This window comes from Hemitrygon akajei, chromosome 13, assembly GCF_048418815.1.
Source record: "Hemitrygon akajei chromosome 13, sHemAka1.3, whole genome shotgun sequence".
Classification (NCBI taxonomy): Eukaryota; Metazoa; Chordata; class Chondrichthyes; order Myliobatiformes; family Dasyatidae; genus Hemitrygon; species Hemitrygon akajei.
Genome location: NC_133136.1, coordinates 17531170 through 17760150, shown reverse-complemented (window position 1 = coordinate 17760150; position 228981 = coordinate 17531170). Strand labels below are relative to the sequence as shown.

At 40.7% G+C, this 228981-nt stretch overlaps 2 protein-coding genes and 2 non-coding genes across 9 annotated transcripts; 1 reads left to right on the top strand and 3 right to left on the bottom strand.

Moving 5' to 3' along the window:
• The first annotated feature begins 13702 nt into the window (after positions 1–13702).
• Positions 13703–115112, top strand: ube2r2 (ubiquitin-conjugating enzyme E2R 2). Of its 2 annotated transcripts, XM_073064215.1 has the most exons (6): positions 13724–13742; positions 14147–14340; positions 90634–90720; positions 101273–101370; positions 110033–110167; positions 113916–115112. In XM_073064215.1, exons 2-6 carry the CDS (start codon positions 14164–14166, stop codon positions 114130–114132), a joined length of 714 nt encoding a protein of 237 aa, XP_072920316.1. In that variant the 5' UTR covers positions 13724–13742; positions 14147–14163; the 3' UTR covers positions 114133–115112. The 2 variants fall into 2 exon arrangements, with proteins under 2 accessions (XP_072920315.1, XP_072920316.1); XM_073064214.1 differs by having other exon boundaries at positions 13703–14340.
• A 6019-nt stretch (positions 115113–121131) lies between these two features.
• On the bottom strand, positions 121132–228241 carry ubap2a (ubiquitin associated protein 2a). Of its 5 annotated transcripts, none has more exons than XM_073064208.1 (28): positions 228122–228241; positions 211875–211998; positions 208869–208946; positions 207119–207229; positions 200638–200788; positions 200474–200551; positions 190489–190546; positions 189258–189340; positions 189103–189155; positions 183867–183940; positions 182411–182594; positions 177267–177447; positions 176730–176977; positions 170601–170767; positions 170065–170254; positions 168102–168141; positions 164601–164670; positions 163575–163650; positions 160939–161125; positions 153307–153398; positions 153096–153143; positions 152242–152323; positions 151465–151679; positions 144754–144850; positions 140044–140154; positions 129717–129781; positions 124631–124819; positions 121132–121986 (listed from the first exon to the last, which is right to left on the bottom strand). In XM_073064208.1, the coding sequence occupies exons 2-28, from the start codon at positions 211962–211964 to the stop codon at positions 121891–121893; spliced, it is 3114 nt and encodes a 1037-aa protein (XP_072920309.1). In that variant the 5' UTR covers positions 211965–211998; positions 228122–228241; the 3' UTR covers positions 121132–121890. The 5 variants fall into 5 exon arrangements, with proteins under 5 accessions (XP_072920309.1, XP_072920311.1, XP_072920310.1 ...); XM_073064210.1 differs by having other exon boundaries at positions 170065–170221; XM_073064209.1 differs by having other exon boundaries at positions 183867–183937.
• On the bottom strand, positions 164909–164989 carry LOC140738165 (small nucleolar RNA SNORD121A). Its single transcript, XR_012101329.1, has one exon. It is a non-coding gene; the product is annotated as a small nucleolar RNA SNORD121A (small nucleolar RNA).
• Positions 175178–175258, bottom strand: LOC140738166 (small nucleolar RNA SNORD121A). The gene has a single exon (XR_012101330.1). It is a non-coding gene; the product is annotated as a small nucleolar RNA SNORD121A (small nucleolar RNA).
• Positions 228242–228981: the final 740 nt, after the last annotated feature.

The following is a 228981-nucleotide window of genomic DNA, read 5'->3' as shown; positions in this document are numbered from 1 at the left end:
TGCTGGAGGAGCTCAGCAAGTCAGGCAGGATCTATGGAACTGCAGAGTGTCACATTAAGTGGCAGCAGTGCTATTGATATGCATGAATATGCAATTGAACAGTCAGTGCAAAAAGCATTGACTCTGAACGTAAAGAATAAAAAGGCGTTGAACGGTTTATTCTTGTAAATATTTCATTATGAATGAAGTTTGTTTGGTTTTGAAAATCTGTTCAGAGCTCACTTGGGATGTGACCAGTTTTATTTTTCCTTTTGCTATACGGCTCTTTTTATTGAAAGAGAATTTTGAGCACTCTGTTAGTATCAAGTGGTTAGCTCGTTTTTATAGTCATTAAATATGCAAGTCGATAGTTTGTTATGCAACTCATCGTGCTCTGGTAACATTTGGAATGCTGCGGTGTGACAAGAAGAGGGAGCTTCCCATACTGATTTCCATTGAGTGAATGTTTATGGATGGCACGTGCGATGCGGCTCTCGGATTCATTCGAACATTGTTTCTATACTATTTCACAAACAAGAGAAAATCTGCAGATACTGGAGATCCAAGCAACACACACAAAATGTTGGAGGAACTCAGCAAGCCAGGTAGCAGCTATGGAAAAGTGTACAGTCGACGTTTCGGGACAAGACCGCTCAGCAGGACTGGAGAAAAAGATGAGGAGTCAGGGTTAGAAGGGAGGAGATTTGCAGTTTTTAACGTCATGTCTTGATGACAATGCTTCCTGATGACAGAATTCGACATGAAAATATTAATATATAAAATCGGAATCAGATGTATTATATGAGTTGCATATTCCGTTTTGTGACAGTAGTACAATGTAAAGACATGAAAATCTATAAATTATAAAAAATGCAAATTTAATGAAATAACAAGATAATGTCCACGGGAGATGCCTTTCATCCTTTGGATTTTGTATGTGGTGCAGGCTTGAAGAAAAATTGGTCCTACAGTATTTAACTGTTGGATAAATCCTGAGGATGATTTTACTAAATGAAGCATTTCTACCATGGATATCGTCCCTCTGCCAGATTCTGGTGTATTTTGTAGGGATTGGTACTGGTTCATTATTGTCACATGTATCAAGAGACGGTGAAAAGCTTGTCCTGCATACTGTTCATACAGATCAAATCATTGCACTGTGCATTGACATAGAATTAGGTAAAACAAGGGACGCCATGGAAGCATGGTGGAGCTCTGGGAATTCCTGAGTTCAGAGTTCAATTCCGGCACTGCTCTGTGAGGAGTCTCTGTACATCCTCCCCATGGTATGTGTGGGCTTCCTCCAGGTCCTTCAGTTTTGTCCCACAGTCCAAAGACTAACAGGTAGGTTAATTGTCATTGTAAATTGTCCCATGATTAGGTTAGGGTTAATTGGATTTGGGTTATACTGGGGTGGCATGGATCAAAGGGTCAGAAGGGTCATATAAGAGCCAAACAGCCTAATTCTGTTCCAGTGTCTTATGGTTTTAACAAAGTAGCAGAAAAACAGCAACTTCCCTCTTTTCCTTTCAAAATTTTCTCCCTCTCTCTCACACATACTGTATTGACATGCTATTCTTGCTTAATGCCAGATTTCACACCTCTGTTTCAGAAGTTGTGACAGTTGCCAATTGGTCTCCATTTACCAGTAAATAAAACAACATATAAACATTGATCTGAAGACTTATTTATTTATTGGGATACAACGTGGTATAGGCTCTTCCAGGCATTTGAGCCATGCATATAGCAATACCCCAGTTTCATCCAAGACTAATCACGGGACAATTTACAATGACCAATTAACCTACCAACTGTTACATCTTTGGACATTGAGAGGAAACCAGAGCACCAGGAGAAAACACACACAATCACAGGGCAAACGTACAAACTCCTTACAGGCACCAGCCGGAATTGAACCTAGGTCACCTGTACTGTAAAGCATTGTGCTAACGACTATGTCACCAGGCCGCCCATTCACATAATGTCGGAATATGTTCTTCAATTTTAATTCATCTCTGATCAAATGTCAAGGGAACGATATAATTCGTGTTGCTCCACCAGCCAGAGTATATTCATGAACTGGGGTGAAGTTCTTGAGACTTGTACATTATACAGTACTGTGCAAAAGTCTTAGGTGTACACTGTATACACACATATATATATACACACACACACACACACATATATATACTGCATATACTCCATAAGATATAGGAGCAGAAGTAGGACATTTAGCCCATCGAGTCTGCTCTGCCATTTCATCATGGCTGATCCAATTTTCCTCTCAGCCTCAGTCTCCTGCCATTTCCACGTATCCCTTCATGCCCTGACCAATCAAAAATCTATCAATCTCTGCCATAAATATACATAAAGACTTGGCCTGCAGAGCTGCTAATTGCAAAATAATCCCAATTATCTAACTTCCCACTAATTTTTGCTCTATTATATGCCTTCTCTTTGGTTTTTATGCTGGCTATGACTTGTTAGGCACAGTTGTGTCATCTTTCTTTTAGAATACTTCTTCCTCTTTGGGATGTATATATCCTGGGCCTTTCGAATGGCTTCCAGAAACTCCAGCCATTGCTGCTCTGCCGTCATCCGTTGTGTTCTACTCTAAACAATTCTGGCCACCTCCTCTCTCATGCCTCTGTAATGCTGATACATCCGACTTTAGCTTCTGCTTCTCAAATTTCAGAGTGAATTTGATCATATTCTGATCACTTTCCCCTAACTGTCCTTTTACCTTAAACTCTCTAATCAGTTACTGTCCATTGCACAACTCTCAACCCAGGATAGCTGATCCCCTACTGGCCTCAACCACGAGCTGCTCTAAAAAGCCATCTCATAGGCACTCCAGAAATTTCCCCTCCTGGAATCCAGCACCAACCTGATTTTTCCAATCTACCTACATATTGAAATCACAAATGACTATTGTAACATTGCTCTTTTGGCCTGCATTTTCTATCTCCTGTGGTAATTTGTAGACTATATCCTTACCACTGTTTGGCGGTCTGTTTATAACTCCCATCAGGGTCTTTTTACCCTTGCAGTTCCTTAGCTCTATCCACAAAGATTCAACACCTTGTGACCTTATATCACCTCTTTCTAATGATATCATTTTTTACCAACAGAGCAATACTGCTCCCTCTGCCTTCCTGCCTGTCCTGAGAGAGAGTGTCTAAGCCTTTTGCACAGTACTGTATTTGTCAATGTTGAGTGGAGAGTGAATTTGTAAATCTGGTGGGAGCAAAGGGTGTTGGGAATGGCGAGTTTGGAGCACCATGGGAGGGGGAGTGCCAAGGCTGAGGGAGGTGGTGCGGGTGCAGGCACACACAGCCTATAGATGCCAGGCAAGTTAATTTGATTCCAAACAACTGTTTTATTGATCATTAGAAAATGTCTCTCTGTGCTTCTCACTCCCTCCTCACTTCCCTATCTTTATTCTATGCTCTTACTTCCCCTCCTATCTGCTCCAATCATCTTCTGCCCTTTGTCACTTCCACCTATCACTCCCACTCTCTCACCTGCCATTACTCCCCTCACCTGAATCCACCTATCATCTGCCAGCTCTCACTCCACTTTCTCATACCGGCCATCTCTCCTCTTTCTTTCAGTACAGATGAAGGGTCAACTGTTTATTTCCCCCTATAGATGCTGCCTGACTCATTGGGCTCTCTGAGTATGTTATGTGTTTTTCCGCTGATCAGCAGCCCTTCACATTATCATCTCCCTACTCTGATTTTTGGACTATTGTTGAATACAGCTGCAATCAATATGCTTGAAACCAACCGCAAAATAATTGCTCTTTCACTACTTTTTCCAGGATGGCACAGTAACATAGCAACCAGCAGAACGCTTTACAGTGCCAGCTAACACGGTTCAATTCCTCTACTTTCTCCCCATGACCACATGGGTTTCCTCCAGGTATTCCGACTTTCTCCTACATTCCAAAGACATACGAGTCAGTAAGGGTAAGCATATTGAATGCATGCCATGTTGGCATTGGAAGCATGCCAACACTTGCCCCCAGCATGTCCTTGGACTTGTGTTGGTTGATGATATAAATGACGCATTTCACTGCATGTTTCGATGTACATGTAACAAAATAAACCTAATCTACCAAATTTAATCTTTCAGATCAGATCTTTATTTGGTCTCATTGTCACAAAAGGCAACTTCCTGTGCAGCAGGGGTTCACAAGTTAGTGTCCATGGACCCCTAGGTTAATAGCAGGGGTCCATGGCATAAATAAGATTGGGAACCCCTGCAGGGCTGTAAATTCTATGTAATGTCAGAGGCTTGGAATAGTAGTTAGATCAGTCTCTGCACAATTTTCTGATTATGCAGCGTTCACAAGATGTCTTTGTTTCAAAGATTTCCTGAATTGATTTACACAAAACTGTTGTTGACCATGATGTAATATAAAAAGGGATGGTCCCATGGGGGACTGATGGGTGAATGAGCGCAGAGTGGGAGCATCAACATTATGACATTACCTAATACAGAGTGCACCTCTGTAAAAACAAAAACACAGCTGCATTGATAACACACAGCAGTTAAATCATCAATTTATATTAGACACTGCTGGCTCCCTGAGGAGTTCAGAGAGTTTATCTTGTGAGTAAATCCCAGGTCTGAATGCTTGTGTTGATTCAGCTGATCTTAAATGATGAAAACATTAGGTCAGCGAAAACAGACCTTACTTTCATATAAATAGTGGAAGAAAATTTCAGGCAAATTTCAAAATCATTTGGTGCACTAAAACCAGAATCAGAATTAATATTATTGGCATATGTCATGAAAATTCTTGTTTTGCAGTAGCAATAGATAATAAAAAATAAATTGTTATAAGAAATAAAAATTTAGTTTTTTAAAAATAGATCAAAAGTAATGAGGTAGTGTATATAGTTTCATTGTCCATTCGGTAATCTGATGGCAGATGGGAAGGAGCTGTTCCTGAAATGTTGTGATGTGTTCTCAGGCTCTTGTAACTTCTGGTGAATTCACCCAGGAACTTGAAACTGCTCAGCTTTTCCACTGCTGATACCTTGAAGAGGACTGGTGTGTATTCCCTCAGCTTCCCTGCCTAAAGTCCACAAACAATTCCTTGGTCTTACTGATGTTATTGCTGTGAAGAGAAGAGAAAAGAAATAAAATTGTCAAGAGAACGAAGGTCTGTTCCCTGATAAATAAAATCATTTTTTGTCATCCAAAGTTGGTGGAACTTTGAAATTACATTATCAGAAATTTTGCCAATGAAAATTATATTGTTATCAGACATTTTGCCACATTGAAATTACATTGTTTTCAGAAATGTTGCCACATTTCTTATGGGTTTTTCATTTTCCAGTTACTCTGCTATGTGAGAACTTGTCAAGTACCTTACCAAAACCAAGGGCCTCGACACAAAATGTCAACTGATTATTCATTTCTTTAAATGCTGCCTGACCTGCTGAATTCTTCCAACTTCTTGCGTGTATTGCTCTGGATTCCCAGAATCTGGAGAACCTTTTGTGTTTATGATCTCATTTTGACTTTGAGGGAAAAAAATGGCCGATTTGATGTTATGAAATATTTGTCAGAACACAGGAACTTTTAGTTAACCTCTAATTCAACTGTACATGGTCAAGACATTGGTAGTACTCTTCTATACAGTGATTTCTGTTATGTTTGTAACTCCTAAGTTTTAAACAAACTCAATACAACTACCTACCTGTTGGAGCACAGCAAGACATTCGAGTTTTAAAAAAAGGCAGAAAACAGACAAATTCACAGGTTCATAAACAGTGAGTACCAGGTGATAATAATCATAAATTTTTAAAAAACACATAAATTGCTGGCTACATCAGAAAAATAGATGAAATCAACTGCACAAAAAATAACTGGTTGATGCGTACTGAGTGAATTGAGCAGCATTTTGAAGCAAATGAAATAGCCAATGAGAAGAGAGTGTCAGGTATGCCGAGTGCTATTGGTGGAAGAGCATGCAATTTGCTTATAAGTTTGACTGCTCCAACCAAATCAGCTGGAATGAGCTTTGCTGATATCGTGAAAATAATGCAGGAACATTTTGAACAAAACTATTGTTGATTGCAGAATGCTTTAGGTTTCATAAGCAGAATCAAAAGGAAGAGGAATCCATTCCAGCATACATGGCTGAATTGAAGAGATTACCTCAGCATTTTGAGTTGAGTAATAAGCTTAATGATGCACTGAGAGATGGTTTAGTTTGTGGAATCTTGCAAGAAAGCATTCAAAAATGGCTTCTAACTGAAGCACAACTCACATTTAAAAGAGCAGTTGAAATTGCTATATCAATGGAAATCACAGTTAAGACACAACTGAGTTGCAGTCAGGAATGAAAGTGAGCATGAACAGAATTGCAACATCTAAACAGAAACCTGCCTGGCAGGATACATTGAGTTACTGTTGTGGCAGGGGTTCATATACACCAGACCACTGCAGGTTTAAAGGCGAAACTTGCAGAAAATGCAAAAATATAGGACACATACAAAGAGCATGTTGCGCAGACAAAAATAAATAGACTGCACAGTGAAAAGAAAAAGATAAAAAGTCAAGTTGCGGTTTCAAAAAGAGCACTAACCTGCATGCTGTTGAGGAAAAAGCTGTTAATGATGAGAGTGAACTAGGACTGAGTAGCCTTTAGATTTACAATTTGAAAGCAAACAATAGACAAGCAATATACTGTAGCTTACAAAAGAAGTGAACAACAAATTAATTAATATGGAATTGGACGTTGGCTCGGCTTTCTCAGTCATTCCACAAAATGAGTTTGAATGGCACTTCAAAGATACTGAACTGAATCCTGCAGATATCCAACTAAGAACCTATACTGGAGAAAAGATAACTCCTGTGGGAATGACATATGCAACAGTGAGATACAACAAGCAACAGGCCACATTGGGCTTGTGCGTGATGCATTTAGGAGGACCAGCGTTGTAGGGCTGTGACTGGCTGAGACAACTACAACTCGATTGGAGATCCAGTCCACTATTTGCATGCCTCATCCCCTGCAAAAGAGCCAACTGAGAGCAAATTAAAAAAGGTACTGGATGATGTTACAGCAGTGTTCAAGGATTGAACACTGGAAAACACAAACATATCAAGGATAAAACAGTGTTCAATGAAAATGACACACCCAGGCTTTACAATAGACAATAGGTGCAGAAGTAGACCATTCGGCCCTTCGAGCCTGCACCACCATTCTGAGATCATGGCTGATCATCTACTATCAATACCCGGTTCCTGCCTTGTCCCCATATCCCTTGATTCCCCTATCCATAAGATACCTATCTAGCTCCTTCTTGAAAGCATCCAGAGGCAGTGCATTCCAGACCCCCACAACTCTCTGGGAGAAGTTTTTCCTCAACTCTGTCTTAAATGACCTACCCCTTATTCTCAAACCATGCCCTCTGGTACTGGACTCTCCCAGCATCTGGAACATATACATATACAAAGTCTGTCTAGTTCTGTAAACCATCTATGATAAAGTAGCTTGTGAGCCAGATTGCATGGAGGCTTAAGGAATTCTTTCCAACATTGAGTGGAGCTCATGGGCAACACCAGTGATCCCAGTAGTCAAGAAGAACTGGTCTGTCAGGATTTGTGGTGATTTAAGGAAACCATCAACCAAATACTAAAAATTGATCAATACCCTCTGCCCAGGATACCCTTTGCAAACCTTTCTGGAGGGAAACACTTCAGCAAAGTGGACTTTGTGAGGCCTACCTACAGATGGAGATGGAGGTAGAATCCAAAGTGTTTTTCGCCATTAACATTCAGAAAGGGCTTTATGGCTTGCGTTTAGAGTAGCATTTGCACTCTGTCAGAAGGCTGTGGATCAGGTGAAGCAAGGCTGTCCGGGCACTCTGTGTTACCTAAGTGACATCACTGACACCAGTAAGGATGACGAGGAATATCTCCAAAATCTCAAGACAGTTTCAAAAATATGAGATTATGGGCTCAAAGCAAGACACAACAAGTGTGAAATTTCTTTAAACCAAGCATCACATACTGTGGTCATACCATTGACACAGAAGCATTACACAAATGTGCTGAGAAAATTCAAGTGGATGCCCCAAGGCCAATGGATGTGTCACAGTTGAGGTCCTATTAATGATTTGTCAATTACTATAACAGATTCCTGCCAAACCTGGCTGTTGTGCTCCACCCCTTAAACTCATTATTATAGATCAGGAAGAAATGGCAATGGACAAAGCAGCATGAGGTGGCTTTCAAAAGGTAAAGGAAATGGTGACGTCCATCCGACGCTGTTCTCATACGTTATGATTCACTTTGTACAGTGAAGCTTGCCTGTGGTATAGGTGCAGTAATGTCACATCTTATGAGTGATGGAAGTAAATACCCATCACGTTCTCTTAACACTGCAGCGAGAAATAATACATAGGTTGACCTGGAGTCTGGCTTGGGGTGTAATGTTTAAGCCAGTACTTGTAAGGAAAGATTTTGCCCTCATTACTGACCATCAACTGCTTGTGTCCAATTTCAATCCACAGAAGGGTGTTATACGAACAACAGCTGCTCTGTTTTTTTGGAAGTCGCAATTACAAGATCAAATTCAAGAGGATGACTAATCATGAAAATGCTGATGGATTGTCCTGTTTACTCTTTGAAAAGGGAGATACTAAAAAATTTACAAACGAGGACATTACTTTTGATGTATTTTCCCTAATGCAAATCAGCATTACAGCAGAGATGATCCAATGGGAAATCAGAAAAAAGCCCACACTGTCTCAGGTCTACATGGCCACCCAAAAAGGCTGGTATGTGCATCAGAAATTCCAGTTCCCCCATTACTACCAGCGCCAGGATGAACCTACTGTTTATGGAGGTTGCCTAATTGGGGATTGAAAGTTGTACCATCCAAGCTAAGAGCTAACGTGTTGGAGGAGCTACACACCGGTCATTTAGGCCTCATCAAAATGAAAGTGTTAGCTCGAAGCTTTGCCTGAGATAGATCAGCAAATAGAGCAGCTTGCCATACACTGTTCAGGATGCCAACTTGTTCAAAAGAATGGTATTCAGAGCTGTCAGAACCACTTCCTGTAGTCCCAGAATTGACTCCTACAACTACCATGGAGGAGGCTCAGAACCTGATATTGTTTCAGTCACAAGTTTCATCTGCCAAGCAGAGTAAAACACCCTTGTCAGGAAAGATATTATCCTTCAAGAGTAAGAAATTCTCCACAGCAATTAAATCTTTAGACCTGAATGGTATAAATTAAAATTTACTGTGTTGAAGATGTCTGTGTGTGTGTGTGGCCTCTGTCGGTCGTGGTCGACCATGGGTACTGTGCCTCTGGTATTCACTGGTTTGTCGAGCACTGTCAACTGAGGATTTTGAGGCCAATCCTGGAACAGTAGGCTCTGCCACAGTTGCTGCATGTGTAGAGCGTCGTGGAATTGTTGTCCGCTGTCTGCTGTGCTCTCCACTTAGCTCTCCGCTCCTCAAACTGACTCAGGATCACTCTTTCGCCTTGCTCTAGGTGTTGCTGAAGAGTACATTGCCATTTGTTGCAGTCATCTGCTGTATCCTCCCAGCACTCTGTGTTGATTTTTAAGGCTTTCATGTCACACTTGCAGAGGTCCTTGAAGCAAAGCTGGGGTCTACAAACGTTCCTCTTGCCTGTTGCTAGTTCTCCGTAGAGGATGTCTATTTAGTAGCTATATTATATAGTATACTGTGTATATAGTTGAGATGCATTCTTGGTTGAATTGGAGTATGTAGCTAAGCAGGAAGGAGTGATGTGTATTTAATATTTCAGTAATATTTGAGTAATACTGTAAGTATATTGTTTGATTAGCATTCATTTTGTTAAAATAACTTGTTACAGGTTATGTGTAAAGGTATGTGAATGGGATATGTTATTACACCACCATGTCATAAGCACACATCTTATTGAAAGTAAAAACAAAACTAGACACCAAGTTATCCACTTCTCTGCTGTGTTTTCCTTTTAATTTCAGGAGTTACAAAACATAACAATTTCAATTAGCAGATCTTCAATGTGAACAATTAACAACTCTGAGAGTACTGAACCATTATTTTTGTGCAGCCCATACATAATGTTTGAACGAGTGTTTCAGAATTTGGCTGGGTGGACTTGCCAGATACTGCAGTGATTCAGGTGACTATTCTTGAAACCAGCTGGAATTCTAGGCAAGAAAATCACATACTTTCTAGTTAACTCACAGTTGCCAGGAAATAGCCACATTGCTGACATACGAACTGCTGAGGTTACAAATAGTTCTCAGCAACAGAACCTTGCTGGGGAGGAACTGTGCCAAGATATTATTCTCCCTACATCCAGCATGTAGAACTTCAAGTCATAGAGCAATACAACATCGATACAAGCCCTTCAGACCAACCAGTCCATGCCAACCTGTATCCACCCAGCTAATTACAGTTTCCTGCATATGGGCCATATCTCTCTAAGCCCCACCCATCCATTTACCTATCAAAGTGCTTCTTAAATGTTGTACACTGTTGTACCTGCATTAACCACTTCCTCTGGCAGATTATTCAATTTCAGTTTAATGTCATTCAACCATGCATATGTATACTACCAAACAAAACACACTTCCTCCAGACCAAGGTGCACAATACAGTACACATAACTCACAAACAACACATAAAGAAATATTACCACAAATAAATTAACAAATAATGAGGTGTATTTCAGCTACGTTGAAAAGTAAACAGTATAATGCTATTGGCGCTTCATGCATGATGTGATATGGGTAGTAGCAGGGAGTTCAGTAGCCTTACAGCCAGGGGAAAGAAGCTGTTTCCATCCTCACGTTCTTGTCCTAAGGATATGAAACCTTCGGCCTGACAGCAGGGGTTTGTTGGACAGATGGCAGTGATCATTGACAATGCTAAGGGCCCTGTGTATGCAGCTCTCCTGATAGATGTCTCTGATGGCTGGAAAAGAGATCACAATGCTGTCCTCGCAATCCTTTGTAGGACTTACAGTCAGATGACTTGCAATTTCCATACCAGACAGCAGAGCAGTTGGTCAGGACAGTCTCGATGGCGATAGATAAAAATTGGTTAGAATGGTTAGAAGAGCTACTCACTTCTGTTTTCTCAGGAGGTTGAGAACTGCCGTGCTTTCTTGACTAAAGAGGTGGTGTTGAGATTTCCCCTTATGTATACACACAGAAGTTTAATCCATATGCTCACCTCTTCTGTGTGGGAAAAGTTGCCCACACATATATATATTTAGCCCTTAACTCTGAGTGGAATCATCTTTCTTATTTTTACGAGGCCAAGTTGTTAGCTTGACGCTCAACCCAGCATGGATGGAAAGCGTGCAAGGGAGCCGGCTGGATTTGAACTCAGGAGCCTTCGCTCTGAAGTCCGGCACTGATGCCACTACACCACCAGCCAGCTATACCTTATCTATGCCTCTCATAATTTTAAACACTTCTGTAGATCACCCCTCATTCTGCTATGTTCCAAGATATAAAGACTAAGCCCAGTCAACCTCTCCCAATAACTTAGGCCTTCTAATTTTAGCAACAACCTTTCCATGTTTTGTTTCTATAACAAGCTGATCAAGACAATAATAATTAGAATAAAATAATGGTGAACCCATACATTAATGACTAGAAATGGCATGAAAAGTATCTGTAATTGATCTACCGCATTGACCACAAGGTTCAAAGTACATTTATTATCAAAGTGTGTGTGCCGTATACAACCTTGAGATTGGCCTTCTTGAACACACCCACTAAACAAAGAAACACAATAAAATCCATTAAAAGAACCTAAACAGAATCTATTAAAAAAACATGCAATCAACCTACTAACCGATACATCTTTGGACTGTGGGAGGAAACTGGAGGAAATGTGCATTCCACTCCTCACAGAAAATGCTGGGATTGAACTTCAAACTCCGACACCAAGCTGTAATAGCTTTGTGCTTACTGCTATGCAATTCTGGTCGCCTCATTATAGGAAGGATGTGGAAGCTTTAGAGATGGTGCAGAGATTTACCAGGATGCCGCCTAGATTATAGATCACGTCTTATGAGGATAGGTCGAGGGCGCTGGGGCTTTTCTCTTTGAAGCAAAGGAGGATGAGAGGAGACTTGATAAGAGGTATAGATTGAATGGATAGCCAAGTACTTTTTCCCAGGTTAGAAATGGCTAACATGAGGGGGCATTATTTTCAAGTGATTAGAGGAAAGTATTGGGGGAATTTCAGAGTCAAGTTTTTTTTAATAAACATAGTGAATGGTGGGTGCATGGAACACATTGCCAAAGATAGTGGTAGAGACAGATAAATTGGAAACATCATCCACTGCCAAAAAGGGCAGTGAAAATAAAATTAATCAGTACCTTGAAAGGTTGCTTTTGAAGAGAGAATAGTGTGCAGGTGAGGGAAATGGACCAACAGTTAAAATTGACTCAATGCATCAATGGCCTTTTGAGCCAACCACAGTTAAACATGAACAGCTGGTTAAACCACTGTTTAGCCAGTCCACTGGCAAAACTATCAATTACTGCAATATAACCAATGTTGGTACTGCAGGTCCAGAAGGGGACAGGAAGAAAAATACTACTACTTTTGCAATATAATATTTGCAATCCCACACCAGGTTAAAATGTTAGTGCTAAATAATCAATTCATAATGTATGTGGTTAAGTTACTAGACTATTGATTCAAAGATTCCTACTATAAATGCTGGACAATTTAAATTAATCTAAAAGGAATACATAAAAAACAAAACCAATATTAGCAGTGACACCAACAGAATAACTAGTAATTTGCCTCAAGGAAGGAAATCTGCCATCTTTGGCTAGTCTGGCCTATACAGAACAGCAGTGCCATCAATTTAGTTAGAACTGCATTCTCAGTCCTGAAGTTACTAATGCCAAAATTCACAACCTGTGAACAAGTAGATAAAAGCAATTAACAGAAATATTTGGCAACACACAAAGAATGCTGGAGGAACTCAGCAGGCCAGGAAGCATCCGAAATCTTTCTTTTGTACTTACATCAAGTGGGAGTTTAGTATAATCTAGGAACTACTTCTTTCCTTACAACCATTTGAAACAATTAAGTTGAAAGGACTGGCACGTTATCAATGTGCATACCATGATTTATACCCCATCGAAATTGATTCACGATTAAGAACAGAAAATATTGGAAGCAGCTCGGTGGGTGAGAGAGCAGCAGCGGAAAAAAACGTTTCAAGTGCAGGACCCTTCACCAGAACTAATTTTTGCAGCCTCAGACTCCTTATCAATTTTCCTAAAGGAATGCAATTCCTAAAGGATGTTTAGTGTAAAAATCACTAAATCTGGAGATGTCAACAGAAACTCTTCGCACGCTCGGCAAGTCACTGAAACAGTTCCACAGAAATAAAAGGCTTTCTCCGGCCAATGATTTAACCCGGCCGCTAACAAAAAAAAATGAGGCTCGGCCAATCAGATGCTTCCTCTGGAGCGTCTCTGGGCTGACGGCTAATCAGATATCGCCGGCGCGTTTCCAGGCTGGCGGCCAATCAGATACTTGCTCCGGAGCGTCTCCGGGCTGGCGGTCAATCAGATACCTGTTCCAGAGTGTCTCCGGGCCGCCGGCCAGTCCGTGCTCCCGGTGGCGCATGCTCAGTGCTGATTTCCAACACATGGCTGAGGGGAGGGGCGTGAGCGTCACAAAGGGCGTGGGTGACGTCACGGGGAGACGGGAGCGGGCCGGGCCGCCGCAGCTGGTGGGCCATTTTACTCCTGTCACCGTGGGGAGGGCGCGGGCACTCAGTAAAACCATATCTTAGCAACGTGTACGCCGGCAATAAGTAACGCAGTCGCTGCCTTTTGTAAGAGAATATTTAGAAATATTTATCTCCATGAGCTGGTGCACGGGTGATGAGTGGAGCACGGGTTTGATTTTGCTGAAGAGCCTGGCGCTGTGAAGGAGGAAGGAGGACTTTTTCCTTTCCCCCTCCCTCCTCCCCCCAACTTGGTGAAGTGTCCAAAAAGCGTCGTGTATTTCATCGCCCAGTGCCTATTTTTATTTCCCAGCAGTTGATTTTTGAAAACATTTTCTTCCCCCTGGTTTATTTTTTTTGTTAAACCCCCCCTTCCCCCTCCCTCCCTTCCTTCCTTTCTGCTGCAGCCTCCTCGCCCACCACCATGGCTCAGCAGCAGATGACGAGCTCTCAAAAGGCCTTAATGTTGGAGCTTAAGAGTTTACAGGAGGAGCCGGTGGAAGGTTTCAGGATCACTTTGGTGGACGAGTCCGACCTCTACAATTGGGAAGTAGCGATCTTCGGGCCCCCCAACACCCTCTACGAAGGAGGCTATTTCAAGGTAAATGACATAACCAAGGGGCCGAAGGCCCTGTTTACATCTCGGATCGCGAAGCCTTTTCTAAATTGTGATAAAAGTAAACGGTGTCATTTATAAACGTTAATACCGTCCAATGTGTTTTTGGTTTTCTTTCGGCTTCGTATTGGGAACCCATTGAGCTTGAGCTCAGAACAGCAGCTGAGCGTTTTGTTAACTTGGATAAACAAATCTTCCCCACTCCCCTCCCCTCGCTGTTTTGTCTCATGGCTTTAAATCGCTTTTAAATTCGCGAAGAACCAGAAGTGCTTCAGAATTGTGTTTAAGCTGCATTTCAATAGGACGATCAGGGTTACTTGTTTCCCTTTGAAGTCGCAGAGAATTTTAAGTAAATCAGCTTATTTTGTGGCAGATAAGAGAAGTGTTATTAACGAACACGATGACTTTTCATTGTTACTCGCATGGAGATATTAGGATCTGTGTATAATAATTTGATACGACCTGGAGTTTATGGGACTTGTAGAATTCAAGAGTGCATTTAATTTTAATCATTTGTGAGGCTAATAAATATCTGGCCTCTTAATGAGGAATGATTGTTGATTTTTCACGTTTTGGTCTAAGAATGTGGAATGATTTGATTAAAGGTAATAAGATGCTGTGTTGTAATTCTGTTTGTAGTTTGAGAACGTATTGATTTTACTGATGGCTTTTTTCTGCGGCAATTGCTTCTTTCTGCACTTTGTATTTCTTTCCTTGGATAGCGAAGTTACCCCGGTGCTTGTGAGATTTAAATTTCGTAAATTTGGTTTTATTTATGTGTAATGTGCATTTATTTTACTGTGCTTGGTTTATTTTTTTTTACGTAGGAAGCCGCTGACTGCATTGAATCGCCCACCTGCGCAGTAATAAACTGCATTAGCTTCCCAGTATCCCTTATTGCAGCAGATTCCCTTGTCTTCCACCACCTCTTATTAAAGGGATAGGTTACGTAGGCATCCCTTAAAACTCATAGACACTCGAAGTCGGGGACTTAGTAAAAGCATTGATGTAAACATTAGAAGCTGTAGGAGCTTTCACTTTGGGAGAAAATGTCTTTTTTTTTTATGGAAGTCCAATGTTGATTATATTGATCGATACGGATAAAATTGTAATTTTTGAATTAAGTATAAAATGCATTGGACTTGTTTAATCCAGCTCAGTTTCCTCTAGTAAGCTAGCGTTGCATGCTGCTTTGCCATCTGATGATAAAAGACGAGTGATGGGTCCCGACACTTAATCCATTCTGGTGCTTTTAATTGTATTTCTATAGATCACTTGTTATTTTATAAATTCAGAAAATTGGACAGATTTCATAGAAGTACTTTGACAGGTTATGTAACAAGCAGCAGAATGATATATTTCCAAGTAAGCAAAAAAGTATAAATTATAAATCTGGGTCAAATGTAACCATTGGCCTGTGCCACTGATTCCAGTCCTGAGGAAGGGTCTCGGCCCATAACCTCGACAGCACTTCTCCCTATAGATGCTGCCTGGCCTGCTGTGTTCCACCAGCATTTTGTTGTCCACTGATTCCTTTATTTGTTTTGAAGATAAACGAAACAACTTTTCAGAATCAGTGGCATATATCGTGAAATTTGTTAACTTTGAGGCAGCAGTACGATACAATAAATATAGAAAAAACTGAATTATTGTAAATATACATGTGTATGTATATTAAATAGTTAAATTAAATAAGTAGTGCAAAAACAGAAATAAAAAGTAGTTGGTGTTCATAGGTTCAATGTCAACTGCATCTGATTCCTTAATGGACAGAGGGGAAGAAGCTATTCCTGAATCACTGAGTTTGTGCCATCAGGCTTCTGTACCTCCTTTCTGATGAGGAGAGGGCATGTACTGGATGGTGGGGGTCCTTAATGATGGATGCTACCTTCTGAGGCACTGCTCCTTGAAGATGTCTTGGATACCACGGAGGCTGGTACCCAAGATGGAGCTGATTAATTTTACAACTTTTTACCACTTCAATATTATGCAGTTGCCCCCCCCACCCATACCAGATGGTGATGCAGCCAGTCAGAATGCTCTCCATGATACATCTGTAGAAGTTTTCAAGTGTTTTAGGTGACAAACAAAATCTCCTCAAACTCTGAATAAAATAGAGCCTGATTTCAGATAGACATCATCCAGTTGAGACAACCTGTATAATACAACCAAATTGATAGTACAGTATTTAATTTATCAACTATGATGAAATGCAGTTTTGGTCTCCTTAAATGTTGTATATCAAACTCTTGGGGGGCAAAAAAAACTCCTGTCAGGTTTTACGAATATGTGTTTATAAGCTTCAAAATATCTTCTTGGGCATCCACCCAAAATGGAATTGGAGTAAGCCATGATTTTGACTTTCTATGGGGTGCTGGCGGAGATATCTTAAACATCCTTAGCCATGGTTGAGATGTGTGAGGACTGGACGATAGCTAATGTTATTCTGTTTAAGAAAGGCTTTAATAACTAGCCAAAAAATTATAGGACAATGAGCTTGAATTCAGTCATAGTTATATTATTGGAAGGTATTCTAAGGTTCGATGGTTCCATTTAATATCAAGAAATGTATACAGTATGCAATCTGAGATTCTAACTATCTGCAGACATCCATGAAACAGAAGAAAAACCCAAAGAATGAATGACAGGAAAATGTATTTGGGTATGTGTCTGATTAGGAATAGTCAACATAGCTTTGATCATGCCAAGTTGTATTAAGCCAATCTTGGAGTTTTTCAAGGAAGTTGCTAAGGAGGTTAATGAATGGTGGCGGATGTTGTTTGACAAAGCCCCGCGTGGTCCAGAGGGTTAAATCACTTGGTATTCATAATGAAGTAGTCAACTGGATTCAACATCGACCTTAGCAGGAGTGGTAGTAGATGGTTGTCTCTCAGATTGAAAGTCCGTGACTTAGTGGTATGTCACAACGATTGGCGTAGGATCTATTATTTATCATCTATATTAATGATTTGGATGATCCAGTTAATTTTCAAGATTGATGTGTAGTGGGTGGACAGCTAGAAGGCTACCAAATCTTGCAGAGTGATCTGGACCTTCTCGGGAAAGTGGGGTGAAAAATGGCAGATGGAATGAAATGCAATGAGGTGTTGCATTTTGGGAGGACAAACATGTCAGTGAGCGGTAGGGCACTGGGGCGTCCTAGGAATACTAATCCATAATTCCCTACAAGTTGAAACACAGGGAGATATGGAGGTTAAAAGTGCTTTTGGTGTATTGGCCTTCATAAAATATTGAATACAGGAACTGGAATGTTATGTTGAAATTGTGTAAGACATTGGTGTAGCCAAAATTTGGAGTATTGTATGCAGTTCTAGTTACCTACAGGAAAGGTATAAGTTTGAAAGAATGCAGAACAAATTTACAAGGATAGGTATATGGATGAAAGAAAATGTAGGGCTATGTGGGAGGGAAGGGTTATATTGATCTTGGAGTAACTTAAAAGGTCAACATAATATTGTGAGCTGAAGGGCTGTGCTGTACTTTTCTATGTTCTATGAAAGACTTAAGGGCCTGAAATTTTGGGAAATCTTGACTAGGTTAGTACTTTATTCCCTGGAGTGCAGGAGAATGAGGGGAGATCTGAGGGGTATGGATAGTGAATGCTTGCAGGCTTTTCTGCTGCATATTGGCTGAGACTAGAACTAGAGGTCATAGTTTTAGGGTGAAAGGTGAAGTATTTAAGGGAAATCTGAGGGGGATCTTTTCCACTCGGAGTTGTAAGTGTGGGATGAACTGCCTGTAGAAATTGTAGGTGCAAGTTGAAATTGTATCATTTAAAGAAGTTTGGATAGCTATATGGATGAAAGGTCTGAAGGGCTTCGATCCTGTTGCAGATAGATGAGACTAAACAGAAGACAGAGTTGGTATGTACTAGCCAAGATGAAGGCTTTTTTCCTGTGCTCTAGTGCTCTGTTTCTATGACTCAAAGGGTGTATTCTAAGTGCCAATAGCACTTGCTTAGAATAACCATTGACCAAGTACCAGAGAATTGTTACCACTATACTGAACCTCATTATGACTGGGAGAGGGTTCTGGATGGAGTGGAATTTGGTGGTTACATGAATGTATACAAAGATTTCTTCAGTTCTGTGTCTTCAGAACTTAATTTGCTTCAATGGCATTAGATAAGTAAAAGTTCACCTGTAATGTTAATTATTTATTTCTATTACCGTAAAAACTGACCAAGCCTGCATATCAAAATATTTTTGGAAAATTACTTGTATATGGTCGACAACTTTGATCATAATGATCCAGTTATAAGTCCGTAGAATAGAAATCTATGGATATCAATATAGGAATGTATATTTAAAAACACAAACACGAGAAAATCTGCAGATGCTGGAAATTCAAGCAACACGCACAAAATGCTGGTGGAACGCTCCACCAGCATTTTGTGTGTGTTGCCAGGAATGTATATAGTGCTTTCTATATTACAGGCATCCCAAAGCATTTCACAGCCAGTTAAGTATTTTTATAGTGAAATTGGTATTGCAATGTGAGGGTTGCAGTAACCATTGAGCACACACCATGGTCTCACAAAGAATGCTGAATTAATGACAAGAAAATGTTTTGGTTTTGATGGTCAGTGGGTAAGCTTAGACCTGATAATCACCAGCCAGTCTTCAAATAATACCATGAAATCACTTGAGGGAGATTGGAGACCCAACTCCATACCTTCTAACGTTAATCACATTTTTTCATAGTTGAGTGTTTGTTGGTTATGGTGCTCTATTTCTAATCTTTTAAAATTAGATTTTTGTTTTCTTTATCAGTCATGAATGTACTACATTTAGTGTTGATTTTGCAAAAGTATAATTTTTCTTGTGTATTGGACGGTCCTTTCAATTACTTGAATAGAGAAACAATTTGGAAAGATGGAATGTGAGTGGACGGTAAATGTCCATAATATGCATCACTTCAAGTCAAAATACCATAAAATTAACTATATTTGGCGGTTCACATATTCCCTTTACAATTTACTGTGTTCTACTTCTTGACAAAAACCTGCCTGATTCCTTGGACACCATTAATCTTCCTTGTTCTAAAACTTGTGCAAATAATCTGTCCCATGTACCCAGCACCTATCACCATTCTTGTAAAGTTCTTGTATTACTATATATTTTTTGTCCAGCTTTACTGCTCAAAGCACTCTGATCTAGTAATACTTAAGGGAAATTTGAAGGGCTGTTTTGTAAGTGTGGAATGAGCTGCCTTGCGGAAGTAGTAAATGCGAGTTCAAATTGCAACATTTAACTGAAGTTTTGGATAGCTATGTGGATGAAAGTAATGAGGGGCTTTGGTCCTGGAGCAGGTGGAGGGAACCCTGTATCTTTCTGCCCTGGCTTGGATATCACATAGACAGACTGCAATATCCATGATTGACCCTGACCAACGGAGGGCCTCAGAACCATAGCATTTTCCTTGCTTCTATATCTAGTCTCTTTACTTACACATGTTTGGACTGGTTTGTTGACTTTGCTTGATTCGTACTGTAGGTCAAGGCACTAAAAACAAATGTCGGAACGTTAATGTTGCAACTGTACAAAACATGGGTTTAGAGCAGGAGTTTCAACCTTTTCAATGCCATGGATTAATACCATTAAGCAAGGGGTTTGTGGACCCCAGACTGGGAACCCCTGAGTTCTGCCATGCTTGGAGTATTATGAGCACTAGTGTATGGTTCTGTGTATTGTCGAGTATCAGCGTATTGTTCTTGTTCCCATATCATAGGAAGGATGTGATCACAACCAAGTATGAAAAGGAGATTTGCTAACGATTGGCTTTAATTTATTGGCAGAGATTGGTTCGTATATCTGTTTATGAAAGGCATAGATAGCCATGCACACTACCTCAATTTTTTCATTTTTTGTTATTTTGCACTACTTATTTAATTTTTTAAATATATTTTTCTTGTAATTCATAGTTTTTAAAAAAATTGCATATTGGATTGTACTGCTGCTGCAGAGCAACATATTTCATGATATTAAACCTAATTCTGAAACGTTTTCGCGATGTAGGACATAGTTTTAAGGGGCTGGACTTTTACAAGGGGATGCGACTGATTTACGTGGAACAGTCTGCTAGAGAAGGTGATGGAACCATATACAATTTCTATATTTAACAGGCATTTAAATCATAGATAGAGATAGATAGATACTTTATTCATCCCCATGGGGAAATTCAACTTTTTTCCAATGTCCCATACACTTGTTGTAGCAAAACTAATTACATACAATACTTAACTCAGTATTAGTATATAGGTGGATATAGTTCAAATTTTAACAAGTGAGATTAGTATAAATGACAGAAAAGTAGACATGAACATGGAAGGTTGAAGGGTTTATTTCTGTGCTGTGCAACTCTGATTCTAAAGTAGACAAAATGTTTGTTCTTTGTCAGCCTTCACCAATCCAGATCTATTGTGTATAAGTGGCCTTGACTGAGTATCAACAGATCACATGAATACAAGGAACAGTACAGCTGAACCTAATCCCACTCATTGCCAGCAATGCCCACGTTCTGTAAATTATTAAAGTATAATGTGGAAGTGCAGTTGAATGATAATCAGGCAGAAAAATCCTGATAGATACATCCTTTATGCTCTATTACTAAGGACTGTAGTAATCCTGTGATGGGCTAACTCATCAAAGCGATGTGATCAAATGTAGGACCTCTGATCGATCAGTTAAGTGAGTGGTTCATTCTGGTATAAATGGAGCCATAGAGACATGATATTATCAAACAATCTTTTATTAAAGCTCTTTAACAAATACATTCAGGAGTGTTCAATGCCTGTATTCACTGGAGTTTAGAAGAATGGGAGGGGGGATCTCATTGAGACCTATTGAATATTGAAAGGCCTAGCTAGAGTGGATGTGGGAAGGAAGTTTTTATAATGGGGGGAGTCTAGGACTAGAGGGGACACCCTCAAAACACAGGGACATTCCTTCAGAACTGAGATGGGAAGGAATTTATTTAGCCAGAGTGTGGTGAATCTGTTGAATTCATTGCCACAGGTGCCTGTGGAGGCTAAAGTATTTAAGGCAGAGATTGATAGGTTCCTGATTTGTAAGGGTGTCGAAGGTGACAAGTGGGGTTGAGAGAGAGAATAAATCAGCCTTGATGGAATGGCAGAGCAGACTCAATGGGCAGAATAGCCTAATTCTGCTCCAATATCTGATGTCATTATGGTCAATTTGGAAGGAAAGGACATGCATTTGTACAGCATCTTTCATGACCTTAATGTTTCAAGGTTCTTCAGTTATTTTTTTAGAATGTTATTCTTTTATTGGTAAACAGACAGATCATTTCTGCAGTGCAAATCCCAAGCACAGTAGAATCATGTGGACATAACATGCAACTTAACAATGGCCCCATCTGACCTACCTGGTCCATACTGATTCTGGAGCCAAGCTGTGCTAATTTCATTTCTCTGCTTAAGCCCATGTCCACCAACCACATGCCAAAATGCCTTTTAAACTGTGTAATTGTCTGCCTCCTCCACTTCTAACAGCTCATTCCAGATGCTCACTGCCATCTGTGAGCTCCTCACTTACCCCTCAGGTCTCCTTGGCTGAGTTACTTTAGGGAAGACAGCCCCGCCAAACTCATAAGATTGAGGCGAGCATGATCCCACCCCAAACCCTGGTTTGTGTGGATGCTGTATCATTTGAAACTCTGTTACAAATAAATGCCATGAAATAACAGAGTACACTGCATACAATTAAAGGAATTATATTTATGATCCTAATTAAAGAGTTAGAAAAGAATAACAAAAAGAAAAGGGCCCATTCTAATTGAACAGTCAAATGTGCACAAGTTGGAGCTCATCCTGAACTTCTCTGTCACTCACGTGCTGGGCCCTCAGTCAACTTGAAAGCACACACTACCTTCTGAACATCGTTTGCAATCCATCTTGAACAAACTAGTCTCCCTTTGGATCATATGCTATGACTGGCTCTCCCCAGCACCTTCTCTCTTCATCTCCTCTTAAGCAAAAGCCCCAAGCCCAATCTTAGTGTCCCTCACCAGAGAAACCTCCCCTAAATCCGACCATCCTAACTGGATGGCACACATTTCTCCTCATCTGTTATCTTCAACAGTAACCCAAACAAGCTGAAAACAGAATAGAGGGCTCTTACAGAACTGCCAAAATGAAATATATACAGCATAACAGTAAAAATATGAGCCAGGGCATTACATTTAAATTTCTCCCTTTAGCCGTTTCCTGTGGTTTGGATTTCCCATCTCTGGAATAAAGATTCTGGCTACCAATCCTAACTATACTTCCACGACCCTCACGTTAAACATCTCAAAAACCCCCTGAGCTGGAAGCTTTCTTCAGGATTTTTTTTAAAGGGAATTACTTGTGAAACTGCAGAAAGTTAAGTAAAGTATGTATTAAATTGAATACAGAATCACCACATGCCTGAATATATTGATACTATTGATTATTCTCACAGTCGTCGTTAACCAAGGTTAATACACACATGCAACATTTCATAACTATGCAGTGTAGGCCAGAGAGAACTTGGGGTACAACAGTAGCTTAATAGTGATAAATGACAAACAATACATCCTTTTAAATATATCTACGAAGTGTTTACCAAGATTAAGAATGCTGAAGATTCACAGATATTGCTGTTTCAAGGGGATATAAAGTGCGGACAGAGGTGGATGTCTGTCTACATTGTGTGTGCTTCAAGTCAAAATCTGAATTACCCGCACAGGAAACTATATTAAACCAGCTTATGTACAGGAAGTCATGTTCATATAAAACTGCATACAGAACGAACTGTGCCTCTAGAGGCCAGAACAATGTCCCTCAGTTTTAATTCAAGTTCAATTGTGATTCAACCATACGCATGTATACAGCTAAATGAAGCAGTGTTCCTCCAGGGCCAGTACATAGTCACACGCTGCACAAGGTTATAAAAAAATACAGTCACAAAAATAAAAACATCTCCATAAGGTCATATCTTGGCTTGCTGAGTTCTAGTGAGAATAAACCCAGCCTATCCAATCTTCCTTAGAACTATGGCCCTCCATTCCAGGCAACCTCCAACCTCCTAATTGTACTTTTCTAATGTGCTGTATCCTTCCTGTAGAGTAACCAGAACTGTACACCAAGTGCAGTCTAATTAGTTTTTGTACAAAAGCAACATAACCCAACTCTAGTACCGAGTGTCTCAGCCTATTAAGGAAATGATACCAAATGCCTTTATCACTGCCTCTACCAGTGTCAACAAGCTATGATCTTGCACCTCTGCACATCAGTACTCTCTGTCATTTACTCTGCCCTATTATAATTTGACCTCTCCAAGTACATCAACCCACACTTGTCTGGATTAAATTATATTTGCCACCAGTCTTAGCAACTTTTCCTATGTAACCCTTGATAATTTTTTTTCTCAATCTATAGCTCCACCAATTTAGTAATTGCAAGCTAACTAATGATGCTCTTCATAAAATGTATTTATTGTAAACAACAAATTTTGTGGTACTTCCTACAGATTTCTCATCAGACTAACACCCATCCACTACTGCCCTCTTCCTCCTATTTTCCAGCTAATTTGTGGTCTATTATCAATTATAAATTAATAAAACCATTTCATTAATATTTCTGAAACATAATGTTGCTGAAAAACTAATTCATACCTTTATATTGAATAGACGAGATTACTGCAATACACTTTTTACTGGCCTTCCAAAACCATTTACTGACAAACTTTAACCCATTCAGAATGCCAGACTTTTAAAACTAAAATCAGGATGAGGGAGCATATCGCTCCCATCGTAGCTACTCTGTATTGACCTCTTGTATCTTTTAGAATTGATTTTTAAAGTTCTCTTTCTTGTTTTTAAAGCTGTCAATGGTCTGGGACTAGAGTACATCTCAGTTGTTTTTGTTTTATAATCATGCATGAGGTTTTGGGTCTTATTTTGTAATGTGATTGTAGTTGCATTGTGGAGTGTATCATATATGCTAATTCATAGTCTTAAGTTAGCTGGTAATTAAAGATGGTTTGTTCTAGTGCCTATAAAAGGAGTTCACACTGGACAGGAACATTTTGGAGCTTCATTGGCTTTTCTTACAGATAATCTTTTTTGTGAATATTGCAATTTTTTTTTTACTATTTTCACCAGTTTTTGTAAATTTGATTTTTGACACACCTAATAAATGTCCTTGCATTAAAGTGCTAAGCAACTCCAGCCATTTTACTTTGGTAAAAATAAAGGTTATAACTCATATTTTTAACATATGACCAAAACTTATTTGTGTAATCTTGCTTTTAACTAACATCTTTTTGTCTTTTATTTTCATGTTTGTGCTTTATCCTATTGTAAAGCACTTTGAACAACATTGCCTCATATCACTCTTCGTAAAGGTTTCCTCTCACGTTCCCATGAACTTTTTACCTTTCCCTCTTAACCCATGACCTTTGATTGTAGTCCTACCCAAACTCAACAGGAAAAGCATGCCTGCATTTACCCTGTTGTTGAGTACCTTCAGGTCATCATCGACTCATGGATAGTGTAGCTACCCATTGGGTTTTCGTGGTAAGACATAGAAGTAAGTAAGGCCAGGCCTTTCTTCCGCCTATTTTGCCGAAGTTGGGACCCAATCGGATTCAAACTCTGGACCATCCACCTTGGAGTCCAGTGCTAATGCCACTCCGCCACTGGCTGGCCCTATCTATACCCCTAATAATTTTGTACACCTCCCATCAAATCTCCTCTCAATCTACATTCAAAGAAATTAAGTCCTAACCTATTCAATCTTTCCTTGGTCCCCCAGACTCAGCAACATCCTTGTGAATTCTCTCTGTACTCTTTTAACCTTGTTTACATCTTTCTTGTGGGTAGGTGACCAAAACTGCACACAATACTCCAAATTAGGCCGTACCAATGTCTTATACAACTTCAGCATTTAACTTCCCATCTCCTGTACTACCAATACATTGATTTATGAAGGCCGTTGTGCAAAAAGCTTTCTTTAATGACTCTATCCACCTGAGAAGCCACTTCCAATAAATTATGGACCAGTATTCCCAAATCTCTTTGTTCTACCACACTCCTCAGTGCTCTACTGTTCATTGTGTAAGACCTACCCTTGGTGGTCCTACAGTTGTGCAGCCTGCCCTCGTCTGCATTAAATTCCATCTGCCATTTTTCCAGCAGATGCAGATCCCTTTGCTTCCTCACTGTCCACTACACCCCAGTCTTGTTGTCATCCACAAATTTGCTGATCCAGTTAACCTCGTTATCATCCAGATGTCAAACAACAGTGGACAGAGCACCAATCCTTGCAGCACACCACTAGACAACAGGCCTCCAGTCAGAGAGGCAACTATGTATTACCACTCTCTAAAGCCGATATCTAATCTAATTTACTATATCATCTTGGATGCTGAGTTACTGAACCTTCTTGACCAACCTCTCATCCGGGATCTTGTCAAATAACTTGCTAAAGTCCATGTAGGAAACATCCACTGCCTTGCCTTCATCGACTTTCCTGGTAACTTTCTCGAAACACTCTATAAGATTGGTTGGACATGACCTACCGCGCATGAAGCCATGCTGACAATCAGTATTTGACACTTCCATTCGACATACATTCATCTCCAGCAATATTCCAATTACCATTGAATCCTGCATTGAAGACCAGCCCAATGCAATAGCTTACTTAGATGATATTCTGATTACTGGGTCAACCCTAGAAGAGCACCTTCTCCCAACTTGGCCTACAACTAAAGCACGAGAATGCTTCTTTCTGGCAGATCATGTGGAATACCAGGGTTTTCACTTGGATTACAAAAGTATGCATACAAGCAAAGGAAAACTTTGCCCCATTCTTGAAGCCCTGGCACCAAGGAATATTTTTGAACTTTGCTTCTTTTTGGGCATGCTCAACCATTCTGCCAGATCTTTGCCTCATGCACCCATGTTCCTTGCTCCACCTAAGTATCTATTGAAGAAAGGTATGAGGGAACAGACAGAGGAATCTGTTTTTCAAAGAGCCAGGCAAGATGCCAACTCAGTCCCAAGCATTAATCCACTTTAATCTGGGGCGCCAATAGTTTCTGTGTTGCCCTCCATATGGTGTTGGTGCAGTGCTAACCCAGAAGAATATGGGCAATGACGAAAAGCCTGTTGCTTTCTCCATTAAGTCGGCCAAATGAAATTATGCACATTTGGCCAAAGAAACATTGTCAGTTGTTTTTGGGGCCATGTGTTTTCACCATTACCTGTACGGACGTTTCCGGATTCATATGGACCACATCCACTGGTGGGAACGCTTGTTGAGAGCAAGGCTGTGCCATAGATGACATCACCAAGGATGCAAAGGTGTGCCCTATACCTGTCCGCCCATCAAGACACGATATCTTCCATTCTTGGTAGAAACAGCTACACCTCAGATGCCTTGAGCCATTTTTCATTACATGAATATTGCAAGTCAGAACTTCCAGGTGAACTATTTCTCCTGGCAGTTAACAAGCCACAGACTGCAGTGGAGACCGAGTCAATGCGTATATTTAAGGTGGCAGTTGATTGTCTCCTGATTGATCAGAGCATCAAAGGATATGGCGAGAAGGCATGTGTATGGGATTGAGTGGGATCTGGGATCAGCCGTGATGAAATGGCAGAGCAGACTCTATGGGCTGAATGACTTATGGTCTTGTGTTTAGTGGGGAAGAAGTGGTTGAAAAATAGAGTTTTGAAGTATTACGTTCTGGTTCAAATAAAAAGCAGTAATAGAAGTTACAGAAGAACTTAATTTTTTTTATTAGCTATTAACCACAAATAAATTTCCAGCCTTCCTAGTTTTGTTCTGTATCTGCCCCTATTGCTCCACCTGCCATTTTGCTTCTCTCTATTTTTAAACTTGTCATTAAAGAATTGCAGTTTCCCAGGTTCATCATTCATATTGTGCAAATCCTTTCTCATGTTTCCACAGTGGTAGTACAGTTCCTTAAGTCTTTTCTCAAACTTACAGTACACCTCAGTTTAGACAGGATGTGAAAAACCTAACTAACTTTCCTCTCAGCCTTCTGGCAGAATATTCAGAATATTGCATGTTTTCTTTACAAGTCAAACATCAGTATAATTGATCAAGCTACTAATCTACACATGGTGTGTTGTGTTGCAAAATGCAGCATAATGATTTCATAAGCCATTCTTTTGAAATTGACAACAAATTTAAAAACAAAAAATGCTGCAAGTTCTCTGCTGGTCAGTCCACATCTGTGGGAAAAGAAATAGTTAATGCTTCGGGTCTACCTTGCATGGGGCTAGCGTGTGTGCGTGTACAGATACTCATGATGCCTCAAACTGTTGCTGAACAGCTTCTAACTATCATCAGTTGTGTGCACTTGCATGGCCTTTGGACACTACACCATGCTTAGAGTGAACAGTTTTTAAATAGTGTTAGTTGCATGTATTTGTTTTTTTAGAAAAAGTGATTTTTGTTACTGATAGTTGGCAAGAAATAAGCAGTAAGACAATAAGGAACTGTGCTGTTTACTGTGCTTTCAAACACTGGGAGTTGCCAGAAACATCTGGGAGTAAAAATGAAACTATTTCACTACTTAAAGTTAAGAATTACAAAGAGTTTGAGGGTATCAACAATCATCTTGAATGTTAGACTGAAAATGAAGATTTGGAAGATGCAATCATCTATATGAAGGCAGTCCATTATTTACACAAGGTGTCTGCGCTGAATTTGTTCATTTAGACTCAATCAAAAGAACATTGCAGATGAATTCCTCTATTAGGAACTAAGACACAATTTTTTTAGTACTGTAGATGTATTAGAAGTGTTCAAATTTGTTCTGTATTTCATTTAAATACATAAATTATTACTTAGTTAAATGGTAGTTTGTCTTTTTCATACTTTTAATTATTTCCCTGAAACTTCAGCTAAGTGGGGCAGCTGCTTAATTGGGCCAAAATGTACTGGTCCAGATGTGTCCCAATTAACTGGAATCCACAATTTATAGTCAGATTTTGCTTGCATTTGTGTATGAGAGGCATTGATTGTGTGGCTAGTCAGAAGCTTTTTCCCAGGGCTGAAATGGTTGCTACAAGAGGACACAGGTTTAAGGTGCTGGGGAGTAGGTACTGAGAAGATGTCAGGGGTAAGTTTTTTGGTGAGTGCGTGGAATGGGCTGCCGGCAACGGTGGTGGAGGCGGACATGATAGGGTCTTTTAAGAGACTTTTGGATAGGTACATGGAGCTTAGAAAAATAGAGGGCTATGGGTAAGCCTATTAATTTCTAAGGTAGGGACATGTTTGGCACAACTTTGTGGGCTGAAGGGCCTGTATTGTGCTGTAGGTTTTCTATGTTTCTATGTATTTTGTAACTACACTTGTAATTTCAGGCCAGTGTCGATTCGTTTTGTGTTTTGCCAAAATGCATGTTTTGCATTGCTATTGAAATAAGGCTGCCAGTTAAAGCCACCAAACTTATTAGTATGACAACTCACAACGTGTTACTTTACGACAGCTAACAGCATTACCCCAGAGAGATAAGTTAAGGTATTATCTGAGTAGTGAATCTTTTTTTAAATAGTTTGCTTCATCTAATAAAATGAAGTGTATGATATTTACCTGGTTTCTTCAGCCTATCTTCCAAAGAATACATTGTTAGGTCTGTTTCTGCGATCTTTTTGTATGCCTAATTGTGTTTTCTCAATTTCTGTAAAATTATATAATTTAAAATACATATACTTGGTTCAATGTTTGTCTTTTATTGTTTCCACACTTGATATGTTCATTGAAAAGTTTATCTAGGAGGAAAATAATTGGAGCACAATGATACATATTCAACTACTACTTCCTTCTGGGATCTTCCAGAACGCTTTTGGGAAAACTCATTACATATGTTTCAGCTATCATTTGGATTTTATATTCAAGATAATGCACAAAACCATATTTTCATCAAAGAACTATTGAGATTGTTGAATTTTCTTTTAGAATTTGTACAGAAGAGCTGCTTTGTGCTAAGCAAAATCTACACATGGTTAACTGGAGCAAGATTTGTTCTTGTCCAAAACTTAGTTTACTAATTGCTTGTACAGTCTCAGACATTCACAGTGGTTTTCACTGTGAAGGGGGAAGTTAATGGTTTTTAGAATGCTGCACAAAATGGTTTATTCAATAATCTCATGTTTGAGAGAATGAAACAAGCATTTGCATTATATTGTTATTAATCCTCGCTATGATATAGTTTTCAACATCTCTGCACATGTAACTTGTCAGTTACTATAATACACAATGAATTGAAGGACATTTGGCTATCATATCCATGTGGCTCACCATCTGAGATATGCAGACCTCTTGTTTCCATCATTAAGGAGGAGGTACTGGGGTCTGAAGAACCACACTGAAAAGTTCAGGAACTGATTCTTCCCCTGAATGAACTCTTGAACACTACATAGTTTTTTTGCTGTTTATTTATTTTGTAATTTATAGTAATTATGTCTTTTGACTGTACTGCTGCTGCAAAACAAATTTTGGGATCTCTTTCAAACAGCTGAATCAGAATCAGGTTTATTATCATTGTCACAAAATGTTCCTTCAACTACACAAATGTATAATATTTAAACAGTAGGTAAATACTTTTATTTTGTAATTGCTGTTATTTTATGAAAATGAATTAGTACCAGTACATTTCGGTGCTACATTAATTCTCATGATGTGTCATGGTTGAGTCATTCATTTTGGGTGGGGTTCATAAATGCTTTCATGCATGGCGTTTGAAGAAGTGATGAGTATTCAGTTTTAGGTAGTTGCTGTGGTAGTAGACTGGAGGCAAGAAACAGTTTTTGTTAACTGTTTTCAAGTAGATTTTAATGAAAAATAATCAAAGAAATGTGCTGCGATAGAACAGTTTATGTTTGAGACATCTTTTCAAAAAGATATTCCACAATGGGCATTCTTGTGTTAGTTTGATTTTTGTATATCACACAGTATTTTAAACATATTGCTGTATTTAAATTACCGTAGATTCCGGATTATAAGCCGCTACTTTTTTCCCACGCTTTGAACAGCTTTGAACACTGCGGCCTTTACTAAGGTGCGGCTAATGCATGTTTTTTTTTCATGCCGCCAAAAACATTTTGCCTCGTAACAGTAGACCAATAAAATTGATGAGTAGTTCACAGAGGTCCAATGAAATTGTACGATAAATCAAGCGCACTTTCACAATTAAATTATTGTAAATCAGTCATTTGTACTCACCCTCATCAACATGGAAAACACTCGAAGAAAAGTATTGTGCTGCCTTTATGGCAGTTATTTAGTTTATAATATTTTCGCTTAGTAATTCATTTGTTAGTATTTTCTAGTTAAAGTTAGAAGTGTTTTAAGTATATTTGTTTTCTGTACTACATCCCGGGATGCTATGACGTCACATCCGGTTTCGCCGCGTCTTGTGGGGAAAATACCGGTTTGCGATAAACGGAAAGGAGGGGGCGAGCGCATTAGACCCGCGCGATGATGCAGCTTTTAAGTTAAAGGCGATCAATAACTTTTCCTGGTAGGCTGCAGTATATATTTTTTTACCAGTCGTTAGGAGATATTGGAATGTTGTTCGTGCACTGTTCAGTAAAAAAGTATACGCAACGTAATTTGTGTGTTACCGATACGTATGTATATTTAAAAGTAGCCGTGTTACAGGCACGGTTCGAAAAAAAGCATTTGCAATATGTATTTGTTTATGTTACCATACGGATTTAATTAAAAGTTAAAAAATCCTCACGTGTAATATCTTTCTGTGTAAATAACTCATATTACAACGTGGGACACCTGCGGCTTAAAATCCGGTGCGGCTTGTACAAGTACAAAATTGATTTTCTTTCTAAAATTAGAGCCTGCGGCTTTTAATCAGGTGCGCTCTGTAGTACGGAATCTACGGTATCTTGTAGGTTTGCTCCCCAGAACCTATATAAATTACCTGTGATCTGTAGTTGTGCCACAATATGATGTATGGTTACTTAGAAGATTAATCTCCAGAGGGTTTGGATAAAGTGGAAGAAACTTGATAGTAGTTCATCTTTATGATTAGATGTTGATGCACTCTGTTAGAAATCACTGATAACACAAAATGGCAGCAGTGATTAGCAATACATGGAAAGGTCAGTGTAACATTCTTCCAATGGTCCTTCTCCCAAGGTTCACTCTCCTCTCCTATCAGCCCTTTACATTATTCACCTATCACCTCCCAGCTTCTTACTGCAGCCCCCTTCCCCCATCCACCTGGCTTGTACTCCTTCCCTTCCCACCACCTTATTCTAGCTTTTCCCTCCTTCCTCTTCCTTCCCAATAAATGGTCTCAGCCTGAAATGTTGACTGCTTATTCATTTCCTAGATGCTGCTTGACCTGCTGAGTTACTCCAGCATTTTGTTTGTGTTGCTGAATTTTTATATGATAGGAAGGGAAAGCAGGCATATTGAAATTGTGAATTCAAATCAGTGGGAATACAAGTAAATGAAGTTGTCAATAAGGTGACAGACATATCAAATGTTTTTTTGGTTATATAAAATTGTACCGGTAGTAGAATAGCCAGGAAGGAGTACTGCTAGATTTTCATTAAATCTAAGCTGTGGGCAAGTGTAGAATAGCCACGAGCACTGCTAGATTTTCATTGAAGCTGAGCTGTGGGCAAGTGACAGTGGAGCTTGTTCTCCTCACACCTTATTCTGGGATCTTTCTCCTTCCTCAGCCCTGAAGAAGGGTCTCTGCCCAAAAAGTCAACTGTCCATTTATTTCCGTAGATGCTGCCTGGCCTGCTGAGTTCCTCCAGCATTTTGTGAGTGTTGCTTTGGTTTTCCAGCATCTGCAAACTTTCTCCTGTTTATAGCTTGTTCTCTGTGCTTTTTATGACATACTTTTCCTCATTGATGTGGATCATAATTTACAAAAAGATGATACCTCAGTTTTTTTCAAGGAACATAGACTGTATAAGAACATGTAACCCCCGGTAAGCCTCAGGCTCGCTCAGCTCGCTTCCGTCTAGGGGGAGCAGCCTTTGGCCCTGCCAAAATGGGTAATTAGCTTATGTGGATGCTGTGTGATGTCCTCAACATGCCAAATAACAGACAGTACACCATATGCAATTAAATGAGTTCACTTTATAGATCTTACTGGAACTATGTTCTTAATAGAGATACAATATAAAAGAAAAAATAAAAGGCGCCAAACTTATCAAAGTCCAAACCACTTCGTGCACAACTGTTGGAGCTCAATTAACAAAATCTTCTGGCCACCATTCGATACCCTCAGATCTCCTCGACTCGTAGCTCAGGACCACCCGAAGTGATCAAGCAAGCCCCCCCCCGGGCACATCTGTCTTCATCTCCTCTCCTCGCCGAAAACCCTGGCCTCGGACCTCCGCTCGGGGTCCGTTCTGTTGCCCAGTTTACAGCATTGCGTCCTCTCTCTCACTCCCTTGCACTGACTCCCCAAAAACCCGCCAACAATAGCTTACAGACCCAGAAGAGAAAATATTATCTATCCCAATTGGTTAACAAATTAATACAATTCTCGTTATCAGTAATTTTAACCCAAACAAACTTCGAGAGAAAACACTCTCTCACCAGTTAGCATAACAAAGAAGCATTCTTACTTTTAACAAAACAAAGAAGCCATTTTGATTTAACATACGCAGTAACATAAAGAAGAAACCCCTTACAAACAGGTTTTTAAAAGTGGATTAATGCAAAAGGTGTTTTTCCAATAGCGGACTTGCAGTTTTAAAGTTTTAGTAAGAAATGATTTTGCATTGGTTTTCAGAAAATTTCCGCTCTGTTTTAAAAGTCTGGTGCATTTCCATAATTTAAGAAACTGAAGATACTGAATGTCCTTTAGTACTTTACAGCTGAAAGTTAACTCAGAAGGCATAAGAGTTTCAAAAGCATTCAGCAAATGTAGAATGTTTGACTTTGTTTGAAGTTACCAAATATGGTCCTCAACTCAAGAATGATTCTAGATCATGAAAGTAGATAGTGAGTTATCACTTCCTGTATTTTAAATCCTTAACTGGAAGTGGTTCTGTGGTGGCATCACATTACTCTGAAAAATGAGTCATGTATTTAAAGACTGGTGTAAAGTTCTAAGTATTTTGACAATAATACATTCAGAGCAGAACAACTGTGTTGCTGCTTTTTGTAATGTTACAGCTTTATGCAATCTGGCTGGTATATTCTCAGTCACCAACAGTGGGGTCTCAGAAGTGAGATGGTAAATACTTATTGAGAGATTCACCTGTTATTTGTTGAGTTGTCACTTGCTTGCGTTGGATCAAAGTCAAGTTTATTGTTAAGTGCCCAAGTACATGTATGTATAGGCAGGTGCAAAGAAAAACGTACTGGCAGCACCATCACAGGCACATAGATCATATAAGGAGCATTCATAAGAAAAACATTAACATGCATTATACACATTTTATGAAAAACATAATTTGAACAAAACAATACAAAACTGATTTTGGGTAAAGTGTTCAATGTTGCTAAACTGTAGTGATTAAGGTTTTGCATGTTGGTTCAAAATTGAATCATTGAAGGGAAGGGGCTGTTTTTGAACTTGGTGGTGTAGTACTGCAGGCTTCTAGCCCTCCACCCCAGTGGGAGATGCAATTTCTTCACAAACACTTGAGAACAGATTAGCCTGTGCATCAATATACAGAAATCCTTCAGCACCTGCTATGTTAGCTTTGCAACAAATTGAAGCTGAATTTGGCTTGTTCAGCAATGTTAATATTAAGTAGATTAGACTGGTTGAATGTGATTACAATTATGCTCATTCAGTCCAAGTGCCATTCTTTCCTGGATTATAAATGTTAAATATCTGGATTGAATTTTAGGCATCACACTGTGATAAGAAGTGAAATTATGCAAGTGTAGATAAGGCTCCCTGGCTGCTAGATCTAATCATGAGAGATGTTATAACTAAATTTTTTACTTTTATGAAACACATTTCTAAGGGAAGATGAGCTATTCCTGTCATTTATATATTTGATTTTCTGAGAAGCACCATTAATTTGAGGCAAAATCTCGGGTATGTGTTAAGAACTGAGAAGGGTAAGTTAAAGATTTCGAAGTAAAAAATGTATTTGCAGAGCACATTATATCTTTACGAACATTGAGCAACATCTCTGAGGATCTAACCTGGTCCCAACATATTGATGTCACAAAGGTTGGGGGTGTTGTGGATAGTGTGGAGGGCTATCAGAGGTTACAGCGGGAAATCGATATGATGCAAAACTGGGCTGAGAAGTGGCAGATGGAGTTCAACCCAGATAAGTGTGAGGTGGTTCATTTTGGTGGGTCAAATATGATGGCAGAAAATAGCTTAAATTGTAAGACTCTTGGCAGTGTGGAGGATCAGAGGAATCTTGGGGTCACTAAAGCCTGATGGAACTGTTTCTACAGACAGAAGGGGCAAAAGCGAGTTACTGGCACCTTAAAACCAGTTGCTTTGGGCAGATGGGGCTCATCAGCTATGTCTGGCAGCTCATTTAGGAAGTAAAAAAGCTCTGGTCTCAAACCTCTGTTGCCTTGTGGCTATACCCACGCATGGGGAAGGCTTTGGGAGTCGAGGGAAAAATCTGGAGCTGGAGTCCTTAAGGCTATATATAAGTTATATATAAGTATATATATATGGCAACTCCTGTGATGCTGCTTGGACCAAACTGGATCACTCTCTGCTGTTCCTTTGGGGTAATCGGATGCATGGAGAGGGGGAGTTTGCTACATGGGCAACGGCTTGCTCTCCATATTGTATTGCCAAGGCTTGTGTATCTAGACACTAGATGCAATATTCATGGTCAACCCTGACTGACGGACGCCTCACTTACACCTCGTGTGAAATTTAAATGTTTGCATTGTGCATTAAATTGTAACTATTGCTCAGAAAATTCTCCAATCCTAAAATAATTAATTGCTTGTGAATTTTAATTTCATCAAATGTCCTGTCTCCCTTTCTCTTCACCATCTACACCTTGGACTTCAACTACAACACAGAGTCTTGCCACCTTCAGAAGTTTTCTGATGACTCTGCCATAGTTGGATGCATCAGCAGGGGAGATGAGGCTGAGTACAGGGCTACGGTGGGAAACTTTATCCTGATGAAGGGTCTCGGCCCGAAACGTTGACAGCGCTTCTCCCTATAGATGCTGCCTGGCCTGCTGTGTTCCACCAGCATTTTGTGTGTGTTGTTGTTTGAATTTCCAGCATCTGCAGATTTCCTCGTGTTTGCTAACTTTATCACATGGTGCAAGCAGAATCATCTGCAGCTTAATGTGAAAAAGACTAAGGAGCTGGTGGTGGACCTGAGGAGAGCTAAGGGACCATCTAAGGGGTCAGTGTGGACATGGTGGAGGATTACAAATACCTGGGGATATGAATGGACAATAAACTGGACTGGTCAAAGAATACTGAGGCTGTCTACAAGAAGGGTCAGAGCCGTCTCTATTTCCTGAGGAGACTGAGGTCCTTTAATATCTGCCGGACGATGCTGAGGATGTTCTATGCGGCTGTGGTGGCCAGTGCTATCATGTTTGCTGTTGTGTGCTGGGGCAGCAGGCTGAGGGTAGCCGTCACCAACAGAATCAACAAACTCATTTGTAAGGCCAGTGATGTTGTGGGGGTGGAACTGGACTCTCTGATGGTGGTGTCTGAAAAGAGGATGCTGTCCAAGTTGCATGCCATCTTGGACAATGACTCCCATCCACTCCATAATGTACTGGTTAGGCACAGGAGTACATTCAGCCAGAGACTCATTCCACTGAGATGTAACACTGAGCGCTATAGGAAATCATTCCTGCCTGTGGCCATCAAACTTCACAACTTCTCCCTTGGAGTGTCAGACACCCTGAGCCAATAGGCTGGTCCTGGATTTACTTCCACTGGGCATGATTAACTTATTATTATTATTTATGGTTTTATATTGCTATATTTCTTCACTACTCTTGGTTGGTGTGGCTGTAAGGAAACCCAATTTCCCTCAGGATCAATAAAGTATGTCTGTCTGTCTGTAAACATCTTGTCAAGATAAATAGACCCTGCAATGACAACCAGTGTTAATGTTCTAACCATTCTTTCACTAATATATTACAGATCCAACTACAGGTATAATGTTATCACCTGTATGGGTTTTCACATTCAGCCCTGATTTTTTTTATTCTATTGCTACAGTATTCTATCAATGTTAAACTCAAATCTATCACTCAGTTTCGTGACAATCAACAATTCTATTTTTTGTTAGCCTCCTTTTAATTAAATTTGCGAAGTCGTCTGCATTACAATCTTCACATTCTTTGCATTGTGTGAATAGTAGAAACTGGAAATTTTGAGCGTCTTATTTTCTTTTTGTTTAATCAATTTTACTTTTTTTCTACAATAAGAATTATGTTTATTATCACTGGCATGTGACATGAAATTTGTTAACTTAGCAGCAGTTCAATGCAATACATAATCTAGTATAGAAAAATAATAATTAATAAAATAAAATAATAATTTAACAAGTAAATCAATTATGTATATTGAATAGATTAAAAAATGTGCAAAAGCAGAAATACTATATATATTTTTTTTAAAGTGAGGTAGTGCCCAAAGATTCAATGTCAATTTAGGAATCAGATGGCAGAGAGGAAGAAGCTGTTTCTGAATCGCTGAGGGTGTGCCTTCAGGCTTCTGTACCTCCTACCTGATGGTAACAGTGAGAAAAGGGCATGCCCTGGGTGCTGGAGGTCCTTAATAATGGACACTGCCTTTCTGAGACACAGTTCCCTAAAGATGTCTTGGGTACTTTGTTGACTAGTACACAAGATGGAGCTGACTAGATTTACAACCTTCTGCAGCTTCTCTTGGTCCTGTGCAGTAGCCCCCTCCCCCCCCCCCCCCATGCCAGACAGTGATGCAGCCTGTCAGAATCCTCTCCACTGTACATCTGCCGAAGTTTTTGTGCGTATTTGTTGACATACAAAATTTCTTCAAACTCCTAATGAAAGTATAGCCGCTGTCTTGCCTTCTTTATAACTGCATTGATACTCGGAGATCTTGACACCCAGGAACTTGAAACTGCTCACTCTCTCCAATTCTGATCCCTCTGTGAGGATTGGTATGTGTTCCTTCGTCTTGTCCTTCAGGAAGTCCACAATCAGCTCTTTTGCCTTACTGACGTTGAGTGCCAGGTTGTTACTGCAACACCACTCCACTAATTGACATATCTCATTCCTGTACACCCTGTCGTCACCACCTGAGATTCTACCAACAATGGTTGTATTGTCAGCAAATTTATAGATGGTATTTGAGCTATGCCTAGCCACACAGTCATGTGTATATAAAGAGTAGAGCATTGGGCTAAGCACACACCCCTGAGGTGTGCGAGTGTTAATCGTCAGGATCAGAGGATATGTTGTCACCAATCCACACAGATTGTGGTCTTCCAGTTAGGAAGTCGAGGATGCAATTGCAGAGGGAGGTACAGAGCACCATATGTGACATATATCTTGGCTGAACCAGCATTTGGACAACATATAATTTCCTCCACAGTAGTATCACTTTATAAAATGATGTTTGATTTTATTTTGGAGTAGTGTCTTCCATGTGCATCCTTCCACAAAGGGCAACCAGTTTCGTTTTATTTGTTGACTCCATTAGTTAATTTTTTTTTCTGTTTTCTCAAAGGTTAGATTTGTCTCTGAATTTGATCATCCTTGATTCTATGATTAATCTCTCCCTTTGGCATCTGAGAGTATGTCACCATGTTTGCAAACTTAGAATGACTTCCTTAACTTGGCTACAGGGTCTCACATTGTTTTGTCAGGGTTCCTTAAGAAATTAAATTTCATTTTATGGACAACTCTCCCAGTCAACTAGACTGGCTGACTAAACATGAATACGTAGCTATACTAATTTGCTTCTACCATGCCCCCAACCCACATGACAGGTTACCATAATAAATGCACCACAAAATACAGTACAGACCAAAAGTAGATATGTGGCTCACATTTTTTCCTTGTATGTGTTTTTCTGTCTCTTCATCTGCCCACTTTATTCCATTTTTTGTACTGCCTGCCCATCATTCAATGAATGTATTGTCATATTATTGTGGTGTTTATTTTGTTTAACAATAACGATCAGTTATGAATTTCCTGTTGAAAAGGACTTTTAATGTTTTGGGTTGGTTCCTGAGGGAACTGTAACACTGAAATGTTTACATGGGCAGTTTCCAATGTACACATGTAATTAAAACCTGTTGAGCTAATATTTGTGGACAAAATATACATGCCAATTATGTAACTTTTTTTTCCAAATGTTAATAAGTTTCTGCTTCCTCTTTCAGTTTTCAAAGTTTTCCCTGATTATTTTATACTCTCAGAATGCCACATCTACAAATGACTTTGTACTAAATAAAAAAAAGTTACACAATGCAATGAGAAATCACTTTCTTTTCTCTCCCATGAGTGAAACACATTATTGTTATTATGAAATAATTTGGTATTGTTTTAGAAAACTTGACAGGACCTGACCTGTCATAAGTTGCTTTTGCCATCTTGCAAGGGATGCTGCTGGTCCCTAAGCCACACTTTGAGAGCTTAGCCTTATTATCTGCAGGGTTGCCGCACTGACTTGTGAGAGATACTTGCCTGATTCCAGTCTCTAGCCCTCTCTTGTCCATTTGTGAAACCCCTCTCTCAACATCCTTTTGGATTGCTTGCATAATGGTCCAACAGGTTGGTTGGTCTCTGTGTCTCTGTCTTGAGAAAATGTGTGTATAGAACCCTTGGAGAGTTGAATTCCCACTCCCTTCTGTCCCTTAGTGAGAATGTCAGTGAATGTTTCCTAGCCCCTCTCTCTGTCCCTCAATCAGTTTTATGCAACTTTTTCTCCTTTGTTTCTAAATAAACATTTAGTATAGCAATATTTTCAGTAGCATTTACCCCCAGTGTTGTTTTTTCAACAACATAGCTCTTCAGTAAGTTAACATTTTGTCATTAACTGGGCAGGTCTGGCTTATTCTTCCTGCAATGTCTTTGAACTGAGCCAAGCATCTCTCATATATTTTGTTCTGATTTCTTCACAACCCCATTTTTTAAGATGGCAAAGAATTGTCTTGATTCGAAAATGTTAGTTTAATGAAATGTATTGTTGATCCTTTTTAAATCCTACTCTCCCCTCAGATGAACAGATTGACAATTGTTTTCAGCTCATGACTTTGCAAGTAGGTGTCATTGAGAACCCCACAAGGTCAGTTAAAATGATGCTGAACTCCCATCCGTGAGATATCCTCACTTAGTGTTCTGTTGTTATAGATTCACTCAGACAGTGGTGTTAGCATATCCAGCAACCAAAAGACATTCTGGGTTATCCAAGTAGTCTGGTCAAGGGACAATGCTGCATTGAACGTGTCAGTGAGAAAGTATACGTCACTGATGCGTGGATAAGAGGTGATTGAACTATCACTATGGTGTGGTGGGAGAAAATTAGGCCAGTCAGACTTTCAGAATCAGGTTTGATATCACTGGCATTAGTCATGAATTTTTTTGTTGTTTTGCAGCAGCAGTATATTGCAATATGTAATAATATAGAAAAGAAGTATAAATTAAGAAATGTATAAAATTTAAATTAAGTATTGCAAAAAGAGAGAAAAAGAAAAAAGTATTTTAGTGTTTATTGTTCATTCAGAAATCTGATGATGGAGGGAAGAAGTTGTATCACTAAATCACTTAATGTAATGAAAGTGAATATGGTTGAAATGTGAGCTCTGCCTTCCCATCTACCTTTACCTGTTAGTATTTAAATCCCTTGCTAATGAAATATCTATCTACCCTTGCCTTAATATTCCAAAGTTCTACTTCCTCACTTTTTGAAAAAGAAAGTCCCATGTAGAGTAGATATGGGGAACCAAGGATTTAATATATTCTGATTTTCAGAAGGTGTTCAATAAAAGTAGTTTGAACAAGGTAATGTAACACCTTTTGGAAAAAAATAGTAAAGTTGTAGCTCTATAAAACTCTGGTTTGACTAATGATGGCATCCTCTGTCTCAAAGTACAATGGATAGCAGCACTGGAGTGACCTCTCCAGGGCACAAGCCTGGATGGAAGGTATCCCCTTCGCGGTCTCACCACTGCAGTCCAAAGGAAAGCGATTTGGCACCAGCTTGGCTGCATGAGCTGACAGGAGGATGTTCAGTGATGTCCAGCTGTCTTAGGGACTCCACTGCTGACTTTGTTTGGGTTTGATCCCCTAGCTTTTGTCTCTCTGGAGGCTGACCACAAGGCATTGAGGCAATTTATACTTAGCTGTTGCACTACATTTAGAATATTGTGTTGTGTTCTGGTCATCTCAGTATAGGAAGATGTGGAAGCCTTGGAGAGTGTGCTGAGGAAATTTACCAGGATGCTACCTGGATTAACGTGTTTTATGAGGATAGGTTGAACAAGCAAGGACTTCTTACTTTGAAGCAAAGGAGAATGAGAAGTGCTTTGATATCATTATACAGTATAATATGAAAAGAGGCATAGTTAGAGTAGGCAATCTGCGCCTTTTTCCCAGGGCAGGAATGACTAAAATCAGAGGCCATCCTTTTAAGGTAATTGGAGTAAAGTTTAGAGGAGATGTCAGAAATAGATTTTTTTCCCCCCCCACACGGTAGTAAGTGCCTGGAACACATTGCTGGGGTGATGGTAGAGGCTGTTACATTTAAAAGACTCTTGAATGGGCATATGGCTGAAAGAAAAATGGAGGGTTAAGGGCTGGTAGGAGAGAAGGGAGGAGATTAAAGGTTGGCATAACATCATGGGCCAAACAGTCCATGCTATACTTTACTATGTTCTAAGGTTGGATCACATAGAATGGAGGGAACATGCCCTGAGAATTGGTAATCAGGCAGAAAATGAAGATTGGGAATAAGGTGATTCTTCTCATGTTAAAGTTTGTCATTAGAAGGAATCATACTTGGCTCCACTTATCCCCAATTTGTACTAACAATTTAGCTGAGGTGTTATATTGTTATATTTCCAAGTTTGCTAACAATACTTTGCTAACACTGGACAGCAAAGATTTTGCTTCTTAAATACTTTTGGACTTATCTTGAGGATATTGGGATGCTGATCATGAAAATCAGCCTGAAAATTTCAGCCAGTTTCTTTGAATTTTGAATAAGATCTCATTGAATCAATTGAAATGCTTCAAGTTCTTGTCAGGTTAGATATCATAAAGATATGTTGTTTCTGACTAAGGAATCTAGGTTCAGAGGTCACTATTTCAGAATATATGGTAAACTATTTAGGACTGGGATGATAAATCTCTTTGCTTGAGCCTTGTGAACCTTTTTGGAATTCTCTACCTTGGAGTGCTGTGGAGGCTCAGTTGGTGTTTCCATTCAAAATGGGGAATAATAGATTTCTAGACGTCCAGGGAATAATTGATTATGAAGATAATGCTAAAAATTACATTGAGAACATGACCTTGATGTATCAATGGCAAAACAGGCTCTCAGAGTTTATAGCCGACTCCTGACCCATTTCTTCTATTAACCATCTGAAAGAAACTGTTTTCAATTGGCAATTCCTTATTTTACAACATTGAAACTTGGTTCTAGATTTTCAGATGAAACATTTTTCTCAAGTTCCACAACATCAAGGTCTCTCAGGATTATACATATTGCACTCAAGCCCCTTTTCATACTCCTAAACTCCAGTGGTTTTAAGCCAAACCACTTCATAACACTGTCCACGCATTCCAAGTTTTAGCGCAGTAAACCTCCTCTGATCTGTTTTCAATGCTTACACATTCTTTATAAGGAGAAAAATACTATAGAAAAGACTCCACAAGTGATTTCACCAAAGGTCTATAAGACTGGAGCATAACTTCCATTATTTTATTCAATTTCTCTTTCATTAAACATTGTTAACTTTCCTAATTACTTTACTAGCATTCAGTAAATTGTGCACAAAGACATGCAGATTAACACTGCGTCATCAAGCTTTTCTATCTGTCATCATTTAGGCAATGTGCTTTTATGATTTTTTCCCCCCTATTAAAGTGGACAGTTTTACATTTTCCCAGATTATGACTCATTTGCCAAATCTTGGCCCACTCACTCAATATAGCTCTAACTATCCTAGACCTCATGTGTCAGTTTCATAATTTATTTTCCTACCGATCTTGGTATCATCAAAAAGTTTTAAGAACTATACCTTTAATGCTTCCCTCCATTTCAGTGATAAATATTCTTCCAGCACTGAGCCCAATAGCATTTTACTCATTACTTCTTGCCAGCCAGATAAAAACCCTTTTGTGTTACATCTTGTTAGCCAGCTAATCTTCTAACCACACCATTATGTTGCCTTCTACACTGAGCTTTGATTTCTTACATAAAACCATTTTTTGAGGCATCTTATCAAATATCGATTGAAAGGCGTAGGTATATAAGTGCATAATTCCCTTCATGTGTCAACATGAGTAGACAGTTTAGTGAGGAAGGCATCTGCAATGCTTGCCTTCATTGGCCAAGGCAATGAATTTATATCCCTTGTAGATGCTGAGGGTTTATAAGGCCTTGGTCAGATCATTTGTGCGAGGAGCATTTGGTGGCTCTGAGCCTGTACTTGCTGAAGTTTAGAACAGTGAGGGGAATCTCATTGAAACTGAATATTGAAAGGCTTCGATAGATGGATGTGGAAAGGATGTTTTCAATAGTGTGAGAGTTGAGGATAAGAGGGCACAACCTCAGAATAGAAGGATATTTCTTTAGAAAGAGATAAGGAATTTCTTTAGCCAGAAGGTGGTGAATCTGTGGAATACGTTGCCACAGATGGCTGTAGAGGCCAAGTCACTGGGTATATTTAAAGAGGAGGTTGATACATTCTTGATTGGTAAGAGTGTTAAAGGTTATGGGGAGAAGGCAGGAAAATGGGGTTGAGAAGGATAGTAAATCAGTTATGATTGAATGGCGGAGCAGACTTGATGGGCTGAATGGCTTTATTGTGCTCTTGTGGTCTTATAAAGACATCTCCTGATTTGTATTACTGCTTATTTTGTGAAGTATATTTTGGGAAAATATGCACTTCCCATATTTTAGCATTTTTAAAATGGATTTAGTAATTTGCAGTTGTTTTATTGCCACGCCATTTTAACTGTGAAATCAATTTGAGTATCCAAAGGCTTGAAAATTATTCATGTAACACAATCCAGGTCATTAATATAGATAGTGAAGGACAATGGCTGAGCACAGACCCTGGGATCCACTATTGATAATACCTACTGCCACTGAATGCTCGAAAACAGTATATCTTTGATATTCTTAATTGATTGCACTCACTTCCATTAAATAGAAGAAATCCTATTGAATAGTGTAATATTGTTGTCCCATTCCTCTTTGCATTGTATCTGGTGTTTACCAGGCTACGCTTATCTGCCAAAATAGTGTTGCCTTCAAAAACAAATGACTAAAATGTGACATCTTACAGAAGTATTGAGTGTTGTAGATTACTTTCTGAATCTAGCAAACTGATCAAGCTAGGTTTTCAAACTGGAGGTGCCTCCTCAAGGGAACATTAGAAAGGGATTGTAGCTATAAAAATAATTTTATTCAATATTGAAGGGGAGGGTTAGAAAAAAGAAGTCCCTTTGAATTGGGTAGAGGCAAATCAAATTTGGTGCCATTTCAATAAGAGTGGCTTGTATATTTTTCAGGGTTTTGTATTACAATATCTATTTTGAGCACACATAGTTTGTAAGTGGTGAAGTCATAAAAGGTGGGGTACAAATGCAAATTTTCTGTCAAACCTTCTGTTGTTCAGATGCATTACGATTTAGGCCACTTCAAATGTTTGCAAATCATTGTGTACCCAGAATATCATTTTTCCCAGATCAGAATCACATACAGTTCTTCTTAATCCTTTATAGCCTAAAGACTGTGAAGCTAAAGGTACCTTATGCTGGCTTTTATATTTATCAGTGATACGATAAGAGTAAATGTTGCCAATAATCAAGTACTGTCCTTTTGCCAAACTCAAGCTGTTTAACAACACTGAAGTCATCAAATAAGAAGGCTTACTTGGCTCCACTGATGTGCATTTATTCAATAAAGTAATGATGAGTATCTTCTCCGGATCTTGTAGTCTAGAATTTGTTTACCTACCTTTTGATGAGCTCAATGCTTTTGGACTCACTGAACTGTTTAATCATAAAAAGACTCCTTTTCTGTGCAGTGTTCTATGTCTTAGAGTTCATTAATTTGCACTCGGTGGCCACTTTATTAGGTACACCTGCACACCCCATTAATGCAAATATCTAATCAGCCAATCATATGGTAGCATCTCAGTGCAAAAAAGCATGCAGGCATGGTCAAGAGGTTCAGTTGTTCAGACTAAATATCAGAATGGGGAAGAAATGTGATTAAAGTGGTTTTGATTGTGGAATAATTTTGGGGGGTGGATGGGGTAGTTTGACTATGTCAAACTGCTGATTTCCTGGGATTTTCATGCAAACCATCTCTCACATTTATAGAGAATGGTACAAAAAACATTCAGCGAGTGACAATTCTGTGATTGAAAATGCCTTGTTAATGGGAGTGGAAAATAGCCAGACTGATGCAAGCTAACAGGAAGGTGATAATAACTCAGATAACCACACATTACAGCAGTGGTGTGCAGAACATCTCTGAACGCACAACATGCTGAACGAAGTTAATGGGCTACAGCAGCAGGAGACCACATTGGTTTCTATTCTGCACTTAATAAAGTGGCCACTGAGAGTATGTTCCCATTCTTATTTGCCGTTTCTAGGCTCATTATCATTTTTGTTGTATATGTTTCTCAGGATACATATCCATATATATTCTCCAAACTAAGCATGGGTATATCATTTGCTGTTTCCACGCTAAGCACTGGAGCGCAGGGCCTCACTGCACAACCTGGAGCGCTTCCCAGCACAGTTGGTGAATAGAATACTTCTGACACCTGATGAGAATCTTTCCTGGGCTTCATCCCTGTCAAAGTTGGCTGAGTTGAATGATTATGAATTGGAGCCCATTTTCCTGATCTGAACCCAATGGGTCCTACTTGTGTATTTGATGTACTTTTGGCATTATTCAGGGCTTTATGTTAATACATGTGAATGGCAAAGCAGATTTGATGGGCTGAATAGCATATTCTGCTCCTCTGTCTCTTTTTCATGACATGCTTTGTCTTCAATTCTACCCTATGTTTATTTACAATGTACAATGTATTCACCCCCTTTGAAAGTTTTAATGTTTTATTGTTTTACAGCATTGAATCATAGTGGATTTAATTTGGCTTTTTTGACACTGATCAACAGAAAGACTCTCATGTCAAATTGTGAAAGATATCTACAACATGAGCTAAATTAATGACAAATATAAAGCACATAATAATAGATTGCACAAGTGTTCACCCCTTTTAATATGACACACCAAATCATTACTGGTGTAGCCAATTGGTTTTAGAAGTCACATAATTAAAGTGCCCTAGTTATATCTATACCTGTGTGCAGTCAAGGTGTTTCAATTGATTATAGTAAAAATACCCCTGTATCTGGAAGGTCCAACTGCTAGCGAGTCAGTATCCTAGCAAAAACTACATCATGAAGACAAAAGAATACTCCAAGCAACTCCACAAAAGGTTATGAAAAAGCACATGTTAGGAGATGGATACAGGAAAATACAGTCACTGAATATCCCTTGGAGTACAGTTAAGTTAATCTTCAAGAAATGGAAAGAATTGGCACAGCTGTAAAACTGCCTAGAGCAAGCCATCCTCAAAAACTAGTGACCATGCAAGAAGGGGATTAGTGAGGAAGGTCACCAAGAGATCTATGACAACTCTGAAGAAGTTACAAGCTTCAGTGACTGCGCATACAACAACTGTTGCCTAGTGCTTCACCAACCACAGCTTTATGGGAGAGTGGCAAAGAGAAAGCCACTGCTGAAAAGAGCTCCCATGAAATCCCAGCTAGACTTTGCCAAAAGAAGTGGGAGACACTGAAGTCAGCTGGAAGAAAGTTCTATGGTCTAATGAAACCAAAATTGAGCAAAAGCTACACATCATCAAAAATACACCATCGCTACTGTGAAGCATGGTGGTGGCTGCATCATGCTGTAGCAGGCCTGGAAGGCTTATGAAGGTAGATGATAAAATGAATGAGGCAAAATAAAGAGAAATCCTGGAGAAAAACCTGATACAGTCTGCATGAGAACTGCGTCTTGAAAGAAGATCGTTTCCCAGCAAGGCAATGACCCCAAGCGTAAAGCAAAATCCACACAAAAATGGCTTTAAAACAACAAAATTAATGTCCTGGAGTGGCCAGGTCAGAGTCCAGATCACAATCCAATTGAGAATTTGTGGCTGGACTTTTTTTTCAAAAAAAAGCATTTCACTCAATCTCCATGCAATCTGACAGAGCTTGAGCAATAATGTAATGAAGAATGGAGAAAAATTACATTGTCCAGTTGTACCAAGCTGATAGAAACCTATCACACAGAATCAAGGCTGTAATTGCTGCCAGAGGTGCATCTACTAAATTTGACTTGAAGGGGTGAATACTTAGGCAGTCAATTATTTTGAATTTTATGTTTGTAATTTAGATCACTTTATAGGGATCTGTTTTTGCTTTGACATGAAAGAAGTCTTTTTTCTGTTAATGTCAAAAAAAGCCAAATTAAATCCACCGATTCAATGCTGTAAAACAATAAAACATGATAACTTACAAAGGTGGTGAATATTTTTTATAGGCACTGCATTTAGGAACAGGGCACAGAATAGGCCCTTCTGTCCCGATGAGCCACACTGCCCAGCAACCCACCTTTTTAACACTGGTCTAATCACAGGACAATTTTCAATGACCAATTAACCTACAAACTGGTAGGCCTTTGGACTGTGGGAGGAAACCCACATGCTCACAGGAAGGATGTACAAACTTCTTACCTGTAGCATCAGAATTGAACTCCAAACTCCGCCATGAGCTGTAACGGTGTCAGTTTAACCACTACACTACTGTGGCACCCTATTCCTGTTATTCTTGTCACTGTTGTCAAGTTATACTGATCTGATCTGCTGGTCATTAGCTTAGCTTGAATAAGATTTACGAAGACCTCAGTTTTGGGGGATGCTAACTCGAGAGAGGATATGACATTGGTTTGTTTAATGTTCCAATAAGTTTGGAAAATTTTACAGAAACAGAATTGGCAGTACCTTTTCAGAGATTTGTGATGCCAGCTTTACGTCAGAAGCATATTTAGAGGACGGTAGTCACTGCTGCCTGGTAGAACAAGCTTTCCTGCCACATTTGAGGTGTTGGGTTTCAAATACTCTTTTTCTGATTTGAGATGAGGCCATGTTTGCACAATGAACATGTTACCCTCACTTGGAGTTTGTTCCAGAGATGTGGGAGGAGGGCCACATTTTCCAAGGTCTCCCTATGAACTAATATTATCAGAGGACATGTGATTTTAACAAGTGAAGGCTTGTGAAAGAGCTTTACCTTGCAAATGTTGGTTGTGGCCAATTTTTCCTTGTTATATTTCTGTGAATGAATCAATGCGAACTTGTGGGAATCTCTGGCCCATGACCAGACAAAGTGGAAAAAGAAGAATTCAGGAGGACATTGTGGATCTGAATCCATACATTGAGAGTACACAAAAACAGTCGAAGCTTCAGAAAGTCACATCAGCTCACAAGTTGTCCCTTATCAGGTACGCCTTGTCCCGTCTGTGCAGTCTCCAGTTCGCACATTGGATTCATTTGTCATCTCAGAACAGGCATAGAAATAGGTCTTCCTTCATCCCAAGGAACAGACTAAGAGTTTTTAAGAGGGAATGTTTGGAGCTGTGGGCCAATATTTTTGCATGTGTTGGTCACTCATTCATCTTTTGGATGTGGAGTCTAATTGAGCTAATTCTGTGGATGTGCTTAAAGGTTGTTGCATGCTGCATTGCACAATAAAGCCTAAGACAGGAGCATAAATAATTATAATAAGTGTGTTGCTCCTTAAAAAAAAATTTGAGTGAAGAACCTAACAAAAACAGCAACATCAAATGATAAGCGGTATTGGAACCCCACAGGTCAGTGGAAAAATAGTTGTTGATTATGACCAGCACATTCCGACCATTAAATCAGTGTGATTTTATTGGACAATTGAGATTAGCTGCAGAAATTAACATTATCGGTTATGTGTGTATATGCATACAGTGGCATGTAAAAGTTTGGGCACCCCGGTCAAAATTTCTGTTACTGTGAATAGCTAAGTGAGTAAAGGATAACCTGATTTCCAAAAGGCATAAAGTTCAAGATGACACATTTCTTTAATATTTTAAGCAAAATTCCTTTTTTATTTCCATCTTTTTTAGTTTCAAAATAACTAAAAAGGAAAAAGGCCCAAAGCAAAAGGTTGAGCACCCTGCATGGTCACTGCTTAGTAACACCCCCTTTGGCAAGTATCACAGCTTGTAAATGCTTTCTGTAGCCAGCTAAGAGTCTTTCAATTCTTGTTTAGGGGATTTTCACCCATTCTTCCTTGCAAAAGGCTTCTTGTTCTGTGAGATTCTTGGGCCGTCTTGCATGCACTGCTCTTTTGAGGTCTATCCACAGATTTTTGATGATGTTTAGGTCGGGGGACTGTGAGGGCCATGGCAAAACCTCCAGTTTGCGCCTCTTGAGGTAGTCCATTGTGGATTTTGAGGTGTGTTTAGGATCATTATCCTGTTGTAGAAGCTTTTTTACAGACTGTGATGTATGCTTCCAGAATTTGCTGGTATTTAATTGAACTCATTCTTCCCTCTACCAGTGAAATGTTCCCATGCCACTGGCTGCAACACAAGCCCAAAGTATGATTGATTCACCCCCCCCCCCCCCCCCCCCCCCCCCCCCATGCTTAACAGTTGGAGAGGTGTTCTTTTCATGAAATTCTGCACCCTTTTTTCTCCAAATATACCTTTGCTCATTCCGGTCAGAAAGTTCTACTTTAATTTCTTCAGTCCACAGGACTTATTTCCAAAACACATTGGACTTGTTTAGATATTCCTTTGTAAACCTCTGAGGCTGAATTTTGTGTTGAGGACGCAGGAAATGTTTTCTTCTGATGACTTTTCCACGACAGTCATATTTGTGCAGATGTCACTGCACAGTAGAACAGTGCACCACCACTCCAGAGTCTGCTACATCTTCCTGAAGGTCTTTTGCAGTCAAACCGGGGGGTTTAATTTGCCTTTCTAGCAATCCTACGAGCAGTTCTCTCGGAAAGTTTTCTGAGTGTTCCAGACCTCAACTTGACTTCCACCGTTCCTGTTAACTGCCATTTCTTAATTACATTACAAACTGAGAAAACGGCTACCTGAAAACGCTTTACTATCTTCTTGCAGCCTTCTGCTTTGTGGGCATTATTAATTTTATTTTTCAGAGTGCTAGGCAGCTGCTTAGAGGAGTCCATGGCTGCTGATTGTTGGGACAAGGTTAGTGGAGTCAGGGTATTTATAAAGCTTTGAAATTTGCATCACCTGGCCTTTCCTAACGATGACTGTGAACAAGCCATAGTCCTAACAAGCTGATTAAGCTCTGAGACCTTGGTAAAAGTTATGAGAGCTGAAATCTCTTGGGGTGCCCAAACTTTTGCACGGTGCTCCTTTCCTTTTTCTCACTCTGAAATTGTACAAAACAAAAATAATGCACTAATCTTGCTTATAATGTTGAAAAGAATTTTTCATCTTTAACTTTATGACTTTTGGAGATCAGTTCATGTTCTACTCACTTAACTATTCACAGTAACAGAAATTTTGACCAGGGGTGCCCAAACTTTTGCATGCCACTGTATGTGTGGATGTATATATCTAAGAAATTGCAAGTACTAAAATAGAAAGGTTAGAAGCCACCACATTCAGGAACAGTTATTCTCAACCATGAGGCTCTTGAACCAGAGGGGATAACTTCACTCACCTTAACTCTGAACTGATTCCACAGCCTACGGACTTGCTGTCAAGGACTCTACAACTCATGTTTTCAATTTTACTATTTTGTTTAATTTGCTTTTTGTATTTGCACAGTTTATCTTTTGCATATTGGTTGTTTGTCTTTTCTGTGGTTTTTGATGGATTCTGTTATATTTCTTTGTATTTACTGTGAATACCCACAAGAAAGGGAATCTCAGGGTTAGTATATGGTGCCACATATGTAGTTTGATAAATTCACTTTGAACTTTAAAGTACTTTTTGTAAGAGGGAATTAGTATGAAATCTATCCAAATGACTGATAACTCCGTACAATTTTGAAAGCAATAGATTGATCTAAATGAATAATTGATGCCACCTGCTTTCTTATCACAAGATCACTCTTGTAGATGGGTATATGTAGACAGGTCAGTTATCTGTTTCCATCTTAAGTTAATTTAATCTGCTTGCTTATCTATGATTAATGTTGACTTTCAAATGATTACTAATTAGACATGAAATTGTATATGAACATTGCATTCATTTTCACTGTCAAAGTCCATGGGAAGGAATCTTGTAAGAATAACATCATTTATAGTAATAATAATTAATGGTGCATGTGCAGTGTTTGAGTCATGGTGACACAGCATTTTTCAACATGAAGACAGAAATTCTAAACTTGAAGATATGAAGAAGATTGCCACTGCCCTGGTTTAAATCAAATACAGAGAAAGTCCCCAGCACCTTGTTTCTTGCAGCATTATCAATTGCACTTTGAAGTTGGACACCCCAGGACAGATGATGACAACAGAATTATTATTTTGTATTACCAGTATTTTGCAATTGCTGCAGAAAAGTATGCAGATTAATGCTGCTCCTCTGAGCATTACAACAGCTACATTTTATACAGTGAGTGACATTATAATCTCAGCACATGTCATGCATGATGCTCTCGCTTGAATAGCTGAAATGGGTAAACTATGCACACCAGTGCAATGATGTCTTCATGGACATCTTTAGTACTTCACTCATCCAGCCTGTTGTTCCCAGCTGCTTCAAATCAGGCACCATCATCACTGGTCCAAAGAATTCTACACTTCCAGAACTAAATGATGTCAATCTTCATGAAGTGCTTTGAACAGATGGTAATAGCACACATCCAAAACTCCATTCGTGTCACAATGGAAGCGTACCAATATGCTTACTGACAGAACCACTCTACAGCAGATACCACAGTAACAGTCATGCACCCGACCCTGACACACCTAGATAAACAGTGGCTGATTGGCAAGAGGTAAAAAGGGGGGAATAAAGGGAGCCTTTACTGGTTGGCTGCCGGTGATTGGTGGTGTTCCTTCATATACATGAGGAATAAAAATCTTTACGTTACGTTTCTGTCTAAATGTGCAATGTGGAGTCACAGTAATTTATAATAAATAGAACAGTCAATGTGACATAGACTACACACACTCAAATCAGCTTGATGGCCTGGTGGAAGAAGTTGTTCCAGAGCCTGTTGGTCCTGGCTTTTGTGCTGTGGTACCATTTCCCAGATGGTAACAGCTGGAATAGATTGTGGTTGAGATGACTCGGGTCCCCAATGATCCTTCAGGCCATTTTTACACACCTGTCTTTGCAAATCCCTTGGATCACGGGAAGTTCACAACTACAGATGCGCTGGGCTGTCTGCACCACTCTCTGCAGAGTCCTACGATTGAGGGACGTACAGTTCCCATACCAGGCAGTGATGCAACCAGTCAGAATACTCTCAATTGTGCCCCTGAAGAAAGTTCTTAAGATTTGGAGGCCCATACCAAACTTCTTCAACTGTCTGAGGTGAAAGAGGCGCTGTTGTGCCTTTTTCACCACACAGCTGGTGTGTACAGACCAAGTGAGGTCCTCGGTGATGTTTATGCTGAGGAATTTAAAGCTGTTTACCCTCTCAACCCCAGATCTATTGATGTCAATGGAAGTTAGCCCATCTCCCTTCCTCCTGTAATCTACAACCAGCTCCTTTGTTTTTGAAACATTGAGGGAGAGGTTGTTTTCTTCCCTGTAGGCCACCTTGTTATTGTTTGAGATTAGGCCAATCAATGTAGTGCCATTGACAAAGTTAATTAGCAGATTAGAACTGTGGGTGGTGACACAGTCATGGGTATACAGTGAGTAAAGGAGGGGACTTAGTACACAGCCGTGAGGGGCTCCTGTATTGAGGTTCAGAGGGATGGAGAATTAGATAGGTGGAGGGACAGGTAGTTTTGAGGAAGTAGGCTATAGAAGGACTTGGACAGATTAGAAGAATGGACAAAGACATGGTGGATGGAATACAGTGTTGGGAAGTGTATGTAATTGACTTTGGTAGAAGAATTGAAAGGGTTGACTATTTTATAAATGGAGAGAAAATACAAAAAACTGAGGTGCAAGGAGACTTGGGAGTGCTTCTGCAGGCTTCCCTAAAGGTTAATTTGCAGGTAGAATCTGTGGTGAGGAAGATGTTAGCATTCATTTCAAGAGGACTAGAATATAAAAGCAAAGTTGTGTAATGTTGTGACTTTATGAAGCACTGATAAGGCCTCATGGAGTATTATGAGCAGGTTTGGTCCTCTTATCTTAGAAAGGATGTGCTGAAACTGGAGTAGGTTCAAAAGAGATTCATGAAAATGATTCCAGGATTGAATGGCTTGTCGTATGAAGAACATTTGATGTCTCTTGACTTATATTCACTAGAATTCAGAAGAATGAGGGGTAACCTCATTGAAAGCTATGGAATGGTGAAAGGCCTTGATAGAGTGGATGTAGAGAGGATGCTTCCTATGGTAGTAGAGTCTAAGACCAGAGGACATCATCTCACAATAGAGGGGTATCATAGAAACATAGAAAACCTACAGCACAATACAGGCCCTTCGGCCCACAAAGTTCTGCTGAACATGTCCCTATCTTAGAAATTGCTAGGCTTACCTATAGCCCTCTATTTTACTAAGCTCCATGTACCTATCTAAAAGCCTCTTAAAAGACCCTATGTGCAGGCTGCCCATTCCATGCACTCACTCTGAGTAAAAAAAAATTACCCCTGACATCTCCTCAGTACCTACTCTCCAGCACCTTAAACCTGTGTCCTCTTGTGGAAACCATTTCAGCCCTGGGAAAAAGCCTCCGACTATCCACATGATCAATGCCTTTCATCATCTTCTACACCTCTATCAGGTCACCTCTTATTCTTCTTTGCTCCAAGGAGAAAAGGCCGAGTTCACTCAACTTGTTCTCATAAGATGTGCTCCCTAGTCCAGGCAACATCCTTGTAAATCTCCTCTGCACCCTTTCTATGGCTTCCCTTTTAGAATGAAGATGAGAAATTTCTTTAGCCAGGCAGTAGTGAACCTGTGGAATTCTTTGCCACATCCAGCTGTGGAGGCCAAGTCTTTATGTATATTTAAGACGGAGGTCGATGGATTCTTGATTGGTTAGGGTATGAAAAGATAGGGGGAGAAGGCAGGAGGAAAAATGGATCAGCCTTTGATGATGGCGAATGGGCCAGATGGCTAATTCTGCTCCTATATCTTGTGGTCTAAAACAAGGGCACCTGTGTCAGAATGCTGTTTCTGGATTTCATTTTGGCATTCAATGCTATTGTCCCACAGACCTTGGTGAACAAGCTCCTACTCCTTGGTTTAAATATACCTCTGTGCAACTGGGTGTTGGACTTCCTAACCTTGGATAGTCAGGATGCACAACTGCTCATCCCTCTCTATCATCCTCAGCTCTGGCATCCCCTCAGGGCTGTGTGCTGAGCCTGCTGCTGTACACGCTGTTCACACATGACTGCATGGCCAAACGCCTGGGTAAACACACCGCTAAGTTTGTCGATGATACAACAGTGGCGGGGCTTATCACCAACAATGTTGAGAGGGTCTCAGAGAGGTGGAGGAAGCGCTCAAGGCCTGGTGCCAGGCAAATATCCTCTTGCTCAGTGTCAACAAGACAGAGGAAATGGTTATTGACTTAAGGAGAAATGGAAGTGTACATCTTGCATAGCCTCTCATGGTCCCAGAGCATATCCTACACAATCAAGAAAGCTCACCAACACCCCTACTTTCCAAGAAGGCTGAAGAGAGCTGGACATCGATACACACTCATTCTACAGATGTGTAGGAGAGAGCATCCTGACAAGCTGCATCACTGCTTGATCAGGAAACTGCACTTTGGCGGACAGGAAGGTTCTTCAACGGGTAGTCAAAACTGCCCGATGCATCAGCAGCACCAGTCTACCTGACATCAAAGGCATGTGTACAGAAAAGTGCTAGGAAAGGCCAGCAAATATGAAGGATCCCACCCACCCTGCTCATTGACTGTTTGACCCACTTCCATTGGAGAGGAGCCTATAGCATCCACCCCAGGACTACCAGATTCAAAATCAGTTACTTTCTCTAAGCAGAGAGGCTATTCAACAGGTCCACTGACTAACCCACCACACCCCCTCCCACTACTAATTTATCATTTCCTGTCACAGTCACCTTATATGAGACACTCCTGTGCCTAGCATCACTTTATGGACATACAATCAATCTATGTATGTAAGTTATCTTAAATATTATATTTATAGGTATCCCCAGCTTTTCAAAAGCTCGCTTTACGCCACTTTGCTTTTACGAAAGACCTACATTAGTACCTGTTTTTGCTAACCAAAAGAAATCTGAAGAGGATTTTCACTTTTATGAAAAAAGGTGAAAAGCGAAAATAGTGTTTAGCGTTTGTTTTCCAGCGAGCCGTTATAGAGGCAACACGCACCCCGTGCAGCGAAAGTGGCACAGCCAAGCTCCTTTTCCGGGAACTACACTCAGCAGCTCAGCATCAAGCCGCCATAGCCTTGAACTGTGTCGGTGAGCATCTGTGCTTTATCTCAATTCATTTTGTGCATCTGTTAGCAAGATGTGTCCTAAGATATCAGAAAAGCCTAAGAGAGGTCGTAAGGGTGTTACGCTTAGTGTAAAAACTGGACGTAATTAATCATTTTGATCGTGGTGAACAAAATAAAGACATTGTGCATGCGTTGAACTTGCCTGCGTTTACTGCTTTTACTATATGTTAGTGTTATTTTAGGTTTTATGTGTTATTTGGTATGATTTGGTGGGGGGTTTTTTGGGGTCTGGGAACACTCAGAATATTTTCCCATATAAATTAATGGTAATTGCTTCTTTGCCTTATGCCATTTTGGCTTATGAAAGGTTTCATAGGAACGCTCTACTTTGGGATAGCAGGGGAAACCTGTTCTGTGTTTTTTATTATTGTTCTTTATCTTATTGTGTTTTTTTGGTGCTGCATTGGATTCAGGGCAACAGTTATTTTGTTTACCTTTACACTTGTGTACTGAAAATGACATTAACAGTCTTGAATCTCGAGTTCAAACTGAGTCCAGAAATAAAGTTTCAACCAGTGATCAAAATAGTTGTTCTGCTCATTCCCTTTTGAATTGAATTGACTTTATTACTTGGATCCTCCGTATACTGTACATGAGGAGTAAAAACCTTTACATTATATCTTCATCTAAATGTGCAATGTGCAATTTATAGTAATTTGTAATAAATAGTATGTACAACAGCACAGTCAATATAACATTGAAGTATAATATTATCGGCATGAATTAATCAGTCTGATGGCCTGGTGGAAGAAGCTGACCCCGGAGCCTGTTGGTCCTGGCTTTTATGTGGCGATCCTGTTTCCTGAATGGGAGCAGCTGAAGCAGTTTGTGGTTGGGGTGACTTAGGTCCCCATTGATCCTTCAGGCCCTTTTTACGCACCTGTCTCTGTAAATGTCCTGAATAATGGGATGTTCACATCTACGGATGTGCTGAGCTGTCTGCACCACTCTCTGCAGAGTCTAGCGATTGAAGGAATTTCAGTTCCCATACCAGACAGTGATGCAGCCAGTCAGATTTCTCAATTGTGCCCCTGTAGAAAGTTCTTAGGATTTAGGGACTGATTTTAAAAAAGGAGGGAGAGAAAAACCGGGGAATTATAGATCGGTTAGTCTGACATTGGTGGTGGGGAAAATGCTAAGAGTCGGTTATCAAAGATGTGATAACAGCACATTTGGAAAGAGGTGAAATCATAGGACAAAGTCAGCATGGATTTGTGAAAGGAAAATCATGTCTGACGAATCTTATAGAATTTTTTGAAGATGTAACTAGTAGAGTGGATAGGGGAGAGCCAGTGGATGTGGTATATTTAGATTTTCAAAAGGCTTTTGACAAGGTCCCACAAAGGAGATTAGTGTGCAAACTTAAAGCACACGGTATTGGGGGTTTGGTATTGATATGGATAGAGAATTGGTTGGCAGACAGGAAGCTAAGAGTGGGAGTAAATGGGACCTTTTCAGAATGGCAGGCAGTGACTAGTGGGGTACTGCAAGGCTCAGTGCTGGGACCCCAGTTGATTACAAAATATATTAATGATTTAGACGAGGGAATTAAATGCAGCATCTCCAAGTTTGCGGATGACACGAAGCTGGGCGGCGGTGTTAGCTGTGAGGAGGATGCTAAGAGGATGCAAGGTGACTTGGATAGGTTAGGTGAGTGGGCAAATTCATGGCAGATGCAATTTAATGTGGATAAATGTGAGGTTATCCACTTTGGTTGCAAGAACAGGAAAACAGATTATTACCTGAACGGTGGCCGATTAGGAAAAGGGGAGGTGCAACGAGACCTGGTTGTCATTGTACACCAGTCATTGAAGGTGGACATGCAGGTACAGCAGGAGGTGAAAAAGGCAAATGGTATGTTAGCATTCATAGCAAGAGGATTTGAGTACAGGAGCAGGGAGGTTCTTCTGCAGTTGTACAAGGCCTTGGTGAGACCGCACCTGGAATATTGTGTGCAGTTTTGGTCCCCTAATCTGAGGAAAGACATTCTTGCCATAGAGGGAGTACAAAGAAGGTTCACCAGATTGATTCCTGGGATGGCAGGACTTTCATATGAAGAAAGACTGGATCGACAAGGCTTATACTAACTGGAATTTAAAAGATTGAGGGGGGATCGTATTGAAATGTATAAAATTCTAAAGGGATTGGACAGGCTAGATGCAGGAAGATTGTTTCCGATGTTGGGGAAGTCCAGAGCGAGGGGTCACAGTTTTAAGGATAAAGGGGAAGCCTTTTAGGACCGAGATGAGGAAAAACTTCTTCACACAGAGAGTGGTGAATCTGTGGAATTCTCTGCCACAGGAAACAATTGAGGCTGGTTCATTGGCTATATTTAAGAGGAAGTTAGATATGGCCCTTGTGGCTAAAGGGATCGGGGGATTGGAGAGAAAGCAGGTACAGGGTTCTGAGTTGGATGATCAGCCATGATCATACTGAATGGCGGTGCAGGCTCGAAGGGCCGAATGGCCTACTCCTGCACCTATTTTCTATGTTTCTTTGATACCAAACTTCTTCAACCGACTGAGGTGAGAAAAGCGCTGTTGTGCTTTTCTCCCCCCACACAGCCGGTATGTAATAGACCACGTGAGATCCTTGGTGATGTGTATGCTGAGGAATTTAAAGCTGTTCACCCTCTCGATCCCAGATCCATTGATATCAATAGGGGTTAACCTGTCTCCATTTCTCCTGTAGTCCACAACCAGCTCCTTTGTTTTTGCAACATTGAGGGAGAAGTTGTTTTCTTGACACTACTGTGTCAGGGTGATGACTTCTTCTCTGTAGGCTACTTTATTATGAGTTGAGTCCAATCAATGTAGTGTCGTCAGCAAATTTAATTAGCAGATTGGAGCTGTGGGTGGCAACACAGTCATGGGTATACAGCTAGTAAAGTGGGGGGTTTAGGACACAGCCCTGAGGGGCACCTGTGTTGAGGGACACAGGTGAGGGACCCCACTCTTACCACCTGTTGACGATCTGACAGGAAGTCCAGGATCCAGCTGCACAAGGCAGGGTGAAGGCCGAGACCTCTGTCGAGCTTAGAGGGAATTGTGGTATTGAATGCTGAACTGTAATCCAAGAACAGCATTCTCACAAAATTCAACCTTCTCCAGATGTGTAAGAAAGGCGTGTAGAGCTGTGGCTATTGTGTCATCTGTCAGTCGGTTGTGTCGGTAGGTGAATTGTAGGGGGTCCAGAGTGGGTGGTAGCCTGCTGCAGATGTAGTCCTTGACCAGCCTCTCAAAGCATTTGCTTATTATTGAGGTGAGTGCAATAGGACGCCAGTCGTTCAGACATGTTACCATGGTCTTTTTAGGTTCAAGAACAATGGTGGATGTTTTGAAGCAGGAGGGCACTCTACACTGGGAGAGGGAGAGATTAAAAATGTCTTTAAGCTCACCTCCCAGTTGCGCTGTGCACATCCTGAGTACCCACCCTGGGATGCTGTCTGGTCACACAAGCCTTGTGACTGTCCACTCGTTGGAAACACCTGCGTGCTTCAGCCTCAGAGATTACCAAGTTGCAGGTTGCTTCAGCAGCTCTCCTTGGGGACTCAGTGTTGGCGATACCGAACCAAGCGTTTAAAAAATTTAGATTATCTGGGAGAGGGGCAGCGATGTTGGCAGCACCATTGCGCTTGGCTTTGAAGTCTGCGATGGTGTGCAGACCTTGCCATAAGCTGCATGTGTTATTGGTGGAGAGTTGTGTCTGCATCTTGTCCCTATATTGTCAATTTGTGTAGGTCATGGCTGCATTTCTTTAGTTCCTGCTGATTACTGGCAACATCAGCTCTGTCTCGTGTGTTTAGTGAAGCATGCATGGAACTGTTGATCCAGGGCTTCTGGTTTGGATAGGCCCTGACCAATTTTTGGGGGAGAACATCCTGGCTGAAGTTCGTGACTCTATCTGTGAACTCAGAGACATCCGCATCATGAACGACTTTACAGTTGACGTCATCAAAGTAGTCCTGTAATATGGAGACCATTTGTTTGGACTAATAGTGGATGGTTTTAACTATGGCTGCCTCCTGTTTCGTCTTCTGTCTGAACATCAGCTGTCATCGTCGTGGCTATCCCTTATGGTCAAGGATGATGGTCTTCGTTCCATTAATCTATTTATGGGCTCTCAAGTGGTTAGTACATCAGCAGAAGCGAGATGGAAGAGTGATCCGACTTCCCACATGACGGACTGAGGAGTGCTTTGTATGCGTTGCGGAAGGGAGTGTAGCAGTGGTGGAGTATGCTATCTCCCCTGTGCTCACCTGGATGTGTTGACAGAACTTTGGAGAGACTTGAGTCAGTGATACTCGATTGAAGTCTGTGGCGACGATGAAAGCAGCCTGTGGATGTGCAGTCTCCAGGTGCTGATGGTCTCGTACAGTTCCTTGAGAGCCAGGCCAGTATCAGCCTGCAACAGAATATACACTGCTGTGATAATAACAGTCATGAATTCCCTGGGCAATCAGAATGCTCTACACAGCAACACAAGGTACTTCAGATCTGGGGAACAAAAGAATTTGAGAGCATGCACATTCTGGGGGTTGCACCAAACATTATTGACCATGAAGCATACCTCATCTCCTTTACTCTTTCCAGAAAGGTTTTTAGACCTGTCTGCCTGGAACAGGGAGAGCCCGGAGGTCTGGATGGCATGATCTGGTATCTCCTCCATCAGCCAAAACATTGTATTCCTTTGTTTCCTGTTGATAGGAGATTCTGGCTCTCAGTTCACACAGCTTATTGTAAAGGGACCGAACGTTAGCCAGGAGTATCCTAGGGAGTGGCAGTCAATTAGCACGCCCTCTTGGCCGCACCAGGACGCCAGCCCTTCTCCCTCGCCTCTGGCGCCACTTCCGAGGTAGCAGTGGTGTAATAAATGAGCCTCCCATAGATCGCGTAAGCAGGGGTTACTGCAACTCTACAAAAGGCGGCAAGTTGTGGGTAAATGGCATCTTCCCAGTGCTCAGAGGAGTCAGTCTATCATATCTAATGTGACTATCAACTTCTTGAACAAGAAATGCAAAGGGAATTGCAGAGATTAGCAGTACTCTGTAAAATTGGTACGGAGCTTGCAACACAGCTGCTGTACGTGGCATCATTTTGACCAATCTTTTGTGTTTTGTTTCTTGACTGTGTTGCTTTTCATTTTCCAAATCCATGTAACAACATTGCAGCAGCCATAACTCATTTTCTGATTGGTTCCAGGATCATTTTCAGCTCCAGCTATGTCAATACTTGGTGCACTTATGAAAGAGTATAAAAATATTGACATAAAATGATACTGTTTTGCTTTTGTACTTGAATTTTGGCGGACTTCAGTGACAGTAAAGTGAAAGGTAGTTGATAGTGTAGTAAAATGTACACAGTTTATTTTGAACTGTAGTAGTTGGAAAAGTATCAGTCAGGTTTAATATCACCAGCCTGTGTCGTGAACCTTTGTTTACCAAGCAGCAGCGGTATAATGCAATGTATGATATAGAAAAAAAGTAAATCAATTACAGTAAGTATATATGTAAAATTAAATGATTAAAAATAGTGCAAGAACAGAAATAATGAAAAAAGTGAGGTAATGTTCATGGGTTCAATGTCCATTTAGGAATCTGATGGCAGAGGGGAAGATGTTATTCCTGAATTACTGAGTGTGTGCCTTCAGGCTTCCCTACCTCATTCCTGACAGTAACAATGAGAAGAGGCTACACCCTGGCTGATGGGGGTCCTTAATAATGGATGCCTCCTTTCTGAGGCACCACTCCATAAAGATGTCTTGGGTACTAAAGAGGCTTGTACCCAAGATGGAGCTAATTTTACAACTTTCTGTAGCTGTTTTCGTTCCTGTGCAGTAGCCCCCCCCCCCCCCCCCCATCAGAAAAAGTAAATGGCTGAAGGAGTCCCTGGAGAATAAAGGAATCCTTATTTATTTAGAGATACGGTATAGACCAGGCCCTGCCGGCCAATAAGCCACACTGCCCAGCAACCCACCTATTTACCCTTGTCCTAATCACAGGACAATTTATAATGACCAATTATCCTACTAACTAGTATGTCTTTGGACTGTGGGACGAAACTGGACCACCCACAGCACCTGGAATAAACATACATGGTCACGGGTAAACCCACATGGTCACAAGTACCTTACAGGCAAATGGAGGGGATTGAACCAGGTTCGCTGACTCTGTAGTAACATTATGCTAACATCAGTTTGTTCAGATTCATTTACCCCTCAACCACTTTACCACCATCAAAGAAAAAGTAGTTCCATTCTTGATTAGTAAGGGTGTCAAAGGTTATGGGGAGAAGGCAGGAGAATGGAGATGAAAGGGATAGTAAATGGTGCAGCAGACCCAAAGGGCTAAACAGCCTAATTCTGCTCCCATGCCTTCTGGTCCAACATCAGCAATTCCTTTCCCACCAATAGATGCTGCTTATCTGCTGAGTTCCTCCAGCAGACTTCTGGGTTGTTCCATTTATGAGCTCCTGCAGTCTTATGTGAGAAGGCAGGTGTATGGGGTTGACTGGGATCCGGTATCAGCCATGATGGAATGGTGGAGCAGACTCAGAGGGCTGAATGGCCTAATTCTGCTCCTGTGTCTAATGGTCTTATCTGTACAGTAGGTCCTGCTTTTCCTGGGCCTGGTCTTTTGTGATAAATACCCATTGCTCCATGGAGTCCACAAGCAGAGCTCCACCTCACTGAGAGTTCTCAGAAATTATCCTGAGCAATCAGCTCTCAGCTCTTAGACCTTTCTCAGGGTTGTAATGAGGATCATAGGATTTTTAGGATATTTCGCAAAGATAGGACAAAGATGATTTTTTTCTAGTTTTTTAAGAGTTTTAAAGCATTTTAGTTTGTTTCAGTTATGTCTTCCATCAGACAGAAGATCCAAGTGCTTGAAAGCCTGTACCACAAAGATGGACAGCTTCTACCTTGCTGTTTAAATGGTTCCTAGTACAATAGGGTTGTTCTCTTGATCTCACAATCTACCTGGTAATGACTTTACACCTTACTGTTTACCTGCACTGAAGTTTAGTTTCTCCTGTAGCTGTTACACTTTATTCTACATTATTATTGCTTTGCCTTGTTCAGCCACATGTACTGTGTAATGATCTATCTGATCTGTATAAATAATGTAAGACAAGATTTTCACTATCTCAGTGCACGACAAGAATAAACAAATTCCAATAATATTTTAAACTTTTTAAGTTCTTTCATTGTTAGTTTTTAAGTAATTTTGAAAGTCAGTAGTAATGGAAAGTAGGCCAGTTCCAGCAATAACTGTATTCTGTGGACGGCTATGGTCCAAGTGCCGGTTGATGATTTAGGCAGAGTAATAGATTGACGCAGACTAGATGGGCTGAAGGACCTCTTTCTGTGATATAGTTAATCTGTGATTATGCTCACCATCATTAAACTTCTGTATGTCCCAATGCTTTGTGCTAACTGTACAAGCTAAGCAGGAAGTAGTACTCTAAAGTGTTTAGTATCCACTATGATACTTCTTTTCTGCCATTTTTACCCACTCCTCGAACAAAATTTTAATAGGAATAACTTGAAGTGTAAAATGTTGGCACTGCATAGATTCTGTTTTGGGGAATAACTAATATATATGATTTAACATCTGCATTTGTGAAGTCATTTCCGATTGCTGGGTGACACCTTACTAAAATATGCTCCAGAATATCTCTCCAAATGATCTTGTGGCACTAGTATTTACTAAGAAGGAACTTTGCTGCACTTTCTGTCATCTCACCTACAGTTTGTCTTCCAGCCTATGAAAGATTTGCCTTTTTTCTCTCTATTTAGTTTTCCTCTTCACACATGCCTGACGTGCTTTTATAATATTGTCTTGTTTGATTTCAGATTCTGCATTTGTATGAAGCTCTTTGGTCCTGTGCTTAGTATTTTCTGCATGTTCAGATATGAAGATGTTATTTTTGTAATCTTTTGGCTGACTTCCTTGAATGAATGCTTTAAAGTATTTTCTTTTTTTTGTTCCACCAAGAGGGTAGGTCATTTTCTTTTCAGAAAGTGCTCAGTATCATCATTATCCAGACTTCTCAAATGATGAAGGGAGAGAACACTGCTTAGGTGGTTTGTAACTTACAGCCTCCTTCCCATGAAAGTTATGTTCTGATTGATCAAAGGCAGTCAAATAAAACATAAAATATCCCAATGCTAGCCACAGTTGGAAACACAGAAGTTTTTAAAAAAAAAAGTTGCATTGTACTTTCCTCCTTTCTGTTGGTTTGCTGATCCGGGATCAGGTCGGTAACTGGGTGCAAGTTCAGCAGGTAGTGCTTGCCAGATTGGAACCACCTTCTATGTTTAAAAAAAAATAAAATTTCTTCCTCCAATCCCCATGTAAGCCTCCTATTTCTTGCCTTTCAATTTATGCCCTCTGGTTTTAGACACTTGTATAAAAAGAAACATCTCGTTATCTACACTATCCTCTGCCCCTCATAATTTTCTGTATCTGTATCCTCCAGTCCAAACCCCCACCTTCTTCAATCTTCTGTTCTCTGAGGAAAATAAATCCTGCTATCCAGTACTTACATGATTGATCAGACTGATCTTGGCTATATCCTGGTGTTTTCCTATCACTCCTTCTTTGGGCTCTTTCTTTTCTGTGGATATCTGCAGACAGCAAGAATTTCAGATTGTATACATTCCGATATTAAATGGAACCATTGAACCATCTCTTCTGCATCCTTTTCAGACTTTGAGGATTGTGATTGTTGAGCACTTGCATGATTCAAGTATTATTTGACATTTTATCATTTATAAGCTGAAAGCTGTTCACGCAGACATGAATGGTTTCATTGCCAGAGGAGCTACGCTGTAACTAAAAATGTGTTATTGTCAAACAAATCCAGCTGACCTTGAGAGAAGAAAGACTATTGATAAAGCAGTTGAAGACGATTGGCTTTAAGATCAGTCATAGGAATTCACAGAGAAATATTCTGTGTCCAGGTCAAGGTTTCCAAACTTCAAATCTGACTTAAAGACGGACTCGGGAATGGAACTCATTCATAACCCGGGGACTGCCTGTACTTTTAAGTCATTTCTAGATTCTTATAATACCTAATAAAATGTAAATGCTATGTAAGTGATTGTTATACTGTATTGTTTAGGGAATAATGACAAGAAAAAAATAGTCTGTACATGCTCAAGCAACAAGTGCTGAAGAGAGAACTTATGCGTTTTCCTGATCCGTGGTTGGTTGAATCCGCACATACGGAATCCGCAGATAAGGAGGGCCAATTGTACACACAATATGTTGGAGGGACTCAAGTCAGGCAGCATTTATGGAAAAGAATAACAGTCGACGTTTTGGGCCGAAACCCTTCATCAGGACTCAGCCCGAAACATCTGCTGTTCGTGCTGTTTGTTAATTTCCATAGATGCTTCCTGACCTGCTGTGTTCATCCAGCATTCTGTCTGTGTTGATTTGGGTTTCCAACATCTGCAGAATTTCTTGTGTTTATGCCAAGTTGTTTAACATGTTGTTTTGTAGTTTGTCAAATTGGCTCCTCATTATAGGTACATCTGAGAAATTATTTTCGATTCATTGAAACACTGTTAGTCCACAGGTCTGATGTTGGCAATGATAATTAGGGTTATATTGGCATAAGAGGTTATAGTTGATGGTAGAATACAATAATAGCATACCTTGTGTGCCACAGTAGTGTAGCGGTGAGTCTAAAGCTATTACAGCTTGGAGCATTCCAGCACTATCTGCAAGGAGTTTGTATGTTTCTTTGTGACCCATATTGGTTTCCTTTGGGTGCAGTGGTTTCCTCCCACAGCCAAAAGGGGTACCGATTAGTAGGTTAATTTGTCATTGTAAATTGTCCTGTGATTAGGCTAGGTTAAATAGCTGGTTGCTGGGCAGTGCAGCTCGTAGGGCCGGAAAGATGTTCTGGATTCAGCAAATACTGGATTAATAGCATTTGCTGAATCCCAAGCAACAAACACAAAACCATGGTATCATAGCAGTTAGTGTGATGCTATTACAGCAATTAGTTTTGCGTTCTGGCATTCAAAGGTTCAAGGTTCAAAGGTCAAATTTAATGTTAGAGAAATGTACAGTCGGCCCTCCTTATCCGCAGGGGATTGGTTCCAGGACCCCCCCCCCCCCCCAGTGGATACCAAAAAACGCGGATGCTCAAGTCGGTGGACTTTAGGACCCTCAGAGCTTGGGACCCGCCGCCCGTAGTGTTTTCTGTTCCAGAAAATGATCATGAATGAAAATAATATGGAAATAATAAAGTGATTGGAAAGAGGTGAAACGCCATCGGTCATCGGAAAAGCGTTAGGCTACAGTCGGTCAACGATCGGAATGATTGTAAAGGATAAAGTGAGAATAATGGAGCATGTGAAGGCCCTGCTCAGTTATTACTAAGCAACACAGTGGTTTAGTTATTGAAATACATACATTTCTCAAGTGTTTTATATGCATTGAAAGGTAAAATATATACTATACACTAAGACAAACATTTGACTAACTGACGCTAAATAATACCGGATGTACCTGTTCCAACTTAGAGAACTTCCATTTTTTTTCTGATTCCCGATCTGCGGTCACCTATGCACATCCTCCCGTGTACTTTAAATCATCTCTAGATTACTAACCTAATACAATGTAAATGCTATGTAAATAGTTATACTGTATTGTGTACGGAATAATGACAAGAAAAAAAAGTCTGTACATGCTCAAACAACAAGTGCTGGAGAGAGAACTTCTGGGTTTTCCCAATCCGCGGTTGGTTGAATCCGCGCATGCGGAACCCGCGGATAAGGAGGGCCGACTGTATACAATATACATCCTGAAATGCTTTTTCTTCGCAAACATCCTCAAAAACAGAGAAGTGCCCCCAAAGAATGAATGACAGTTAAACGTGAGAACCCCAAAGTCCCCCCTGCCCAGCCTCCCCCTCCAGCACGTAAGCGGCAGTGAGCAATGATCCCCCTCCCCCACCAGCAAAAATAAATGCACCATCACCGAGCCCAAGCGTGTGCTAAGCAATAGCAAAGACACAGACCAAAGTTACCCCAAAGGCCTCGCATTTCATTCAACACTCAACACACCAAAGGTTCTCTCTCTCCCTGACAAGGAAGAGGGAGGTGTCCCCCATTTTCCACAGCGAGCAGGAGACATAACAACAACCCGCTGGTTTATAATCTTAAAAGTCCGTTTTGTCACTTTTTTCGAGCTCTGTGTCTAAAGATCACAAAGACCTCGGGTCCTGGGGCCCACAGCAAAAGATTTTCCAGCCTCCCTGATGATACACAAGTCTCCTGCCATGACACCGACCCTTGATCCACCCGTCTCCGGAGCCCCAAGATCTTAGGCTTCTGTACATGATTGAAATTCTCAGGCCAAACCCTTGGCATGTCGAATAACGGCCAGTCGTGGAACCTTGAGAATGGGTCCCATTCCCGCAAAGGACCAAAGCCTGCGTGTAACTCCAGGTCAGGGTCTTCAAAAGAACCCTGAAAGGGAAAAATAAAGATATTAAATGTAGAAATAGAATTGTTTCCGAAGATGCAAGTAAAGGAGTCGCTGTTAGGCGCCATCATTCCTCCTAAGCTCTGCCTCCTCAGAGCTCAATTCTGCCACGGTTCTGTAGGGAGTCTCTCTGTGTCCTCCCCGTGGAATGCGTGGGTTTTCTCTAGGTGTTCCAGTTCTCCCCCCCCCCCCCCCCCCCAGTGTAAAAACCGACAAGGTAGGTTAATTGGTCATTGTAAATTGTCCTGTGATTAGGTTAGGGTTAATTGGGTTGTAGGGTTGTTGGGGCAGTGTGGCTGGAAGGGCCTAATCCACACTGTATCGTTAAATAAAATTTTGAAAAACTTAAGGAACTCTGCAGATCAGGCAGTATCTATGGAGGGAAATAAACAGTCAATATTTTGAGCTGAGACCCTTCATTAGGACTGGAAAGAAAGGAAGAAGCCAGAATATGAGGGATTGCAAGCTGGCGAGGGATTGCAAGCTGGCAGTTGATTGGTGACACTGAGTGGGTGTGAGAGGAGGGTGATGAAGTGAGAAACTAGGTGACAGAGGTAAAGGGCTGGAGAAGGAATCTGATAGGAGAGGAGAGTGGACCATGGGGAGAAAGGGAAGGAGGAGAGGCATCAGAAGGGGTTGATGGCAAGTGAGGAGATGAGGAGGGGAATGAGAATGGGGAAAAGAGAAAGTCAAGGCAAGGAGAGAAATTACTGCAAGTTAGCGAAATCAATGTTCATGCTATAAGGTTGGAGGCTACACAGACTAGTTCACCATTTTAGATTTCAGTTGTGTGTGTAGTCAGTGTGGGTTGAAGGCTGAATTATTTGTGATGATTGAAAAGGGAGAATAACTTTTGCAAGGCTCTTCCGGAGGCTCATGGTTTGGAATGATGACAGCTTGGCAAGGTCGTTCTGACGACAGCTTGGCAAGATGTTGATGGGGACAGGCCAGAGGAATGGGACCTACTGCTTTACTTTAGTGGTATTGATAGGGAGGCCAGTGAGTCAACATGGATCCTCTTCCATTTCATATCCTGTTTGTGTTCTGGAATTTTCCATTTGTGCTGCTGCAGCTTGGACTGTTTCTAGACTGTTACACAGTAGTGTTGGTGTTAGATTGATTTTAGAGTAGGTTAAAAGGTTCAAACAACATCTTGGACTGAAGGGCCTGTATTGTGTTGTAATGTGGTTAATCTGTGGTGGTGCTCATTACTTAAGATGATAAAGCAACATCAGGGGAGGACTTGGTAGATAGATGTTGATGCTCCAAAATTTGTGATCTGAGTTTGCTACTCCTTCACTGGTTTGACAAAAGAGAATTTTGCTGTCTGGCTCACCACTTAAGCGTCACCAAGGTGAAACTGTATTAGAGCAATGTTCTGTCCAAACTCTTGTACAGGCCAGAATGCTGGGGCATGGCAAAGAATGACCTTGCCAAGCTGTCATCATTTCATACCATGAGCCTCCAGAAGATGCTCTGTATTTTCTGGCGAAGAAAGATTTTCAACCACACCCAACTCATTCATTGTCATCAAGATGAGAAGAGAGGCCAATTCCATCATCAAGACAGCACTTTATCAGACCCCTGAAAGGCAGAGGAAATGCGGGAGACCAAAGTCAACTTGGCACCATACTGTATAGGCAGAAATGAGAAATCTGAACCACACCTGGGGCACGATAGAGAAGATGGCCAAGGATTGACAGAGAGATGGAAGACCTTCATTGCTGTCCTAAATGCTTTCAGCATAACAGGCACTATTGAAGTATATTGAATTGCTTGAAGTTGCAGAATTTGTTGGGAGATGCAGTATTAAACTGAATTTGTGATAGAAAATTACAAAGGAAAATTTCAACTATTGATACCATTTAATTACATGATTAAAATTATTATTACACCAATGAACTTGTCTGTAACTAACTACATGGCCTGTACGAAATTTGTACATTTTCCCAGTGACTGCATGTGTTTCCTCCGGATGCTCCTGTTACTACCCACATTCCAAAGATATATGGTTAGGGTTAGTGAGTTGTGCATGCTATGTTGACCCCAAAACCATCATGAGACTTGCATGCTGCCCAGCACAATCCCCATTGATTTGATGCAAAAAATGTATTTTACTCTGTTACAAGGTGCATATGACAAATAAAGCTCATCTTTAAATCTTTCCAATAGTTACTCATTTGACATTTTAAAATTGTTACTCATTAGTGCAGTATTTTTTTAACATCTATTTCAACAGCTACAATTAAAAGCAGTATATCTTAAGAAAAATTAGTTGATTTCTAATCGGTACACTTTTCTATTCAAATCTGTCCAAGTAGACAAAGTGCACTCGATTCTGAGGCGACAAAATACACAACAACCATATCTTCGGATGTGGGAGGAAGCCGTACTATGTAGACAAAACCCATGCGGTCACAGAAAGAGAGTGTGATCTTTGTACAACATCCAAGATGAAGATCAAACCTGTGAAGCTGTGAGACATCAGCACTGACTGCTACGTTGCTCTACTAACACCGCCAACCACTTCTGCTGCATCTGTACCCCAGCTCCCAACACACCTCAAAGCTATGGAGGCACTTGCATTGTTGGAAATTCAAACTAAGAAAGAGTCACTGAAAAAAAGCGAAAACTGAAGCTATTCTTTATAAATGGTAATCAGTTCTAAGATGAAATTGTAACTGGTCATGTTTTTGAAAATACAGATTTTTCTGTCAAGGATAACATCATATTGTAAGTTTCAAACACAAGAAAATCTGCAGATGCTGGAAATTCAAAACTACACACACAAAATACTGGAGGAGCTCAGCAGGCTAGCTAGCATCTATGGAAAAGAGTAAATAGTTGACATTTTGGGTGGAGACCCCTGATGAAGGGTCTCAGCCTGAAATGTCAACTGTTTACTCTTTTCCATAGATGCTGCCTGGCCTGCTGAGTTCCTCCAGCATTTTGTGTGTATTATTAATACCATGCAGACATATGCAACAGGTAATCCCCTCTCACAAAACCAATTAAAATAATAATAAATGCTTTTATTTTATCCTTCCATTTTTGTTTAGAAACACTTTACAATGACCAACAAGGTTTTATGAGAAAAATAGTTTGTGTTTTTCATGAGTTCACACCATCTCAAAACAATGTCATAGACGAACCCGTTGTAAATTACTATGCTTCAACGTCCACACATAGAGGTTGGTTAATGATGTTTATAGTCTGTTGATCCTAATTCAAACAGAGGTCTGCAAGCCAGAGTGAATTAACAGTTATTACCCATCTGAAAGCAAAATGGAATGGCTGCAAAGCCATTGTTATATAAATAGAAGTCACAGGTATATAAATGGAAGTCATGTGTTACTATAATTAAAATAAAAAATATGGTAGGACACTTCAAGATAGAAAATGGTCAAATAAGTCTAAAACAAAATTTTCTTTTTGCAGGTTTGAGGAAAATAACTCAGGAGAACAGGGATAGATTTCGAACTCGGCTAAATGCAGCAAAAACTACTGTCAGCACAGCCAAAAGTGGAGAAGAGGATAGTGGATAGGTCTTTTTCAGTTACGTTAGTAGACAGAGGACAAGTAAGGAATGCATATTGAAAAACGCCTGAAGTGATTTGAGTGAACTTGCAGGATATTGCAGAGGTTTTAAATAGTTGCTTTGTTTTTATTTAACAAAGTCAATGGTGTTTAAAAAAAAAACATGGACTGAATGTTATAAATAAATTTTGAAAGTAGTGATAGATGTAATTCAGAATTTAATTAGTGATCTCACCAACCTGTAAATCTTAAGCAACACACAAAATGCTGGAAGAACTCAGCAGGTCAGGCAACATCTATGAAAATGAATAAACAGTTAACATTTCAGGCTGAGACCTTTCTTCAGGACCGAAAAGGAAGGGGAAGACACCAGAATAAAAAGATGTGGGGAGGGGAAGGAGGATAGCTAAAAGGTCATGGTTGAAGCCAGGTGGGTGAGAAAGGTCAAGGGCTGGAGAAGGAATTTAATGGAGAGTGGACCAGGGGTAGGTGATAGGCAAGTGAAAAGAGGCCAGAGTGGGGAATAAAAGAGAGGCGGTGAACAGATTTTATTTTTACCCAAAGGAGAAATTGATATTCATGCCATCAGATTACCCAGACGGAATATAAGGTGTTGTTCCTCCACCCTGAGGGTGGCTTAATCTTGACACAAGAGGGGGCCATGGAATGACGTGTCAGAACGGGAACGGGAATGGGAATCTGAATAAAAATGTTTGGCCACTGGGATGTTCCGCTTAGGGCGGATGAAGCAGAGTAGCCTCTCAATTTATGACGGATCTCATCCATGTAGAGGAGGCCTCTTCGGGAGCACCGGACACAGTAGACGACCCCAGTAGATTCACAGGTGAAGTGTTGTCTCACCTGGAAGAACTGTTTGGGGCCCTTAATGGAGGTGAGGGAGGAGGTAAGTGGGCTGGTGTAGCACTTAGACCACTTGCAGGGATAAGTGGCAAGAGGGAGATTAGTGGGCAAGGGAAAGGGAAAAGTGGACAATGGAATCATGATGGGAGTGATCCCTGCGGAGAAAGAGGGGAGGTAAAGATATGTTCAGTGTAGGAGCTCTTTGAAGATGATTGAGGTTGCAGAGGATGATATGATAGATGCCGAGGCATATGGAGTAGCAGGTAAAGGCAAGAGGATCTCTGTTGCTGTTAAGGAGGCAGGAGGATGGGATGTGCCCAGATATTCGGGAAATGGGAGAGATGCAAGTGACAGCAGCATCAGTTGTGGAGGAAGGGGAAACTCCTTTTTAAAGGAAAACATCTCTAATGTCCTGGAAATGATTGTGGCTTCCTAGGAACAGATTTGTCAGAGGCGAAGGAACTGAGAAAAGGGAATAGCATTTTTATAGAAGATGTGGTGGGAAGGGGTATAGTCAAGATAACCATGGGAATCAGTAGGTTATAAAAGATGTAGATTGACAGTTTGTCCCCAGAGATGGTGGCAGAGAGATCAAGAAAGAGGAGGGAGGTGTCAGTAATGGACCGAGCAAAAGGTCCAAAGCTATAAATTTGAAATACAGTAAAGAAAATAATGCTGGAAATGCTCAACCTAGATCAGACAGCTAATCAACATAACAAGTTAATGACCTTTCATCAGAACTGATAAGTTATTGAAGTGAAAGTCTGCTTTCCTCTGCAGATCCTGCCTCATCTAGTGAATATTTTCAGCACATCTTGCTTATCATTTGTTTCAACACTTAGTAGCTCAGTGGCCTCACTCCAACCTATGTGAGGTTATATATAAGAAGTGTGGTAATCCAGCTAAGAAAACTACAAGCCTATTAGATTGACTTAATATAGTTAAATTGCTAGAAGGATTGTTTCCTAGTTAATTAAAGCCATTTTGTCACATGCATGTGATGGGTTGATGCATTGATGTTTGCTACTGTTTGCACTGGGCAGGGAAGAGTGGGCTTTAGGGTTCTAACGTTTTTCTGTCATTCATTCTTTTGAGGTTCTGTTTTTCGTGGATGTCTGCAAAGACAAATATTTCAGGTTACATACTAATACATTCTCTGATAATAAACGGAATGATTGGAACCATTTGTAGAAATTATTTTTAATTTGCTTCTGAAGTAGATGAAATAATTGAAGAAGTTTTGAAATAATTTTCAAATTTTCAAATAGTGGGAAAAAGCTCCCACTACCTGTTTAAATGCTCTCAATGGCATGTGCTTCAGATAGCCTCAGACAACCAAGTCCAGCTCCTGGCCTTCACATGTAACTTAGCTACTAAGGAGCTGTCCCTACTGATAGGAGAAGGGTCAAAAGTGGGTTACTGGTGGCTTAAAACCAGTCACTTTGGGCAGATGAACTTGTCTTCTGTGGTTGGCAGCTCATCTAAGAGAAAGAACATTCTGATTTCAAACCTCCACTGACTTGTGGCTGTACCCACTCATGAGGAAGGCTTTGGATGTAAACCCAGAAGAAAAATCCAGAGCTGGAGTCCTTAAGGCAGTCCTATGTTGAGTTCAATGCTGACGGGCAACACCTGCTGCTCTTCTTTTGAAATCATCAGCTGCAAGGGCAACAGCTTGCTCTCCATATTGCACTTCACTGGTTTGCATAGACAGTTAGAACATAACATCCATAGTTAACCCTGTTCAACAGAGGGCCTACTAAATATTGTGGGACGCATAGTGCTTAGTACGATGCTATTACAGCTTGCGGTATCAGAATGTGTAATTCAGTTCCTGCACCATCTTTAATGAATTTGTACATTCTTTCCATGAACACGTGGGCTTCTTCCAGGTGCACCAGCTTCCTCTCATGGCTAATTGGCCATTGTAAATTGTTCTGTGATTAGGCCAGGGTTAAAATAGGGGTGTTTTTGGGTGGTGCGACAAGTTGGACCAGAAGGGTCTGTTCCGCGCTGTATCTCTAAATAAAAAGAAAATAAAAATTTGTGAAAGTGCACCTCTCTCAAATTTTAATGTTTCTAATTTATTCCATACCATACACTTTCTTATCTTCAAGTTCATGAAACAGGAGGATATTTTCCTGTTGTGGCTGGTGAGGTGAAGTGGAACTTGCAGACAGCTGTAGCTGGGACAGGCCAGGTCCAGTGAGCACACAGGGAATGTGATGCACTCCTTCCATTGTTTCACTAGGTTTCTGCATACTCTGGCGAAGAGAGCCCAGCTTTTCACTGCCATCCTAACTACTACATTTCAAGAGGTCAGGGGCCAGGGGTTCCCACAAATTTACGAAGATGTTACATTTTTTTCAAGGAGGTTTTGAATCATTCTTGGAGGTTACCTGTCTTTTTGATATTGGACATTGGAGTTTTGAGGATTAGGTGTCAGAAATGCAAAGATGTAGCCCAGCCATAGGAGCCAGCTGAGTATAATTAGAACTATGAGACTAGGTATTTAGGTTTGGCAGAGAACGGCAAGATCTGATCCCCAAAGAGGAGAACTCCAAGGGCATTGAGCAGTTTAAATCCATCTCGCTGCTCATTGTAGAAGGCAAGATATTTTTCAGTATCGTTTCTCGTCTGACAGTTTCTTAAAATTAGTTACATTGATACATCTGTCCAGAAGGGAAGGATTCCCAGAGTGCCAAGGTGCCTGGAACACATGCATGTGGTTTCCCAGCTGATTAGGGAAGTGTGCGAAGGAAAGGGAGATGTAGTCGTTCTATGGCTAGAGCTCACCAATGATGTGGGTCATTATCACACAAGCTGATGGAGATTGCACTGAATCTGAGGAAGATAAAGGACCTTATGCTGGACAACTATGGGACCTTCAGATTGAGAGTCTTGTTGGGTATGAGCACGTCAGGCTGGCATCAGCTTGAGAAGGATATTGTAATTGGATGTGCAATCTCAGTGATCCTACTCTCCCTGATCATGAACATACTGGTTAGGACAGCCAAAGTGCCACATGCCTGTCTCTGACTAAGACAGGCATGTGGCAGCCCCCAGTCAGAGCCTTCATGATGACCTCACAGTGATAACTACATCAGTCCCAGGCTATAGATGGATCTTCCAGGGGCTAGACATGCTCATTGCATTGGCAAGGATGAGCTTTAAGCCAGAGAAATCCAGGTCTTTGGTGTTAAAGAAAGCCATACTAATAGACAAGTTCTGTTTGTCCTTGGATGGAAATGCTATCCCATCAGTCTCTGAGAAACCAGTCAAAAGCCTGGGGAAAGTCTTCGACTGCAGTCTAAGAGATGCAGCTGCCATCCTGAAGTCCACCAAGGAGTTGGAAGTCTGGCTCACCAGTGTGGACAAATCAGACCTACTGGCAAGTTCAAGGATAGGTTCTACCAGCATTGCATCCTCCTTCAAATCCTCTCAATCATGCTGGTATATGAGGTACCAATGTCAACAGTTGTGGCTCTTGAAAGAAAGATCAATGGATACCTTTGAAGATGGCTGGGCCTCCCATTAATCCTGAGTGGTATTGCTCTGTACAGGATAATGAATAAACTGTAGCTTCCTTTCAGCAGCCTGAATGAGAAGTTTATGGTTTCCCATACAAGAGAATTGCTGCTGTATAGAGATTCTAGTGACCCCAAAGTCTCGTCAGCAGGGATTGAGGTCCAGACAGGCAAAAAGTGGAAGGCCCAAGAGGCAGTGGAGATGGCTGAGTCACGTCTGAGGTTGAGCCAGAAACAATGCACCATCATGCCCTCGCTGGCCTGGCAGAGGGATCCTAGAACACATCCTCAGCAGCTGCCCAAAAGTTCTAGGAGAAGGCTGCTATTGCCAGTGTCATGACCAGGTGCTGAAGGCAGTGGCAGAAAATGCCTCCTTGGCCATTAACAACAGTAAGCACCTCAACTAACCAGAAAGCCCGTAGCTGGAGACCAATCACAGCCTCAGAGCAGATCACCAGCAAGCTTGCTCACCACAGGATCTGATTGGCAATTGAAAGTCTATCTTGGCAAGCATTTAAAGTTCCATGACTTCATCACATGCTCATTCTGCCAGAAACGTTGAAGCAGGTAGTGATGGTATAATGGATAGTGCCTTGGGAAGATCGGATTAAGCAGGTAAGAAGGCCAAATACTGGGAGCTGGTAGAGCACTACCAGAGGTGTGTAGAGAGCATGATGTGAGCCTATAGAGGTGGGGCATAGAGGTTTTGCTGGCTGCTTGCTCTGAAGAATCTATTCTCTCTTTGGCATTATGGGGACTGCAAAGTGTCATCAGGACTGTCACAGAGGCTGCTGTGTGAGCCTCTAGATGGCTAGAGATCAAGAAATGTGACTCATGGGTGGACCAATGTCGTTGGGACACAAACCGGGGTGTAATTAACCCTGGCTGGGTCATCTGGGCCAGGGTAAATGATGTTGAAAGACGCAAAACACCCAATGACCCCAGGTTGCCTCACGGGTGATGTGTCCCAACACATCCTTGGATGTATCTAAGCACCAAGGCTGCATAAAACTCATCATTTTCCTCCTCATAGTGCCCAAGTTCGGGGTATATATGATGATGACAGTAATGTGAGCCAACAGGTAAATGTTTTGAAATTAGACTAGCTCAGTTTTTGGTAAGTGTTCCACTTCCAGTTTGGTTTTCAGAAGGGTTCTCACCAAGTTGTTTGGCCTGCCACGACACTCCACTTTGCAGAAGTGCCTCAGTCTAGGCCTCCATTAGAATGGCCGTGGAAGGTTCGAACTGCCTAATGATCAGTAGGGTCAAATATGAAGGGCAGGCTGGATCAAGTGTAAACCAACCCATTCAAATCTGATTCACACAGGAGACTCTGTCACTCAGTACAACTGATACCCAGGCAGAGTCGTGCCATTGAATAGGAAGGGTTAAGAAAAAAAAAAAATTATTATGGCTAAAACATTGTGCAAGATTAAATTTATCTGATCACCTGACCTATTCCATTGTTTGCTTTTGCAAATATGTGATTGAAATGAACTTTGAAGTTTGGCTTCAAAAACAAAAAGCAAAAATGAGCAAAACAAATTCCAAGGTATTCCAAGGTTGGTGGTTGAGCTCACGACAATAGAGGTGCCGTGGCTATAGTTCATAATTCCATGCATTTTGTTCATCTAGCAAGATGATCTGTTGTAGATCAATATATGAAAATTAAAGAACTTGCTGTAGATGGATTGTAGATGGTGCCTGACACAGGATGCATGAGGTGGGTTGCAGAGGGTTCTATACTCAGCCAGTTCCATCAGCGGCATAGCCCTTCCCACCACGGAGGACCTCTTCAGGAGGCATTACCTCAAAAAGATGTTATCCATCATTCAGGACCCTCACCACCAGGGGACTTGCACTCTGCTTGTTCCTCCAGTTAGAGAGGTGGCAGAGGAGCCTGAGGACCAACACTCATCAATTCAGCAACAGCTCCTTCCTCTCCATCAGATATCTAAAAGCTTCATGAGCCCAAGTACACTATCTCATTATTCCTTTGTCTTTGCAAAATCAATTTCTCAATTTGTAGTAATTTTGTCTTTGCACTGTACTGCTGCCACAAACAAACTTTGTTCGTATAAAATTGATGTGGATTCGAAACCAAAGCTGCTCGAGCTGAACAGTCACTGCTTAAAGCTAATAAAATTTGACAAGGAACAAAATTAATATTCCCAAGGATTAACTTAAATATCTTGAACTTGGTGCCTAAGACTTCTGCGCAATGCTGTATATCAGTTAAACTAGGAAGGTAGTTGGGAAACTGAAGTAAGAATACTTAGATTTGTATTGCCCCTGTAGTATTAAGTGTTTGGTAACTGGAAAGACAAACAGCATTGTGCAAAAGTCTTAGCTATATGTATTGCCTAAGACTTTTTCATAGTACTATCTAAATGCTGTCATTTTAAAGAGGCAAATTCCCACCAATCAAGACATTATTTTGAACATTTCTATTGTGTCCTTTACCAGTTTACTATTTTTAATCCATAATTTTCTATCAGAGGAAAGAAAGGAGTTGTAATTTGAACTGAGGTCTGCTCTTCATACATTGGGAAGGAGTGGCAAGCAAGCCAGGAAGCCATTTGTTAGATGAATTGGGTATGCATCATCAGAGTAAACCATAAGCTGACGAGCTAAATAAGAATTAAAGGTTGAACTGAAGACTAAGTCTAAATATAGTCAGATATGCATGACCTTTTTGTTTCAAATAATGAGGTAGCAGGAAAGCATTTCCAGCATAGTCAGTTGAGCAGGAAAGACTGGGCAAGCCAAGTCTTAAAACAAGAAAATAGTTGTATGTGCACAAGTGGCTGATTTGGTCAAAGCCTGTAACACCCATGGTGCATTTAAAAAATCTCATGAATTGAAGTTACCATAGTGGAGCCAGCTTTCACTCCCCAATTATGGAGAGGTTTATGATACCAGGGGATGTGAATTATTTGATGTGAAAGGACTTTTGAATAATGAGTAAAGCAAGGAGACTGATTTGTGAAACAATATTGAAAGTATTATACCAGATGGATGGATAGGAGCCAACAGAAGTTTAATTCCGTGGGAATCTTTAATCCACTCCCTAATAACAGGAATTGTCTCTGAGCTGATGCTGGTATTTCGAAGTTCTAAGTAAAAATTTATTATCAAAATGCATATATGTGCGTTACCATATACTACATTAAAGTTCATTTTTGTGCAAGCATTTACAGGAAAAATAGGAGTACAATAGAATTGTAGGAAAATATCTATCTATACATAATTAGACAGTGACAAACAGCAATGTGCAGGAAATGAAAAACTGCAAATACAAATAATTCTGAGAATATGTTGTAAAGAGTCCATGAAAATAAGTCTGTAGATTGTAGAACAAGTTCAGAGTAGTCGTAAATGAAGTTATTTATGCAGGCCTGGGAGCCTGATAAGGGTAATAACTGTTGCTAAAACAGGTGGTGTGGGTCCATATCTCCTACCCAATGGTAGTGGTGAGAAGAGGGTGTGGCCTGGGGTGGGGATCTTTGGACACTGTTTTCTCATGGCTGTGCTCCATGTAAATATACTCATAGTGGGAAGGACTTCGTCTATGATGGACTGGGCTGTATTCACCAATTTTTGTATTTTCAGTTCCTGGGCATTGATGTTTCCATACAAGGCTGTGATGCAACCAGTTAGGACATTCGCCACTGTGCATCTATAAAAGTTTTTGGTTACATGCCGAATCTTTGCAAACTTCTAAGAAAGTAGAGATGCTTTTATGCTGCCTTTGAAGCAACAGAAGATAACAAAAAAGGCAATACGCCAAGAAAAAATGAGGTACGCAGGTAAACTAGCCAAGAATATAAAGGAGGATAGTAAAAGCTGCTTTAGGTATGTGAATAGCAAAAAAATAGTTAAGACCAAAATTGGGCCATTGAAGACAGAAACGGGTGAATTTATTATGGGGAACAAGGAAATGGCAGACAAGTTGAACAGGTACTTTGGATCTGTCTTCACTAGGGAAGACACAAACAATCTCCCAGATGTAATAGTGGCCAAAGGAACTAGGGTAAAGGATGAACTGAAGGAAATTTATATTAGGCAAGAAACGGTGTTGGATAGACTGTTGAGTCTGAAGGCTGATAAGTCCCCGGGACCTGATGGTCTGCATCCCAGGGTACTTAAAGAGGTGGCTCTAGAAATTGTGGATGCATTGGTAATCATTTTCCAATGTTCTATAGATTCAGGAAGAGTCCCTGCTGATTGGAGGGTGGCTAATGTTGTCCCACTTTTCAAGAAAGGAGGGAGAGAGAAAACAGGGAATTATAGACCGGTTAGCCTGACGTCAGTGGTGGAAAAGATGCTGGAGTCAATTATAAAAGAGGAAATTATGACGCATTTGGATAGCAGTAGAAGGATCAGTCCGAGTCAGCATGGATTTATGAAGAGAAAATCATGCTTGACTAATCTTCTAGAGTTTTTTGAGGATGTAACTATGAAAATGGACAAGGGAGAGCCAGTGGATGTAGTGTACCTGGACTTCCAGAAAGCTTTTAATAAAGTCCCACATAGGAGATTAGTGGGCAAAATTAGGGCACATGGTATTGGGGGCAGAGTACTGACATGGACTGAAAATTGGCTGGCTGACAGGAAACAGAGTAGCGATTAACGGGTCCCTTTCGGAATGGCAGGCTGTGTCCAGTGGGGTACCGCTAGGTTCGGTGCTGGGACCGTAGCTGTTTACACTATACATTAATGATTTAGATGAAGGGATTAAAAGTAACATTAGCAAATTTGCCGATGACACAAAGCTGGATGGCAGTGTGAAATGTCAGGAGGATGTTATGAGAATGCAGGGTGACTTGGACAGGTTGGGTGAGTGGGCAAATGTATGGCAGATGCAGTTTAATGTGGATAAATGTGAGGTTATCCACTTTGGTGGCAAGAACACGAAGGCAGATTACTATCTAAATGGAGTCAAGTTAGGAAAAGGGGAAGTACAACGAGATCTAGGTGTTCTTGTACATCAATCAATGAAAGCAAGCATGCAGGTACAGCAGGCAGTGAAGAAAGCTAATGGCATGCTGGCCTTTATAACGAGGAATTGAGTATAGGAGTAAAGAGGTCCTTCTGCAGCTGTACAGGGCCCTGATGAGACCTCACCTGGAGTATTGTGTGCAGTTTTGGTCTCCAAATTTGAGGAAGGACATTCTTGCTATTGAGGGAGTGCAGCGTAGGTTCACAAGGTTAATTCCCGGAATGGCGGGACTGTCATATGTTGAAAGATTGAAGTGACTGGGCTTGTATACACTGGAATTTAGAAGGATGAGAGGGGATCTGATTGAAACATATAAGATTATTAAGGGATTGGACATGCTGGAGGCAGGAAGCATGTTCCCGCTGATGGGTGAGTCCAGAACTAGAGGCCACAATTTAAGAATAAGGGGTAGGCCATTTAGAACAGGGATGCGGAAAAACTTTTTCACCCAGAGAGTGGTGGATATGTGGAATGCTCTGCCCCAGAAGGCAGTGGAGGCCAAGTCTCTGGATGCATTCAAGAGAGAGTTAGATAGAGCTCTTATAGATAGCGGGGTCAAGGGATATAGGGAGAGGGCAGGAACGGGGTACTGATTGTGTATGATCAGCCATGATCACAGTGAATGGTGGTGCTGGCTAGAAGGGCTGAATGGTCTACTCCTGAACCTACTGTCTATTGTCTTTGTGCTGATGTACTAGTCCTGGGATAGATTGTTTGAAATGTTGAAGCCAAGAAGTTTAAAGCTACTGACTCTCTCCACCTTCTATTTCTATACTATTGCTATTTCTAGTAATAATAGTAAAAACAACTTGTAAGACTTGCTCATCTTTCTTAAACCCTCACTTCAAATGATTTTTCTAAAATTGAACATTGCATTTGGTATGAGAATTCACCTGACTTGTCTATGCAGTAATAATTTTCAGTAGTTTCCTTTAACATCATTGTTAATTAATATCAACATAACTTGGATTCCGGAGGAAGTATTTTCATTGATCCAAAAACCAATAACTGAATAAAGTCTTATCCATTTTTTCTAAATACAAGGATGGTCATTGATTTTCACTGTTTATAACTTAAATTACTAATCATTAGTGTATAGACTCATATTTAGACTAATCAAAAACCATTAGTAAAATGCAAATTAGAAATTAGAAAATTGATATGTATTTTTGAAACTATTGTGTACTTATATGAATGTCACAGCATAAAGCCGATTGCAGCAGAGGGCATGTACTTATTTAGCTCTGACTAAATGTGCATACTCATGCACAGGCTGGAATTATAGAGTCAGTGTTGATGGGCATTTCTATATTTAGTTTGCAAAAAAGCAAGTTAGTGAAGAAGCTTTGCCCTAAGAGAATATTTAGACAGATGAATTGATTTGTTGCCCTGTTGATAAAATCAGTTATGCAACGAGTTTTGGAATTTTTTTTTGCATTGTTGTTTTGTATCCCACTCTGAGTCACTTTTCCTAAAGCTTTCTGCTTTCCATAGGGTCTCGCTGTCAGTGACTCCCTGCTTCATTCATCTCTCCTTTCCCTGTGCACTCTTTAACTGCAGAGGGTGTAATACTAGTCCCTATAATGAGTAAGGCAAGATGAGTGGAACAATATTGAAATTATTATACCAGATGGATGGATGGATAGGAACCAACACCAGTTTAATTCCCTGGGAATCTTTAATCCACTCCCTAATACCAGGAATTGTCGCTGAGCTGATGTCAGCATTTCGAAGTTCAAATAAATTTATTATCAAAATACACGTGTGTTACCATATACTACATTGAAGTTCATTTTCTTGCAAGCATTTACAGGAAAAATAGAAGTACAATAGAATTGCAGGAAAAAAATCTATACATAATCAGAAAGTGACAAACACCAATGTACAAAAAATGACCAACTGTGCAAATACAAATAATTTTGAGAATATGGTGTAAAGAGTCCATGAAAATAAGTCTGTAGATCATAGAATAAGTTCAGAGTAGTAGTAAATGAAGTTATTTATGCAGGTTTGGGAGCCTGATCAGGGTAATAACTGTTGGTAAACCAGGTGGTGTAGGTCCGTACCTCCTTCCCAATATAGTAGTAGTGAGAAGAGGGTGTGGCCTGGTGGGGACTATTTGATGGACGTTGCTTTCTTGGCCTGAAACGGGGACTGTGTACTCTTTTCCAAAGATGCTGCCTGGGCTGCTGAGTTCCTCCAGCATTTTGTATGTGTTGCTTGGATTGAGGATAACGGATTGAGGTGAGGTAGGTTGCCTGCGTAGAATACAGACAGGAAGTATGTGTGTGAGGACGGTGTTCTAGGATTGGTGTCAGATGTGGGAAGTCCTGGAGACTCTCAGCCTTCCGGACAGCCACATCTGTGCCCGGTGCGTCGAACTGCAGCTCATTAGGGACCGTGTTAGGGAACTGGAGATGCAGCTCAATGACCTTCATTTGGTCAGGTAGAGTCAGAAGGTGACAGATAGGAGCCGTAGGCAGGTAGTCATACCAAGGCCTCGGGAGACAGATACAGTGGTATGCAAAAGTTTGGGCACCCCTGGTCAAAATTCTGAGCCACTTTACTTCCTCAACACTACGCACCCTTCTGCTTATCTTTGTATTATCCACAAACCTGGCCACAAAGATATCAATTCCATCATCCAAATCATTGGCATATAACATTTTTAAAAAAGCAGTCAAACACAGACCCCTGTGGAACACAATTAGTCACCCAAAGCCAAGTAGATTAGGCTCCCTTTATTCTCACTCTTTGCCTCCTGCCAATCAGCCAATGCTTTATCCATACTAATATCTTTCCTGTAATACCATGGGCTCTTAACTTGTCAAGCAGCTTCATGTGTGGCACCTTGTCAGAGGCCTTCTGAAAATTCAAGTACTCACCATCCACTGATTCTCCTTTGTTTATCCTGTGTGCTATTTCCTCAAAGAATTCCAAAAAAATTGTTAGGCAAGATTTTCCCTTAAGGAAAGCATGCTGACTTTGGCTATTTTATTATGTGCTTTTTGGTACACTGAAACCACATCCTTAGCAATCGTCTCCAACATCTTTCCAAAAACATACTAACTAACTAACTAACATACTAACTAGACTAACTAACTTATAATTTCCTTTCTTTGCCTCACTCCCTTTGTGAAGAGTGGAGTGACATTTGCAGTTTCCCAGTCCTCCGGAGCCATGCCACAGTCGACTGACTCCAAAGTCTTTACGGCCACTTCTTTCAGAATCCAGGGGTGTAGACCATCTGGTCCAGAGATCTTACCTACTTTCAGACATTTCAGTTTCCTAATCACCTTCTCCCCAGTAATGGCAACTTCACTCGCTTCTGCCCTCTGATATTCTCAAGCTTCCAGCAATACAGATAGTGTCTTCCACAGTGAAAAATCAGAATCAGGTTTAATATCACCGGCATATGTCATGAAATTTGTTAACTTGGTGGCAGCAATACAATGCAATAATGATTATATAGAGAAAAAAAAGTAAATCAATTATACTAAGTATATACAGTGGCATGCAAAAGTTTGGGCACCCCGGTCAAAATTTCTGTTACTGTGAATAGTTAAGTGAGTAGAACATGAACTGATCTCCATAAGTCATAAAGTTAAAGATGAAACATTCTTTTCAACATTTTAAGCAAGATTAGTGTATTATTTTTGTTTTGTACAATTTTAGAGTGAGTAAAAGGAAAGGAGCACCATGCAAATGTTTGGGCACCCCAAGAGATTTCAGCTCTCAGATAACTTTTACCAAGGTCTCAGACCTTAATTAGCTTGTTAGGACTATGGCTTGTTCACAGTCATCGTTAGAAAAGGCCAGGTGATGCAAATTTCAAAGCTTTATAAATACCCTGACTCCTCAAACCTTGTCCTGACAATCAGCAGCCATGGGCTCCTCTAAGCAGCTGCCTAGCACTCTGAAAATCAAAATTAATGATCCCACAAAGCAGGAGAAGGCTACAAGAAGACAGCAAAAGCATTTTCAGGTAGCTGTTTCCTCAGTTCATAAAGTAATTAAGAAATGATAGTTAACAGGAATGGTGGAGGTCAAGTTGAGGTCCGGAAGACCAAGAAAACTTTCTGAGAGAACTGCTTGTAGGATTGCTAGAAAGGCAAATCAAAACCCCTGTTTGACTGCCAAAGACCTTCAGGAAGATGTAGCAGACTCTGGAGTGGTGGTGTCTGGAGTGGTGGTGCACTGTTCTACTGTGCAGTGACACCTGCACAAATATGACCTTCATGGAAAAGTCATCAGAAGAAAACCTTTCCTGTGTCCTCACCACAAAATTTGGCATCAGAAGTTTGCAAAGGAACATCTAAACAAGCCTGATGCATTTTGGAAACAAGTCCTGTGGACTAATGAAATTAAAATAGAATTTTTTGGCTGCAATGATCAGAGGTATGTTTGGGGGGGAAAAGGCTGCAGAATTTCATGAAAAGCATGGGGGTGGATCAATCGTGCTTTGGACTTGTGTTGCAGCCAGTGGCATGGGGAATATTTCACTGGCAGAGGGTAGAATGAATTCAATTAAATACCAGCAAGTTCTGGAAGCAAACATCACACCGTCTGTGGGGGGAAAAAAAGCTGAAGATGAAAAGAGGATGGCTTCTACAACAGGATAATGATCTTAAACACACCTCAAAATCCACAATGGACACCTCAAGAGGTGCAAGCTGAAGATTTTGCCATGGCCCTCACAGTCCCCCGACCTAAACATCATCGAAAATCTGTGGATAGACCTCAAAAGAGCAGTGTATGCAAGACGGCCCAAGAATCTCACAGAACTAGAAGCCTTTTGCAAGGAAGAATGGGTGAAAATTCCCCAAACAAGAATTGAAAGACTCTTAGCTAGCTGCAGAAAGTGTTTACAAGCTGTGATACTTGCCAAAGGGGGTGTTACTAAGTACTGACCATTCAGGGTGGCCAAACCTTTGCTTCGGGCCCTTTTCCTTTTTTGTTATTTTGAAACTGTAAAAGAGGGAAATAAAAAAGTGATGTGTCATCTTTAACTTAATTCATTTTAGAAATCAGGTAATCTTTTACTCACTTAGCTATTCACAGTAACAGAAATTTTGACCCTCTCGTCTCCATCTGAGATTCTCCCAACAATGGTTGTATCAGCTGCAAATTTATAGATGCAATTTAAGCTATGCCTAGCCCCTGCAGTCATGGATATAGAGAGAGTAGAGCAGTGGGCTAAGCACCCATCCTTGAGATGTGCCAGTTTGTCCACCCTTCAGTATCCCTTATTACTTCCTCTCCTGCATAGTTTATCTACTCTTGCTTCTCTTTTACACTTTATACATTTGAAGAAACTTTTGGTATCCTTTTCAATGTTATTGGCTTCATATTCCATCTTAGCTGCAATGCACTGATGCAGCTAAGAAGAAGGCATGACAGCGACTACATTTCATTAGGAGTTTGAGGAGATTTGATATGTCACCAAAGACGCTCTCAAATTTCTACAGATCAACCATGGCGATATTCTAACTGGCTGCTTGGGGCTGCAGCACAGGATGGAAAGAAGCTGCAGAAAATTATGAACTTTGTCAGCTCCATTATGGGCACTAGCCTCTGTAGTTTCCAGGATATCTTCAAGGAGCAATGATGCCTCGAAGAGGCTGCATTCGTCCATCATTAAGGAGATGTTCTCTTCTCATTGCTTCCATCAGGAAGGAGATACAGGAGCCTGAAGGCACATAGTGATTCAGGAACAGCTTCTTCCCTTCTACCATCCAATTTCTGAATGGACTTTAAATTCCTGAGTCTCACTATCTCAATGGACTTGTCCTGGACCCATCATATTAAAAATTATTACAAAGAAAGCACAACAGCGCCTCTACTTCCTCAGGAGTCTGCGGAGGTTCAGCATGTCATTGAAAGCCTTGTCAAAATTCTATAGGTGTGTGTTGGAAAGTGTGCTGACTGGTTGTGTTATGGCATGGAGCAGGAACCCCAATGCCTTTGAGTAGAAAATCCTACAAAAGGTAGTGAACTTGGCCCAGTACATCTCAGGTAAAACTCTCCCAACCATTGAGCACATCTATGTGAAGCATTGCCACAGGAAAGCAACATCCATCATCAAATATTCTCACCACCCAGGCCACGCTCTTTTCTCACTGCTGCCATCAGGTAGAAGGTACAAGTGCCTCAGGACTCTCACCACCAGGTTCAGGAACAGTTACAACCCCTCAACCATCAGGCTCTTGAGCAAAAGAGGATAACTACACTCATTTAAGGACTCTGTTACATTGTTATTTCATGCTCAATATTTGTTACTATTTATATCTGTATTTGTACTGTTTACAGTTTACAGTTACTGTTCTATAGATTTTGCTAAGTATGCCTGCAGAAAAAATAAATTTAATTGAATGTATTTAATTTAACTACTTAATATATATACTTACTGTAATTCACATTTGTTATGTATTGCATTGTGCTGCTGGTGTAAAGACAGCAAATGTCTCAACGTACCCCAGTGATGTTAAACCTGATTCTGATTCCTTCTGTATGACATTTTTAGTTACCTTCTGTTGGTTTTTCAAAGCTTTCCACACATTTTTGCTCTATTATATGCCCTCTCTCAGGCTTCTTTGTTGGCTTTGACCTCTTGTCAGCCATGGTTGCGTTATCATGCCTTTAGAATACTACTTTTTTTTGGGGATGTATCTATCCTACGCCTTCCAAATTGCTCCAGAAACTCCAGCCATTATTGCTCTCCTTCATCCCTGATGGTGTTCCCTTCCAGTCAGTTTTGGCCAGCTCCCCTCGCGTGCCTCTGTAATTCCTTGTACTCTGCTGTAATACTGAAATATCTGACTTTAGCTTCTCCTCCTCAAATTTCAGGGTGAATCTGTACTCCTAGGATTTATATTTTAAAAATAAAATGAGCAGTGATCTCATGAAATATGCAACATTTGAAAATGAAACAGAATAGTACAGAACAAGACAGCACAGTACAGGTCCTTTAAACCACAAAGTTGTGCCACCTACTGCAAAGTCAATCTAATCCCTCCATCTCACATGGCCCTCCATTTTTCCTTCATTCATGTGCCTATCTAAGAGTTTCTTAAATGTCTTGAATGTACCACCACCCTGGCAGGGCGTTCTATGCACCCACCACTCTCTGTATGAAAACCCAGTTCTGACATCTCCCCCTATGCTTTTCTCCAGTCACCTGAAAATTACGCCCCCTTGTATTTGCCATTAACAAAACACCTTGGAGAAAAAATTCTCTGGCTATCCACTTGATATATATAAATTATTATCTCGTACAGCTCTATCAGCTCTCCTCTGATTTTCTCTCACTAGCTCACGCAACTTTTCCTCATTAGAAGTGCTGTCTAAATCCACGTAAGTCTCCTCTTCACCCTCCATAAAACTTCCTCATTCTTAGTGTAACTGACCAGAATTTTATAGAGTTGCAACATTACCTCGTGGCTCTTGAATTCAATCCCTGACTAATTATAGGCCAACACACCACATGTCTTCTTAATCACTCTGCCAACACACCACTCGCCTTCTTAAGCAACCTATCAACTTGTGACAAAACTGTATGAGACTTGAGAAGGAAGTGTGGAGATACCCACCCCCCCCAACTAAGGTGTCTAGAACCAGTACTAATGGTCTCAGAATAAGAGATTGGCCATTCAAGACCTAGATGAAAAGCATTGCCTTTTCATCTAGGTAGTAGTAACTGAAGTGTAGAAAATCAGTACAGATAAGAAAGCAGATTATACTGAAGACAGACAGTATTAAATGATCTTTGGATATTCAGCAGTCAAGGAACAGAAGAGCTAGGATAAGCTATTCTGCTCTGAAGCCTGTTCTGCTAGACACCATGTGTCCAAACAAATCATTGTAAGTTGATGTAGCACTGGAGGGTGACACAGGAGAAGGTTGGTTCTCCCATCTGCCTGCACTAATGTTATCTGATATTTGTTTCCCTTATCATTTCAAAGCCAAATTACAAATGCCTCCTGGTGTGAGAAGTTCATATTTTCTTGTTTGCGTTGAGGAGTTTAATGTTCGGGAAAATCCATTGGGTTTGACATACTAACAAAATAATTATATGTTAGTATAAAGGAAATATTCGTTTGGAATACTTGTACATTTCCAGTACAATGACAATGAACCAACCCATGAACAATACCTTGGTTTTTTTCCCCTCTATTTACACTACTTCAATATATTTCTTATTGTAATATATAATTTTGTTTTATTGTTACTGTATTGCAATGTACTGTTGCCACAAAGCTACAAATTTCACGACATACAGTACTGCGCAAAAGTCTCAGTCACATATAAAAATACCTATATACCTATGGTGACTAGGACTTGCACAGTATCTGTCAACGTGGAGCTGCGAGTGACTTTCCCAGCATAGGATGTGGGAGTAGTGAGGGCCGAGTGCTGGACAGGTGGCAGAGAAGGAGTGCCAGGGACGCACCCAACCCTGAGACACCAGGCAAGATCATTTGTCTCTCTGGTGCTTCCCACTCCCTCTCCTTTCCCCAACCATGATTCCCCTTTCTGTCCCCCTTCCCCACTCTCCGTCCACAATAGAGACCCATATCAGAATAGGTTTATCGTTACATATGGTATGAAATGTGTTTTATTACAGCAGCAGCAGTACAGTGCGATATGTACTGTGCCAAAGTTTAAGGCACCCTCGCTATATATATGTGCCAAAGACATTTTGCACAGTACTGTATGCCAGTGATATTAAACCTGTATTTGATTCTGATTTGGCTATGTTTAGGTATGGCTTATTCAGTAAACAATTCCTGCTATTAGCAATTTTGTGACTGTTTCCAGTTTAATTGAAGAATATACCATTACTCAGCCACACCAGTTCAGTTCAGTTTCAGTTTATTGTCATTTAGAAACCACAAATGCAATGCAGTTAAAAAATGAGACAACGTTCTCCAGAATTAAATCACAAAAGCACACGACAAAACAGACTACACCAGAAAATCCACATAATGTTTGGTAATCCCCAAATCCAGAGGCTGGAGAGGCTGCTGCATATTAATATCGCGCTACCATCTTAGCGCGTTCCCCGGTAAGGAGCTCCAAATCCACCAGACAAAACAAGACTACCCAGATACACCAAGTCAAGAGACCAACTCTTGACAACAAAACCAAACAAACCAAAAACTAAAGCTACAAGACCTACACAAAACCACATAGTTACATATTTTTATAGTTAACATATAGTTACAACAGTGCAGATAATACCATAATTGATTAAAAAAAACAGACCATGGGCACAGTAAAAAATAGTCCAAAGATGTTAAAAGACTATAAGTTCGAAAGAAACCATCACACAGTTTCCACAAGTCCTCAGGATCCCAATAGACTCGTCATCCCACGCAGGCGGCAGAAGGGAGTACCCCAGCTATGGACTTCCACAGCGCCAGACTCAGCCTTGCAGACACAGCATACAATGAAAGCTCCGTCTGAGCCAGCCTCGCAGATGCAGCACACAGTGAAAGTGCCCCGACTGCAGCGGACTCCGAGTCCGTTGAACCTCCAAGCCTCCGACCATCCCCTCGGGCACAGCCTCTCTGAGCACCATCCTCTGCCGAGCGCACTATGACACCCTCGCCAACAGCCACCGGCAACGCGACCCCGAGGTCTGGGGGCCTGTTCTCAGCAGCGACCCGGACCTCACAACAGCAGCAACAATGAAGAAGTCCTTCCTGGAGATTTCCAAATGTTCCTCCGTGCTCCCACGTCTGTTTTTCATCAGATTAGTATTGTGCACGGCACCCCACTTAACAAATAACAGATATCAGCTCCAGACTGGCCGCTGCAAACTGCATTGCGCTGCCATCTTGGTGCTCAAGACCATTTAGATAATGTGAGCTTTACTGGTCACTATTATTGTCCATCCAGAAGTTCCTTTTGGGAAAAAATGTTTTCTTTGAAATGCTTTGAACTTGACTAATTCACATGATGATTCAAGTTCCATGCGGCTTCATTGTAACAGATCCACTACAGAGCCAATTAAAGGTCAACCATTATTGCTGAAAATCTGGAGGCTAGATAGACCACACCAGACAGGAATGTCAGATATCTATTCCTAAAGTGATGTAAATGACCTTTTAGGGTAATAAAATATAGAAACATAGAAAACCTACAGCACAATACAAGCCCTTCGGCCGACGGTGCTGTGCCAAACGTACTTTAGAAATTACCTAGGGTTACTCATAGACCTCTATTTTTCTAAGCTCCATGTACCTATCCAGGAGTCTCTTAAAACATCCCAGCATATCCACCTCCACCACCGTCACCAGCAGCCCATTCCATGCACTCGCCACCCTCTGCATTTTCTGTACCTACTTCCAAGCACCTTAAAACTGTGCCCTCTCATGTTAGCCATTTCAGCCCTGGGAAAAAGCCTCTGACAGTATCCACATGATCAATTCCTCTGCTTATCTGATATACCTCTATCAGGTCACCTCTCATCCTCCACCGCTCCAAGGAGAAAAGGCTGAGTTCACTCTACCTATTCTCATAGGGCATGCTCCCCAATCCAGGCAACATCCTTGTAAATTTCCTCTGCAACCTTTCTATAGTTTCCACATCCTATTAATCTATTAGTTTTGCTAGTTTCACACTAGCAGTTTAATTGACTGTATTTAAATTCCCCTGCTCTCTTGGTAGAAGTTGAACATGTCTACAGATCACTTGTTTAGATCTCTGGGTTACCAATGCAGTAACATAACTACCATGTTTCTCCCTATATAATATGCCACCTCATATGCACATGTTTTAAGAAGCTTTTGGTATCAGCCTTCCAAGTTTTATAATCTTCAATTTAGTTTCCTCTGCTGAAATGATTTTTATGTTGTATCTTGGTTGTATGCACAGTTATTCAACTGCAGCTATTCTATGCAGTAAAATTGCTTTAACAGAAAGTTTTAACATGTCTGATTTTTTTTTCCTGTCTAGGCTCATCTGAAATTCCCAATAGATTATCCATATTCTCCACCAACCTTCAGATTTCTGACAAAAATGTGGCACCCAAATATTTATGAGGTAAGTTTCCATAAATTTATAATTTACCTTTTTGGAAGCATTTTAATATGTTATAACAGGAAATATTTGTATGTAGATGACACTTGTCATATCATGGAAATCCTAAAGAATTATTCACATTAAGTGAAATGTTAGTCTGTTCTCAAGGAAGACATCCCATTTGGCAGAGAGGCAGCCAGTGCAAATTCTTTAAAACATTGATTTGCTGATCAACTAACTTGCAAGTGGGAGTAGCTCTTTGAAATAATGACATCCATTTATGAGCGTAGATAGCGTGGCACAGTAGCATAGTAGTTAACGTATCGTTTTACAGTGCCAGTGACCTTGGTTCATCTCCCGCCACTGTCTATAAGGAGTTTGTATGTTCTGCCCGTGACGGTATGGTTTCTCTCTGGGTGCTCCAGTTTCCTCCCACATTACAAAGACGTACAGATTTGGGTTAGTAAATTGTAGTCAGACTGTGTTGGCTTCGGAAGCGTGGCAACACTTGCTTGTCCACAGCACATCCTCTTACTGTGGTCATTCAACACATTTTGCTTTATGTTTCAATGTTCATGTTAACAAATAAAGCTAATTTTCAATTTATTCCATAAGACCATAAGTTATGAGAGCAGAATTAAGCTATTTGGCCAATCGAGTCTGCTCTGCTCTGATCCATTTTTTTCCCTCAGCCCCAATCTCCTGTCTTCTGCCTGTATCCCTTCATGCCCTGACCATTCAAGAATCTATCAACCTCCGCCTTGAATATACGTACAGACTTGGCCTCCACAGCTGTCTGTGGCAAAGAATTCCACAGATTCACCACTTTCTGGCTAAAGAAATTCCTCCTCGACTGCATTCTAAAAGGATACCTTCTGTTCTGAGGCTGTGTCCTCCAGTCTTGGACTCCCCCAACATAGAAAACAACTTCTCTACATCCACTCTCTTGAGACCTTTGACATTCAATGGGTTTCACTGAGGTCACCCCTCATTCTTCTGAGCTCCCATTAGCAGAGGCCCAGAATCAGCAGACATTCCTCAAATGTGATTCAATCCCAGAGCCATTTTCATGAACCTCCTTTGAACCCTTTCCGGTTTCAGCACATCCTTTCTAAGATAAGGAACCCAAACCTTATAATACTCCAAGTGAGGCTTCACCAGTGCTTTATAAAGCCTCGACATTACAACCTTTTTATATTGGAGGAATAGAGGGTTATGGGCTGAGTGCGGGTCAATGGGACTAGGTGAGAGTAAGCATTCGGCACCGACTATAAGGGCTGAGATGGCCCGTTTCCGTGCTTTAATTGTTATATGGTTATATTCTAGTCCTCTTAAAATGAATGCTAACGTCACATTTGCTTTCCTCACCACCAACTCAACCTGCAAAATGACCTTTAGGGAATCCTGCACAAGCACTCCCAAGTCCCTTTGTGCTTTAGATTTTTGCATTTCCTCTCTCATTTAGAAAAAAGTTAACCCTTTCATTTCTTCTACCAAAGTGCAGAACCATACACTTCCTGACACAGTATTCCATCTGTCATTTCTTTGCCCATTCTCCTGACCTGTCCAAGTCCTTCTGTAGCCTCTTTACTTCCACAAAACTATCTGCTCTTCCACCTATCTTCACATCTTCTGCAAACTTTGCAACAAAGCCATCAATTCCATCATCCAGATCATTGACATATAGTGTAAAAAGGATCAGTCCCAACACCGACCCCTGTGAAACACCATTTGTCACCAGTAGCCAAACAGAAAAGGCTCCCTTTATTCTCACTCTTTGCCTTCTGCCAATCAGCCACTGCTTTGTCCATGCTAGAATCTTTCCTGTAATACCATGGGCTCATAGCTTGTTAAGCAGCCTCATGAGTGGCACCTTGTCAAAGGCCTTCTGAAAATCCAAGTACACAACATCATCTGACTCTTCTTTGTCGATCCTGCTTGTTGTTTCTTCAAAGAATACCAACAGATTGATCAGGCAAGATCTTCCTGTGAAGAAGCCATGCAGACTACGGCCTATTTTATTATATGCCCCCAAGTACCCTGAAACCACATTCTTAACAATTGACTCCAGCGACTTCCCAACCGCTGAGATCAGACTAACTGGCCTATAATTTACTTTCTTGTGCCTCTCTCCCTTCTCAAAGAGTGGAGTGACATTTGCAATTTTCCAGTCTTCTGTAACCATTCCAGAATCTAGGGATTCTTGAAAGATCATTACTAATGCTTCCACAATCTCTTAAGCCACCTTTTTTTCAGAATGGGGTGCACACCATCTGGTCCAGGTAATTGTCTACCTTCAGACTTCAGTTTTTCAGGAACCTTCTCCCTCATTTCACACAATTTATGACCTCTGACACCTGGAACTGATGCAAAATACTTATTCAGTTCATCTGCCATTTCCTTGTTCCCCATTAGTACCTCTCCAGCATCGTTTTCCGGCGGTCCGATATCTGCTCTTGCCTCTCCTTTACACTTCTTGTATCTGAAGAAATTTTTGGTATCCTCTTCAATATTATTGGCTAGCTTACATCTTTACCTTAATGACTTTATTTAGTTGCCTTCTGTTGGTATTTAAAAGCTTCCTAATCCTCGAATTTTCCACCAATTTTTGCTCTGTTATATGCCCTCTGTTTGGCTTTCATGTTAGTTTTGACTTTCCTTGTTAGTCATGGTTGTGTCAGCTTCCTCTTTGGGATGTATATATCTTGTGCCTTTCCAATTGCTTCCAGAAATTCCAGCCATTGGTGCTCACTGTCATCCCTTTTCTAGTCAATTTAGTCAACTCCTGTCTCATGCCTCTGTAACTTCCTCTACTGCACTGTAATACCGATACATCTGACTTCTCCTTCTCAAATTTCAGGGTGAATTCGATCATATTATGATCACTTGCCCCTAAGGGTTCTTTTACCTTGAGCTCTGTGATCAATTCTAGTTCATCACATAACACCTAGTCCAGAATAATTGATCACCTAATGGGCTCAACCACGAGCTGTCCTAAAAACCCATCTCATAGGAATTCTAGAAATTCCCCGTCTTGGAATCCAGCACCAACCAAATTTTCCCAGTCTGCCTGATATTGAAATCCCCCATCACTATTGTAACATTCCCCTTTTGGCATGCATTTTCTATCACGTGTTATAATTTGTGGACCACATCCTTACAAATTGTGGGGGGTCTGTATATAACTCCCATCAGGGTCTTTTTAACCCATTGCCATTCCTTAGTTCTAGCCACAGTGATTTAACACTTCCAACCCCATGTCACCTCTTTCTAATGATATGATTTAAATTTTTACCAACAGAGCAACACCACCCCTTCTGCCTGTCCTTCCAATACAAAATGCATCCTTGGACGTTAAGCTCCTAGCTATAGTCTTCCATCAGCCATGATTCTGTGATATCTTCAACATCATACTTGCCAATCTGTAACTGCTACAAGTTCATCGACCTTCTATATACTGCGCGCATTCAAATATATTCTGTATTGGCATTCTGTATTCACCCGTTTCAAATGTGTTGATTATTCAGAATGCATCTACCACAGTGCAGCTTCTCACCAGTTCTGCATTGATTGTGTCTGTTTAGAATTTTTAGTTTGAATATCTAGAACGTGACCTGAGCCCAAAGGTCTATAGCTGATGATCAAACTGTCACCTCTTTTGGTCAGTCTGAAAGCCAGAGTGTCTTCTCCCACAACTCTAATGTAGCTTCATAGTTCATCAGTGGCATCACATCTCTCCATTTTCAGTTCTATCTGCCACCAGCCTACCGTGTCCTTCAGGGTAGTTTCACCTTCGTCATTATTGTAAACCAAAATAAACTCCAAATGCAGCACATACGAATTTCAAAACAGAATCTCTCAAAAGGTCAGGCAGCATAGGTGGAAATGGAAACAGGTATCATTTCAGGACAAAGACACTTTATCAGAACGAATTTGAAGTTGCAGAGCAAGTCAGCAAAAGGTGGACAGGACGAAGGAAATGAATGTCTCTGATACGTGAAGCTTGATACATGAGTGAAGCTTTCTGAGAATGCAGAGTTGGAGAGGGGTTCTTAACAGTGTGGAGGAACAGAGGGATCTTGGATCTCACATCCACAGATCTCTCAGTTGTAGCATAAGTTGATATTGTTGTTAAGGTGTATGGTGTGCTGGCTTTCATTAGTCAGAGGATTGAGTTCAAGAGTCACAAGGTAATGTTGCAGCTTTATAAAACCCTGATTGGACCATATTTAGAATATTTGTTCAGTTCTGGTGTCTCATAGTAGGAAGGATATGGAAGCTTTAGAGAGGGTGCAGAAGAGGTTTACCAAGATGCTGACTGGGTTAGAGAGCATGTCTTATGAGGATCGGGTGAGCAACCTAGGGCTCTTCTCTTTGGAGCGGAAGAGAAGTGACCTGGTAGAGGTGTACAAGATAAGAGGCATAGATCAAGTTGTTAGACAGAGAGTTTTTCCTAGAGCGGAAATGGCTTGTATGAGAGGGCATAATTTTAAGCGGCTGGAGGAAAATATGAGTGGAGGGTGTGTTGTCAGAGGTACGTTTTGTTTTATACAGAATGGTGGTTGCATGAAATGCCTTCCCAGGGATGGTGGTAGAAGCAGATACGTTAGGGGCACTTAAGAAACTTTTAGATAGGCACATGTATGGTAGAAAAATGCAGATCTCTGTAGGAGGAAAGGATTAAATTGATTTTGGAGCAGGTTAAAAGGTTGGCACAACATTGTAGGCTGAAGAGCCTGTATTGTGCTGTAATGTTCTATGTTCTTCTATGAGTAAGTAAGAGGTTGTGACCATCTCTGAAATTTGGCTAAAGGATAGCTGCCATTGGGAGCTGAATGTCCAAGGATATACGGTGTATTAGAAAGATAGATTAGTAGGCAGAGGGGATGGTGTGGCCCTTTGTATAAGAAATAATATTAAATCATTAGAAAGGGATGACATAGGATCAGAAGGTGTAGAGTCTCTATGGGTTGAGTTAAGAAATGGCAAGGGTAAAAGGACCCTAATGGCAGTTGTATACAGGCCTCCAAACAGCAGCCAGGATGTGGATTACAAATTACAGCAGGAGGTAGAAGAGGCATGTCAGAAGGGCAATGTTATGATAATTGTTGGGGATTTTAACATGAAAGTGGATTGGGAAACGCAGGACATTACTGGACCCCAAGAGAGAGAATTTGTAGAATGTCTAAGGGATGGTTTTTTAGAACAGCTTGCTGTTAAGCCCACTAGGGGATCAGCTGTGCTGGATTGTGTGTTGTGCAATGATCTGGAGGTGATAAGAGAGCTGAAGGTTAAGGAACCCTTAGGAAACAGTAGTCACAATATGATCGCGTTCACTTTGAAATTTGAGAAGGAGAAACTAAATTCCAATGTGTCAGTATTTCAGTGGAATAAAGGAAATTACAATAGCATGAGAGAAGAACTGGCCAAGCCTGACTGGAAAGAGACACTGGCAGGAAGGACAGCAGAGCAGAAATGGCTGGAGTTCCTGTGGAAAATGAGGGAAGTGCAAGATAGATATATTCCAAATAAGAAATTTTTGAAAGGAAGAAGGATATTACCATATCTGACAAGTGAAGTCAGAGCCAAAGTAAAAGCAAAAGAGAGGGGCATACAATGAAGCGAAAGCTCGTGGGAAGATAGAGGATTGGGAAGCTTTTAAAAACTTGCAGAAGGAAACTAAGAAGGAAAAGATGGATTATGAAAGGAAGCTGGTGACTAATATCAAAGATACTAAAAGCTTTTTTAAGTATTTAAAGACCAATAGAAAATGATACTGGAGATATTGTAATGGAATTGCAGAGATGGCAGAGGAACTGAATGCATATTTTGCATCAGTCTTCACACTGGAAGACATCTGTAGTATACCGGACATTAAAGAGTGTCAGGGAATTGAAGTTTGTGCAGTGAAAATTATGACCAAGAAGATGCTTAGGAATCTTAAAGGTCTGAGGGTGGATAAATTTCCTGGACCTGATGAAATGCACCCTCGGGTTCTGAAGGAGGTAGCTGGAGAGATTGCAGAGGCATTAACAATGATCTTTCAAGAACCGATGGATTCTGGCATTGTATCAGATGACTGGAAAATTGCAAATGTTACTCTGCTACTTAAGAAGAGTGGGAGGCAGCAGAAAGGAAACTATAGACCCGTTAGCCTGACATCAGTGGTTGGGAAGTTGTTGGAATCAATAGTTAGAGATGAGATTACGGAGTACCTGGAGGCACATGACGTGATAGGCCAAAGTCAGCATGGTTTCCTGAAAGGAAATTCCTGCCTGACTAACCTACTGCAATTTTTTGAGGAAATTACAAGCAGGGTAGTCAAAGGAGATTCAATGGATGTGGTGTACTTGGATGCTCAGAACGTCTTTGACAAGGTGCTGTACAGGAGTTTGCTTAGCAAGATAAGAGCCCATGGAATTACAGGGAAGTTACTAGCGTGGGTGGAGCATTGGTTGGTGGGCAGAAAGCAGAGAGTGAGAATAAAGGGATCCTATTCTGGCTGGCTACTGGTTACCAGCGGTCACTGTTGGGACTGCTGCTTTTTATGATGTATGTCAATGATTTGGAATATGGGATTAATGGATTTGTGGTTAAATTTGCTGATGATACAAAGATGGGTGGAGGAGTGGGTAGTGTTGAACAAACAGAGAGCCTGCAGAGAGACTTAGATAGTTTAGGAGAATGGGTAAAGAAGTGGCAAATGAAATACAATGTTGGAAAGTGTATGTCATGTATTTTGGTGGAAGAAATAAAAACTATTATTTAGGGAGAGAATTCAAAATGCAGAGATGCAACGGGACTTGGGAGTGCTTGTGCAGGATACCCTTAAGGTTAACCTCCAGGTTGAGTCGGTGCTGAAGAAGGAGAATGCAATGTTGGCATTCATTTCCAGAGGTATAGAATATAAGAGCAGGGATGTGATGTTGAGGCTCTAAAGGTACTCGTGAGATCACATTTGGAGTATTATGTGCAGTTTTGGGCTCCTTATTTTAGAAAGGATATACTGACATTGGAGAGGGTTCAGAGAAGATTCACAAAAATGATTTCAGGAATGAAAGAGTTACTGTATGAGGAACATCTGGCAGCTCTTGGGCTGTATTCCCTGGACTTCAGGAGAATTAGGGGGGATCTCATAGAAACATTCTGAATATTAAAATGCCTGAACAGATTAGATACGGCAAAACTATTTCCCATGGTAGGGGAGTCTAGGACAAGAGGGCATGACTTCAGGATTGAAGGATATCCATTTAGAACAGAGATACGGAGAAATTACTTTAGTCAGAGGGTGGTAAATCTGTGGAATTTGTTGCCACAAGTGGCTGTGGAGGCCAAGTCATTAGGTGCATTAAAGCAGAGATAAATAGGTTCGTGATTAGCCAGGGTATGAAAGGGTTATGGGGAGAAGGCAGGGGAGTTGGGATGACTGGAAGAATTGGATCAGCCATGATTGAATGGCGGGACAGACTCAGTGGGCCGAATGGCATATTTCTGCTCCTGTATCTTATGGTCTTATGAGTAATAACTGGGTCAGTGTAGATGAACGGCCTACAACAGTGCTGGCCTGTTCCAACACGCACCAAAAAAGGCAATTGCCTGAAGCTGTAGTCAGGAAGGCTGCCATATGGCCAGAAAGAAGAAGTAATTCTGTTCCTCAGGCTTCCACTGGGCCTCATAGTAACAGAGGAGGAGGTGACATACAGGGAGGTCTCAGAGGAAATGAGAATGGGGCATTAAAGGGGCAAGCACTTAGAAGATTAGTGTTGCCACATGGACTCAATCATGTGTTCCACAATACAATCATGTACTGTAGGTTTTTCCAATGTAGAGGAGAACATATTATCAAAATGGGTGGAGAGAGTGATGTTTGTTGGTGATGGAAGACAGAATAAGGAGTTGCGAAGGAGCAATCCCTTCAGAATGTTGAGAAGGGCAGGGAGGATATGCCTGTAACCTTTGAAACTTCACTAAGATATTCCACACCCACTAAGGATTCACATTGAGGAGTAAGTTAAAATGCAGATCCTCCTTGTGTGGGTGGGAGAGAGGGAGGAAAGGAGCTTGTTATGCTGTTGTTTTGTCGCTTGCTGTGTTCTGTTCTGATTTGTGCTGTCTTTTCGGGCACCGTGAGCATACAATGTTGGTGCCGGAATGTGTGCTGACTCTTGCGTGCTGCCCCGAGCACATCCTTGGGTGTGTTGGCCATTAACACAAATGACACAAATGTACATCAGTTGCATTTCTGATCCTGTGTATCCTGTGATCTATTCAGTGTTCACAATATGATCACCTCCGCATTAGAGAAACCAAATGCAGATTGGGGCAGCTGAAATCGAGCTTGTTCCCTGCCACTTCCATTCTCCAGTGCGCTCACTTGCTACGCTTTATAGTTTGAGCAACAGCACCTCATCATCCTTCCAGGTAGATTGTAGCATTCAGGACTTGAAGGTTTAACTCATTTATTCTGCAGCAAGTGAATGAAAGAATAATCATCAGGACCTTAGAATCTGGAGGAAAAATTGCATCAGGGAAGGGGATGAAAAAGCTGAGGGGAGATTTAAGGTGTGTAAGTCGGGAGATAATTCCCTTAGGTGGAGGTCACAGGCATTTTTATTTATTTAGAGATAGCACGGAACAGGCCCTTCCAGCCTAACAAGCTATGTCACTCAAAAACCCAGCTATTTAACTCCTAGTCTAATCACAGGAAAATTTACAATGATTAACCTACTAACCAGTATGTCTTTAGGCTGTGGGATAAAACTAGAGCACCAGGAGAAGCTGATGCGGTTATCGGGAGAACTCTTAACACCCCGAGCTGTAGTAGCATCACAGTAACCAGTTGCCTGCTGTGGCGTCTCTGTAAAATTTAATGGGAAAAGGAAACTAAAAGTGACATAAGGAAAAGTTTTTTTTATGCAGCATATGTTCAGAACTGCCTTCAGATGTGGCAAAGCTGAATTCCATGTGACTTCAAGGAGTTAAATAAATGGCAAGGAAGAATTCGCAAGTCTTTGGGAAGGGGCCAGGGAGGACGGTTTGTTAAGATTAGTACTGTCTTCTCAGGAGCTGTGGAGGTTGAGGGGTCATATGATAGAGGTTTATAAGATTATAAGAGGCATATAGTTGATAAAGCAGACAGTATCTTTTTCTCAGGGTTGAAATGCCTAATACCAGAGGGGATGCTTTAGGTTTCAATAGGTACATTTAATGTCAGAGAAATGGATACAATATACATCCTGAAATTCTTCTTTGCAAACATCCATGAAAACAGAGGAGTGCTCCAAAGAATGAATGACAATTAAATGTTAGAACCACGAAGCTCCCCCCCCCCACACATAAGCAGTAGCAAAGCGACGACCCCCCCCCCCCCACCCACCAGCAAAAAAGATTCTGCACCCTCCACTGAGCACTCAAGCATTCAGCAAAGTATCAGTAAGGACACTCACTTGCAGTGCCCCAAAGACTACTTGTTCACCTGGTAATTCAACATACCACAGGCGCTCTCTCTCCCTAATAAGTGAAAAAGAGGTGTCCCAGTTTCACAGCAAGAGGGAAGACATAACAAAGTAACTCGGCGATTGATGGTATTAAAAGTCTGTTGTGTTGCTTTTTCCGAGTTCTGTGCCCAATGATCTCGGATCTCTGGGCACACAGCCAGCAGCCAGTTTGCTGCTTTCGATCTTCCATGTACTCCCACGACACACCAGTTTTCTGCGGCGGCACCGACCTCAAATCCACCCGCCTCTTGAGCCACAAAAATCTGCCACCCTGAAGGCACACTAGTCTTTCAGGCCGCGTGCTTGGCATATCAAAAAGCGGCCAGTCGTGAGGCCCTGAGAGCAGGTCCCATTCCCGCAAAGTACCGAAGTCAGCGTGTAACTCCAGGACGGGGTCTTCCAAAAAAAAACCTGAAAAGGTGAAGAAGAGATATTAAAGATAGAAATAGAGCTGTTTCTGAAGATGCAAGCAAAGGATTCCTTGTTAGGCACCATCATCCTAAGCTCTGCCCTCCTTTAAATGTGAGCATGATAATCTTCAAGGAGATGTGAGAGGCAGGTTTTCACACAGAGAGTGGTGGGTGCCTGGGATGAGGGCAGAGGCAGACACAATAAGGATATGTAAGAGCCATTTAGATAGGCAGATGAATGTGAGGAAAATGAAAGGATATGGATATTATGTAGGCATAAGGAATTAATTTAGTTAGTTGTTAGATTTCTAGTTTATTTGGTTTATCACAACATTGTGGCCTGAATAGCCTTTTGCTATGCTGTACTGTTCAGGTAAGTTGTGATGGGCTGAATAATGACTTCCTGTGCTGTAACCACTTTATGAATTAGAGGTTATTATTTGTCTAGTCTGAGCAGAAACTGTGAATCTAAGATATCTGAATTTGTTGTAATGTCTTGATCTTGAAATTTAATTTTGAAGGAAGTAAAGGGTGCCAAAATTCTAACAAGTCATTGAGTTAATAAATGGAAATGATAAAAACAACATATCCACTCCAAAGCTGAAATGCTCAGACTTGTATTGTTGTTTGAAGTGCTACTGTGACCAGAAATTCTTCTGCTTTTAGAATGGAGATGTTTGCATTTCAATCCTCCACCCACCCATAGATGATCCCCAGAGTGGTGAACTCCCTTCTGAAAGGTGGAATCCAACTCAAAACGTGAGGTATGTTTCACTCGATTGCTAGGAACTTACCGTTCATTAGGTTAGTGTTAGTGTTTCATACACACGATGTAGTTCAGTGGTTTTCCAATGGAATGAAGTGCAATTGTGAGAATAAAAGACAAAAATGTTAGTCAAAATGCAAGATTAAATAAATAGTTTTGAGCTGGTGTTTAAAACCGTCAACAGAGTCTGTTTTCATAGTTTTCAATGTTGTGCCGAACATGTCCCTACCTTAGAAATTACTAGGCTTACCTATAGCCCTCTATTTTTGTAAGCTCCATGTACCTATCCAACAGTCTCTTTAAAGTCCCTATCATATCTGCTTCCACCACCGTTGCCAGCAGCCCATTCCACACACTCACCACTCACTGAGTAAAAAACTTACCCCTGACATCTCCTCTGTACCTACTCCCCAGCACCTTAAACCTGTGTCCTCTTGTGGCAACCATGTCAGCCCTGGGGAAAAAGCCTCTGACTATCCACACGATCAATGCCTCTCATCATCTTATATACCTCTGTCAGGTCACCTTTCATCCTCTGTCGCTCCAAGGAGAAAAGGCCGAGTTCACTCAACCTATTCTCATAAGGCATGCTCCCCAATCCAGGCAACATCCTTGTAAATCTCCTCTGCACCCTTTCTATTGCTTCCAGATCCTTCCTGTAGTGAGGCGACCAGAACTGAGCACAGTACTCCAAGTGGATTCTGACCAGGGTCCTATATAGCTCAATATTACCTCTCGGCTCCTAAATTCAATTCCATGATTGATGAAGGTCAATACACCGTACGCCTTCTTAACCACAGAGTCAACCTGTTCAGCTGCTTTGAGTGTCCTATGGACTCGGACCCCAAGATCCCTCTGATCCTCCACACTGCCAAGAGTCTTACCATTAATACTATATTCTGCCATTATAGTTGACCTACCAAAATGAACCACTTCACACTTCCAGGTGAGGCGACACTTCACCTGTGAATCGGCTGGTGTGGTATACTGCGTCCGGTGCGGCCTTTTATATATTGGTGAGACCGGATGCAGACTGGGAGACCGTTTCACTGAACACCTACGCTCTGTCTGCCAGAGAAAGCAGGATCTCCCAGTGGCCACACATTTTAATTCCACATCTCATTCCCATTCTGATATATCTATCCATGGCCTCCTCTACTGTCAAGATGAAGCCACACTCTGGTTGGAATAACAACACCTTATATACTGGCTGGGTAGCCTCCAACCTGATGGCATGAACATTGACTTCTCTAACTTCCGTTAATGCCCCTTCTCCTCTTCTTACCCCATCCCTGATATATTTAGCTTTTTCCCCCCTCCTCTTTTTTCTCTCTTTCTGCCCATCACTGCCTGTTCTCCATCTCCCTCTAGTGCTCCCCTCCCCCTTTCTTTCTCCCTCGGCCTCCCGTCCCATGATCCTTTCCCTTCTCTAGCTCTGTGTCCCTTTTGCCAATCACCTTTCCAGCTCTCAGCTTCATCTCACCACCTCCGGACTTCCATCATTTCACATTTTCCCCTCCCCCTGCTACTTTCAAATCTCTTACTATTTTTCCTTTCAGTTAGTCCTGACGAAGGGTCTCGGCCCGAAATGTCAACAGCGCTTCTACCTATAGATGCTGCGTTCCACCAGCATTTTGTGTGTGTCACTTCACACTTATCTGGGTTGAACTCTATCTGCCACTTCTCAGCCCAGTTTTGTATCCTATCAATGTCCCGCTGTAACCTCTGACAGCCCTCCACACTATCCACAACGCCTCCAACCTTTGTGTCATCAGCAAGCTTGCTAACCCATCCCTCCACTTCCTCATCCAGGTCATTTATAAAAATCACGAAGAGGAAGGGTCCCAGAGCAGATCCCTGAGGCACTCCACTGGTGACCGACCTCCATGCAGAATATGACCCGTCTACAACCACTCTTTACCTTCTATGGGCAAGCCAGTTCTGCATCCACAAAGCGATGTCCCCTTGGTTCCCATGCTTCCTTACTTTCTCAATAAGACTTGCATGGGGTACCTTATCAAATGCCTTGCTGAAATCCATATACACTACATCTACCACTCTTCCTTCATCAATATGTTTAGTCACATCCTCAAAGAATTCAATCAGGCTCGTAAGGCATGACCTGCCCTTGACAAAGCCATGCTGACTATTCCCAATCATATTTAACCTCTCTAAATGTTCATAAATCCTGCCTCTCAGGATCTTCTCCATCAACTTACCAACCACTGAAGTAAGACTCACTGTTCTATAATTTCCTGGGCTATCTCTACTCCCTTTCTTGAATAAAGAAACAACATCCGCAACCCTCCAATCCTCTGGAACCTCACCCATCCCCATTGATGATGCAAAGATCATTGCCAGAGGCTCAGCAATCTCCTTCCTCGCCTCCCAGAGTAAACTGGGGTATATCTCATCCGGTCCCTTTCCTTGTAGTTTTAGGTGTTAAATTCCAATTTTGGAGCATAGTTCAAAAAAGCTGATCTGCCAGTTATCTTTTGAGGGAGATTGTTTGAATTTAAGAGACTGGTGGAAGAAGACCTGAGAGTCAGGCAGGATTTTAAAACAAAAGCGATTCTGTGATGGACTCTGGTCCCAAACCATTGTGAGCTTTAAAAACAGAGGACATATCAGTGGAAGTTCATAATTGGGTATCTAATTCAGCACATCAACCTTGACAAAAGATCCTGGGTGAAGAAACAGCACTATAATCTCTTCAACTGATTGGATTGAAGAATCCTACTGAAGAACATGGGCAGTAAAAGTGTTTTAAAAATGGTGATACTGTTTGCAGCAACCATTGTGTACAAAGCAAAATAAAAATTGGAACATGATAAAGTATGAAAACATAATTAAATCTAGAATATAGACTTCCTTAAGGAATATGACTTGGCACTTGTAAAGTTATCTTCTCAGGGCTGGAGAAGATATTCAGTAGATAACCTTTATCAAATAGTCAAATCTTGATTGCACTAGCCCTAATCTTTCCTTTCATGCTTAGTATTGGATTATTAGATTAAGTTCATGTGATACCAGTGATCTCTGTGCATTTTCCATCAGTAAGCATTGCAACAGTTCAGCCTGGGGTGGAGCAATGACATAACATCTATGTTATGCACACATATGCACCCTGCACACTCTGAGACACCAGGAAACAGGAAAACAGAAGCAGAAGTGCACCCTTCGAGTCTGCTCCCCATTCAATGTGATCATAGCTAATCCTCTTTGTTCTGGCATTTTTCCTGTAGTCCTCGCTATGTCTTGTGTCTGGGATCTACACATCCTCTCCTCAAATCTATCCATTGCCTTTCGAATCATAGAATCATGGAGATAGATGACAGAAACCGCGATTCAACCCTTCAGGTTGGCACTGACTGTCACCCATCCCCGCCAATAAGATCATTAAACATAGGAGCAGGATTAGGCCATTCGGCCCTTTGTCTGCTCTGCCTTTTCATTATGGCTGATCCATTTTTCCTGTCAACCCCATTCTCCTGCCTTCTCACCATAACGTTTCATGCCCTGACTAATCAAGAACCTATCAACCTATGCCTTAAGTACACCCAGTGACCGTGGCAATGAATTTCACCACCGTCTGGCTAAATAAACATCCCTCTATTATGAGGCTGTGTTCTCTACTCCTGGACTCCCCTGCTATAGGAAACATCCTCTCCACATCACTCTATCAAGACCTTTCAACATTTGATAGGTTTCAGTGAGATTTCACCCCACCTCCCCAATTCTTCTAAATTCTAGCAAGTATAGGCCCAGAGCCATCAAATGCTCTTCATATGATAACCATTTCATTCCCAGAATCATAAATCTCCTCTGAATCCTCTCCAATGTCAGCATATCTTTTCTTTGATAACAGGCACTTTTTTTAAGGGAAACAGGAGGGGAAACATCTTCACTCAGAGGTCGTGAGAGTTTAGAATGAATGCCTGCTCAAGTGGTTCATAAGAGCTGAATTTCACTGATTAAGAGAAGTTTGGATAGGTACATAGATGGTAGGGTTTATGGAGAGCTGTGGACCCAATGCAAGTCAATGTGAATAGGCAGTTTAAATGGTTTGCCATGAACTAGATGGGCCAAAGGGGCTGTTTCTGTGCTGTACTCTCTGACTCTCAATATTACAAGTGAGGCCTCACCAGTGCCGTATAAAGTCTCAACATTATATCCTTGCTTTTATATTCTAGGCCTCGAAATGAATGCTGACATTGCATTTGCCCTTCTTGCCACCTGCAAATTAACCAAATTAATCTTTAGAGAATCCTGCATGAGGACTTTTTCCTCCAACCCTGCTGAAGGGTCTCTGCCTGAAACGTCGACTTTTTTTCCACAGATGCTGCCTGGCCTACTGAGTTCCTCCAGCATTTTGTGTGTGCCTTGCTTGGATTTCCAGCATCTGCAAATTTTCTCTTGTTTGAAAACTTGCAAGGCCCTTTGCTTCTTGGATTTTCGAATTCTCTCCCTATTCAAAATAAAGCCTACACTTTTGAAAGTGCATGACTATACACTTCCCAACACTATTCCATCTGCCACTTCGACTATTTCTCTGTCTGTCCCTCTGCAGTCTCCCTGCTTCCTCAACACCACCTACCCCTCAACCTATCTTCATATCATCCACAAACTTTGCCTGAAAACTATCAATTCTGTCATCCAATTCATTGATACATAATGTAAAAAGAAACAGTCCCAACACTGAGCCCTGCGGAACACCAGAAGCAAACCAGAATAAGCCCCCTTTATTCCAACTTTTTGCCTCCTGCCAATCTGCTATCCATGCTAGCATCTTTGCTGTAAAGTATGGGCCCTTGTTAAAAAGCCTTATGTGTGGCACCTTGTTAAAGGCCTTCTGAAATTTAAGTAAACAACATCCACTGACTCTCCTTTGTTTATCTTGCCTGTTATTCCCTGAAAGAATTCCAGCGGATTTATCAGGCAAGATTTCCCCATAAGGAAACCATGCCAATGTTGGCCTAATTTATCATGCACCTCCAAGTACCCCCAAAACTACATTCTTAATACTGGACTCTAACATCTTCCAACCACTAAAGTCAGGATAACTAGCCAATAATTTCCTTTCTTGTGTTTCCCTTCCTTCTGAAAGAGTGGAGTGACATTTGCAATTTTCCAGTCCTCCAGAACCATTCCAGAATGTAGTGATTCTTGAAAGATCATTACTAATGCCTCCACAATCTCTACAGCCACCTCTTTCAGAACTCTGGGATATACACCATCTGGTTCAGGTGATTTATCTATCTTCAGACTTTTCTGCTTCTCAAGAAACTTCTCCCTAGTAATGGCAACTGCACTCACTTCTACCCCTGACACTCTCGAACCTCTGGCATACTGCTAGTGTTCCACAGTGAAGACTGATGCAAAATACTTATTTAATTTGTCTCCCCTTTCTTTGTCCCTCATTACTGCCTCTCTCGCATTGTTTTCCAGCAGTCTTGTATCTACTATCATCTCTCTTATACACTTTATGTATCTAAAAAATCTTCTGGTATCCTCTTTGTCTAGCTTGCCTTCATATTTTTTCTTCTCTCTCCATATGTCTTTTTTAGTTGCCTTCCATTGGTTTTTAAAAGCTTCTCAATCCTCTAATTTCCCACTAATTTTTGCTTATTTTTGTCTTTTTTGCTTTAATATTGTCGTCGGCTTCCCTTGCAGCCATAGTTGTATCATCCTGCCTTTAGAACACTAGTGTCCCCTTTTAGTCAACTTTGGCCAGCTCCTCTCTCATGCTTCTATAATTCCCTTTACTCCATTGTAATACTGATATATCTGACTTTAGTTTCTGCTTTTCAAACTGCAGGGTAAATTTATTCTTTATATGACCACCAAGAGTTCCTGTATCTTAAGCTCCCTAATCAAATCTGCGTTGTTATGTAACACCCAATCCAGAATTGCCATTCTCCTAGTAGGCTCAACTACAAGCTGCTCTAAAAAGCCATCTCATAAGCATTCTGCAAATTCTCTTTCTTGGGATCCAGCATCAACCTGATTTTGCCAATCTCCCTGCATATTGAAACCTCCCCATGACTATTTTAACATTGCCCTTTTGACATGCATTTTCTGTCTTGTAATTTGTAGCCCACGTCCTGGCCATGTTCAGAGTTATGTAGGTAACTCCTTTAGCATCTTTTTACCCTTTGCAGTTTCTTAACTCTACCCATAAGGAGTCTACATCTTCCAGTCCCTTGTTACCTGTGCCTACCTACATGTTTGTCCTTTTGATACAATGTGTGTCCTTGGATGTTAAGCTCCTAACTATGATTCTTTCAACCACAACTCAGTGATGGCCACAACATCATACCTGCCAATCTAACTGCACCACAAGATCATCTCCCTTGTTCTGTATACAGGTTTCCCCCGCTATCCGAAGATAGAGTGTTCCTATGAAACCATTTGTAAACCGAAATGTCATAAAGCAAAGAAGCAATTACCATTTATTAATATAGGAAAAATTTGTGAGCGTTTTCAGACCCCAAAAATAACCTACGAAATCATGCCAAATAACACATAAAACCTAAAATAACAGTAACATATAGTAAAAGCAGGAATGATATGATAAATACACAGCCTATATAAAGTAGAAATACTTTTCTGCAATCATTGCAGCGCTGTCTAGCGTAGCGAAAATCTCACTACTTAGTGCTACTAGCATAGCGGAAGCAGTCCTGTACCAAATAACAAATCATACCAAATACCACATAAAAATACACAGCCTATATAAAGTAGAAATAATGTACGTACAATGTAATTTCACTTACCGGAATCAGGAAGACAGCGAGAAAACTGATGATGGTGTGTGAATCGTTGGGAGGTTGGGGTGTACGGAACACAACGGGAAGTGTTTTCTTATCAAAGCCTTTAAGTGCCCTCAGATTTTTTGAATAGTACACTAGTAGAGGCTTAAGGACAGCATCACCAGTGGCGTTAAACATAGGCATTAGGGTAAACCTGGCCTTCGATTCCTTGTGTCCCTTAGCCTGCTTTTCTTCTATCGAAATAAATGTCTTGTTCAGAACTTTTCAGCAGCTTCAGTATCAGCCGAAGCACTCACTCCAGTAAACGTTAAGCTACAAAGCTGCCCTTGCCTCAGAAACTGATCAAACCACCCATGACTACCTTTAAATTCCACTTTCGCAACACTTCCATCACCATCGTCCAGTGCTTTCTGTTTCAGCTTATTAAAAAGACTGACTGATTTCTCCTTAAGTATAACTTAACGGAACACCACACTTTGTACACCCATCAATCCACTCAAGCAGTAGACTTTCCATTTTATCCATTATTGGATGCCGACTAAGAGAGTCCACTTTGCTACGAGCAGAACCAACAGTAACATCGGCAGCTTTCAAGAGTCTTAGTCTCTGCGTATAAATAGTGCGAACGGTTCAACACACGGACAATGTCCTTACTTCATTCACCACGATCGAAACGTTGAATGTCTAGTTTTACACTAAGTGTAACACTCTTGGGCTTTTCTGATACCTTAGAACTAATCTTGCTAACAGATGTACAAAATAAATTGACATAAAGCACAGATGCTCACAGGCACATGTTTAAGCAATGGCGGCTAGAATGCAGTTCCGGGGAAGGAGCTGCCTTTTCTCGTAACAGTGAAAATACCTTCTGTTAGCAAAAACCGGTAACTAATGTAGTTCTTTCATAACAGTGAGGTGTCGTAAAGAGAACATTTGAAAAACGGGCCACCTGTACTGCTATTCAAGTACCTGTTATTCAAGTACAACATCTTCAGTCCTCTATTCGTCACCGTTTTTGAGTTTGTCCCCATGTTACACTGCAACTCATCCCACTGACTGCAATTTTGTCTGATCATCTGCCTACCCTTCCTCACAGTCTCACTACACATTGCATCCACTTCTATACTAAATGCCCTATCCTCATCCCTGTCACTGCAGTTCCCATTGCCCTGTCATATTAGTTTAACCCTACATTAATACCCCTTAAAAAAAAAATCCCCACATTTTCAATAGCTCCCTCAGATTCTAGCACTTACCTACTTTCTAGGGGAAAATTACAGTGGTAAATAAACTTACCAGCCCACATCTTTGACGTTTGGAGAGGAAACTCACACAGTCACAGTGAACTTAACAAATTCCACACAGCAGTGAAGATCAGGATTGTACCCATGTCTCTACCTGCTGTGCCACTCTCACAAACTGTGCACTTTCTGCATGAAGCAATTTCTCCTTATTCCTGAATATATTCTGAGACAGTGACCCCATGACTCTGGACCTCCCCAGCCAATGTAAATACCCTCTCTGTATCCAGCATAGCAAATCCTGTCAGATCCCTTATGTTTAATAAGATTCTTCCTAACTCAAGCAAACAGGTCCAGTTAACCCAATCTCTCTTGAAGTCACAGTCCTGCCATCTTAAGAGCCATTCTGATGAATCGGAGTTGCCATTTAGGGAAATGTAACAGTATCCTCAAGTAGGAAGACTAGAACTGCACATGGTACTCCAGGTATGCTTTCTTCGTGAGCCTTTCTGTCAATTTTAACTCATAGTCATGGCGATGCTAATACAGGATGGTGCTCATTCATAAATAATTAGGTTGTAAATACACAAAATGTGCTGTAAATGTTATACAAAATAACTCGTTTTGTTTTAACCAAATTTTCCAGGACAATTCTTTTAAGTGTCATCTCTTTATTGAATGAACCAAACACATTCTCACCAGCAAACGTGGATGCTTCAGTGATGTTCAGAAAATGGAGGGACAGCAAAGGGAAAGATAAAGAATATGCTGAAATTATCAGGTATGAAATTGAGATGCCTGTTCTTGTTCAACACGATTTAAAGCTTAACCTCTGTGCCCAGGGTTTGTATCTCAGTGACTGAATCTTAACCTAGTGATATTTTGTTGAAGGACTTGAAGGATTGATCTTGTCCAGGTACAGAATTGGTGTTAAGTGCTTGGCATGCTCAAAGGTCTTGAGGTGGATAAGTCACCTGGACCAGATGGACTACATCACTGAGTCCTGAGAGAAGTTGCTGAAGAGATAATGGTCAAATTGGTCATGATTTTTTTCAAGAATTATTTGATTCTGGCATGGTCCTGGAGGACTGAAAAATTACAAATGTTACTCCACTCTTTTAGAAGGGAGGAAGGCAAAAGAAAGGAAATTATAGGCCACTTAGCCTAACCTCAGTGCTGGGAAAGTTTTGGAGCCTATTATTAAGGATGAGATTTCAAGGGTACTTGGAGACTAATGATAAACTAAGTTAAAGTCAGTATGATTTCTGTGAAGGGAAATCTTGCCTGACCAATCTGTTAGTTCTTTGAGGAAGTGACAAACAGGTGGACAAAGGAGAGGCAGTGGATGTTGTTTACTTGGATTTTCAGAAGGAATTTGATAAGGTGCCACACATGAAGCTGCTTAACAAGATAAAATCCTATGGCGTTACAGGAAAGATACTGGCATGGATAGAGGAATGGTTGACAGGCAGGAGGAAGCGAGTGGGAATAAAGGGGGCGTTTTCTGATTGACTGCCAGTGACTAGTGGTGTTCCTCAGGTCTGTATTGGGACTGCTGCTTTTCACATTGTTTGTCAGTGATTAGGATAATGGAGTTGATGGTTTTGTGGCAAAGTCTGCAGATGATATGAAGATAGCTGGAGTGGTATTAGTGCTGAGGAAGCAATGCAATTGCAGCAGAGCTTTGACTATTTGGAAGAATGGGCAAAAAAAGTTGCAGATGGAATATACAGTGTTGGGAAATGTATGATAATGCATTTTGGTAAAAGAAACAATAATATGGACTATTATCTAAATGGGGAGAAGGTTCAAACATCAGAGATGCACTGGACTTGGGAGTCGTCATGTAAGACTCATAGAAGGTTAATTTACAGGTTGAGTCTGTGGTAAAGAAGGCAAATGAAATGTTGGCATTTATTTCAAGGGGAATAGAATATAAAAGCAAGGAGATAATGCTGAGGCTTTATAAGACACTGGTTAGGCTGCACTTAGTATTGTCAACAGTTTTGGGCCCCATATCTCAGAAAGTATGTGTTGTCATTGGAGAGAGTCCAGAGGAGGTTCACAAGGATGATTTTAGGAATGAAGGGGTTAACATATGAGGAGCATTTGACAGCTTTGGGCTTGTACTCACTGGAATTTAGAAGAATGCATGGGGATCTTATTGAAATTTACTGAATGTTGAAAGGACTAGATAGGGTGATTGTGGAGAATATATTACATATGGTGGGGTTATCCAGAACTAGATGGCACAGCCTCAAAATTGAGGGGCAACCTTTTGGAACAAAAGTAAGGAGGAATTTTTTAGCCAGAGTGCAGTGAATCTTTCGAAGGCTCTGCCACAGACTGCAGTGGAGGCCAAGTCAGAGCATCAAAGCAGGTGTGTGCGTTTGAGTGGGATCTGGGCTGAATTCTGCTCCTACGTCTTGTGGTCAATTAACCTTGATTCAGCTTTCTTTTTGGTTGATAATGACTATCATTGTTGTTAATAGCATCTTTTGGTATCACTGAAAACAAGAGAATTTACACAGGTAAGAAAGCATGCATTATGTAATCAAAATCCTATTTATTATGTATCTTGACTTTAGCATCAAATAGTGGGATCAAATTTATTATCACTAACTTTTATATTGTGAAATTTGTTTTGTGGTCACAATCCAATGCAAGGACAAAAATTACTGAAGAATAATGAAGTAGTGTTTATGGTCTCCAGAAACCGGGCAGTGGGGAAGAAGCTGTTCTGAACTCGTTGAGTGTGTGGGTCTTCAGGGTCCTGTACCCACATTCCGCATGGTAGTAAATGTGGGAGTATTTTGAATATTTTTCCACTGGCCTGATCTCCTCCTCCTCCTATTGAATGGTTTTGTGTGGTATTGACAGGTATGTCCTTTGCTACCTAGAACCACTATAGCTTTTTGGGCTGCCTCCTTGTATTTTCTATAAATCAGAGGGACTAGTGGAATACTGTTTTCATCTTGAGTGGACTAGAATATAAAGGTTTTTTTTGTACCAAGAATCTTATTCTGGCCTCTGTGGAATTTGATCAAAGACAGTGCACTGACCCATGAGAAGAATGCATCAGTCTTGAAGAGAGTGCAAAGCTAATTTCCAAGCATGCCAGGATTTAATAGAATTAAAAATACACTCAGTGGCCACTTTAATTAGGTACAGGAGTTACCTAATAAAGTGACCACTGCATATGTTTGTGGTCTTCTGCTGTAGCCCATTCTCTTCAAGGTTCTAGTGTTGTGTGTTCAGAGTGTGGTTATTTGAGTTACTATCACCTTCCTGTCACCTGGCCATTCTCTTCTGACCCCTCTCACTAACAAGGCATTTTCACTCACAGAACTACCAATCACTGGATGTTTTTTGATTTCGTACCATTCTCTGCAAACTCTAGGGACTGTTGTGCGTGAAAATCCCAGGAGATCAGCAGTTTGTGAGTTATTCAATCACCCCATCTGGCACCAACAATCATTTCATGGTCAAAGTTACTTAGATCATCTTCTTCCCCATTCTGATGTTTGGTCTGAACAACAACTGAACCTCTTGACCATATCTGTATGCTTTTATGCATTGAGTTGGTGGCACGTGATTGGCTGATTAGATGTTTGCATTAACGTATAGGTATACGTAACGAAGTGGCTGCCAAGTTTATGTTACATTAATCTGATTTGTATCCTGTTCAATTCATAAGGTTGACAAGGAATCTGACCATTTTTTTAAAATGTTAGTTCAACAGGGTTACCCTAAGGCAGAGGAGCCCAGTTAGGCCATTCAGCCCATCAAGTCCAATCCACCATTCAATCACAATTGTTTTATTTCCCCCCTCAGCCTCATTTTCCTTCCTTCTCGCCATAACCTTTATCACCCTTATTGATAAAACTTTACCAACCTCTGTTTTAAATTTGTCCAATGATTTTTCCTCCACAGCTGTCTGTGGCAATGAATTCAACGGATTCACCACCTGTGGCTGAAGAAATTCCTTCTCATCTCTGTTCTGAAAGGATGTCTTTGTATTCTAAGGCTGTGCCCTCTGGTCCTAGTCTCTCCCAGTATTGGACTTATCCCTTAACCGTTCGTTCTCTCTCCTCCTTTCAGTATTCAGCAGATCCTCCCTCATTCTTCTAAACTCAGAGTATAGGCCCAAAGCCATCAAAGACTTCTCAGGTGTTAACCCTTTCATTTCCTGGGATTATACTTTTAAACCTTCTTTGGACAATTGCTAGAACATCCTTGTTTGGATATAGGGCCCAAAGCTATATAAATATTTATAACTATGTAAAGAAAATCTGCTTCCGTTAGTGAGGGAAGCTAATACAGGATGCACAATTTGAAGGTTAGAGTCAGGCCATTTTGGCATGGCATTGACATTGACGAACCTATTGGTACCTAAGCTGAGTGATAGTGAGCCAGTATTTCGGAAGAGCTTTGAAGGTATTTTGTAAGATGCCTTATTCCAAGCACTGAAATGAAAATTCAGCACAGACACATTCATTTTTTATTGTCATATTATTTTCTCATATTAGGAAACAAGTGCTGTCAACTAAGGCCGAAGCTGAGAAGGATGGGGTGAAAGTTCCAACCACATTGGCCGAATATTGCATTAAGACCAAAGTGCCTTCTAATGACAACAGTTCAGACTTGCTTTACGATGATTTGTATGATGATGATATAGATGAGGAAGAAGAAGAAGATGACGCTGACTGCTATGATGATGAGGACTCTGGAAATGAAGAGTCGTGACGTACACAGGCCAGGGAAAGAGCAACGCCACCCCAACATCAGACCAGCACAGAACTTGACACCTGCTGCATCCTGCTGTGCGGGTTGTGAAATGCTCCTTTTGGATGGACCTCTGAACTCAACAGATTTGTCTGAAACCTCCATACTATAATCCCACTATATGATAACTGGATCTGCTCTGTCTCTTCAAACAAAAATTGTCCACATCTGACTCTTAAGCCCTTCGTGTCATGGAAGCTTATGTAAGCCCAGTAATATGATTATGTTTTGGGACGTGGGTGAATAGGGTGATATGGAGATGTAGCACTCAGTAGTAAAATGGACTGCCAAGGTTAAGCTGCTCCTGTCAGAATAGTGTGCAACTCTTGATATTTTTTTCTTAATTATGTGATGAATTCTTTTTCTGGGGTTGGTGAGGGGAGATGGGGTGGGGGGAAGTGTGTAATCTACTGCTTTTGATTCTTAAATATGTTAGTCCTTAGTTATTTCTTTGTCAGATTTTACAAGCCTTGACATCCAAGAGTTTGCATTGAGTTTTTTTTAATTGTAGTTGTAGAAGGTCTATTATATGCTGAGTTTGATCAAGTTTTCTCAACTTTTGTATTTAAAAAAAATTGTGGTCAAAGAGTTCCTTAATTTTGCTTTAAAACAACCAATATTAGTGCGATGTTTGCTGGAACTTAGTATATTTATTTTTATTGCATTCGCTGGATTTTTCACTTGACAAACACGTTTACATGATGAAAGGCGATGGTAATAGATCAGAGAATTATATTAAATAGAGAAATGAAAACCAATACCATGCACTAAATAACATTGCTCTAAATTCCAGCTGCAAGACCTTGATTTTTTTTAATTCTCTATAATTCATTTTCTTCCTTGTTAGGTATCTAAAGCATTTTGTGTTGTCTCCTTTGCTATAGTTTAGTCTTTGCATCTACTAATAAAATGTGAATAAAAATGCTGGTTTTGTTATGAAATATGCAGGTTTCTTATTACTCCATTTTACTTAAGGTTGCCAATTAAATTTCACACCAATTCAATAAAATGGCATAAAAAATTAACATTAGTCAATTGATCAGTTGGAACCATCCAACAAAATAATGCTTTTAGCCTAGCTTTGGGGTGCCAACATTTGGAGAAGGCTTTACTCCTGACGTTTTCATCCGGCTTAATAAAGAAACCCTAAAAAAAACAAACAAAATGCTTTCAAAGATGCAGGGAAATGAAAGGATATTTTAATGCAAGCTCTCAAAAAATCCATTTGATGAATAAAACAACTTGGGCTGCATTCAGTCCACTTGAAATTGGAGAATTAGTATAACTCAATGACAGAAAATAGTTCCAATTCACTACCATTAACTGTGAATAGTGATTTTATGGCCAAAAAGTGGTTCATTGAGAAAAGCAGCAATTTGAACCAGAGATGAAAATATTATGGAACAATGGAATGTAATTGAACTTCAGCTGATAATTCAGTTTTTCCTTTTTATCTCAAATTTTTAGAAAATATAGACAATATTGAACAACCTGCCCTTTTGGATCAAAATGAACAAATGTAAAATCAGTTAAGAGAATTACAGGGGGATGAGAGAGGAGCTGGCCAAAGTTGATTGGAAGGAGTCTAGCATGGGTGATGGGAGAACAGCAATGACAAGAGTTTCAGGGAACAATTCAGAAGGTACAGGAAAGATGCATCCCAAAGATGACTAAGTATTCTGAAGGGAAGATGAGTCAACAGCAGCTGACAAGGGAATTCAAAAACTGCATACAAGCAAAAGAGAAGACATATAATATAGCAAAAATTAGGGAGAAGGTAGATTGGGAAACTTTAAAAAAAAAACAAAAGGCAAGCAACTAAAAAAGCCAAAAAGAGAGAAAAGATGAAATATGAAGGTGAGATAGTCAGTAATATAAAAGAAAATGCCCAAAGTTTTGTCAGATATATGAAAAGTAGAAGAGTGTGGATATTGGACTGCTGGAAAATTGATGCAGGAGAGATAGTAATGGGGACAAAGAAATGACACATAATTTTGTATCAGTCTTCATTGGAAGGCACTAGCAGAATGCTAGAAATGCAGGAGTGAAATGCAGGGTGGGCGTTAGAAGTAAGTGAGTGTTGCTATTATGTAAAGAGAAGGTGCTTGTGAAGCTGAGAAGTCTGAAGGGAGTTGTCACTGGGACCTGATGGATTACACCCCAGGCTTCTGAAAGAGGTAGCTGGAGAGAGAGTGGAGGGATTAGTAATGATTTTCAAGAAACACCAAGTTCTGGCAGAGGAAAATTGCAATGTCATTCCGTTCTTCAAGAAGGGAGGGATGCAGAAGAAAGGAAATTATAGACCAGTTAGTCTGAGCTCAGTGGTTGGGAAGCTGTTAGAGATGATTGTTTAGGATGAGGTCTCAGGATACTTGGAGGTACATATAAAATAGGCCAGTCAGCATTGTTTCCTTAAAGGAAAATCTTGCCTGACAAATCTGTTGGAATTCTTTGAGAAAATAACAGGCAGGATAAACATCAGTAGATGTTGTTTATTTGGATTTTCAGTAGGACTTTGATATGGTGCCACACATGAGGCTGCTTAACAAGATCTCATGATATTACAGGGAAGATACTAACATGGATAGAAAATTAGCTGACTGGCAGGAGGCAAAGAGAAGGAATAAAGGGGGCCTTTTCTTGTTGGCTGCTGGTTACTAGTGCTGTGCCACAGGGGTCAGTGTTGGGACTGTTTCTTTTCACGTTGTATATCAATGATTTGGGTGAAGGAATTGATGGTGTTGAGGCCAAGGTTGTTGATGATATGAAAATATTTGGAGGGGCAGGTAGTGTTGAGGAAGCAGGGTGTCTGCAGAATGACTTGCACAGATAGGGAGAATAGTCAAAGTGGCAGATGGAATATAGTGTAGGGAAATGCACAGTCATGCACTTTGGCAGAAGGACTAAGTGTGGACTATTTTATAAATGGAGAAAATTCAACAATCAGAGGTGCAAAGGTGCTTGGAGAGACCTTGTGCAGGAATCCCTAAGGGAGAAGTTGATGGTAAGGAAAGCAAAAGCATTGTTAGCATTCATTTCTAGAGGTCTAGAATAAAAAGCAAGGATGTTATGCTGAGGCACTGGTCAGACGGCATTTGGAGTAGTGTGAGCAGTTTTGGGCCCCATATCTAAGAAAAAGACATATTGGCATTACAGAGAGTCCAGAGGAGGATCACAAGAGTGATCACAGAAATGTAAGAGTTTATATCAGGAATGTTTGGATTTGGGCCTGTGCTCGCTGGAGTTTAGAATGAGGGGGTTCTCAATGAAGTTTATTAAATATGAAAGGACCCAGAGAAAATGGATCTGGAAAGGATGTTCCCTGTGGTGGATGGCGTATAGGGCCAGAGAGCACATCCTCAGAGTAGAGGCTGAGGTTGTCACTTCTGAACAGAGGTGAGGAATGTTTCAGCCAGAGGGTGGTGAATCCGTGGAATTCATTGCCGTAGACTGTGCAGGCCAAGACATTTGTATATTTAAGGCAGAAATTGATAGGTTCTTGATTACCCAGGGTGTCAAAGGTTACGGGGAGAAAGCAGGAGAAAGGGGTTGAGAGGAATAATTAATTAGCCATGTTGGAATGGCAGAGATGGGCTAAATGACCTTATTCTACTCCTATGTCTTATAGTTCCAGACTATAAAACTATCAAATACATAAATCAATGAAAATAATTTTGGTAATTGCATTGGACAATTTTTTAAGTGTTTCTTCCTCAAATTTTCTTTACGATAGACCACTTGAAGCTGAATACAAATATAATTTTGGACTTCTTGTATCACGTAGGAATCTTGAGAAATAAGATATTTTTTATTGAATATAATGCATTCAATTGCATAACAGTGCTGAAGCTTTGCAATAGTTCAGTTAAGCTAAAAATGTTTTGCTGATGATTTTCTTTTGTACTCTGTGTCTGAGGCTTCTCACTTTAGTGTCAAACAATAATTAGCTAGCATCGATGGATTCCGGTTGCCCTGAAACAGTTTCTCCATGACCGCAATTTCCTGGAGAAACCTTGCACCATGCATTGACAGCGCTAGAATTTGCTAAAAAGTCATCTAAATGGGAATGCAGAAAATGAATCTTTAGTGACATGTTGCACTTCATGATTTTGTATGGTTGAAGCATGTTGTCAACCAGCTGCATGTAGTTTGCTGCTCTGTAGTTGCCAAGAAAATTTTCAACATCCTTGAATACCATCCATGCGATTTTCTCTGGTTTCACTAAAAGTTTCAAATTGCAAAAATGCCTACTTTAATCTTGGCATCAGTTATTCTGAATTGAAATAACAAATATAGACAATTTCCAAAAAAAGGTATGAGATAGGGAAATTTCATGGTGATTTTCATGATCAGCAGCCAAAATCCTTAAGATACACCCAAAGGTACTCAGGAAGTAAATTTTTTGTTGTCCAGTGTTAGAAAATGAATTGGGTAGATGTACATAATGGACAGTATGAAGTTGTTATAAAAAGTTCAGCAGATTGTTTTTAAAATATCTTTGCCTTAAGCATCACAAAGTACTGAATGTTTTGGGGTAATTAAAGGTTTTCTTTTGTCAGAGCTAATTGATACACCATTTACTTAACACAAGTTAAAATCCTTAAATCATTTGAAGTTTGGATTGGATAACTGGATTTTGCTAAATTAAAGAATGAAAGATGGTAAGATACGTACTTATCCAGTGATAATGTTTCAAATTTAAGTTGATGCTGTAGAAGAATACAGAGGATCTTGAATTACTCATAACACTAAAATTCATGGATCTAGTGATCTGGACATTTTGAAGTGGCCATTAGAAGGAAATGCAAATTATAAAGCCTTGTAGCATCCAAGTTTTAACTCTGAATGTTATTGCAAATTTATCAATGTATTGACACTGTAATACAGAGTACCACAATAGGGTAACCATGCTATTACAGCAATTACCTCAATTCTGGTAAGGAGTATGTATGTCCTCCCCATGGTCTAGTGGATTTTCTGTGCGCTCAGGTTTCCTCTCAGTCTAAATACATACTAGTTGGTAGGTTAATTGGTCATTGTAAATTATCCCATGATTAGGCTCTGGTTAAATCGAGGGTGGGGGTTGGTGGGCAGTGCAGTGCAAAGGGCTGGAAGGGTCTGTTCTGCACTGCATCTCAATAAATAATATCAAAGTCTAGTCCTGAAATTGGTCCTCTAAGCACTAGGGGGCATTGTAGCACACACCATTATTATTCTTTGGCTGTGAATATATTTCACAAGAATGGTTAGTTTTTAAATGTTAAGTTCTACTTCAGCTACAAAAGTGAAAACAAAAAATTTTGAGCCTGAGGTTCCATTTCCCTATGTCCCCATTTTCAAATATAAAATCCAGCTTTGGGGGAAGAAATTAATTCCCATTGATCTTTCAATTGTTCTTGTCCATGGGTTGGTTCATTACCTTGTAGCCAGAGTTACTCTGAAAAATATTTGCTTGAATTTTGTTAAGAGGCCATTGCCACTTATTTAGGCCAAGACTATGTTCATTTTAATTATCTTTTTCTGTATTCAGGATATCATTGCTTATGCCAGCAGTTACAACTTTGCCAAAGTTGTCAAAGTCACCTAGAAAAGTAGTCACAATATAATTGTTGCAATACATGATGAACAATGTACACTCATGGTGAGGGGCATAGCATTGAGACTGGTTGCTTTGTGCTAGGAAGGTGGAGCCTTGGATGCCGAAGATGGATTGATCCAGGTAAATGGAATTATTCCACTTCAACCCCAGTGTGTTGTAGATTATAGAAAATTTGGGATATTAGACAATTAAATGCTTTTTGTTGGAAACCCAGTTTTTTACCTGTTTGCTTTTGGGAGTGAAAGTCAGGAGTGCATTGGTACTGAATTTCTAAGGTAGATGCACAGATAGACAGTTTTAAGTTACATATGCCATGCCATATGCTTTGTAGCCCATGTCAATGTCATCCAGGTTTCTTTTTGCTGAGAAAAAAAATCGAAGTTGTTTAGTCATCAACAATTACACCCAAGATGGCCTGTGGCTGCGAGAATGGACTACCTACTAGCACTGTCCTCTTCCTTTATTTGAGATTATTCCATCCAATGCCTTTATTTTGAGAGTATTCACTTTCACTTCACTGTTGGATATCAATTCTTTGATCCAGGCTAAGCCAAGTGTTTCCGATTGAAATCTCAAATGACACCAGATCATTGCTTGACAGTAACTTAAGATTACTGTCTCAAGCCCATATATTTTAAATCATGACTTGTGCATTTCTGAATTGACATTAAAAAACATTTTGTACAAATGCAATAACAGGCATTTGAAAATCAATGAAACAAAAGATTATAGATTCAGGAATCTGGAGCAAAAAAACTGCTGGAGACACTCATGCCTGGGTGTATCTATAGAAAATACTGGTAGTTAACATTTCAGGTCAAGACGCTCATCTGCACTAAAAGATGAGTGCACATGGGTGCACTAAGTTAGGGGAGTGAGAAGAAGGAATGGAGAAAGAGATTGCAAGCAATAGGTAAATCCAATTGAGGACAGTGGAAATGGCACACCAGAAGTATGAAGTGTCAAGTAGAGTCAAAGAACTGCATTTAATGGAATCTGATAGTTGGAGATTGTGGGCAGAGAGAACCAGTGTGTGTTGGGCAATGGAGGAACTAGGTAGATAAGAGGAGACTAGACGAAGAGGAAAGCATGTGATCTCTAATGTCCATGCTGCCAGGCTGTAGACAAACCAGGCAGAATCCAAGGTGCTGTTTCTCCAGTTTGCAGTAGAACATCTATTGCTGGATTTAGTGTATGCATATTTACCTCACTCAAGCTCAAGGTAGTCGTAACTATAGCCCAGGACTTCAAATGATTCAACATAGTCGCTGCTATTGCTCAGACTTAAAATTACTTCATCACTCAGAAAAAGTGAATAAATTACCTTTCAACAGTTTAAAAAAAAAACACACAAATAAAGGTTTCACAAACTTATTGCTCAGAGCTTTTATTAGGTTGAGTTGGAGAGAAATGTAAATAAAATTAAAATATTCACCCAACTTGCTCAGAGTGTTAAGAGCGAGCTGCTGCACTGGATATAATTTTTAAGGTGAAGATCTTTGAAATTACTAGCTCTGGTTAAAAAGGGAGAGATACCCAATAAACTGTGGCAGGGGCACATTGAAATATTAAATAAATAGCGCCAAGGATAAATATACAAGTTATTAGGACACTAAAATTTTAAAAAATGTTTCTACTTATGAACAGGTTTTTGCAAATCATCCAGAGTCTGATGGAAGGCAAATTAACAGTGTACAAGATTGATACAAATACAAAATTGAAGAGATAGTCACATAATAATGTTATGCACAGAATCTGGATTTCTACAATGGTTTTGCTGCCTTCTTGGGATTTTCTATAAAGTTCAGCTGAAACTCAATGAAGGGAACCTTCTTTTCAAAATGCAAAACAGTGCAGTCCACGGAGCTTAAACCAATATGCACAGTTGCTGATGGAGTGTTCATTAAATCTTCCCTGTGAAGATAGGCTTCAAATGCAGAAACCACATCCAACCTCTACTATTACATATACAAATACATACATAAATATATTACATACAACAGCAAATCAAAAGCGAGCAACTGTCACATTTACAGTATGTTAAGATTTCTTTCTCCCCAACAGACATTTGGCCAGAGTTTTCTTCCTTGTTTTACTAAGAATGGGCAACAGCTTTCAACTTAATTCCCCCAGTATGGGGACGTACCATAGTTGGGTTTGTTAACCTGAGACTTCTGTGGTATGCCATTCTGTTGATTCCGCTGCCCAGAACCACCCTGCAAGTCACAACACAAATTGGAAAAATACTTAAATGTATGATTATATGTTAATTTCATTGCTTGTCTCAACTTTTCAAATTCCCCCTCATCCAAAAGGTACTAAATTCTGCTGAGCAATCATTTTATGAGAAGCAGTTAATTATCAAAGTACATGTATATCACCATATACAAACCTGAGATTCACTACTACCTCATAAATTGGCCACCCTTTGGGCATGGAGAGAGTAGATAATGGGGTCCAAGAAACTATTTTTGGTTCACAGAAGCAGAGCTTAACTCAACCCTATTCTCAAATGCTAACTTGCAAGTGATTAATTAGCATACAGAAAGAACCCCAGGAAAAGTCAGCGCTCAGCCTGGAGTATCTGTAAAGCTCAATCTGCTCCATCTATTGTAGCATAATCTAGGAAACTAATATTTGGATGAAGGAATAAATTTCAACGCACATTGTGCAATTACATTTATAAAGAATAGCAGATGAACAATACAGACTGAAACTAAAAATTTTATGGCTTCAATTTCAAAAATATCTTTCAAACATTAAATTGTGACAATTTGGCTAGTTTCTGCAAAAAGTTCCATTAACTTGTCTGCTGTATGAAGGAGTCGGAATGTAAATAGAAGTGAGCATGAAAGTGAAAATTCTTTTGAAAAGTTAATTTTTCAAAAGCAAGATACAAAGCTTTCTGCTCATTAAATTAACAGATATCAAACTTTTGTTTCACCATCCCCCCTCCTTCACAAGGTACTAGTTCCTGCCTAGTCCATGACATCACTGGTTCCCTGGTACTCAACGGGTAATTTGTGATGCATGAGCTGACTCTTCGCATGCAAACATGAGATGTAGAATAAAATCAAAGGATTATTTGTCTACACACCCATGCAATTCAACAGAAGCCAATAAACAGCAATCACGAATTAGAAGTTCGGTTAACTGGCCCCTTTCTTGATCCAACTGTTTCTCATTACAGTTGTGGACTGACTGAAATCCATATTTTAATAACTATCCACATTGTTTAAAAACTTAAAACCCTGTCACTATGAAGCCTCTACAGTGCCTTGCAAAAGTATCCAAACCCCAGCCCTTTGTTCACATGAATGAGTATTACAACCAGGGATTTTGATCAATTTAACTGAATTTTACCTGAGTCACATGCTCCTTTTTTCCACAGTAGAGCCCAAAATCAGAAAATTGTAAAGCATAAAAAACTAAAAATTCAAAAGCAGAAATGTCAACAGTTCAAAAGTATTTATTCCCCTTTGCTCAGTAATTAGTTGAACCACCTCATGCAGCTTTTGGGACAAGTCTCTATTAGTTTTGCATAACGTGATGGAGCAAGATTTGCCTACTTCTCTTCACAAAGTTGCTCAAGCTGTGCCAGGTTAGTTGGGGAGCGGCTGTGGACAGCAATTTTGACATCTTGCAACCACTCCATAGTTAATCTGACAGTACGTGTTGGGTTGTTGTCCCGCTGAGAGACTAGCATCCTTCCCAGTTTAAGCTTCCTGGAGAGGCTAGCAGCTTTTTATCCAGGATATGTCTCTATTTAGCAGCATTGCTCATCAATCCTGACCAGATTCCCAGTCCCTGCTACTGAAAAGTATCCCCACGGCATGATGATGTCTCCACCATACTTTACAGTATAGGCTTGGTGTTACATGGCTGATGTGTAGTACACCACATGTACAACTTAGCGTTGAAGCCAAAACGTTCTACATTAGTCTCATTCAATCACAAGACCTTTTTACACATCTTTAAGCAATTTTTTGCAAAGTCATTATGGGCAAGGATATGCTTTTTTTCAGCCAGTGCTTCTTCCTTGCCACTCTTTCATCAATACCATTTTTGTACAAGGCCTTAAGAAATAGTGAAGCCATGAACAACAACTCCAGTTGTAGCCAATGCCTTCTACAGCTCACTAAGAGTGGCTGTTGGCATCATAGTAGCCTCCCCTACAAGTGCCATTCTTCTCCAGTGACTTAAGTTTAGGGGTCGGCCTGACCAAGGTAATGTGGTTGTGGTTTCATTTGTCCCCCCATAGTGGACTGCACAGAGTTTGGTGTATGTTCAGTGCCTTTGAATTGGTCCTGTACCCCTCCCCAGATCTGTGCTTCCCTATTATCCCAAACTTTTCTTGAATGCTCTTTCGTCTTCATTTTGGTTTGGTCTGTTGAAAATCTACCACTGTTGGACCTTACAGAGGAAAGCGGTATTTAGAAGAGGTATTTTATGAAGTTAGTGAAAACAAATGATCCTCCAATTTTCTACATCAACAAGTTGGGTGAGTTTGGTAACGTAATACCTGTATATTGCACCTGAGGAAAGTTAATGTAGTAATTTCAAAGGGGATGAATACAGTTTCAGCCTCACAATTTTTAGTAAATTGTGGACATATCTTATTTTTCTTTTGATTTGACACGATACATAATGTTTCGTAGATTAGCTACAAAAATCCTACTTTAATATACTTTAAATTTAGAAAATGAGACAGTAAAATGTGAAGATAGTTATGTGGGCTGAGTACTTTTTCAAGGCACCATTAAAAACACAAAACTCAATTTCTTGCATTGTTTTGAACATGTATTTTTGAAAGATGTGCAGTTCGCATTTTAAAAGAATATTTTCTTAAATACTTGTTACCTGATTATCCTGCTGCAAATGATGGTGCAGCATTTGGGAGTGAGCCTGCTGGTGAGCTGACACAATGTGCAGGAAAGGGGGTGCGTACCCTGTAGCAGCACTAGGATTTAGCGTTCCTGTTCCTCCAAGAGCTGACGGCAAATTGAATGGAGGGGGTGTACCAGCATGAAATCCCTGCTTGTCAAAAGACTACAGGGAAAGGAAAAAGAACAAGTCTTAATAAAACCTAATTATGGCATATTTATTTATTTAGAGGTACAGCACAGAACAGGCCCTTCCAGCCCAACAAGCTGCACCATCCAGCATCCCCCTACTTCATCTAGCCTAATCACAGGACAATTTACAATGACCTATTAACCTACTGAGCAGTAGACCTTTGGAATGTGGGAGGAAATTCACGTGTTCGGGGGACAATGTACAAACTCCTTAGAGATGGCGTTGTAAATTAATGTGAAACTAGCACAAGAGTAATTGTGTCGTGCTAATCGCTATGCTACCATGGCATTCAAATTCAAAATGCTATCTTTCTGCATTGCTTCAGATAGTCTCAAGGCCATTGCTTTGCTTTCTCTCTCCAAGCAAAATGACTTCAGTATAATGCATGTGATCAATTACTAACCAGGACAGAGGAAGTACTACTACTTATTGTGGCTGAATGATGAGATTCAACAGCAGCCAGGCAACGAATCCTATCCATGCCAAAGATGCCGATGAATAAAAATAGTGTTATTTGACTTTTCAAATCAGATATTATTCATATTCTGGAAGCTTAAGTCAGCAGATATAAGAGCTGAGAGTGTTTTTAATTTATGGCAATGACACAGGCAGATAATAGGCAGATAACAGGCAGATAATTTATGGCAATGACACAGGCAGAAAATAAGAACCCACTTACTGAAAAGCAACAGCTGCATTCAAGGAATTGAATTTAACCTTATTAAAGTGTAAAGTGTACAAATGTATTATTTCTTACAGAAATGTTAAGCATGTATTGCTGAATTCTCATTGTTTTCTAGAAGTGGAAATCCAGTTCCGGTGTGTAGTAATTAATTACTATGCAGTCAGTCGGATTCCCTGAATTCATAAAGAAATGAGCTAAAGAATTGTAGACAATTGATTTCCAGCTTATCATTCAGCAACACCTACAGGCTTTGATCAAGTAGCAAGCATTCTACCACAATCCTAAATTTGCTTGGGTAATCTTTGTCATAACCGAGCAACACAAAATGTTGGGGGTACTGAGCAAGTCAGGGAGTATCTATGAAGGAGAAATGAACAGTTTTGGGACAAGATCCTTCACCAGACCTAGAAAGGAAGGGGCAGAAACCAGAATAAAAAGGTGGGGAGAGGGGAAGGGATACAAGCAGGTAGGTGATAGGTGAAATGAGGTCAGGGGAGATTAACAGAAATGATGTGAGAAGCTAAGAGGTGGTAAGTGGAAGGAGTAGGAATCTGATAGTTAAGGACAGTAGACCATAGAATAAAGGGAAGGAAGAGGGGGAGGTGATGGGCAGGAGGGGAACAGAAGGTGAGGGCCACCAAAATGAGGGGAACAAAGCTTGGGGAGAGGGGTGGGGGAAAAGTGAGTCAGAAGGAAGTGAAATCCACAAAAAGTAGTGGATACAGCCCAAAACATCATAGACAAAACCCTCCCCACCACTGAGCACATCTACATGGAGCGCTGCTGCAAGAAACCAGCATCTATCAATAAGGACCCCCATCGTCAAGTTCCATGCTCTATTCTTTTTGCTGCCATCAGGAAGGTGCTACAGCAGCCACAGGACTCACACCACCAGGTTCAGGAACTGTTATTACCCTTCAACCATCAGGCTCTTAAATAGCAGGGATAACTTCACTTGCCCGTCTCACTGAACTGTTCCCACAACCTATGAATCCACTATCAAGGACTCTTCAGTTCATGTTCTCGATACTTATTCCTTATTTATTCATTATTTTTTTTGTATTTGCAGTTTGTCTTTTCCACATGGGTTGGTTGTCCGTCCCGTTGGGTGCAGTCTTTCATTGATTCTATGTTTCTAGGATTTACTGTGAATGTCTGCAAGAAAACTAATCTCAGGGTTGTATATGGTGATTTATGTACTTTGATGATAAATTTACTTTGAACCTTGATTACCTGGCGTTAAGTGAAATCGATGTTCATGATAACAGATTGGAAACTACTGAAGAAGAATCTGAGGTGTTGCTCCTCCAACCTGAACTTGGCTTCGCAACAGAGGAAGCTGTGGATAGACATGTTGATGTGGGGTGCAAAGTGGAATTGAAATGGGTAGCTACCAGGAGATCCTTGCTATTGCAGCTGGGATCTCAATGAAGTGCCACCCCCCCACCCCCCCATCTGTGTGAGTCTCAAAACTGCGAAGAGGCTGATCAAGAGTACCCGATGCAATTAGACGCTAAGTCTCCCCTCACCCCAATCTTATAAGGATAGGGTTCCTCTTATCTATCACCTCAGAGCTTCCACATCTAACACATCCTACTCCACAACCTCTGCATCTCCAGTGGAATTCCACCAGCAAGCACCTTTTCCCCTTCGAAGAGAAAGCACTCTTCGCTTTCTGCAGGGATCGCTCTCTCCGCGACTCCTTTGTCCACTCGACCCCCCCCACCACCGTTCTCCCTCCTGGCACTATCTCTGTAACCATGCTGAATGCTACACAAGCCTCTACATCTCCTCCCTCATCATGATTCAGAGCACCAAACAGTCCTTCCAAGTGAGGTGACAAGTCTGCCAGTATCATTTATTGCATCTGTTGTGCCTCAACACAGACTGGGGTCCACTTCATAGTCGGCTGGTGGCACATGGAAGTTCCCGGGTTTGAATCCAGTCCGCCGTTCCTGAGTGTGCTTTCCATCCGTGCCGGGTTGAGTGTTGAGCTCACAACTGGACCTCATAAGAAAAATGCTGCTTAATGTCCGCGTGAGGAGTGGCACGTTAAACAGTCTTTTTCTTCCGCGCCTTGTAAGGCGTGAAAATGCCTGATGCTGGCCTCTCAGGCCTGAGTCGACGTCTTCATCATCATTAAGTACCAGGATCTCCCAGTGGCTACCCATTTCAATTCCCAATCCCACACTGCCATGCCTATCCACGGCCTCCTCTAAGGTCACGATGAGACAAAACACAGGTTGAAGAAACAATCTCATGTTCCGTTTAGGTAGCGCCCAACCTAACAGCATGAACACTGATCTCGCTAACTTCTGATAAAACGCTCCTGTTCAGTTCCCTCCCCCTCCTACCTTTCTTTCCCCCTCATTCTGGTGGCCCTCTCACACCTTCTCTTCCCCCCCCCCCCATAACCTGCTCATCACCTCCCTTTAGTTCCCCACCTTCTTCCCTTTATTTCATAGTCTACTGTCCTGTCCTATCAGATTCCTCTGCCTCCTCCCGTTGACCTCATCCAGCTAACACCTCCCAGCTTCTCACATCGTTCACTTTAATCCTCTCTTCCTGCCTACTTACCTTATCTGCACTCACCTATCACCTGCCAGCTTGTATTCCTCTACCCTGCTTCTTATTCTGGCTTCTGCCCCCCCCCCCCCCCCCCATCCAGTCCCCATGGAGGGGACTATTTACCCCCCTACATAGATATCATACTACCAGGCCCGAGTTCCTCTAGCAATTCGTGTGTGTTGCTCAAGGTTTCCAACTTTTCAAGGTTTTTTGCAGAATTGCTCGTGTCTTTATCATAACTGATATCCAATGACTGGTAATAATCCTGCTGCATACATCTGACGCTTGGAAAGGGAATGGTGCATTTCACAAAGCACTGAAAAGGTCAGTGTTTCCAACAGTCCCAACAGACAAAAAAACACAATCCTCCCTACTTGAAGTAAGATTCACGTTCATTGGTTTTATCATTCATACTTGTTTTAAATGCATAGCGATATTCTTGATCAACACTTTGTAGACTCCTCACAACTCATTTCTACACGTAACTATGTTGTCAGTTGACAACTATATCATATTTCATTCATGTCATTAAAATAGATTGCAAAAGTAAGAACCAAACACTGATTCGTATGGTATCCCATCAATAATCTGCCAACACAAAAATAACACATAGAAAATGATGGAGGAACTCAGCATGTCAGGCAGCAGCTCTGGAAATAGTCAATGTTTCAGGCCGAGGCCAAGACCCTTCACCAGGACTGGAAAGGCAGAAGCCAGAATTGGAGGGGGAGGGGGGAGGGGGGGGGGAATGAAAAAGGCTGGGAGGTGATAGGGGAGAGTGGACCATGGGGAAAAGAGAAGGAGCAGGGGGACCAGGGCAGGTGAGGTGAAGAAAATGGTAAGAGGGGAGCCACAGTGAGGAATGGAAGGGAAGGGGGGGGGGGGGGGGGAAATTACCAGAAGTTAAAGAAATTGAAAAATAACCTGTTTATTCTGACTTTTTTTTCAGCCAATCTCCATGCAATCAGCCATGCTAATTTATCATCCTCAGCTCCAAGCTTTGACAACTATATACATACTATATGGACTAGTTCTCTAAGAGCACTCATCTCTCCAGCACTATTTACCAACAATGACTACATTAAGTTCCTTGTTCTCCTTTGATTTCTCTATTTCAAATATATCAAGTGCTTTCTTACTGTAAAAATACATGACAACCATTTGTTTAATATCAAAGCCATCTCTTTCCCTCTCAGCAGGAATTTATCAGTGGACCCCACACTGATCCCTGCTGAACACGTCTGATAAGCAATTCGTTGTTGACACAAAACTTGGTGGGGTTATGGATAGTGAGGAAGGTTGTCAAAGGATGCAACAAGACATAGGTTAGTTGAAAATTTAGGCTAAGAAATGGCAAATAGTGTTTAATCCAGGTGAGTGTGTGGGGGAACATTTTCTGAGGTCAAATACAAGACAGTAATTGGCAGGACCCTCTGCAGTACTGATGTAGATGCAAGTCTATACTTCACTGAAAACCCATCCGCCAATACACCACCACCCAATTTGTGTCACCCCCACACAGATAAAAAGCATGTACTTCCCACCTTCTAAGGAAAACTCAGCAAAAAGGCTGAGAAATACCATGCATTAGAACAAAAAAAAAGTAAATATATTCACCTGAGTCTTGTACACTGAGCCAGTCATGTCAGGCACACCAATGTTAGTGGAGTTCACCGAAATACCTAGAACATAAAATGCATCATTATGGTAAATGAAAGCTGTATTCTTCTCAGGAATCCCCAAGTCATGACTAAACTGAAGCAAATGTTCTACCTAGTTTATTTTTGTGTTGACGTCAAGTTAGTTGTTGACAAAGATACACTTTAAAAGGAAAATCCTCTTCTCAGTCTGTAAGTACACCATCAAATCGTAAAGCACTCTGATCTTTCTTATACCTCTGGATTTCACGGGTTATCCCTGATGTAGAAAACTATTCCCCAGCCTCCCAACTGGAGGTCAGAAATACTTTAAAGATCAGATGCTGGTATTTCGTACCACCTGCTCCATTACTGGACTCAGTTTCGTGGCTATGGAGCATCATATTGTATAAAGTCATCGGATGCACTTTATATCTGGCTTCTCAATAGTCCAAGTAGTAAATAAAAACTTGATGACCTGCATTATTTGGCGTAGCTATGTTATGTTTTTTCTCAGTAAGTGCTTTGTGAGCGTGGAGACTGGGTCCCAATAAGTAGGAAAGCAGAAACTCTTTCTTTCTTCCTTAAATCTTTTTATTAATTTTTAAACAAACATAAATGAAACATGAATACAGAGAGTTTGAGAGTACATAGTTAATAGTTTAAATAAACATTCAAATAGATGATAATCAATATATAACCTCCCAAACTCATGGTAATTACGAACAAAAGAAATTTTAAAAAAACAAAAAAAAGAGAAAAAAACTAACCAACATGGGCCATTGCATTATGTCAAATATATACAGTAGTGCCAATAACTCTGTACCTCCATCCAAATACCGTAGATGTCGGATTATAAGCCGCTACTTTTTTCCCACATTTTGAACAGCTTTGAACACTGCGGCCTTTACTACGGTGCGGCTAATGCATGATTTTTTTTCATGCCGCCAAAAACATTTTGCCTCGTAACAGTAGACCAATAAAATTGATGAGTAGTTCACAGAGGTCCAATGAAATTGTACGATAAATCAAGCGCACTTTCACAATTAAATTATTGTAAATCAGTCATTTGTACTCACCCTCATCAACATGGAAAACACTCGAAGAAAAGCATTGTGCTGCCTTTATGGCAGTTATTTAGTTTATAATATTTTCGCTTAGTAATTCATTTGTTAGTATTTTCTAGTTAAAGTTAGAAGTACTACATCCCGGGATACTATGACGTCACATCCAGTTTCGCCGCGTCTTGTGGGAAATACCGGTTTGCGATAAACGGGAAGGTGGGGGCATTAGGCAAGCGCGAAACGCTGCTTTTAAGTTAAAGGCGATCAATAACTTTTCCTGGTAGGCTGCAGTATATATTTTTTTACCAGTCGTTAGGAGATATTGGAATGTATACGCAACGTAATTTGTGTGTTACCGATACGTATGTATATTTAAAAGTAGCCGTGTTACAGGCACGGTTCGAAAAAAAGCATTTGCAATATGTATTTGTTTATGTTACCATATGGATTTAATTAAAAGTTAAAAAATCCTCACGTGTAATATCTTTCTGTGTAAATATCTTATATTACAACGTGGGACACCTGCGGCCTAAAATCCGGTGCGGCTTGTACAAGTACAAAATTGATTTTCTTTCTAAAATTAGAGCCAGCGGCTTTTAATCAGGTGCGCTCTGTAGTGCGAAATCTACGGTAATTAAGGATAATAAAAGTGAGGTTTAGGAAAAGACAATTTAACTCATATGAACATTTTGAATAAATGGTCTCCAAGTTCCTTCAAATTTAACTGAAGGATCAAAGACAACACTTCTAATTTTTTCTAAGCTCAAACGAGATAGTTTGAGAAAAGCGCTGAAATATAGTTGGAGGATTAATTTCTTTCCAATTCAATAGATCTTCTAGCCATTAATGTAACAAATGCAATCATCCGTCGAGCTGAGGGGGATAAACAACTATTATCTGCCATTGGTAAACCGAAAATTGCAGTAATAGGATGCGGTTGGAAATTGATATTCAGAACTGTTGAAATAATACTGAAAATATCTTTCCAGTAATTTTGCAAAAAAGGGCAAGACCAAAACATATGGGTCAATGAAGCAACATCAGAATGACATCTGTCACAGGTTGGATTAACATAAGAATAAAATCGAGCAAGTTTATCCTTAGACATATAAGCTCTATGTACAACCTTAAATTGTATTAGGGCATGTTTAGCACAAATAAAAGAAGAATTGACTAATTGTAAAATTTTCTCCCACTGCTCAGTGGGTATAAGACAATGAAGTTCTTTTTCCCCATTCCTTCTTAATTTTTTCTGATACTTCTGGCTGTATTTTCATGATCATATTATAAATGACAGCTACTAAACCCTTCTGACAAGGATTCAGAGCTAAAAAAATTTCCGTAATGTCCGATGGACATAATTTCGGAAAAGACTAACTCAGTATTCAAAAAATTTCTAACTTGCAAATATCTAAAAAAATGAGTTTTAGGTAAATTATATTTATTAGATAGCTGTTCAAAGGACATAAAACTATTATCTAAAAATAGATCACGAAAACATGTTATACCTTTTGTTTTCCATAAAACAAAGGCTTGATCCATAAAAGAGGGCCGAAAAAGAAAGTTAGATATTATAGGGCTTGATAAGATGAACTTATTCAAGCCAAAAAATTTACAAAATTGAAACCATATTCGCAATGTATGTTTAACTATAGGATTAGTTATTTGTTTATTCAATTTAGATAAAGAAAAAGGAAATGAAAATCCTAAAATTGAAAACAATGAAAAGTCTTGTACAGATTTACATTCCAAATTTACCCATTGTGGGCAAGCTGCTATAGTCGATTCTTGTGTCCAAAATATTAAATATCGTATATTAACTACCCAATAGTAAAATCTCAGGTTTGGCAAAGCCAAACCACCCTCCTTCTTAAGCTTCTGTAAATATTTTTTGCTTAGTCTAGGATTTTAATTCTGCCACAGATAGGAAGATATTTTGGAGTCAATAATATCAAAAAAAGATTTAGGAATAAAAATTGGTAATGCTTGAAATAAATATAAGAATTTGGATAATACCATCATCTTAATAGCATTAATTTGACCAACCAATGACAAAGATAATGGAGACCACCTGGTAACAAGTTGCTTAATTTGGTCAATTAATTTGCTCTTTTAGGAAGTGGACTCCTGAAGTTGAACAGGCCCTGAGAGACTGCTTCGGTACTACTAACTGGGATGTACTGCAAGGGGGGCTCTGTGGGGGCGTTGAGGAGGTCACTGAATGCACAACGGACTATATTAACTTTTGTGTGGATGCAGTTGTCCCTGTTAGAACTGTTCGCTGCTATCCCAATAATAAGCCCTGGATCACTAGTCACATCAAAGGCCTCCTAAACCAGAAGAGGGCCTTTAAAGATGGTGATCGGTTGGAGCTTAAAAGAGTTCAGAAGGAACTCAGAGTACAGATAAGGGGGGCAAAGGAGCAGTATAGGAGGAAGCTAGAACAAAAGCTGCAGAAAAAAAGCATGAAGGAGGTGTGGGATGGGAAGCGGGGGGCGAACATAAGTGGAGATGTGGAGAAAGCGAACCAGCTGAACAACTTCTTCAACAGGTTCGACAGCACAATCTCATGCTCACCGCAGAAATCCACACCAGGCTTACTTCCCTCACAGGAAAATAGCCACTCACAGGAGACCTTGCCCACGCCCAGGATTACGGCTGCACAGGTGGAAGGTCAACTGAGGAAGATCTGTACCAGCAAGGCGGCTGGACCGGATGGAGTTTCCCCACGATTACTGAGGGTCTGCGCGACTGAGCTGGGAGAACCACTACAGCGCATCTTCAACATGAGCCTGGAGCAGAGAAGAGTACCCAGACAGTGGAAAACATCCTGTATTGTCCCGGTACCGAAGAAACCACAACCAAAGGAGTTGAATGACTTCAGACCTGTTGCCTTGACGTCGCACGTGATGAAGACCATGGAGCGGCTGATAATACAGAATCTGAGGCCACAAACCAGGCACGCCCAGGATCCTCTTCGCAAAATGAGCGAAGGGCGCTGAGTAGGCTACAGTCAATTATGGATAACTCTGAACATCCTCTACATAGCACCATCCAGAGACAGAGAAGCAGTTTCAGCGACAGGTTACTATCGATGCAATGCTCCTCAGACAGGATGAAGAGGTCAATACTCCCCAATGCCATTAGGCTTTACAATTCTACCGCCAGGACTTAAGAACTTTTTAAAAGCTATTATTAATGCTTTTTGAGATAGTGATTTAGATGCATATCATATTCTTTACTGAGTTAAGTATTGTATGTAATTAGTTTTGCTACAACAAGTGTATGGGACATTGGAAAAAAGTTGAATTTCCCCATGGGGATGAATAAAGTATCTATCTATCTATCTATCTATCTATCTATCTATCTAAAGGTAAAAAATTAACTTTAAATAAATCTTTGTTTTTTGGTAATTTTAATACCCAAATAAGTAAAATAATCTGTGACAACTTTAAATGGTAAATGTTTATAAATTGGAACTTGCATATTTAATGGAAATAATTCGCTCTTATTAAAATTCAATTTGTAACCAGAAAAGTTACTAAACTGAGCAAGCAAGGACGAAATAGCAGGAATAGATCTCTCAGGGTCGGATATGTATAGTAACAAATCATCAGCATATAATAACTTGTACGTCCCTTCCCCACGAGTAATACCCAAAATATTAGGTGATTCACGAATGGCTATAGCTAAAGGTTCCAAAACAATGTCAAATAGTGAAGGACTTAAAGGACAGCCTTGCCTTGTACCACGGAATAACTGACAAAAAGGAGATCGTTGATTATTGGTAAAGACCGAAGCCAAGGGTTTATAGTATATTAATTTAATCCATGATATAAATTTCGAACTAAAATTAAAATGCTGTAACGTATTAAATAAATATGGCCATTCAACTCTATCAAATGCTTTTTCAGCATCTAAGGAAATGACACATTCTGGTATTTTGGGTGAAGGAATATAAATAATATTAATTAATTTTCTAATGTTAAAAGATGAGTAGCGGTTTTTAATAAATCCAGTCTGATCTTCAGAAATAATTCGAGGTAATATATTTTCTAATCTAGTGGCCAAAATTTTACTAAAAATCTTAAAATCCGTATTCAGCAAAGATATAGGCCGATAGGATGCACATTCAGTGGGATCTTTATCTTTTTTAAGAATTAAAGAAATAGAGGCTTCATAAAAAGATTGTGGCAATTTACCTATAGTTAACGCATCTTTAAAAATTTTACAAAGCCAAGGAGAGAGTATAGAGGAAAAGGATTTTAGAAATTCTACAGTATAACCATCCGGACCAGGAGCTTCATTGAAAAAGTAGCCTTTTTTATTTCAGTTTCCGTAATAGGTGCATCTAGGAATACACTATCCTCTGTTGTTAATTTTGGGATATTCAATTTTTTTTTAAAAAATTCATCTATTATAGAAGAATCCTCAACAAATTCTGATTGATATAAAAGAATAATAAAAATCTTGAAAGGCTTTATTTATCTCTTTATGGTCGATCGTCAGTGCCATCTCGTTTACGAATCCTAGTAATTTGTCGTTTAACTGAAGCAGTTTTCAATTGATTAGCCAATAATTTGCCAGACTTATCTCCATGTACATAAAACTGGGTTCTAGATTTAATTAACTGATTTTCAATCTTAAAGAGGATAATAACAAACTATGCTCCATTTGAAGTTCCACTCTTTCTTTATAAAGTTCTTTGCTGGGGGTCACAATAAATCTCATCAATTGCTTTGATTTTATCAACCAATGTTAATATTTTAGAATTAGTTCGTTTCCTAAGTATGAAATAATCTGTCCATGAATAAATGCTTTAAAAGTGTCCCATAAAATTCCACTAGAGATCTCTGCTGTAGAATTTGAGAAAAACAAATCAATTTGTTGTTTCATAAAATTAAGAAAGTCTAAGTCCTACAATAAAATAGAGTTGAACCTCCAAGATTTAGCAAATTAGTAGATGAGTCCATTGTCTTAATAGATAGCTTCAAAGGTGCATGGTCAGAAATGGTAATGGAGTCATATTTACAATCAATAACATCTGTAAGTAAACGGTGATCAATAAAAAAGTAATCAATTCTTGAATAATTATGATAAACATGAGAAAAGTATGAAAACTCTGTCATTGGGGTGTAAAAAACGCCAAATTTCGGAAATTCCAGAATCAATCATAAAGGAATAAGAGAGGCCGATTTATTCAGAAGAGCTTGGGTGGGCTTAGATCTATCCATCGAAGGGTTTAAACAACAGTTAAAATCCCCACCCATTATCAGCATGTACTGATTCAAATTGGGAAAGGATGTAAATAGACACTTAAAAAATTCAGTTTGGAGCATAAACATTAACTAAAACAACTTTTTGATTAGAAAGTAGACCAGTAATAAGCAAAAATCTACCTTGTGGGTCTGAAATTGTTTCATAGTGTATAAAGGAGGTTGAAGAATCTATAAAAATGGAAACGCCTCTTACTTTGGCTTGGGAATTCGAGTGATACTGTTGGCCCTTCCAAAACTTAAAAATCATTGACTATCCACCTTCCTCACATGAGTCTCTTGTACAAAGATAATATTAGCATTCATTCTGTGGAATACTTTGAATATTTTTTCCCCGTTTGATCGGATGACTTAAACCATTAGTATTCCAAGAAACAAAATTAATATCCATATTGCCAATATTTATTACAATTAACACATAAGGTTAAAAAAAAGATGAACTCATGAATCCAGAAGAGGGAAGTAAGTTCAAGGAGGAACCGGAAGTCATGACACTGCACCCATTTTTGTAGTTTCGAATCAGCCCATGAAGTAAAACTAAGCGTGAAGCAAGCAAAAAGAAAAATCCCCCTCCCTCCACCCTCAAAACCCCAGGAAAAAAGCCAAAAAGAGGCAAGCAAGCGATCTAATACTAAAATTACCCCCATGTCTCAAGACGGCAACTCAAACAGAAAAGTTAAATAAAAGATACAAACCACATATATTATAAGAAAGGGTTAGTATAACAAAGATTAAAGTATAAAATTAGTATTATATATATATAAAAAAGGATTTTTAAAAAATTATGATAAAACCCATAAATGGATAATATTGTATTAGTGTTTTAAAAGAAAGTCCTTAAACTTATTTTTTTAAACTTTTTTTTATTGTGTTTTCAAATAGTTACAGAATAAAAGTGTGTGAAAAAGAAAATATGTGTTACCCATCCCCCCTCCCCTTAACCCCTCCCCCCTAACATCCCTATGAAAGAAAAAAGAAAGAAAAAAAAAGGAATGCCTGGATATTGGAAGATCCCCACATGCTCCATGGAGTTCGTAATAACTTTAGTATATATATTTATTTCTTTCCCCAAGTAACCAATTATTTCATCTTTGGAGCGCCTATATATTTAATCCTGTCTTTTGTAAATAAGGGCGCCAAATTTTCAAAAATGTTTCATATTTATCTCTTAAATTATAAGTAATTTTTTCAAGTGGAATACAGCCATAAATTTCTTTCTTCCAACAATCTATACTTAAATATGTATCCGATTTCCAAGTAACTGCAATAGCTTTTTTGGCTACTGCCAATGCAATTTTTATAAATTCTTTCTGATATTTATTCAATTTGGATATCGGTTTTATCCCTTCAATATCACCTAGTAAAAATAATATTGGATTATGTGGAAGTTGTATTCCAATAATTTGTTCCAGTAAAACTCTTAAATTTGTCCAAAAAGGTTGAATTTTAGAACAAGACCAAGTAGAATGTAAAAAAGTACCAATTTCTTGGTTACATCGGAAACACTGATCAGATAAATTTGGGTTTAATCTTAAAACTTATTCAGACACATCAAAATGGATGTGACGTATCCAAGCACTAAGGTCTTTCGGGGAAAAGAAACGACATCTTAGAAAAGTTTTTTATTTTTAAAAAAATCTTAATATTTAAACGTTAAAAATATAAAAAAGTGTATATGAACTTAAAAGAAAACCCTAATGAGTTACTTTCAAAACTAACAGAATAATAATATAAAAAGAACAAACTCAGAATAAACCAAAAACGGACTTTTACCGTGTGTAAGAAATACGTGTGTAAGCCATCACGTAAAAAAAATCATCATTTTATAAAAGATCCAAATCTATAAACTAATTATTACATTAGTCAACCCATAGTAAAAAAAAGTATTATTCTTCAAGGAATCTTTGAGCATCCGCTGGAGATTTGAACAGCCGATAAGTCCCATCTTTGAGAGTAACTCTCAACTGTGCTGGAAATAACAGCGCTTGCTTGTAGCCTTCCTGATGAATTTCTGACATAACCGATTTAAAAGCCATTCTTGCCCTTAAAACTTCGGGACTATAGTCTTCCAGAATACGGAATTTAAAATCTTGAAAGCTGATCATACCCTTTTTCCGGGCAGCCCGAATCAAACTTTCTTTGGTATGAGGATAATGGATCCGGAGAATTACTTGTCGTGGTTTCAAACCTGAATCTGACTTAAAACGAGAAATGCGATGTGCACGGTCGATTATTGGAGGGGTATCCAGTACTTCTGAGCCGAAGACATCCATTAAAAATTTGGAGAAAAATACAGTGAGATCACCGTTCTCAAATTTTTCCGGAATCCCAATTATCCGGAGATTTTGTCTTCGAGAGCGGTTTTCAAGATCAGTGATTTTAGATTTATAACGATCCAGCAGTTGAGAAGTCGAAGCTTGCTGTTGTTGCAGAGTTTCAATTATGCGATCTCTCTGGCGAGCAGCATCTTCAAGAACAAAAATTCTTGCTTGTTGTTTTTGTGAATCCAGTGTAAGTGATTGAAGTTTTGCGTCAAGTGTCTTTAAAATTTCATCGAACATAGAAAGCTTTGAGGTTAATTTATTCTCCAGTTTTTCAAGTCTGTCGTCCATAAGCTTCGCAATTGCTTCCAAAGTTAACGGTTCTTTCGTCTGTTGCAATTCCTTTGCTTTAGACATTTCAACGAGTTGAAAATGATTCAAACAATTGAAAAAGATTTCATACGTCTGAACCCCTTTAGAATAGGTATAAAAAGATCAATTAGGGGGTACTTGTAGGTAAAAAAAAAAGGTAAAAGGATTGGAGCGAAGTCTAAAACCGCTTCACTCCATAAGCGCCATCTTGAGACTCCCCCAGAAACTCATTTGAATGGAAATTGATAACCACCTAGTGAGTCAGATGCCAGAAAATTGGGATTTCCAAATTGTTTGATACTTTTACTGTAAGAAGTGAAAATATCCATAACAACGATGAGCTGCCAAAGAACTATAGGGTGGGCCAAGTGCACAAGTTTCACCATCCAATCCCTGTTTGTCATTTGCAGCTCTCACCTACCTTGCAATGAGATTACTGGGGGCAAAGTTATGGGAGTGCATGGGTTGGGTCAAACACAATACAACTTAATGTCAATATATGACAGCAGACTAACAAAATGTGACAATACGGAAAGTAATATCCTACTTAAAAACCACTATGGGTACTATTGATTTCAATTTAATAAACAGACACCACTTGTTCCTGCTATGTACCAAATTGGCATATTCCTTGAAGATCAGAGTTCTGAACAATTTCCAATACTTGGTAGATGGAATAATTGTCTCAACAATAAACTGATCCTTACAGATATTCCTATTGAAAACATCTCTTGCCTTAGAACATTATAAAGGTAGAGTGAACATTCTGGTCACCAACTAGGAGCTTTGGTTTATTTCCCCTTTCCTCAGATGTAGCTTGTACCCTTTCCTTTCTCACGGCTGCAGAAACTGGTTTTTAGCAAAGCTGAGCAGTTAACATACATCAATAACCTTGGCAGTGGCAAATACTTAGAACATAGAACAGTGAAGGCTCTTCACCTCACAATGTTGTGCCAACCTTTTAAACTACTCCAAGATCAATCTAACCCTTCCCTCCCACAGAGCCCTCCATTATTTTATCTAAAAGTTTCTCAAATAACCCTAATGCTCCCATGTTCAAGTAAAATTTGGCTCTCAGAACTCCACATAATAAAAGAATGCTAGCTTTGTTAAACATCCCAACCAAAACAGCAAAATGCCTCAATACCATCTATTATCTAGGGATGTAGTGCATAACCAATGATCAAGCAGTTCTCTAATTACCATATCTGCATATTGCCTAGGCACAGAAGGCTATGGACCAAGTGACCCAATTTTCAAGCTGTATAGCTTCCACATTATGTGAACTTGCAGAAGCCTTTCTGCAATCATTAGGACTGGCCCAGAGATCTTACCTTTCCCTGGTCCAGCTGTGGATGATTTGGTTTGTGCTTGAGAAGACCCACTGTAGGCACCTTTGCTATAATCTCCGGCTCCCGTCCCTTGGTTTATTTCATCATAACCTGCTAACGAAGAACGATAGACTGTAGAATCTCTGCAGTCAAAACCTTGTTTCTTCTGCTTTGCTACAATTTTGTTTTGTTCTTCCAGTTTAAGTGGTACTACTGCAGACACGTTCCCATGGTTACCAACTGCCCTCTAATACCAGTTGTGCCCTTTTTTGAAATAAGACTATATTGAAATTTATTCATAATAAATTTGTTTATATCCATGAGTTCATTCCAATTCCCAAACAGAATGTGTGGACATCTGCAATTTCTCATGACTATAAACGGTATATCAGTAGTCAGCCCTCCTTATCTGCCAGGGATTGGTTCCGGGACCCCCCGCGGATACGAAAAAACACGGATGCTCAAGTCCCTTATTTAACCTCAGTGCGGTGGACTTTAGGACCTGGGGGAACTCAGACCCGCCACCCACGGCTGCTGCTGAATCCTCAGTGTTTCTGTTCCATTGACAGAAAACCATCACAATTGAAAATAAAGTGGAAACAATAAAGCAACTGGAAAGAGGTGAAACGCCATTGGTCATTGGAAAAGTGTTAGGCTACAGTCGGTCAACGATCGGAACAATTTTAAAGGATAAATTGAGAATAATGGAGCATGTGAAAGGCCCTGCTCCGATGAAAGCTACAATTATTACTAAGCAACGCAGTGGTTTAATTATTGGAATACATACATTTCTTGTGTTTCATATGCATAGAAAGATAAAATATTTTTCGATAGGTAAGCTTAAGTTCCCTTTCCCAATCGTTTTTAATTTCATTAGATGCATCTGAACGAATTTTCATAATTATGTTGCAGATAGATGCTATTGCACCTTTCTGAGAAGGATTTAAATCTAAAAAATTTTCCAAACTGTCCATAGAGTATAAGTTCTGGAAAGTAGGAAGGATGGTATTTAAAAAGTTTCTAACCTGTAAATATCTAAACAAATGAGATCTAGGTAAATTATATTAGATAATTGCTCAAATAACATGAAACAATTATCCAAAAATAAATCACAAAATCGTGAAATACCTTTAGTTTTCCAAATCAAATAGACTTGATCCATAATAGAGGGATAGAAAAAAAGTTAGATATAATAGGATTTGCTAGAATAAATTGATCTAAGCCAAAAAATTTGCAAAATTGAAACCATATTTGTAAAGTATATTTAACTATTGGGTTATCTAATTGTTTATGCAATTTAGAAAGAGCAAAGAGAAGCAAAGTCCCTAGAATATCCATTGTACCTGTTACGAATGTGCAGCAACTCTGAGGGGCCGAAGGGTACAGAGTCACCCCCTCCTTTTTGAGAATCGCAAGATCGCTATTAATTCGGGTCTGGGACCCAGGAAATGAGAGAGAGAGAGAGAGAGAGAGAGAGAGAGAGAGAGAGACACACAGAATCCACAAGGTTTGGAATGTGTCCTGGCCTCAGCGAAACAAAGCCACTGATAACGGCCATTGTCTCTTGGAGACGGAATTGTGTATTGAGTACTGTACTATTCATTGAAGCCCCTCAAGGGACGACCAGAGTGGGCTGGTTGAGAGATTGCATCATCCCAACCTGATTAACATCTGAGACCCCGTGAGTAAGGATAAAAGAGGGTCTGGGGAACAACCCCTTTAGACGCACCAGGAGAAACGCTAGAAATCCCGTGACAGCGTTTAATAGCGACAGCCGGTGGGGGGCTCGTGTGCGTCCTTCCCTTGCCTGGGATTGGCGGCCTCACCACGGAAGAACGGCTTTAGCTAAAGGAGAGGCCACAAGTGAACGGCCACACCAACGGGACTCCCGACTGATCGAAATCATAAAAGGAATCGGCAAGTTTCTCAAAATCTCTCTCTCTCTCTCTCCAACCATTGAAATACAGCGGTCCCCAAGGCTGTAGCCTGCATGAACTGAGTGACTTTTATATTTCCATCGGACAATACATTATCCCCTAGACAACGATAGAGCTATTTCGTATTATTATTATACCCGCACTTTTAGATTTAGTATTGACGATGTATATTATCTGTATGTTTGCATTGATATTATTTTTGTGTATTTTTACTAATAAATACTGTTAAAAATAGTACCATCAGACTTCAAAGGACCTCTCTATCTTTGCTGGTAAGTGACCCAGTTACGGGGTTCGTAACATACCAAATTACATTCAAGGTTTACCCAATGAGGGCTTAAAGTTGTATCCAAGTCCCATAACCAAAATTTCATTTTTCAATTAGTTAACATCCTCTATATGTGCTAAACATTCACTGATACAGTTCAAAGTAGTTCAGAGGGCCCATATGTCTAAGGATAAATTAGCTCGTTATTATTCTAAGTCCAGTGTGTGACAGATGTCATTCTGAGACCACTTCTTTAACTCATATGTTTTGGTCATGTTCCGCTCTGGAAAAATATTGGGAAGACATTTTTGATATTATCTCAACTGTTTTGAATATTGATTTACAACCTCATCCTATTACAGCAATTTTTGGTTTACCAATGATAGAACCACACCATTTAACCTCTTCAGCGCGTCAGATGATTGCATTTCTCACATTAATGGCTAAAAGATCGATTTTGCTGAATTGGAAGGAGATTAATCCTCCCACCACTTTTCATTGGTTCTCTCAAACTATGTTATGTTTAAACTTAGAAAAAATCAGAAGTGTTATATACGACCCTTCTATTAAATTTGATCAGACTTGGAGGCCTTTTATTCAACACTTTCATATGATGTGATTTGACTTCTTTCCAAGCCTATTCTTATGTTAATATATGTAGGGAGGTTTGGAGCTGGTGACACTAATGGTCCTGATTTTTTTTTGATGCTTATAAACAGCCCATGTTCTTTTCCTTTCTTAGTTTTTTTCTGTTAGGTTAGTATTGGTTAGTTTAGTTTTTTTTGGAGGGTATATATTTTTTTCTTTTTGGATATGTTAATCCTTTTTTTGTGAACTCTACATTTGTATTTGAACATTTTTGGGAGGTTTATTACCTTTGTATTAACTGAATATATAATTATATACGTTATCTATTAACAATGTAATCCCAACAATTGTGTAGCAAAGTATGTATATCCACTATTTTGATACTAATAAAAAGACTGAAAAAGAAAAGAAAGATAAAATATATACTAGATACGAAGACAAACATATGACTGACGCTAAATAATACCGGATGTACCTGTTCCAATTTATGCAAAGACTGCCTGTACTTTAAATCATCTCTAGATTACTTATAGTACCTAATACAATGTAAATAGTTGTTATACTGTAGTTTAATGACAAGAAAAGTCTGTACATGCTCAAACAATGAGTGCTGGAGAGAGAACTTTCGGGTTTTCCTGATTCACGATTGGTTGAATCTGCGCATGCAGAACCCATGGATAAGGAGGGCCGACTGTATTTGTTCAAAGAATAGAGATACTGATTAGAAGACAAACTGCATTCTCCATATATAGAAAGCTCCCATGAGTATTTCAAATGATAACTAAATAAAATTCTAGGTTCAGGTTTTAGTAGCAGCATTAGAATTATTGCTTAAGCAGTTAACATTCTCGTGAACACCTCCTCTATTTCAATGGTGTCAACCCCAGGTTTACAACTTACACACAACTGAAGTACCTCAACATTTTAGTAAATTTTACCTGTACCCCCTTCACACATCCTTTCCTGTGTGGAATCCAGAACTCAAGCAGTGGCCAAAATTGACACTTAGAAAAGATTATATTATGGCTCCATTTATAAACTTAAATAAAATGGACAAATATACCCCTTCTCCCAGATCTGTTCCTGTACTCCTTTTAGAATTATATTCTCTGGTTTATAGTAAATCACACTTCCTAGCAAAACGTAGCATTTTGCGTTTCACAGCATTAAAATTTCACATGCCACTTATTTGGTCATTCCTCAGTCTGTACACATCAGCATTACATCATCTATAACTACTCTCATAGTTCTCTGCACGGCCAGGTTTAATAAATTTCCTCACATTTTACCCTCCTGTAGATCAGGCACATGTCTGGATAAGGTTCCACCAGAAAAAACAATACTCCAGTGTCACGTCCAAATGGCCATTTTCAAGAGAAAAGACAGTGAGACAAAATGCCATTTCAATTATGAAGACTAAATAGTCTTAAAAGAAATGCTCTAAGCAACTTCTGTATCCTTACAGCAAAAGGATAAGTTTCTTTAAAAATACAAATGAAAAACTTCAGCCTCATGATAAACATTAAGTACTCAACTGAAAGATCATAAATATGAAATATTCTGCAAATAGAAGCATCCCCTGTTGGATGAAACATTAAGGTGGTACTTTCTCTGGTGGGAATACTTTATGAAGAGGAGAATGTTTCTACTGGCATACTTCCTAATATTTATCCTGAGATCACTGAATATCAGGTTATGTATCTAACTGCCACTGGTAGGAGTAGGCAGCTGCTAAAATTAGCTTTAATATCGCTGGTCGAGAGAGAAGCTCGGGAAATGAAAAAAAACACAGGAGGAAATAAGCCTAGTGCTCCAGCTACTGGAGCAACATAGAACAGTACAACACTGCACAGGCCAATTGACCCATAATATTGTGCTGATTAAGTAATATTTTCCATTATTCTAAACACCTTGAATTACCTGCTCCATATCCATGCTGGCCATAGTTGGATGCCTGTTGAAAGGGCGTTGAAGCCGTATTCATATTCATACCATGTTTAGCAGATGCCGGAGGAACCTATAAATGCAGGTAAGATACTTCATTACTTTTACTTAGAAAGCAAAATTTTTTTTAAAATGTAGTTGTGGAAACAAAATTTGGTTATTTTTGTTCACTTCAAGTCCTAAGAGAGTAACTCAAATTACACTACCATAATCTCAGTCCCTCTGTAAAATTACAAGTCTACTGAAGTTACTTTACTCACCTATCTTTTACAGAAACATTAATTCAACTTGGGATTCAAATTAGTAAGTACCAATATAGTAAGTTAGGTAGAACCTTTGGAAACACATGCTTTCTTGTATCTGAGGAGCAACTTGAAGATTCTCAAAAATACTTTACTAATTATTGCTAGAACAATAAACCTTACGCACCAAAATTAACATGACCCTTTCCTATTTCATCCCATAGATTATTTTAATTATCTTTCCTGCTAGCAGCATCCACCCTTCAATAAACAAAAAACTGTTTCCAGCTTTATTGACATGAGAGAGGGAGAGGGGGAGGGGGAGGGGAGAGGGAGAGGGAGAGGGAGAGGGAGACACACACACACACAACCAATACTACAAGTCTATGACATATAAAAGAAATGGCCAGTTCTCAGACAAAATAACCAGCCATGGTGAATTCCATTCTGTCATCACTGTCAGAGCTCTGAATCAGAAACAGGATTATTTCATTCACATATGTTGTTAAATTCATTGTTCTGTGGCAGCAAAAGTTACAATTTAAGAATCAATAAATAATGCAGAAAAGGATTAATGAGGTATAGTTCATTAGTTCAGAAATCTGATGACAGAGAGGAAGCTATTCCTAACATGTTGAGTGTGCATCTTCAGTCATCTGTACCTCATTCCTGAGGGTAGTAAGGAGAAGAGGGCATGTCCCAGACAGTGAAGGTTCTAAATGATGGATATCGTCTTCTTGAGCAACCACCTTTTGAAGATGCGCTCGATATTAGGGAGGCTTGTTGTGCTCGTGAAGGAGCTGGCTGAAACTACAACTGTCTACAGCTCTTGTGATCCTGCATACCAGGCGGTGATGCAACCAGTGTGAATGCTTTCCACAGTACATCTGTAGAAATATGCTAGAGTATTTGGTAACATGCCAAATCTCCTTAAACCCCTAATGCTGCAGAGCCACTGGTGTATCCGTTCACGATGGCATCAATGTTGTGCACAGAATAGATCATCTAAGATATTGATGCCCATGAACTTGGGAGTTATGGAGGTGTGGAGTTATTGATGCTCCTGTGTATAATTGATATAATGCATTGGCCCATGTTGGTTAGGTTTTTTTTTCATTTTTTTGGGGGGTGGGTTTATTTTCTCCATTTTTTGTAACCACTATGAGTTTGGGAGGTTATTATATATGGATTATCATCTATTTGTATTTATACCTTAACCTATTAATTATGTTCTCTCAAGCTCTTTGTATTCATGTTTCATTTATTTTTGTTTAAAATCAATAAAAAGATTTAAAAAGAACTTGGGAGTTGCTCAACTGTTTCTCTACTTACCCCTAAATGAAGACCAGTGTGTGTTCTCCCAACATTCCTTTTTAGAAGTCCAAAATCAGTTATTTGGTCTTGCTGATGTTGTGCACAAGATTGTTATTCCGACACCACTCAACCACCTTATTCCTGTACACCATCTCATCACAATGAGATTCTACTAACAATAGTTTGGTACCATTAGTATTAATGGCATTCCACACCTTTGCTCTCATACGGTTCCCTTGTGGGCAGAGCAAGGTAAGTTCCTTTGGACATTACCTACTAACCTACCATCCTCGACATTTAATCGATATTCACCAACATCAACAAAATTCCACCACCCAAGTCTATAGTCCCTGCTTTCAATTTATCAAAGTGACCATTCCTTTGAAGGGATTCCTGCCCAGGGATAAAGACAAACTGGACAGTCAAGCCTACTGCTGTCTTCACCTATTAGTCACCAGTTTATTGCATTCACGGTTCATAATGTACTCTCCTGAACAACAAAGGCACAAACTTGTTGATTGCTTTGTGGACCAGCTGCTTTCAGCTTGGAGGGGCAAACGTAAACCTTCCGCTGCTTATAATTGTAATTCACAGTCTGTGGTTTTCTACAGAGTTAAAAATTCATTACAATCTGTAAGAGAAATGAGAGTGGATATAGGACCGCAAGAAAATGAGGCAGAAGAAATAATAATGGGGGACATGGAGATGGCTGATGAACTAAATGAGTATTTTGCATCAGTCTTCACTAGCAGAATGCCTGATGTTGTAGCATGTGAATGAAGAGAAGTGGGTGCAGTTATTGTTACAAGTGATAAGATGCTCAAAGAGCTGAAAGATCTAAAGGTACTCAAGTCACCCAGACCAGAGGAAATGCATCCTAGGGTTCTGAAAGAGGTAGCGCTAGAGATTGTGGTGGCATTAGAAATGATCATTCAAAAATCATTGGACTCCGGAATGCTGCCAGAGGACTGGAAAATTGCAAATGTCACTCCACTCTTTAAGAAAGGAAGAAGGCAGCAGGGAGGAAATTATAGACCAGTTAGCCTGACCTCAGTGGTTGGGAAGATGTTAAGAGTCAATTGTTAAGGATGAGGTGATGGGAGTACTTGGTGACACAGGACAAGAAAATACAAAGCCAGCATGGTTTCCTTCAGGGAAAATCCTGCCTGACTAACCTGTTGGGATTGTAGGATAGATAAAGTGGATGCTGTGGATGTTGTATATTTGGCCTTTAACAAGATGCCACACATGAGGCTGCTTACCAAGTTAAGAGCCCATGATATTACAGGAAAGTTACTAACATGATTAGAGCATTGGCTGATTGGTAGGAGACAGTGAGTGAGAATAAAAGGATCCTTTACTAGTTGGGTGCCAATGACAAGTGGTGTTCCACAGGGGTCAGTTTTGGGGCCACTACTTTTTATGCTGTATATTTATATGATTGAATAGATGCCTTTGTTGCCAAATTTGCAGATGATATGAAGATTGGTGGAGGAGCAGGTAGTATTGAGGAAACAGGTAGGATGCAGAAGGACTTAGACAGATTAGGGGAATGAGCAAGAAAGTGGCAAATGAAATACAACGTTGGAAAATGCATGGTCATGCACTTTGGTATAAGCAATAAATGTGCAGACTATTTTCTAAACGGGGAGAAAATCCAGGAATCTGAGATGCAGAGGGACTTGGGAGTCCTTGTGCAGAACACCCCGAAGGTTAACTTGCAGGCTGAGTCGGTGGTGAGGATGGCAAATGCCATGTTAGCATTCATTTCAAGATGTCTAGAATACAAGAGCAAAGATGTGATGCTGAGGCTTTATAAGGCACTGGTGAGGCCTCACCTTGAGTATTGTGAACAGTTTTGGGCCCATCATCTTAGAAAAGATGTGCTGGCATTGCAGAGGTCCAGAAGCGGTTCACAAGGATGATTCCAGGAATGAAAGGGTTATCATACGAGGAACATTTGATGGCTCTGGGTCTGTACTTGCTGGAATTTAGAAGGGTGCAGGGGGAGCTCATTGAAACCTTTCAAATGCTGAAAGGCCTACACAGAGTAGATGTGGAAAGGATGTTTGCCATGGTGGGAGAGTCTAGGAGAAGAGGGTACAGCCTCAGGATAGAGGGGCGCCCTTTCAAAACAGAGATGTGGAGAAATTTCTTGCCACATGCAGCTGTGGAGGCCAGGTTGTTGGGTGTATTTAAGGCAGAGATTGATAGGTTCTTGATTGGACATGGCATCAAAAGTTAAGGTGATACGGTCGGGAATTGAGGTCGAGGAGATAGAAAAAAAAAGAATCAGCCATGATTGGATGGTGGAGCAGACTCGATGGGCCAGATGGCCTAATTCTGCTCTTATACCTTATGGTGGACCACAACAGCTTCTGGTGTGTCTTTCACTACAGCACCAAGGCCAACTGGAAACCCTGGTTGACTGCAGAAGTTTGTGCAAAGCTTAGGAATCAGGAGAATAGGACAACTCTAAGGTCAGCAAGAGATGCGCTTTCATGTGCCATCAGGAAGGCATACTCACACAAAAAAAATTAAGATACCTTTGTGACACCAGGGACACGCAATGCATGTGGCAAGGTATACAAACCATTACAGATTTCAAATCCACCCTGAAAACCTTCTTGTACACGATATGATGAAATAAAAAATGTGACATCAAGGGAAGCCCCTCTCCCCCTGAGGAATAGGCACACTGTCTGGCTACAGAAGTGAGGAGGATCCTAACCAGGGTAAAACCATGCAACAACTTTAACATCTCTTTGTAACAGTCCATTGTCCCTGCAAGGTTCAAGGCAGCCACCACCATTCCAGTGTCCAAGAGAGCAACAACAACGGGTCTATACAATTACTGACCAGTTGTGCTAACCTTAACAATCGTTAAGATCTTCAATCAGCTGGAAATGGATCATATAAAATCCCTTTATAGTTTGCCTACATCTCAAACCAGTCCACTGACAGTACCACAGCCTTGGCCCACCACTCTGTCTTGTCCCAGCAAGAAAATGATGCCTCATACAGCCAGGATGTCATTCAACTACTTCAGCTCAGCATTTAACATGATCGTTCCCCAGAGGCTAGTATGTAAACTGTCCTCATTGGGGCGCAACACCCTGTCTATAACTGGATCTTAGACTTCTTGACGGAAAGACCCCAGTGTCCAAGTTGGCGGCAATTTCTCACACTCCATCATGTTGAACAATGGTGCCCCCCAGGGCTATGCTCAGCCTGTTGCTGACTCACAATAGCACTACCAGATCCAGTTCAAACTGCAACATATCCGCTGATGATACAACAGCGGTTGACATCATCAACAACAATGATGAGTCAGTACATAGAGAGGCAATAGAGAGGCTTGTTAAATGGTAGAACAACCACCTGAGTCTCAACACAGTCAAGACAAAAGAGGTGACTGTGGACCTCAGAAAAGTGCAGGCTGAAAACTCTTCATTGCACATCAATGGCTCTACCATGGAGAGAGTGAAGAGCACAAAGTTCCCTGGGGTGCACATAACGCACAAGCTAACCTAACCCCAAACACCTTCTCATTAGTTAAGATGGCACAGCTGCATATATACTGAGAAGATTGAGACATGCAAGGATCCCCACCCCCATTCTAAAAACATTCTACAAGAGCACCATTGAGAATGCCCTGTCTGGCTGCATCATTGTGTGATATGGAAGTACTTGTGTGCAAGGCAGCAAACCGCAATACCCTGCAGAGGAGAGTAAAAACAACCAAGAGGATCACTGGTGTTTTCATCCCCACTATTAGTGACATTTACCAGGAGTGTTGTACATAAAGGCCCCGAAGCATTGTTGAGGAACCCACAATCTCTTTGACCTCTACTGTCAGGAAGGAGGTAGAGAAGCATTAGGACAAGGATTGTGAGACTGGGTAATAGCTTCTTCCCTCAGGTTGTGAGACTAATGAATACCCTGACACCACTGAAATGTTGGCATTAGGACAGCAAACCATTTACTGTTTACTTGTGCTGTGCACTATGTGAACTTCCAATAATATTTTAACTTACTTGTGGCTGTATTTTGTTTTATGTGCTCTGTGTGATATATATTTTGTGAGTGCATTGTGGTCCAGAGGAACATTATTTCATTTGGTTGTATATATGTACAGGCAGATGATAATAAACCTGAAATTCCATCTCAGATGTTACTGCCTTCTGGACTCGATACTGAATCCTACTTCAGGAATTTATATTTTCTGCTTGTTTCTGCTACAGGTCACATTTATTAATGGTTCAGTTTTTGTCTACACCAGCACATTTCTCACAGAACAACATTTTGCAGACATCAAGAGAATGGGTCAGATATCCTCCCTCTGCATTTAGAAGGCAAACTACAGATGGAGATAATCAATTCACTGAAGAACAGTTTCATCCTCTGTAATCAAGCTCAGATCCAATAATCTAAAGGCCAAAATTGGAAATTATAAAATTGTCACATAGACACTATAAATGGCTAAAAGCTCTTTTGAATAGTAGTTTTCCATCGTATTTGGAGAAATACATTCCTTCTCTAAACTCCCCCCCAATTTACTCCTAAAGCCACCTCCATTCTAAGCTGGTATTTTTCGATTGCGTTCTACCATTTAAGATTTCAGAAATTTGTCAATGAAACACAATTGTTACAAAAGCATATGGAGATGTAAATGATACTTGAATAAATACAATTATTTTAGATGATGCATATGAATCGTTAAAATTAGGTCCTAAAGAGAATGACATATCCTTCTTGTACCCTTTCTATTTCAGGACAGTAATGAGTAACTGATTTTAATCATACTCCCATCAGGAAGGAGGCTATGCAGCATCCATTCAGGACCACCAGACTCGAAAACTGTTACTTTCCCCAAGTAGTAAGGCTGATCCTCTACCCAATAACCCACCCCTCCACACCACACTCTCAATGCCATTACTTTATTTCCAGTCAGCTACCTTATGTAGAGACATTGTGTATTTCAATGGTAATTTATTAGTTGCAATTTCAGAATCAGGTTTATTCTCACCGGCACGTTTCGTGAAATTCCAAAGAATATATTACACTCTAACTTTTCAGGATGATGTATGTCATATTCAACAGTACAATACTAAAGGTACAAATTACTTACAAACATGGCAGGTCCATACTGAAATGTGCTGGGTACTCCAGGCATACCAGCATAATATGGCAACCCTGTGTAACTGTAACCTGGAGGCAAGGCTGGGTTTAAGAAGGCCTGTTGAGTAGTGTGATGACTTTGCGTCTGATTTTGCTGAGGCTGAGTTAAAGTTGTTGCTGGAGCAGGTGAGGCAGAGTCACCCCTGCCAAACTTCGTCAAGTCACCTAAAAAGATTTAATGTGGATCAGTAAAAGAAAAGTAACTTCTATTGTTATAAATGAACTTCTAATTTGTTAAAATATATTAAAAAGTAATTCATTTGATATGTCTGAAGTATTAACTGAATGCAACAGACCAAGCACAGACACCAATTTCAAAAAATATCAAAAACAGCATTACTCACTATGTATTAAAGGTTGAAAAATGAATATCATTGTTAAAATGAGAAATATAAACCACATTTACTCATGCACAATTGAGGGAGAGATTATTAGTAGCCTATTAATATTTAGATAGATAGATAGATAGATAGATAGATAGATAGATAGATACTTTATTCATCCCCATGGGGAAATTCAACATTTTTTCCAATGTCCCATACACTTGTTGTAGCAAAAACTCATTACATACAATACTTAACTCAGTAATAATATGATATGCATCTAAATCACTAACTCAAAAAGCATTAATAATAAGGAATTCAACTACTTTGCTGAATAAAAAATTCTCAAAAGACAAAAAAGCAAGAGAATGCAATAGAAAATAATCTGCAAAAAAAAAACACACCTGTGTATGGATTATTTGCAAGATTTCCATCTCTGCTTGCAAGTGCCGTGGCTGGAGCAGGGAATGCCATTCCATAATAATCCTACCACAGTGGGAATTGTTTGGGGTGGGGAGGGTAGGAGGAAAAGTGAAGGAAAAAGTAAGAAAAATACATGCTGGATTAGCAGTAATACAAGAAGAAATAGTAGGTCTCTGGTTATTTATGCTTCCTCTGCCATTTAATTTTTTTTTTAAATAGCTAATTATCTACCTGGTCCACGGTCCCATCTGATACCTCTATCCTTGATAAAAAGAATCCATTGATCTGTTTTTTCCCCAACATACTCAACAACTACATGCCTCTGGGATAAATAATTCTAAACTTTTATGAATTTACCTTTTAACAGGGGAAAGATTTAAATTGGACCTGAATTGCAACATAATTGAAGAACTCTTAGCTGTCTCATGGTTGCCCAAGTACTATTTTGGAAAAGAAATGCAGGTGAGTAATCTGCAGTGTTCTGTGCATAATACGCAATTTTCTGAAACTGGCAACCACACTTCAAGTTGTTAAAACTTTTTGGCCTAACAGTAGGCAGTGTAAAGTTCTGGGAATTTAAGTCCATTTTTCTTGTGGCGGTCCACTCAAAACAAAGGAGGCAGATACGTTTATGAAACAATTTACAAATGAATCTTTATTTGGATGTTTCCAATAATCCTTCTGAACCCCAGGCTACTTTTATATGAAAATGACACTCCAAAGATAGCACAGATTTGGCTTGTGCACAGCAAAAGTGTCATTGAACTTACTAAGAACTTTAAAAGCAGTGATCAAGATACAATTCAACTAACAGTCTGCAATAGATCAAACTAACCATTGGTAGCCTTGACTGAAGTACCTGGAGGTCATCATAGCCATAAATCTATTTCACAAAAAGAAAAACAAACATCAAAATCCCTGAAGAAATACTTCAATTTGTTAACAAGTAAATTTTTTTTTCCTTAACTGAAGAATACTTATCAAAAACACTGAGAATTCCTGAAAATTACTACGACATTCAACTAATAAAGTTCATTCAGTCTTACTGGATATGCAGGCAGCAGTCCACCCGGTCCAACAATGTACTGATTGTGTAAAATAGGAGGCACACCTTGAGGAAGATTTGGTGGAGCCTTCCCTGCAATGAAAAAATGTGTAAATTATGAAGAAAATGTCATGGCGCATTTAGTTCATTCAAAACTCATTCTATACAATATACAAATGTGCTTAAACTCATTCATCACCCTATTAGGCAGAAGCTACAGGGAGGTAGCTACCCTTAGATGGCTGTTCCCTCAACAATGTATATAACTTTAGATACTACTAGACAACGGGGTGACCTGTTGGGGCACTCTTTCAGAGAACTGAAATAGAGCTGCCCTGCCCTTTTGCTCCGCTTGGTGTCACTGCTGAGGCTGGCAGAGCACATGCGTCGTGGCGTCGCGTCCCGATTTCCATGATGGCGGATCGGCTCTTGGGTGAAAGCGGGGCTATTGATTTTGGCAAATAAGCAATTTTATATTAATATATAACCCTGAACTTTGCCTGCATTCTGTAAGTTAGCACACCTTAAGTCAATTTAGCAAAAAAAAAGAGTACCGCTGTAATGCACCATTTGTGCTAATTGGAGTTTTAGTAGTATATAGATTGTCTATAGGAACGACCTACCGGAGGAGCCACAGTGACCAGGGTCTCTGGCACATTGCCTGGTGCTATGGCTTAGAAGAGGACTGCAGTGTTGATAGATGAGGTTTGTAGGCGCGATGGGAGACACCCAGATGGTAAGGTGTCTCCCTGGTGCCAGGGTGAGCAGCCAGAAGTCTTAGTAAAAATTAGCACCAATGGCATCGGAAGGTTAGGAGGTCCTGCAGAGAGATGTTAAGGAGCTAGGTAGAAAGCTGAGAAAAATGACTTCCAGGGTAGTAATCTCTGGGACTGCTGCCTGTGCCACATGCCAGTAAGAGTAGAATGATTTGGCAGGTGAATATGTGGCTGAGGAACTAGTCCAGGTTCAGATTTATGGATTATTGGGAACTCCTCTGGGGAAGGTATGATCTGTACAAAAGGGACGGGTTACACCTGAACTCCAAGAAAGTTTCCCATATCTTTGCGGGCAGGTTGGCTAAAGTTAACCAGGTGGGTTTAAAATAATATGGCAGAGGGGTGGGAACCAGAGTTGGAGTCCTGAGGATGAGATTTACAGAGGCAATGTGTAGAGAGACTCGTAGCAAGGAGAGGCTAATGATAGGGCAAAATTGTAGTCAACAGGATGAGTTGCATCCTAAAAGGCGGATAAAATCGAAAAAGGTGAATACAGGGCTAAACGTGTTATTTCTTCAGTGGTTTGATCAAGGCATGACTGCGCAAGCACGTGGATGTCAGCCAGTTAAAACAGCGAGAAGAATTTTTTAAGAGACTGCTATTTCTTCAGTGGTTTGATTGAAGCATGACTGTGCAAGCACATGGATGTCAGCCAGTTAGAACAGCAAGAAGAATTTAAAAGGGGACGGCTATTTCTTCAGCGGTTTGATCAAGGCACGACCGACTGCGCAAGTGCATGGACATCAGCCAATCAGAACAGCGAGAAGAGTTTAAAAGGAGACAGCTTTATAGAGCGGGAGTTCGAGGAGCGGACAATGGACTAGAGGGAGACAGAGTAGGAGGGTTTTGGTACAACAGGACTTAGGCGATAACGGATTGAGGCGAGGTAGGTTGCCTGTGTAGAATACAGACAGGAAGTATGTGTGTGAGGACAGTGTTCTAGGCTTGGTGTCAGATGTGGGAAGTCCTGGAGACTCCCAGCCTTCCGGACAGCCACATCTGTGCCCGGTGCGTCAAACTGCAGCTCATTAGGGACCGTGTTAGGGAACTGGAGATGCAGCTCGATGACCTTTGTCTGGTCAGGGAGAGTCAGAAGGTGACAGATAGGAGCCGTAGGCAGGTAGTCATAACCAAGGCCTCGGGAGACAGATACAGTTAGAGAAGTTGAGAAGCAGGACCATAAAGGTAGTAATCTCAGAATTACTGCCTGTGCCACATGACAGTGAATACAGGAATAGAATGAGGTGGAGGATAAATGCGTGGCTGAGGGATTGGAGCAAGGGGCAGGGATTCAGATTTCTGGATCACTGGGACCTCTTTTGGGGCAGGTGTGACTTGTATAAAAAGGACGAGTTGCACTTGAATCCCAGGGGTCTAATATCCTGGCGGGAAGGTTTGCTAAGGCTATTAGGGGAGAGCTTAAACTAGAATTGCTGGGTGTTGGGAACCAAACTAAAGAGATGGAGGAAGGGGCAGCTGGTTCATAAATAGAGAAAGCTTGGAGACAGTGCAACAGGGAGGATAGGCAGGTGATAGAGAAGGGACACGCTCAGACCAATGGTTTGAGATGTGTCTATTTTAATGCAAGGAGTATTATAAACAAAGCGGATGAGCTTAGAGCGTAGATCAGTATTTGGAGCTATGATGTTGTGGTCATTATAAACTTGGATGGCTCAGAGGCAGGAATGGTTACTTCGAGTGCCAGGCTTTAGATGTTTCAGAAAGAACAGGGAGAGAGACAAAGAAATGGGGGTGTGACACTGTTGATCAGAGATAGTGTCATAGCTGCAGAAAAGGAGCAAGTCATAGAGAGATTGTCTACTGAGTCTCTGTGGGTGGAAGTTAGGAACAGGAAGAGGTCAATAACTCTACTGGGTGTATTTTTATAGACTACCCAATAGTAACAGGGACATCGAGGAGCAGATAGGGAGACAGATTCTGGAAAGGTGTAATAATACCAGGGTTGTCATGGTGGGACACTAAGTACACTGCAGATGCTGTGGTCAAAGCAACACGTACAACACGCTGGAGGAACTCAGCATCCGTGGAAATGAACAGTCAATGTTTCGGGCTGAGACCCTTCGTTAGGGCAGGCTAGTTGCAGGAAGATTGTTTCCGATGTTGGGGAAGTCCAGAACGAGGGGTCACAGTTTAAGGATAAAGGGGAAGCCTTTTAGGACCGAGATGAGGAAAAACTTCTTCACACAGAGTGGTGAATCTGTGGAATTCTCTGCCACAAGAAACAGTTGAGGCCGGTTCATTGGCTATATTTAAGAGTAAGTTAGATATGGCCCTTGTGGCTAAAGGGATCAGGGGGTATGGAGAGAAAGCAGGTACAGGGTTCTGAGTTGGATGATCAGCCATAATCATACTGAACGGCGGTGCAGACTCGAAGGGCCGAATGGCCTACTCCTGCACCTATTTTCTATGTTTCTATGTTAGGACCGAAGAACTGAACATTGGCATGAACATTGAATTCTCCAACTTCCAGCAATTCCCTCCTTCTCCCTTCCCCCATCCCACTTTCACTCTGCTTCCTCCTCCAGCTGCCTATCACCTCTCCCATGATTCTGCCTTCTACTACACATAGTGCTTACCCCTTACATTCCTTCACCTTTCCACTGGGTCCTAAAGACCACTGCACTGAGACAGGTTAAATAAGGGACTTGAGCATTCGCGTCTTTTGGTATCCGCTGGCGGGGGAGTCCCAGAACCAAGCCCCCGCGGATAAGGAGGGCCAACTGTATATGGATTTCAGCAAGGCGTTTGATAAGGTACCCCATGCAAGGCTTATTATTAAAGTAAGGAGGCATGGGATCCAAGGGGACCTTTCTTTGTGGATCCAGAACTGGCTCGCTCACAGAAGGCAAAGAGTGGTTGTAGACGGGTCATGTTCTGCATGGAAGTGGTGTGCCTCAGGGATCTGTTCTGAGACCTCACCGTGGTTTTTATAAATGACCTGGATGAGGAAGTGGAGGGATGGGTTAGTAAATTTGATGATGACACAAAGGTTTGGGGTGTTGTGGATAGTGTGTAGAGCTGTCAGAGGCTACAGCAGAACATTGATAGGATGCAAAACTGGGCTGAGAAATGGCAGATGGAGTTCAACCCAGATAAGTATGAAGTGGTTCAGTTTGGTAGGTCAAATTTGATGAATATGTGTATTAATGATAAAACTCGTCAGTGTGAAGGATCAGAGGGATCTTGGGGTACGAGTCCATAGGACACTCAAAGCTGCTGCGCAGGTTGACAGTGTGGTTAAGACGGCATACGGTGCACTGGCCTTCATTAACCAGTGGGATTGAGCTTAGGAGCTGAGAGGTAATATTGCAGCTATATAGGACCCTGGTCAGACTCCACTTGGAGTACTGTGCTCAGTTCTCGTCACCTCATTTCGGGAAGGATGTGGAAACCATAGAAAGGGTGCAGGAGATTTATAAGGATGTTGCCTGGATTCGGGAGCATGCCTTATGAGAACGGGTTGAGTGAACTTGGCCTTCTCTCCTTGGAGTGACGGAGGATGAGAGGTGACCTGATAGAGGTATATAAGATGATGAGAGGCATTGATCGTGTGAGGCTTTTTCCCAGGGCTGAAATGGCTAGCACGAGAGGGCACAGTTTTAAGGTGCTTGGAAACAGGTACAGAGGATCTCCGGGCTCTGGAAATGGGCAGATCAAGGGTCGGTGTCACGAAAGGAGACCCATGTGTCTTCGAGGGAGCCAGGATATCTGCTGTGGGCCCGAAGACCCAGGATCTTTGTGATCTTCAGAGCTTTTTAACATCGTAAACCAGCGAGTTGTTTGTTATGTGTCCCAACTCTTTGTGGGCCAAAGGGCCTGTATTGTCCTGTAGGTTTTCTATGTTTCTGTGTTATATTTGAATGAACATGGAATAAGGTCGATGAACTTGTAGCAAAGTTACAGATTGGCAAGTATGATGTAGGCACAATACAACTCCCTAATGGGAGTTATATATACACTTCCCAAATACTAAGGATGTGATCTACAAGTTACAACAGGAGATAGAAATGCATGTCAAAAGGGCAATGTTATAATAGTCATGGGGGATTTCAATATGCAAGTAGATCAGGAAAAACAGGTTGCTGTAAGGAATCCGAGAGGGGAATTTCTAGAATGCCTACGAAATAGCTTTTTAGAGCAGCTCATGGTTGAGCTCACTAGGGGATCAGCTTTTCTCAAACGCATCTCTCTCATTTCCCGCACATCTGACCTCACCCCATCCACCCGCCACCCCACTCGGGATAGGGTTCTCCTTGTCCTTACCTACCCCACCAGCCTCCAGGTCCAACATATAATTCTCCGTAACTTCCGCCACCTCTAACGGGATCCCACGACCAAACACATTTTTCCCTCCCCGTCTCTTTCTGCTTTTCGCAGGGATCGCTCCCTACGCAACTCCCTTGTCCCCCCCATCCCTTCGCACCAATCTCCCTCCTGGCACTTATCCTTGTAAACGGAACAAGTGCTGTACCTGCCCTTACACTTCCTCCCTCACCACCATTCAGGGCCCCAGACAGTCCTTCCAGGTGAGGCGACACTTCACCTGTGAGTCGGCTGGTGTGGTATACTGCGTACGGTGCTTCCGGTGTGGCCTTTTATATATTGGCGAGACCAGACGCAGACTGGGAGACCGTTTCGTGGAACACCTATGCTCGGTCCGCCAGAAAAAGCAGGATCTCCCAGTGGCCACACATTTTAATTCCACATCCCATTCCCATTCTGATATGTCTATCCATGGCCTCCTCTATTGTCAAAATGAATCCAAACTCAGGTTGGAGGAACAACACCTTATATACCGGCTGGGTAGTCTCCAACCTGATGGCATGAACATTGACTTCTCTAACTTCCATTAATGCCCCTCCTCCCCTTCTTACCCCATCCCTGACATATTTAGTTGTTTGCCTGTTCTCCATCTCCCTCTGGTGCTCCCCCCCCCTTTCTTTCTCCTGAGGCCTCCCGTCCCAAGATCGTTTCCCTTCTCCAGCTCTGTATCACTTTCGCCAATCACCTTTCCAGCTCTTAGCTTCATCCCACCCCCTCCGGTCTACTCCTATCATTTCGCATTTCCCCCTCCTACTTTCAAATCTCTTACTATCTTTCCTTTCGGTTAGTCCTGACGAAGGGTCTCGGCCCAAAACGTCGACTTCGCTTCTCCCTATAAATGCTGCCTAGCCTGCTGTGTTCTACCAGCATTTTGTGTGTGTTGTAGCTTTTCTCAAATGGGTGTTATGCAAAGAAGCGGAACTGATTTGAGACCTTAAGGTAAAAGAACACTTTGGGCAAATGATTATAACATGATCAAATTCACCTTGAAATTTGAGAAGCTAAAGTCAGATGTATCAGTATAATAGTGGAGTAAAGGAATATAAAAGCAAGGATGTAATGTTCAGACTTCATAAAGCACTGGTGAGGCCTCACTTGGAGTATTTGTGGGTACTTTTGGGTCCCATCTTAGAAAGGATGTGCCAAAACTGGAGAAGGTTCAAGGAGGTTCACAAAAATGATTCTAGTATTAAACAGCTACATATGAAGAGTGTTTGATGGTTCTGGGCCTGAATTCACTGGAATTCAGAAGAATGAGGAGTGACCTCGTTGAAACCTATCAAATGGTAAAAGACCTTGATGGAGTGGATGCCTCCTATGGTGGGAGTGCCTAAGACCAGAAGACACAGCCTCAGAATGGAAGGACGTCCTTTCAGAACATAAATGAGAAAGAATTTCTTCAGCAAGAGAGCAGTAAATCTATAGAATTCATTGTCAGAGGCAGCTGTGGAGGCCAAGCCTTTACCAACATTTGAGGCAGAGCTTGATAGATTCTTGATTGGTTGGGGGGGGAGGGGGGGGGGGGTGGAGGCAGCAGTTTAGGGCTGAGAGGAGTAATGGAGTAGCCATGATGGAATGGCTAAGCAGACTCAAATGGCCTAATTCTGCTCCTATATCTTATGGTTTTACCTTACCTAATTTGCTCAAACAGAAGCTTGTCATCTTTTTGTAAGGTAATCTAGGTTCAGAGGGCATAGTCTCAGAACAGAGGGATGTAGCTTTACAGCAGAGAAGGGAAGGAATTTATTTAGCCATAGGGTGGTTAAACTGTGTAATTCATTTCCACAGGTGGCTGCGGAAGCCAAGTCAGTGGGTATATTTAAAGCAGAGATTCATAGGTTCATGATTAACAAGGGTGTCAAAGGTTATGGGAAAAAGGCAGGAGAATGGGGTGGAAAGGGATAATAATCAGCCAGGATGTAACAGCAGCAAGACTCAATGGCCTAACTGACCTCCTACGTCTTATGGTCCACGGTCTTTATCACATTTCTTCTCTATGACCACCAGGGATGAGATAAATTTGACATATCTTATAATTAGACCCATTTAATGACTGCCTTTATGATCAAGGTCTGCTCATTTACCACATTCCAAGGAATGTATTTCAATTTCTGAAGGGACAGTCTTCCTCAGCTCTTGTGGATGAAGATAAAAGTTGCAAGGAGTCATGGGGAGCTGGAGGAAGCTGGTGTGCATCTACAATAAACAAAGTGAGGGACAGTGGCAAGGGAGTGGCTCATTGTTGTAAGTGTAGTGTTTCAGATGAGATGTTGATCAAAGTTCCTTTTTTTTCCTCTCGTGGGCACTAAAGGTGCTAACAGTGGGCCCTTTAGTGTCCTTTCCAATACTAATCCAATAAACATAAAAAACAATTCTTAGCACTACCACAAATTTTTTAAAAACTGCATATTAGCTAATCCATTTGCTACAGTACAACAAGAACTACATATTTTAATTCATTGTTTCAGCATTTTAATCCCGAGTAGATAATTATAAACAAAAAAGCTTTCCACCTGAAGATACAGAAGGAACTGCTCTTGTGACAGCAGCCGCCATAGATGGACTACTGACATTCAGTCCAAGACTGGTGGTTGCACTTAAGCTGCTGGAGACATTAACTGATGATGTAGTAATTGTTGCAAACGTCAAAGAGGTGGGGAAGGTTGTAGAAGTCTGCAAACTGCTGTCAACATTTGTATGCTGAAGAGAACAAAGAGAACAAAGCAGCACAACATTATTTAGAAATACTGCACAGAATAGCCCTTTCAGCCACACTGCCCAGCAAACCCAACAATCCTGATTTAACCTTCCTAATCACAGGACAACTTACAATGACCAATTAACCTACCCTATATGTCTTTGGACTGTGGGAGGAAACCAGAGGACCTAGAGGAAACCTATGTTCCATAGGGAGAACGTATAGGGACATATAGAGACTTCTCATAAGGGACACTGGGAACCTCTTTACCATATCTGCATGCTTCATGCATTGAGTTGCTGCCACGATTGGCTGATCAGATACTTGCATTAACGAACAAATATAGGTGTACCTAATAAAGTGGCTATTGAGTGTATTGTTTCCTTCTTTGAAGGAAATGAAACTTTGTCAACAAACCTGTCATCAACACATCACACATAACACACTTTGTAAATGTGGTGTCAAGTATGAGTTTTAGCCTCTCGACACTGGGTAATTTTACTATTGAAGCAAATCAGTAAACTGCTCAATTAGCATATTCTGCTCTCTATCAGACTTCAAACCTAATAGAATTTTAATTAAGGTCAGAAAACCTAGCACTACATTGCAAAAATTTGTGGGTGTTGAGGATATTTTTAATCATAAGTACATAAGAAATAGGAGCAGGTGTAGGCCATTTGGCCCATCAAGCCTGCTCCGCCATTCAATAAGATCATGGCTGATCTGACCATGGACACATCTCCACCTACTGCCTTTTCCCAATCACCCTTAATTCCCCTACTATGCAAAAATCTATCAAATCAAGTCTTTTATGTGGCACCTTATCGAACACCTTCTGGAAATCCAAGTAAATAACGTCCATCTCTTCCACTCTATCCACTGTGCTTATTATATCTTCAAAGAACTCCAGTAAATTTGTCAAACAGGACCCGCCTTTGCTGAATCCATGATGCGTGTACCTGATGGATTAATTTCTTTCCAGATGCCAATTTCTTCTTTAATGATAGCTTCACGCATTTCCCCCAACTATAAATGTTAAACTAACCAATCTATAGTTACCTGCCTTTTGCCTACATGCTTTTTTGAACAGTGGCGTGGCATTCACCTTCTTCCAATCCGTCAGGACCTGCCCAGAGTCCAGAAAATTTTGGTAAACTATCACCAAAGCCTCAACTATAACCTCTGCCATTTCTTCATTACCTAATATCAACCTCCTTGTCCTCCAAGGGACCTACTTTCACTTTGGCCACCCTTTTCAACTTTATATAATTATAAAACTTTTACTATCTGTTTTTATATTTTATGCTAGTTTATTTTCATAATCTATCTTCCTTTTTTTTTTATGCCCACTTAGTGGTTCTTTGTTGCTTTTTAAAGTTTTCCCAATCTTCCAGTTTTCCACTACTCTTGGCAACTTTGTACACAGAGTACAAAGTTTGATACCTTTCTTTATTTTCTTAGTTATCCAAGGCTGGCTCTCCCCATCTTTACTGTCCTCACTTTTAACTGGAATATACTTTAGTTGAGCACTGTGAAAACTTACATTGAAAGTCTTCCACTGTTCCTCAACCATCCCACCATACAGCCTGTGTTCCCAGTCTACCCTGTCTAACTCCTCCCTCATCTCATTGTCATCTCCGTTGTTTAGGCATAATACAATGGTTTGAGATTGAATTACTGCACCCTCCATTTGTATAAGAAACTCAATCATACTGTGATCATTCTTTCCATGAGGATCCCTAACTACAAGGTTGCTAATTTTACCCGTCTCATTGCACAGGGCCAGATCCAAGATAGCATGTTCTGTTGTAGATTCAGTAACATGCTGTTCAAGAAAGCTATCACTTATGCACTCTACGAAGACCTCAAGACTACTTTGACCAACTGATTCACCCAATCTAAGTGCAAGTTAAAGTCCCCCACGATAACTGCTTTTCCATGCCTCAGATATTTGTTTATTGCCTGTGCTACTGTAAGTTATTATTCGGTGGCCTATAGACCACTCCCACCAGTGACTTTTTCCCTTTACTATTCCGAATCTCTACCCAGATGGATTCAACATTCTGCTCCTTAGATTGCCTTGATCTCATCCTTAATTAAGAGCACCACCCCACCTCCCTTAGCTTCCTGCCTATCCTTCCGTACTACCTGTATTGCCGGATATTTACTTCCCAATCTGTGGCTGGGCATGGTCTCCTCTCTGACTTGGAAGCACATTCCTGATCTTTCATTATTTCCAAGTCTAAAGCCAAGAACAAACTCACTCAACATTACTCCTGAAAATCCTTCCGGAACTGCAGTGGTTTAAGAAAGCATACTACCATTACTATCAAAGAAAATTACTGAAGGATAGAACTGTGGGCTTGGTTAAGCTAAGCCCACATCTCACGTATCAGTAATGGAAAATTTTTGACTCGTGCTCAAAGGCAACAAAACATTTTGCATACTTACTGCATGTGATGAGCTCGTGGTCAGTGAAGAGACAGATGAAACCAGGCTGCTGGTTTGGTGGTTTGGCATGGAACTGCTTAAAAAATTAAAAGGAAAAATCTGACTGAACTTAAGTACACGATAGCAAACTTAAATACTGATCTTAAAAACCTAAATGGTGGATAAAGTCATTAAAAAAGTCTCACCACCCTATTAAATCAGTTTGCTAGTTTACAAACTAATGGAAATTCTGGACCTGATGGGAATGCGAGACAACCCACCAAGATGTTATCTGGGGTTTCTCTTATCCCTATATAAAACTTGTAAATTTAAATTTATAGAGCTTACTACAAAAAAAAGCACGTATTGAAAATAAAACTACAAATGTTGGAAATCAAGATAAGAGCAAAAACCCACTGAGCCAAGTGTCACCTGTACAAAGAGTCACAGGGAACTCTGCAGGTCTGTGACCTTTCATGATAATGGGGGATTGAGTTCAAGAGCCATGTGGCAAGGTGGCATTTATGAGTACTGTGTTCATTTCTGCTGAACTCATTATAGGAAAGATTTAAAGTCTTCATTTATTTTATTGAGATACAGTGCAAAAATAGGCCCTTCTAGCTGCACCACTCAGCAATCCCCGATTTAACCCTATTCTAATCACGGGACAATTAACATACCAATTGGTACTTCTTTGGACTGAAAGAGGAAACCGGAGCACCCAAAGGAAACCCATGCAGCCACGGGGAAAACGTACAAACTCCTTACAGATGGAGGCAGGAATTGAACCCACATTGCTGGTAGTGTAAAGTGCTGTGCTAACCACTATGCTATACCAGAACTAGCACAAAAGTAGAATGATATGTCTTTCATTTGTAATAGTTGTCTAAGATTCACTTGTAGTCAAGCTTGCAATCACAACCACCTTTAAATTCAATACCTTGTTACCTTCCACCCTCAAAGCTGTTTCCTTACACTTCTTTCATTATTTTATATTAATTTGGTATCTTTCAAGAAAGAGTAGCTGATACAAACACAGCAACATACCTGCTATGTTGTGATAGAGAACTGCTGGGCAACTCAATGGTCTGGTTCAAGTTAGAAGAATGTTGTGGCACTGAAAGCAGAAATGAAACATCGATCACACCAATGGATGATAAAATAATTTGGTAAAAACCACCTCTGCTGAATAAAGCCTTCATAAGAATAATTTCATCTTTAATTTTGATTTAATTTAGCAATACTAGGATAAATGACCCACAACTTTTGATCAATGATAACTTCGAGAGCAAATTTAACAAGTTTCAAATCTATTCTGTATGGTCTAATAATTGCTAACACATGACCCTGGAGGTAACCAAGAAACTCAGAAAATGGTATTTCACATCAGTTCGTTCAGCTATGTGCTTGAACTTAGACATCATTGTTGCTTGGTTCCTCATTTAGCACAAGGGTATACAAAACATACATTATTTGTTCCCCCATGTCTAAGGGTCTATCAGGCATTCAGCACAGAGAAAGAAATCATAGAGTTCCCTCATGGTAGGACAAAAGATTCTAGTACCTGCCATGTCTTCTAAAAACCTTACAGCTGAACCTTCCATTTTGCTGGACTACTCAAAAGCATCTTTGGGTAGATACCATAACAAAGAAAGGAAGATTTGCTACAACCAGCATTCTGCTCTGCTCTTCCCAAGACAATGATATAGAACATGGGGAATATAGTTCCAGTGTATTATTACTAAAAGCACACTATGTTATTAACTTGTTTCCATACAAAAACCTTTGTTTTTGCATAAAATGACTGAGATGAAATTTTTGAGCCAATCAACTGAGCACCGACAAGTACAGCATGGTCCTCAACTTAATTCAGAAAGTGGTATCTTCTACTTCTGTGTTTAAGCTGTTTTAGGTGTGTCTGTTGCACACTGGTTATATGATTGTCTGTGGAGATTGGTAACTAGCAATACATACTCCTCTCTCTCTCTCTGGAGATACTTAAACAAAATTTTTTTAAGATGATGCTTATCCCACTAAGGTAATTTCATATAAAAGTTGATTTAATCTTGGAACCTAAGAACAATAGTTGGAGCAAAATCAGTAAAAGTAAAAAAAAAGAGTACTGTAAGGGCAACACTGAACATCTTTGGCTGCTTGGGAGGTAACGTGCCCAAAGTATTTATTCAGCAATGTAAGTAATAGTTAAAATAATTCCTGGCAGAGACACTGGAAGTCAAGCAATACAGAAAGACTTTGGTCTTAAACATGTGCAAGACAAAATTATGCAAATGCTCCACAGCTACAAGTGGTCCAGTAAGAACAACACAATAAAAATGCAAAGCCCCATTCATGCAAATATCAAGGCCAATCCAAAACATTTTAAATATCACACATCAAAAGTTTGATTAACCATGACACATCATGCAGAATAATTGCTGCAGAGACACTGGTTACTAAGCTATTCTTGACTCTACTTCACAAAGCACATAACAAGAATTTCATAAAGTACACTACATACAACGTAGCATGGAGCTCATGCCCTCAATATCTTAACGGGGCTTAATCTAGTATGATGTAACAGAGATATATCACACTGCTAGCAATACTTAAAGATGCCAACACATAAGGTAGGATCTAGAATGGGAGTCCTAAATAGCTGTGACAATGATGGGGTGTATTATTACTGCTGCATTCTTAATCTCTAAAATCTTTCCACTCCAAGGCAGTTAGATTTGCGAGTGGAAGATTCTCCATATCCTTCCATGCTGATTGAAAAAAGTTTAAATATTGAATACAAAAGGACATACTCTAAAGAATATGATTTACTGCAGAAATCTTCATTATTACGTTTATTAAAATTGGCAGCAATATATATACTCTTTAACATTCCATTCTACCCTCACTCAAGAGCTTCATTGTTCAGAATGTAAAACTGAAGAATTGCCTATCTATCAGGCAAGTCTTGATATACAACAAACTTAGGATCATGACCTGATTATCCAAGCAAAGGTAGTGTCAGAATTATTTTCCTTGGTACAATCATCACAAAAAGTATACATTAAATATGGTTGTGAAAATGAAATTCAGTTGTAGTTAAAAACAAAGGGAATGTGATGCTAGATCACAATGGTTGAAGGCTATAAATAAAAAATAATAATATAGAGCAGGGCTCAGAATTCTAGTATACTGATCAAATTAAATGAAGAATTAATGACATTCATTTCAAAAATTAAAGCGCAAAATTAGTAACTCAGTCAGGGTTATTATTGATGCCAGAAAATCAAGCTTAAAAAAATTACAACTTTTGCAATTTAGAAATAATTGTTCTGGTATAAATTGGAATAAATGTAAGGAACAGAAAGGTTATTTAGAAGAAAAATAACAGTACACCACTAAAGCTATGAAACAAGGTCAAATTTACTGTATTTTTAGGCAGTGACCAAGTCGTAAGGTGAAGTTCACACCAAATGCTTTGGTGAATCACCAACAGTGCTTTACAATTTCTGTACTTCATACTTCAGAAGTTAGTTGTCAGACTTCCTGCTATGTGACAACCAGTGCTTAAAGCATGTCATTAATTTTGTCGCAAATTCTAGAGCAAATGCTCTCAGAAATAGGCAATGAAATTGAAGTGGTCTCAAAGATGATAAAGGAAGATGGTATTTTGGAGTAGTGTTGCTGTTAATATTAAGTACAATATCTAGTTATCAGTGTACCCTTGTGTAGATTATTGTTATAATAAGCCATTACAATATCCATTATAACAATAATCTGCATAAGCATACACTAATAACCAAATTACTTCTGCCTCACATTTAAATCTTAAATTTACGTATGCAAAACAAGCAGCATAACCAGGATAGTGAAACAAGTTTGAGCAAAAAAAGAATGCAGGACTGAATTTTGAACATTAGTGCAAATCGTAGATCCATACAGCTTGCTCAAATACCACACACAGGTGGCCCCGTTTTTCGAACGTTTGCTTTATGACACCTCGCTGTTTCGAAAGACCTACATTAGTACCTGTCTTTGCTGTCCGAAAGAGGATGTGCACTGTTATGAAAAAAGACACCCGCTTTAAATGTGTGTTTACCCCTAGAAAGACTACCATGACCAGTGAAGCCTTGCGTGGGCCAGAGTGTGCGCATACGTGTACGTGCCGATTTTCCCCAACAAATCGGTTTTGGCTCACTGTCTTCCCGATTTTGATAAGTGAAACTACACTGTACATACGCTGTGTATTTATCATATCATTCCTGCTTTTACTATATGTTCATGTTATTTTAGGTTTTATATGTTATTTGGTATGATTTGGTAGGTTATTTTTTTGGGTCTGGGAACGCTCAAAATATTTTCCCCATATAAATTAATGGTAATTGCTTCTTCGTTTTACGACATTTCAGCTTACAAACGGTTTCATGGGAACACTCTACCTTCGGATAGCGGGGGAAACCTGTACCCAACTCTCACTTCAGTCAAAAGAACAATGTTAACACTGTAGTCACATCATAAACATACGCTAATAATGTTCAGTTATATATGACTCACCTTCAAGTGCCTGTTGTGCCCCAAGATCATTGTGGCTGTTCTGTAAATGCAAGATAGAAATGTCTGACTGCTGTTAAGGATCTGTTAAGATGTCATGGAATAAACTATCTGCTGTTCATCTAAAACAAAAGTAAAGAACTGCAGATGATGGCACTCTGAAATTAAAACAGAAGGTAGAATGCACTCAGGTTGGGCAGAATTAGTTTCTTACCTGTCCCACTACCACCCTGGTTCAAGGTATACAGGTCCTTCCCAGGCTATAAATGCCCGACTAATGGACATCTCATGCTTATGAATGAATGTTTGGGAGACAGGCACAGCAGATAGGGATAAATTTTCTAGTGGCAATGGGAGATGCCAGATCGGAAAAGGTAATGAGGGAAGAAGGTACATTTCTCTGTGCCTTCTCTCCCAGACCTGCAACAATTGGAGCTAGGTCAAGCCAAACAGTCTCTACCACACACTCAGTCAGTGAGGCTGAGTGGCAACCACTCATCCCATCCCTGCTTGCTCACCCATCACAGCGACTTCTCTTCCATGTATTACTGACTTACGAATTGTTCCAAGTTACTGCCCTGGGGACTCCCTATGTCATTTATCCCACCTAATCAATATTTTTCATGCAGATGCCACTAGCTATCTGACAATCAGCATTTTCAATTCACCTTTCTTGTAATAGCTATCTATTTTATTGAAACAAATTTAAGGTTACAGAAAAATTGAATATTTGCTCACCTAACATCACAGAGAACCGAAGAATTAAGAAGTGCTTAAATGTTGTTTATTCTGCACCCCTTTTATCAAGCTGTTGTGCTCAAGTACAAACACATGCTTGCAATGTAATTGTAAAGTCCAAATATTCTGCTCACACAAAGGTACCCCTCATGCCTATTCTAGGGTTTAAAATTTCAAAGATTAAATTTTCAACACCACTAATTTTCAGGTACTTCTGAAACTTTCCAAAACAGCATTATATATATATATCAATAGGTTGCTTGGGTAAATTTTAAATCCTACGAATTTTCCAGTTACACGTTGTTAGGAATCCAGTCACTAATAGTCTGGATAGAAGAGCATACAAGGGAATAGAACTGACTGAGGGGGCAGCACATCTTCCCTCAATGTTGCTCATTTTGATCAAATGATTAGTTAACCTTGAAATAAGATGCCAAGTAGGCAAGCATCACCATTTTCCTTTGTCATATCAAACATCTTACCACCTTAAATGCAGCATTAATTTGATCTTCTTTGTAGAGATGCAAGTCCCTCAGTCTGATGTGAGCGATTAAGTGCCTTTAATCAGCCTATTATTCACACTCAGTACTTGTACCTTTTTTTTAAAAAAGTTCTTTATGCACACTGTGTTGACAAGGATGACAATAAACAATCTGAATGCCTTAAAATTAATACATTTCACATTCCCCCACACTAAAAAACAGGTTCCCCTTGTTAAGTTAACCAATAATTTCTCATATTCTTTGAACTTTTTACAATTTAAGGCCACATTCCGAATTTTGTTTGATTCTTAACTGTATTTAGCATCTGACATATAGCAAGTCATCCATAATGTAAAACACAATCATTTATTTGCATTATCTCCAGGAACATTATTCCTCCATGTGAATGTTTTGAACCCAAATTATCTGTCATGCTCATTTACCTAAGCTTTATTTCCTCTATAATTAAGCTCCCTTAAGGTAACCTCTTGATGGAACATTCCACATTGTGTTAATCTTGCCTGCAAGAGCTTGTTTGGAGCATCAAACAGAAGCCTACTATAATGCATTAGTCCACTATAATTTTGGATATATTTTCACTCCAATCAGTCCACACTGGAGTTTAAAAGTTCCACTCAGGCTCCTATCTTCCCCGAACTAACTTTCACCTCAGCTTTCAATTCCCTTCACTCTCATTTATCCAAAATCTTGCCTACACACAATTTCAACACTATTTTGATACTCACTTGCAAAGAAGCTTCCTTTGGAGATGTATCCAAAGAGTTTTGATATGGCATTCCATGTACAGAATTCTGATCCATCGTTGAAGTCACTGTTGTGTTCTGGGAAACCACTGAACTGGAAGAGGTGATGGCAGATGGATTTGTTGATTCTTCAACTGCACTGGATATTAATAAAAACTGTGACACTGAATCACTACAAACAACAATATAACATGGCAATTTTACTTTTATGAACATATCTGTTTCAGAAAGTGAACTGTTCCCATTCAGTGCTAACAGTGCACATACAGAGTATGCAACTACTATAATTTTGGAACTTTATCCTTTAACGTATTCCAACAATGCTTTTCCTCTACATATTGAAATTTCTCTGACCTCCCCAGTCTTAAGACAATGCTAATTAAGAACACTGTTTCTCAGTGTCTAGAAAACAGAAAGATGACTTTAATCTAATTTTCTTTACACTGAAACATACAAGTGATGCTTTCAAAACCAGCAAAACTGAGTGGAAGTTGGTGAAGAAGAGGATGCGAGTTTACCTTACAGAATTTGAAAACAAGTGGTTTTGTGTTTGACTGATGGTCTCTGTACTTCCTGTTTGAAATTCAGTGAGAGATGGTTCTGATCCAAACTCCAAGGCTCCAAACTGAACATTCAACCCAGAGACATCAGTGGATCCTGGCATTTCAACAGCAGATGCAGGAATCTAAACAGACAAACAGTGCATTTTTGAACCAGAAATGGGAAATGCCTGGGTGAGCACATGCAACATAAGGTGAAGATTTGTCACCCCATGGTGCATTTTTCCTCCATTCTATATATAATTGTACCTCAATCATCCCACTCTTGCAGCTTATTGAAACTATTTGCTTTAATGAAAACACTTCATAACTAAGTCACATTCAAAAAAAATCAGAACTTTACAAATGAAGATGTTAAAATTGCTAATATTCCAGATCTAAGCACCTTTCAAAAGGGGAAAGTTGCCTATTTTAAGACCGACAGACGTAACTGTCGCAAATTAGAATCTAAACACTTAAATGGTATTCTTTCATGCTATCTAAGAATATAAAAGCTGTTAAGACCACTTAAAATCCAAGATATACTCCACTCCTTTGAACACTGAATGTATTCAAACTGCTTGGAACAGAAAACAGCAATTTCATCAAAAGCATTGAACATCACCAGATGACAAGTAAGAGAGGTTCTTCGTTCAGTCCTAAAAAAAAATCAGATATACTCAAAGGAAGGTTTGACTACACTGTCATTTATAAATAGTAATCAGTTAATCAGCAAGTTATCAAATAGGCCAAAAAACTAATAACACGTGATTACAATTAACTTTCAAATGTAGCCAGCAAATTGCTAATTTAGGCAAATTACTTTCAGCTTTTTTTTTAAAAGGATGTATTCATTCACAGGATATTGACACTTCTGATAATTTACTTCCCATTCCTAATTGAGGAAGCAAAAACACTAACATTGCTGGATCAGGACTTGCCTAGAAGTCAAGGAAGGCAAAATTTCCTTGACAAATCAATGCTTTTATGACAATCCAACAGTTTAGCATTCATTATTATGGAATCTAGCGTATACATATAAAATATCAGAATCAGGTTTAATATGACTGGCATATATCATGAAATTTGTTGAAATACATGTTTCTTTTAAAGTAAATTTAGATTGCCTTGTGTCATGGCTGAGCTCAAACTGGTACCTCAGGATCGAATTTGTGTGCTAGCCCAGTAACTTGACCAAACCATGGATGAGTTGGGCTAAATAGCCTGCTTACATGCAGTATGTTTCTATGAAATTCTTATTTGATGTTAATGGAGAAATCACCTCCTTCCCTCAAAACATATCAGCACTGCAGTCTGGTCTCACATGAACAAAATAACAAAATTATTGGAGAATAGAGGGATGTGATTCAATTTGCATTCTTTTATACAATCTGGGCATAGCTGATGAGGTCAGCAACTATGACATATCCCAAATTTCCCTTAAGAAGGGTTCCCTTGAATATCTGCAATCCTTCTGAAGGAACTCTTGCAGAGCAATTGAATCTGAAAGTTACAGGATTTGAACCCAACAAAGGAATGGATATGGAATGATTGCAAGGAAAGAGTTAATGTGATTCTTCTTTGGTATATGCTAAAACAGAATGGAAATCTGTACAACAAAATTATGTTAGCATGGAGGTGGGTTTGTTTTGAGAAAGTTATAGGAGTACATGTCTAAAGCCTTAAGAGTAGACAATTATAAGTACATAGTTGTTTGGGGAAGCAGAGATCATTATGCAGGTATAGTTACCAAATGGTGCCTCATCAGGAGAAAGTACTGGGGTAAGAATTATGTTAAGAGTTTTGAAGGGATCTTGAAGAGAACTGAAAGGGACACTCTCATTGTGCAATGGAGGAATCTTCTCTTGGGTTAGGTCACAACTAGTGACAGCATAAAGAGCTGGTGAAGATAGGGACAGGTACGTTGAGAGGGCAAGACAAAGACTGAGGGGGTAGAGTGAAAAAGTTCAGATGTACCATTCCCTCAGGCGTTATACAGATCAGCTCATTTAATGGATGGTATTAGTTTATTTTGTACCATTTGCTTTCCTTTCTGTATTGCATGCTTTATTTAACTCTAATAAAGTGATTTCTTGTGGTTTAACATATGTATAGTGACTCCTTTGTAAATACATTTGTGAATGCCATTTGCTGAATCAAAAGACAGAACAAATTTTAATATATTTTTTGTTACATAGATGCATTTTCCAAGTCATGGTGTGTGACTTAGTGGGAATCTCCAAGCAGTAGCATTCCTATACAAACGAACACCCTACCCAAAGTACTGCTGCTTGCAACTCCCAATTCACTCTACCATGCCATGCACTCCCCCGACCACACATATCTCATTTCTAAAACGTTGTCCATCAATTCAATCTATGCTGGAGCTGGAATTTTGTAGATAAGGATGGACTGCCCTACTGTTGTGCCAACATCACTCCTATTGGAGACACAGCACTACCAACTGGCAAAAATAGCATACTTTGCTTTATTCAAGCTCCTGGCTACAAAAATAAAACAAAAGTAATCATGACTTGTACAGTATACTACCTATCAAGGACTTGTAGTAAGTAGCTTAGGTTTGTTGTTCCTCCTTTGAGTGTCAGTCCTGGGTTCTCATGCTGGCCCAGAGTTCAAAAAGGAGTTAAAACCAGTTTCGAAGACCCATTTTCTTCCTATTCTTTCTGTTCTCTTCCAATGAGACAGCACCAAATAGACAGTCTAGCCTGAACTAATCTGTCTATATTTTCCTTGCTGTGGCTGGACAAATTGGTTATATGAGACAATCTCATCAAGAGTCAGTGATTCAGCACAGAAATGAGTCATTCCGTCATAACATTCAAACCAAATTTTATCTATCTACACCAAGGTTTCTCAACCGAGGTTCCGCGAGAGATGGTGATTTTTTTAACTTCACACAACCTGTGATGCTAGCGCTTGCAGTGGTGAGCAGTGACTGAGCAGTCCCGCTCACAATGTCATTAGAGGTCTCTCAGCCCACTATGGCAGTGCGCAGGAGGACCACGTTTATTCTGTTTTTGACACCAGATAGTGGAGGTTGTTGATAATTTGAGAGCGCTGTATGGCACAGAGGAGAAGACAGTAGGCTGATGATGAGTGTTCTATTGCACAGAGGACAGTAGGCTGATGATGAGCGTTCTATTGCACGGAGGACAGTAGGCTGATGATGAGCGCTGTGTTGCACAGAGGAGGGGACAGCAGGCTGATGAGGAATGCCATATGGCACAGAGTGGAGGTCAGTCGTCTGATGGTAAGTGCTGCATTGCATGGAGGGGAGGATGGTAGGCTTTTTCCAAGCATTGAATAGGCCTTGACGTCAGGTTCTCCCTCCTAAATTATCTCCCCCAACTTCCCCTTATGCATCATCAACTGCCTTATGGGAGTGACAAACTCTACCAGTGTAGTAGAAAATTGAAGGGAAATTTTCATTCAAAAGGAGGAATTTTTACGTGCCGTGACTGAGCTGCTGGCCTGCTGCTTTGCTCTGTAAACGTTGTAATAGATGGATTGTGTGGTTGTAAGTGAATTGTATTGTAAAGTGTTCGTTTTTTTTTGCAGATTTCTTGTTTAGTTATTCATGATGCTAATCTTTTTTATATTTTATTAACCCCTATTCCATTGTGCCTAGTCTGGCAAACAACTTACAAATGAAGCAATAACTCCTGCAAAATTGAAGACACTTAATTACAAGTCAATCATATAACACGTAAAAGTGCTGATTATTTTAAATGGCTGCTGGAATCCCAAAAGAAGCAGTAAAGCTTTTAATTAAAATCAATTTATAACCTTTTATTTAAATTAAATCTACCAAGCCTACCTTTAGAAAAATTAAATCCCATTTTGGCGTAAACCAGTTATTTAACAGAAATTTATTTTTTCCTTATGAGTTTTAAAAAATTTATGATAGGGAAAGAAAGGTTAATTTCTAGAAAGATAAGCTAAGCTTAACTATCCTTTTTTCAAGAAAGTTTGGCTAAAAAATCATTGTCTACTCAAAAGAGCATTGACAATTATATCTAAAACTTCACTGATCATGCTAACGTCTCGTAAGTTGTAAATACAATTTTTACGCAGGGGTTCCCCAAGACCTGAAAATTATTTCAAGGGTTCTTCCAGGGCAAAAAAGTTGAGAAAGGCTGATCTACACTAATCTCATTTATTGATTCTGATTTATTTGTATTTAGAGATAAAGCACAGCAACAGAACCTTCCAGCCCAATAAACCTGTACCACCCAATTGCACAATTAACAATTAACCTACTAATCTGTACATCTTTAGAATGTGGGAGAAAATCGGAGCACCCAGAGGAAATCCACATGATCGCAGGGGAGAATGTAGACCTTATTGAGACTGTATTCTTTCATACCATGCCAAATTCTAACTAATCAACAGGTATTACTCCTGACTATTCACATAAATAAATACAAGTGTCAAGTTCATCAGAAATGACTCAGAGCTTCAACTAGCTGATGTCAAAGTTAGTGTTATAGGCTGAGTCACAGCTGACACAATGCTGACTAAGTGACTCCTGAGGTAACCAAGAAACTCAGAAACATGGTACTTCACATCAGTATGTTCAGCTATGTGCTTGAACTAAGCATCATCGTTTCTTGGTTCCTCATTTAGTGCAAAATTTACAAAACATGTTCCCCGTGTCTAAAAGACTGATCAGGTGAGAGCACTCAGCACAGAAATATAGTTCCCACAAGGTAGCTAATTAATACAAGAACTGTGCAGGGACAAAAGATTCAGTATCTCTCACTTATTTTAAAAACCCTTCAGCCTAAGCAAACACTCCATTTTCAAAACACTCTATTCCCATTAGAGCTACTTAAAAGATCTCAAGGTAGATAACCAGGCCAGAGAAAGGAAGATATGCTGCAAACAGCCTTCTGTTCTTTCCACAATAATGGTATAGAACATAGAAACACAGAATATAGTTACAGGTCGACCTTCAATAATTCGACTATCTGTAATCCATTTTCTTTGATAATCCCGCACAACTGTAATTTAAAAATTCCCAGGCCACCGTATCAATCTGCTGTGCATTCTTTTGGCTGCGCTAGATCTGTTCACGTGTTGGTGCGTTCTTATAAGCACAGACAGGCGATTCCTGCTTGTTTTCCTGCATTTATTAACATCATTTGCATGAGGCGCGGCCACCCGGCACCCACCTGTCTCACCCGACAGCGGCAGGGGAACTGGCGCGCGCTGGGTCGATCCGCCTTCTCGCCCGGCTGCTGGCAGTCACACACTGCCCTCCAGTGTCGCCTGGCCAACGCTCCGTTCTCTTCTGCCTATGACCTCAGATCAGACGTGGCGACCCGCTGAATTTAAGCATATTACTAAGCAGAGGAAAAGAAACTAACGAGGATTTCCTCAGTAACTGCGAGTGAAGAGGGAAGAGCCCAGCACCAAAACCCCGACCGCCTGGCGGTCGCGTGAATATGGTGTATAGAAGACCCCCTTTCTCCGACTTCTGCTTCTGCTCACCCAGATGTGCTGCCACCATCATCAAAAGTTTTTGAAGAAACTGTTGTGCCAGTTTCAGCACCAGTTCCTGATGCTTCACTCATTTTTCAAGATGAAGATGTTGATGATCCTGACAACCCCACACTTGCAGACATGTATCTTTGCCTGAAGGTATATTAAACGTCTCACTTTAGAAGCAGAAGTGCTCAAATGTTCTGAATAAGTTAACTCCTTTACATTTACCTGTACCCTTTATTTTTTCTGTGACTGTACAGTATATTACTTTATTAAAATTTCACTTGCTACTCATTTATTGTTTGTTTCATTATTATCTAACTTGTACTGATTTACATGATATTTTAAAGGTATGATGAGGCAGTTAGCTATTGCTTAATGGAATCCCCCTGTAATTCCACATTTTCCTTAATCCGGCACTCCTCAGGGCCCAATCGTGCTGGATTATAGAAGGTCGACCTGTATTAATATCCTCCTGTACTATTACTGAAAGCATGCTACACCATTGCTTTCGCACAAAATCTTTATTTTTGCATAAAATGATTTAGATTATTTTTTCTGAGCCAATCCTGTCAAATGTGGGTCTGGTCCTCAACTTACTTTAGAAGGTGGTATCTTCCGCTTTTGTGTTTTAAGTTGTTTTTGCTGTGTCTGTTGTACATTGGCTATCTGATTATCTGTGGAGCTTGGTAACAACTGCATCACTTTAGTAGTAGTGCCATCAACCAATGGTTCTCTTAACTTGATTTGGGAAGAGAAGGAATCCAATACTGGCTGAACCGAGGATTGCTGCTGTTGTTGGGTTATCTGACGCAAAACAGGTGAAGGATCAGGTTGAATCTTGAAATCTGTAAAGTATCCAAAATATCAAAGTAAATTTCAGGAATTTATAAAGATGCTAGCTTTGCTTTAATTGCTATCTTCTTCAAATGCAAAATTGCATAATTCTTAGATCATCCTTTCTTCAAAATGATAAAAATTTCTGCTGTATTAAGGTTATATTAGTATGTACAGTCACAAGGAAATTAAATTTACTTACAAATGTAGTCTGGAATTTAAAAGAAATTTAAAACACAGGGACTCACTAGGATGTTAAAAATACACAACTATCATTTGATAATAATTAGGAATACTGACCGAAATTATTTAGGACTGCTGACTGCGATGCAGATTTTGCTTCCCAAGAATGCTTATTGTTATTTTGTTCTGTGCTCGGTGGGGGCACCTCCACCAAACCAGCGGGTTTCAACTGATCGACTAATTGCAATCCTGAAGAGTTACCAATCTTTGTAGAAGTAAGCTCGCCAAACTTGGGTGTCTATTTAAAAAAATGTGAAACCTTTCAAGCAGCATAAAATACAAAGAGTATCAGTAGTCTGCGCATGCAATTTTCAATTTTTGCCGGATATTTAAGGCAACAAGAACTTTCTTTACAAGCTATTCCAAAGTTTTTTTGTAACAATTAATTTTATTTTTAGTTCATTCAACTTTGTTCTTATTTAATAAAAAACTTTTTCAGTTATTTAAATACAGTAATCATATGCAGATGTTTTACACTGGAGAGAAAATTGAACACTTAAACAGGTTAAGCATTCAAATTCATAATGGATATTTCTACAAAGTATCCATGAAACAAAAACCTCCACAATGTCAGGATAAATGCAAATCAATAATATTGGCTCAGACTAATTTAGTTATTGCTCAACAACAAAACACATAAGCCTGGATATATATCTAATTAGAAAGTTTATCCCATACAAATTTCATTGCACAAAAAAATAAGCCCACATCAGTGCTAAAATTCAAAGGAATTATGTTTCCACTCCCAGAAAGGTACTTCAAATGCACTTGGATTTGACCTCACAGAGAAATTATTTCTCACCCCTTCAGAGTTGCCCAGAAACTAGCTACCCATAAAAAAATAGCACTCAACTCTGTTTAAATGGTACATTGTGCTGGAGTACTAAAATCCTCAAATGACAGAAAATCCAATCAATACTCTTAGCAGTAGAAAGAATTTCTAACTGATATATTAAAAAACTAGCTGGGGCCCAAAACTGCGTATTCAGTTGAAAAAATTAACAAGAAATTTGATAAGCCAAAAAACGGCATACAAATAATATTCAGATTTAACCTAACCACCAGAAAATAGTTTGATTTGCAAATGAGTTCTAAAAATGTATCAACCACAAAATAATTCACAAATCTAATGATCTAGTCAAAATTTAATCACATTTTCATTTTTCTTTTTTCTCTCAAACTTGAATTTTGTGGTTAAAATTATAACAAAAAAATTTCCCATGGACTCACTGAAAGAATTAAGACAACTGATTCCCAAGATGCGTACTAAGTACAACTGTTTACCTTACTTAAGACTGTTACAAGTGTGAGAACATAGAGATTGCAGTTCCTTTTCCTTTCACATTGAGGTTGAAGCTACAATTCATAATGGCACAAATTTGAAGCGCCTACTTCCTACATTTAAGTTAGTACTCTGAGTAAATGAAATCTATTATTAGGATCTGCTCAGGAAAGAAAGTTCATTGTTTTGAAAGGTAAATTAGTTTGCTCTGGGTTGCTTATTTTCACTGTCATAGGAAGGCCTTAAATCATTTTTCATTTGGGGAGGTAGAAAGAAAAAGGGGTAAAAGCAAAATAAGGAACCATCAGGCAAGCTGGTGGATGGAATTTTTCAGGAAACAGAACTACAATGGAGTCTGTTATGGAATTACTGTTCAACTAAAAAGACTTACAGTTCAACTAAGCTTCATTTACTGAGCCTCCAGTGGTTAATCATTTTTTCTTCTTCATACCTGCCAAATGACCAGATTTTTTAAAAAAAATGTACATAGAATAGCACTCTTACATTAAAATTACAAAAGCAGTGAGTTATGAGTATCAACACACTGAGCCATGAGATTGAAAGCGCAAAGAGAAAAAGAGAACATACATGCACAATTTCATTGGGAAATGTCCTACTCTATCTCAACTGCAAATTATTTTAATCTTTAGTAATCTGCTGCATTGAAATAAAGTTTCTTTTCTGAAAAAAATTGGAAAAGGAGTTTCAAAAGTCTTCAGGTCACAAGTATTCAATAGAAATTATTAGACACACTAGACCCCTGAATAATCAAGTAACAGGTAGCTCTATCCAGAAGCCTATAATATAGCATTCATATATTTGGCAGACGATATGGCACATCATACCAGGCCTAACCACCCAAAGTTAGCCAATATCAAAATTTAATTGCACATGCAAAGAAAACATCCCCTCCTTAAAAAAACAAGGACCAAGTACTATTGAGAGCTCCTGATAGATTAGGCATCATAATTTAAGAAGTAATGACTAGCTTTATCATTAAGTACTTTAATAGCTTATTATACCAACAATTAGTACTTTCTCTGTATTAATATGAACTGCACCAATGTACTCTGTTGCTATTTCAGATAGTTAAAAACATCCAAATGATCTAACCTTCTAAAGGGACAATCAATTCTTTCCGGAAAAAAAGTTAACTTAAAGATGCATTTAGGTGACAAAGTTACAGGATGAACAGTTAAATTAAAAATTGTTTCTGTAATTATAAAGATACTGCAATGACTACCCTGAGAAGACCAATTAGTTCTGCATCAATATAATGGCTACCACAAATAAATATATACCACTGAATAACATTAATGTTTTAGGGAAATTGCAGTGATAAGAGTATCAAAAGCACATGAATCTGCCACTCTCATGCACTGCAAATATTGCTTGTGTGAAAACTTGTAACAGGCCAGCTTTAATAGCAAGCCTATATGTCACTATGAACTTATTTTAACTACAACATTAATCATTGCAGATATGCTCAAAGCAAGCAAAATATTCATATTTATTGTATTACATAGCTAGGCTTCCTAGTCTGAAAGCCTTGTAAATATGGAGACCTATTCTTATGGATAATTGTGTATTTACAAAAGAATAATAAGTCTATACCTTGATGGCAAGAACTTATTATAGATACAAGTTATTATTCAAAACTCAAATATAACTGCTGGTTAGACTTGTTTCAGTAAAGCTACAAATATTCTGTATTTAGATTAGACTGAAGATTTGCTAAACAGTAGTGTGGCAGAAATAAACTGTTTAATTAATATTAAACCGCCCCCTACTGTATTGTGCCAAGAGCTTAAAAATTATCACCATAGTTTAGTACTTCTTGATTTTTATAGAATAAGAAAAAACGTAGATACAAAAATAACATGTGAGATACTTCTCCACTTCGGAATGGACCCTTGCAATAATGTATCAGCATTCTCTGCTAAATGAAGGACCACTCCTTTACAAGAGAATTTACTAACAAAAGAATATGAAGTGATTAGTGTAGACACCTAAAGACTAACTCTTGCCCATTGAGTAAGAAGTTACACTATAACCATCATCATTTACTAACCTAACATATGCACTAAATAACAAATTGGAAATGGATACATGGCAAAATTGTAAACTTTTCAGCAAAAGAAAATTAAGACTAACTCTATTCTTTTGTTTATATTACTCTATGGATATGTATAATATAATAATAATAATAGCAACAACATAACAAGCAGCATGGGCTTCTGTAAAGAGTTTGTAATTCCTCTCTGCGACCGCACGGGTTCCTCCTGGTCCTCTAGTTTCCTCCCACATTCCAAAGACATGTGGATTAGGGTGAGGAAGTTGCGGGAATGCTATGTTGGCACTGAAAGCATGATGACACTTACGGACTGTCCTCAGCAAATACTTAGCCTCTGCTGGTTATTGATGCAAATGACATTTCACTGCAAGTTTCAATTTGCATGTGACAAAAATAAAGCTAATCTTTTAAATTTCTGTATATGCTATCACACAGCCTAGGTAACCATTAGCTATTCAGTAGTTTGCCCCTCTCAGTGACAGAAACAACTTCTACCCTCTCTTTTATGTATCCAGCCTGCATTGCAATTTTCTGGTTCATAATGACTAAATATTAAAAAAAATTTCAAACTGAGTTTCTGCCATCCTAGAATTTGTTTTTCTGAAAAGAAAACTAAATAATCAATATAAAATTCAATATTAACAATAAAGTTTAAATTTAGTTTAATGGTTTAATATTGCAGTAAATTTCAAAGCAGAGTAGTTTGGAAGAGAGAATAAAATTTTATCATTATCACCATTGCTTCAATTTGATTGGCAAGTAGAATATTTTTCTTCCAATCAATGTAATTTCAATATTTCACCTTTCTCATTAAATTTATGTTGCGCACAAAACTAGTCACCAAGCTACTCTGTGCATAGCTATTTGAAATATGCAAATACATTTATTAAAAGAGTTCATTAAACTCAGAGCAAGGATAATACTGGAAGTCTGAGCTTATGCTAAACAGCCAAACTGAGTATGTAACTTCTAAAAACAAGTGTTGGTTCTGCAGTTTAGCTTCAGACCGTCTTCTTTCAAAATTCATTAACAAGGTTGAACTCAATTTCTTTCTGAGGCAGATTTAATCAAGGAATTGACTGACTAGCAGCAGCAACTAGAATAAAAGCAATAAAATCATGCTTGCAGCACCTGGAATGGTACTCACATGAATAATAAATTTATCTTATTTTTGCTCAGAAGCTTAGTCCATATGTATGTTCAATGAGTCAAAACAACCACCCCTTCCCAAATGCTTTGGGGGGATCCTTAAATGAAAGGACAAAATGATGAAGCTCAAGTTTATTTTACTGAGAATGGAGCACTTGGTACTAAGGAAGTGTCCCTCAAGGACAAACTCTGCTTTGGTCCAGGGCCCACTTCTATTCATTCTAATACAAGCTCTTGAATTTATCCTGGACAAAGTCATTGCTGAAGTCCATCAGTGGAAAATTAGTAACACAGTGTCACCAACACTTGCATCCTTAGCTTCTTAGTCACACAAAATAAAAACAAAGAAATGTTTCTGCTACAGAAATACAAGCCTTACAACATAAAACTAATGGGATCAAAACTTCCTACATTTAGGAAGACAATGATAAACCAAAAAAAGCAAAGCAGCATTTTGCTCCAGATGTAAAAGGGGGGGAAATTTGTAGATTCCAAACAAGGGAATATGCTTAACTTGATTTTCTGATTAGAAGAAAATAGAAGGTCAAACCCAAGTGCTGCAGAAGACCTGTTCTGAATGAGAAAACAACTCCAACAGAACATAGAAAAGTCTATCATGCCATTTTAGAAGTTGTTCTAATTTATACAGAAAATAAATATCAAAATATAGCAATTTTGCCTTTTCTTTTGGTTTACCAGATTCTGAGAGTAGGAATTCACAGCATTGGAGTTTCCTTCCACCGATGAAATTGGATCATCATGTTGGGAATTAGTGAACACCAGTGACTGAGAGAGGTGTGCCTGTTGGGGTGCTTCACTCGAGTTGTTTTCTGTTACAGTACCAGTTGAAGGCTTTTGAAGCAATGTTGCTAGATCAGTGCTTAAAAAAAGATAAATTTATTTTCAGACCTTTTAACAGGTTCTGCAAGGATTGCAAATGGATTCAGGAGGCACTAGTAACATTTTAGGTTCAAGATAATTTCTTTTTTGTTTAAAAGCCTGGTTTTATAATCCTGACATAGCTATCCAAAATGAAAATCTGTGCTTTCCTTTAAAATTAGGGAAATAATTTTAATAAATGAAAAAGATTTGCAACCATCAAGTTCAGTGCAATATCTTATTAAATCACATGCTAATCAGCATGGTATTACATAAAAGTCCAAGCAAGGAAAAGCAAGAGGATAGTGGGCATTCTTCAAGATTGTTTGATTCTGTTGTCAAAATATTAGCCATTGAGTAAAACAGAAGCAACGAAGGCACACAGACACACAAAATTAAGTCATCTTTAAAATAAAGTATGTTGAAAACCTTACAAACAGAATATTCGGTGGAGGGAAGTTAACATGTAGAACTACACGTTGTCTGCGATTACTTTTGTATTGGTAAAGAAACAAGACAATTTAGCTACAGATAGGTAAGGGGAAGGAAAGACTAAAAAGTATTCTATCCCAAAAGCAAACAATAATTGGAATACAAATGTTTTTATTGATTTACTATTGTGTTCATCAGATTTTCTTAAAGATGCTTTTTAGTTTAATGTTTATCAACCCATTCAGGAGCACAATGCAGATCATTTTCTATAAATGCTCTTGATCATAGCTGCTGCAGCCAAACAAGCATTAATGATGTATCTTAACTAAACCTGCAAAATGCAGATTATTTAAAAAAAAAAAATAAAAATCTTAATTTCTGAAGTATCATTAAAAAAATAAAGAGTCATTTAGTAGATGCAGTGAGTTATGTGAAAAGGTTACTTCTTGGACATAATGCAATCAACTTAGCTATCAGCAAAATACTGCTGCAAGTGAAAAATGAAAATCTTGAACTTGAACCTTGGTTTTATTTTAAATTACTTCAAAAGCTAATTCAAGTAAAAGCAATAAATGTATGAAGTTAAAGGAAATTTGTTAGCTAAAAATCAGAATTCAATTGCCTTTACAGTGCCTGTTTCAAATCATATTCAGAAGGCCATTGAAATTAACTATTAATATATAATCACAATAATCAATTCACAACTGATATCATACTGCCATTCCAAATTTCAATGGTCATTTTAAAATATATATGTCAGTATCTTACACAATCCAGAAATTTCAGAATAATATGCATATTTAGTGGTTAATCAATGCAAAAGAAAGACTACATTTCATACCTTGATCCAGGTATGGATTGGTTGTCCACTCCTGCAACAGTGGAGGCTGTAAATACTTTTGTTTCTGTAAGCTGCTTTTAAAAAATTCACATGTAAAAGGATTATTCATGCCCACAAACGTAATTTTAAGACAGTAGTAGTTTCTAAACGCACACCATTAAATTCCCCTAAAGGACAACTAAACTAACCATTTAACTGATCACTTGTTAGGAAAGCCTATGATTCAAATCTTTATTTGGAATAAGTTGATTTCACTACCATCTGCTAAGGGGGAAAGCACAGCTATCTATCTGCAAATCCCTATTTTCAAGATCTTTCAAAAAGTATTCAAGGTATCAGTCAAAAATGGACATAAGTAGGTTTTATTCTGGTTGTCAAAAAACATTAAAAAAATCAACAGCACATTACAGACCCTTCAGCCCACAAAGTTGTGCCGACCATGTAACCTAATCCAAAAACTGCCTAGAACTTCCCTACCGCATAGCTCTCTATTTTTCTAAGCTCCAGGTACCTAAGAGTCTCTTGAAAGAACCCATTGCATCTGCCTCTACCACCGTCACCAGCAGTGCATCCACGCACCCACCACTGTGTGAAAAACTTACCTCTGACATCCCCCGTGCCTACTTCCAAGCACCTTATAACTATGCCCCTTTGTGTTTTAGCCATTTCAGCCCTGGGAAAAAGCCTCTGGCTTTCCACACAATCAATGCCTCTCATCATTTTATACACCTCTATCAGGTCACCTCTCATCCTCTGTCGCTCCAAAGAGAAAAGGCCAAGCCAAGTTCACTCAATCTGTTCTCATAAGGCATGCTCTCCAATCCAGGCAACATCCTTGTAAATTCCTCTGCACTCTTTCTATTGTATCCACATCCTTCCTGAAATGAGGTGACCAGAACTGAACACAGTACTCCAAGTGGGGTCTAACCAAGGTCTTAGCTTTAACATTACCTCACAGCTCTTGAACTCAATCCCATAGTTGAAGGCCAACACACCATACGCCTTCTTAACACTGTCAACCTGCAGAACAGCTGAGTATTCTATGGACATAGATCCCAAAACCTCGCTGAATTTCCACACTGTCAAAATTCTTACCATTAATACTATATTCTGCCATCATATTTGACCTACCAAAATGAGCCACTTCACACTTATGTGGGTTGAACTCCATCTGCCACTTCTCAGCCGTTCTGCATCTTATTGATGTCCTGCTGTAACCTCCAACAACGCTCAACTTTAGTGTCATCTGCAAACTTGCCCTTTTACTTCCTCATCCAGGTCATTTATAAAAATCATAAAGAGGAGGGGTCCCAGAATAGATGCCTGCAGAACGCCACTGGTCACCGTCCTCCACGCAGAATACGAACTATCCACAACCACCCTTTACCTTCTGTGGTCAAGCCAATTTTGGATCCACAAAGCAAAGTCTCCTTGGATCCCATACCTCATTACTTTCTGAATGAGCCTCACATAGGGAATTTTATCAAATGCCTTACTGAAATTCATACACTTCATCCATTGCTCTACCTTCAATGTCTTTTGTTACATCCTCAAAGAATTCAATCAGGCTCGTAAGGCATGACTTGCCCTTGACAAAGCCATGCTGACTATCCCTATTCAGATTATCTCTCCAAATGCTCATAAATTCTGCCTCTCAGGATCTTTTCCAACAACTTGCCCACCACTGAAGTAAGACTCACTGGTCTCAGAGTCACCTCTACTCCCTTTCTTGAACAAGGGAATATTTGCAACCTTTCAATCCTCTGGTACTTCTCCTGTCTCTACTGATGATGCAAAGATCATTACCAGAGGCTCACCAATCTCTTCACTCAGTTCCCACAGCAGCCTGGGGTATAACTCGTCTGGTTCTGGCAATTTATCTAATTTAATACCTTTTAAAAGCTCCAGCACATCCTCCTTCTTAATGTCTATACACTCAGGCATTTCAGTCCGCTGTAAGTCATCCCCAGAATTGCCACGGTCCTATTCACTGGTGAATACTGAAGCAAAGTATTCATTAGTACCTCCACTATCTCCTCCAGCTCCATGCACATTTCCACTCTCACTCCTGAAAGGTCTTATTCTCAACCTCTTGTTCTTCACATACTTGAAGAATGCCTTGGGGTTTTCCTTAACCCTGCTCACCAAGGCCTTCTCATGGCCCCTTCTAGCTCTCCTATTTCCATTCTTGAGCTCCTTCCTGGCACCCTTGAAATTTTCTAGAGCTCCAATACTAACTAGTTTCTTGAACCTTTACTAAGATTTTGTTTCCTTAACTAGATTTTCTACATCCTTTGTACACCATGGCTCTTTTACCCTACCATCCTTTCCCTGCCTCAATAGAACATAACCTATGCAGAAGGCCCTGCAAATGTTCCCTGAACATTTGTCACATTTCTGCCGTGCATTTTCCTGAGAACATCTGCTCCCAATTTATGTTCCAAAGTTCCTGCCTAATAGCATCACATTTCCCCTACCCCAATTAAATGTTTTCCCAAATTTTCTGCTGCTATCCCTCTACAGTGCTATGGTAAAGGAGATAGAGTTGTGATCACTACCTCCAAAATGCTCTCCCACCAAAAGATCTGACACCTACCCAGGTTCATTTCCCAGGAAACCTTCCTGAACACACTTAACAAACTCCACCCCATCTAAACCCCTTGCTCTAAAGAGATGCCAGTTCATATTAGGAAAATTAAAAATCAGCCATCACAACAACCCTATTATTATTGCACTGTTCCAGAATCTGCCTCCCTAACTGTTCCTTGATGTCTGTTACTATTGGGGGGGGCGGGGGGGTCTATAAAAAAAACACCCAGTAGAATTATTGCTTCCTGTTTCTGACTTTCACCCACAATGACTCAGTAGACCATCCCTCCATGAATTCCTCCTTTTCTGTAGCCATGGTACTACTCCTGATTAACAATGCCATTCCCCACCTCTTTTGCCTCCCTCCCTGCCCTTTTTTAAACATCCACAGCCCAGCACACTCAGCAGCCAGCTGAGTCATCCAAGTCTCTGCAATTGCCACAATATCATAGTTCCACGAATTGATCCATGCTGTAAGTTCATCCGCCTTGCTCGTGATACTCCTTACATTAAAATAGACACATCTCAAACCATCTGGCTGAGTGCTTCTTTGCTTTATCATCTGCCTATCCTTCCTCATAAACTCCCTACAAGCTGTCACTACTTCTGCACCAACTGCTGCATCCTCTGCCTCTTCACTTCAGTTCCCACCTCCCTGCAAATCTAGTTTAAACCCTCTCTAATAGCTTTATAAAACCTCCCTCCCAGGATATTTGTACAGGTCGCCCTTTCCCCAGAAAAGGTTCCAATGATCCAAGAACTTGAATCCTGCCCTCTGCACCATCTCCTCAGCCACTCATTCATCTGCGCTATCTTCTTGTTCTGACCTTCACTAGCTTGCGGCACTGGGAGAAATCTGAAGATTACCACTCTGGAGGTCTTGCTCTTCAGCCTCCTTCCTAACTCCCTAAACTTACTGTGCAGGACCTCTACACCTTTCCTGCCTATGTCAACAGTACCAACATGTACCACAACCTCCGGCTGCTTACCCTTGCCTTCAAGAATATTCTGCAACTGCTCAGAGACATCCTGGACCCTAGCACCCAGGAGGCAACACACTGGTGCATCTTTAGCTACTGCAGGATCTCCTATCTAACTATCAAGTCCCCTATGACTACTGCTCCGCCTGACTTCACCCTACCCTTCTGAGGCTCAGAGCCGACCACAGTGCCATTGGTCTGGCTGCTGCTGCCTGGCCCAGATAGGTCACCCCCTCCATAGCAGTATCCAAAGGGGTATACCTGTTGCTGAGGGGAATGGCCACAGGGGTCTCTGCACCCACTTCCTTCTCCTTTTCCACAGGTGCTTTTAACAAGTGGTGAACTTATTTCTTAGAACTAGTTTTCCATCTCTCTACCTTAAGTGGCTATTCTTTCTTTTTCAAGTTCTAAGTAGAATAAAGTCAAGAAAAGAATGCAAGGAGATTACAAAGAGATTAACAGTCTGTAACTGGATCTTGGACTTCTTGACAGAAAGACCCCACTGAGTTTGAGTTAGCAGCTACATCTCAATCTCTATCACACTGACAACTGCTGCCCATCCAGGACTGTGTTCAGCCCTGCTCATGCTACTGACACACGACCGAATTGCCAGATCCAACTCAAATGGTATCATTAAGTACACTGATGATACAATAGTGGCTGGCCTCATAAGCAATAATGATGAACCAACACAGAGAGGAGGTAGAAAGACTTGTCAAATGCTGTGAGAACAACCCAAGCCTCAACGTGGACAAAAAGATGATTATAGGACTTCAGAAAGGCAAAGGTCAACCACTCTCCGTTGCACAATGGCTCTGCTGTGGAGAGCATAAAGTTCCTTGTGTGCACATAACGGCTAATCTAATCTGGACCCACAACACATTGATTGAGTCACAGGGTAATCCAGTGCAGAAGCAGGCACTTCAGCCCAACTCGTCCATGCAGATAAAGGCGACCACCTAAACTAATACCATTTGCTCATGCTCGGCACATATTCCTCTCAGCATCCCTATTGATGTGCCTATCTAATGGGGAATATACCCAAGGGAGTGCTTTAAAAATTCAATGCAGTAAAAAAACAACAAAATTATTGGGAAGTCTAGAGTTACATTATTATTTTGTGTAAAAATATCAAACAAACTCAATGAGTTACAACTCTGCAGGAACTCAAAAGATCACATAATATGTAATTACTTTTACCATTCCCCTGGAAACGACAGCTCTGCCACAGAGCACTAATGCACTAGCAGAATACCATGTGTAATGTAGTTATTTAATATCCAGATTAGAGATAGTGTTCCTTTTGCTCTCCCTATTTGGATTATATTGGTGTCAATGTCAAATCACAAGATATTTGCAACAGCTGTTATTAATCAAAAGACATATTTTTCAACTTAACTAAATTTACTACAGCATACTAAACTGGCTAAAAGATTGAACTGCATTCATGTGGAACTTAAGCGATTTCCTGGATACATGAGAAAAACTAAACCAAGTGATGTAATTGAATCTCAATGATTCACTCAAAAACTATTAATCATTGCTAAGTATAACTGTTTTACTGACTCTGCAAAATGCAATAAACAAACTGTATCATTCCAGCAATCTTGAAGTAGCAAAAAAGTAGATTAAAATTATTTTTATTTATAAATGTGACTCATACTTACATCTTCATTCCAGTCTTCACTGACCCAGTCCTCCATGGAATTTTGCCAGGTACCTGAAAAACGAATAGATACAAACACATACACAATTCAGCAAAACAAACTGAAATTTTGCAACATTCAAGATAAAAAAATGTTTTAAACAAATATATTCCTACCCGTTCCATTGTTTTGACCTGATTCCCAAATTTCAGATGTTTCATCAGTTGTAGAATCTGGGTAGTCTGCAGGGTTGAAGGTTCTGTACATTTGAAAAAAGCACTAATTGAAATCAACTGTTTGATTAAATTTAAACATACTCCAATCATTTTTAAAGAAGCCGTTCACTGTTAGTTACCATTTAATTTAATTGTTTAATAAATTAACATTTAGCTGATCGAGATAGATATTTTACTATTTAAATACATAAACAAACTAATACAAATTGATGGCCTCAAAAATTATACTGAAATTGCAGAATTTAGTCCGTGGTCATTATTGTAAAAGTCTCATCTTTTAATCAATATATCCATTTTAGCAGTTCAGTGCGCATAGCTGAATATCCATCGCTCAAATTAAGGTGCTTGTCCTGAATGTACACTGCGTAAAAGTTAATAAAATTTATTTTAAAAGTACAGTTTTATACAGAACCAGAATGTTCTCTGTGGAATTGAATGCATATTTCAAGGAGAAAATACAACCATGTTTTAAAATAGGCAATTGTGAATCTTTTTCACTCTATTCCCCCATACCATTTGATGGCAATGAAATGTATTTTGTAAACAAAATGATTCAAACACACATTGACATAGTTCTGCAGCCATCAAAAACAAACTTAGTAATTTCAATAGCATTTTAAACAGGAGATAACTGCTCTGATGCTACCACAAGAGTTCTCTGCTTGGCCCAGAATTATTAATGATTAGCATTTCAGTACAAATATTGTTTTGCACATCATGGCATGAGAAATGAATCAAGCCATATACTACATTAAAATTGATGTATTTCAATACATCACCTCCTAAACAATAACCAGTCAAAAACCAACATTATTTAATTTGTGTTTAATAACATAAATGGAGAGAATCACAGCACCAAAGGACAAAGAGCTTTAGGAAAAAGAAACAAAACTCTGAATACAATTTTCTAGTTTTTCCTGAGTCCCTTTATATTGCCTTCATCATTTATATCTTTCTGCACCATATGTATGTCTATGTGCAATGAAGCACCCAGTCCTTTCTCAATATAATCAGTAAGAGTGAATTACAATGAATTACACTAAATTTGACCAGAAAATTTGAAAAGTATGAAGGAAATTCTGTTGTGAAAATCTAACATCAATGGAGTAAGCAATTTTAGTAATCCAAGTTATAAACAATTCAGAATCAGACTTCACTTTAATATGCTTACCCCATTCCTTGCGCTGAAAATCTTGCTGCTCCCCTACCTCTACTACGCCCACTATATCCTGTAAATTTAACAAAATGGCAATTAAATGTACAAAATTAACTTGTGGCTCCAGGTTCTCATACTGTAATCCAATATCAACACTGACTTTACTCGATGGAAAACACAGAATTAGAGGCAGCAGTTAACTGGCAAACTTTACCCTTGATTGGGAGATGTTAGGGTCCTAAGAAATAACCATTATTAACAGGATAAAACATTTCTGGATGTAAACCACCAGGATGCCAGTATTCTATCAGTGCTTGAACAGCAGTCTGCATCACCAACAATTTAAGTGCATCAGTGCACAGAATTCCTGATTAAGAGACTCATTGTCCTCGCACCCCCTCACAAGACTTCATGAAGATCAGGCAGGTTTATCAGAAAAATTTCAGAATTGATCAGAATAAAAATAACTACACAAGCAGTGGCTAAACTACCAAAGTCACCAATGCTGAAGGTGGCTGTCAATATTTAAAAATCAAATTCAATGTGCAGTAGTGGCTGAAGGCAAAGTGATGCAAATACATCACAAAAGTCAAGAACTTTACAGGAGAGTTGACCATTCTATTTCACAATTAACTGTGCAAATTCAAGCTTTGGGAAGGACACAAGAAACCAAAATAATTTTGTATGGATAAATAATCTCTAAAAAGGATTAATAAACAAGCAACACACACAAAATGCTGGAGGAGCTCAGTAGGTCAGTCAGCATCTATGGAAAAAGAGTACAGTCAACTTTTCAGGCCAAGTCCCTTCATCAGATCTGAGGGCAAAAAAACAATGAAGAGTCAGAATAAAAAGGTGGGGGAGGGAAAGTAGAAACACAAGATGATAGGTCAGACAGGGGTGGGGTGAAGAGCTGGGAGATTGATTTGTGAAAGAAATAGCTGGAGAAGGGGGAATCTGATAGGAGAGGACAGAAGGCCATGGAAGAAAAGGGGGAGGAACACCAGAGGGAGGTGATGAGCAGGTAAGATATGGTGAGATAAGGAAATGAGGATGGGGAATGGTGAAAGGGGTGGGGGTTATTCAAGGAATCCATGTTCATGCAGAAATAAGTGTTGCTCCTCCAACCCAAGTGCAGCCTCATCACGACAACAGAGATGGCCATGGGCTGACAAGTTGGAATGAGAATGGGAAGTGGAATTAAAATGGGCGGCCACTGGAAGATCCTGCTTTTTCTGGTGGAAAGAGCATTCCAGAACTAAAGAGATGTCCTCCTCCTTCAAAGAAAGGGGCTTCCCTTCCTCCACCATTAACACTGCCCTCAACTGGAATCTCTTTCATTTTGCGCACATCTGCCCTCACCACCCCATCAGGGACAGGGTTCATCTTATCTTCATCCATCACCCCAGCCATAATTCTCCTTAACTTCTGCCGTCTCCAACAGATCCCACCACAAAGCGCATCCTTCTGGAACACTAGAAGACTAGAATACCATAGCACAGTACAGGCCCTTCAGCCCTCGATGTTGTGCCGACCCACTTATTCCTTTAAAAAAAGTACTAAACCCACAATACTCCATAACCATCTACTTTTCTTTCATCCATGTCCCTGTACGGGCGGCTCTTAAATACCCCTAATGTTTTAGCCTCCACCACCATCCCTGGCAAGTCATTCCAGGCACCCACAACCCTCTGTGTAAAAAACTTACCCCTGATGTCTCCCCTAAACTTCCCTCCCTTAACTTTGTACATATGCCCTCTAGTGTTTGCTATTCGTGCCCTGGGAAACAGGAACTGCCTATCCACCCTATCTATGCTTTTCATAATCTTGTAGACCTCTATCAAGTCCCCTCTCATCCTTCTATGCTCCAAAGAGAAAAGTCCCAGCTCTGCTAACCTTGCCTCATAAGACTTGTTTTCCAATCCAGGCAACATCCTGGTAAATCTCTGCACCCTCTCCGTAGCTTCCACATCCTTCCTATGAGGTGACCAGAACTGAACACGTACTCTAAGTGTGGTCTCACCAGAGATTTGTAGAGTTGCAACATGACCTCTCTACTCTTGAACTCAATCCCCCTGTTAATGAAGCCTAGCATCTGATAGGCCTTCTTAACTACCCTATCAACCTGTGCAGTGACCTTGAGGGATGTATGGATTTGAACCCCAAGGTCCCTCTGTTCATCCACTCTTAAGTAACTGACCATTAACTCTGTACTCAGCTTTCTGGTTTGTCCTTCCAAAATGCATCACCTCACACTTATCCTGATTGAACTCCATCTGCCACTTTTCTGCCCAACTCTGCAGCCTGTCTATATCCTCTTGTAACCTTCGACAACCTACAGCTCCATCCACAACTCCTCCAATCTTCGTGTTATCCACAAACTTACTCACCCATCCTTCCGCCTCTTCATCCAGGTCATTTATAAAAATCACAAAGAGCAGGGTCCCAGGACAGATCCTTGCAGCACTCCACTAGTCACCAACCTCCAGGCAGAATACTTTCCTTCCACTACTACCCTCTGCTTTCTTCCTGTAAGCCAATTTTTCATCCAAAGAGCCAAGGTTCCACTGATCCCATGCCTCATGACTTTCTGGATGAGTCTCTCGTGGGGGACCTTGTCAAATGCCCTGCTAAAATCCATGTAGACCACATCTACCGCCCTACCCCTCATCAAGTTCTTTTGTTACCTCTTCAAAAATCTCAATTAGGCTCGTGAGGCACGACCTTCCCTTCATAAAGCCATGTTGACTATGCTTGAGTAGACCGTACTTCTCCAAATGCTCGTAGATCCTATCCTTAAGAATCGTTTCCAATAGTTTGCAGACCACCAACATAAGACTCACCGGTCTATAGTTCCCAGGATTCTCCCTATTACCTTTTTCAAAGAAGGGAACTACATTTGCCATTCTCCAATCCTCCAGCAACTCCTCTGCAGCCAAAGAGGATTCAAAGATCATAGCTACTGCTCTAGCAATCTCTTCTCTCACTTCCCCCCAGCAACATCTGGTCCTGGGGACTTATCAATCTTGATGTTTTTAAGAAGATCCAACACCACTTCTTCCTTAATCTCCACATTGTCCAGCACACAGGCCTGTTCTGTTTCGACCTCACCCTGATCAAGGTCCTTTTCACTTGTGAATACTGAAGAAAAGTATTCATTTAGGACCTCCCCAACCTCCTGGCACATGTTGCCTTCTTTATCCTTTAGCAGTCCCACCTTCATTCTTGTCATCCTTCTGTTCTTCACATACGCATAGAACGCCTTGGGGTTCTCCTTAATCCTACATGCCAAGGCCTTCTCATGCCCCCTTCGAACTCTCATAAGTCCTTTCTTAAGTTCCTTCCTGGCTACCCTATATTTCTCATGAGCCCCTCCTGCTTTCTGCTTCTTATGTCTAACATATGCTTCCTTCTTCCTCTTGACGAGTAGCCTCACGTGTTTCGTCAGCCATGGTTCCCTTTTCCTACCATTTTTCCTTGTCTCAGTGGGACAAATCTATCCTGAACCCAGCACAAGTGGTCCCTAAACTTCCTCCACATTACTTCTGTGCTTTCACCCTTGAACATGTTTCCAATTTACTCTCGCTAGTTCCTGCCTTGCCCCATCAGAGTTAGCCCTTCCCCAGATAAGCACTTTCCTATTTTGTCTGTTTTTATCCTTTTCCATAGCTATGCTGAAGCTAAGGGAGTTGTGGTCACTCTCAACAAAATGCTTTCCCACCAAGAGGTCTGCCACTTGTCCAGGTTCATTACCCAGAACTAGATCCAGTACAGCCTCTCCTCTCGTTGGCTGGTCTACATACTATATCAAGAATCCTTCTTGAACACACCTAACAAATTCAGCCCCATCCCCTTGCAGTCAGGAGTTGCCAGTCAATATGAGGGAAGTTGAAATCACCTATAACTACAACCCTGTATTTCCTGCACCATTCTAAAATCTACCTGCTATCTGCTCCTCCGTGTCCCAAGGCCTATTTGGGGGCCTATAGACTACTCCAAGCAGTGATTGACCCCTTCTTATTTCTGACTTCCACCCACACCGACTCAGTGGACACTCCCTCTGCAGCGTCCTGCCTTTCTATAGCTGTGATATAGCAGTAATGTAACTTCAACCCCCCCCCCCCCTCACCTCCCATCCGATTCCTTTTAAAACACAAACTCCGGTACGTGCATCAGCAATCCTGCTCTTCCTCCAGCCAAGTTTCAGTAACGGCCACATCATCGTAGTTCCACGTACTGATCCATGCTCTAAGTTCATCTCTTTTATTCCAAATACTCCTAGCATTGAAATAGACACATTTCAACTCCTCTTGGCTACATTTATAGAACCATAGAACATTACAGCACAGAAACAGGCCTTTTGGCCCTTCATGACTGTGCCAAACCATTTTTCTGCATAGTCCCACTGACCTGTACCTGGACCATACCCCTCCATACACCTCTCATCCATGTACCTGTCCAAGTTTTTCTTAAATGTTAAAAGTGAGCCTGCATTTACCACTTCATCTGGCAGCTCATTCCACACTCCCACCACTCTGTGTGAAGAAGCCCCCCCCCCCCCCTTAATGTTCCCTTTAAACTTTTCCCCCTTCACCCTTAACCCATGTCCTCCTTTTTTTCTCCCCTAACCTCAGTGGAAAAAGCCTGCTTGCATTCACTCTATCTATACCCATCATAATTTTATATACCTCTATCAAATCTCCTCTCATTCTTCTACGCTGCAGGGAATAAAGTCCTAACCTATTCAACCTTTCTCTGTAACTCAGTTTCTCAAGTCCCGGGCAACATCCTTGTAAACCTTTTCTGCACTCTTTCAACCTTATTAATATCCTTCCTGTAATTTGGTGACCAAAACTGCACACAATACTCCAAATTCGGTCTCACCAATGTCTTATACAACCTCACCATAACAATAGACAATAGAAGACATTCCAACTCTTATACTCAATACTTTGACTTATAAAGGCCAATGTACCAAAAGCTCTCTTTAGTACCCTATCTACTTGTGACGCCACTTTTAGGGAATTTTGTATCTGTATTCCCAGATCCCTCTGTTCTACTGCACTCCTCAGTGCCCTACCATTTACCTTGTATGTTCTACCTTGGTTTTCCCTTCCAAAGTGCAATACCTCGCACTTGTCTGTATTAAACTCCATCTGCCATTTTTCAGCCCATTTTTCCAGCTGGTCCAAATCCCTCTGCAAGCTTTGAAAACCTTCCTCACTGTCCACATGTATCCAGAGATACCGGCCACGTGACAGATGCACTGCCACCTGACTGGTCGGAGGACACACCACATGCCAATCAACATTTGGTCCCTCCCAACTAATCAATGCACACCTAAATTATTGGTCACCTTAATTGGATTATCTCGCCCAGCCCCATGCTTTAACAGGTGAGACTTGCCCTTGGCTAGCCCTCTCTTACAGACCACCACATTGGAGGTAAGTGCATTGATTTATGCTTGGGAAGGTCTATCGTTTGTCCTGGTAAGGGAGCCGCAGCTATCCAAGGTCAAGGGGGATAGCTGTTGTAGTGCTTGTCCCTTGTTCTTTGTTTGTGTAACTGTACCCTGTCCCCACACCACTTCCTGTGTATTGTAGTTGCTTGTGTTCACCCGACTTCCCCTTGTAAATAAATTCCTTATTATTAAAAATGTGTGTGTCTAGGCTACTGTTGAGACTCAAAGAACCAGTTATTTTCCATCACAACACCACTACACCTCCAATCTTTGTATCATCAGCAAAGTTGCTGATCTAATTTACATTATCATCCAGATCATTGATATAGATGACAAATAACAACGGACCCAGCACTGATCCCTATGGCACACCACTAGTCATAGTCCTCCACTCAGAGAAGCAATCCTCCGCTACCACTCTCTGACTTCTCCAATTGAGCCAATGTCTAATCCAATTTACTACCTCACCATGCATACCTAATGACTGAATCTTCCTAACTAACCTCCCATGTGGGACCTTGTCAAAGGCCTTACTGAAGTCCATATAGACAACATCCACTGCCTTCCCTTCATCCACTTTCCTTGTAACCGCCTTGAAAAACTCGAATAGATTTGTTAAACATGACCTACCATGCACAAAGCCATGTTGACTTTGCTATGTTTTGTCCCCTGCCTGTCCTTCCTCACCAACTCAGAACACATAGCATCATGCCCTTGTCCTTCTACCTTAATCTCTGCACTCACATTCTGATTCCCACCCCCATGCCAAACTAGTTTAAACCCTCCCCAACAGCTCTAGCAAACCTGCCCACAGGATATTGGTCCCTTTCCAGTTCAGGTGCAGCCCATCTTTTTTGTACAGGTCAGACCTTCCCCAGAAGAGATCCCAATGATCCAGAAATCTGAACCCCTGCCCCCTGCACCAATTCTTCAGCCACGCATTCATCTGCCATAACATCCTGTTCCTACCCTCTGTCTTGTGGCACAGGCAGCAATCCCCAGATTACCACCCTTGAGGTCCTGCTTTTTAACTTCTTTCCTAACTCCCTATATTCCTTCTTCAGGACCTCATCCCTACTCCTATGTCATTGGTCCCCACGTGGACCACAACATCTGGCTGCTCACCCCCTCTCCTGAGAATACTGAGAACTCGATCTGAGATATCGCGGACCCTGGCACCAGGGAGGCAACAGACCATCCGGGATTCTCGATCTCTCACAGAACCTCTTATCTGTCCCCCTAACTATCAAATCCCCTATCACTACCTCTCTCCTCTTTTCCCTCCTTCCTTTCTGAGCTGAGGGTCCAGTCTCGGTGCCAGAGACGCAACTACTACAACTTGTCCCTGGTAGATCGTTCCCACTAACGGTATCCAAAACAGTATACTTATTGTTGACGGGAACGGTCAGAGGGGTGCTGTGCTCTTTCTGTCTATTCCCCTTCCCTCTCCTGACAGTCACCCAGTTACCCATCTCCTGACTTTTAGGAGTGACTGTCTCCCTGAAACTCCGATCTATTACTGCCTCTGCTTCCTGAATGATCCAAAGTTCATCCAGCTCCAGTTCCCTAACTCGGTTTGACAGGAGCTGCAGCTGGATGCACCTTTTGCAGGTGTAGTCATTGGAGACAATTGTGCTGTCACTGACTTCCCACATCCTACCATCAGAACACTGGACTGCCCTATCTACTGCCTCCATTACCAACTCCCAAATTAATTAAATTAAAGAAACTTACCCGGCCTACCTCACTGGGAGGAAGCTTGTCCTCCACCTCCTCTCCAGCCAAAGCCTCAAAGCTCCACTCCTTCACTGGCCGCTTCTGTCCCACCCGCACTTTCAGCTTTCTACAGGGATTGCTCCCTACGCAACTCCCTTGCCCATTTGTCCCTCCCCACTGACCTCCCTCTTGGGATTTATCCTTGCAAATGGTACAAGTGCTACAGCTGCCCCTACACCTCCTCCCTCACTACCATTCAGAGCTCCAAACAGTGCTTCCATGTGAGGCGACACTTCACCTATGAGTCTATTGGGGTCACTTAGTATCCGGTGCTCCTGGCATGGCCTCCAGTATATTGGTGAGACCCGATGTAAATTGGAAGACCACTTCGCTGAGCACCCACGCTCTGTCCACCAGAAAAAGCAGTTTGGAGGAGCAACACCTTGTAGTCCGTCTGGGTACCCTCCAATCTGATGGTCTGAACATAGATTTCTCGAACTTCCGGTTATCTCTCCACACCCCCTCGACCATTCCCCACTCCCCTCTCTCACTGTATCTCTTTACCTGCCCATCACCTCCTTCTGGTGTCCTCCCCCTTTTCTTTCTTCCATGGCCTTCTGTTCTCTCCTATCAGATTATTCCTTCTCCAGCCCTGTATCTCTTTTACCAATCAACTTTCTAGCTTTTTACTCCACCCCCACTGATTTCACCTATCACCTTGCGTTTCTTCCTCCCCTCCCCCAACTTTCTTATCCTGACTCCTCATATTTTTTCCTCCTGTCTTGATGAAGGGTCTCGGCCCGAAACTCCGACTGTACTCTTTTCCATAGATGCTGATCGGGCTGCTGAATTCCTCCAGCATTTTGTGCATATTGCTTGGATTTCCGATACCTGCGATTTGTAATAGGATAAACAGCTTGTATTGAACATAGGATATGTTTTAAAGTATATTATAGGATGAGGACTACCAGGGAAAGAGCAGACACCATTAGATACCAAAGGAATAATTGCGCTTGGTGTCAGAGACTGTAGAACATGGGTGTTAAATAAACACGTTTTATTCATATTCCTCAAGGACATTGTGGCTGGAAAATTTACAGGAAGCAGCAGAACTTCTGGAACATTAACCATTAAAAGCAGACTCCCCCCACCCCAGGGCCTGATGAGATTTCTAAGGCTGCAATAAGTTACTGGAAGATATTGTTGGGGCTCCAGCAGAAATTTTAAAATCTTTGTTAACCACAGTTGAGGAACTAGATGATTATAAAACAATAAATGTGCTACTTTTATTCCAGAAGGCAGCACAGATAAACCAGGTAATTACATGCCTGTGATTCTAATAAGTTAAAAGGAAGTTGTTGGCTAAAGTTGAGAGACAGGATAAATCTACAGTTGGGAAGTCAAAAATCAGGGACTAATCAAAAGATTGGATTAGTAAGTATGCAGATGATACTAAGGTAGGTGGCGCTGTGGATAAAGAAGTAGGTTTTCAAAGCTTGCAGAGAGATTTAGGCCAGTTAGAAGAGTGGGCTGAACGATGGCAGATGGAGTTTAATGCTGTTAAGTGTGAGGTGCTACATTTTGGTAGGAATAATCAGAATAGGACATACATGGTAAATGGTAGGGCACTGAAGAATGCAGAAGAACAGAGTGATCTAGGAATAATGGTGCATAATTCCCTGAAGGTGGAATCTCATGTGGATAGGGTGGTGAAGAAAGCTTTTGGTATGCTGGCCTTTATAAATCAGAGCATTGAGTATAGGAGTTGGGATGTAATGTTAAAATTGTACAAGGCATTGGTAAGGCTGAATTTGGAGTATTGTGTACAGTTCTGGTCACCAAATTATAGGAAAGACATCAAAAAAATAGAGAGAGTACAGAGAAGATTTACTAGAATGTTACCTGGGTTTCAGCACCTAAGTTTCAGGGAAAGGTTGAACAAGTTAGGTCTTTATTCTTTGGATCGTAGGTTGAGGGGGGACTTGATAGAGGTATTTAAAATTATGAGGGGGATAGATAGAGTTGACGTGGATAGGCTTTTTCCATTGAGAGTAGGGGAGATTCAAACAAGAGGACATGAGTTGAGAGTTAGGGGGCAAAAGTTTAAGGGTAACGCGAGGGGGAATTTCTTTACTCAGAGAGTGGTAGCTGTGTGGAACGAGCTTCCAGTAGAAGTGGTAGAGACAGGTTCGGTATTGTCATTTAAAGTAAAATTGAATAGGTATATGGACAGGAAAGGAATGGAGGGTTATGGGCTGAGTGCGGGCCAGTGGGACTAGGTGAGATTAAGTGTTCGGCATGGACTAGAAGGGCCAAGATGGCCTGTTTCCGTGCTGTAATTGTTTTATATATATATATATATATATATATATATATATATGGTTATATAATCACCATGTTTTTTGTAGGGGAATAATCAATTGAATATTTCTAAGTGCAAACAAAGTGTATTGATTTGATGCAAGTGACATGGTTAATGTAGTCAACAGGGACTTTGGTAAGTCTTCTGACAAAGGGAGACAAATGGGAGCCACAGCAAGCTGGCAAAATGGATTCTAACACTAGCTTGGCAGATAAGCTAAGAAAGGGAGCAATGCCTTGTGCTCCACATTTGATTACTCAAGATGAATTCCTCAACTGATTTTGCTTTACCCCAGAAATTATACAAGTTTTCAATGGGAAGGTTCATACTTTGATTAAATAGGTTATTATGAGCTTTTGGACCAGCAGCTCTTTTGCACATATTAATACTTTATTGACACTCGTGGCAGCATGGCATTACAAAATAAAAGATAACTAAACAGAGTTCTAAATTACTCTCACCTCGGCCACGTGCACGCCTACTTCGTTCTGAGTGCCGATCACCAGGGCTGATGTCCACACCATTTTCTTCAAGTTTGTCTGCAATTTGAAAATTAGAAATTTCAACAACAGTAAAGGCACATTTATCAACTAGATTACTTTTACAACTTCTGTGCTATACTTACATTCCCTCCCGCGACTTGCTTTTCCCCGTCTAGTAGAGCTCCCACGAACCTGACTGGTTTCTTTATCTCCACGCTTATTTTTTTCCTTATTTTCCAGATTATCCTTTACAGTTCCAAGACTCTTCTTTTTACCTACTGTCTCCCATGAGTTCTGCATGAAAACATACCTGCACATTACTTGCGTAACAATTCATTTTAGATTTTAAAAAAGTGAATTTACATGAAGAGAATACTAGAGTGGCTATATTATTATTATCAAAATACAAGTGCCTGCGAAGCCTCAGAAGTTTTCACCAGCCCACTTGAATTCATTATTTCATTACAAGGAGTCAATTAGTCAATCAAATAACGTTCATCGTTCATAGCCAGCTCCTTCATGATACAACCTTCCCTGCTTTCAAGTACATCTTCAAGAGGCTGTGCCTCCAGAAAGCAGCATCCATTACCATCAGGGACATGCCTTCTTCCCATTACTACCATCAGGAAGGTGGTACAGGAGCCTGAACGATTCAGAAACAGCTATTAACCCTCTGTATTCAGACTTCTGAATTATCCAGAACAACATCTCATTATCTGTTTGCTTGTATTTATTTTTGTAACTTATGGTAATTTTATGTCTTTCTATTTCACTGCTGCACCAAAACAGCAAGCTTTCCATTATATAAGACGGCAATAATAAACCTGATTACGATTCCCTCAACGTCACCCCATGTATTTTTCCAAGAATGCAGCCAAAGTAATCAGAAAAAATAATTGTTGCATCTCTTGAAATTTATCAGATACAGCCAAACAAACCCCAAAATCATATTTCAGATATATTAGTTCAGTCATAAACTTCTAATATTTAAACTGCTTCAAATAATTCTACTACTTTATCAACCATCCTTTTATTTCACGATTAGTTTGGTAACCAACTGGAGGAGCTGGTGTCAGTGTAGGGATTGGTGGTGAAGAGTGCAGTGGAAGCTATTCAAATTTCTCAAAAAAGTGCCATTGTACCTGTCACAATATATTAGTTGAACAATCTGTAATACAGAACTAAACTAATTCACAGTCGGCCGATTGCAGAGCAAGAGAATTACTGATACAAGATCAAATGATGAAGTACTTGTTTGATCTAAGAACAGTAGAAGGCAAGAGAGAAATGCCAATCACTTTACTGGTGTGGTCCATACACTCTAACGCCAATTGTACAAGGATGCCTTTTTGTAAATGCATAAGGAAATGATAAAGCAGTTTCAACAATGCATACATATTCAGCTGATATCTCCAAACCAAAGAAGACTAATGTTTTCTGAAATCACTTTCCCTGAAGGATCCTCTTGCGCTTATGCCCATTCCAAAAATATCCTTCCTCAGTTAAGGCCACTGTTACCATGGTGACAGTAATACAGGGATCTATATCCATTATTTTCAATTACATGGTCCTTCAGAGGACTTCTGATATCACCTTCAATATATAGTTACTAAGTAATTGTGATTATGTACCATATGTTAAATCCTTGCCTTAATTCAAGTTGACAGTTACCATAAAAACTTGCTAACTTTTTGAAAATGTTATTTGGATCCAGTGTTCCCCTTTGCCACATAAACAAGCTGAGTGTGTGGCTCATTTGAGTTTCATTATTCCATTACAATAATTAGGCTCGACTTGCGTGATGAAGCAGAGATCCTCTTTGTACTACAACATACTTTATCGAGTCATGTTGAATCACATCACATGCAAGTTAAACACTCCCAATCTCAAAATTTTAACACAAACAGAAACAATGAGAGCCACATGGCATAGAAACAGATCCTTCAGCCCACCATGAGCATGCTGACCTCTAATCTCATTGCCTAACACTATTCTTCTATGCCTTAAGTGCTTGGGGGTGTCTCTACCTCCACCACCCTCTCAGGGCAATCCAAACTCCAACTACCTTCAGGATGGAACATCACTCCTGTCGAAATTTCTTGTCCTTAAAGCAAGGTTCTCTTTTGTTCTTGTTCCCGTGACGCCACATTTAAGGTCCACTGGGTCACATCCTCTGATCCTCAATAACCCAGGACCTTAACATTCATTGTCTAATTATTGGTGGAATATACAGTGCCTATAAAACATATTCACCCCTCTTGGAAGTTTTCATGTTCTATTGTTTTACAACATTAAATCATAGTGGATTTAATTTGGCTTTGTTGATACTGATCAACAGAAAGACTCTTGTGTCAAAGTGAAAACAGATCTCTACAAAGTGATCTAAATACATGACAAATATAAAACACAAAATAACTGATTGCATAAGTACTCACCCTCTTTAATATGACACACCAAATCATCATTGGTGCAGCCAATTGGTTTTATAAGTCACATAATTAATTAAATGGAGAACACCTGTGTGTAGTCAGTGTTTCAATTGATCGTAGTAAACTACACCTGTATCTGTAAGATCAAACTGCTGGTGAATCAGTATCCTGGCAAAAACTACCACCATGAAAAGGTTGTTGAAAAGTACAAGTCAGTAGATGGATACAAGAAAATTTCCAAGTCACTGAATATTCCTTTGAGTATAGTTCAGTCAAACATCAAGAAACTGAAAAAGCTGTAAATCTGCCTAAAGCAGACAGACCATCCTCAAAAACTGAGTGACCATGCACAAAGGGGACTAATGAGGGAGGCTGCCAAGAAACTAATAACAAATCTGGAGGAGTTACAAGCTTCAGTGGCTGAGATGGGAGAGACTGCGCATACAACAACTGTTGCCCCAGTGCTTCACTAATCGCAGCTTTAAGAGAGAGTGGCAAAGAGAAAGCCATTGTTGGAAAAAACACCTCACATGAAATCTCAGCTGAAGTTTGCCAGAAGGCATGTGGGAGACTCTGAAATTAGTTGGAAGAAGCTTCTAGGGTCTGATGAAGCCAAAATTGAGCATTTTGGCCATCAGACTAAACACTATGTTTGGCATTAGCCAAACACCACATATCATCAGAAACACACCAACCCTACCATGAAGTGCTGGCTGCATCATGCTGTGAGGATGCTTCACTGAAGCAGGCCCTGGAAGGCTTGTGAAGATAAAGTGTAAAATGAATGCAGAAAAATGCAAGGAAATCCTACAGCAAAACCTGATGCAATCTGCAAGAGAACAGCAACTTGGGAGATGTTTTTCAACAAGACAATGACCCCAAGCATAAAGGCAAAGCTACACAGAAATGGCTAAAAAAAAAACCAAGGTTAATGGCCAAGTCTAGACAACAATCCAATAAAAATTTGTGGCTGTTCATTCACGATTCCCATGCAATCTGACAGAGCTTCAGCAATTTTGCAAAGAATGGGGGAAAACTGCAGTGTCCAGATGTGCAGCTGATAGAAAGCTATCCAAACACTCAAGGCTGTATTTGCTGCCAAAGGTGCATCTAATAAACACTGACCTTAAGGGCATGAGCAATTGTGCAATCAATTACTTTGTGTCAGACAAATTTGTAGATATTTGTCTTCACTTTTGACACGAAAGAGTCTTACTACCCGATATTAAAGTACCGTAGAATTCAATTATTATAGTATCCAAAAGAAACATTCAGAAAAGATCAGAACCTAAACAAAATTAAGCTTTGAAATGTTATCTGTTCATCCAAAATGATAATCGTCTCTACATGTGCACCTTTAATCTCATCTTTGCCTCCATAAATGCTATTTGACCTGTTAAGTTTTTCCAACATTTTAATGTCTAAATTACCAAGTTATTACATCTTTTTAATGTATAACAGTTTCCCAACTATGATAACATTTTCTTCTTCTGAAGATTTGTGTGCAAGAAATCAAATTGTGAAAGGGAAAGCAAAGCTGCTATCAGTTCAAAGCTATCTCTTCTTGCCATGTTCTAATCACAGTAATTCAGCCTTACACATGTGCATACTTGCTTGCTGCTTACTACTTAAAGTTGAACATCTTTAAGGTCGAACTCCAAAGCAATACTGTAACTTAATACCTGCTTGTAATCAGAAGTAGTACTCCCGTCATGGATAATCACTCATTTCCAATCTTTTGGGGTTTGGACCAGATAGTAAAATCAGGCCAGAAGTGAACTGATAAGGTATTTTAAATTGTCATCGCCTTACACAAGTTTCGCTTAATTATTATTCAACCATACATGAATACAGCCGAACAAAAACAGCAGTCCTCTAGGGTCAAAGTGTGAAACACACACAGCACAAGGTACACAGAGCACACTGAAGATAGCAAGCAAGATTGAAGGGTTGTTGTTCCCTTATTCAAGAAAGGAGTAGAGATAGCACAGGAAATTATAGACGGTTGAGTCTTACTTCAGTGGTTGGTAAGTTGATGGAGAAGGTCCTGAGAGGCAGGATTTATGAACATTTGGAGAGGCATAATATAATTAGGAATAGTCAGCGTGGCTTTGTCAAAGGTAGGTCATGCCTTACAAGCCTGATTGAATTCTTTGAGGATATGACTAAACACATTGATGAAGGTAGAGCCGTAGATGTAGTGTATATGGATTTTAGCAAGGCATTTGATAAGGTACTATATGCAAGGTTTATTGAGAAAGTAAGGAGGCAAGGGGACATTGCTTTGTGGATCCAGAACTGGCTTGCTCACAGAAGGCAAAGACTGGTTGTAGATGGGTCATACTCTGCATGAAGCCAGTGACCAGTGGTCTGCCTCAGGGATCTGTTCTGGGACCCCTACTCTTTGTGATTTTTATAAATGACCTGGATGAGGAAGTGGAGGGATGGGTTATTAAATTTGCTGATGACAGAAAGGTTGGGGGTGTTGTGGATAGTGTGGAGGGGTGTCAGAGGTTACAGCAGGACATTGATAGGATGCAAAACTGGGCTGAGAAGTGGCAAATGGAGTTCAACCCAGATAAGTATGAGGTGGTTCATTTTGGTATGTGAGGGCAGAATATAGCATTAATGGTAAGACTGTTGGCAATGTGGAGGATCAGGGGTATCTTGTGGTCTGAGTCCATAGGACACTCAAAGCTGCTGTACAGGTTGATTCTGTGGTTAAGAAGGCATACAGTGCACTGGCCTTTATCAATCATGGGATTGAGGGGTAATGCTGCAGCTATATAGAACCTTGGTCAGACCCTACTCGGAGTACTGTGCTCAATTCTAGTCGCCTCACTACAGAAAGGACATGGAAACCATACAAAGGGTGCAGGAGACTTACAAGGATGTTGCCTGGATTGGGGAGCATGCCTTATGAGAATAGGTTGAGTGAACTTGGCCTTTTCTCCTTGGAGCGATGGAGGATGAGAGGTGACCTGATAGAGGTGTACAAGATATTGAGATGCATTGATCGTCTGGATAGTCAGAAGCTTTTCCCCAGGGCTGAATTGGCTAGCAAAAGTGGGCATAGCTTTAAGGTGCTTAGAGGTAGGTACAGAGGAGATGTCAGGGGTAATATTTTTATTTTTTTTACAGAGAGTGGTGAGTGCGTGGAATGGGCTGCCAGTGGCTGCGGTAGAAGTGGAAATGATAGGGTCTTTTAAGAGAATCCCAGATGGCTATATGGAGCTCAGAAAAATAGAGTGCTATGGGTAAAGCCTAGGTAGTTCTAAGGTAGGGACATGTTCAGCACAGCTTTGTGAGCCGAAGGGCTTGTATTGTGCTGTAGTAGGTTTTCTATGTCTATTACCCCCAGAGGTTCAATACTTATTCCAACAAATACTGAATCATTTTTCTTAATAAATAAATGAACAAGTATGTTTGTTGTGTCATATATTTAATTAGATTCTCTCTATCTAGCTTTAGGACTTGCATGAAGATCTGATCACAGTTTAGGTCATATTTATGCAAAAACAGAGAGTGCTCTACAGGGTTCACAAACTTTCTAGCACCACAGTATAGCCCAAGGCCCTGAGTGATATGTCTTGCAAATTGATGGTTCAGTTCTGGGCAGTCTGCAGACGATCGCACATAATTGATCCTGTCATCAAAATTGCAGGGTACCTAACATACATTTTAAAGAAGTCTTTAGCCCTTAGTGTCTAACCAATCTTTTAGTTTTTCAAGAAAGTTACCAAGAAAGTTGATGAAGATAATGCAATAGATGTTGTCCACATGGACTTTAGCAAGGCCTTTGACAAGGTCCTGCGTGGGAGTTAAAGATTAGACATTGACTTCGCAGGAGTCAGAAAGTGGAAGCAGACGGCTGCCTCTCTGACTGGAGGTCTGTGACTAGTGGTGTGCCACAGGGATGGGTGTTTCTGTTCCTGTGCCGCAGTGTTCTACGATTTTGCCAGAGTGCTCATGAAACAGACAAATGAACTTGGAATAGCAACAAGCTTTGTTCTTTGGGGAAATAATTATAACATTTGTCTCATTATCCATTTTCCAACATCACTTGCATACACTGCATTAACCGATTTAGGTGCTTTCAAATCCCTTTAAACATTACAAATTTTAAAATATAATTATTTCCCCAATAGGGAATAATGACATCAACACAAATGAACAGCAAACAAACATATCATACCGTATCTGAATTTCCTTCTAGTAGTATGTTGATAGCTCTGTTTACATCGCCATTGCAATCATGAAGTGCAACTATACACTCATCTGGGTTCTTTCCAGTGACTTCCATCAACTAAAATAAAATACCATCAAATAAAGCTAACATTTTATAAAAATATTACAAGCATACAAAACTTACATAAGGACTGACACCCTGCTTCTAATCATTCCCAATCAACATCACCCATTTATTCCAAACTCAAGTTAAAGAAAGATTTTACATACAGTAGTTCGGAGCTCATACATACAATCCCACTTATCATAAAATACATGCAAATCATAAAATACAGCTCACACACCTTAAGATCAACAGGTTAAACCACTCCCAAACTGATTTAGTTACAGGCCATCTGTGGGTAAGCAACAAGTTCCAATTGCAAAATAGTCCTTTAGTCAATTTTATTCATCAGTTGAAGAATGCACAGAAATCACTCAAGTAACACACAAAATGTTGGAGGAACTCAGTAGGTCAGACAGCATCTATAGAAATTAATAAACAGTCAACTGTGCAGGTCAAGACCCTTCTTCAGGGCTTGAAAGGAAAGGAGAAGACACTGGAATAAAAAGGTGGGGAGAGGGAAAAGAGGATAGCCAGAAGGTGATAGAAGTCAGGTGGGTAGGAAAGGTAAAGGCTCAAAAGGAAGGAATCTGATAGGAGAGGAGAGTTGACCATAGGAGAAAGGGAAGAAGAGGGTCCAAGAGGAGGTGATAGGTAGGTGAGAAGAGGTCAGAAGCCAGAGTGGGGAATAGAAGAGGGGAGGGGAGTGAAATGTTTTTTTTCCCGGAAGGGGAAATCAATATTTATGCCATCAGATTGGACGCTACCCAGATGGAATAACGTGTTGCTCCTCCACCCCAAGGGTGGCCTCATTATGACACGAAGTGGCCATGGACTAACATGTCAGAATGGGAATTGGAATTAAAATGTTTAGCCACTGGGAAGTTACACTTTCGGCTGATGGAGCAGGGGTGCTCGATGAAGCGGCCCCCAATTTTATGACGGGTCTCACCAATAAAGAGGCCACACCGGGAGTAACTGACGACCCCAGCAAATTTACAGGTTAAGTGTTGCCTCACCTGGAAGGTCTATTTGGGAGGTGAGGGAGCAGGTGAATGGGCAGGTGTAGCATTTTGGCCACTTGCAGGGATAAATGCCAGGAAGGAGATGTGGAGAGGGACAAATGGAGAAGGGAATCACGGAGGGTGCAATCTCTGTGGAAAGAGGGTGGGGATGAGGAGGAGGTGAAGATAGGTTTGGAAAGTTCCCTTAGAGGTGGCGAAAGTTGTGAAGAATGATGTGTTGGATGCAGAGGATCGTGGGATGGTAGGCAAGGACAAGAGGAAGATGGGGTGAGCATGGGAAATAAAAATTACTCAATACAAGTATCCATACCTCCAGACTATTATAATGAATGACATAAAAATAAGACTGATAAGAACAATTACTCAAAGTGAAAAGACACAGGACACAAGTTCTGTTCTTAGGAACAAATTTATACATATACATTTATATATGTAAGAGTTTTGAATTTAATACTGTATAGAAGCTCATTGTATGCTGGAGTACACAAAAGTCAGAAATTCATAACCCAGGGATGGCTTGCATTTGATACATCAACTGAAAGTCAGGTTGACAAAGTGAAACAGAAAAGGAGAAAGCATTAGCTTGTCACAAAATACACCCAAACATTTCATGATGATCAGGTTCTTACTTGTTTGACTTTCTCTTCAAAATCTACATCATTCTTATCGTAGATCATTTGGGCAAGTCGAATCTGTTCTGCTGTAGCCTAAAAGTAATTATGTTCAATGTTAGCTTTTTAAGAACAACTTTCACTGAAACTTATTTCTACAGTACTAAATATAAAAGCAAAGACTGAATTTGGGCAGAAGAAACAGAATACCTATGAAGATGATATTATAACAAATGCACAAAGAGAAAATTCTGATGCTTTTAAACAGAACTGAGTAAGACTGAGAAATAAAAATTCAGGGCACAAAGGAGGGAAGATCTTTAGCCAAAACCACAACCCACTTAGCAAAGAGCAGAGAAACAAGTACCTGGAAGAGTAATGCAAAATGCATGTAGGGAAAAATTGGCTTGTTTATTAGAAATATGAAACATCACATAACTTTTGACTCTAGAGATTCAGAGGTATGTTAATAAAGGAACAAAAGGGCAACAATGATCAAATCCCTGCTTTAGTGAATTAATTTGCCAAGATACAACATATTGGAGACGCCAAGGAGTGATTTTAAGGGACTCCAAGGTTAATTGTGTAGAATTTGTGGAATCCCCATAGCTAGAGAAGCTCTGGCTATTACCCACAAGAAAACAGGGGACAGCCATCACTATTATTTTCCATAACACCATCTTTCAAGTATTAATCTCCACCTCACAAATTTCATTGGGCTTATTTTGAGGTGACTAAGAGGACTGATGAGGGTAGAGCAGTGGATGTTTTCTACATGGATTCCATCAAATCCTATGACAAGGTCCCATATGACAGGATGGTCCAGAAGAAACAATTAATACGATAAGATGGAAGCACGCATGCTCACGAGCAGGCACTCTGGGCCCAATCAAAGGAGTAATCGTTCAACTAGAGCATGGACTAGGGTTTCATGTTGTGGGGTTGCCTGTTGCAGCTGCCCAGGGGAGGGGTGCTAGGGGTGGTATGGGAAAGAGAAGAGGTGCAGCCGATGCACTTGATTCCACACTAGGTTGGGAGAACACCCTCCCCTCAGGGCTGCCCTCCAGAGTTTGCTCAGAGAAAGAAATGCTGGATTGCATTCTTCCGCAGCTACATTAGTGTATGATGATTAGACTGCTGTGGACTTGTTCTTGCCGAAAACAGCCATGCACCATCAATCTACAGGATATTACAATCAGATGTGGTTATATTATGATTATTTTTTGTGTGACTGTATTTCTACTGCTATCTATATGTGCTATATGAGACTGTTGATACTGTTTGGTACCTTGGCCCCAAAAGAACACAGTTTCACTTGGCTGTATTCTTGGGTATTCAGGGCAAGATACAAAATTGCCTTGGTGGTAGAAGGCAGCACGTGGCAGTGGTGACCTGTAAACAGTAGTATGTTATAAGTTCTGTGCTTGGTTCATTGTTTTATTAATAATTAATGATTTGGATGAGCATGTAGGTGGCATGATCACTAAGTTTGGACAACAAAACTGGCGGTATAGCAGACATTGAAGGAGATTTTCTAACCTTAGAACAGGATGTAAATTAACTGGGAGAGTGGACAGGGAATGACAAATGAAATTTGACTCTGGTTAGTGCAAGATGATGCACTTTGGGAATCAGACCAGACGATATACAGAGCCCTGAAGAGTGTTGTAGAACTGAGATCTGTAGGTATAATTGCACAGCTTCTCTGGGCAACAAAGGGTAAGCAGAGTTATGAAGATATATAGTCTACTTGCCTTCATTAGCCACAGCAGTGAGAACAGGAGTTGAAATATCATATTATCAATCATTTGGCTGCCTTAGAATTCTGGTTGCCATGTTATAAGAAGGTTATGATAAAGCTACAGGGTGAAGAAAATATTCACAGGAATGTTGCTGTTCTGGGGGGGGGCTTTGCTTACAAGGAGACTGGATAGGACCCAACTGTTCTTCCTGTCGAAAAAAAGAGGCCACAGAGTGACCTTATAGAGGCTTATAAAATTATGAGGGCATAGATAAGATAGCCAGTCACAATCTGCAGCCGGTAGTAGAGACAGGGACAATTAATTTAGACAGGTACATGATAGGAAAGCAGCATAAGGATACGAGCCAAATCAGACTAGCCTAGAAAGAAAGCATCTTGGAAGGCATGGATGAGGTGGGCCGTAGGGCTCATTTATGAAAAATACATGAGAATTTTCTTATAATTATTTAATGCTGAATAAGACACATTTGTGCTCATTTCAAAACATCCAACCAAATAAGCTGATAATTTCCCCTATCTTCCCCAACCCCTTCTTTGGGTGGGGCATTTTAAAATAAAAGCAAACATAGTCAATGGCCTCTTTATTGGGTACCAGAGTAGAACCTGGTGTGGCCATCTGCTGCTTTGGCTCATCCACTTCAAGGTTGAACATACTGTGTATTCAGAGATGCTCTTCTGCACACCACTGTTGTAACGGGTGATTACTTGAGTTACTATCGCCTTCCTGTCTGCTTGACATTTTCTCTTACATCTCCCATTAACGAGATATTTTCACCCACGGAACTGAATGTTTTTTTGTTTTCTACACCATTCTCTGTAAACTTTAGAGCAGGGGACACCCCCCCTCCCACCATTAACCAAGGGGCCCATGGGTCTCAGATTGGGAACCCCTGCTCTAGAGACTGTGGTGTGTGAAAATCCCAGGAGATCAGCAGTTTCTGAGATACGCAAACCATCCTATCTGCACCAATCATTTCAGTCAAAATCACTTAGGTTATATTTCTTCCCCATTCTGATGTTTGGTCTGATAAACAAACAAACCTCTTGACCATATCTGCATGCTTTTTGTATTGAGTTGCTGCCATATGATTGGCTGATTAAATATGTGCATTAATGAGCAGGTGTACCAGCTTACCTAATAAAGTGGGCACTGAGTGTACATGCTATTAAAAAACAATACTTGCAAATACGAAGACATGCAACCCAAAGAATATTCCAGACTATATCTGCACTGGCAGCTACTGCGGTCTTCAACCATTTACCTGTACTGGTTTCTGTATCTGTGCTTGTGTTTGAGCTTGCGTCTTATCCCGAGTTCCCCGAGAACGGTCACTGCCCACCGAAGTCATCATATACAGTATATACAAAATGTACAAAATAGAAAATCTGAAAAAGAAACTGTCCATTTTAGAGCATATAAAATTTTAACAGGTACTTTCATCAGACAAGACTGATACCCGGAAACAACAAATTATGGATTAGGATACATCTGTTCTTACTGCAGTAAAGCTTTCCCAAGTTGGATGCAAATCCCATCAAGCTGCATAGCCACCAATATTAAGGCCATAATTTTTGCTGGTTTTTGGAAGGACGTGCCATTGTGCTATTTGCAACAGTGATGTGAAATAAAAAGGTTAATATTGCATTTTGAATGCCACAGCATATCGAAAGTCACTATGGGTGACCTCTGCGTTATGGCTTACAAAAATTCACCCTTACAGAATTCATATATCACCAGCCAAAAATTAGAAATAAAATTCATTCTTATAGAAAATGCAAAAGAAATAAATGTCAATGGACAAATAATGGCCCCATGAAAATATAACAGGAAAATCAATGGCTAAAAACTTACCTTCTCTCAGCAGGGTGATCAGTACTTCACCCTTCTGAACATAACATAACACAAAAGATAGCAAGAACATACAGTTACCCGCAGAAACTCGAGATGTAGTATCTACATTACAGACCAAGTTAACTGGAGCAATGTACCCTGTTCTATGTACCACTCTTAGGGAGAGAGCTGAAATCTCTGGAGAGGCTACAGAAGAAAGGAGGACTTCAGTTATATGGAGAGTCTGGAGAAGTTGGGCTGTTTTTCCCTAGAATAGAAGGGAATTGCAAAGAGAATACAAGTACAGCCATTATATGAGAATATTACAAATTGAACACTATCCTGACTTAGACCTGCATCAGTAATTCAGTGATAGCAGCTAGGAACAATGTCAGAGGCAGGACTTAAGCAAAATATTCGGAAATATTTGCACAACTGCAAATAAAACAAGCAATGTGTAAAACCAATGTTGCGTGTCCTCCTCAGCTGAGAGGAGATTCCCACACGTCACTACAAAAGAGGCGAAACAACCCAAGATGATTCTGGTGGGTTCACATATCAAAGTCTCCATCTGGATGAATTGCAGAGACTACAACTGGACTGATTAGGGTATTACAGCATGCAAGGAATTGAAGGTAAAAGACTTAAGGAACAAGGAGAAACCAGAATCAGATGGTGTTCTCAATGCCATTAATGCAGATTGAGAACTTTTTAAAAGTGATACTTTTCTAAGTGCTGAGTTTGCACATGACTAAAAATCTAATGATAAATTACATATTTAAAACAGCAGCTAGCTGACAAAATGGGAAGCAAAGTTCCAAGGGTATAGAAGTTGAATGGTCCAATTCTGCTCCTGTCTTAAGGTCATCAAGAGTTTTGACAGAACAGTTGGAAATGAGGGAACCAGTTTTGGAACGTGTTTGGTTTTGAGAATTATCAACATGACACCAATATGTGGAAGGGGGAATTATGGCAGCAGATGTAAGCTTAGCTGTATACTTTTGGAATTTCACTATACAGCAGAACCTAAGTGAGGTCTCAAATGATAAATGATAGTGTACGGACAGTACCTGAATACACAATGTTGAAGTTAGAGCTAGGGGAGAGAGGAATGAAACCAAGAGGCACCTTCCCTATTCGTAGACTACTGGCTATCTGAAACTCTTCTCCAAGAGTTCTATCAGGGCAACTAGACTGTCTAAAGATGTACGCATATTAATTTAGTGGAAACTTGGACTCAAGGGGCTCAATAACCTACTTCTGCTGCTGAGCAGACGAACCTCCATATAATTAGGAATAGAATGAGGTGGAGGATAAATGCGTGGCTGAGGAATTAGAGCAGGGGGCAAGGATTCAGATTTCTGGATCATTGGGACCTCTTTTGGGGCAGGTGTGATTTGTACAAAAAGGACGAGTTGCACTTGAATCCCAAGGGGACCAATATCCTGGTGGGGAGGTTTGCTGAGGCTACTGGGGAGAGTTTAAACTAGAATTGCTGAGGGGTGGGAACCAAACTGAAGAGACTGAGGAAGAGGTGGTTGGCTCACAAATAGAGAAAGCTAGGAGACAGTGTGTGAGGGAGGATAGGCAGGTAATAGAGAAGGGACGCGCTCAGACGCTTTGAGATGTGTCTATTTTAACGCAAAGAATATTGTGAACAAAGTGGATGAGCTTAGAGTGTGGATCAGTACTTGGAACTACGATGTAGTGGCCATTACAGAGACCTGGATGGCTCAGGAACAAGAATGGTTACTTCAAGTGCTGGTTTTTAGATGTTTCAGAAAGGACAGGGAGGGAGGCAAAAGAGGTGGGGGCGTGGCACTGTTGCAGAAAAGGTGGACATCATGGAGGGATTGTCTACAGAGTCTCTGTGGTTGGAGGTTAGGAACGAGGGGTCAATACCTTTACTGGGTGTTTTTTATAGGCCGCCCAATAGTAACAGGGATATAGAGGAGCAGATAGGGAAAAAAACTCAACGGGTTCGTCTTTAAGTGCAGGGTGCTTGGACTCAAGGTACTGAAGCAGTTTTGAGGGCTTCATTGCCGCATTAGACAGCCTCCAGGCCCGAACTCCATCCTCTGCCCGCCCGCCGCCAGACACCCTGGCCAGGTGCGGCTGGTCATGGGTGGGGTGAGAGGACAAGGTCAGGACCGGAAATCCCCCTGCCAGGGCCGCAGCGGTTGCAGTCCGGACAGAGCGACCAACCGAGTGAGGAGAGCGAGAGGCCTGAGCCCGCCCCCCTTGTAGGATCTATCCACCGACAAAAGTTTGTATCAGCAGATCGCAGCGAGGTAGCTGCTCTGATACTTACGAAACCTTGAGCCCGAATTAGGTCGTCTGCGAATATTTTAGCACTGGATTCCCCACGAACATTTGGTGTGCTAAATAGGTTCAGAGGTGGCCCCCCCATCTGTCTGCGCTCCAGGCCAGTAGCATCGGCGGTTCCTGCCAGCTGCGCTCCGGGCCGTAGCATTGGCACTTCCCACCGGCCACGCTCCAGGCCAGTAGCATTGGCAGTTCCCACCAGCCGCGCTCTGGGCCAATAGAAACGGCTCTTCCCGCCGGCCGTGCGTTTAAGCAACTGATGATCTCGCACGGGTTCAAGTTCAACAGTGGCTGTGACAGGGAATGAGGAAAGGTGCAACTGACGCATATTGTTTCCTCAAGGCCCGGTGGTTGGGGACCACTGAAGTACACTGTGTAGAGCAGGGAACCTATGCGCATGCGCACTGGGCAGAAAGAACAGAATGAAAACCATGCAACCCGGAAACAATCTCTCAACAGTATCTGTGTATTTATTTTTCTTTTTTTTTCGGGATCTACTGAGAAAGTCTCAAAGATCGACCAGTCGATCGAGATCGACGGGTTGGCGACCACTACCCTAGAGCAAGGGGTTTAGATGGGGTGGAGTTTGTTAGGTGTGTTCAGGAAGGTTTCTTGACATAATATGTAGATAAGCCTACAAGAAGAGAGACTGTACTTGATTTGATATTGGGAAATGAACCTGGTCAGGTGTCAGATCTCTCAGTGGCAGAGCATTTTGGAGATAGTGATCATAATTCTATCTCCTTTACAACAACATTGGAGAGAGATCAGAACAGACAAATTAGAAAAGCGTTTAATTGGCATAAGGGGAATTATGAGGCTATCAGGCAGGAAATTGAAAGCTTAAATTGGGAACAGATGTTCTCAGGGAAAAGTACAGAAGAAATGTAGCAAATGTTCAAGAGATATGTTCTGCATAGGTACGTTCCAATGAGACAGGGAAGTTATGGTAGGGTACAGAAACCATGATGTACAAAGGCTGTAATAAATCTAGTCAAGAAGAAAAGCTAACAAAAGGTTCAGAGAGCTAGGTAATGTTAGAGATCTAGAAGATTATAAAGCTAACAGGAAGGAGCTTAAAAAGGAAATGAGGAGAGCCAGAAAGGGTCATGAGAAGGCCTTGGCGGGCAGGATTAAGGAAAACCCCAAGGCATTCTACAAGTATGTGAAGAGCAAGATATGAAAGAATAGGACCTATCAAGTGTGACAGTGAGAAAGTATGTATGGAACCAGAGGAAATAGCAGAGGTACTTAATGAATACTTTACTTCAGTATTCACTATGGAAAAGGATCTTGGTGACTTTAGTGATGACTTGCAGCGGACTGAAAAGCTTGTACATATTAAGAAAGAGGATGTGCTGGAGGTTTTGGAAAGCATCAAGTTGGATAAGTCGCTGGGAACATATGAGATGTACCCCAGGTTACTGTGGGAGATGAGGGAGGAGATTGCTGAGCCTCTGGCGATGATCTCTATATCATCAATGAGGACAGTAGAGGTTCCGGAGGATTGGAGGGCTGCGGATGTTGTTCCTTTATTCAAGAAAGGGAGTAGAGATAGCCCAGGAAATTATAGACCAGTGAGTCTTACTTCAGTGGTTGGTAAGTTGATGGAGAAGATCCTGAGAGGCAGGATTTATGAACATTTAGAGGTATAATACGATTTGGAACAGTCAGCATGGCTTTGTCAAGGGCAGGTCGTGTCTTACAGGCCTGATTGAAATTTTTGAGGATGTGACTAAACACATTGATGAAGGTAGAGCAGTAGATGGAATGTATATGGATTTCAGCAAAGTATTTGATAAGGTACCCCAAGCAAGGCTTATTGAAAAAGGAGGCATGGGATCCAAGGGAACATTGCTTTGTGGATCCAGAACTGGCTTGCCCACAGAACGCAAAGAGTGGTTGTAGACGGATCATATTCTTCATGGAGGTCAGTGACCAGTGGTGTGCCTCAGGGATCTGTTCTGGGACCCTTACTCTGTGATTTTTTTATAAATAACCTGGATGAGGAAGTGGAGGGATGGGTTAGTAAGTTTGCTGATGACACAAAGGTTGGAGGTGTTGTGGATAGTGTGGAGGGCTGTCAGAGGTTACAGCGGGATATTGATAGGATGCAAAACTGGGCTGAGAAGTGGCAGATGGAGTTCAACCCAGATAAGTGTGAAGTGGTTCATTTTGGTAGGTCAAATATGATGGCAGAATATAGTATTAATGGTAAGACTCTTGGCAGTGTGGAGGATCAGAGGAAACTTGGGGTCCGAGTCCACAGGATGCTCAAAGCAGCTGTGCAGGTTGACTCTGTGGTTAAGAAGGCATACGGTATGTTGGCCTTCATTAATCATGGAATTGAATTTGAGAGCCAAGGTAATGTTGCAGCTATATAGGACCCTGGTCAGACCCCACTTGGGAGTACTGTGCTCAGTTCTGGTCGCCTCACTATAGGAAGGATGTGGAAGCCATAGAAAGGGTGCAGAGGAGATTCACAAGGATGTTGCCTGGATTGGGGAGCATGCCCTATGAAAGCAGGTTGAGTCAACTCACCTTTTCTCCTTGGAGTAACGGAGGATGAGGTCACCTGATAAAGGTGTGTAAGATAATGAGAGGCACTGATCGTGTGGATAGTCAGAGTCTTTTTCCCCAGGGCTGAAATGGTTACCACAAGAGGACACAGGTTTAAGGTGCTGGGGAGTAGGTACAGAGAAGATGTCAGGGGTAAGTTTTTTACTCAGAGTGGAGAGTGCGTGGAATGGGCTGCCAGCAACGGTGGTGTTAGTGGATACGATAGGGTCTTTTAAGAGACTTTTAGATAGATACATGGAGCTTAGAAAAATAGAGGGCTACGGGTAAGGCTAGTAATTTCTAAGGTAGGGACATGTTCGGCATAACTTTGTGGGTTATTGTCCACAATGTCCACTCAATGTCCACAGTCTGAATCAGCCTCGGTTTGGGAGGTCTGCCTCTGCGCCGCGGTGCCTGAACCTCGACTGGCTGTGCCACCGTGAAAACCTCCTCTCCCCCCCCCCCCCCCAATGTCCAGAACGTACGTGGACCCGTTGTTGTTGATCACTTTGAATGGCCCCTCGTACGGCCGCTGTAGCGGTGGCCCGGTGTCCGCCCCTTCGTACAAACACAAACTTACAGTTCTGCAGGTCTTTGGGTACATGGGTCAGGGTCAGTCCGTGCTGTGAAGTTGGTACGGGGGCCGGGTTACCGAGCCTTTTGCGTACCCTGTCCAGGACTGCTGCGGGTTCTTCCTCTTGCCCTCTTGGGGCTGGTATGAACTCTCCCGGGACAGCCAGGGGCACGCTGTACACCAACTCAGCCAATGAGGCGTGCAGATCCTCTTTGGGCGCTGTACAAATTCCAAGCAGGACCCAGGGAAGCTCATTCACCCAGTTAGGTCCTCTCAGGCAGGCCATGAGAGCTGACTTCAAGTGACGGTGGAAGTGTTCCACTAGTCCGTTCGACTGTGGGTGGTAGGCAGTTGTGTGGTGCAGCTGCGTTCCCAACAGGCTGGAGGTGAACTGGGCACCTCTGTCGGAGGTAATGTGGGCCGGTACCCCCGAAGCGTGCTACCCAGGTTGCGATCAGTGCTCGGGTGCAGGAATCGGCAGATGTGTCGGTGAGTGGGACCGCCTCTGGCCACCTCGTGAACCGGTCTACCATAGTTAGGAGGTACCGCGCTCCTCGAGACACTGGTAGGGGGCCCACGATATCCACATGAATGTGGTCGAACCTCTGGTGGGTGGATTCGAACTGCTGCGGCGGAGCTTTAGTGAGCTGCTGCACCTTGGCTGTTTGACACTGCGCGCACGTTCTGGCCCATTCACTGACCTGCTTGCGAAGTCCGTGCCACGCGAACTTGCTGGAGACCAGCCGGACGGTTGTCCTGATAGATGGGTGCGCCAAACCGTGTATGGAGCCGAAAACTCGCCACCTCCAGGCTGCCGGGACGATGGGGCGAGGTTGGCCAGCAGCCACGTCGCACAGGAGGGTCCTATCACCTGGGCCTCTGAGAAAGTCTTGGAGCAGCAAACCCGAGACTGCGGTCCTGTAGCTGGGCATCTCGTCGTCTGCCTGCTGCGCCTCCGCCAGTGCTGCATAGCCTGCCGGAGGGACAGCTGTCCCCAGGGACAGGGCCTGGACAGCTGGTGTAGAGAGTGGGTCCGCCACGACGTTGCCCTTTCCTGATACATGCTGGATGTCCATCGTGTACTCGGATATGTAGGACAGATGTCGCTGCTGGTGAGCTAACCAGGGATCAGACACCTTCGTGAACGCGAAGGTCAACAGTTTGTGGTCCGTGAATGCGGTGAACGGCCTTGCCTTCTAAGAAGTACCTGAAATGCCGGATTGCCAGATACAGTGCCAACAGCTCCCAGTCGAAAGCACTGTACTTGAGTTCGGGTGGTCGTAGGTGCTTGCTGAAGAACGCCAGGGGTTGCCAGCACCCCTTGATGAGCTGCTCTAGCACCCCACCGACTGCTGTGTCGGATGCATCCACCGTGAGGGCGGTCGGAACGTCTGTTCTGGGGTGCACCAGCATCGCGGCATCTGCCAAGGCTTCCTTGGCTTTAACGAAAGCGGCCGCGGCCTCCTCGTCCCAAGTAATGTCCTTGCCTTTACCCGACATCAGGGTGTACAAAGGGAGCATGATACGGGCTGCTGAGGGGAGGAAAAGGTGGTAGAAGTTCATCATACCAACGAACCCCTGAAGGCCTTTGACCATGTTGGGCCGGGCAAAGTGGCGGATCACGTCTACCTTGGCGGGCAGAGGTGTTGCCCCGCCTTTGGTAATCCTGTGGCCCAGGAAGTCGATGGTATCAAGACCGAACTGGCATTTGGCCGGTTTGATTGTGAGGCCGAAATCACTCAGGCGGGAGTAGAGCTGGCGGAGGTGGGACAGATGCTCCTGATGACAACTGCTGGCTATAAGAATGTCGTCCACATAGATGAACGCAAAGTCCAGGTTGCGTCCCACCGCGTCCATTAGCCACTGGAACGTCTGTGCAGCATTCTTCAAGCCGAACGGGGTGATGAGTGCTGTTTTGGGGATGTCTTCAGGGTGCACTGGGATTTGATGGTATCCCCGGACGAGGTCTACTTTGGAAAAGATTGTTGCCCCATGCAGGTATGCTGCAAAGTCCTGTATGTGCGGCATGGGGTAGCAGTCTGGAGTGGTAGCCTCGTTCAGTCTGCGGTAGTCGTCGCATGGTCTCCAACCCCCGGCTGCTTTGGGCACCATGTGCAGTGGGGAGGCCCATGGGCTGTCGGACCTCCGTACGATCCCCAATTCCTCCACCCTCTTGAACTCCTCCTTCGCCAGGCGGAGCTTTTCCGGGGGGGAGCCTTCGTGCGCGGACATGGAGGGGTGGTCCTGGGTCGGAATGTAGTGCTGTACCCCGTGTCTAGGCATGGTTGCCGTGAATTGCAGTGCAGAATCGATGGAAAGTCCGCCAGGATTCTGGTGAATTTGTTGTCCGACAGCATGATGGAGTCCAGGTGTGGGGCCGGCAACTTGGCTTCACCCAGGGAGAACGTCTGGAAAGTCTCGGCATGTACCAGTCTTTTCCCTTGCAAGTCGACCAGCAGGCTGTGAGCTCGCAAGAAGTCCGCCCCCAGGAGTGGTTGGGCCACCGCGGCCAGTGTGAAGTCCCACGTGAACCGGCTGGCGCCGAACTGCAGCTGCACTGTGCGGGTGCCGTAGGTCCGTATCGTGCTGCCATTTGCAGCCCTCAGGGTGGGTCCTGGCTCCCTGCTGCGGGTGTCGTACCCCGTCAGGGGGCAAGACGCTGATCTCCGCTCCGGTGTCGACCAAGAAGCGGCGTCCCGACTGTTTGTCCCAGACGTACAAGAGGCTGTCCTGGTGGCCAGCCGCCATAGTCATTAGCGGCAGCTGGCCCTGGCCCTTGCAGAGCGGGTGACAACGGCGGGCTTTTGTGCCCCACCGCTGGTGGTAGAAACACCACTGTTCACTGGCCTCCTCACTCCTGCCTCTGTGTTGGGTGCACCCTCCTGCCGGGCCTGGTCTGGTCTGTTGTTGGGCGCGTGGCCTGGTAATCTGACCAACGGATGCCACGCTCTCCCTCTTGGCTTTCCACAGCACGTCTGCCCGGGCCGCCACCTTCCGGGGGTCGCTGAAATCTGTGTCGGCCAGCAGCAGCTGTATGTCCTCGGGCAGTCGCTCTAGGAACGCCTGCTCAAACATGAGGCAGGGCTGTGTCCATCTGCCAGGGACAGCATCTCGTTCATCAATGCTGATGGCAGTCTGTCTCCCAAACTGTCCAAGTGAAGCAGGCGGGCACCTCGCTCACGCCGTGAGAGGCCAAAGGTCCCAATGAGCAGCGCCTTGAATGTTTCATATTTGCCTTCTTCCGGGGGCGACTGCATGAAATCCGCAACCTGGGCAGCCGTCTCTTGGTCAAGGGCGCTCACCACGTGGTAGTAACGCGTGGAATCAGAGGGTATCTGCTGAATCTGGAACTGGGCTTCTGCTTGGCTAAACCACACGCGTGGTCGCAGCGTCCAGAAAGTCGGCAGTTTTAGCGAAACTGCGTGAACAGATGAAGAGTCGGTCATCTTTGGTCCAAATCCCGTTTGGACCGTCGGGGTCACCAATGTAGCAATGTGCTACACACAGCGCTGAAATAACGACACGCAGTCGGTAAGCCGTTTGGAGACTAGTTTATTCAAACTTCGCGTTGCTGGCATTTAATCCCTAGCGCCCGCCCTCTCCGGGTGGAAATGACATCAGAGGTGCATTACCAAAGTCTCCCCCCGCGCGCTGGCTATTTGTGAGCCGGTTCGCCTGCGCAGAAATTGGGTCGCCACAGCTACTTTGATACATTAAAAAAATAAAATCAATAAGGGGGAAATGCTTCCGATGCTTGAATTTGATGTCCCTATCTAGTGAGTCATAGAGTAATACAATACAGAAACAGGATCTTTGGTCCAATAGGTCCATGCTGACTACAGCATCTTCCCTACTAGTTCCAGTTGCTCACGTTCAGCCCACAGCCCTCCAAGCCCTTTCCTTCCATTTACCTACTCATATGCCTCTTAAATGTTTCAAATGTACAGTTCCTGACAGCTCATTTTAGGTACTCACCAGCCTCTCTGTCAAGAAGTCACCTCTCAGGTAGATTTAATTCTCTCCCCTCCTATCTTGTATCAGTACCCTTTCATTTTGGACTTAACCTTTAGGGTATCCTGCACAAGGACTCCCAAGAGCCACCTTATCCATTCCCCTCATGACTTCATTTAACTTTTTTGAGGTCACCCCTCATTCTCCTAAGCCCCCAAAAACCAAGATTCGGTTTGGCCAACATCACACTTTTACTTAAGACCTCTAGTCCAGACAGCATCCCAGTCTTCTGTACCGTCTCCAATTTGACAATGCCTTTCCTGCAACAGAGCAACCAAAATAATGTATGCTCCAAATGTGATCTCACCAATAACTTATGTAACTCAAAATTAGAGCCAAGATTTGCAAAACATTATTAGTTTAAAAAATGAATTATGATTTTGATTCCAGGTGTGATGAGTGTAGTTGATTTCAAAAAGGAACTGGATAAATATTTCCCAAGAAAATTATAAATTTACAAAGAATGAATAATTAGTCCTGCTCTCTATATTGCTAAGAGCTGGAGCTCAGTGGACCAAAATTAACAAAAAAAATTCGAATGACTTGGGAATAGTAGATCAAAGGAAAAAGTACAGGATAAAAAGGTACAGAAAAAAATAAGGACAATCCGGGGTTGAATTAGAACATTTTGGCGGAGGTATCATTTGTGACAGATACAGATTGACTAGATGCAAATGAAGAACCAAAATTCTTTCCAGCAATTTTAAAAGTACAAGAATATTTAGAGGGTAGAAAATCAAATACCAGGTTTAGGGAGTGAAGAATCCTGACTCAATAATTTCCATATTCCAGCTCCAAGCCTACGAAGTCTTTGGTAATAAGTATAAATACAGCAGTTAACTGTCAGGTATATTCTCCAGACCTCTGAAAGCAATATGGTTGAGATCTTGCAGACCTAAACTTGCCAGGGTGCAATGATATTCTACGCTTGCATGAATCTCAGAATGAACATGGCAATATAAAGTGCAACAATAAATGCAGCGATGAACATAGCGTAATACACCATGAACTCACAAGAGGCAGAAGTACAACTGGGAAGGGGATGTAAGGAGGCCATTTGTTCTGAAATCTGACAGCAATGGGAAAGTTGTTCTTAAGTCTCATCATTTTGACTTTCAAGCATCTGTATCTTCTTTTGAAAAAAGGGAAAGCCAGAGTGGCAAATATCCTCAATTACACCATTAACATTCCTAATATAATGCACTGTAAAGATGAACTAAATGACAAATGAATTCTATTCCCCAATTATCCAAGTCATCCAAACTTTTTATTCTGATGTTTCTCCTTCCTTTCCACACATGATGTAGGGCATCAGCCCAAAACATCCACTGTTTATTCATTTCCATAGATGCTGCCTGACCCGCTGAGTTCCTACAGCATTCTGTGCCCAACTAGATGAGGGTGGTTAGGACAAAACAACATGATTGAAAAGCAGAACACATCAGCTGTTGACAGTTCAAAACAATAGAGAATGCTGAAGTTACCCAGATAAAACAGCATATGTGGAGAGAGAAAATCTGAGTTAAGTGGGTGACCTTAATTTGGAACTGATCATTTGTAACACAGAGAAAAGGACAGTAACCTGAACCTGGTGATTTCAACATGAGCTGTCAAGGTTACCTCGTGCTTAAACAGAAAATATGTGGAACAGGGTGACTTGAAGCTCAGAGTCACCCAATCTACAAATCATTTCTCTAAATTAGAGAAGGTAATAAGCTAATATGGTAATAAACAAAAGAGATGATCATTGACTTCAGGAGATCAAAGAACAGAATACATCTTCCCCCATATACATGGAGAGGTAGTGGAAAGTGTGGAAAACCTAAAGTTCCTTGGAGTTGTGTTGTCAAAGCAGCTGACATGGACCACCAACACCTCACTGCTTGTAAAAAAAAAGGCACAACACTCTTCTTCCTCAGAAAGCTGAAACAGGCCAAGCTCCCACAAAAGCTGTTGCTTAACTTCTACAGAAGCACAACTGAAACCATCCTGACCAACAGTGCCACAGTGTGGTACGCCAGCTGCACAGCCTCTGAGCAACGAGACCTGCATTGCGTGGTGAAGGCGGCCCAGCGAATTGTCAAGATGGAGCTCCCAGGACTGGACACCATCTATTCCAGCAGACTCAGGAGGAAAGCAATCAGCATATCCAGAGACACCACAAACCCTGGCCACTCCGTTTGATCTGCTGCCGTCCAGCAAAAAATTCAGGACACTAAAAGCCAGAATAGACTGAGGAACAGCTTCTACCCCACAGCTGTGGCCTCCATCGCACCACTCCCACAGAACAATGACTGAAACTGTGAGCACACACAAGGACTCAAATACTTGCACTAACAGCACTTTATTCATTACTGTGATATTCTGGTGCTGCTGCAACTTATTTTCTGCTACTTATCTATTTAATACTGTTTTTCTATTACTGTCTTGTTTATATCTACCACTTTGTTTGATTGCCTGAGAAGAAGCCAAACAGAGTTTCATTGCACCTATGTATAATGACAATAAAGATCACTCAATTCAATTCAGATGGTGGGTGTGAAGAGGTTCAATGGAATTACCATTTAGGGTCCATGGATGGGTAAAAGAGATGAGGCAGAAGGGTAGGTTTACCTTTCTTGCATGGGAACATCTCAAATGGAGTGGGTGATGCAGATGGAATACCAAATCAAAGAATTGTGAAGAAACAGTCCTATCAGATGATGAGAGGAAAGATGCATCAGATCGTGAAATAATGGAGGAAACTATATTACACGTGGATGTTAATGGAGTGGAAAGCAAGGACAAGTATTTTATCTCTGCTATGGCGGAGCGAGGCTTGGTTAGACTGGATGGTGGGAAGTAGAGGTACAGCTGGGAGCTCCATGAGTAAAGAGTTCAACACTATCCAAGTGATCTCTGACAGCACCGCGATAGGCTCTCAGACCAATTTGCCTATGACAACCTTGATACTCATCTAGGCTGAACCCTCCTGCCCACATTAGGCCAATATTTCTCTATTTCTTTCCTAGCCATGTACCTGCCTGCACCTTTTAAACACATCCCTACCACTTCCTCTTACAGCTTATTCCACATACTCATCACCCTCCAAGTAAAAAGAATTACCCCATTTCTCCCCTTTCACTTTAAACCCACACCCACTACTTTTAGACTCCTGTCCTGGAGAAAAAGGTCTATCTAACCTGTGACCCTCACAATGTTAAGCGCCTCCAGAAGGTCACCAGAATCTCTAGAAGATTGTTATTATTCTATAGATTTGAGTGTGCCCACAAGAAAATAAATCTCAGGTTGTTTAGTGGGCAAAATTAGAGCACATGGTACTGGGGGTAGGGTACTAACATGGGCAGAAAATTGGTTGGCAGACAGGAAACAAACAGTAGGGATTAATGGGTTCTTTTCAGAATGGCAGGCAGTGACTGGTGGGGTTCACCCCAGCAAGGCTCGGTGCTGGGACCGCAGCTGTTTACAATATACATTCATGATTTAGATGAAGGGATTAAAATTAACATTAGCAAATTTGCAGTTGACACAAAGCGGGGTGGCAGTGTGAAATATGAGGATGATGTTAGGAGAATGCAGGGTGACTTGGACAGGTTGGGTGAGTGGGCAGATGCAGTTAAATGCGGATAAATGTGAGGTTACCCACTTTGGTGGCAAGAACAGGAAGGCAGATTACTATCTGAATGGTGTCAAGTTAGGAAAAGGGGAAGTACAACTAGATCTTGGTGTTCTTCTACATCAGTCACTGAAAGTAAGCATGCAGGTGCAGCAGGCAGTGAAGAAAGCTAATGGCATGTTGGCCTTCATAACAAGGGGAGTTAAGTATAGGAGCAAAGAGGTCCTTCTGCAGTTGTACAGGGCCCTGGTGAAACCACACCTGGAGTATTGTGTTCAGTTTTGGTCTCCAAATTTGAGGAAGGACATTCTTGCTATTGAGGGAGTGCAGCGTAGGTTCATGAGGTTAATTCCCCGGATGGCGGGACTGTCATATGTTGAAAGATTGGAGCGACTGGGCTTGTATACACTGCAATTTAGAAGGATCAGAGGGGATCTGATTGAAACATATAAGATTATTAGTAGAGGCAGGTAACATGTTCCCGATGTTTGGGGGAGTCCAGAACCAGAGGCCACAGTTTAAGAATAAGGGGTAGGCCATTTAGAACAGAGCTCAGGAAAAACTTTTTCACCCAGAGAGTTGTGTATCTATGGAATGCTCTGCCTCAGAAGGCAGTGGAGGCCAATTCTCTGGATGCTTTCAAGAAAGAGTTAGATAGAGCTCTTAAAGATAGCGGAGTCAAGGGATATGGGGAGAAAGCAGGAATGGGATACTGATTGTGGATGATCAGCCATGATCAGATTGAATGGTGGTGCAGGCTCAAAGGGCCGAATGGCCTATTCCTGCACCTATTGTCTATATGGTGGCATATATATAAACACTTCTATAACAAAATTAATTTTGAACCTCTCCTGCTTGCGGTAAGAATAAACTTGACACCTTGGTCAGCACGGACCAGTCTTTGTGTTGTATGACTCCCTCTAATCAATCTCTTCTTTCAAGTAAAGCTCTCCAATCCAGGCAGCATCCTGGTGAATTTCTTCTGTAATCTTTCTAATGCAATCATGTCATCCCGATAGTGTGGCACAGAACTGAGCACAATACTTCAAACTGGAGGCCCCACTTCCAGTTTGGAAGCCTGGGCTTGATAGGTTTACTAGATTTAGAAAGTTATTTGCAACACGCACTTGGATATTTGTGTACTACAGTATGTCTATTTATAAACCCCAGTGTCTCAAGCAAGAGATTATGCAATCACAGAGCCCTGGAAAAATGCATTCTTCCAGACTTTCACAATCACAAGTTCATGAAGAACTTTACATCATCGTATATTGGAATAGAATTGCTAGTTGATTTATCTCTTCCTCAATCTAACCTGGGACCAAACAGAGAGTATCTCTACAACCATTAACAAGAAGCTACACGGTTCTCAGTTTCTTCCTGCTAAGCTCATGTGTGTAACTGAACAGAAAAGCTACACTCAGGTACAGAAAACCATGTGTGAATATATGTAACAAATACAACTGGAACTTTTTTTAAAGTGCTACCTTACAAATTTTTCTTCAAAACTACACAATTCCAAAATATTTTGCAAACAGTATCAAATTCACCATTACTGTACCTCAAAACTGGTCAGGATGAAAACTCTCAATGAAAGCCAACTGACAGCTGTCAAATTTTACTCTGATTTCTTTCAAGTTTTATACTGGATAACTATTAAAATTAAAGACATAAAACGGGTAAATAAACCTTTCAACGTAAGATCGGTTTAAAAATATAAATACTAGAAATGTTCAGCATGTTATGTAGTATTTGTGGATGCAACAGTTAAGGTTTGAGTCCAGATGCAGGATTAAGACCCGAAGCATTCATAATTTCTACCTCCCCCCCCCCCCCCCCCAATGTTGCAGGACCCGCTAAATTCCTCCGGCAAATAGTTTTGTTACTTCAAGTCACAGGATTCTGCCTACTCGCCGTAATAGCTTAAAAAACACCCCTTCCTTAACTTCAGAACGACTCCATAATATTCGGGTGAAAGGTCATACGCCCGGACGTTAACCTTTCTTTCTAGATAAACGTGCTGATTTCACGCATGTTGTTTCAATTTCCAGAGCGTTTTTGTACTTACTGCAAATCTAATCTACTCCACACACTGGATGGGTTCAGAATCGGGTTAATCATCACTAGAATACATCGGGGGATTTGTTGTTTAGTGGCAATGGGGGAGGGGATGGCATACCGACACTTGATCTAGGAATTAAGTTATGTTGCAACAACCACGCGAGGATAATAGCGGCGCCGCATCACACCCGCTGCCGGCCTGCCTGCCCGTAGTTGACCCCCACCCCCCACCACCCCCGAGGCCTCTCGTACCAGCAACATATGAGGCCATGCGAGTTTTAGTCGTGCGGCAGAAGCACAACGACGGCAGAGTGAACGAAAGAGCGGCCGAGTCTCCAGGCGCCAGAGCCCCGGCCGGAGAACAGGCCGCTCCGATGAGTCAATCCGACTGTCCGATCCCGCCCAACCCCCTACCCGGCGGCGACCACTCGCTCGCCATTAAAAGCTACAATCACGACCACCGGCGTCCGACTTGTGCGTCTACAGATATGTTTGAAGGCGAACGCTGTGGTCGGAGGTGCGGAATGCTCACCTGTGCTGTGGAGGGGCGGCCGCGCAGACACGATCTACCGGGGGGGGAGGGGGGAAGGAGCCGAGTAGCGGCCACCGCTCGCGCACCTGCCAATGTGCTCACAAAGCCCGGCGGCTCACGTGACCCGCCGCCGCCATTTTAACCCGCCTGACGTCACCCGGTCTCATTAGCATACCCGGGCGATTCTTTTTTTTAAAGTGATTAGAATTAACAATAACTCGATGCGTGGCTTTCCCCTCCAAAGAAACCGCGGCTAAACAAACTGGGGTTTTTTTCTCTTCCCCCGTATTAAATATCACCGCGGTCATTTTCGCGCGCGTTGCCAATGGTGATTTTGCATTGGTCAGTGAAGGGCGGGAGTTGTTCGGACAGCTTATGACCGCAATTCACATAAAACCGGAAAGATTAAAGCTCCCTCATTCACAGAAGATACAATGGACAAATTGAAGGAAACATTTCAAAATGGTGATATCAAATAATAAAGATGGTGTGAATTGTATACCAGGTATTGTTGTAAAGGTAGATACTTGTATTTATAACTATTGTAGACATACTTGGATTAATTTGGCACTTTAAGAAACAGCATATGAAAAAGACAGTATTTTTTCCCCACTGAGTATTTGAAGTAGAGAACATCTCAAACACCCCATTAACGAAAACAATTTGCTTAGGGTGACACACACACACTTTCCTACCCACCTAGCTTCACCTATCAACTTTCTAGCCATCCCTCTCTTCCTCACCTTTTTAATTCTGGCATCCTTCCCCTTCCTTTCCAGTACTGAAGAAGGGTCTCGGCCCAAAACATGAGCATGAGATGGTGCTCTTCAACATTTTGCATGCTGCTTTGATTTCCAGCA

Bases quoted from the DNA above. Each gene is read 5' to 3' on its own strand.
- ube2r2 (XM_073064214.1), top strand. From the start codon at position 14,164: ATGGCTCAGCAGCAGATGACGAGCTCTCAAAAGGCCTTAATGTTGGAG. The intron at 90,721-101,272 runs GTAAGTTTCCAT...TTCTGCTTTTAG, and splicing joins GGCACCCAAATATTTATGAG to AATGGAGATGTTTGCATTTC. The intron at 110,168-113,915 runs GTATGAAATTGA...TTCTCATATTAG, and splicing joins GAATATGCTGAAATTATCAG to GAAACAAGTGCTGTCAACTA.
- ubap2a (XM_073064208.1), bottom strand. From the start codon at position 211,964: ATGATGACTTCGGTGGGCAGTGACCGTTCTCGGGGAACTCGGGATAAG. The intron at 183,941-189,102 runs GTAAGTATGAGT...ATTTTTTAAAAG, and splicing joins GTGAAGACTGGAATGAAGAT to CAGCTTACAGAAACAAAAGT. The intron at 176,978-177,266 runs GTCAGTATTCCT...GATACTTTACAG, and splicing joins AGCAGTCCTAAATAATTTCG to ATTTCAAGATTCAACCTGAT.